This window comes from Sinohyriopsis cumingii, chromosome 4 (assembly GCF_028554795.1).
Source record: "Sinohyriopsis cumingii isolate HCF-2022 chromosome 4, ASM2855479v2, whole genome shotgun sequence".
Classification (NCBI taxonomy): Eukaryota; Metazoa; Mollusca; class Bivalvia; order Unionida; family Unionidae; genus Sinohyriopsis; species Sinohyriopsis cumingii.
Genome location: NC_142964.1, coordinates 3797732 through 4063835, shown reverse-complemented (window position 1 = coordinate 4063835; position 266104 = coordinate 3797732). Strand labels below are relative to the sequence as shown.

At 35.6% G+C, this 266104-nt stretch overlaps 3 protein-coding genes and 1 long non-coding RNA gene across 9 annotated transcripts; 1 reads left to right on the top strand and 3 right to left on the bottom strand.

Annotated features, from left to right (window-relative positions):
• Window positions 1–565: 565 nt before the first annotated feature.
• LOC149800549 (cyclin-dependent kinases regulatory subunit-like) lies at window positions 566–13379 on the bottom strand. Of its 2 annotated transcripts, none has more exons than XM_089954490.1 (3): window positions 13226–13379; window positions 8366–8493; window positions 566–2967 (listed from the first exon to the last, which is right to left on the bottom strand). In XM_089954490.1, the coding sequence occupies exons 1-3, from the start codon at window positions 13282–13284 to the stop codon at window positions 2903–2905; spliced, it is 252 nt and encodes an 83-aa protein (XP_089810616.1). In that variant the 5' UTR covers window positions 13285–13379; the 3' UTR covers window positions 566–2902. The 2 variants fall into 2 exon arrangements, with proteins under 2 accessions (XP_089810616.1, XP_089810617.1); XM_089954491.1 differs by lacking the exon at window positions 13226–13379 and adding an exon at window positions 12851–13006.
• A 14273-nt stretch (window positions 13380–27652) lies between these two features.
• On the top strand, window positions 27653–117690 carry LOC149800548 (SHC-transforming protein 1-like). Of its 5 annotated transcripts, none has more exons than XM_089954485.1 (16): window positions 27653–27787; window positions 49604–49763; window positions 51707–51777; window positions 53932–53992; window positions 62112–62231; window positions 67602–67655; window positions 67981–68159; window positions 69996–70143; window positions 79615–79729; window positions 83992–84171; window positions 86250–86321; window positions 90544–90633; window positions 94751–94861; window positions 100776–100915; window positions 103280–103411; window positions 106114–117690. In XM_089954485.1, exons 1-16 carry the CDS (start codon window positions 27771–27773, stop codon window positions 106249–106251), a joined length of 1788 nt encoding a protein of 595 aa, XP_089810611.1. In that variant the 5' UTR covers window positions 27653–27770; the 3' UTR covers window positions 106252–117690. The 5 variants fall into 5 exon arrangements, with proteins under 5 accessions (XP_089810611.1, XP_089810610.1, XP_089810613.1 ...); XM_089954484.1 differs by lacking the exon at window positions 27653–27787 and adding an exon at window positions 46433–46579; XM_089954486.1 differs by lacking the exons at window positions 27653–27787; window positions 90544–90633 and adding an exon at window positions 46435–46579.
• Window positions 117691–121451: 3761 nt separating this feature from the next.
• LOC149800547 (zinc finger CCHC domain-containing protein 9-like) lies at window positions 121452–149908 on the bottom strand. The gene is made up of 6 exons (XM_089954483.1): window positions 149805–149908; window positions 146329–146730; window positions 138891–139035; window positions 130954–131046; window positions 128002–128073; window positions 121452–124405 (listed from the first exon to the last, which is right to left on the bottom strand). Exons 2-6 carry the CDS (start codon window positions 146626–146628, stop codon window positions 124284–124286), a joined length of 732 nt encoding a protein of 243 aa, XP_089810609.1. The 5' UTR covers window positions 146629–146730; window positions 149805–149908; the 3' UTR covers window positions 121452–124283.
• A 13678-nt stretch (window positions 149909–163586) lies between these two features.
• On the bottom strand, window positions 163587–176066 carry LOC149800546 (uncharacterized). The gene is made up of 3 exons (XR_016420410.1): window positions 175931–176066; window positions 169714–169878; window positions 163587–163750 (listed from the first exon to the last, which is right to left on the bottom strand). It is a non-coding gene; the product is annotated as an uncharacterized LOC149800546 (long non-coding RNA).
• Between the last annotated feature and the right edge of the window lie 90038 nt (window positions 176067–266104).

Sequence of the window (266104 nt, the reverse complement as noted above, 5' to 3'; positions counted from 1 at the left end):
GATGAAACAAAAGATGGAATCTGAAATTATTTAAATCTACTTATTGAAGTATTAAAAAAAATACTCCAATCCTGTGTAATGTTTGAGAAACAACAGCAGTGAAGTTATTTTACTATAAACGTGTCCATACAACAGATGCCCCACCAATGTGGTTAATATAAGTTATGGATAATTTCTGAATCAAACAGGGGCCATATATTAGGCCTATGTATCCTTAATATAAAGCTTTACACAAACTTTGTTTTCTATTCATTGGGTCCTTTAAAAGTTATTAAGTGCAAAAGAGGGATTGAGGGATATAATGAGATTAAATGGAATCGACAAATACAATATCCCCCTCTTTAGAATATAATACAAAAATTTAATATTACTTATGAAACCTGAATACAGAATCCTAAGTCTGTGTATGTTTCAAGTGTACCACTGCCAGATTTAATGAAACCTCATACAGATCCAGTATCTCTTGAATAGCAGTCTCAGATCAAAATGATCTAAATTTAATTATTCTCCATAGCCTATGTACATCAAACTTTTCTGACATTAAAAAATACCACAAAACTGAAAATCTATATACTTTACTTCTTTATTCAAGCCTAGATCTTAAGAGCTATAGATGAGAAAGAGAAAGTTCAGTAATCGGGTAATAGTGTATGAATAGAAAAAATTAGTGATTACCAGTGATAATATTCATACAAATTCCATCACAATTATCAACATATTCTGTTCAAGAAAAATTACAAAGTACACATATACATGTTTCATTAACCATTGAGTGAATGAAGTTTGTTAAAAAATAACAAACAATTAATACAGTACACCTTTGAGAAATGAAAAGTATATTTCTAACAATGAAACTCAATTTTATCTTGTATCAAAAGTTATTTCCCAATTCTCAAAAATGTTTAAGTAAGATTAGAAAATTACTTTCTTTTCTTATCCAGCTTCTTTTACACAGACATGACAGTTACAGAATCCTAGAAAATATTTAATGATTCTTTCAATGTACAACTGTTTGCTTAGCTCGTTATTCTTCAACATGTTTGCATAAACTATGGCAAAAATGAAGACCATAACTGGACACAAAAGAGAAGATATCTGAATGGGTTATGACAGCTCATGACATACAAACTAGTAAATTAACGTTCTTCTTCACAGGCTAAGAACAAAAACTGCATTAAGATTTTTATTTTCCATTTATGACAATGCCTCAACATGTTGTACTGTAATAAAGATACAAAAAATACAGGGAGACAATTTTAGGTATAGCACCTTATCATCAAACTAAAGGTTAATTAAATAAACAATAAATGAGGAAGTAGTACATAAAGATGAGATTACCATTCATACTCGCTAATGAGTCAAATTGCAAACTGCACAGATGCAGATCTGCCAGCACATAATGTGATGGTAGATCTGGGTCTGTGCAGTTTGCTAGGAGTAATCAGTACAACAAGCAGTACAGACCCTTATCTATTGGAGCATTATGCTATGTCAGATCAGAATCAGGATCTGTGCAGTTTTATTTGAATTAGGAGCGAGTACACATGGTATGTAACAGTAAACAAACAAAACCATGCTATAGAAAACCTAATTATCAACCTAATACCTTTTATATTTCTAAAGTTTTACCAGTTGTCTACATGAATGCATGGTTGAAAAAAATTCATTTTTTCAGAAGTCAGTAAAAACTACAAATCTTTACTAGCCGAGTAAACTTCTGCATCATAAGCCAGAATTTTACATTACACTCAATAAGCAAATTTAAATAGTTGTGCAGTTACACAAAGATCTTTGGAATGAAATTCTATTTACAAATACATGTGGATGAATGAAAGACACTGGTCTGCAACTAATCTACTCCACATGGACATAATGTAAACAAAAGCAGCATGTACTTGGTAAAATTGCTTAGACAATTTGAAAAAATCTTTCATTATCAAAGCTGTCAAACGAAAAAGAATATTTCTTGCAGTGAAATGGTATTCTTCTTTATAAATGATGAAAATGAACAAAGCCATGTACAGACAAGGCAGATTTGAAATATTTCAAAGAGCATGTAAAGCTGAAATACTACAATGTGAGTAAGAAACTTAACAGACAAATTTGACCTTCATACTGTCTTGAACAAATGACTTTCTTAATTTTTATTTTGATACTTTTATGATGCAGCTGAAAATTTAATTTTCTTTACTTGCTAGATCTTACAGATGCCCCCCTCCTCACACAATTATAAATGTTGTACATCTTCCACATCAACTACTTTCATATTATGCTGAATTAGAAAAATCTGTAACAGTCTTTATCTGATGACAAAATTAACAATTGACCTGCAGTATAAACTCTTTTATGTTAAAGAAAAGGTGATGAAAAACCCTGCTGTAGTACATGCAGAACACAAGCGGTTGTCCTTCTCAATTATTTCCAGGGTTTCAAATATTTTGTCTGATTTTACCAATAGCTGGAGTTCAGAACAATGCCTGAACAAAGAATGTGAGAATTAACAATTTATTCCACAGACATTTAGAGAACTTCAAATTTTTTTAACAAATTAAGCCACAATGATCCATTTATAACAAGTGATTCTGTAACAAGAGCAGATCTTCATTTGTTCTACACAAACCACTTCTTTTCTACTATACAATAAAATTATATCCTGACAATCAGTATCATATCACAGGAGGATTAAACACATTATCTGACAAAAACAGTTTATTGACTCCGCTACCTAAAGCAAAGTACACTCCTGCAGGATAAGAAAAATTGTCCATTTTCAGAGAACTCTAATATTTGAACACATCCCTGAAAAAACAAAATGTGTCCCATTTCCAATTAGCCACTCTTTCCAGATAATTAGTGCCGACTTTAAGAATGTCACTAGTTAGTGAAATAGGTCTCTCAGCTGCTACGTATTGTTGTTATTGTTTGTGTTATTATCAATTGGTCTTCTGAACAGCAGTATATGTGGCTCTGAAAGAAAAGGCATAAAGAAAATAAGTTAAATATAAATCAAATCAAGGCTCAGGAAAACATTTTTTGGGCACTCATCCATGATTTGCAATAGTTACTCATCCCTGTCAGTGCTTTACTCAACATAGTACAATTCTCCAATGCACTGCTTACACCTGTACTACAAAGATACAGGTATTGGATGCATGCTTGACACCAAAATGGGTTAAAATTATGAAAATATGTTGAGAGTAAAGTGTGTCTTTAAAATGCTTCAAAAACATGGTTCTTTATACAAATATATAATAAAAGACAAGGTTGAGAAATTGCAGTTCCAGTCTTAGCCTTCAATTTCTTGGCATTAGCACTGGGAGACACTTTTGAAGTAATATAGGTGTTATTTTAATGTGGACCATGTCCTTTTCAACAAACTATCACAAATCTTTATGGGTAAGATAAGAAGCAATAATTTTGTGATGTTTGTCTGGCTAGATGGTGTGACACTTGCTACTGTCACCACTCTGTATATAAGAATACCAATCAATATTTTATTAATCATTTTAGTCCTACTAAACACCAATGATAAAAATGCCTATCATACAAGGGACAGAAAAACTCCCACAATTTTACAGTAAACGAAAACAGATTTTGGTTTCATTTTAAAACATATTCACACCTGGATTATGCTTTATGTAGTGTCCCTAATCATGTTTTTTATGTAATGCCTATACTATAAAGATATGAGGTTCATGCTACATGTAGTGTATCAAACCCCAGCATTGTGGAACATCACTACCATGTTCTTCACTGTATCATGCTACATGTAGTGTATCAAACCCCAGCAATGTGGAACACCACTACCATATTAATACATGTATCATGCTACATGTAGTGTATCAAACCCCAGCATTGTGGAACACCACTACCATATTCATCCACATGCTACATGTAGTGTATCAAACCCCAGCATTGTGGAACATCACTACCATATTCATCCATGTATCATGCTACATGTAGTGTATCAAACCCCAGCATTGTGGAACATCACTACCATATTCATCCATGTATCATGCTACATGTAGTGTATCAAACCCCAGCATTGTGGAACATCACTACCATATTCCTCATTGTATCATGCTACATGTAGTGTATCAAACCCCAGCATTGTGGAACACCACTACCATATTCATCCATGTATCATGCTACATGTAGTGTATCAAACCCCAGCACTGTGGAACACCACTACCATATTCATCCATGTATCATGCTACATGTAGTGTACCAAACCCCAGCATTGTGGAACACCACTACCATATTCATCCATGTATCATGCTACATGTAGTGTATCAAACCCCAGCACTGTGGAACACCACTACCATATTCATCCATGTATCATGCTACATGTAGTGTATCAAACCCCAGCACTGTGGAACACCACTACCATATTCATCCATGTATCATGCTACATGTAGTGTATCAAACCACAGCATTGTGTAACACCACTACCATATTCATCCATGTATCATGCTACATGCAGTGTATCAAACCCCAGCATTGTGAAACACCACTACCATATTCATCCATGTATCATGCTACATGTAGTGTATCAAACCCCAGCATTGTGGAACACCACTACCATATTCATCCATGTATCATGCTACATGTAGTGTACCAAACCCCAGCATTGTGGAACACCACTACCATATTCATCCATGTATCATGCTACATATAGTGTAACAAACCCCAGCATTGTGGAACACCACTACCATATTCATCCGTGTGTCATGCTACATGTAGTGTATCAAACCCCAGCATTGTGGAACACCACTACCATATTCATCTGTGTATTATGCTACATGTAGTGTACCAAACCCCAGCATTGTGGAACACCATTACCATATTAATACATGTATCATGCTACATGCAGTGTATCAAATCCCAGCACTGTGGAACACCACTACCATATTCATACATGTATCATGCTTCATGTAGTCTACACAACCCTGGCTCAATTGACACCACCACATTGTATTAACTTAAAATACAGTTATCATGGTTTTTGGTTTATCCATGTGTCATGGTGAGGCACTTTATCCCAACCTCACACAATGAAACACACAACAGTGGAGGGGTAAGTATATACCAGGGGTGGGCAAACTAAAGACCGCAGGCTGCATGCAGCCTGCCAAGGGTTTTCATGCAGCCTAGGAACAAGTCACCATTCGCACTGACTCTGTTTATGTTACTCTGTTTATCAAATAAATGTGCTTCTTTTGAAGTTTAAGTTTTCAAATATTAACAACTAAAAATTAATTAGATGTTATTTAGAAAAACCTTTTGTTTTTGCTATTTCAAATATTAATTATTTTACTTAATGAACTATGTGGCCTGCGACAAGGTGTAAATTTGTGTATGCGGCACTTGCACTGGAACATTTGCCCACTTCTGGTATATACCAATCACCACTGTATCTTGGCATGCACATCTGAACAGCCAATGCATGACGATCACAGATGTAAAGACTGGGCAGTCAAGAGCAATTGTAATTCGATTCCATTTGAAGAATCAATCATCTTTTTGTCCATTATATATTTGGACAATAACTGTGAATCACTGTCAATATTAAAATTAGAATTTGTTCATGTTTCTGTTGCAAATACTGTATACTAACTATTTAGTGCCCCGACTCTAATTAATTCCCGTCCCCTTTTTAATAACAGAAAACTTAAAACTTGCCAAGAATCATCACCATTCTTTAATTCATAACTGCAACACAGGAATTAAGTAGTCCACAATGATTAACATAATCCCAATTTCACATTTTCTATCTACATTATAGATCTTACTTCCATGGTGTTTAACTTTTTGCCTCCGATTCTTTGTAAATAATGCAGTGTAGGAACAACTTTAACTTTCATTAACAAATTTTAATAAACACTCACCTTTTTGGAAAATGTAGTGCCCCCTCCCCCTTTATCAGGAAGTATATGCCTGGTATGTGAAATATATTGTGCATGGCCACACAATAGCAGGCAAGCCATCTACACCTTAAATTGTCTGCATTTTTAAGGTCTGGGGTAAAAGCATAAGATAGGCTGCCAGTCTGACCCTGCCATAAATTCATGTATTAATATGCCATACAAACCAAAACCTACCAAACACATCAAATCAGGTATACGTTTTAATTCCACATGTGCATACGTGCACACACACACACACAAAACAAACAAAAATTGCATTCCAATACCCAAAATTATAACATGTAACTTTTATAAAGTTTTAGTGAAAATAAGTAAATTCATTTAGTCACCTGTCTTATCACAACTCTACATAGAGGTCTCTCTCTCCACGAAATCTGAGAGTTCAGTAAAAGTTAGGTATTTTCAGTTCACTTTAAGCTGAAAACAAAATCAAGATTATTTTCTTGTGATGATGAGACCCAATCCTTAAGCACTTTCATTTACTATTCTCATAGTCAAGTTTTATATCTTTTCCTAATCATGGTCATTTAAAAAAAAGACATCCAGTTTTACCTGAAAATCAGTGTCCTGCAGAACATTTTTCAGTAACAGCTCATAACTTTTCTCTAGATGCTATGCATTTAACCTATGGATTGTTTTTTTATAAAAAAAAGATATTTGTGAAAACGTATATGTCGCCAAGAATGTATTCATGAAGAATGGTACTGTATCTGCTCTGACAGACATGCTTGTGAAGAGAACCATGTTTTAAAAATGCAACCATATTTTCTTTCTTCTAAATAGTGGCTGCATATGAAACTCCCCCTCGAAACTCTTTAGGACATATTTGCTGGTACATAAGGCAACCATCCGTTTCTCGTTGCTGACCCTAACACTTTTGCCCCGAATCAATTCCCAAAATTGATTTGTTCATCTAATTGAGGCAGTTCTGCACAGTACTTTGAAGTGATTAGTTTTATAAACTAATTATTATATGTTTTTTAAAAAAAACACCTGCCTACCTACTCTATGTTTGCCAGAGCAGCCAACCCTCCAGACTTGACATTGGTGAAAAGAGGGATAAAAATTAGTGAATTTTGAACACAATTAGTGAACAATTATGACATGACAATAGCTCCATCCAATTTGATGGTCAGTAGTCCATTATATGAAAATCCCTAAATAAAACTAAGGCATATTATTAAAACTGATTATGTGTACCAATTTATTTACAGCCAAATTTACTGACACACCTCTCCCTCGACAATTTGCACACAACAGGGTCCACAAGCATAGATACACCATATGCGAGGGTGCAAGTTACAGAGAGACCTCCAAAATCTCAGAAAAAAAATCCTCTTAGCTATACTTCGAGAAAACTGCGAGGGGGGGGGGAGAAAGATGGGGGTAGGGAACTTGGCTATTTACTGACTGAATCCTCGTTTTACAATCACACTGATAATAATTGTTAATAACGCACTTTTTCTAATGAAGTTGTTTGTTATTCTGTATCAATAACATTTATTTTCAAAATGTCAAACATGTGAAAGATCATTCCAACTGGTTACAACAATCATCACGTGTATGTGAAAACATCTGTGTATTACGTCACTGCTTTTTGATTTTGTTGATTAGTCTGGTCCCTGGAATGGTATTTAACAGCCAAGTCAGGAGTTGGAGTAGCAGGGAACTAGACAAACTGTTGATACACCACCAAACAAGATTCCTTTTCTTTCAAAAGCTAGCAACATTTATTTCGGGAGACAATTGTCTACGTCGCAACTCAAATTTTGTATTGTTCAGTAAGTACAATATTGATGTGATTTCATTGGAAGTAGTGAGCATTTGTAACAAATGAACATAGTTCTACTAAGATAGCGACAAGCAATACAGGTGACCAGTGCTGCTATCTTGACTAGTACGTAATGGGATAAAAATTATTTTATTCCTGATTTAAGCTGATTGAGAACTTGGGAATTCATTATTTTTTTGCATGAATCCGTGAATCGCTATCTACAGAGTCGTGAATTCACATCAAAAGTATGAGGGCTGGCCAGTCTGCTTTACAACCATTGCAATAGGAAATAGTTTATTTGCCTGAACAGTAAATCATACCTACTTTATCGACACCACATCCACTCTGGTGGTAGACTGGTACTGCTCTGCAAGACAGGGTGGTGTGTAGAACTTTTCTAAAAATAATCTCCAAGCAACTACATCATGACATGCAGGGAGATGGTGGAGGGGCTATTCCATAATCCTCCCCATCCCCAACTGCAATACATGGAGAAATAAATTGCGGGACCTATACTGTAAAATATAATCATTCCTGGATTTTGCTTCATATAGTTTATCTAACACTGGCTTTGTAAAACACCTATATTAAATTTAAACCTGAACCATTCTACATGAGAGCATCCAACCATGGCTTCAGTGAAAAAACCTAAACTATATTATACCTGGATCATGTTTCATGTAGTGTATCCAACCCTGGCTTTGCTGAACACCTATACTCCGCCACTCTGCTTCAGACATCAGGTGATTTTTGGGAACAAGTTTTGCAATATCCTTAGGTAACATCACATGTCTGAAAAAAGTAAACAGAAATTAAAACTTAGTATATCATAAATTATTACTAAGTGTATTAACATACTGCTGATGTATAATATATGGGGTCAATTCAGGTTGCAGATCTGTATAAATATAATGGTCACAAAGTTTATTTAAACGTACATAGAGCTTCAGCAACTTTGGTGGCTCACCATTTACTCACCCTGTTTACTACATATTCCAACAACAACAAAAAACTCAGGCACTCACCGCCATCCCTAAAAAATTACCCAGGGATCACAACACAAAATCTTTCACAAACATGATACATTTACCTGCTTAAACTGCCATGCATGCATGAGGTTTGGTCCGAAAATATTTAATATTTCATTTGTACAATCAATTCCAGTTTAAATAATACAGTAGGCAAAATACTGGTTTCTTCTCAGGTTGCGGAACTACCGTTAAGGATGGAAAAAGTCAGTACAAAACCAAATTTTGCTGGATCAAATGCTAATCAGCCAATATCATCAATGCATGCTTTATTATCTGTAGGGAAAATGATATTGTAAATAATATTTTATACAAAGAAAATGAATATGTTATTGACTTTTAAAGGAGTGGCACTGATATTAAGTGAAACTATGTGATAAAAACCAACAAAGCAAATACTATTTAACCAATGCCTGATGCTACTAAATGCACATAGACAATGAATAAAACCATAAACTTTGCAGTCCTATCAGTGGACTGCTATAACAAAGCAAGACAGTGGTTACATTAACAAAGCCCCTCTTGTATAAATAGATGCACTCACACGATCACTGTTTCAATTCCGTTGGAAAGGTTTTATTTCATTCTTATGCTGACTTTAATGCTTCACTGTGTTATCTATGAATAGTCAGTGTGATGTTTCATCAGCAACAAAGAAACTGCAATGAACAACATGCTATGAAGACACATGTGCATTTGCTCTCATGTACATGTTATAGGTTTTGTTTTAAACAAATTTACAAATTTTCTTCAACTACCATTTTATGGTGAACTTTCATACAAAAATTCTTGTTGTAGGGTTTAACACCATTTTTCAGCACACGATGGGCTATACATGGCGGCCAGTATTAATGATGGAGGAAGAATCTGGGAAAACCCCGGAAAGAACCACTGACCCACGAGAAGCTACTGGCAAGCTTTTTCTCATACCAGGGATCGTCCTGGGCTTCGCCAATGTCGCAAATTGCGATTTTTTTTCCTTATTGGCCACAAAAATATCCCATCTGGCGATTTTTTTTGCGACATACTTTTTGGTTATTTAATTTGTACATACAATCATGGATTTGGACTGAATAAATTAAAAGGGAGAATGAAAGGAAGCCACAAACTTGACTAAGCAATGCATTGGAATCAATCTGTTACACAAACGATCCTTTGTTCGTATTGACAACCCCATCTTTACAGTGCATTGTTACATCATAATCTGCTTATGCTGACATCTGGGATGAGTACTGTATGCTGTGATACAGTCAATCATGCTACCGAACTATACCTACAACTGACCGACTTCTGAAGACGCGAATAGAACAGATACAATTAACTGAATGGCTAATCCTTCTGGGTTTTTTTTGTTGTTGTTTTTTTTTACATATACCAATACAATAGTTTTGCTGAACTATCATAGAAAACTGATAACCTCTGAAGTACCGACTACTGTGTATAAATACAAAGCAAATGGAAAAAATCTCAATCACAATTATATGTCACCAGTACAGCATTTTACTCATTGATCTTTTCCTTTTGCCATCAATCCGTGTTACCGCTGCAGAGACTTAAACTCCGCAACAAGAAATAGCACCAAAAAAAAAAAACAGTTTTGCATAATTAGTAATAATTATTTATTTCGCAAAATACAGGAGTGAAAGAATCCCTAAATTGGGTGTGAATTTATGCTTATATATACGGTCCAATATTGCCAGGTGTTGACTCATGTAAGTTTCATTCGTGGGAATGGAGATCCTATTTTGCTTGTCGAGAAAATTCATACAGCATTCAGTGATCATTCTTGGGATTTAGGAAGCAATTCACTACAAGCTTTGTGAAGCTAGCCATGGGGGGGGCTGCTGACAGACTACTGGTGTCACCTGTCAGCACTGTAGACTGTGAACGTGGATTCAGTAAGATGAACCTCATAAAAACTGACATCAGAAATAAACTCTGCATCTCATCTCTCGAGAATTTAATGAGAATCAGCATGTACAGATGTGAAAAATTAGACTTTGAAACTACACTCAACAAGTGGGCAGCCCTAAAATCGCGACAGATCTTCATGTAACACTTTGTAACATTTTGTTAATGCTTGTTGTAATTAGAGTATTAACTAACCCATCTTTTGTAATTTTCATTGCCTGTTACATTAATAGACTAAATTAACACTTGAAAAAATGTACACTACTTGTTCTGGCGACACTTTTTGAAAATTGGCAACAAAATATTGAGGTTGGCGATTTTTTTGGCGACAGCTTTTTAAAAGCCGGGACCATCACTGCATACCCACATTAGCCAAATCCGAGACTCAAACCCACACAGAGGTGAGATGGCAGTAATCCGTAACAGAGAGGACTTTAGACCACTCAGCCACTCGGAGCCCCTCAAAAATTCTTGTTTAAAGATAGTTTATTAAGCATTTTTACTAACTTGCAATTACAATATTGATGTAATCAGGTTACTCCTATCTGATCCTAAATTCATTACAATGTATAGCTTCTAATGTGCTCTTAAGTCATATGGCCAAAATACATTGCATATGAATATGATAGTTTTTATGTGTGTACAGAATGTGTATATAATATATATGCAACAAAGTTTCTACTTGAAAATAAGTATTGCTGATATGCATAAGTAAGAAATAGAGGGCACAATTGAAATAAGAGCTTGAAAATGCATACATGCACTATACATGTATATATATATTGCATATATTGCTTTGCTTCCACTTTACTTTGTTCAGCTGTCACCTCTCCCTGCTCTGTCCAAAATGAGCAGTCACTTATAGCCTAAAAATCAAGTCTAGCTTGACCCCTGATAGTTGTGTTGTAATAGAAATAAAATGAATTACAATGTACAGCCTTTCTTGTCTTTCATCTAGACAGTTTATGGTTTACTTATCAGTAAAGCATGTGAAGAATGAGAGGAATAGTTTTCAACAATGAGTCCCGGTAAGGTCCGCTGGGTTTGTGGCAACACTTCAAAAAGATGACATGAACTTCCATCAGCAGACATCAATGATCTTTTGTCAGTCTTCTTGTAATGACCAATCATCACAAGATGGTGCTTGTTCATATTCTACATACAGCAAACGCCTCATCAATCCTTCCATTATGCTTTTTTAAAGCAAAATGAATTCTTATGGATGACAGCACTTCCAGGTAAGAGTAACACGTGGAGACCATCTTGCAAGGACTGTATCATAAGAAACTGATCAATGCTGTTCTTGTTGTTGTAGGGTGTAATGCCATTTTTCAGCACAAGATAGGCTATACATGGTGGCCAGTATAAATCGTAGAGGAAGAACCCAGGAAAACCCTAAAAAAAAAAACGACCCATAAGAAGCTACTGGCATGCTTTCTCACATATCCACATTGGGCAAATCCGAGACTCGAACTCACGCAGACTCAAGTGAGATGGCAGTGATCCGTATTGGTGAACACGTTAGACCACTCGGGGCCCCTGAAATGACCAATGCTTGGGGCTGAGCTGCAGTTAAGTCGTGCCATTACCCTTACCTCGGGGTGATGCTGCCTTCAACACATGCAACAGTAATAAAAAATTTCAGGTCAATAACTGATGGAAACTCAGGTGTTAAATTCTGACAGGCATTAATACTAAAAAAGCGAGTGTTCTGAAGGAATTAGTTCCATAAATGTAGTAGGATTCCACTTACCATCCACAGAAATTCATTGAAATAACGTTATTAAGTACCAGTGAGCAGATGATATTCTGACCTGAAAGGTGGCTGAAAACTACATATCAAATAGTGCCAAACATTGGTCTCTGCTACCAGTAATATCAACAACAACAACAACAAAAAAGGGAAGAAAAAAAGGCAGTGAACTACTTGCTGGTCTAAGCCTACCATGTACTGAAAAATGGCATGAAGCCAAGATGTTAAGGGCAAGCACCAAAATGATTCATGCAATTCTGGTAACAAATGAATAAACTGAACTAGTGATCAATTCAGTTATTAAATAGCATACTTTTCTCTGTTAGCAAGCGATGACTGAAAATGTTTTGCCAACTGGGATAAATATTTGCTAACTTAACGGGCTTTTCCCTTGGAATAAAGTTATTATTTCCCCAAACTTTTTATTTGGTAGCATGGAAACCATGTTAATTATTACCTATGCATGTCTATTAATTATTGCTGAGGAGTTCGGGTTTTTCCAAGGGCTAAAATGATATCGAGCTGTAGTTGGGTCTGGTCGTCTCCTACAACGCAAGACATCGACCCCGATAATTGTTTTGGGGACCCCCAAAATACAAATATCACGGTCAATGTCAATTGTTGGACTAGTAATTGTCTACATTTGTTACTTTCATTCCGTCTCACTAGTTGTTAAAGAGTATGTCGAAACCTTCCTCGTGACTAAACTTCGTCATGCGTTTTAACATATTCAAATTCGTAGTCAGAGTTATAGATACGCTCGGACATGTCCAATTCTAACATCGAAGGTCCACATTTGATAATTGCATCTCTGACATTTTAGAAATCTTACCTATATTCATACTTGTCATCTGTATATTTATCTGAATAATATATTTGTTTGTGTGACATTTTTGGCAATTTTTCCTTCTGTTGCCTTGTTAGCACAACCTGAAATAAAAACTATCCCCGTGTGGAGGTTTAAAATTGTTATCGCCTCTTTGATTGGTCATAACTGTTGCACCTAAGATGTCATCTGATTGGTTAGTTGAAATATCCCAAATAAAATTTCTCACTTAAGTATAAAAATATATGATGCATCGTATCCAAAGAAAATAATTTGAAATAATTTTTTAACTAATAGCGCAGATATTATATTTTCAATTATACAGTCTTGAGTCGAAGCGAAAGTAGAAAGGTCTGACTGGATCGCTACCTTATATTTTAAATTGAAATCAGCACTCTGTGACGATATACGCAATGTTTAATGACGTCAGCTGACAGGTATCCAATTTTATCGAATAGAGAAATAAAATAATTTAGCTGATGATAACATTTGAAGAAAGAAAAAGAAGAAGGAAAAACGTGTTTAAATGGAAAAATGTACTATTGCTTGCTTCCTATTATCGATTCCGCGTCAAATATGGCAGTGGAATTGGGCTGGATGACTTGAGTCAAGGGAAGATAACATCGAATCAGCGCCAGATCTACGACATGTCATTACTTCAGAGTACAAGTCACCTGAAATCTCTAAATACATACTGAATTACTAACAAAACACATTTGATCGTTTCTGCCAAGAGGCTCCAGTTGGGGTCAAATTTATTCGTGTAATTAAAGGGATTCAGCGACATATTGGCTGATTTGACTTTTTTTTATTTAAAAAAAAACAAATTCGCCCCAACCCCACCCACGCTTCCCATATAAATGAAGAAATATCAATGAGTAATATTCCCGGAGGACTTAGAATTATCTGCACAGATCAGAGAGAGGTAATGCGAATTATAGACCTTTGCGAAATTTATTTTAATCAGCACATAGTATAGACGCTATGTTAGTGTTAGTTAGATTGAAATTCGAGAAGATTAAAATAACTGAACTAATTTATGATGGAGTTGCCGTGTTGGAATTAACTAAATGGTTAATATATTACAAGAAGCTCAGAAGGAAACATGGTGAGAGGTTGAGACTTCTGTTGACTGATACTTCCTGTATCCATAAATCTTCTATAGTGACCTGAAAGATAACATCAAACTTTTTGACATAGCGGCTATCCTAGCGAAAATATATTTTATACCCAGGAAATGAACAGACGAATAAAATATTGCCTGGAGTTTTTAAACAAGAGCGGAATGATATTCTTACTAGAGATTTATATTCTCTCTGTTTCTGCCCCTTTAAAAATGCCCCCATTTATTGGCCCACAAATGAAATGAAGGCATGAAAGGAATAAACAAATGTGAAGTGAAAAAGAGTATAAATTTTGAAATGTACTCAAATTACCTTTGTTGACCCAAAAAAATTTGGTAGGAAAAGAATTTACTTAGCTAATACAAATATTTTTTTCTCTTGATGTTTGCGTACCATTAGACAAGGTGTTAAAAGTTATCTAAACAAGAACTGAGCAATTTTGTGAAATTGTCATCATTCTGACGTTTGTACTTCTGAGATTAATTCATTAATCCATTACCACTCAGTATAATAGCTGATAATTTAGAGTCAACATGTTCTCACCACATCTTAACATCTTTTAAACTAGCATCCTCAAAAGTGTCACTTGCTTTAACATCAACGCCCGTCTGCATAAAATGCTGCCTGTGTTATTTTACAGGGTCACCTGACTATGTGATGCCTATTCTTTCTTCCGTGAAAAAGTACAAACCATTAGAGATCAGCTTGACACCACAATTTCAATTGACTCGTCGTCACCATACAGTTGGGATACAGAATTTCAGCGGCAACCATTAGCAGCATTTGAACCTGTCTCTATGGATTTCGAACGTACAATCCTGATGAAGAGTACACCAAAATCATGTGAACTTCATCCAATTCCAACATCACTGCTGCTTGAGTGCTTAGATCCAGTATTGCCTTCGCTAACTGATGTTATTAATACCTCTCTCTCATATGGGGAATTCCCATCATTTTTCAAAACTGCCATTGTAAAGCCTCTGCTGAAGAAACCAACACTAGACCATAACAATTTAAAGAACTACCGCCCAGTTTCTAATTTCCCATTCATTTCAAAAATCTTAGAAAAGGTTGTTCTATCCCAGCTTGTATCTCGTCTTTTTAGCAATGTACAATCTGCATATTGCCCTTGCCACAGTACTGAAACAACTCTTCTAAAAGTAGTTAATGACATTCTCTCTGCGTTGGGTAACGGAAAGATTACAGTCCTCATCCTCCTTGATTTGTCTGCAGCATTTCACACAATAGACCATGATATATTACTTCACCGTCTCCAGCATGTATTTGGCATTCAAGATACAGCCTTACTGTGGTTCAAGTCCTACTTGGTCAACAGGACACAAATTGTATCTGCAAATGGAATACACTCCAGCCCAGTTGATCTATGTTGTGGTTTTTCCACAGGGGTCTTGGACCTGTTCTCTTCATTATGTACACTCAGTCGCTCTCAAGTGTCATAGATCATCACCCAGTGTCTCACCAATTGTACGCTGATGACACCCAAACATACAAATCTAGGCACCAAACTGAAGTTGATGCTACCATCCAAGGTACAGAGAGGTGCATTTCTGATGTGAAATCATGGATGACTTGTAACAAGCTGCAGCTGAATGATGATAAAACTGAGGCCATTCTGATCACAACACAAAGACTTTCTCAGTCACATCCTTTACCTCAAACAATAAATATCAGCAACGCCAACATTAAATTCACACAATCAGTACGAAACCTAGGTGTTATTCTGGACAGTACTCTCACATTGCACCAACATGTCATGAACATATGCAAGAATGCATATCTTGAGCTGAGACGCCATGGCACAATTTGCAAATATCGTTCAGTTGATGCTACTAAAACACTTGTGTGCTCATTAGTACTTTCAAGACTGGACTATTGTAACTCAGTTCTGTCTGGTTCATCTCAATATCTACTTCAGAAACTTTAAAAAGTTCAAAACACAGCTGCTCGGATCATACTTAGAGTACCACGATCAGAGCACACCTCCCCGCTGCTCTGTACCCTACACTGGCTATCCATTCGATCCAGAATCAAACACAAAATTTGTTCTCTGTGCTACATTTCACTGTCGGACTCCAGTCCAACGTACCTATCTGACCTCACCCATGTGTACATACCAGCAAGATACTTACGCTCCTCTTCTGACAAACGTATACTTATTATTCCCACAACGAAAACAAAGTCATATGGACAGCGTTCTTTTGCATACCAGGGCCCAACAACGTGGAATGAATTGCCCACTGAACTTAGACACAAAGACACAGTGATCACATTCAAGAGGGCTCTTAAAACTCACTTATTTCGACTGCAAGAACAAACTTAAAGACCTAATAATGTTTCCTACCTGAAATATTCTCAGCATGTTTTTTTTTATTTTTTAATGTTTTTCTAATTTAATGTTTGTTTTTGTAATAATATGATTATGATTATGTTTCTTATCTTATAGGTGTTGTCTAATGTTGTAAAGCGCTTAGAGCTTCTAAAGATTAGGCGCTATACAAAGTCCTCATTATTATTATTATTATTATTATAAATCAAGCTCGACTTTGTATAGGCATGCCTATTCATCAAACTCGACTTTGTATAGGCGTGACTATTCATCAAGCTCGGCTTTGTATAGGCATCGCCTTTGCTGATGGTGTATTCTTTTCTCCGTTTTTTTAAAAAAGTAAACCTGAATCAGTTGATATTGGTCCTTGCCATTTCTGCCATCGTGCTAACGCTATTTACTTAACGTGACATATATATGTTATTAATACGATATGAAGTTATCTCACTTGACCATCATCGGGTTGGGGGGGGGGGGGTTGCTTATGTTTAATATATTCATGAAAACTCTTTCTAACTTACTGGTGATCGCTATTAAAGTTATATGAAAAAGTTACAATGGATGAGGTTTTTATAAGACAAAATGCTTGAGCCAACCCGAAGAGTTACCACTGAAATAATTTATTTCATGTGGTTATATGGTTGTTTTATTTTGTCGAGGTAAATATATAAAGTTTTGTGTTTCATAAAGTCTGCAAATAGTATCGAAGGCAACAGACGACAGTATAATGATATGACTTTTGATACTAACAATTAGGTAGTCAATTGTGAACTGACCGAACACAATTGAAGCAATCGTTTTTCAGCTTCTGCAGTTTTCATGTATAACGATGGATCAACTGCAAACATCGGTAGGTGTTTAAAAAGGAACATGTAGGCAACGATAGAAGCAAATTTTAATGTTTTATGGTAAATTGTGTTCACAGTCTATTTGCATCAATCCATTTTTTTGCAGATTAAAGCTCAAGCACTTTTAGAAAAAACAGTTAAATCATTAGCAATGTAAGTTTGATTTTACTTTTGTTGCTACGACGTTAAATAAGTTTGTCAGGTGAAACTATATATTATGTCACCAGTCAAAATGTAATATAAATTGCAAGATGAGGCAATGGTTTAAAAATTTGGAGTTTAAATTTTGAACTTGATAAATTGTTCTTACGTGCTGTGAATGAACCAACAGGTACTCCGTCGAAATAAAGATTACATTTTGATTTTCAACAAATTACAGCAATATTAGGTTTATGTAAAAATGTTCAGTTCCTATGGTTGACTCAGCCACGACTGTTTCACATTTGTTTACAATTTAAGCCTGTTTTTTATATTATGTTTTTGTAAAATCACTGCATACTCATCATGAACGCTTATGTAGTGAAAATTGAATAGAATACAAATTTGTGTATTTATCCACACCAAATAATGCTGCTGCTTATTACAATGGTATCATCATTGAAAATATTTAGAAATTTGTAAAAATTTTTGAAACTTTAGAACATGTCTGCGTTTATGTTTTAAATAAATGGTCTTTTTATTCTTATTATTCCTTTTCTTTACCACAATAAGCTGTAAGGTTGTCCCATCAAAACTTTTAAGCAAGGAGGTATTTTCTATTCATACAAACAATGTCTTTCATTCTTAATTCGTTAACTATTTATATATCACCTTTCTGAAGACTGTTGTATACTATCCAGTGTAGCTTTGTGTCATTATATATGGTGTTTAAAACTAACAATTTATTATATTGTATTCGCTGCACCGCTTTCTCATTTTATTTACGCTTGCGTTCTCTCTCTCTCTCTCTCCCTCTCTCTCTCTCTCTCTCTCTCTCTCTCTCTCTCTGATGCATTTACACCTGGTGGTAGAATTTATAACAAAAAATATTTTATTATCTTACAGTGAATTAGAAATGTTTTGTTTTTGCAATTAATTTCTTAGGTCAAATCCGCCGGGATATCGCTGAATCCACGTCAATTTCAAGGTTGAATATACCGCCTCACCACCGTCCAAATACCACGGGCGACAATCCGCTACCTTTCTTTATCTCTTGTAGCTGCTTGTGCACATAGTCTTACTTACTATGAATATGCATAAACCTACTTAACCAATCGCTGCGAGCGTAAGTAGAATTATCTTGCCAGTGTTACCCAACATGAGTTTTTACCCTGTTTCAATGAGCCAATAATGGTGTCTTTTCCAAACACAGTCACTTATTGACTAATAAAACGGTCACTTTAAATTATGTGTTTATAGACAGTTACATGTTATGACGATATAATCATGCTTATGCCAACACGTGAAAAACGAGAAAATATAATGACTGACATCCATGGGTGATACAGGAAAGTACCGGGTTGTCTCCCCTTGCTTGTGACGAACACGTTTAAAATGCCCTGTAATGTAAAGGTTCTGTCACCTCATATCCTTGGCACTTATTTTATGTCATACTCCGTGAGCTCAAGCCCTTCCCCTGGTTGCAATGTCATACATGACAATGAGTGGAAGAGTGGAAACAGCTTTAATCAGTTATTAAAGATAGTTTCTTTGTATACTGTTTTGTAACATTAATGTTTTTAAGGTTTATTTAAAGGCGTAATTATTTTGTCAACTGTCTTAACAACATACAAGTCATTTCGATAGTCTTTGATATACAAGCGATCCTATAAAATAATTTACATCAACACCGTGTACGTCTTTTATTTAATGTTTTCATTCGTTCTCTTAAGAGAAGACCCTATAATAAAAGTAAGCAAGGGTGGATTGTTTGATAATGATTAATATGTTTACAACTAAATGATAATTGTTTCTAGTCAGATAAGTACGGGGTGTGTGTGACGACAGCCCATGGATCCGAAACTGGGAAAAAAAATAACGTTTACATTTATATTTTGGAACAATCGTTTTAATTTAGCAAAAACCGTAATCCCTTTTATATGAACGACAAGCATTATTATTCAAGAGATAAAAACATTAGTGATGCGACTGAGGCTGTAAATTCATCGTTAAATTTTCTTCCTCTTTATTATTTGTTTTAAAATATTTCAATGTCCATATAATTCAAATCTAAAACTGTCTTTCAAATGTAAAACTGTCTTTGTTTGTGTGTTATTTTTCACAAGCACATAACCAAAATAATATAGGTTATCATACGCATATCCTATTAAACTTTGAATGGTTATTAGGAGGATCCACAATTTGTCCGTATACTGTAAGAATTTTAGCTTTAGATGCTATTACACACACACACACACACACACACACATGCTGTAAAGACTGATAGTAAGCGTTTGTGGACACATTACTATACGTCCAACGGAATACCGTGGTTATCGTTTTATATATATATATATATATATATATATATATATATATATATATATATATATATATATATATATATATATATATATATATATAAATGTATGAGTTCGGTTCATCCTATACCGCACGTTGCGAAGTGCTTTCGATGGGAAGAACCGAATACTTCCAGTGCACAGACGATGTATTACGGTATCGTCTTTGTATAAATGCCTCACCGTAAGACTAAATCTACTCATTACGGAACGTCTTGTCGGTGAACAGTCTACTTTAAGGACTTGCACATCTTCAGCTGTAGATGTATGTGAGTTAATTTTTAATTTTTTGTGTATAATCTATAACTATTGTACTACCACGTTTATTTTTGTTTATGTTCTATGTAGCTTCGACTTACGTATAATAATGCAAATATTTTCTATTCTTGTTTGTGATTTAGCAAGAGATTTATATTAGCAGTATAAAGTTGCATATTTAAGAAATGTTTAGTACTGTATGATTCTTATCGGACACGGGTAGGTTCACTTCTGAACCTGTGTATTGTTTTGTAATTATTGTGCCGATAATGTAATATGCATAGAATATCGTATATAACGTCATTATATTTTATCGTATATGCCCGCGTCATACATATTACACTGTGTTATATGTATTTTCAGCTGATCGGAGTCGCAGCTGTAGAGCTGATAGGAGTCGATGTGGTACCAGCTGTACAGCTAACCATAGAAGTCGACCATAGCAGCTGTAAAGCTGAACCATAGCAGCCATAAAGCTGAGTGAACAGCACGTAATCGGGCGTTGCTGACCCATTCATGGGCGCTGATTGCTTGATTGACCAAGGAACTGAACAGTAGTCGGTGACTACCTGGAATACTGACTGCTTGATTGACCAGTGTGACTGGTAGTAAATTGTGCTGGTGACAGAGATTGTAACTCCATAATGTAATCTTTTAGCCGTGGGATAATTTTGAGATTTGTAATACCCAGTGTTTTGGGGATTGTAAAAATATTTTATATATCTGTATTTTTGTTTTCATCATTTTACTATTTGAGTAAAATACCTCATTTTTTCTAGGCACAAAAAAGTGAATCGAGGAGAGGCCGTCCCTGAACAGCGTGGTTTTCTGGACTACGTGTGCATCCTGGCAGCAGTACCTATCTTTCTGGAAGGAGATTTATTGCTGGGGGCTTTTCTTTTTGGGACTGTCTTTGTCTTATTTAAACTTGTTGCAACACAACTGTTCCTTCTTGGTCTGCCGTCTTTCGGGGATTGGGCTTATTTTCTGCTTCTAACATCGCCATTAGGATTCCATTTTAAAGGCGAGCTAATATTGACACAACATAAAGAACCACTTCCACCAGGTTTCAGAATGATTTGGTTTTATTTTTGTACTGTTTAAGGATATACCAGTTGTGATGATAACGCTACTTGATGTTTCTAAAAAAAAAAAACCTTTGATGGGGTATGTGAATTATCCAAGCTACCATATAATAAGAGTATGCAAAGCATAAGGAATTCACAAATTAATATTTACACTTTAGATTAGGCAGCGGCGCATTGGTACGCTTTGCGAAAGATCCCGCATAGAGCCCATATTATCCTAGCTACGTTACTGGAATGATCCCCTGTAGGAACTGACGAGTTGGCGAAGCAAACCATGTTAATACTTCTTGGAGACTTACTTGTAACTAATGTGATCGTAATTGTGCATTTTAGCGACTGATGGCATACAGTGCATGAATCAGGTTCATAGAAGAATGATGTTGAATTTATGTTAGGTTCGAATACTGCTTTAAAGAGAATAAGTGCATCTTGCGTTGTTTTCTTTCAGACAGATGCTAAAGGGGTCGTGTCAGTGACAGTACCTATTTGGCAAACTGGCCAAAAATCTCAACAAGTCGGAAGTAGCCGATGGGTAAATGCGCGTGAGATGTTTGAGTGTCATCGTCATATTGACACACAGGTGTCCCAAACTCATTTGCTAACATTAGTACTCGAGATTTCTCTTTTGAACTTATACCACGTAATGGGCATTGAGACTGATGATGCGATGTGCTTTACCTTGAAGAAATAAATTTTGGTAATATTAATTACACTAGTACGACGATGATGTCCTTTCGTGCAAACCAAATTTTAATTTCTTCTTCCTCTTCTCCTGACATGTTATCGAAGGCACAAGATGTGTTCGGCACAGACACCGTCTTCGCGAGAAATGCGTTCTACACATAAAACGGATTGTCCTTGAGTAATATGTATGTTGACTTCACTCTTTGTGTCACCACACCACACGATACGTTGTGATCTACGATCAAACAATTTTTTTTTTGCATTCGATTAAACGTTTGACAACTTCGGTTGTGCCTGATCTACTCGGTCCATCAACCAACGTGTTAGAGGAATGGCGAAGATACAATGCCTCTAAACTCTGGCGATCTACCTTGTATGGGAGGGGTAGCTCTTCTGGTGGGGGAACAGTCGTCCCTCCTCGGGGGTAGCTCGTCCACATTTGGTCTTCACATCCACCCAGCTCTCACCTGTGCCTCCAAGAATCTGTAACAGCGGCCACACCCCGGTAAACTGATTCGACGGGCAGTCTAAATCAGATGAGGGTAACACTCGGTGTGTTATGGCTTGCCTGCCCAAGCATGTGAAGACTGTATTCGGTGGATTGCGTGGAAGAAACCGATAGCAAGTTCAATGAGCAGGAAGGCGATTCTCAGCAACGCGTTGAGGAGCGTATAGACCATTACGAGACACATAGGAAGTCCTGGTCATCCATGGCATCCAATTACATCTTTAGTCATATTGACCTTGTATTACTATTGGATCCAGGTGGTCTTGGACGAGAGAGCGAGGTCTACAACGCGCAACTCTTCATCACTTTAAACCAAGTCGTCGCGCAAGTCACTTGGTCATTCTTCTCTCCAATGTCCTGTGACGACGGACGAGTTACGAAGCGGCTGGTGTGTGCATCCTGGCAGCTGTAGGTGAAAACCTACACGTAGGTGGCTCAGGCCAAATGGTTGTTCTTCACTGACATGGAGCAGCAGTGGAGTGCAGCAGCCACCGAAGCGACTGAGCAGCCGTTTTAAGGATTCACACTGTTCATCTTCATAGCACGAGGATGGAGCTAGAAAAGATGCAAAAGAAGCTGTCTGCTCCATCTTTATATAGCCAGCTAACAGCAGTTGATACAGACCCTATATCAGCGGTCGAAACACTACGCAAAATATATGAGGATCATTCCTCTTACCCTCGACGCATGGAACGTGTGCACACTTTTGGATCGAAATGATTCGGACAGATCTCAGAGGAGAGCTGTTCGGATTGACAAACAAGTACCCATGTACAACATCGATATTGCAGCCTTCAGTGGGACAAAGGTTTTGAAACGGGCGCTGGCTATACATTCTTTTGGAGTGGAAGAGGAAGTGCATAGCTACGTGAGGCTGGACTAGGTTTCGCAGTGAAGGCAATGTCTGTTAGCAAGCTAGCCGGGTTTCCAAAGGAATGAATTGCAGGCTTCTGACAACGAAACTCCCCCTGTCGAATGGAAGTAAGCACGTGACAATCGTCAGTGTCTATCACCCAACCATGACCAACTCGGAAGAAGTAAAGGACAAATTCTATGAAGAATTAAACACTGTCGTAAGATATGTTCCCAAATTTGACAAACTCATAGTCCTTGGTGACCTCAGTGTAAGAATAGACTCTGGCAACATCTCCTGGGAAGGAGTCACTGGAGAGTATGGCACCGGACGCTGAAATAGCAATGGTCTTCTATTGTATCAGGTCTGCGCACAGCATGAACTTCTTTAGATGACCGACACTGTCTTCCGCCTTCCTACACGCAACAGGACATCATGGATGCATGCCCCGTCTAAGCGCTTGCATCTCATGTACCACGTGATAGGAAGAGGGACAGGAATGATGTAGAGCAGAATGTTGGATTCAGCACTACCTTGTAGTCTCCAAGCTAAACACCCATATCCAACACAAGAGACGCCCACAAGGCAAGAAGATTCCAAAACGATTGAACATCATCAAGGTGAAGAACTCCAACTCCAAACAGTTCTTTGTCAGCAATATGAAAAAACCGTCTTCAATCCACCCTTCTGGATACCCAGAACGTTGAGTCAGGCTGGGCAAACCGTACAAATTATGGTCTATAACACCGCTACAGAGATCATACAGCATTCCTCCAGAAAGCACAATGACTGACGTTATGAGAATTGCAACGACATCAAGCAGTTGTTGCCTGAAAAACATCGACTCCACAAAGCGTACCTAAATGATCCAAAGTCAACCTCCAATGCAGACGCCTTCTATAAGATCCGAAGAACTGTTCAACAGAACCTCCGGTAAATGCAGAACGTTTGGCTGAGTTACAAAGCTGACAAGATCCAAAGCTACGCCGACAAGAAATTTCATGACGCACTGAACAAATTCTTTAGGCCGCTCATCATCAAGATCATTCCATCTTCTCATTGCGGATGGGAACACGCTGGTGACTCATAAAGGGAAGATAATCGAAAGGTAGGTTGATCACTTCAACTGCGTTTTGAAACGCCCAAGATCCGTCATTAATGAAGCCACTGATCGTCTTTCCTAAGTGGCAGTCAATGATTCACTGAATGACCCACCAACCCCGTTAGAAAACTAGAAGGCAATACATCTTCCCTCTTGTGGAAAAGCTTGTGGCTCAGATTAGATATCAGCAGGGGTATACAAGGAAGGTGGTTCAACTTTTACTGAAAAGCTTCATCAGCTCATGTGCCAGAAAGAGACGATCCCACAGGGGCTCAAGGACGTTTCTAATATAAACCTGTATAAGCGCAAATGGGACCATGAGACCTGTGACAAATAGCGAGGTATATTTGCTCTCCATCGCAGGCATGACACTCACCAGGATTCTCCAAAACCCTTTCACATCACACCTTGGCAAAGGATTCCTACCCGAGAACCAGTGTGGATTCCGGAAGGAGCGCAGAACCATCGACATGGTGTTCGTTGCCATACAGTTGCAAGAGAAGCGCCAGGAGTTGAATACTGGCCTGGTCTCCACCTATTTCGACCTGACCAAGGCCATCGACACTGTTGGTAGAGACACTTTTCAGTCTCGTGTTCTCCGCCATGCTCACGGATGCCTTCGGAGATGGTGACCAGGGAATTAGCATCAGATACCGAACTGATGCCAACTGTTCAACTTCAGGAGGCTTCAGGCAAAAACTAATGTCACGACAGATATCGTAGGAGACTTATTATTTGCTGATGATTGAGCCCTAAATGCTGACTCGGAAGCCGACATGCAACACAGTGTCGAGAAATGCTTTGATGCTTTCACAAGTTTTGGCCTTACGTTCAACACAAAGAAGACTGAAGTAATGTATCAGCCAGCCGCAGGGAAACCGTATGCTGAGCCAAACATCACAATCAACGGCCACAAACTGGTCTCTGTTATAGCGAGCAAGAACAAGGAAAATAATTGAATCCAAAGAAGTCAGAGGAAACTCTACAAGGACACAATGAAGATGTCTTTGAAGGATTTTGGCATAAGCACTTACACGTGGGAGCAGACTGCTCCGGACGGGGGGGGGGGGGGGGGGGGCGTGTGGCGCTCCTTCATCGGGAAAGGCGCTGAAACCTTGCGAGGCCAACGGGACATCATCAGTAAAACAGCGGAGGAAAGCCAGAAATGCCCAAGCCAGTGATCTCACGATGTTCGTTGCTACCATCCCCTGTCCACACTGCCACAGAACATTCAGGGCGCGCATAGGCCTCTTCTGCCACCCGCGCAGACCTGTCGATCTCTCATAAAGACTGGATGACTACTGTGGTCCTCGTCGTCTCTACGGACAAACTCGGTCACTTTAAAGATCAGAGGAGGATGCAGAGGACGATGCAGCCATAACTATGGTATTGATAATTCTGAGATTACCATCAAACATATCAACATTTCATTGTACAAGAAATTAAAACTCGAAAATACATAAAGTATAAATGATTTCTTGCATCAATGTGGCACAATAAAAATCACTAAGTATAAAAGATTTTCAATCTGTTTGTCACATTTAATATGTGTACACGCTCGGATGTTCTTCTAATCTCTGTGGAATTCATTGTCTCTAATTTCTCCGGGAATGGACGTTCCTCATTCTCATAAAAGTATTTCTTTCTCTGTTTCACGTTCTTCAACCACTTTGTCTGACATTGTCTTTAATTGCATTTTTATTTCTGATTTGTCTTTCACAGAATCTAGGATAACTTATCAGTGACACACAATTTCTTTGGCATAATGGGACACCTCTTGTCTCCTAGCATCGAGGTCAACACTTTTCCAATCACGTATATCTCTCAAGTCGTAAATTTTCTGGTGCAACCAACAAGCTATACACACCTATTGGTAAGTATCAAGCGTGGATAAAATCCCACGAATGTCTTCTTCACACGGCGATACACTACTTCTTTTCATCACTAATTGTTCATCATGAATTTGTTTGTCTTTATTATACTAGAGCTGGGTGTGTCCGTATGGTAAATTGTTGTAGACTGGAAAGGCATTTTCCTCTCGAAAGACCTCTTCTTAAGACAACTCAGGCAAACTGGACAGGCGTAGAGTCAACATCGTTAAAGACATGATGTTTTACCCGCACTACCCAATAAGATAAAAGAGAGGACGATAGAAAGAGTTGTTTATCAGAACGGATCATCAGGATAATCTGAGGAAATCTTGTCACTCGGTTTGATTCTTTTTTTCTTTTCTTAGGATATTGCTTTTTTTTTAAATATGAAGCTCCGTCGAGCACCTATAAAAATAATACATGCCGGATAAACTATGATAAGAATTCTACATTGAGTTGATCTTTGAATGTACTTTAGATTAACATTAATTATTTTTTTTAGATTTGGACATAGTGGAAAATTCAGTACTGAGAACAAATGTAGAGATTATACAGAAAAGTAATTCTGAGTAATCCATATTCTATGTTCATAGTTTTGAAACTGGTTAACATCCTACCATATCATTAAGACCGTGAGGCCTTTGGTGGCACCCCAGCTTTGGTACAGAGAACAGTTCTTTTTATGTCGGTTTCCACCACTACTCCCTAGATAAGTTTTGTGCAGAATTGCCCCCATTACAAAATGGGGCGATGAAATACCACAGAAAATTAAGTGGCATACCTTCACCTGGTGCGTGAAGGCAACAGACCCACTTCACTCCAACCACAAAGGCACGTTACAAAGAAAATTAGGAGTATCCCCAAAGAATCGAGGGCTAAGATTGTGTAACCTGTAACACTGCTCCTAATTTTCTTTATAACGAGCCCCTGTAATCCAACCCAAATTCCCTTCCAACGCCGTCGCTGGATAAAGGGGTGGTAAGCAAGTGGTTACTCTGTCTAAAATGCTTATTATCTAAATACAACCACACGTTATTTATATTTCTGCAAGCCAAGCGCTGTATAAGCCATAGTTATCAAGGATGACGTTATAAATAAATGCGCTTTTCATCTGCTTTTGGATCACATGCATCATACTTTATTTTTCCTAAGGAAAGTAGCTGTTCGTGGTTGTACAATATGAAACCAGTCAAAATATATTTGTCGGGTTAACGCACCATAAACGAAGCTTTAAAACATATTTTTATTAGTAAAAAATATAACACCAAACCATGTTATGACAAAAATAGTGTACTTCCTCTTCGGTCAGTCACGAAAACGTTACAAAAGCCAACAGAGGATATTTTTTTTTATCTACGCCATGTTCTCGCATGATAGATGAAAGAAGGTAATATTCCGTGTCATTAAGATTGCTACATTTGTGATAAAATATCTAATTATAGGAAAGTGAACTTGGCAGATGAGAGCAGCTTTTCTATATGAAGTGGAACTTTTATCCTTTCTGATCGTTATTCACCTGTACCATATCCATCTGTCATTCTTAGTCCTACAGTGTAAGACATCGATTACCAAAACATAAATATCAGACAGTCTGTCTTCTCATTTATCTGCATGTCCATCGTGCATCTGATTGATTTTGCTGTCTGAGCACCAAAACTTGTTTACTTTAGTCTATCAGATGATTTTTTCTCGATACCCAACGTTGTTCAACAAGATTTTAGAAAGTATGTTTTCCATATTTTTTCCCCTCATTAATATGGTGCACCCAAAAGGAGAAGGCGGATAGGTAGTTTAGTCAAACTCTTCTTTTTTCCCGATTGTCAACAAAGGGTAGATAAAATTGATCATTTTATTTTTAAGCCGACTAAACAACTACTATATTTGCTTACCCTCCCGTTTGTTTGTACCTCCCTCCCCATAAACATGCTCATATACTGCTTTTTTCTTTTCTTCAAATCCAGTGCACCCGTGGTATATAGCTGTGCTTCTCTTGTGTATGTGAAATCATTTCAGTGACATTTTCCCATGATCTTAATGATTTTTTATTTTGTTTTGTTAAAGTTAAACTTCACCGTGATGTTAAAGCCATATGTAGCCTAGTAAAATCCAACATAGGTAGAGGTCCCAGGAATGTAATCCTTATGTATCTTGGGGAGCACCGGTATAAATTTTGATCTAAATATAGCCAGGCTGTCGTTAATATTGTCAACTTCTAAATGGGAGATTCTTAGTAACATTTCTGCCTTATTTGCATGGGCAAGACTTTTTTTCAGACAGCAGATGTTATGTAGTTGGCCATCATAATAAGCTTTTAATAATTCTGTAAATTTCTATAACCCTGGGAGTTACACCCCTTTGAAAACATGATATTAGCTTTATACTATTTATTTAATTTTTAAAAAAATACTAGACACTGCAAATATTGGATGCAGATGCTACAGTTTTGTGCTGAAAAGGGACTATTCTAAAAAATCAGAAAAGGACAGTTAGCAGTCTGTATTGCTTGTTGACATTGACAGGTACTGTTTTCTTTGAAAAACTAACGAGTGTTAGGGCCCACCTGGCAACAAAGTTTTGAGCATTTTTTATATCCTTGATGCTTTTCATTTGTAAAATTAGAGAGGGAGGTTACAAACAAATGGGAGGTTACACAAATACTATAATCCATTAAGGTTATCGTTTATTATTCACCCACATATATTCATGAGGCACTCATGAATACAAGCAGCTTTTTTATTGATTGCCATAGAGATGCACATGTAAACAAATTACTACATGTCTGCGGCATGATGCCCCAGTGCTAGACATCACTATAAACTGTCACATTGCAGACATCGTAGTGATATGACTGAAATTTTTTTAAACCTACGTTAAAAATCTAAATCACACACACACTCACACATACTTTGCTTGTGCAATTTTTGTTCTTTTTAGTGCAACTTGGCCTTTGATGTATTTTCATGAAACTTGATAACTATTACAGTCAATACCAGAAGATATGAATATTGAGAAATCACGTTGCTCCAAATAATTTTTGTTGCCTTTTTTATCTTGTGGCTTAAAGTAGTGTATGATGCAAACCTAGTTTGTGATTTCCCTATACTGAAACTTGGTGCATAATATTATAGCAAAAAATCTAGAATATTGACTCATTCCTTCTCTTTCATGCCTTGTGTGAGAGGTTTTGCCATTTTTCACTTAGAGCTGGATGTGGTGTACGACAGAATTTTCCTAATGCACTTACTTTTGTACTTTTTATTGGAGTGCTGTGGAACTTAGTCTCTATTGTCATCATTATGACAAGTCATTGTATTCATCCTGTTTTCAGAAGGAGTTTTGCGGTTTTTTAAAACTCTATTCACCCTCATCATTAGTTAGGAGTGGGATGTGGGACAGTCAGAGGGATCCTTTGGTCAGCAAATTACTCAGAATTTCTTTAGTAATTTGCTTATGCTTATGTTTCCAAAACCCCTCAGTAGATTTTCTTCATGCTTGGGATGAATTATTATGTAGGGGAGGTGGGTATATTTACATAACTTGCTCACCATTCCTATAGTAATTTACTTATCATTACAAAACCACTTGATTTATTTTATACTTTGGATGAATCATTGAGACATGCATGCTGACCCCTATGATGTCAGGATAAAGGTTACTGCCATAGAAAACCTGCATTACATTTGTTAACATTTTTATTTGCTTTTATTTCCTAAACCCAATGTTGAATTGTTTAAACTGGAATGACTTATGATGAGGCTAATGCAATTCATTCTGCAATACATTTGTTTGCTCTTTTTGTTTCTTTTGGGTCAAGCTCAAAAGTTGTTCAGCAGTGCTGTAATCATGACCTTGAGAAGCAGGCCAATGCTTTCCTGTTTAATACATGTATTTACTAATTGATGCTCATTTGTGCTCTTCAAGCTTACTTTGAAAGCAGCTAATGGCTGAGACCATACAGAATTAGTCAGATTTCATAATTATATGCTTTTTAAGAATGATGATGAGAACTGGTTGCTGATGAGAATTAGTAGGATACCAGAAGCATAGAATTATATTATTGATGTCAGATATGAGACTGAACTAAATCTGACTTACTGATACTATTAATTTGTATGGTAGAGTACTGATTTTAGGGTATTTTTACTGCATACTAAATTTGTAGACATATATTGTCATTTTTTACTGGATTTGCCAGCTTTAAATTCCTAACCTAGCAAGACAGTATTGTGAGCTCTGACCTTGAACAATCTATGTGCAAGAGATGCATGTTGCTGATTTCTAGAGGACTAGTTGAAAATGATTAGTAATATATTTCATTCAGATGTGTGTTTGGAAATTAATGTACTCATCTTTAATGATTAACCACATGAGTATCTAGCTGATACAGTGGTGTTTATCATCTGTTGTTTATATGATTATTAAATATGACTGAGATAGCAAATAATTATATGGATCAAAATAAGTCATCTGAAAAGTCAGCTTGTCAAAGATTATTTAGATGCATGTCGCTGATTTCAAGGTGGAAACAGGATGTGGTGGAAGTGTAAGCAGATGTGAGGGTGCTCAGTACTCCTCAGAAAAATAGCAAATTCCTTGACATTGCAATAAATCAGCGAGGGACTTGGTTTTACCTTATTTCTTACTAAAATATTGAATGTTTAAATGTAGATAAAGAAAAATGTTATGACATTTTGCAACATGAATAAACTTAAGTTTTTACAGTTCTGTTCTTTGCTGTTTAATGTTTAATTTTAAGACCTTTTGCATAAACATAAATCTTTCTGAAAAATCTAACAATTACATGTATCTGTTTGATACACTATGATCCCACAGAAAGGTATGTTCAACAGCCAGTCAGCTTGCCCAATTTAATAACTTTTAAAGCCTTGCTTCGATGGACGTTTACACCTCGCGATCTGATCTGATTGCATGACCATTATACAAAAGTTTCTGGGGGAATACACATCCTGTCCCCTATCTTTCCCTTTACCCATCCAGCACCTTTCCCAATGCTCCTTTTGCAATTTTCCTTCAACTCAGTCTACATACCTTGTCTCTTTCCAGAATATTTGCGAGTATGTCACATTTATTAACAAAGGAACCTGCAGAAATGCATCATTAGCAATTAATCAAAGTATATTAATTTCAAAACAATTTGAGAGAAAAAAGGCAATTATGAAGGAAATTTCTAGTCAGTAATGTGTAAAAGACTAAAATGAAACGGTTGCATGACACAGAACAAAAAAATTCCATTATGTTTCTCTTTTCTGGTTTCAGTGAATAATCTGTCACTATTTTTCAAGGCAATATTTGAAGAAAAACCAATGACATTATCATTTTAAAAATGTGTTGTCCCCAAACCTCTTCTCCATTATACATTATGTTCATGAGTTCACCACTCTACCTAAGGAGATGAAATGAAATTTTCAAACTACCAATCATTCCCAGCCATATTCCTAAGTTTGAAGTCTCAATTTTAACACTGATAGAAGATCTGCATATTACTGACACATGCATGTCTATACAGATGGGATCATACAATCCCACATTATCTTTAAAAAGTGTTGGGATAACAGTGGTGGATAAACCAGATTATTAGATGGAACATAGGTCTTTTGATTTAATCAGTAATTCATGCATATTCATTCATGACATCAGATGCAAGGTTCTTAGTCTGAATTTGACAGACTAACTTCTTATTGTTCCCCATATATATATATATATATATATATATATATATATATATATATATATATATATATCTGTTTAAAGAAACTGAAAATGTCACTGAAATAAAATCTTTCAATCAAATGACCCTTAGACCCCTGGGGAATCCTAAAAGTGAAGTGTGTGTGTGTGATTTATATATTTAATGTAGCTTTAACAGTATCAGTCATATCGATATGATGTAGGAAGTGTGGCAGTTTATAGTGATGTCTATGATTGGGGCATCATGCCACAGACATGTACCATCATGTCCCACCCAGTCACATTATCCTGACTCCAGATTGACTAGTACTAACACTAACCTCTTAATGCTGAGTGTCAAGTGAGGCAGCTCTTAATGTCATTTTTATAAGTGTTTGGTGTGACTCGGCCATGGTGTGAATCCACAACCAAGGCAGACACTCTAACCACTAGGCCACCAGATTGGTGAAAGTAATATGTGCATCCCATTAAATGATTGCCACATGAACAAGATAACAGTCAAGATTAGTGAATTCCATGTATCACCCAGCTATTTAAGGGGAGATGAAGTAATATGCTTAACATGAAGTAAATTTGATACCTACCCCTTCCAACAAGGTGGGTGGGTGAAATTTGGAGCATTATCCTCCCCATCCCCATTTCTGTTGCAGATCATTACATGTACAACTAAAGTAACAATATAAAGGAATTTTGGCCCAGCAATTAATCTGGACATAGAATAGCAGAGAGAGATATATAATAGCATATAAAGATATAGATGTATCACCTTTTTTGTGATGCTACATGTATTTTGCTGGTTAACTTGACTCTATTTCTCTGGCCAATTGATGATCACAGATGATATATACCATTTTCAAAATACCCTTGGGGAATGGGGGACAAATGAAATCTATAAATGTGTGACAAAAATGTTTAATTTCATTTCTGGTAGTAGTATGTTTAGATTTTGATATTTGAGATAACTCCTTCTACTCCACATGATTTTGCTACCTTTACCTCAGTCATCAAATGTGAGTTCATGCACACTGGGGCAGTAAACAATACATGTAATCATGCCAAAGAAACCAACCCAGCCAAATCAACACGCCACTTGTGTTGTGGCAAATTCTGGATAGGTGGTTTGGTGATATTGGTTTGTTAAGGTGGGCCAAATTTTTTGATAGATGGTTTGGTGATATTAGTTTGTTAGGGTGGGCCAGATTCTGGATAGATGGTTTGGTGATATTTGTTTGCTAAGGTGGGCCAAATTCTGGATTGGTGATATAGGTTTGTTAAGGTGGGCCAAATTCTGGATTGGTGATATTGGTTTGTTAAGGTGGGCCAAATTCTGGATTGGTGATATTGGTTTGTTAAGGTGGGCCAGATTCTGGATAGATGGTTTGGTGATATTGGTTTGTTAAGGTGGGCTAAAGGTGAATTGTAGTTTCTTACTTTAACATTTTTTTAATGAAGTAAAACATACTTAACTTACTAGTGTGCTTAAGTATGGGCTGCAAACAATGTTTACTTTAATGATTTTTTTATGAAATAAAAAAAACTGTTGCTCACTGGTTTACTTAAGTACTTTATTGACTTCTTATTGTGCACATTGGATTTTTATTGACTTCTTATTGTGCACATTGGATTTTTATTGACTTCTTATTGTGCACATTGGATTTTTATTGACTTCTTATTGTGCACATTGGATGTTTAAATGATTTTGCAAAATCTGCTTGCTAACAGTTGCTCAATTTCCACTTTCTGTAAATCAGTCACCTGATTTTGGTTAGCAGCAACTCAGTGTGATATCTGTACTCAATCACTCTTTTCCAATTTGACCATTTTGAACTTGGCATGCTAATCATTTTATCATCAATTGCCATTCAGTACCGGTTTGCAGTTCTGCTGAGACTACTTTGTGCAACTGTGATAAGCTCTGAATCAATGCATTTTCACAAATGAAATTATTTTTATGGTTCAACCAGCTATCATGGCAGTTACTACCAATACATCTGTAACAACTCTGATTGATGTATCTATGATAGTCATCATAGTTGCAATCCTAGCAATACCCAAACCAATAGTTGTTGCTGCAAATCCTTAAATAGTATCAGCATCCATACATAGAAGTTTATATTTTGCTACAAAAAGTTGTTTTAGCAATTTCATTTTGCAGTTGTTGTTCAGCTTTATTTTCTCACATCAGTAACATTTTTCTTCTTTTAATAATATGATCATGAAATATAATTGTGTGATTAGGTGCAAGACACAACTAACCAAATACCTTTTTTATTGGTACAACAGCCATATGATCATAGAAAATATATACATGGGCAGTATTTTAAGTCTCTAGCGATTGTGGATTCTGGGGGCCTAGTAACACTTTCATAGAGAATCTTACTGAGTGCACCTGTGTTTTATTGTCTTAAACAGCCGTTCTCATTTTCGTGTAAGAATTTTTACGTGCACAAGCACATTCTTGTTGAAAAACAGTCGAGATCTTTCTTTTCTTAGTTGTTGTGTCGGTGTTGGCTTAACATAATGAATGGGGAATTCAACTGGGGTGGAGTTTTTCTTTACTATTTTAGAAACAGTCCCTGAGTGATTTCATGACCGGCTGTGCATGACGTGACAGTGTTTTTTAACATGCTAATGGTAGCTTCAAGTTGGCATTAGCACATTAGAGTGGTCTCAACTGTTGATTTTTTTTTATACCTTTAGCAAGAATGTATCTCAGTGTATATGAGTGTTGGTTAATACCATTTTCACACCAATATGCATTAAGTGGAACAAAATAACTATTAATGTTGGCATCACTGGTCAGCCAATCCAACATCACATTGGTAAATTCTGCGATCTCATCACCATGCTCAGAATTAATCACTTATTTGGAATAGTACATAAAGACAAACAACAAAGGCAGTTAATGACACTTCATTTTTATAGAGTACTTGTTTTTAGCCATGTGCAAATAATACTGGCAATCTCTGACACATTGGTCTGCTAACACAGGTTTGAGCAGTGTCAAACAAGTGATCGAGTGCATTAATAAATGTTATCATTGTTTGTACATTATCGGTGCCATCTAATGAGCCATTCATGTTCAGGCTTAGACCACAACCATGATCTGCTTCCCACATGTTGCATTTGTAGTAATTGAATCAGCCAGACATTACACAGCAGTTTCATTGATGATTTTACCAACTGGAGCTGGCATTGCTGCTGTTGATGGAAGTATAATTGCATTGGGTTCTATCTGCAGTGCCTGAGTCACTAATCATCGTAGTCATTCTCAAATCAATTGGTCCGCTTGAAATCCCAAATTTTTCAACTTTTCAACTGATCAGCAGCAACGTTTTTGATGATGTCAACAACTCACTTTGCAGCTTGTTTAATGATTGGTGCAGCACATGAAGCCAGACCCACAAGAATCTTTGGTAATCCTGTGAATAATCTATGAACAACATGACCAAGACCAATAGAATATACAGCATAAACGGGTTTTCATGTGTTAACAACAAATAAATCTCACATGTCCACATATGACTGTCATATTTTCAATCTCTGTTTAATCTTGGATGTACATTTGTATTTTCAAGGTTTCCCACTGACAGGCCCAACATATGCCTGACCTGGTCCACAAGAGTAGATTAATCAAAGAAATTTTTTCAGACGCAAAATCTAAAATTCCAGTTGTGATACTAGTTTGGTAATTTGAATTCTTTTTTCCCTCTTATAATAAAATGTACACTATACATGTACATACATATTCAGGAAGTAGAGAAACAGTTTTATCAATGTAATCATGTCAAAGTGGTGAAACCCTTCATATGGTTCAGGTAGCTTATTATCTTGATTTGGTTGTAATGTCTGTATTTTTTAGCCAGTGCCTGTCCTGTATTACTTTTTCCATACCTAGAGCTTGAGAAACTTTTATTTTGAATTTATTCAATTCACTTATCAGTTTTCACTTCATTGATAATTCCAGTATAAATTGCTATCAAATTTTCCTCTTTTATTTATATACAGTTTTGGATAATAAAGTTAAAGTAATTTGATAGATAAAACAGTGAATAAATCTAGAACCATTTCCAAAACAAAAAGGAAACACCACTGTGTACCAGTATAAAAATCAGATTCTGACAATTTTGGTGTAAAAAAATATTGACAAAATTAAATGAATAATTATATGACTGTATTATGAAATAAACCACTTTGTTTTAAATAGACAAGTGGAAAGTATATATTATACTGGGGTCTGCCTTTAATAATGTACAATACGGCTAATGCAACATGCAGTTATTCATCAACAAAAGTTGTCTTCACTAGCTTGTAGTTTCATTCAGGAAATAAACATACTTCGCCGTGTGCTATTATCCTTAGGTTTTCCTAAATTACAGGATATGCCACACATCATCCAACTTTTCGATAATATTAGCATGGGTCTGAAGATTACCACGTATTCTCACTTGTAAATGAGTCCAGCTGCAAACTGTTCAGAACCAGATTTACTGTCACATATTGTGCTGGCAGATCTGGGCCTGTGCAGTTTATAAGGAATAGTCAGTAGAACCAACAGCATAGACCATGATCTGCAGGCTCATTATGCTATGGCAGATCAGGATCATTGTTGTTTGTAGTTTGCCCTGACCTATAAGCGAGTATAAACGGTGTTGCTTTCAGATTATTGATCTGAAATGTATTCGTTATATACTAGAATGTTTATCTTTGTAAACAATGTTAAAGTGTTCTGTTAAAATTGTGTAAAGTCAGATATCTTTGAACATCATTTGCAGTGATTAATAGTGTTGCAAATCTAAAGCTTATACATGTGACGAGTTTCTGTCTTGCCTGTCTTACCTGCTTAAGCATCATGGTCAACGATGATCATGTTTTGTGTGAAATTCAGATACAGATATGGTATTGACAACCGAGACACTGGGTTCCACTGAACACTTGTGATGAATACTGGTGATACATGGTTCCAGATTTTAGGATTGACCCAACTCGGAGGATGCATACTATACCAATAGTCTTTTATTTTATTTATTTTTTCAACACAAACAATTGGCCTTGTTACATGAGCGTTTACTAGTCTAACAGTGAGTTGTGGTGTTTTTAAATGGTTACAAAACTACTAATGGATCAAATTGGGTCAGCTGTCGTAATCTGCTCCTGGGTAGGCACTTTAATCCAGTTGCTCTGGTACTAAACTTCCTGTGTTGCTATGCCACAAACATCAAACCAAACCAAGTTTTGAGAATTGATAGTCTCATGTTCACATAACACCTACTCTTCGGCTTTATCTCTTGTAGGGATGAGATAAATATTGTTTATCAGTCATTGCAGTATGAATGGGATAATGAGAGTGTTGTAATATTAATTTATTATTTCAATATAATATGATATTGAAATGTTTTTATGGAACCAGTATTATTGTAACATTAATTCTAGTGATATTTTCCCATAATAGTAAATCTACACAGCTGTGAAGCTCCATTTCTTGTTAAAAAAAATAAGTACTTTGTTGATAATGATCACTGAACGATCTTGACTTTAAGCTACATTGTGAAGTAGTTTGGCATGAGTGTATTGATGATGACCTGAGGATACTGTCTTTGTTTCCAGGTCAGTTCCACTGAAAACATCACAGTTCATTGAGGCTTGCATAAAGTAGATAAACAAATAGTATATAGAGTGCCTGTAATGACACCACTAAATCAAGAGTATATAGGCCTGTAAAAGAAAGAATAAATAATATAATAATTGAATTTTGATAAATTTTAAAAAAAATGTTTACATTTTATTGCTTTGAGATGTGTACTTGCTTATAAGTTGAATTCTACTGCAAACAACGAAAAGATCCTAATCTGCCTTAGCATAATGCACCAGAAGATCAGGGTCTGTGTTGTTTGTTCTGCTGATCATTTCTTACAAACTGCAGATACCCTAATCTGCATGCACAGCATGCGATGGCAGATCTGGGTTGTGCAGTTTGTAGTTGGACTTGTCTTATAAGTGAGTAGATATGGTATGTAGAGCCTACTTTTGGGTGAGGTTCAGTGAAGTTTTGAAAAGTCTGTCTGTAAAATGGGTTTACTAGTAGGTTATAGTAATGAGGAACAAACTGGTGCAAATGAATAAAACATTGTTAGTTAATGAATACAGTAAGTGGATTTCCTTGTAACTGATGTGAGATTGGGGAATCCCAAAGTGGGAGCATCACTCATGTACAATGTACTCATCCTTGCTTATTTTCTCTCTATCATCAATATAGTTTTAGAATAATCAAATGATAACATAACTAAATTCACATTATATCTGGTTTATCAAAAGCAAGTACAAAGAAAATAGTTAACATTGTACAGCTATCCCCTATTATCAAGTGCCTCATTATAATGCAGTCCTGGATATGATACTATGGACCCCAATGCCAGAATCATACCAATGCATTGTAGCATGGTTTGAAAGAAAACCAGGTGAAACTTAGTCATATCTGTAATTGCTTTTCACAATACCATTGTGTAAATAAAATGATAATGCCCACTATTTCACAATTCAGCACATTACTCTATTCTCAATATATCATGGTTTCATACATATCACAGTTTGATACAAAATGCAGTAGACTGGTTATGGACCTGTTATAACGCAGTGAGCTTTATTATCTTTTGCTGCACAATACCAATCTTTATAATTATTGTGCCAGTGTTTGCAATCATTGCATGCAGATTTAACAATATTTGAACTGCCTGTTGTTTCTTTATAAATCAATATATTCCAATATTATCATCATATTTAATTAAATATTACAGTATGTTGCAATAAGACTTTCAGGTAAATACACATTCCTAATTACTTGGTATCTCTTATACCAAAACACCTGGGGATCTCTTTTTTTTTTGTTCTCCAACTACCTGGTATATCAGGAGTTTGGAATACATGCTAGTAAATAGTAAACTAACTATGATTTATGGTCTTGCAGTCTTATAAAAAAATCTGTTGTTAACTTTGCTTCCAATAATTTTGAAAAGAAAGAACTGACACACAGTTGCAATTTACTAATCAAATAGAAACTTCCCAATACTTTTAGCCTAGCAAGAATACAGAGGCCTTTGTATGGTTATAAAAAAGAGAGTCAAGTGATGTATTTCCTCTGACAATGGGAGTCCAGTATATAAAAAACCTGTATACCAAATTTTGAAAACCATTAGCCCAGGACTGTTAATTGGAAGTTCTTGGAGCAGAGACCCCAGTATGAACAGATCTGGGATAAAGGTAACAGTGGCTGATGTTTCACATTAAAGAAATTGCATGTTTCTGTCATTCCTGGAATTTTCTTGCAATCACCATCATCTTTGATCTTGCATCAAATGAGCTCAGCTTGTAAACACTCTTGAGGCCATAATTTGTTTTGCTCAAATTCTGATCAGATTTGCTATGTAAGTTTATATTACCATTATCTCCAGTGAGTTCATTTGTGAGCAGCATTCATGCAGGTTCATTTTAGGCTGTGCCCTTTTGCTAGTGACACTTACAATTCATCATTGGTGCAAGTAAATTCCCTCTGCTATGCCACTAGAGTGAATAAAAAAACACACAAAAAATAAAGAAAACAAGATCACTGTGATTGATTTTAGGTTTACTGAATTTAATGCATGCCAAACTTGCTGAATATAGTGCATTCATATACCTGCTATAATCCCAGCAGACAGTTTTGTTGTTTTTTATAGACTCAAGGTCTAATGGGTCAATTTACATGACCACAGAAACCAACATTCAGTTGAGAATAAGCTATCTTTCAGAAAAGTCTGTAGAAAATGATTGGAAATTCCAAATCTGAATAAAGTAAAAGAATTTGTTTTCTTAAAAGCATTTAATACACTTACAAAATAAAAAATTAGTATGTACTACACATGATCACAACCACACTGACATTAAATAAAAGCATGCAAGTTTCTGTCAATAAATCCATCGGATGGCAGAATATATGCTTAATCAGATGCAGTCATTGCTGCTGTCAGTAGTTTCAGTAGGGGGTTTGTGTGTGTGTGTGATTTGGATTTTTTGCACAGCTTGAACAAATTTTTAGTTACATCACTTTGATGTCTGCAGTTGGTCAGTTTATAGTGATGTCTATCACTGGGGCATCATTCCACAGACATGTAACATGATGTCCTACCCAGTCGCATTATCCTGACACCAGGCCAACCAGTCCTAACATTAACCTATTAATGCTAAGCCCCTAACAAGGCAGCTATTATTAGCATTTTTATATGTCTTTGATATGACTCACCACCTCCCACAACTGAGGCAAATGCTTTAACCACTAGGTCACAGGAGTGGTCAGGAGGGTTTTGAAGGTCTAACCACTAGGCCTCAGGAGTGGTCAGTAGGGGTTTCGAAGGTCTATCCACTAGGCCACAGGAGTGGTACGGATGGGTTTGAAGGGTAATGCAGGTGTTATTAGCAATCATCTTTGCACTTTCCAGAAACTGGATGGTACTGTTGTCCAAACTTCCATACTGGATTATCTGAGTGAATCTTGGTCAGAACTGAGTTGTTCTTATGACCATAGCGCCTGCATTGCCTGACATGTATCAGATGCAGTTTGACCACAAGATATTCTTGTCTTTATAGAAAAATGATATACATTACATTCGGGAATGACCATTTCACTGAAGGAGGGGACATAATATTTTTATGATTAAAGGAAGCTTTGCACGTAAAATGGCAGCAATAAACGCCTTTTTCCAGTATGAACGTTAACACTTTATCATAACAAATCAACTTGAGTGTGTGCTGATTATTGTCTTTGAATCATTCTATTTCATAGCTGCAATCATCCTGAAAAGCAAGGGTCAATTAATAGTTAGTATTTTAACAAGATTAAGATAATGAATACTAATAAAGAGAACTAATCTGAATGTTCAGTTCTGCATGTTGAATATGTTACATACAGGTGGTGCTCCTGTTGTGATGGATTTTGTACACTTTAGAATGATTTGTATCATGTAAATCTGTAGAGTTTGATATTTAGAGACATCCACTGATATTAATGAGTTGGTATTGCATCTGACTGGCTGAGCTTGAGACCATAGTTATAACATTGTCTATCAGATTTGCTATGTAAGCTTCATTCATCAATATCATAAACGAGTTTGGTTATGAGAAAGAGCCATGCATATTCATGAAGATCCAGACTTTTCCGATGATTGACCTGCAACCTTCTTATCACAAGTCCTGTACTTTAACTACTGAACCTCCACATCTTTCATGGGTGGACATCAGTTGTTTGCAGATTTTGACTTCAGTGACCGGACTTCAGGTGTGCAAGGACAGACCCTGGAATCCTGCTGATTGCACAGAACATTAACTCACCTTGTATGCCAAGTACTGCATATATACTTTAAAAAGGAAGATATGGACAGTTTTTAACTTATGAACTGGAGTCATGTCAGTGTAGGCAGGGAAAGAGATGTGGAGTCAGTTCATTTGTAATAAAATACTTTATGTGCAGAGAAAGAGATCATACATACATACATACATACATACATACAGACATACAGACATACATACATATATGAAAGAAAATAAATCACACCAGCATTAGTATGTAGCACATAGATGCTACTTGTATGTTGCTTAATAATATTAGTGTGATTTATTCTTTACCTATACAATTTCAGTAAATTTTCATGTGCATTGACAAGCAGTCATACACAGCTACCCAGGTGGGCAATATCATGCTTGCTTCGGCCTATTGTTTTTTGAGAGTTTTTATCAGGAAATCATAACATATGATAATTAATGCCATTGAATAGAGCTTTTCCATTGAAAAATTTTGAGCTGATTGTATCAGTTTTTAGCCTTACAAGTTTGGAAAATTTGAATATAAACCAACTTTTCATTGCAAGAAGTTCGTATAAATAATTATGCACCCTGTTGAAAAGTAGCCTATCAGTGGCTGTCTTGATTAGTGATCGCAGTGGATCCCTTGCAAATTTGACAGTCAGCCATCTGTTGGTAATTACCAAACTACATGTATCTCTTTACAACTTGTTTGTCAAGATCTTCACTGATCTATAAATAACAGGAGAGTTTTCCCCATGCAACAAAGTCATATCGCTTACGATACCTATTCAGGGCTCAATTTTGGTCAAAATTTGCAGTATATGTTAGCCTTACTCTTGAAGTGGGTACCAATATGTACATTTCAATATATGATCAGGTGTAGTCAGATATAATCTTGAAGTGTACACATTTCAGTATATGTTAGCCTTACTCTTGAAGTGGGTACCAGTATGTACATTTCATGAAGTGTACACATTTCAGTACATGTTCAGTCTTACTCTTGAAGTGGGTACCAGTATGTACATTTCATGAAGTGTACACATTTCAGTACATGTTCAATCTTACTCTTGAAGTGGTTCATGTATGCACATTTCAGTATATACTCAGCCTTATCTTGAGAAGTGTTTACCAGTGTGCATATTTCGTCAAGTAAATAATTGATTTTTGTTTAAAAAGTTAATATACTACAATGGCCATATTTGATAGCTCATATATGCCTTTACAACAAGTGTGTTTGTGTGCATGTGTGTGTGTGATTTAGATTTTTAACATAGCTTTTAAAAAAAATCAGTCATCGCTACGATGTCTGCAGAGTGGCAGTTTATAGCGATGTCTAGCACTGGGGCATCACACTGCAGACATGTAGCATGATGTCCCACTACATGTAATTAGTCCTTGTCGAAATATCATTAGCTTATGACAAACTATCATTAGCCACTGGCAAAATATAATATTTGTGTTTATACAGTAGTCTAAATATCAGTCAAATTCAGGTCACTAAGTATTCTTTGGTTCTTATTTAAATGGAATAAGAAATTAATATTTCACTTTTAAAATATGTAAAATGTAAATTTGCTCATGCAACGCCTTCAGCTCCAGTGACTGATGATTTTACTGAGAACAAGCATTGGGGCCTGACAGAATCATAGTACTGTATCTCAACACTGACAGGTGACTTACAGCCATTCACTCAGTGTACAAATACTATAGTCTGTTTGAAAATATACCCATCACTGACTCCAGATATTTTGACAGACACTATATAATTCTTCACACTCATACAGAGCTAGAGGAGTGGAAATGAAAACAAAAATTGTATCCCATTCAGTTGATAAGTTTAACATCAACAAAATAGCAAAGATAATTCCATTTTAAGACTGGCAGTTGGTTATAGTTTGTTAAAATGGGCTATATTGGGCCTGCACAGTTGGTTATAGTTTGTTCAAATGGACTATATTGGGCCTGCACAGTTGGTTATTGTTTGTTAAAATGGGCTATATTGGGCCAGCACAGTTGGTTATAGTTTTTTTAAATGGACTATATTGGGCCAGCACAGTTGGTTATAGTTTGTTCAAATGGTCTATATTGGGCCTGCACAGTTGGTTATAGTTTGTTAAAATGGACTATATTGGGCCTGTACAGTTAATTATAGTTTGTTAAAATGGACTATATTGGGCCTGCACAGTTGGCTATAGTTTGTTAAAATGGACTATATTGGGCCTGCAAATTGATCAGTTAACAGCAGTGTCTTGAGACTTTCTTTGCAAATACATTGCTTTTATTCAATAAATCACCACTTGTTGACTATTTATTCAAACTTTAAGTGGTAGCATATAGGCAGTATTGTGCTGACATGCCATCAAACCTTACTTATATACATGCATCATTTGATTCTTTTAGGTTTTAGAATTCAATGTTTATTCATCTAAGTGTATGCACATGTAAAGAACGATTCAGTTCTGCAATCTCATAGAGCACTTGTCTTTTAGATCAGGGTCAATGCTGTTTGCTGTACCCTTTAAGTTTCATTTTACATGACCTTTTTACAACAGTATACTTGGATATATTGATTTTTGTGGGCATCAATTTTCGTTGTGTTTTGAAGATCGTTTTAATTGTTTAAATTCATGAATCATGGATGTAGTTAATTCCACAGAAGGATAATTGTTCATTTGATATTTTGATTTCATGGTTTGTAGCAACCATGAAATTAAACAAAACTGGTACTCCATGAAAATGTGTGTAACAGTCATGAAGCCCCTGAATATTGGTGTTCAATGAAAATGAGTATAACAGGCATGAAGTCCCTGAATATTGGTACTCCATGAAAATGATTGTAGCAGGAATGAAGTCACTGAAAATTGGTACTCCATGAAAACTAGTGTAGCAGGCAAGAAGTCCATGAATATTGGTACTCCATGAAAATGATTGTAGCAGGCATGAAGTCCATGAATAGTGGTACTCCATGAAAATGATTGTAGCAGGCATGAAGTCCATGAATATTGGTACTCCATGAAAATGATTGTAGCAGGCATGAAGTCCATGAATATTGGTACTCCATGAAAATGATTGTAGCAGGCATGAAGTCCATGACTATTGGTACTCCATGAAAATGGGTGTAGCAGGCATGAAGTCCATGAATATTGGTACTCCATAAAAATTAGTGTAGCAGGCATGAAGTCCTTGAATATTGGTACTCAATGAAAATGATTGTAGCAGGCATGAAGTCCATGAATATTGGTACTCTATGAAAAATAGTTTATTCTACACTTTTTAAATGACATATTGGTGCATTTTACAGATGTGTAACTATGGTATTCATAGGCATCAGCAGCTACCTGACATTTCTGTTTTCTGCCAGTGTTACAGAGTTAGTTGCAAACATTTTCTGGTGGAGCTGAAGTCTTGGGTGAATTGGATGATACCATTTTATATTTAACATCAGACAGGTGGAGTAGACAAAATGTTAAGCTAAAATTGTTACCAACATATAGAAAGGAGAGATGAAATCCGGTATACATTCTTCAAAAGTTCTACTTCAAAATGATTTTGTTTCTACCTTATTTTGCCCCAAATAATGAGAACTTATTTAACCTAAAAGAAATATAAACTGTTGTTGTTGTTGTTGTTGTAGGGTTTAACGCCATTTTTCAGCACAAGATAGGCTATACATGGTGGCCAGTATTAATGGTGGAGGAAGAAACCGGGAAATCCCCGGAAAGAACCACCAACCCTCGAGAAGCTACTGGCAAGCTTTCTCACATACCCACATTGGCAGAATCCGAGACTCGAACCCACGTAGACAGAGGTGAGATGGCAGTGATCCGTAATGGTGAGCACAATATAAACTGTGATATATATATATATATATATATATATATATATATATATATATATATATATATATATATATATATATATATCCTCTGTCATTTTTAGAACTTTCAACTGCTTTAAAGGTCATTGGGATGGGGTGTACCACTTACGAGTCTGCACCTGATTCTGACAGGTTATACTTTTGACCAGTCCTTTTTAAGTGATTCAGAATGGCCCCAGTAACCTTGTTCCTCTTAATTATCACTAGCCCTTTTACTGCCCACACTGGGTTAGCTCTAGTAAGGGTTTACTAGCTGTTGAAGCACTATCATCTGTCATCTACAGGACGATTTATTAAATTCAGTGAACAGCCAGAAGAGGAATACATTCTGTTGAAGTGGGTAGGGCTTTGAGGTATAGTTCTCTTGTTTGTATTGGTGAATATATATTGTAACCCAAGATGCTGATGTGCAAGCCTTAGGGCAGGTAACTTGTCACACCAACAAAAAATTTGCTCCTTATATTAACCTAACTTGAGAGAAGTTAATCGGTGTTACATTGGTTTATTTCTGGTTATCTTTCTTTCGGGTGGGGGGCAGATTGAGAACTGTTAGTTTGTTACTTGCATGGTTTTACTGCACTTTTAACAGTTTGCCATATTTTATCAAGTAAATGGGAGCTAAGTGCCTCTTTCCATGAACAGTGAAGGTAAGTAGCCCTTGAATTATCAGCTTGACACTGATACCTATTTAATAGCATATCAACACTATGCTGGCTTTAAAGTGCTAAGAAGAAAAAAATTTGGTTTAAAAATGCAGAGGTACTAGTAAATGATTGCTAGCACCTTTTGAAGATAATCCCCAAGTTAAAACTTAAAGATCTTAATATTCTTTAAAATTTTAGAAAAAAAATGCAAGAGATAAAAAAAAAACTAAAGTCTGTAAAAATGTAGTTGTATAAAGTATATTGTAGGTCCATTTTTTTCCACCTGGTACTAGAATTTTAATAGTGAAAGTTGCTCATTGTAGACTGATATAGGAAACTTTCTCTTTGCATTTTGTATGAGCCACATAAATTGTATTTTGGCAGTAATAGGGTTGGAACTCACACTTGATCTCAACAACAGAGGATGTTGCACTTTTGTGACTGCTAATGTATGTGTTTGTCATCATTCTGGGTCTTCACATTTCATCCCTACTGTCATTACATACTCTTATGTGTATATTTATTTTATGTGTGATATTATGAACATGAGTGTTACAAGGGCTTTCATGACTGTAAAATTTGGCTTGTCTGGATGCTATTCACACCTGTGCCTGGAGTAAGTATTTCTTTCTCACCTGTGAGTCACCATTGATCATTGATTGAGAGTTAACTATATGGACTGTGCTAGTGCTAGTGAATTCTTGATTACACTGTTTAATCATGCTTAATTGGCTTCGGATTTCTCTATGTCACATTGAATACTGTAATAGCAGCACTCTCTTAATGCCATTTGGGTGTAAGAGTAAACTAACTTTCTCCTAATTACATTCATTTTACTTGCAGAATAATAATAATAATAATAATAATAATAATAATAATAATAATAAAAATAATAATAATAATAATAATGCTTTATTTATAAAGGGTGACTCATTAGTCAAGGACTATTCTCCCTTGAGGCCATCTTAAGGAGAGTATAACAATGCACATTATATGAAGATAGCAATAATTAGTGTTTATTTTAACATGTTTAGTATTAAAATACTAAGAGAAGAGAATTTTGTTATTCATTTTAAAATTGTAATTATAATTGTATAAGGTTATATTTGTTTGTGTTTCAATATGTTACTCATTTTTATGCTGGCATCAGTATCAGCAAATTAGTTTCATTATATATGCAGGTAATGGTAAGAGAAGAAATCATTGGACACAGTAGTAGTCATTAAGATTGAATATTCCAACAAATCATTGTCTGGATAATCTGTTTTGTTGTAACTAAATTAAATACTAATTGCTTTTATTATTGGTATTTAAAGTTAGGCAAGTTCATTTAAGCAATTTTATGACATAAAATGGTCTTAGGTTAACATGACTTTTGAACTAAGTGGTCCTTGTGGTAGAAAACATTAGTTGTACATAATGAGATTGTGGCATTTGTAAATTTGTTCACTAAACTTAAATTTCAAAATAATTTGACTTGATAGGATATTTTTGCTCATCAAAATGAAAATTCTTGGGATCACCATTATCTTCACCATAATGCACTTTTTATTCATGTTTTGCATTTGAAAATAAATTACATGTTTTTTAAATATGGAGACTGTTTATGTTTTTCAAAAGTTGATGATTATTCAGAATATCTCAGAAAACTGTTAAAAAATGAATGTGCAAGAAATAGATGTAATGCTGCAAAACATTTCATTCAGTGCAAAATTTCATTGAATTCTATGTATAATTCGACTGTGACATAAATAATACAATTCCATATATATATATATATATATATATATATATATATATATATATATATAGTTTTTTACTGGCATATCACCACAATTCTGGATATATAATGCCAGGTACATGTAACTTCAGATATCCCCAGAAAGGCATAGTAAACAAAGATTAGTGCAAAATTGGTAAAGTCCTTAAAATATAAAGTCAAATAAACTGCACTCTTTTAAAATGTCCAGTTGAAACATCATTATATGACACATTCAAGGCCTTCCATTAGATTAAAAGTTTTAAGGTCAGTTGCTAAACTAGGCAGGGGGTTTATGGGACCTCCCCGAACAGGGATACAAGGTTTTGTGTAAAGTAGCCTGGTCTAAAGTAAAGGTAGCGAGGCAGCTATCTGGGTCCTGGCTGATAAGGAAAGCCCAGCACATCACAGGGCAAAATGGTTCCCTACAGTAGTCCCCCCTGATGACATGCTGGAGGGCACATCTTGTTCTACATCCCATTGGCAGCAGCATATAAAATTTTCAAGTGATTTTCCACCATAAACTGCTTATATTTGTGGTTCCAAAATTTCATGCTTGACAGATCTTTGTGTCTCAGTTTTGACTTTTTATTCGTCATTGTTTTACTTTTTTCTTATTATATCATCTTATGAGACTTTTTATGGATGTTATTGTGTACGACTGGATCACATAAAAGAAACAATGAAACCTCTCCAAAAATAACCTTTTTGATAAATGGGATGACCTTATGTATATAACTACTTGTATGTACACTGTCTCATTGAAATGGATAACAGTTGTAAAGCATACCAATTTTCCCTCACATTAATGTCTCATTATAATGCCATTCAGAAGTAACTCAGGTTTGATCAAGGATCATTCCATTTTATACTGTTATGAAGTTCATTGATAACATTTCTTTGCTCAGTCATATGTAATTGCATATCAAGTGCTTGTTTGACTGGAGTTTAAGTCAAGTCATTGAGCTATTGTACTTTGGACCCAAATTTCTCCAGTCACACAATCAGTCTGCATGCTTCTGTGTGTGTATGTATTATTTAATAATTAGGATTGACGTCTTTTACTTTCTACAGAGTATGTCACTCCTACCTCTTCACGCCATGAAAATCAAGATGAGCTTAAGAGCCTTGAACAAGCTTCTAGTTATACTAATGTACTGTACCTCTCTCAGGAAGAAATTAAACTGAAAATGGAAATTGTATTGGACAGCTGTGCAAATCCGGTACATTTCAGAAGTTAAATAAAATGAGAATAAAAAATATTTTTACAGCAGTAAACAAAACACTTGATATATGAGAGTCATGAAATATTTTATTTCACTGAAGATCGTGCAAATGAATGTATAATCAACAATGTTTTTTTTAAATAAAAATGTTAGTCCTGTTTGATAAGTGGAGTACCTAAGGGTAGTAAATCTTGTTGGAATAAATTATTCAGGAATTCAATATAAAATCCAGTATATGGCATTGGGGATGTAATAATCTTGTTAAATCAGCAAGAATGAAATATGAATAGTGTAAACATGAAGCAGAGTAGCAAATGTCCATGTATATTCTCACATTTAAGCATAACCTACATTTGGCCTATCCCATGTACTATCCATACAAACATGGACCCAAATTCTTTATTCTGTGTATGTGTAAGCTCATTACCCCCCCCCCACTCACTTCACCAACTGTCAGTAATTTCTGATGGTTTGAAATCAGTTATAAAATAGAAATGTTACTGACATTGCACATAATGCAACCATGCTTGTGCCAATGTTGAACAGGCAGAAACAAAAGTCACCAAATCTTGTTTTCATCCTAAAGTGCTTGAAAATAATAAGATACATGAACATAATATTCTTTAGTGACTCACTTTTAATTTTTGTTTTCCAGAATGGCTGCCGTCATTGATAAATTGAAAAAGAAGCCCAACAAGCAATCATCACAATCTGAATGGTCTCGAACAGGAAGTTTTCTGCAGAAGCCAGATCGAGGATGGATCCACCCAGATGAGCAGCTAGTACCCTCTTCAGGGATCTGCTATGGAGTAAGGGTATGTAATTCAAAAGGTTAAAAGATATCCCTTGATTACCAGGATTTCCAACAGATTGTGGATCTTGTTTATTTCAATAATACGCAAGGCTGATAATAATCATACTAATAATAAAGTCTTTATTTTGTGAGGATGATACAATTAGTACAGAAACTATGATGCTGCAGAATTCCAGATGAGATTGAATATAATTCATGTAAATCATCTTTTGGTTTAAGGATAAAAATTCTTTAATATTGTATGGTAACTCATAAAGTTTATCTTGTGTAAGACTTTTTCGTTCACATCATTAAAATGGATGTGGAGAAATTATCTTTAATTCTGTTACGTCTCCAATGAGTGGTTATAAGCATCACTTTGATTTTGTCTAAATTAATGACCGTTCCTTTATGTTTACGCCATTTTGAGAGCTTTACAAGAACATGAGGTAAGTTTCTTTTGACTAGTTTTAGATGAGCTAATACTATATAAAATGGTGTCATCAGTGTCGAAATCAGTTATGTTTACTGTATGTAAATACAAATCATTTATGAACATCATAAATTGTTATGGTCCTACAATGGATCCTTGAGGTACTCAACATGTCACAAGCTTTTTTTGCCTAAAACTATTTATATCAACATTTTGTCTTCTTCCTTTCAAATATGACTTGAACCAATTTAAAGAGTTTTTGTTGGGCAAGTAAAATATTATTATCAACTAGATGAAAAGCTTTCCTAAAATCAACTAGCACAACTCCCACTAGTTCTCCGTTATAAACAAGAGCAGATTCTTGTGAATGTTTAGGTGATTGTGTTTATCAAGTAAAGTCATTAGTTAGTCACGAGAATGTTTTTCAAGAAGTTTCGATAAGACAGGAAGGATTGAGAGGGGCTTAAAATTATTTATTTTATCACGAGGACCAGATTTATGCAAAGGTTTCACTTTATCCTCCTTCCATTTGTCAGAAAATGTATTTGTTTTTATGCTAAGATTACATATTATATGTTATGCTTTCTGAAATTAACTTTACTGCTGTCCATAATAATTTTGGTCCATTTAAGTCAGCACCTATGGACCTTGTTGCTTCTAAATTTTGCAGATAATTCAGTGTTTTATCATCTGTTATGAAGGGTATGAAAGTACTGTCAGGAATTTTTCTTTTATTAGGTTCCTCATGACTATATTGAGTAATTAGTTCTTTAATATTATCAGCAACAATAAATTAATCATATAATTTTCGCATCTGTTTTTTTTTTCTTCTTTTCATAAAGGTTTGTTATAAACATTTTTGACATATGTAACATGCTGTCGTGTAGTAATGTAGAGTCTGTACAATACAGGTTCACTAATTTGTCACATCGCAAATCATTAAATTAGGCCATCACATTTAAGCAAACTCAAATCACTGGGCTAAACTCTCATGGTAAGAAAATGATACTGTCCATTATTGTTGTGGGCATTTTGGGGGGATTTTGTAAAAATGGACATTATTGTTGTGGGCATCTTTTGGGAATTTTGTAAAAATGGACATTATCGTTGTGGGCATCTTTTGGGGATGTTGCAAAAATGGACATTATTGTTGTGGGCATCTTTTGGGAATTTTGTAAAAATGGACATTATTGTTGTGGGCATCTTTTGGGAATGTTGTAAAAATGGACATTATTGTTGTGGGCATCTTTTGGGAATTTTGTAAAAATGGACTTTATTGTTGTGGGCATCTTTTGGGGATTTTGTAAAAATGGACATTATTGTTGTGGGCATCTTTTGGGGATTTTGTGGACATTATTGTTTGTGCTTAGATATATAGATCATGCCTCTGACAGAAGATTTGGTCATTGACGTCATAGTTTGTAGCAAACACAAAATCAACACAAAATTTACATTATACAAATAATAACTGATTTACAGTATGTAATATACAGTAGCCATTTAAAAAAATATTTTTATTTTATTTTGTGCAGTATATTGGTTGTCTAGAGGTGACCGAGTCCATGCGGAACCTTGACTTTGATACTAGGACACTATTGGCCAGGTAATAGCAAAACAACAAGCATACTTGATGCGTGTAAATCACAAAATATTGGCCAACATAAGATTTTAGTGAAGTCAAAATTTTATTAATATAAAAATTTTGTGATGAAAAATTCATTATGTATAAAAAAAATAAACTCTTCTATTAACACTGACATATTATATGTCGGTTCCAAATCCAGTGTTAGATATTATTAGGTACTATTATGATAATCTTAAGATTATCCTAGTCATTATAAAATGTGGGCAAATGGTACATGGTCCAGTAGGTGTGATTTTTTGTCATATTTTCCATCATTATCAACAATGATTAATCTTATGTACAGTTAAATAATCCCCATTTGTTGGGGAAAAAGCAGTATACATGTAATAGTATTTCATTTCCTTTATGTTTACACAGCATGCAAGCACACATTGTATTTGTGAAGACCATAATTAAACTATATATTTTGCATATCAGTAATGCTCTAAAATTTTGTTTTGCTAATATGTTGAAATTTAAGATTCACTAAGCTGTAATGCTGCTAAAATGTTGCCATCTACAGTGGATGGATGGATGGATAAACAGACAGACAGACAAACAGTAGGGTTCAAACACAGTTCAGTTGCCTACTTGTCGTATAGGCCATTCTACATGGAGATTTTACTTGCCCTGCACTCATCCTATCCAGCACATAATGAATTTGCTTACAGTGTCACTCATCCTATCCAGCACATAATGAATTTGCTTACAGTGTCACTCATCCTATCCAGCACATAATGAATTTGCTTACAGTGTCACTCATCCTATCCAGCACATAATGAATTTGCTTACAGTGTCACTCATCCTATCCAGCACATAATGAATTTGCTTACAGTGTCACTCATCCTATCCAGCACATAATGAATTTGCTTACAAGGTCAATCACCCAATCAGCACATAATGAATTTGCTTACAGTGTCATTCATCCTATCTGGCACATAATGAATTTGCTTACAGTGTCACTCATCCTATCTGGCACATAATGAATTTGCTTACAGTGTCACTCGTCCTATCCAGCACATAATGAATTTGCTTACAAAGTCACTCATCCTGTCCAGCACATAATGAATTTGCTTACAAAGTCACTCATCCTATCAGCACATAATGAATTTGTTTACAGTGTCACTCGTCCTATCCGGCACATAATGAATTTGCTTACAGTGTCACTCGTCCTATCCAGCACATAATAAATTTGTTTACAGTGTCACTCATCCTATCCGGCACATAATGAATTTGCTTACAGTGTCACTCGTCCTATCCAGCACATAATGAATTTGCTTACAGTGTCACTCGTCCCATCCAGCACATAATGAATTTGCTTATAATGCCACTCATCCTATCCAGCACATAATGAATTTGCTTACAAAGTCACTCATCCTATCCAGCACATGATGAATTTGCTTACAGTGTCACTCATCCAATCGGGGGCCCAGAGTGGCCGAGTGGTCTAAAGCGCTCTCCATTATGGATCACTGCCATCTCACCTCTGTCTGCGTGGGTTCGAGTCTCAGATTCGACCAATGTGGGTATGTGAGAAAGCTTGCCAGTTGTTTCTCGTGGGTCGGTGGTTCTTTCTGGAGTTTTCCCGGGTTCTTCCTCCACCATTAATACTGGCCGCCATGTATAGCCTATCTTGTGCTGAAAAATGGCATTAAACCATACAACAACAAAAACAACAGTTTATATTTCTTTTAGGTTAAGTAAGTTCTCTTCCTCCACCATTAATACTGGCTGCCATTTATAGCCTATCTTGTGCTGAAAAATGGCATTAAACCATACAACAACAACAACAACACTCATCCAATCCAGCACATAATGAATTTGCTTACAGTGTCACTGATCCTATCCAGCACATGATGAATTCGCTTACAGTGTCACTCATCCTATCCAGCACGTAATGAATTTGCTTATGGTGTCACCCATCTTATCCAGCACATAATGAATTTGCTTACAATGTCACTCATCCAATTAGATGAGCATCTTGAAAAAGTGACTTGGCCCTCCTCATTTGCCACATTTGAATGTGAGCAGATCAGTGTAAATTGTCGTTAAGTTTGTAAGTAGATATGAGTCACTATTAAATGTTCCATATATGGAGATTCATGCACTAAATGCATTGTTTTACTATAACAGAGAGGCCATTAACAGAGTTGCTGAAGAAGCAGGTTTGAAGTCAGTGAACAGAAGGCGAAAGGTTGGTAGCATTATTTAAAAGAATTGAACTTCTTATTTTACAAGATTCATGAAGCAGGGTTTGCAGAGATCTGGAAACATCTCAGAATTTTTAACTGGTTCTTAAAAAGTACTTAAATTCATCTAAGGTTTTTCTATTCTAGACAAATCCTTAAATTTAGTAAAGAAGATGCTCTATTTTTTCCAAACTGTTCTTGAATATTTAAAATGTAACTGGCATTTTATCTTTTATCAGAAAAAAAAAATTTTTGTTTGTTTGATGTAACAGTTGTCATTTTAGCGTCATCAGATAATAATTTTGTCTTTGACATCTGTATATCAGAACATTCATCACCTTGGATTTTACTATAATGTATCAAAAGCAAAGCATGTCATTCACAAAGGAATTCACTTCATAACTGGAGTAAAACAATTGTAACTGCTGAGAAAATATGTATTAAGGGTGGTATGTTTTGAAATAGCAGTTGGAAACTCGATCAGTTGCACAAGGATTGGTTAAAGCCATATAAAGGAGACAAACAAAAAGGCAGCATGGGTGCAGGGTTCACACGCTACCATGAAATCAGAAAAAGTCGGGAGAAATTATAAATTTTTCCCGACCTTGAAAAGTCTTGAATTTTGCAAATATTGATGAAAGTCAAGAAAAACCTAAGAATTTTCCTCCATAACTTGATGCCTGAAACAATTTCATAATTGAGTCGTAACTGAACTGATCTTGAGTTATCATTTGGTTCTTGCCATAAATATATTTGTTGAGATAATCCAAATACTCAGTGGATTAGGTTTATCTAGTAGACTTTTTGTTTCACAGCTCGACATCCATATTTTTTTCATATGGAAGGTATGAAAACCAGTCTAGCATCACAAGAGGCCAACATGGTGGCGTTAAAGCATAGCTGCTAAGCAGATGGCTAGCAGACTTAAACGTTGTTAAATCGAGTTATACCTGCATGAAATCAATATGAAAATTATTTATTTTCTCAGAAATTGCAAGTATTAAAATTGTTATGTCTTTAATCTGCTGAAAGACAATAAAACTAATAAGTTGTTGAAATTTGAGCTGGTATTAGCGATTTTGATTGCTAGTCGTACAAGAACACATAATCTCACAATGGTCATTTTCAAATATTGTAAAAAAATTTTTAAATGAAAGTCGTTGTAAAAAAGATATAAAAACGAAAGAGCACAAAATTCACTATATTTATTCCAAGACCAACTTCTGGAGTTTTGTTTTATCACGTGACTACCACATTGACATGCATTCTCTCATGCTGGGAGCATACGAAGCAGGGAACCAGAATACTCTACTTGATGAGTCAGACTGGCCAAGTTTCTTGTAGTTGTTCTCAAAATAAATATGTTGAGAATTATATGTTCTTTCTGGTTTTTGAAAATGAATCAGGCTTTCATTTAATATAATTGAAATTTTGTACAACAGCATTAAAAAGGAGTTTGTTATTGATATCATGTGACTATTGGACTTCGATGTCATTGTTTGAGATTTGTGAAGTCATGTGACTATTAATGCAAATGGCAAGTACTGGGTTAGGTTTCATCTATGCTAATTTTCATCTAGTGTGACAGCGGATTAAAGACATAACGATTATAACACTTGCCATTTTTGAGAAAATAAATAATTTTCCTGTAGATTTCATACAGGTTTAAGACAATATAACGTAGCGTAAATTTGCTAGGCCTGCTGGTAAGCTATCTTATGGTGGTGGCAGACTCCAAATTTTTTATATGTAATTGCTCTGAAACAACACTCCATCCTAAATGTCCAAATGTGAAAAATGGGGTTGGAATATTTGGAGGAAACCCGGATTAGAAAAATGTCGAATCTGAGCTGAACTTTGGTGCAAAATTATTACATTGAGATGTAGCTTGAAGCATTGGTTTCAGATCTTAAATGGACTGCAGGAGAAATGGGAAATTGTCATTCCTTTCATTATATATTAAGAAACGATAAGAGCCCATGGATCAATACAGGTTTGGGGGCTGGTTTATTGAACCTTCAAGAAGACGAGTTGATTTTACAGAAAAGTCAGTCTTTGTTTATGCAACAATATATAATTTTGAAGGTCTTTTATCTAAATTTAAATTAACCCTTTTGTAAATGTCTTTAAATGATGGAATTTTTAACCAAATTGTCTTAAAGAGTTTAGGTTGGTTGAAAATCTTATTTGAGATTTTATGCACACACAAACTCAGGGTTAGATTTTTTCGTTACAAGATAAGATTCTAATTCTTTGCATTTATAGGGGTTTTTTTTCATACTGTGATAGGAAATGTTTACTTAGTATAACATGCACATAGATTACTCTAGAATTCTTTAGAATTAAAAGTTTGAAAGGAAACAAAATAATTTATGTTCATTATGTTGTTTCCACATAGCAACATAATGCAGGTCAGCAAAATAAAGTTAAAATTTGTATTCTGTACATTGAAATGACTTTAAATGCCAGTTTATAGGAATATAGTCAGATTTGTTTTTTGTGACTCATTTTTTGGTTTTGTGCATGATATCTTTTCTCACATAAGTTTTGGAGAGTTTTGAAAGAGAAACATCTTTAGATTCGGAAAATACATGTTTTATAATCCAAAATGTTCTTTAGTTCCTTTCAGTAATGGTCATATGTTAACCTTGAAGAAATTAATTTTATCCTGGAAAAAACCTGGAAATTTATATTTTGAAAAGTGTGGGAACCATGTGGGTGAAAATGCTCTGAAGTGACATGTTAAGCATGACAAACATAAGCAAATGGCTCAATATCAGCCTGCAAAAATGACACAATTCTTTTTTGTTCACTCATAAGTGATTCAGATGGAACAAAGCAAATGATAAATTTGGGCAAGTTAATAGTATCCCCTCCTCCCAAATCCAGCAGAAAAGTAATGAATCCACTGCTTCACGCAGTCTTGAAAAGTTTATGATGAAAGGTATTGGTCTTAAACTGAAATAATGTAGACATTAAAACGTGTTTGATTATGATTCATATCAGTCCTCCTCAAGATTAGTTTCTTAATGATTTTAATGGATGTTGTAATTCTTAGACACTAACCCAGTTGCAGCTGATTTTTTGATTATCACAAGTTGCAACTAAAATTTATTTAAAAAAAATTATTTTGTCTCTTTGTCTAATATTATCCTTGAAGACATCACAGTGTACTAGAAAAATCTGGAACTTGTTTTGCCAGATCTGTATGAAGCATGCGAAGTCATGAAGCTTAATAGTGGATTGCATGCTGTATAAATCACTATAACAAAGTTTTAAGCATAATTTAGTTATAAAAATATTAAAAGTTATATAAAAATTATACTGTCAGAAAATAAATAGCAGAACTATTATTATATATGAGCAACTGTTTAAAAATATTGTTGGAGAACACAGACGAGTGCATGAATACATGACTTGTGTAAAATAAGATTGAAACCTTATGTTTTGTAGACGTGCCATTTATTAATTGCATTTTTCAAGTAGATTGCCCAATTATAATATGTTAGAAGAACATTCACTACCTCACAAATCCAGCTGAACCAAGACATTAACATCTTTAGGCTTCCTTTAGCAACAAAAGTAGTAAATTTTTTGTATTCTTGCAGAACCATAATTCAGATGAATGGTTTCCTCCCAGATACACAGTCCCAACAGTTTACTGTTACTGTTCATGGCTGGTCAGCACGCTTTCATTTGAGACCTCACAAATGCCTTAGATTTTGTGCCTTTTACCATTTGGAATGATCCTTAAGAGTTTTCTCATCACACAGAAGTATACTCCATCTGCTTTCTGTTCATTTTTGCTCAGTCATGATTGCAGACAAATATTGTACAACTGTCTTCTTTGTTGTATGCTAAGGAAATCAGTGCCAACTTAATTGCCCATAGTTCATCTCAGTACATGACTTTTTAGTAAGTTATATCTAGGAAATGATCATTAATGGTTACTAATAAATTCATTTATATCTTTCTAACTAGAAACTATATTGATTTTCATTGGTGTATGCCTTTGTTTTGCTTTCAGTGATTACGGGTATCAACAACAATGGTCCGAGTTACATTTGGAGTCTGTAAGAAATTCAGACTGCCTGTATTACTTGTACAGGGTGTTATTCAGACCTTACTTGTGATATTTGTCGACTCTGATTGGAAGTAAGAGAGGTGAGAGTGATAACCAAACAGTTATATTTGGTTAACAAGTGAACCAACAGATGCTTCCATAAGGATATATATAGCATCAATGAAGCATCAGTCACCAACCTTAGTATGCCTCTGTCACTTGAGGCACAAAGATCGCCAATTCCTGAGCGGGTCCAACTGCCTTTTGCCTTCTAGGACCTCCCACACTGCCCTAGCTGTGCTGTTGCCCACAGTGCCACAGCCAGATTGTACTAAAAAACTATTTGGACCAGTATGGTGACCCATATGGACAGGTCCTAGATGAACCATCACTGCATAAAGACCCCAGTACTCGCTATGGTAATCATTCCCAGTACTGCATCTTGACATGAGACATCAGCCAGCCCCAGACCTCATCCACTTCGCTCTGGCACAGATTCATGGCATTTCCTCTTCTGCCAAGGATGGGTATGATGGTATGTTTTCCTGAAATACTGAGTACTGGACTCAAAATGCCATAAGCATCATGCACATGATCTCACCAGTTTTAACCTTGGTTCTGTTGCAGATGCCATGCAACAAATGCCAAATTCAATGAACATGTCTCCCACAACATCCAGTAATGGACATGTGTATGAAGGTATCATGGGCTACCACCAGACAGGTCTATCACCACTGGTACAGCTGATGACATTTAAGTGAATGTCTGGAGGTCACCGGTCAGATTTTGAAACTAACTTTTTTATTAACTAGTCAAGCAGACTAACAGGACAAAAGACATACTAGTCCGAAGCAAAATCCATTAGTCCTCAAAATACATGTACGTAACACAACAATAGAGATTTTTACACATTATAAATTATATTGATTTGTCATCATTTTGTCCCAAATCATAATCTTTTCCATCTGATTCTGAATAGTCCTCCATATCTTTGTCTTGGTCCACAAGAGTTCCATAAATATATAGCTGGCATTGGATCATAATCAGCAATGTATTCACTTAAAAAGTTTATCATTAACAAGTCATTCAATACACTGCTGTACAGTCTGCATCTCCAGTCAGATTTCGTCATTTTCACTTCACTGAATCCCCACTCTGCATCTGTAGACAAGGCTGGAAGGGTCAAACACAATATCCACCAGTGCAAGAATGTTAGGGTGACCTTCTTGAAATTTCTTGTTAACATCACACCATTGTAAGTTCTCTACCTGACATCCACAAGCATAAATTAAACTTTTCAAGAGTTGCCACTCTGCAACCTTGTCTGGATAGATGCCTGCCATTTTATTACTGGGGAAAAAATGTTCCAGCAGAGTAGTAACATCCTGATCACCAAATCCAATATGATTTAAGTCTCTTGGCCATGAATGAAAATCTGCAAAATGTGTGGCTTTCAATACATCACATTGCTGTTTGTCAAATCAGGCATCCAAGTGCTCTGCTAAACTGTTGATCATGTCCACTCTAGCATGAAGTGATAACTGCACTGATTTTAGGGAACTTTGTTCTTTTAGTACAAAACCACAATATTCTTTTATACGTCCATTATCCTTCAGAAACTTTTTTAACCTAGGTCCGTCTCTTAATTTCAACTGTTCCAGGACACCAGTAGTTGCAAAAACTCTCAGGTACACTTCAGACACCAAACAAGACTCATTTTGAAGAAACAATGACAACTTGGACAGTAAATTTATGACATCTGTCAAGAAATGGGCATAATTAATAAGATGCAGATCTAGCAACATTTTCAGATAGCCAGCTTCTTTCCCAGTAGCTTCAGGTCTTCTAGGTAGGCTGATCAGTTTTAGTCAACGTCTGGAGGTGGCTGACTGTTGCTGGATATGATTTCCACAAATTGTCCAAAGCCCTCTGCCAATGTGCCAACCATCTAGTTCCACCACCACGAGTAGGGACTATCTTGGTGATTCCCAGCACCTCACATGCACCTAACAAATCACTTCTATTTAAAGGACTATTCCGATAAAAATAGTAAAGACCTGTTAACAGCGCCTCAGCTCTTTTGCAATGGCAGCTTTGTATGCCAGTTCCAAATGGTGAGCATGGCAATTTATTCCTAAAAGACATGTCTGCGATTCTCTAAATCTAGCAGTAACACCATTGTTTTTTCCAGTATTGACAGCAGCTCCATTAGAACCATATCCAACAAGTTTATGTTTGTATTTTAATTGATGCAGATGCATCATTAATAGCTCCTAAAATCCCATTTGTGAGGTCTCATATGAAAGCATGCTGATTTCATCTTTTGTTCAAGTTTATTTCTTGCACACTGTGCAATAAATTCTGAAATCACTTGTGCCTCTTTGTCACTGACATATGTTTGACCAATACCAATTCCCTTTTTGGCATCCAATTGGACCATGCACATATAATCACTGAACAGCCCTCTCATTTTACTAGTGTGTGTAAATTCCTAAACAAAATTGACATTCTTCCAACAACTTTCTGATTTAGTGTCATGGCGACTTTACTTGCAGATGACTGTCCTTTGGGTTTCAATAATTCTCGACTAGTGATCGTGGATTTCTGATGGATTTGTGTTTTGGTTTCATGATATACTATTGTTTCCAGCTGTAAATTGGAACATCCAGCTACAAATGAGCTTTTTTTTCATCCTCATTTTTTTAATGCTCTCTGCAGACACTGCAAAACATGGTATTTACTTTGGGGTTAAAGTTAAGCCATGGCCGACCGCATTTCCACTGAAAAGTTCAGTTCCTACTTTCTTTATCATACTGTTTGTTGCGTTCCCTTTTGTCCTCATTGTCAGTCTTCAGCCTTTTGGCCGGATTTACCACACCTTGTACAAATCGCCACATTGTTCTCTTTGCTTTCTTTGTTTAACTATGATCCTGATCAGTGCGACAATAACGAATAGCAACTGACAATTGTCAGGATTTATTGCATCTGTCCAGGTGGAGATAACTTTTTTCAAACTTGATCATAGTGAGCTCAGATTTATTTTTCTTGTTAATGTCTTTTTCGAGCTTGGTCTATTTGATTTTAAAGGTTGTGGGCATTCAAGCATACTATAATCAAGTAAGTGTTATTGAAGAAACAAATTTTACTTCAGAAAATTGTTTTCTGCTCATTACTATAAGATACTTAATTATTTATCCCTTTGAGTATTGTTGTAATTGCCTTTCTGTATCTTAATTTTTATATTCAATGAGAAATATTGTTATGGAAGATTAAAACTCTTAATTATTATATTATAGTTACAATTTTTACCAAATCTTTTTAACGAGAGCTTAGATTACTTATATTCATATCATGTGATGCTGAAAATAGTAGCACTTGAAAGGAACTACTTACGTATTGATATGCCTTTTTGTGCTTTGACAGTATTTGTAAACAGTTGTTAAAATACAGTTTTGTTATTCTAGAGAAACTTTATTATTCTTGTAACTATTTGTAATTATAAGAATTGAATTTCATATTGTTTAGGGTTTATGTAGTCTTGAAGCTTCAAAAGTCATTTCATTCAAGCAGCATATAATCAGTGTTATATATATATATATATATATATATATATATATATATATGCACACACACACACACAATGTCAGGTTTAGAAACAAATGTTAAAAATGTATAACTGATATGATCTCATAGATTTTAGATAAGATAAAGAACTAATTTTAAAAATCTGTCATTTTGTTTGAAGAGAATGGTGAAGCTATTTTCAACATATGAGAGAATGAAAATCCAGATGATAAATTTGTAACCCAATATTATTTATTAAACTTTTATATATATATATATATATATATATATATATATATATATATATATATATATATATATATATATATATATATATATATATATATATTTTTCAGGCTAGTGGACACTGCAATGTTTCTTTTTATTTGTCTAAAAGTTATTTTACAGTACAAAAAAAATACATTTACTATGACTTGCAAAATGTGGATTCATATTTAAAATGGAGCCATTAAACTTTTGAGTCGTTCTGTCTACAGGTGGACAAGAAAATCTGCAGGATGCTTGGAGACTTTCCCAGCATGCAGTATGCAGGGGCAAATGTCAACCTCACAATCACTACAGAATGTATTACCCTTATTATTATGGAATCAGGGGAGGTAATACATTACATTCTGTTTCTCGATCTTCATCTTTTTCAGAAAAAGCTGTAGAGCACAGCAATTGAATTTCCATTTATCTATTCATTGTCCATCATACTATTGTTTCCACTGTGTAATTACCACTTGAGATAAAAGGATGAAACTTGGTATATATACACATTATCATTAGGTGGTGTATTTGAATGTACCTTGCTGGGATCCATAAAGGTCAAGGTCTCATGTCCAGATGTCAGAATTCCATATTTTGAATGACACTTTAATTTTTGCTCTATAATTTAACAGCCCTTCAAGATAAAAGAATGACACATAACCTAGGTATATTTACACATCATTATGAAATGCATAGCACATTAGGTATATTTACACATCATTAGGGTGGTACTGTCTTCAAAGTCAAGGTCATTCATCTCATGGTCTAGTTCGTTCTAATTGAAAATGGTGCGAAACTGATGTCCAATATGGCTGAAGTGGCAGCCTTCTTGAATTTTGATATCGCTTTTTTAAAAATTGGAAAGTCATATTAACATGGGATTTTCACAAAATGACTTCAGGTTTTAATTAAAAATGGTGCAGGTTGGGTGTCCAGTATGGTTGAGTTAGAGGCCATCATGAAAATGTTATCATGTCTGCTTGGTCTAAATGAAAATGGTGCTGATATGGCATCCATCTTAAAAATCTTGTAGTACTGATCTGACATCCAAAATGGCAGCCATCCTGAAAATCTCAGTATCAGTACTTCCTGCCTACTAGAAGACTCCTTATGATATCTGGTTGGATCAAAATAAAAATGCTGCTGACTTGGCTTTTATTATGGCCACCTTGGTGGCCATTGTGAAAATATTATTGTTGCTACCTCTGGTTGAATGGTCTTATTGACATGTTTTATTTTACCAAAGTACTCCTTAATGATGTTTCCTTGGTCCAAGTTTGAAAATGGTTCTTATCTGATTTGAAAATCTTGTTGTTATTCTTCTTGAATGGATGATCTGATTGACATGTGGTTTAACTATAAGACTTATAATTATGTCTAGTTTGTCCAAAGGGTGCAAGGGACTGTCATGTGCACAAATTTAATGCCACATCTACCTACCAGGTATAAAAATTCATGAAAAATAAAATACACAAGTGAGGTCAAAAAAGGTCAGTATTTCAGGATAGCTATAATAAAATAATATAAATAAAACTTGACAAGTTAATGGAATTTCATAGTAAAAGAGGTGTATGCACCCCAAACCCCAAATTTTTACATACATTTTTCATATCCAGAGGTAATCTTTTATACCAAATGATGATTAAAGTTCATATGCGAGCCCTTTCCATAGGTGATAATTTTGAAAAATATTGTCTACTAAACAGCTTGATTAATTTCAAAATTGTTGCAATCTGGACCATTTTTTAAATAGATATTTTCCTTTCTTTGAACCCATGTATCTACTGCTACGGGTTGCTAACTCTGCTTCCTAGCTGACTATTGGTATTTTGCTGTCCACATACTCTGAAATAATGGAGGGAAGTGATCATGCCTGACATAAATTTCAAGAACAATACAAACCTGAAACACCTAATTCACAAATATATACATGTCTTGAATTATTAAACAATAATAGCTGAAAAAGTCACTTTGCCTTAAGAAATTTGACATGTGCCAATTTCTGAAAAGTACCCACTGCCACCTAAAACAAAATAGCTTGATTGTTCATTCATTTTTTTCTGCCATTGCAGCTGATATGAAAACCTTGTTTTATGCTCAGTAATATCAAACTTTCAACACTCATGAGTTAAAAGAAGAAATTGTTTTTTCTTGAATTCCTGGAAATTCTTTATGGTCACTGGAGCATCTTAAAGAACTCTTGCTTATTTCTTCCTTTTGTTATAAAAAATATCTCTACATAGTTTTTTCTGAAACACTTACAAATTAATAAGGGTTAAAAAAACAGGTCCTAATACAAACAACCTGTGATATTTTAATTTACATTCATTTAACAGACATGTGACATTGTAGACCACAAGTTAAAGCTTTGCATATACACCTAGCTTTCAAAGATTTTGGATGAGTTTGATTTCAGACTGTGTATTATAATTATGTCTTGATCTTTGAAATAGTTTTTGTAAGACTTTAGCTATCCGTTATTGATGAAACATTGATTACTTGGATGGCATCACATGATTGTCTGGTGTCTACCATATTGGGGACCCCTTTTTTTCTCAAGGTTCATGTCAGAAACAATATTTGAAGTTTTCTGTCACAATTTCCTTTCCATTCTTTAACTTTTGAGCCAGTTGATGCAGACAATATAAATAAAATAATTACTATGAAGAATTCGTTCATTTTATGTGTAACTTTTAATGGGGTCTTCAGTTTTCATGCTAGAAGCAACTCCAAATCCATGAAAAATGGTACCCTGCTAATAAAATGAATTCATAGAATTTGATGAAATTCCCTATTTTAACTCAATCATTTTGTGTACATTGACATACTGTCTGTACTTGCTTAAAAGAAGAGTCCAACTGCAAACTGCACAGACCAATGTTTCCCATTGCCTAATGCACTGGCAGATTGGTATCTGCAGTTTGTTAGGAGTAATCTGTAGAACAAATAACATAGACTCTGATCTGCAGGAGCAGTATGGTCAGGCAGATTAGGATCTTTATTGTTCACAATTTGACTTGACTTATAAGCAAGTATATACAGTAATAATGCTCCCTAAATCAGTTAGAGTTGTACAGTTCAGAGTTGTACAGTTCAGAGTTATTTAGCTGATTACCTTATTGGAGTGAAAATCATAGAACTGCATGATGATACAATTGTCCCTCACTATAAAACATATGGACTCGGTGTAACATGAACCACATTATAATGCATCTCATTATAACATCAGGGCTTGTATTTTGAGGGGCGTGATCACTCTTGCACACTGTCATGCTCCTGAAATTGGATAGCTCTTCCTAAATCTTACTGTTCAAAACAAAGATTTCCATGTTTTATGAGCAAACATCGCTTTTTGTCTTAGATTTCATGACAGTTGCCTTTCACATATATTGATGTTAACAGTACACAAGCCCTATAAAATATTTCCTTTTTTAAGGCATCTCAGTATAACATGGTCATTTTTGTAAGGCATCTCAGTATAATATGGTACACTTTTATAAGGAATCTCTGTATAACATGGCCCCTTCTATAAGGCATCTCAGTTATAATATGGTACTGTAAACTCATGGGTCTGGAAAATTACTCAGGATTTTAGCTTTCTTTTTCAGACCTTGAAGCTACAAGGGTTCAGCTGACTAGCAGTGAAGATAAAACAGCAATAAAGAAAGATTAAAAGTCCAGGACAGATTTATTCAATAATTTTTCATCTTTAAAAAAACTACACAATTTTACCAGTTTACAGATTAAAATTTTACATACAGAAATATACCAGTAGATAGAACCAGTAGATATCTCGATTATCTAAACAAGTTCATAATTTACTAAAACTAAGCCTGAGTATTACAAATATAATGTGGACAAATAATGTTGTTTGAAATAAGAAGTCTTGAATTTCAGAATCTCAGTTTGGGCTCCGAAATTTGTGTGTAGAAAATTCATCTGCCTATGAGAACTTGTAGCTTAAAGTCTAAGTTCCAAATTATTCTTCAAAATTTCATACATTAAATTTTCCTTTTTCAAAAATTACTCTCTCATTTTTCCTCACCTAATGAATCTTTATTCTCGATCTTAATCTTCACCAGTCCTTTCCTTTATTCTTTTCCGTCTGCCCCCTTATCTTCCAACCCTTAGCTGTCTTTCACTTGGAACAAGGACGTTCTTTATATACAAGTTTGGCACGTGTAAGCATTCTGGTAAACAAAGCATGGATTGGTGGGTATTGCAATCAATCTGCCAATCCAAATCGACCCTGCTGACACAACATGACCTCACAATAGTAATACACACAACTCCATTTTTTAATTCTTCTAATTTAACATAATATTAGACAATATGATCAGTCATGAGAAACCTACACGAATATATTATTCTCAACTTCAAATGATTGTGCAGGTAATTTAATTTTAAAATCTTGTATTTTTGTACAAATTACGCGAACAGGTAACGAGCCTTTCAGTGTATGAGGGGATATCTCAAAATTGCTACACTCGACTAGAACAACGTGTTGTGGCTAAAATCAGCTGATCAGAAAATACATGAAGTAATGGCATAGCAGTACCCTTTTATAAGGCATCTCCATATAACATGGCCACTTTTTTAAGGCATCTCCATATAACATGGCCCCTCTTTTAAGGCATCTCATTATATTATGTTCATTTTTTATAGCATCTCAGTATAACATGGTACCATTTTATAAGCCATCTCTGTATAACATGGCCCCTTTTTTATGGGACTGCTTTTGGCCTAGAGGTTAGAGCATCTGCCTTGGATGCAGGAGGTTGTAGATTCGAACCCCAGACCAAGTCATACCAGAGACTTATAAAAACGGTACTAACAATTGCCTTGCTAGGTGCTCAGCATTAAGAGGTTAGTGTTTGGACTGGTAGGTCTGGTGTCAGGTTAATGTGACTGGGTGGGACATGATGCTACATGTCTGCGGCATGATACTCCAGTGCTTGACATCACTATAAACTTCTACATTGCAGATATCGTAGTGATAAATTTGAAAAATTGTTAAGGCTATGTTATAAATTCAAATCACACACACACACACACACTTTTATAAGGCATCTCAGTGTAACATGGTCTATTTGTAAGGCACCTCAGTATAACATGGTCCCCTTTCTAAGGCACCTCAGTATAACATGGTCCCCATTCTAAGGCACCTCAGTATAACATGGTCCATTTTTAAGACATCTCAGTATAACATGGTCCCCTTTCTAAGGCACCTAAGTATAACATGGTCCCCTTTCTAAGGCATCTCAGTATAACATGGTCCCTTTTAGAAGCCAGGCATGGACACCACTAAATCATGTAACAGAAATACTATATCCCTTTAATAGGCAGTCAGACTTGTTACATGATACAGAGTTATGGCTCCTTTGAACAGTTGGATAATGAGAGAATACTGTTTATTTAAAAGGATTTTCTTTTGAGAAGAATCAAATCTTAAACATTAATATCTCTGTATTGTGTTTATTGATAAACTACAACTACTGATGTCTGTTCTTAAATACATCCTGCTGTCACTTATGAAAGATAATTAGTGGCTATCAACCACCTTTCCTCCCAAAGCAAACTTGTGAAAAATTAATTATCATTTTTATGTTGATATGTAAAACAAATATGTATAAGAATGTTAATATTGCAAAGTAATATATATATATATATATATATATATATATGTAGAATTCTAATAAATAGCGTTTTTGTTTCAGCTGATAGCAAATCATGGCATGCAAGGGATCTCGTTTGCATCAGGAGGAGATGCTGTATGTGATTTATCTCTCTTTTTATCTGTTTATATTAAGACAAACTTACATATATAGGAAACATAGATATGTACATGCATGCACACATACATGCATACATACATACATACACACACACACACACACACACACAGAGGAGTATAATACCATAATGTCTCTATTTGTTGCTCCAGTTTCTAAACCCTATATTTGAATATATCGATATATCGAGCTAGGTACCATTAAAATTAAATAAACACTTCATTAGCAGTTGTCTTTATAATCATGCATGAACTTCATAATTTTGCCATTAAAATATAATTAATAATTAGCTTTCTTTCATTAGGAGACCCTGGATTTTGTGGGTTATGTTGCAAAGGACTCGATCCATAATCGTGCATGTCATGTGTTGGAGTGTGGTGGGGGTCTTGCAGAAGATGTTATCACTACAATCGGACAGGCCTTTGAGCTACGATTTAAAGAATATTTAAGAAAACAACCAAAACCAGTTACCCTACCTGACAGGTGAGAGCAAATTTCAGCTTTCATTTTCACTTGGGAATGAACAAAAGTCTAAGACATCATTCTTTCAACAGTAAATGCATTATGCATCAGATTATCAAGCCACTGGCTGGTGACCAGGATTTATGTTGTTTTTTGTTTGCTCTGCTGGCATTGGGAGTAGTAACTAGTTGCTGGTTTATGAAAAGAAACATTCTGATTTCTCTTTTTAAAGTAAATTTGTAACTTGAAGAATGTATTTCATCTTTTTTTAACCTGTTTTTAGTTGAATTTTGACATTATGTGTCTATTCTTAAATCTGTGTACACTCTAGATAACCTTAAGCATTTTTTTTTTCTTTTCTTTTATTACATTACATGGTGATAATGTCTTGTGAGTTTTTGGTTTGGTCCTTCATCCACTTTGCATCCATCATAATCAGTCATCTGTTTTGTTTTGGCTAACCTGCTTGACCAATTTGTACAACGATTTTAAAGAAAGCGTTTTGACATTAAGGTCTTTAAAATTTGTTTCAGTGGGTTCAGGTCCATAATCTAATTCAACTGCAATTACTACAGATGTAAAAATCTTAGAAACAAATTTTAAAACAACTTTAAACAACCTCTGTTCAAAAACTGTATAACAGAATTAGAGTAAATTTGACAGAAAGCATTGTTAGCTTTTAGTTTTGTACAAATGATGCCAGTCCATCATCAGATGTTTTCACCATTATTGCAACATAAATAACATCTTCTCATGAAAACCACTTAGTCTGCAAAATGTGTTACATAAATGTATTTTAATGTCTCCATCAGCAAAGTATCAAAAGTGAGGTCACATGCCTGGTTAATGATGTCCTGGTATTTAATTTTAAAAAACAGTGTTCAATTTTTCATGTATGCAAATAGTATCAATTAGTTATATGATCAGCAAATAAACAAATGGTTTAACCTACTAGCATTTAGTTAATAATACATGTAACATATGGTTCTTTTGTATGGTGCAAAGACTTCAGATTAGCCTATCATCATCCCTAATCTGTGCTGGCACACATGTTAAATGTTGTTTTAACCTCACATGCTCTTGAGAATTTTTTGGGTCCTTGTCTCACAGATCAGATCTACTATAGTACCTGTTATACTGTTATAGCTGCTCCTTCAGTATGGATGGACATATAAACAGAATTTTCACAAAAAGACTTCTTATGATAGCTAATTGTTCCCTAATAAAAAGGGTGCTGATCTTACATTCAATATGGCTACTATGTTGGCCATCTTGAAAATCTTATTATCACTACTCCTGAATGGATTGTCATATTGACTTAGGATATTTGTGGGAGCTGTTGCTCAGTATTAGCATGCCAGACTCCAACTGAATGGGTGTGGGTTTGAATCCTACCAACAGACCACCCAGGAGCCACCAGAGTATGTCCTTGGGCAAGGCAGTTTACCAGGATTACCTTGGCACTAAACAACCTACTTGTCGTGCTATGCCATAGAGCACCAAACCACACCAAACAAAGGTTTTTCACCAAGAGACGTCTTATGAAGTCTATATGGTTATTAATAAAATGGGTACCAATCTTTTGTCAAATATGGCTACCACAGTAGTGATTTAGACAATCTTGTTATTGCTGACAAAAATCAAAGATGGTTTCAACACTGTTGAAAAGAAGGAACAATCTTGTCTTGGATTCCAAGAAATTCTTTTTGGTCCATAGTATCAGACCTTTTGAGGGACTTTTCTTTTCTGAAATATTCAGGCATGTTCTATTTTTGTAGAAGATAGATTGGAGATGACTATATAAAAAAAAATGAAAATAACATGTTATACAGTAACATTATGGTATTTTTTTTTCAGGACTGAGCTCAGTATTCATGAACAGGATGCCTGGGGGGATGATGAGGAATATTACAATGACAAGCCCGGAGCTCAGCCCCCCTCACCCACCCCACAGATCAAGAAATATCATGTACCAGTGGAATATGGCACACCCAGCAACATACCTGTAAGTCCATATATGTTTATTATGGATATCTCCCACCCCCATCTCACCTTACAGTTTTAGAAATGGCACATGCCAGCAGAATTTGGCACACCCAGCAACCTACCTGCAAATCTTTATGAGCTTGTCATGGATAACTCCTCCCCATCCAGCACTACAGTCCTAGAAACATTGGAAACATACAACACACAGACACGCACATGCACACAGTTCTATAAATATCATGTAATTCCCACCTCTCCAGCCAAACCTCATAGACCCAGATTTATCTAGGAGATGACAGTTTCTTATCCCAATTAACTGAATAGGTAAAAATTGTTGGGCAAGTAAATTCCATGTAACTACCCATATATTTACCAAGAATAAAGAAGACAAATTTAATTTGAAGTTTGAGACCATTTTTCTTGCGCTTTTCTTGCTGGGCTAGGTCAGAAATGGAATTGTCACCCCATGTTTGTTTCATCATAACATGCCTGTCTCTTGCTTTTATTAACACCTATGTGGTTAATGCCTTTGAAATTGCCAGTCAAATTTAACCATTTACAGAGGAGTCAGTGAATTTTATGAACTGTCTTTTATTCATGAAGTACCATTTTGTGTGGATTTTATGTATGCCACAAACTTAAAATTTAAAGACACGAAAGTAATTTTATGCCAAAACCATGAAAAATCATTCTTATGTAAGAAAAAACATTAATTAGCTTTACATGTGTTTAATTGTTGTATTATTGCTCTGCAAGTCAAAAACCAGAAGAGCTTATGGAATGGCCTGTTGTCCATCTGTCATCTATCTGTCTCATGTTCATTAGTGCCAGTTTGCTACAGCTAATCATCCAAAGTTGTGTAAAGTGAAACTTTACATGGGGTTTCAACCAGAACACTTCGTATGATATCTACTTGGTCCAAATGAAAATGGTGCCGATCTGACCTTTAATATGAACACCATGGTGACCATTTGAAAATTCATATCCCCACTTATCCTGGATAGATTATCGTATCAACAAGGGATTTTCTTTCATTTAAATTCTCATTATTAGTAAATGGAACAAATTACTCTTTAAATGTGCCATTTAATTTCATTCTTAACAATGCATTGCGCAGTTAATTGTTGTAGATGTATCTGTATATGTATGACATATATGTTCTTTTATGTTTACAGTGTTTTTACTTTATATCTATATTTTAATTTAGAGGTATGGACTTTGTAGTCTGAAATAAAGAATTCTTATCTTATCTTTCACCAAACAACATACTATCATGTATAGTTGGATGAAATTAAAATTGTGCCAGTCTGACATTGAATGTAGCCACTGTGGTAACCACTTTGAAAATATTGTTATCACTATTCCTGCTAAATGGAAAGTCATATCACCAGATGACTTCTTATAAAGCCTAATTGATCCTAAATCAGAAAAGTGCCGATCTGTTCTCCAGTATGGCCAATCTAGTTTCCATCCTGAAAATGATGCCGAGCTGACATCCAATTTGGCCACCATGGTGACCATCTTCAAATCTTGTTCTAGCTACTTCTTATGAATGGATGGTGATTAGCATGGGGCTTTTCACCAGAAGACTTTTATGATATCTGATTGGTCCAGAACGAAAATGTTGCCAATCGTATATTCATTATGTCCACTATGATGGCCATTTTAAAAATGTTGTTATTGCTACCCCTCCAGGATGAATGGTCTTGTCAAAATGATCTTTTCCCAAAAGATTTCATATGATGTCTAGTTGTTCTTAATTGAAAATAATGCCACTCTTACATCTAATTTGGCCATCATGGCAACCATCTTGAAAATCTTGTTTTTGCTCAAGAATATTAGAGATGGTTTCAACACTCAACAATTAACAAATTAGAAATGGCCTTATCGTTTATTAATTAAAGCTCTTTTCAACCAAGATAACATCAATTTCAGTCAAAGAATTCTGTATGCCCATGCTTGAATTTTTACCTCTCAGATTTCGATCTTTGATTCGTAAACAGTGGCTATTATAATTGTTCTGTATGGTGTAGATAAGTAGAGTGAAGCATGTCTAAGTTTTTTTGCCATTAAAATATCATCTACTGAAACAGTAAACAGTGTAAGAATTTTGTCGATTATATAAGCATCATTAGTGTTCATTGATTGTATTAAAAATAATGAATAAGGTAAAATGTCCATTTTTCATTAAAATAAAGACATAATATTACTAAAGTTCATATCTTTTCAGTTATACAATTTTACTATTTAATCAAAACTATTTGTATATATGCCGTTATATGTAGAATAATGAAACTTTATGAGGGAATGCATCTTGATGAGTACTTCACCCTCATCACAAAGCAGATCACTGTGATCAATATTTATTTTTGCTTCACTGACTTGCATTAAATCACAAGTACTGTGATCAGTATTTATTTTGCTTCACTGACTTGCATTAAATCACAAGTACAGTACTTGCCACACGCATCAGACAAGATGATTGTATGAATGTTTGTTAGTACTGCACCCTTGCAATAAATCAAGGTCACTCTGACCTACATTGCATATTTTATTGGTTGATGTTGAGGTTTTTCATCTTGATAAGTATTATACCCACATCACAAAGGTAGGTCACTGTGACCCATATTTCATGCTTTATTGACCTATTACCACACAAAAAGGTCACTGATGTTTATTTCAAATTTTATTGGCTTAGGTTTAGATTGCATTTAGCTTCTGACCAAAAATGCTTTTTGCTTACTGCATACATACTGTCCTTATTGGAATCATGAAACATGGTGAGGTGATACAAAAAGTTGTCATTACGGTTCATATTTTACAATTCACTGACATGGGTTAAATTTTGTGTTTGTTCATTTCTCAGGCACTGTTCATGCTCAAATAATGAAATTATTGATGATGCACTTCTCTGTTAGTACCTCATCCATGCAATCAAAATAAGCTTATCATAACCTATATTTCATCTTTTTACTCACTTTGGTAGTATTTGCATTTAGCTCATGACCACTTGAGAGTTGTTGGCATGCTGTATGCATACTGTCCAACCTAGAATCATTAGATTTTTTTGAGGGTATGCCGCTCTGACTTCATAAAATTTTGTTTATAAATTGTTTTCTTGGGTACTGCTGTTTGTGTTTGTTGCAATCTTTAAACTTGATAATTGGATGCATTTCTGTTTTTACATGTACTATACCTTTAAAACCCCAAAAGGGCACTGTGACCTTGTTTTTATAACCACTTAGATTCATCCATGAAGTATACTTCCTTGCATAATCAGAAGGCCCTCTCACCAGTGGTGTTGGAAGTAAGAATGAATATGTTTATTCAGTGGTCAACTTGAAATTTTAGTGACTATAGATCACATATTGTGAGATATTACCCACAGCAGGTTAAGTGGGAATTGAAAACATGTATGAGTACATGAGTTAGCTGAGTGGACTGAACTGATGCAGTTTAATTGGATAATTAGCTGAGTGGACTGAAGTGATGCAGTCTAATTGGGTAATTAGCTGAGTGCACTGAAGTGATGCAGGCTATATGGGTAATTAGCTGAGTGGACTGAACTGATGCAGTTTAATTGGGTAATTAGCTGAATGGACTGAACTGATGCAATCTAATTGGGTAATTAGATGAGTGGATTGAAGTGATGCAGTCTGATTGGACCGAACTGATGCACCTAACTGGGTAATTAGCTGAGTGGAATGAAGTGATACAGTCTAATTGGATAATTAGCTGAGTGAACTGAACTGATGCAGTTTAATTGGGTAATTAGCTGAGTTGACTGAACTGATGCAGTTTAATTGGGTAATTAGCTAAGTGGACTGAAGTGATGCAGTCTAATTGGGTAATTAGCTAAGTGGACTGAAGTGATGCAGTTTAATTGGGTAATTAGCTGAGTTGACTGAACTGATGCAGTTTAATTGGGTAATTAGCTAAGTGGACTGAAGTGATGCAGTCTAATTGGGAAATTAGCTGAGTGGACTGAAGTGATGCAGTCTAATTGGGTAATTAGATGAGTGGACTGAACTGATACACCTAATTGGGTAATTCGCTGAGTGGACTGAAGTGATGCTGGCTAATTTGGGTAATTGTTGATGCTTGAACTATTTCTGAAACACTGACCATCACCTCAATATTTATCAAAGCCTCTGATGTTTGCCCATCCATTAGTGGGCAGTAAAAATACCATCCAAAGCAGAGATAAAGATTTAAAAGAAAAACTTAACTCCTTATATTATTCGCCTGTGATGTCCTAAAAAAGAACTTTATTGCTTCATGTCTTTCATGCTTTGTAAGAGTAGGTAGAATATATGAAGTTAGGTGGGGCCCCGAGTGGCCGAGTGGTCTAAAGTGCTCTCCGTTACGGATCACTGCCATCTCACCTCTGTCTGCGTGGGTTCGAGTCTCGGATTCGGCCAATGTGGGTATGTGAGAAAGCTTGCCAGTAGCTTCTCGAGGGTCGGTGGTTCTTTCTGGGGATTTCCCAGGTTCTTCCTCCACCATTAATACTGGCCGCCATGAATAGCCTATCTTGTGCTGAAAAATGGTGTTAAACAACAACAACAATATGAAGTTAGGTAATGTATATGATTTAACAATATGGTTTTACAATATGGTTTAACAATATGGTTTTACAATATGGTTTTAAAATATGGTTTAACAATAAGTGAGCAGACAACTAGCTATATAGTGCTCATTTAAAGGTAAAATTCTCAGGTTTTTAAAGAATAAAATGGAGAAAAAAATGCAAAACCATTATAGTCGAAAAGTGACCAATTTTTTGTTTCCAAGATTACTGTAGTCTGAATTTATTTTCTTCACTTACACTGAACAAAATTCAATTAGTGGATTGTTTGCACTTCGGATGAGGAAGAACCCTATCAGGGGGCTATAAGGTCAGAGTTACTGTCACTGAAATAAGAAAAGGTTACTGCATGATAACTTGTTCTCCATCATCTGCAGTTACCAAACTATGGTTTGCACTTGGGTTTAGGAAGCACTCAGTTGTTTTGGGGTAAAAACCTCAAAAATCAAGGTCTCTATTACTAAAAAATATAAAAGTAGTTTTAAACAATAATATAAGTTCTACATCATATACCTGAATCAAACAGTATGATTGTTTTGCACATGTGATAAGGAAGAAGTTGGTCCTTTATTGAATCAAAATGTCAAAGGTCAGTGTCACTTTTAGAAAACAAAATGATTTCTGCACATTGACATAAGTTCTCAGTGATTTACAGCTGCTAAGCTGCGTAGATAGCTGGAGTATGACGGAACCCTGATGCTTTTATGATTTTAAGTTCAAAGGGCAAGGTCACTGTGACACAAAGAAGAGAAATAATCTATGTTCAGTAACATGAGTTCAGTATAATATATGACACTAAATTTAACTTTGTTGGGGTGTGAATGAAACCTATCCAGTTTGCGGTCCACTGGTCAAAAACTATGAAAGAAGAAAATTCGTTTTGCATAAAAACTTTACTTATAAACTATGTACCCTGACCAGAGTTTGTAAAGGAATTGTGCTTATTGTTTGATAGAGTTGGTGGTAAAAGGTCAGTCTTATTGTGACAACAAAGCAAAACAAAAGCAAACAGGATTTTATAGAATAACTAATGTTCTAGAGTAAGTTCCATGATCAAGTTTTGTGGATGGCTTGCATTTCATTTAATAAAGAAACCTACAGATTGTGGGGTGAAAGGTCAGAGGTCACTGTCATAGTGAGTCTAATATGTAAATAATAGACTTTAAAAATCAAAGTTTCAGAAGGGGCCCCGAGTGGCCGAGTGGTCTAAAGTGCTCTCCGTTACGGATCACTGCCATCTCACCTCTGTCTGCGTGGGTTTGAGTCTAGGATTCGGCCAATGTGGGTATGTGAGAAAGCTTGCCAGTAGCTTCTCGTGGGTCGGTGGTTCTTCCCGGTGTTTTCCCGGGTTCTTCCTCCACCATTAATACTGGCTGCCTATACAATAGCCTATCTTGTGCTGAAAAATGGTGTTAAACCCCACAACATCAACATCAAAGTTTCAGAAAGAAAATTTAAGATGATTAGTGAAATCAGGGCCTGGCTTATAAAACTTAAAACACATGAGGTTGAGTTTGAGCTTCAGGTTTTCTTTGAACCGGTCACAGGTTGATGTTACTTTTGAAAGCCCATTTCTACTTGTTTAATAGCGAAAACCTGGGCAAATACATTGCATGACCTGGATATTTTAGATATTTTATATATTGTTTTCTAGGTTGACTTGAGAATTTTAAGTGGAGTTTTAGCACTGAGTCAGCAGGATGCAAATACTGACTGGTTTACAGATACTTTAGCCTGTGAAACATGTCCTAGGAAGATCTGTTGAAACCAGTCTTTGTTTCCTGCATCTTTCCATACAAATACAACATTCAAACTGAAATTTAAAACATTGATGACTGTCTAATAATAATTGAAGTGACCTAATTTTTCTAATGTTACATGATAATTGAGTGAAAAAGAGACCTTAACTTTTTTTCACATATTTGTTGAATTTGCTTTTTTTTTACAACTATAAAACCTGCCTCAGTGCGAAGCAAGACAGTCATTTTTACACCATCATTGCCATAAGCAGCTTTTCACCTGATTACATTTCCTAAAACCCTTGCTGGATTTCTTGATACTTGGATGAATCATTATGTAGCAAAGACAAATCATTCTGTGATATGCTTGCTCAGCTTTTTGACGTGATGGTAATGGTCAGTCTTTTTTTTTTCTTCATGCACCTGTATAGATTTTCATATTTGGAATGAATCATTACGAAGCTGAGGCCATTCATTCTGCGATATTCTGGCACAACCATTTGACCTTGTGGTCAAGGTCATGTTTTACTATAACATGTAGAGCCTGGAATTTTCATTTACATTGCTGTGATATGGTGCTGATCTATAAGGACACATAATTTATATTGTAAGTTTGGTGCGTGTTATACATAAGTAAATATGGCATCCATGGTAACAAGGGTTCTGTGTAACAGTGACTTCCATTTTAGTAATTTGGATACAATTGTTAATGTTGCCTTGCTCACAGTCTTTCATATTGAGCTGACTTGCCTTTGCTGAATGATATAATGACTGCTGTGTCTCACTTTTTTCTCCTAATATTCTTTAAGGATTTTCAAGTGTTTTTTCATTACACTTTTTTATTTCCTTTTCACAGAATTTAGCATCAGTACCTTTCATATTTTATCTTGTGCTTCATATTTGAATGAGATTGTCTTTCTAAAACTTTTTATGCAATTCTTTTTTTTTTTAACATTATTAGAACTTGACTTTTAATTAGTGTCATATGTTATCATTTGTGCTGAGGTGACATTAAATGCTATTACAGTAAAACCTGTCTTGAGAGATCACTGCTAAAAGAGACTACCTGTTATGAGAGGCCAGATTATTAGTGCACATATTTATTGACTATATAGTGTTATTATGAGACTGCTTGTCGTGAAAGATCATGTCATTTAGTTCAGAGTTTCTGTGGGATGGTCTTTCATTCATCATCCATCATCCATGTGTCCTTTTGAACAAGTTTGTTGTCATTACTCCTCCTGAACTATTTAGAGGATTGCCATGGAACTATACACATACATTCATCCCATGGTCTACTTAGTCCTACATTAAAATGTTCAACAACAAGAGTTTCTCACTTTTTAAGATGCCTTGTTGGTCCTAAATAAAAATGGTGCCAATCTGATGTCCATTATGACTGCCACAGCAGCCATCTTAAAAATCTTGTGTTATCATAACATTTTCTAAAAGGAAAGTTATATTGAATTTGGTTTTTTGCAAAAAGACTTTATGTTGTCCTGTTATCTTAAATGAGAATGGTGCTGATCTGAAATACAATATGGCCACCACACAGCAGCAATCTTGAAATTCTTGTTATGCTACTCCTCGTATATATGTTGAAGTTTTCACTTAAAGACTTTTTTATGAAAATGGTGCCAATCTGACATCTATTATGTTCACCACAGGAGACATCTATTATGTTCACCACAGGAGCCATCTAAAAATCTTGTTGTCACTACTCCTTCTGAATGGAGAGTCATATTTACATGGGGTTTTCACTTAAAAGAGTTCATAAGATGTCATATTGATCCTGAGAGAAATTGGTGCTGATAAGAGGTCCAGTATTTTGGCTACCGTAATGGCTTGCTTAAAAATCTTGCTGATACTGATGTGGAGTTTTAACCAAAAGACTTCTAAGGTCTTTAGTATGCCCTAGATGAAAAGGGTACTAATAATACATTCTGTTGGAAATCTTGTTAGGACTCAAGAAGATCAAAAATGGTGTCAACTCTCACAGTTAAAAAGAAAAAAAAGTATTATCTTAGATTCCTGCAGGAAAATTCTTGTCTGCTATTAGAGTGCCAGTCTCTTTGAAGGATTATGCTCTTTTAAAACGTGCATTCTCCTAGACTATTCAATACTTTACCTGGCATCATTAATTTAGCCCTGATCCAGAAGCTTTATTGCCTTGTGATTAGATTGTAGAGATACATCCCATCATAAGTATAACTGTCATTTGGTAAACAAAATCGCAGGTTGGAAAAACAGATGCTGGAAAATAAACTGTTTATACCCATGTGATTTACTAAATCTGTTATTGCCTTCTTCCTTGGAAAACTGGCTTCCTTCAGTGTTTCTATTGGGGTATAATATTTATCCATGAGCTTGGGCCTCATATCCCACTAAAGAACACAGCAGGAGGAGCTGTTCACCTACAGAGTTGTTTGGTGGGTTTACCATGGGCCCTGTAACCCACCAGACAACACAGCAGGAGGAGCTGTTCACCTAGAAAGTTGTTTGGTGGGTTTACCATGGGCCCTGTATCCCACCAGACAACACAGCAGGAGGAGCTGTTCACCTACAAAGTTGTTTGGTGGGTTTACCATGGGCCCTGTATCCCACCAGATGACACAGCAGGAGGAGCTCACCTACAAAGTTGTTTGGTGGGTTGACCATGGGCCCTGTAACCCACCAGACAACACAGCAGGAGGAGCTGTTCACCTACAAAGTTGTTTGGTGGGCTTACCATGAACCCTGTATCCCACTAGATGACACAGCAGGAGGAGCTGTTCACCAACAAAGTTGTTTGGTGGGTTTACCATGGGCCCTGTAACCCACCAGACAACACAGCAGGAGGAGCTGTTCACCTACAAAGTTGTTTCATGGGTTTACCATAGGCCCTGTATCCCACCAGACAACGCAACATGAGGAATAATGATATTTATGTTTGAACTTTCATATTCACCTGACACTGTTGGCCGATTTGGTAATTTATGATGTCCTACAGTTCGGGATATATATCCCACCAGACAACACAGTTGGAGAAAGCAATAACATATTTTTATACTTTAGAGTGAGTATGCTTATGAAAGAGCCCCCCCCCCCCTCCAAAATAGTTCTCATCCATAAACTCCACAAAATAGTGCTAAAGAGTATGTATTTTCTTTGTATATATTTGAAGGTCAGTGATGGGATCTATTCCTCTGTGAAAGAGAGACAAGAGTCCCATCTATACAACAGTGCCACTGATAAGCCTTTGATTGATTTCTCTGACAATGCTGTCTATGACAATAGAGGTAAGCACTATTTTCTTTAACTTTCATTTGATTCTACAATAATTTGTAAGAACATATATGCCACGTATATCAACACACAAAGAGGATGGTCCATGTTACACTTATGTTGTGTAAGGTGTTGTTAACTGGTTTATTGGCTTGCAGGTGTTATTCTTGGACTTTATTTGTACTCAACAACAAACAAGTACATATGGCTAAGTTACACTCTTAGGGACAAATTAGGATCTACCTGACTAATTTGAAGATATGTATATTTGCAAATTAGTTTCTCATAAATCAGTCACATTTTGCACCCCACAGCATGTAGTATGGGGCTTTCTAAACCTTGAACATCAGGATATAGCATATAGTATGTGGCTTTCTAAACCTTGAACATCAGGATATAGCATGTAGTATGGGGCTTTCTAAACCTTGAACATCAGGATATAGCACAGTTAAGAGGATTGTAAATCAGAGGCAGCTATGAAAGTGTCAATGAAAATAGTTTATATATTTTGTGTATGCTACACTCTTGATGGTTAAGATGTGAGGGTGGTATATTCAGATGGGGAAAACCAGAGAACCTAGTGTAAACCTCCCAACTTGGATAGGGTTCCACTTATCTGCAACAGGGATTGAACTGAAACACAGAGATGCAAAGCAAGCACATTGCTGCTGATCCATATCCCACCCCCACCCCACAAGCATGAGATGATTTTGTTTTGTCAATAACTGTTATGAGTGAAATCGGCTATTGAATATATTTTCAAAACATTACATGGTGAAAGTGATGCCAGGGCTTAACAGATATTGCTAATTTTGTTGAAAACAACAATTACCTGTAAAAGAACATTGTCTGTCACAGCCATGTGTTATTATTAACTCTACTAGTCATTGCCAAGAAGATACATCTATTAGCTCAAGTTTTTATCAATACTTAACTACTTGAAACTTTCCATCCACTTTTGTCCAATGGTCTAGTTGGTCCTAAATTAAAATGGTCTAGCTTGGAAATCCAATATGGCGACCATGTTAGCTATCTTGAAAATCTTGTTATTGATAATCCTTCTGAATAGAGGATCTTATCAACACAGGGTTTCACTTAAAAACTTCTTATGATGTCTAGTTGTTTCTACATAGAAATGGTTCAAATCTCGTGTTTGGTTTAGCCACCAAGGCAACCATCTTGAAAATCTTAATGACATAGAGTAAATGATGTCTAGTTGGACCTAATTGAAAATGGTGTGGCATGGACATCAGTATGGTGACTACAGCTGCCATCTTGATAAACCTATTATTGCTACTATTCTGGAATGAAGTGTAATATCAGCATTGGGTTTTCACTAAAGGACTTTTTTTCTGTAGTTGGTCTTCAGTGAACATATTGCCAATCTGACATTCAACATGGCAGCCATCTTGAAATTTATTTGATCACTACTCCAGAAGAAAGTGAAGTCATCTGGATGGTTATAAGTGGCACTGATGCAGTGGCCATCTTGAAAGTATTGTTATTGCAACTCCTTCAGAATGGATGGTCAGATCTGCATAGAGTTTTCACTAAAAGACTTTCTGTGTTGGCTATTTGGTCTAAAGTAAAATGGTGCTGATCTGAGATCTAATATGACCAATCATGGCAGCCATCTTGAAACTGTTGCTATTGCTACTTGTCACTGAAAAGTCATAGTTTGTTCTAAATGAAAACGGCACCAATCTGACCTCCAATATGGTTACCATAGTGACCATTGTTATTGCTCTCCTTCTAGATGGATGATCATATAGACATGGATTTTATCAAAGACTATTTATGATGTTTAGTTGGTCTTGAATGAAAATGGTGCTCATCTGACAGTATAATCAGTCATGGCAGCCATCTTGCAAATCTCCTTATGAATGAATGGTTATATTCAAACAGAGTTTTCATCAAAAGACTTCTAATAATATTTAGTTGGTCCATAATGAATCTAATATGACTCTTATAGTAGGTTATTTGCAAATCTTGTTCTTACTAAAAATATCAGAGATGAGTTGAGTACTCAGAAATTAAAACGATGAAATGTTCTTGTCTTGAATGATCTTGCTGCCAGTAGAATGTCTGTTCTTTCAAGAGACTTTTATTTATTTATTAGGCCCCTACTTAAAGAAGTTGGATGGTCCTATTGTGATCATATCCTTTGATAAGTTGAGCAGGCAGACCATCTCTCTGTAATCCATGTATCTATAAGCAGTTTGGTTTTTGCAAGATAACTTTACTATGACTTGTTGGATTTAACTAATCCAGCTCTATATTGACAAGATACAAAAGAATTGTCAGCCTTCTGTGTCATCATTTATAGACATCATGGTCCATTTAACTAAATCCAGCTCTATATTGACAAGATACAAAAGAATTGTCAGCCTTCTGTGTCATCATTTATAGACATCATGGTCCATTTAACTAAATCCAGCTCTGTATTGACAAGATACAAAAGAATTGTCAGGCTTCTGTGTCATCATTTATAGACATCATGGTCCATTTAACTAAATCCAGCTCTATATTGACAAGATACAAAAGAATTGTCAGCCTTCTGTGTCATCATTTATAGACATCATGGTCCATGATTGCATGACATAAATTCTGCTTTGCAGCTTAACATTAGCGATTTCAACCAATTTTGGCATTCAGATTTATATTACCATTTTTGGTAAGTAGTTTGCATTGGGGCAAAAAAGTAAGACAAGTAAAGCCTCTATCAATTTTGTGGTCAATAGGACAAAGGTCAAGGTCACTAATATTGACCAAAGAAAATTAGTTTCTGTAAAATAGATTTATTGGATGTTGATCTATGAGTCATGAAACTTAATGTGTGCATGCTTCCTGGGTAGTAAAATAATGCCATTATAAAAGTAACTGACGTTTACCTATTTTTACACCTTTTTAATGTTAGCCTTTGATGTTAAGATTCTTGGACCCTATTATTTGTACAGTCATCAAACTGGAGATTGACAGATGCATACCTTTTTTCTTAATATATCCAGGTAAGCTTTGCTGTCATTTGACAGCTTCATTTCTTGGTTGAAAAAAGCTGGAGAAAATATATAATTTATTTGTTTGATTTGAATTATATATCAGAGTTGTTCTTCACAACACTTCTGTTATGAAGACAGAATTGTTGAAAATTAGCATGACTTGAACACTATTAATTAATTTTAGATAACTTTTCGCCTTGGAGGCTTGTAACAGCTTGACTGCTTGAAGTTTTGTTATGAACTTACTGTATTACCTGTGAAACATGTGCACAGTTGGGTCAAGTGACAGGTTCTTATATATTGGTAGCAGGCCATTCTCCATGCAAAGACTGGCAATAATCAAATGGTCAACAATTTCTTTGGAGTCCATATCTTTAAATGCTCCTGATAAATGGTCTATTTATCATCCAACAAACATTCACATTTTATAAATATTATCAATTATTTACAAAATTAGAATAAATGATTTGAAATTTAATATGATAGACATTCTTGTTTTAATGTATATCATCTATTACTTTAGAAGTATATGGGACTATTTAAAGAAGGAAGGCACTTTTAGGCAAGTACAGTAGACCCTCTCTGTAAATGTTTATGGGAGATATACAAATGGATTGTTGTAATGTGAGGTTACCTGATATTGAGGTATTCTATACATATTATTAAACAAGGAAATGAGATGCATGGTAATGCCTGCGTTGGAGAAGGGACTGCTTTACTCTGAGGGACTCTACAGTGAGGGAGTACTGTACTGCAACTCATTGCTTGAATAATCTACAATCATGGCTTCACCCATGAAAGAATTTGCTATGAATAATACTCTAACAGAAATTTGGAGGGCTTAGATTTAACATGCTTAGAACTTTATTCACCCTAAATAATACAACTACATATATTTATAAAAATGTTACACAACAGTAATGAAATTATTGATGTTATCAGAGTAGTTAAAATGATGAATATATCCTAATCATGGAAGTAAATGGTTAATTTTCTTAATGTTGACACTGAAACATTATGTATGCTCCTGTAACCAAAAGTGATGCTCTCTGCGCTACTGGAAATCCCTAAATGGAGCAAAACCTGTTACATCCAAAGGCACTCCAACCTAATTTTGTGTTAAATTGTGCTTATTAAATCAAACAATGTTTTGTACTTTTTATGGGATTAACACATTTATTTTGATCCCTCACATTCTGGCAAGAAAGATAACAAGAAATGCAGGCACGTACAACAATGATGGTTTTTCGCCCTCACATTGATTCTTTGTTTTCTAGCAAAGTCTACACCCAGCCATGATTTCATTGGTCTTGGTGGTTTTGATGGCCAGGTCGGTTTCTATGACAACAAAGATCTCACTTTTTCTTCTCCTCTGAATGGGACAAATGGTGTCTATGACAACAAAGCTCCCTCATTTTCTTCCTCCATGAATGGGACATTGGATCCATTTGATATGGGTATGTGCACCATAACTGGTATGAGTGATGATTGTTAGTTACCTACTGCTGATTTGTTGTGTGTGAATAATATTAACTTTGGAAAATGCTTTAAATTAAAAAGATTTCTGAAAGATGTTTGTGTGCTTGTGCTGAAATAAGTCACAAGGTTATTCTGTCTTGGAAATTAGAACTGGACTGAGTTAGGACTGGCATAGGTTGCCTTCAAAGCACACCAAATGACTGACACATAATTTTGAGTTAAAAATCATAAAATTTGTTTCAGTATTCATTCATAGTTAGGTACTTTGACCATGTAGCCATCTTGATGAACACACCAGCATTTGATTTTAAGCTAGATTTTCATTGACCGATTGAACTGCTCCGGTGGCCTAGTGGTTAGAGTGTCCGCCTCGGATGCAGGAGGTCATGGGTTCGATCCCCGGCTGAGTTATATCAAAGACTTACAAAAATGGTACTAACAGCTGCCTTGCTTGGTGCTCAGCATTTAGAGGCTAATGTTAGGACTGGTTGGCCTGATGTTAGGATAATGTGACTGGGTGGGACATCATGCTACATGTCTGTGGCATGATGCCCCAGTGGTAGACATCACTATAAACTGTCACACTGCAGACATCATAGCGATATGACTGAAAAATTGTTAAAGCTACGTTAAAAATCCAAATCACACACACATACACACATGCACACACAGACACACACACAGACACACACACACACACACACACAGACACACACACACACACACACTGATTCTTAATAAATCAGCCAGCCAAATAAGGATAAACATAATTCAGCAGTTTCGCATTGAGCTTTTTGTAGCACATCAATCAGATCTTCCAAGATCCTGAACTTTCTGGACTTTTCTGGACTGAATTTCCTGCAGGAGTATAAAGTTAATTTCCAAGACAGTAATACAAGTTTTTATCTTTTTTGTTTAATTAGGGTGTGCTAATTAATGATGTAATATATTAATCATAATTTTCTTTGATGTGCAAGTGACAAAACCTTATATATATATATAAATAATGAATAACTTATTATTTTATGTCTTAAACTTTACTAGATAGCTTGTATTACAGTGAATATCTCCTGATACTTAGATAATTAGCTTATTCTGTGTTATATTGGAAGTAAATTTGTTCAATTCCACTATTATCATTTATAATTTATAATTTTATGATGTTATCAGAATTATGGCAGTTGTTCTCAAACAAGGTAAATATTTTGTTATTTTGCTGATTTTAGTTAATTTAGAGACACTTGATAATTTTGTTTTAATTAAACACAGTATTTATAAGAATGAATATCAATTCATACAGCATGAAGGAAATGGGTTGTATTGCACTTGTCTCATTCCATTATAGATAGCTAGAAAGACTGTAACAGTTGCTCTAATAGTACCAGTTGCCATGTGATGCAGTCTTATTCTCTGTTTTGTCCATACTTCAGTTTCTCTGCTAGCAACAAAACTGTTTACAGAATCAGAAATATGATCCATAAAGGTGCTTTGTATAATAATTGTTGCCATTGAAACTACTGTTATGGTCCTACTACTAAGTATACCTACCAGGATAACATACTATAATTCCTAATTCTTAGTCTTTTATTTTCTAAATCATAACAATTTTGCAATAAAGCACTGTTCACCCCCTCATCCATTGGTGATTTTAATGTAACAGTTGCTTATTGAAATTTACAATTAAAGCATCAGAGGTGTCAAAAATTGATTTGCTATATTCAGTCCACTGGAATAGATGATTGCTTAGTGGTTAGCCATGGTCTCCAGCACTTGAGGTCTCAGGTTCAAATCATATTAGTTGCAGGAAGCTTTGTTTCCAAATACTCCATTAGTATCATTGGTGGGTATAATGCTAAACAGTGTGGCTTCCACAGGATGGGGACATTAAAAATTATCTGTTACCAGTGTGTATGGTGATATTATGATTTCATCAGTCCATGAATTTTCACAAAAACTCACAATATGCTGTGCATTCATCAGTGTTTTTTTTATCACTTCCATTTTTACCATTGATTCACAATTTTTATCACCTTTACCAATAATATGTTTTTCCCAGAGCCCTTCAATACCACAATACCAGAGAGCTCAAGATCAGAGAAAGAAACAGTGAAGACAACCAGTAAAGCAGGTGCCTTTAATGTTTCCCATAGACATTTACAAAGAGGAACTTTGAGTACTAATATCAAATTAAATTCATGAAACAAGTTGAATAATTAGCTCTACTGGTCATAGACCAGAGGAGCTTATAAGATGATCTGTCCATCATCCATTCATCCATCTGTCTGCACAACTGCTTAGAGAATAGCCTGAAACTTTATACAGCATTCATCCCAAGGTCTAGTTGGTCATTAATGAAAAAGTTAAGCCTGTTGGATATCCGGTAAGGCTGCCACAGTAGCATTCTTGACAGTCTTGTTCTTCTTAGTCCTCCTGAACAGAAAGTCATATCGACATAGCATTTTCACCAGATGACTTCTTATGATGTCTAATTGGTCCTAACTGAATAGTGCCAATCAGACCTCTTATGATGTCTAATTGATCCTAATTGAATAGCGCCAATCAGACCTCTTATGATGTCTAATTGGTTCTAGATGAATAGTGCCAATCAGACCTCTTACGATGTCTAATTGGTCCTAATTGAATAGCGCCAATCAGATCTCTTATGATGTCTAATTGGTTCTAGATGGGTAGCACAAGTCAGACCTCGTATGATGTCTAATTGGTCCTAAACGAATAGCACCAATCAGACCTCTAATGTCACCACCATGGCAGACATTTTGAAAATCTTGTTATCAGTACTTCTAATGAACAGAAAGTCATAATGAAATGGGGTTTTTACCAGAAGACTTATGGTGTCTAGTTGGTTAAAAAAAATGGTGTCAATCTGACATCCAATATGTCAAATGGCAGGCATCATGAAAATCTTGATATTACTGCTCCTCCTAAAGAGATCGTTATATAGTCATGTGGTTTTGCTAAAGACTTCTTATCTTGTCTAGTTGGTTCTAATTGAAAATAATGCCAGTCTGACACCCAATATGGCCACCATCTTGAAAATCTTGTTATCACTACATCTCTAGAATGGATGGTCATATTACCATAGGGTTTTCACCAAATGACTTCTCATGATATATAGCAGATCCTGAATGAAATTGTTACCAGTCTCACAGCTAGTATGGTTGCCATGAGAGCCATATTGCAAATCTGATTTTAAAAAATCTTGAAAAATGGCCATGTTGACATTGGGTTTCCATACATGCCAACCATCAATCACTCTTTTGGCATAATCATTAAGCTTTTTTCACCAAATTATGTTTTGCACTGGCCATTATATGGATTGTGTTTTTCTAGTACAAAAAAAAATAAAACAAAAAGAAATAAATAAAAAGTTGTTTTTGCATTTTTATTATCATCTCTTTAATTCCACTCATATTAATTTGATAATATTCTAAAAAGATGACTGTTGTATAAGAGTTGCATAGGGGTACTTTCCTTATTTGCTATTTATAGCAACTACACATGACCCATTTCAACGAAAACAGACAGGTTTCTTCAAATTTGAACTTTTCATCACAGATTCATTATATTGATAAGCTAGTTAGTTAGTGGACCAGTCTGTATGTTTTAAAAAAATGGTGCCACACTGCTTTACAGTGTGAGCTGTGGATGTTATATGATGGAAAATGTTTTAAGATGATGGATCATTTCAAACTTCAGAACATGTCAGATTAGAACAAATATCAGATCAACACTGGCTACCAACTTTAGAAGAAGAATATGAGAGTAACACAATACAGCATGCTGAGCACATGATCATGCTAATTGTAAAATTCCAGTTCACAATCATTCAGTGAAAGTTACACATATTGATGAGTTAATGTTAGTACTGGATATAAATAATTTTGCAGTATTTTTTGTGCTTGTATTCTGGTTCTAATTTTGCCCTCTGTGACAAGAACTTTTACCAGCTGTAGAACCAGGGTAGTAGCAAAAATAAATGTATTATTTTCATACATACTTTTTGCTGTAATTCTGGTATGTAATATATAGATAACACTTTTAAACCCGGAGGGGGGGGTGGCACTTATAATAGCAATAATTATTCTTGTACCTCTTGGTGGGGATGGCATGTATGGGTTTTAACAAAATACATATTATGTTGCCTAGTTGGTCCTAAATGAAATATCTTGATCTGGCATCCAATATGGCCACCATTATGGCAGATTTGAAAATCTTAATGCTGAGAATATCAGAAGAGATTTCAATGTTCAGTAGTTTGAAAAGAAGAAAAGGGTTTATCTTGTATTCAGGAAATTCTTTTCAGCCAGTAGAGTGTCAGTTCCTTTGAAGGATCAATTTATCTTTTGCAAGCCTTGGTTTCATTTAGTTTGATATTTAGTACCAGATTAAAAGATGTTATCGCATGATGAAAATACATGATTTTATTCAATACAAACAAAAAAAATTGTAATGTTAAAAATGACTTTAAAGTAGATTTGGGTGCCATAGATATTATAACTTTGCATCACATGCCATGATGTAATTTGTGATACCATGACTAGATATTTTTCACAAGTTAGATATTAAAATGTGAATTGGGATAAAGTAACACAAAATTGATGACATTCATTTACTTACATACATACATACATTTACTTACATGCAGGAATTTAGTTGTAACTTGCAGTAGGCACAAAAATTTGGTCATTTGACATTGGTAGCATCAACAAAATTAGGTCTGCATCATAGCATACATAACAGTAGAATTAAACTTTACCCAAACTGTTTGGCTTAGTTAGGTGTCCAGTTGATACTTGTGTTTAACTACATCATTTTTTTGATATCCAGAACTAAACTGAATTTTTTCTAAAGACAGCCAGGAAAGTTGGTTGAATGAGTATGAGAGAAAGTGATCTTTTATCTCATATTTACCACTTTCAGCTTGGATTTGTACCTTACTGAAGCATGTATTGAGACTTTGTATTACTTTCTTTCATAGCAACCAGAGTCTCATTTTGAACACTTGATAAATTAAGTCGTAATGATTTATTATTTCATGCTATATGACCTCTGCATATTATATTACCCAGTGCACCTAGTAGTCATGAGTGTTGTTCTAAAGGCTAGTAAACAGCTTTAGATTAAAAATATACTTTATTAAAATATTTGCAACATTTATTTATATACAGTGATAATTATTAGCTAATTTTGTTGTGCTACTGTCACTTTATGTAAATATTGACTTTAGGCCATTGATTGTATGCTAGTTATGGAAATATACCACTTCATAGCAAAGTTCCTGTTACAGATTAAAAAAAAGCCTATAATCTTGTTTCTTTAAGCCCCATGCTTATTTGTGAACATTTTGTGCTTTTAGAAGACTCTTTTCATTGCTATAATTTTTATTGCTGCTTTCATCATCATTGTCATCATCATAATCATCTTCCAAAACAGTAAGAACAGTAGTAACATCATAATCACAAAGACACCACCTACATTTTGATTTTAAAAGATAAAAGTTGCCATTGCATTATTTTACCTATACTATATAAAATTTCAGCCTGTTAGTTCAGACACTTTCCTCACACTGCCAACAGTAAATTGAGTCCATCTTGTGTTGAAATATAATATATGCTGAAATGTGTCATAAAACCAGTCTCTAGTTGAATATCCTCTGTATTTCTTATGGCCGTAGTGTCACCATAGCAACAAGTAGAAAGTCTGGTTTGTAATGCCTTGTAAATGAAGAGACTAGGTAAATTTTCAGCTTGAATTAAATGCTTCCTGTAAATTCATGTCTGTCTGTGTTGTCAAGATTACACTCACCATTCTCATCTAGCATATCAATATCAGTAATAATTTAATGATTCTACGAAAACCACATAATCGTCACCATCAAATTGACTGCCAACCATTATGAAAACAGGGCTCCGAGTGGTCTAAAACACTTACCATTAGGGATCACTGCCATCTCACCTCTGTCTGTGTGGGTTTGAGTCTTGGAATTGGCCAATGTGGGTGCATGAGAAAGCTTGCCAGTAGTTTCCTGTAGGTTAGTGTTCTTTCCGGGGTTTTCCTGGGTTCTTCCTCCATCATTTATACTGGCCACCATGTATAGCCTATCTTGTGCTAAAAAATGGTGTTAAACCCTACAACAACAACACTTACAACAACTATTATGAATACACCACCATATTACTACCAGCTACTTATCAACAACCATCTTGATCAGCACAGCAGCATCACTGATGTTAAGTGATCTTATCACTACCATAATATTTATCACCATTTTCATCATTGTCATCTTCATCACCATCATCTGCTTTCATCTGCAATGTCTTTCGCTACAGACCTCTCCCCTCACCCTCACCCAAACAACTGTGATGCTGACAGTTATACAACAGATGCTACAGAAACAGAGGCTGCATCCAATTCACCAGGTGCTTCATTTATTTTGGACAGTATTATAATTATTTGCAAACTATATTGCACTGTCCATGTAGTCTGACTGTCTTGATTGCAGTTGTGTGATATTTGTTTAATTTACCTAATGTAGTCTACTAACATTGTGCTGGTAAAACTGTTGAATGTTAATATTAGCTGAGACTATGCAAAATTCTGCCTTTTCCTCCGTATATACAAAGTTACTTTTAAGATGATCATAGCCTTCATGCAGATTATGAAAATTTTATAAATTTTCTTCTATTTGTTGGGTGCCAATTTTTGTGACATTACTGTATATATATCCACTTGTCAATCAAATCCAACTGCAATTACTCTGAATGCGCTGGCAGATTTGGGTCTGTATGGTTTGTGAAGAGTAATCAGTAGAACAAAAAAACAGACCTTGATCTGCTGGTGCATTATGTGATAGCAGACCAGGGTCTGTGTTGTTTGCAGTTTGACTCCACTTATAAGCGAGTACTACAGTACTGTAAATAAAATGTCTTTGTCATATACTGTGTCTGTCCAAGCATATCAGCCAAGGTACAGCATATCACTTGCACAAAAAAATGGTTTTGAACTACCAAAAAAATCCTCAACATGATCATGTTTGGAAATAAATTCTACCAAATCGATCCATTGCAGGGGATAGTTTGGATGTACTTTTGAACACTTCACATATCTCATTCAAAGGAATATCCTAACTTGGGACAAATTTTAAAGCTTAGTTATTTAAAGCCTCTAACAAGACACAAACAAGCAGCATTGTATCCACCAGAATTCAGCATAGCTACTTTCGAAGTGATATACTTTCAGCAAATCAGAAAGCAAGAAACAGGGGAAGTAACTGGGTGTTTATGGCTGAGTGCAGTTTCAAATGCTGACCCAGAAAATGAAAATTGCAAGTTTGAAAATATGCTAACTTGAACAGTTCTGATTGGCTACTTAAAAACAGCAATGGGGCTCCTACAAGGAAACTCTTTTGCAGTAGATAGTAACTATAAACTATTAAAATGCTCACACTTTATTTTATTCATCTAGATGTAATAAAATCAATATGAAGTGTGTTATAAAAGAAAAGAATGCCAAAATAAATCACACCTTTCAGGTGATTAAATGTAACAGATAAGCACGTGTCCCATTGACTTGAACACCTCCTTGATCTCACCAGACTGGAGTTTATCCATGATAATTAACCCCTCTTTTATCTCACCTAACTGGTGTTTACTCAGTACATTTGACACCTAAGTAATAAATTTGCAAATGATTTATTTCTGAAATTCAGTGGTCCCTTGATCTAAGGCATCTCCGTATAACACAGTCCCTTTTATAAGCCAGGTATGTGATAGTAAGACCATGTATAAAGTACCTAATTGTAAGGTGACATCATTTGTAACATTGTACACTTTTAATGACTCCTTCAAACTGTATTACAATATACTGCAAACACTGTTGACCCAGGTTTCCAGTTGTCTAAAGTACTGATCAGGGTCTACATATAATTTCAAGCAGACTGTACATTTTTCAATGGCAAAATCAGGTCAACTGTGGGAGCAGTTGACTTAATGCTATAAACAAATGAAAATAGAACTGTACTGGAAGTTGGGATTTGAGCTTAAGTTTAAATGTAATGCTGAAGAAGTTTAAACAATAAAGCAAATGAGAGAAGATTAACATAATGCATTGATATTGATATAGTGAAGTGACTCTTTTATTTCATGGTTACATTTTTGTACTATTCATTGGAAAAAGAAAACGTTTAAATGGGTAATCATGCTTGCAAGCATTCGAAATTGCACTTCACTAAAAACACAGTGAATTGGTAAAAGTAATAACAAATGCTCAGAATTTTTGTAATTAATGAAAATTTTCTATCATCAGCACTAATTATCTTTAAAGGGAAAATTGACCGTAACACTTTCTTATGACTGTATGAATCCACATTTAATTCTAATGTCATTCAATTGACAGGGGTAGGAGAGAAATTGTTAGAATGTTTATTTTCTCTAAAAGGTAGAATTCCATGTTTTGGCACATGCATGTCAATGAACATACCTAATTTTTTTGCTTTTCATACACCACAAGTACTCTTGACTTTTGTCATGTCACAAGTACTTTTGCTTTTTGTCATGTCACAAGTACTCTCACTTTTTGTCATGTCACAAGTACTCTTGCTTTTTGTCACTCTTGCTAGTTTTCATGTCACAACTCTTGCTTTTATTTGTTTACAAGTATGCAGTATGTGATTTTAAGTTTCAAAAAGTCTGAATTGCTACCAAAAGTAACTTTATACTGTGAATCCATCAATTTTTGTGACAATGATTCTTACTATTTTGTTACAAAATTACTTTATAATGGGTACTTAAAGTCATTAATTTGTTCATTCCAAATATTGCTTTTATAACAGTTACTGTAAATACTTATAAGTTGAGTCCTTTTACAAACTGCATTGGCCCAGATCTGTTGCATAATGTGCCAGCATATATGGGTCTTTGAGTTTGTTAGGAGTAGTCATTAGAACAGATAGCATGGATTCTTGTCTGCTTGCTCATTATGTAGTGGTGGATCAGGGTCTATGGTGTTTGCAGTTGGAATCCACTCACAAGGTAGTTTATATAGTGCATTTTGCAGCAGCTTTAAAATCGATAAAAATTAGTACCCACAAATTTGCTTTATGCATTTACTAGCAGTCAGAAATCTTGTGTTGTTCTGTCTGTGTGAAGAATTAATTTTAGACTGTAACAAACCTATGGCCACATTTATGGGCAGTTAGTCTGTAAATTAAATTATATCATCATTTCAAAGTACAATTCAATCTTTGAAAGCTACCAAAATGACAGCTTAGCAGCAGAGTAAGTATGTTTTTTTTCACAACAAATTAAACTGACCCTACAGCTATGTGTTACTGACATGTTGGCACATTTAATTGTTTGTAATTGGCTGGAAACAGTTAATCTGTTAATTAGCTTCTGTACTTTATCAAAGGATTATTCACTCTTCAGCAGGTGTCAAAGAATCAGCTTAACTTCTGACTGAGCAGAATTATTGCAACTTCTTTTTTGTTTGACTTTACAATGTTTTCAAAATCCTTCCTTTAAATGCAGTTTCACCATGGGTACACATCATTTATTTACATGTTTGTTCCCACTTCTAGTATGACAACAAATAATGGAATTGCACTCTACACATTTATTTTCAAAAACCAGTTCACAAGTGCTGGATTAGTGCAGATGACCTTCAGCCAGCTCAGACAGCCCAAAAATCTAAAGGATCATTTTCAAATGGAATGTGTCAAAAGAATATTGAGACATATATTTTGCTATGGTTTGAACATTATTGTCTTCTCAACAAGAATAACAGGAGATTACATATTTACCTCCCTTGAACCCTTGAGTTAACCATCATATGGATCATCCTTGTGCTTCAAGAGAATAGCAACAAAATGTTTAGTTCTTGATAGAATTACAGATTTTATTATATGTATGTTGCCAAAAGTATCCATTGAAGAAATGGTAGTTTTCTTTACCAAATATATATATATATATATATATATATATATATATATATATATATATATATATATATATATATATATATATATTGATGTTTTAATTGTATGCTGCAAAAGGTCTGCTCCAAAAATTGCAACAACAAAGTAAAAGTGCATCAGGGGAGGCAAATCTCAATGGTAAAATATTGACATTTTCTTTACACCATCATTATTTCTCTTAAAAAGTCAGGTGTATTTGGTGAATTGTTTTCTACCATTAAATTTAGATAGTATTGAGGATTCACTTGTATTTATGGGGCACAATTTTCTCTTGCCTCTTTGTTTATATTTGATATGATTATAAGGACCAGACTTATATTGCTCTAACTTTTGGCATGTATTGGAAACATTTTTGCTTGATGCATATAGAGAGAAAATTTATTGCAGAGATAATTCAATTTTTGGCAAAATCATGATGATACCCATGAAAATAAATGAATCCACAGTCGACAACATTATAATTTTTAATATATTCCATTTATTCTTGATGTTTGGGCTGTATGCACAGGAATGGTGTATTGTTTGACGTACATTTAGTATCACTACTCCTTCTGTTTCTGTAGCCCCTCTAGTTGAGTTAAGCCCATATGTCAACACAGAAGCAGGAATCGATGAGGAAGACCCTGAGATAAAGGCCATAATGTCTGGACTTAATGATGATACAGACAGAAAAAGTACATTTACAATAAATATAAACTCAGTTTTTCATTCTTTTATATGTTTATCTATACTCTTTTCACACCAGCCTCATTGCTCTGAAATTAATCCTGGTTTTAATTATGTCAGCATTTATATCAAGATTAAAATTTTTGGCTTTATTAATTCTCAGGAACAGAACATGTTGAGAGAACAATGGCAGCCCCACCTTACAAAACCATGACATTCACTTGATTGCTATTGAAACACAGCCTTTAATGGCAGCCCCACCCCACAAAACTGTGACAGTCACTTGAGTGTTATTGAAACACAGCTTTTAATGGCAGCCCCACCCCACGAAACTGACAGTCACTTGATTGCCATTGAAACACAGCCTTTAATGGCAGCCCCACTCCACAAAAACCATGACAGTCACTTGAATGTTATTGAAACACAGCTTTTAATGGGCAGCCCCACCCCACAAAACTGACAGTCACTTGATTGCCATTGAAAGAGAGCTTTTAATGGACCTAACTGAGTATGCCTTCTGATAGCCTAATGGTCTGACAGTTCTGCCATGATATATGATGTAATACAAACAAGTCAGAAATGCAATGTGTCAGTCAAAATGCTGTTTTTGACATCATGTGATGAAAGACTGCAGTCATGAGATGTAAGATGGAAAATGTTCATCACTGGAAAATAAAACCATACATACATAGGAATGTTCAACACTGGAATATTCAATCATACATACATAGGAGTGTTCAACACTGGAATATTCAATCATACATACATAGGAGTGTTCAACACTGGGAAACACAATCATACATAGGAGGGTTCGTCACTGGAAAACACAATCATACATACATAGGAGTGTTAAACACTGGGGTATTCAATCATACTTAGGAGGGATCAACACTGGAAAACACAATCATACATACATAGGAGTGTTCAAACATGTACATATAAAGGAGTGTTCAACACTGGAAAATACAGTCATAAATACATAGGAATGTTCAATACTGGAAAACCTAGTCACATATATAAGAAGTGTACAAAACTGGAAAACAATCACATATACAAGAATATTCAGTACTGGAATACACATGCATACATAGGAGTGTTCAACACTGGAAAACACAATCATACATACATAGGAGGGTTCAACACTGGAATATTCACTCATACATAGATAGGAATGTTAAGCACAGGAAAACATGCACATAGGAGTGTTCAACACTGGAATATTCAATCATACATACGCAGGAGTGTTCAACACTGGAATATTAAATCATACATACATAGGAGTGTTCAACACTGGAATATTAAATCATACATAGATAGTAGTGTTAAGCACAGGAAAACATGTACATACATAAGAGTGTTCAACACTGGAAAACACAATCATACATACATAGGAGTTTTCAACACTGGAATATTAAATCATACATACATAGGAGTGTTCAACACTGGAATATTAAATCATGCATACATAGGGGTGTTCAACACTTGAATATTTAATCATACATACATAGGAGTGTTCAACACAGGAAAACATGTACATACATAGGAGTGTTCAACACTGGAAAACACAATCATACATACATAGGAGGGTTCAACACAGAAAAACAATCACATATATAGGAGGGTTCAGCACTGGAAAACACTATCACATATATAGGAGTGTTCAACACTAGAAAACAGAAGCATATATATATAGGAGTGTTCATAACTTGAAAACACAGTCACATAAGTATAAGTATGAGAAAACAATGTACCTTCTTTCACTGTGACTTTGTTTCAGCATTTGTGAAAAAGATAACAATGAATTGCTATAAATTTGTCAACCTCCAAAGTTTGATGCTTTCAAATATTTTACTAACTTTGGCATATATTTTATGTATCTAAATTTAGTAAATTCCAACCTAGTTTATTTACATTTGTCCTCAGGATAATTTGAAAATATTGCTGGTGTGAATTGAGTAGTATACCATCTATATACTTGCTTATAATTTAGGTCCAAGTGCAGACAACTTAGAATTTGCTCTGCCATTGCAACAGCAGATCAGTGTCAGTGGTGGTGGTTCTACTTATTATTCCTAACAAACTGAAATGACCCAGATCTTTTAGCACATTATACAGTGGCAGATCTAGGTCTGTGGAGGTGGTTCTTCCGATTATTCCTAACAAACTGAATAGACCCAGATCTGTTAGCACATTCTGCAATGGCAGATCTGGGTCTGTGGTGGTGGTTCTACTGATTATTCCTAACTGCATAGACCTAGATCTGTCAGCATATTATGCAGTGGCAAATCTGCATCTGTACAGTTTGCAGTTTGAACCAACTCATAAGCAAGTATATATAGTACACCTACAACTTATTATATTGTATTGACAACAATAACATAATTTTTCCTAGTGATAGAATTTCAAAAATGCATACAGATCCTAACTATGGTATACAGAATAAAGACCCTAACTATTGTATACAGAATAAAGACCCTAACTAGTGTATACAGACTAATGACCCTAACTATGGTATACAGAATAAAGACCCTAACTATTGTATACAGAATAAAGACCCTAACTAGTGTATACAGACTAATGACCCTAACTATGGTATACAGAATAAAGACCCTAACTATTGTATACAGAATAAAGACCCTAACTAGTGTATACAGACTAATGACCCTAACTATTGTATACAGAATAAAGACCCTAACTATTGTATACAGAATAAAGATCATAACTATTGTATACAGAATAAAGATCATAACTATTGTATACAGACCAATGACCCTAACTATTGTATACAGAATAAAGACCCTAACTATTGTATACAGAATAAAGATCATAACTATTGCATACAGACTAATGACCATAACTATTGTATACAGAATAAAGACCCTAACTATTGTATACAGAATAAAGATCATAACTATTGTATACAAAATAAAGATCAGAACTATTGCATACAGACTAATGACCCTAACTATTGTATACAGAATAAAGATCATAACTATTGTATTCAGAATAAAGATCATAACTATTGTATACAGTCTAAAGACCCTAACTATTTTATATAGAATAAAGACCCTAACTATTGTATACAGACTAAAGACTTGTATTCAGAATAAAGATCATAACTATTGTATATAGACTAAAGACCCTAACTATTGCATACAAACTAATGACCCTAACTATTGTATACAGAATAAAGATCATAACTATTGCATACAGACTAATGACCCTAACTATTGTACACAGAATAAAGACCCTAACTATTGTATACAGAATAAAGATCATAACTATTGTATACAGAATAAAGACACTAACTATTGTATACAGAATAAAGACACTAACTATTGTATGCAGACTAAAGACTCTAACTGTTGTATACAGAATAAAGACCCTAACTATTGTATATAGAATAAAGACCCTAACTAGTGTATACAGACTAATGACCCTAAATATTGTACACAGAATAAAGACCCTAACTATTGTACACAGAATAAAGACCCTAACTATTGTATACAGAATAAAGATCATAACTATTGTATACAGAATAAAGACCCTAACTATTGTATGCAGACTAAAGACCCTAACTATTGTATATAGAATAAAGACCCTAACTATTGTATGCAGACTAAAGACCCTAACTATTGTATACAGAATAAAGACCCTAACTGTTGTATATAGAATAAAGACCCTAACTAGTGTATACAGAATAAAGACCCTAACTATTTGTATACAGAATAAAGAGCCTAACTATTGTATACAGAATAAAGACCCTAACTAGTGTATACAGAATAAAGACCCGAACTATTTGTATACAGAATAAAGAGCCTAACTATTGTATACAGAATAAAGACCCTATCTAACTGTATACAGAATAAAAACCAGATTTATTTTATAAAGAGTAAGCTAACTAATTTATAAGGTAGCATATCTTGGATCAAAAGAAGCAAAAGTCTCGATATAGGTCTGTCTTTACTGTATAAAGTTTTTATTTTTGTTCCTAACAATATCATTGTCTTTCTTTGCAGTATGAGACATACAACATTATATATGCAACATTCATTGTATAGAAATTCAGTCCAAGATAGGTTATATTCACTCAAAAGCATCTCCAGACTTAAGTATATGCATGAACTAGTTTATAAGTTCAGTGTCGTAGATAATACTATATAATTTGAGACATGTAAGATATTTCAATCATTTATATGTTGACTGATATACATTTTTGTCTAGCATCTGTTGATTTAGGAGTTAAGGCTTAAAAAATGAATTTGAATCATTTTTTGCTTGGCAGAACTAAATGCGCTTAATGAAAGTTGAATACTCCTATTGTTCAGTTATGCTAATAGTATTGGTAGGTTAAAATCTCTCCCATGCACAGTGTTGCTTACTTGTGCTGTAAAGTGTATGTCCAAACCAGGAGTCAGATTTACTTGCTCTTATTATTGTTATTATTATTATTATTATTAGTATTATTATTATTGTTATTATTATTGCATGCTCCAAAGAAAATATATACTTAACCATGTACATAAGTTACTTTCATTTTTGGTTGTGGGATTTGTGTGTTTTTGTGCTAGATGCCCATTATTCTGTTTTTAGAGTTGAAATAGAGCTAGTTTTGTTATACAGAAAAATATCTATTGCAGATCAAAATTTCATTATTTTGATGGAAAGGAATCTTCAAATTTAAAACTTAAATCACCTCTTAAGAGAATAATGTAGACTTTTATAAAGTGTAAATACACAAAATTGTGTATACATACTAAAAGATTTTTTTTAAACATGAAAATTGTAAATTTATGAAATGAATTTATTCGACCACACACTATCAATAATATTTTGTTTTAGGCAAATATACATTGATTTGATACAATTTACATACATTGTAATGTTGAAAATCTCAAACATCACTTGTCTGTTCCGATTTAAAGGCTTCTCTGTATAAAACCAATATTTTCATCTCTTTAAGAGATATTGTTAGGTTGAAGAGAGAATTATACTATATCGACTGTATCAAGACCAGAAAGCAAATTTCATTTCATAAGTTTTTTCTCAGTTTTTCTCATCATTTGCTATATGCAGAATTTCTTTCTGTGTTGTAACCAATAGAATCGTTCTTTTCATTTCATGAAGACTTTGGTTTATTCATTCACTTGGCTTTAGTTAATGAATTTGTTTTGCTTCAATTTGTAGATGAATTTTATCCATTGTTATCATGTGTAATATATTTGTATTAACTGATATAAACTTGGCACTTTTCTTCAGATGTTCTCACTTTGTAGAACAGATTATAAAACCCTGGCAATCATACAAGTAAACTATTTCAAATATTTTGTTGTAGTTTGCAAATTATTGAAAATTATGAATCAGTCTCATTAAATGTTGTACCCCACTTAAATATATGCAAAAACAATATTCATCAGCCCAATTTTCTTTGAACCACAATGAGTACAGAACTAAAACCCAAGACAAAAGTCCAAGAATTATGTGACTTAGTTGCTGTAATTGTAGTAAACTGTATACACAGACATTGCAGGGTCTTCTTTCTTGATGTAACTTTGGTTCATCTACTTGCATACCAAATTAAGTACAATAACAGTTAATTTTGATGTGTAACCTGAGCTAATATTTCTTAATCACATTCTGAGGTTATAGGATAGACTTTACTTGGATCACATATACTTAATTACAAGTTCAATCCAGCTGCAAAACGCACAGACCCAAATCAGTCGTGGCATAATGTGCTGGCAGATCTGGGTCTATGCAGTTTATTAGGAGTGACCAGTGGAACAAAAAACAGAAACTCTGAATTTCTGGTTCACAATGTGACATCAGATCAGGGTCTAAGTTGTTTGCAGCTGAACTTGTAAGTAAGTATTTAGAGTACATTGTTGTTATGCGACTAATATATTAGTATTATAATTTCAGAGCCCTTTGGTTCCACTTTTTCACATGGAGCTGCAGGTGGTGCCAGCAATGGATTTGGCATACCCAGTGAAGGTCACCAGGTCAAGGTTGTTACACCAGTATTTGAAGAATGGTTCCATGGTCCTCTTTCAAGAAAAGATGTAAGTGTTTATGGCAAAGCTTTTAACCGTTAGTGAAATGTTGAACTGATATTAAATAAACTATACATGGACATAGAGTCCTCATTTCAAATATTTGCCCAAACATGACAGAAGATTTAAAATACAAAGGATAATGTTTTACACTGTCACTGTGGAAGATAGACTCAACTGAATGACCTAAAATCTCACATTACTTTGAAAAATCATGGAAGATTATTAAATAGAGTTGGCATAGTTTTAGTGCAGTAAGCCATAAAGTCAAATGATCCTCTGGTATCTCTGGCATTGTGTGCATCAATGTCATCAATTTTCTCTCTAGCAACAATTAATTGTTACCAGTCTGAAAGTCATATTTCTGACCCAGTTTTGATCAAACTTTAAATATGCAGTAAAACACTGATGATCTGGATGTTCATTATCCAGATTTTTGCTTGTATGGCATAATGGACCCCTATTATTTTTATTTATTACAATGTGTATGCATCTAATAATGAAATTCTAATGTACCAATAATGACACCATTACCACTTCGGTGGCCTAGTGGTTAGAGTGCCCACCTCAGATGCAGGAGGTCATGGGTTTGATCCCCGGCCAAGTCATACCAAAGACTTACAAAAATGGTACTAACAGCTGCCTCACTTGACGCTTTACATTAAGAGGTTAGTGTTAAGACTGGTCAGCCTGGTGTCAGAATAATGTGACTGGGTGGGACATCATGCTACATGTCTGCGGCGTGATGCCCCAGTGCTAGACATCACTATAAACTGTCACACTGCAGACATCGTAGCGATATGACTGAAAAATTGTTAAAGCTATGTTAAAAATCCAAATCACACACACACACACACGCAATGACACCAGTATAGAACACAGTATAATAAATCAAACAAACACACCTAATTGTAATTTCATCATATTATAATTACAGCGGTATTATGAACAGCTTATTTTTTCAAAACTTAAAATGTAATTAGGAGAAAATCAGGAGAGAGAGTGAGATACAAAAGAGTGAAAGTTTATTCTTATACTTGATTGTTACTGTCATTATGACAGCATGTAATTTGTTGTACAGAAATCCTAAAAGAATCAAGTAAAATTTCATAACAGTTTTATTGAAAGTAATCTGTTTTTCAAGCCTATATAATTAACAATTAATGGTAATTCAGTGAATGTCAGTAGTTAATCACCTGCCAGCACAGGTGTGAATAGAATCCATCAAAGCTGAGTTTACCTTCATCAGTGGCATTTTTAACATGTCACAAAACCACACATAACATCACTGTCAATTACAGTGATATTATTAATCAAAGTATAAAACCAGTATTTGTATTCTTTCCACCTTTTTTCATTTTTTTATGTCAAATCTACAGAATATTACAATTTCCCAGATACTAAAGTGTAGCAATAACAAAACTGAAGTGAAATTTGATTGGCTGTAGTAATATTGAATGTCAGACATGTGGAGTTGCATTTATGACTGAAAAGGTGGGCTTATAAAAGGGATTGCTGCTCTTGAAATGGGTAAAATGACAGAAATATTTTTTTGGGTATAGGTAGAGATGGCCTTTGCTCAGATGTTTGTGTTTTCAGAGAGGTATAATTATATATGTATTTGTGGATGATGTCCATCTGTGTGTGAACTATTGTTAATTGCAGCTTCAGAGTTCACAAAAAATACAGTCTTGGATTTTGTTGATTGTCTCTTTTCTGTTAGTTATCATGCTTGAATGTATAGGTATTTCTGCTGTCCTTAGATGACTACAGGTTGAATTCATTATCTATTTATAGTGCCTTAAACTACAAGTAAACTAGACAATTTTTGTGATAAATAAATATTTTCCCCAAAATTCACACCAATTTTTAAAGCTTAGAGTATTTCTGATTTGCTGAATAGAATCAAATGAAATGATATTGAACCTTGAGTAAAGAAATGATATTGAACCTTGAATAAATAAAAGGGTTGGTGAATGAAGGACTGATCTTAATGCATGTAAGTTCGATCTACTGTGTGCCTACAATAACTTATTTATACATTTATAAACATTATATGGGGAAATTCCATGTCATATTAATTCAGAATATTAGGACCTGGTCACTGTTCACAGATACCAGATATTTAACTAGATCAAATAAAATAAATGGACAGTGTAAACTACAAAAATTAAACAAATTTTATGAAGCTCAGATATTTGTAAAAATATCCCAGTATAGAATATGGTATATATTCATGTAGCTATACTTCCAAATACATATGCATTTATCAAGTACATGCATCATAATCTATGGTTACTGATTCTGAGTACAACAGAACTGTTCCCCCAAAAATCTACAGTTGCATTGTGGGTAATTGTTGCATTTCCATAGGCAGAGAAGCTGCTTTTGAATGATGGAGACTTTCTGGTACGCCAGAGTTCTGGGGATCCCAATCAATATGTGCTGAGTGGACGACAGAGCGGATCAATCAAGCATCTTCTTCTAGTTGACCCAGAAGGAGTGGTTAGTATATTATTGACTCATTGAGGAAGCCAAGACGAGACACAGGGCATGACTTTATTAACAGTTTTGTATATTTTGCCATTCCCATATATATCTTTGTCATGTTTTTGCTCTATCAGGTATTTGAATTGAGCTCTATCAATCTGCAATGGCTTCATGCGTGGTCATGAAATTGTATCAGTCAATTCATCTTGAGCATTATTTAGTAGCATCATGTTGTTTTTAAAGAGACGTGTTATTTATGATCCAGTGATTACAGTACTGTCCATACAGACTTGTAAGTCGATTGCAAACTGCACAGTGATTATAGTACTGTCCATGCTTACTTGTAAGTTGACTGCAGACTGCACAGTGATTACAGTACTGTCCATGCTTACTTGTAAGTTGACTCAAACTGCACAGTGATTACAGTACTATCCATACTGGCTTGTAAGTCGACTGCAAACTGCACAGTGATTACAGTACTGTCGATACTGACTTGTAAGTCCACTGCAAACTGCACAGTGATTACAGTACTGTCTATACTGACTTGTAAGTCCACTGCAAACTGCACAGTGATTACAGTACTGTCCATACTGAATTGTAAGTCGACTGCAAACTGCACAGTGATTATTTAACTGTCCATACTGACTTATAAGTCAGGCCCAACTGCAAACTGCACAGATCCAGGTTTACTGTTACATTAATTTGCTTGTAGATCTGGGTCTATGCAGTTTATAATTAATCAGTAGAATAAGCACAGACCCTGATGTGCCATTGAACTCAACTTGAAGAAATGATGGCATTGACATGGGATTTCACGGAAAAAAACTCATGTAATATGTAATTGGTCCTGAATAAAGTAATACATTATTGTGAACAAGTTTGAAAACCAGATTACCTGACCTTGTGGCCAAGGCAAAGATCACTGGTTGCATTTTTCTCCTCGATTTAGCCTTTGAACAAGGTGACTTATACATATGCGATCAGTTTTAACTAGTTGATAGTGAGCACTCTGAAATTGCTTTCAAGGTCAAAGGCTCATAGCTTATCTGGCCGTATAAAGCCAAGTGAGCTTACGGTATGGTTCTTCATCTCTTGTGTGTTATCCATTCAACCTCTTGACCAATGTGCACATGGTTGTACATAGAACATTCTGGCATCATGACCTTTCAGATTTGTTGAACAATTGTCAATCCATCTACCAGTATAGCCACCATTATAAAAAATAGAAAAATCTTGCAACAGCTTTATATAAAACAACTTTAAACAGAATATGACCATATTTTACAGAAAGTATCATGGCATAGAAAGCTTCTAAATTTGTATAAATGATTCCAACCCAACAACAAAATTTAAAATCAATTCTTCACAAACAGAATAAAAGAATAAGTGTCATGGTATAGAGAGTTTTCCATTTTGTACAGAAATCTGTCAAAAGACTGGCAACCATAACTAAAAACAGAAGAATCTTAAATGATGACTTCTAAATAAAACTCAACAGAATTTGGTCAGATTTGACAGAAATCATATTGGCCTAAAAGCCTTGCAGGTTTTTACAAATTATGCAAGTTAATCATCAAATGTGGTCACTTAATACACTTAATAAAAAAAAAATGAAAAGCAGCAAATAAATGATTTCTCATAAATTGCTTAGCAGAAGGAGAGCGAATTTGAGAAAAGTCATTTGGCATTAAAGGCTTCCAGACTTGACAAATATACCATCAGTATGTTGCCATTACTAACAATACAAAGTCCTTTATATATCTTCTCAGAAACTATGCAACAGTATTTGTATAAATATGTCAGAAAGTATCTTGGAATGAAGGGCATTTAAAATCATACAAATGATGCCACTCAAAATGGCTGCTGCTACTAAAGATAGTAAAACTTTAAATAGCTTCTTCTAAAAAAAGACATTTAACAACATTTTTGCAGAACTGTCCTAGCTTGAAAACCTTTCACATTTATAGAAATATTGCTGATCTATCATTAAATGTTGTCACCATTACTAAAAATAGAAAAGCATTTATTACTGTTCCATTGAAACAAACATGGCACCCAGGGAAGGCAGTCTCTTAAAGATATATCCTAGGGTATTCTGATCACTCAAAGAGTTCTTATGAAAATATAATACAGAATTCCCTGGGTCCCAGATATTTTACTGGAACAGTTCATACATGACTTTATGTAAAGAAACACTTAGAATTTTGCCAACTTTGCTAATGGTATCTTATGATAAAACATGTAACATAATGAAGACATGTAAAGTGACAGCATACTAACCCTGGCATCTGAATGTTGTTTTTAGTCATTTCACTTCATTTTGTCAGTTTTTTATTTAAATGTTGTGTCAATAAATCATACATTTCAGATTAAATTTGTCAAACTTAATAATATATCAATCTTTTACTTTTCAAGGCTCACAAACAAGATCAGTTTTTCTACTTGTTTCATAAATTTTATTTTATACCTACTGATTACTCCTAACAAACTGCACAGACCTAGATTTGCTGGCACATAATGCAGCCTCAAATCTTGAGTCTATGAAGTTTGCAGTTGGGTTTGACTTCAAAACAAGTATATCCTGTATGTTAATACTTATTTCATTCTGTATAATATAGGTATCAGTCACAGGATTATTTTAAAAGTGGGTTTTGCTGTATAAACATATTTTATTTCATTTATCTCTCCATGATTTCTGTTTAATTTCCATGTTTCAGGTGAGAACCAAAGACCATACTTTTGAAAGTATTCCTCACCTGATTCACTTCCACATCTCCAACAATCTGCCAATAATATCTCAGGAAAGTGAGCTTCATCTCGTCAGACCAGTCAGCAACAAGCTAACAAGCTGTTAACCTGTTGAATGTAGCCTTGCTTACCAGAGTTTATGTAATGAGATAATGTCTTTTCCACCTATCAGATCTACTGTAGCACTAGATGATGAAGTATCTATTCTGACCTGCATCGCAGAAGTACCATTCTCTAACAAGCTTACAAATTATTAACCAATTAAGTCTGTCATTCTTTCTTTATGGTATTCATATCCTGAATTAATTCCTATATGGCATTTTTAGAATTCAGTAAACGAAATGATATATTTTCAAGAAACTTTTTATAGCTCCCTAAATGGATGGTTTCAGACTGGTTCACATTACTGAGCTCAGATAATGTGCTTATCTGAATTGGGTTTTATACACGCTCTGAAAGGAAGGCATTTTTTTCTTCCTTTAAAGCAGCAGACTTTATAAAGTCAGTATTTCAAGCCCAAATTTGTGCTGCTGAAGAAGCACAGAGTTCATAGAAACTGGATTTGTATAGGATTGTCAATATGATACAGATGACTCATTCATTGTACATAGATTTGTTTACATGTAATCAGCATTATTCACTAAAAAGTGCATTCTATACTACTGGCATTTTTAATAATTGTGGTTGTGAATGGAAAGGGTATTGAGCTTGGACTAACTCAGTAACCAAAGAGTAGTATTTATTAGGACCCTACATTGCAAAGTCAGCAGAGCTCTAAACATGTCCGTTCATTTGGCTGTCCATCTGTGCATCAACAATTTCATTTCTGCAAGATAACTGAATTTGGTATGCAGCTGTATGTTGAGGAATCCTCAAAAGAGTTTACTTTCCACCATTCTATGTCATCATTTTGGATGAGTTATGGCCCTTGATTGCCTCTGCCCCTATTTTGTTTTCCAGCACTTTTCTTTTACAAGTTTGCTGTATATGTGTCAGACCTTGTATGAATTGTTTCCAGCTTACCACAACATTATTTCAGGGAATTATACCCTTGATTAGGCAGTATCTTGAATTTGATGTCCACAGAATAACTGTACCAAGATTTGTTGCATTTCAAATATATTTTGGTGTGCCACTTTATATTCATGAGACTTTAAATGAGATCAATCTCCAGTTTTCCATGAAATCATTTACAGGAGTTATGCCCTCACATTTTTGGTTCCGCTGACTTTGGTTTTTGCAGCATAACTTCATCAAGGTTTGTTGGTCTTCAGTGGAATTTGGTATGGGGATTTATATTGATGAGACCACTGGAATTTGGTATGGGGATTTATATTGATGAGACCATAAATGAGTTTGATTTCCATCATCTGCTACATTATTTGCAGGAATTAGCTCCTTGATTACCCATTCTCCCGATTTTGTTTTTTTTTACAGCATTATTAGCATGGATTTTCAGCATATCACAAGCTCATTTAGAGAAATTATGCCTCCTTATGATCCATTGTTCTTGCTTCGATTTCACATTACAAGTTATGTTGTTTAAGATCAAGCTCAGCAAATTGTTCTAACTGGGGATCCTATGTGATGCTGTCATTGCTAATAGCTCCAGATTTTTATTATAGAATATAACATCATTTATGTTAACTAGTGGAAAAACATTTATCCAATGTACTAAACATATTGTCTCGGCTTCAGCAAATGTTATCAAATAAATAGTCAATCTTCAGTCACAAGTTGTTTCTCAAGCTGACCAACCACTAATGTAGAAGCATATTGATTATTTTATTTATTTAAAATAAACATGATGGGTTTTGTTAAGTATATGGTCACAAATTGTGATTTTTAAATAAAATTTATTTTAAAAAATATGAATTAGGCCATCATTATTCCTTTTTTAATTTCTAAATGAAGAAAAAGATAGGAAGTAGGGATCTACTGTTGAAATATGTTAGATGGGAGTATTGTCAAGTAGACCTTAATGCTACTGAGTAGGCCTTAATGCTTAGGCCTTACTGCTAATGCACAGGCCTTGCTGCTAATGCTTAGGCCTTACTGTCAATCCTAATTTGTTTTCAAGAACACAACAAGTTATAAGACATCACTCATCCTTTTGAATGTTGAAGAAGGATTTAGACATATCATTTTGGTAGTCATCAAGGGAAACTGGAAACAAGCAAGCAAGAGAGAAAGGTAATGTAAAAAGTCAACTCCTTTAAAAAAATACAGAAATTTGAGCTGCAAACTCATAACATCATCTCATTGTGTCACTGATTGGAGAAAAAAAGCAAATATCAAGGAAAACATGGCACATTTTGTGTTAGGAGATTATGGTTACATTTTAAGGGGCAGCATACCCCAATATTCCATTTCAAAGAACTGCAGTCTATTTTTGGAGAGTTATAAAATTTTGACAAAAAATAGGGTCCTGATGTATTTATTTTCTCCATTTAGTGTATATAAATATAAAAGTTAGAAAAACATCACACCTCTGTGTTTGAATGCACGGTAATTCCATAATTCTTTCCAGTAATTGTCATGATTTTCATTTTTTAACATGAGATATCAATGAGCAATTTCACTGAGGCACAGCTTTAGTTGCTTCACTTTCTTAAATTTCAACATTATCACGGTTCGTTTCATAAAATAATTATAATTTCTTACATTATAATCTCAAAGTTAGTGAGTTCTTTTGTCGAAGTGTATCTCACTGCAGCGTCCATAACGGGCAGGTAATATATCACTATTGTGGTGATGCTATTTTTAAATGCAATTATTCTTAAACAGTTCAGGAGAAATTTACAATAAAAATAAATATGGGATTTTCAAGTAAGTTAGATTTAAAAAGTTAACAGAAACCTCCATGTTTTACCTTTAAGAGAATGAAAAAATAGTGGAGTTGTAGGCTTTGGACAGGTACATTATATATATATATATATATATATATATATATATATATATATATATATATATTGCTTGAAAAGATAAGTCCAAAGTTACTTTTAGGTCAGCGGTCAAGGCCACATTGTTATAAGGTAAATTATTGCAGAGAATAGTATTAGGTGATTTCCATGTGAAAGGTTAAGTCACATTGTCACAAGGTCATTTGTTGCATCCGAGATGAGAGGCTCATGGTGGCCAAGAACTCGCATTTACAGATCACAGACATCTCACCTCTGCCCATATGGATTCAAGTTTCAGGCTTGGCCAACATGAGTATGTGAGAAAGCTTGCCAGTAGCTTCCCATGGGTTGTTGGTTCTTCCGGGGGTTTTCCTCCACCATATATACTGGCCACCATGTATAGAGTATCATATGCTGAAAAAAATGGTGTTAAGCCCACATCAACAACAACAGCAGCCAAGATGATAAATATATAATTGATTCTTTAACTGAAGGATACCAGTAAGTGGACTTCTATCCTTGTATAACGAGTAAATTTAGGGTAAAAAAGTAGGTAAATCATGTCTTTGTTTGATTAAGAAAGAATCAGTATACAGCTTGCATAATAAAATATAATGTTATAAATTCTTATAAAACTGACTATGGACTAAAAATAACATTCATGTAGATAGGATACCTTATGAAAACAAACACAGCATTATAAGTACAATTCGCATAAAATAAAAAGTTATTGCAAGAAATCTCACTTCAATCTCATTTGTCCTTAACTTGTTCAAAATAATATTTATACAGGTGCCCGTATTAGAAAATATTAAATAATATCATATGTTTGCAACCAAAGCCACTCTTGCCAATTAAGGTTACTGCTGAAAACAGTTTTTGTGGAAACTTGGGTAAGATTTACCTAAATATGACACTTTTGTAGTCCCATTCAACCAGACCTCTTGTGTACCATGCAAGGTTCTGGCACAATCCCTCATATATCTCTTTCACCAACAGAAGATACTTTTTGGTAAAATTTTGTAGAGGCAAAACTACAAAGATCATTCTTCCCATTTTTCTTGGCTTAATCAACAACTTTTATGGAGTCATTAAAACCAAATTAATTGATAGCTTACATTATAGTATCACTTTGTAAACAGTAGGTGATTTAATCAGCCAATGAAACTGTCCATGTGCTCATGAAACACGACATTGCCTCATCATCACATTGTCATATTACATCACCATATCTCATCAGCCAATCAAATGACACTTCCAAATTTTAGGAAAGCCTTCTTCTGGCATGACAAAGAGACCTTAAGTTTTTACCAGACCCTTGTATGGCAGAGAAATCATGGATCTACACTAGTGTTTTCTTGAATGAGGTAAATGTGAATGGAAACTGAACAAATATATGTTTATTCATGTAAACAATGTTACAAACCACCACTATAATGTAACAAATCCCATTTCATTTGTACACATCAACATGATTCCTGATCTATCCCTGATAATTTCAAGTGACCCTAATATTTCAGATAACCAATTTTTGTATTGTATTTTATACTATCTTACAGCTGTTTGAAACAGTACAGTTGAGTTGTATTCAGACTTTTTGTCATTAATGATAATTCTAGGTAGTAGACTGTTTCTGTCTTACTAGGAATGCCAGTTTTTGTATCATTATGCCGTTTGGAATTTTTTTGGTGAAAAAATCATATTGTTTAATTTATTAACCAGAACATTACACTTACAGCTTTTTAACAAAAATCATTCCAGTTTGCTCTTTGTTTTTAATTTTAATGTACCACATGTTCTATATATGCTGTATTATTGTGTGTGTTTTATTTTTGTAATGTTGTTATATGCAGTATTGAGAGTAACACAAACGATGAAGCTGTTTTCACAGGTGTTATTTAATGGACATTTCTCATTGCTTATTTAGCTTAATTTTTAATTCAAATGCATGCCTTCATGGGTCAGTACAAGGAGATTTCAGTTGATTCCCAATGAAGAATATCCTTTGGATTACTTTAATGTAGCAAATGACAGTCAGTAGAAAGGGGTCGGCAATTTTGCATAGTTCTGTGGACAGGTTTCTGCTGAATAGGGGGCCCTCAATTGTCTGACTGTTCCCAGAAAGCCTTAGTTAGCAGTAATGGTAATATTCCTAATTAGTAAACGTGTTTCTATATCTGTTGCACAAGTTTAACAAATTTAGGTACCTTGGTAGTGTTGTTGTTAAACCACTAATGTTGCACCTAAGTGAACAAGGGTTGGATCCTAAATGCTAGCATGTGCAGACATTCATATAATGCCTAGCCATGATTGGTGGTTTCCCATCATTGTTTTGTTTTTCTCCAGATCAAACAGACACAAGTCACTAAACTAGTCATCATCTTTGCCTTCTGATATTGCACAATATCCTCTCACATTTGAATAAGTTATAAAACTTTTTGAGTCATTCATTTTCTTATTGTTGTAAACATGCAGTAAGGATAATGTTTATACCTTATACAAAATACATACACAGAAATTGAATTCAGAATAAAACTTCATTTGTTATACATCAATAATATGGTTTCTCGTGTATGTGTAATTATATATAATGTCGGACACAATCAAAGTCTAAGTCACGGCTAGAACTAAATTAAACATTCAAAATGAAACTAGTTATTCTTCATCAGTCATAAAATTTGTTCCATTTGTGATATATGATATGAATATATCATAGAAGAATATCTTGCTTTCTATACAAGCCTAAAATGAAACCAAATCAATTTTTGTTGAATGTTTTTTTTTACTGATTTACAGTCAGCCTTTCCTGGATGTGCTGTTTGCTGGCTATTTACAGTGGTGTGTAAAAAACCAGTTCCATGATTATATTTAACAAACAGTATGCTTTTTATATGCAAATTAGAACTCTGGGGGTTTTTTGTTGTTGATAGGCCATTAGCATAAAATCTTAGAATAGCAATTTGTTGACACCCAAACACATCATAATACATAAATGCAGAATTGGACAAAACACAGTGCATGATTTAAGACATGAGAATGCAAAGGATTTTAAACATGGGTGAGTAGAAGTGAATTTAGTATCTAGTATAAAACACAATTTAGGATTATTTTTTCTATATTAAAAAAATTAGTCAGAATTGAAATTGAAAATAAATGCATAAGCACCTAATTAGGACTAAAAGAACATGCTGCAATACAGCTTACACCGTACTTAAAAAGAAAGGAGCTAACAGTAGCTCATTTGATTAGTACATTAGACAAGGACAGATAAACAAATGCTAACACAAACATAGCTGTCATCATGGAGGGGAGTATTATTTGCAGATATTACATTTACAATCCTTACCATGCTCAGATAGAAACTCAAGATCTCAGTGAATTAAAGTTTGATTGTTCTCTAAAGTGCTTTGGCTGCTCCTTCCATATAGTTAGAGCTGCACATCAAAAAGTTCTGAGGCAAAAGTTGAGGTTTTAATTTTTAGAACATCTAAATATTTGAACATCTAAAATTATATTTATTGTGTTCAAACTTATTAAATCATCAAGACATTTGGGAGCATGCTTATTTAGTATTTTGAAAGTCTCTAGAGCCATAAGCCAATGTGCACACCTTTAGAGTTGGTATTTTTGCCATCAGTAAAGGTTTATGATAGCTGCTTGTGAAATCATCATACACAAATCTCAGAGCACTCTTGTATTTTTTCAAGTTTATTAGTGTACGTGTTGCTGCAGAAATGCCAGGCTAAGGGACAGAAATTGGAATTGGAGAGAATAAATGTATATACGATTATTAGTTTGTTGAGTCTAGTTAGCTTACAACTAATACGCTTCAAGACAGTTGCCTTGAAGCTTTCCTACAGATATTTTACATGTGAATCAAATTGCAGTTGGTAGTATCAGTTCAAGGAGTTTAACAAATTCTTCATAATTTGTGACAGCACTGCTTCATGCTGAATGTCTTTTACCCACAAATAGTGCTTGAATCTTTCGGGTTGGTTTGCATTTTGTTAGCAGTGAACCAGTCATTCAGAATATTCAACTCAGCTTTAAGTGTGTTAATCATTGCTATAATCAGGTGAGGAAAAGAACAAAGTTTTATCATCAGCATGGTAATACGTGGTAATTAGTACATTTCACTAATTAAAGGTAGAAAGTTTTCCCAGGATGCATCTTGAAGATACTGTACCTGTTTATTTTATGAATGCTTTCTTTGCTAGGTGAATGAATATGGTATTGTGGTAATAGAACGAGTGGCACACTTCCTCTAGGAATGAACTTTTTAGCACAGTGGGTCATATTAAAATCATTATTTTCTTGAATATTTACCCCCATATAAATTCCTAAATATGTCAAATATTTGCTGAAAATTTTATTTTATAAAAAATATAGAAAATGTTTGGGTTGTAACCATTCCAATTTGTATCATAGTAATGACTGTTTGAATTTCTACATTATACCCAGTAAAAATCAGAATCATTTTAATTGGACTGGGTCAGTGATTATGTAATACATCAGTTCATCCTAATAATAGTATGGTGATAGGTCAGTTGCAAAGACATATAAGTACACTCTGAGACATGACAGGTTTTGTTTATTTTAACTAGGTTGATGGCTGTAAATTGGTGACATAATATATGATAGCTCATTATTACAGGATGACATTATATCAGTAAATAATTCAATTTAAAAGATTTCATGCAGGTCCATTTTCTTCAATATTATATTATATATTGTCTTTTCACTAGGTGAAATAGAATTCTTGTTTGCATTATAAATCTGCATTTCAGTGGATTTTATTACTTTCATATTTGGTGTATTGTAACAGTGCATGTTTATGACAGTCTGGTATGGAAAGTCAGCTATAAACTTGACTGTGTGTGGATACATTTTGTCATACAGGCTTAATTATGTCTTTTATATTCACAATTGAGACAGAAAACATGCAGGTGCAATATAGTTTATAATACATTCTTGTGCTCTGGATTGCCCCCCCCCCCCCCCATGACTTGCATTTCATGGGTATCTCCAGACAAGTGCTTGTGCTATAGATGTCTTGGTGCTCTCTTTTAGTTTCAAGGTTCAAAGATTGTATTTGTCTTTTTTCTTGTGTTCCCCATTTGTGGGTCATCTTTCACATGCTGATTACATAAATATATTCTTAAAAACTTATTAGAAAGATTGTTTTGATTTTATCAAATGTAATATATTCAAAATACTATGCAGTGTGCATGTGATTCTTCAGTCGGATATGTATCTGTCAGCAGTTACTCATAACCACTCTGGTGGCTGCATTTAATATATGATTTTAATTAAACTGGGTTTAACATCAAGATCTTGGATGAGTTTTACACTAAGCAAGATCCTTGCATACTAATGTGGTGATCTTGCATCTGATTGGCTGAGCTTGTTACCACTCCAGAGGGCATACCTTTTTGTTAGCATTAAACTTGGAATATAGACATATATCTTTAAAATCTTGGATAAGATGAATAAAAAGCAAAATCCACTATAATAGGTGAGATGATCTTGCATTTGATTGGCACAACTTCCTGCCACAATATGGAGGCTCTTTTTCAGGTTTTAATACAACTTGGAATATAAGTGTATATCATCAGGATCCCAGACAAATTCAGTGATGAGCAGGATCCACATATAATGATGAGGTGATAATGTATCTGATTGGCTGAACTTGTTACTACTACAATGGAGGCCATCATTTTGATCAAATTTGACACTGCAGCTGGAATCTTCAGGGTCTTGGACAAGTTTCATGATGAACAGGAATATATTTATGAAGTATTTCTTGACTTGTTACCACTCTAGAAACTTATTTTTTATTTGTTTTATAAATTGGCCTATATCATCAAGATGTCCACTAAGTTTTTTTAGTTATATCTACAAGTATTAATGAGACAATCTTGCATCTGATTTGTGGAGCTTCATGCATCTCAGGAGACTTTTTTATACCTCATTTTAATCAGACTTGGTAAATAGGTTAATATGAAAATGTTGGATGGGTTTAGAGTGAGACATATGCATATTACTGAGGTGATTGGCTGAGTTTGATATCATGCTAGAGATGTTATTTTTTTAAATTACATTTTGATCAAACTTGATAAATAAGTTTATGTCATTAAGATCTTGGACGAGTACAATTATGGGCTATATTCACACATTAATGTTACATTGTATTTGATGGGCTAAGCTTGTCAACACTCCAGGCAATTTTTTATTATTTCATGTTTTCTGTTGTTTTTTTAAAGATTTTTTCCATTTCTGATTAGAAATGACTAATTATTATATCATAAAAAATGTTGGATTGTTTTGGTTATGATCTAAAATAATTAAGAAGTAATCTTGCACAAGATTGGCTAAGTTTTATATCACAAGGAGACCAAATTTTGATAAACTGATTTAATCATGGTCTTCAACAGCTTCTTTGATAAACAAGATCTGTGCATATGAACAAAGTGATCTTGCATCCAATTGGCTGACTTGTTCTTTCTCGAGAGACCCAATTTTTTTACAATTCTAGAACTTGGTAAATAGATTTGTACTATCAGAGTTTGGATGAGTTCAGTTTTGACAAAAACTACACATTAACCCTTTACCTTTACAAAGAATTTTCATTAGTAAAATAGGACAAATCTTGATAAAGCAAGGATATCAATTATATGTTTATACAACATAAGCCTTCTTAGTGAAAATAGTCAGCTGTTAAGTTAACCTGGTGAGTGAAATAGGCCCATATGGGTCTTGTGTTCATTCTTGCCAGTAACAAGTGGTGAGTAGGTATTGTGTAGTGCATTTTAAGAAAATATGAACTTGACCATACATGGGAGAAATATTTGTGACATAATCACACCTTGCATAAATTTAACCTTTCAGAATTTGGATAATACATTAATTGGGAAGATGCAAAATTGCAAGAATTAAATTCTTCACAAAGATTAAAAATAGGAGGCTTCCATATAAAAGGCATGCCAATAACATTACAACACTTCTGAATGCATGAAAAAGATAATGACGTGAATTTGTAATAAATGTTTATGCATCTTCCTTGAAATCTGTTGGAAAGAAATATGTTTTAGTCTTTTCAAATTTTTGTAGTTTGGCAGAACTGTTTTCAATTTGCTTGTTATAATAATATTAGATTTTACTCTACTATTCTTAAATTTGATTTTTATTGCATTAGATTTTTCACACACATTCTATCCTCATGTATCTGGCATCCGTTCATACAACAATTGCTGCTATTACAACACCACAAATGAAAATGATTTCATAAATATGATTCATTCACTGTACCCAATTAAACAGCAATCATCATTATGAGACATTTTTTGTGGCAATGATTTGGGTTGGATAAGATAAGATTACCTGAACAACTTTGGTAGCCACTATTCTGGAGAGCAACAGTAGAGTACATTGTAGAGGCATACAAGACTTGTAGTAGTCAGACAAAAATCAATCACGTAGTCTGCTGTACTTTCCATGCTGAAACTTTAGATGCATTTATTCTGTAATTAATGCAATAAAGATTTAACATCATTTTATATAGAGAGCCTACTACATTCTTTCCTTCTGAATGGCAGTGTTGTTAATTGGTAAAAAGCAGGAATTATAATCATTAGCATTAATTAGTTACATATGACACATGACTGTTAAAAGTGGTCCATTTAATATTGAACAATATTGTAATTTCATGTATTTTCATGGATATCTTTGTTTTGATTTTGAAGAAAATTACATTTTTATCAGGACTTAAATTTGTGGAATGGGGAAAGGATCCAATTATGTTTATTGGGATTTTAATTTCCTGGTTTGTAGCAGTTGTGACAAGCAATGATACCCACAACAAAAATTGTGAATTGACTATATAATTGTAGTTAGATGTGCTACATTTGTCCTGAATACTGGGATTACTTCACACGAGTTTCACATCTTTAATCTGAATTACCATACCAGATATACTTGTGTACAAGTCTGGTCCAACTGCAAATAGACCCTGATCTGCTGTGATGGAACATCAGAGCCCATGTTGTTTGTTCTGCTGATTAGTCATAACAAACTGCATAGATCCAGATCTGCTGGTGCAATATGTGATGACAAAAATCTGGGTCTATACAGTTTGCACTTGGATCCAACTTATTAGGGAATAAATAAGGTACTTAATAAATTAGTTTAAAGTTTTAATTATATCTAGGTAAGTTTATCTTTGTCTTTCATTCCATTTGTACATGTATTACACGAGGTATACTGAATTTTCATAAACTTTACTAGATTTACTTTTTACTGCTGTGCTTTTTTTTAACATTTCTGCCTTTTATTTTTAGTGTTAGAAGTTGTATTTAATTTTAGCCAAGAGTCAAGATGCTGATTGATTTCCATGTTTGAAAAAAGAAAAAATCGCGGCATGTACTAAACATAACATTTTCCTCGCTTATTACATTTATGATATATTTTTACAAAGTATAAAATATATATTATCATCTTTTAGTCATATATCATCTACTTACAAATGCATGACAATTTAGTGTATTTCAGTTCATCTTTTCAGAAGAATAGTTTATATTTGTGAAATGTGATATGTTTGTAAATTTGTTACACATTTAAATGTAATAAATGGTTTAAAATGTGTGACACTAGGCTTCTTATTGTGATCACAAGTTACCAGTCAGAAATTACCATGTCATGGGGTGCATCCTTTCATCCTGTATCAATCTAACAAAGGCAGAGGATTGCCGTATATAGTTGCATAGGAGACTGACCAAACTGCAAACCGCATAGACCCAGCTCTTCAATTTCATCATGCAGTTTGTTATCTGGGTCTCAGCAGTTTACATCTGGACCCAACTTACATGCATCTTTATATGGTACGGAGACAAGGCATGATATGCTAGGTGTCTGGTTTAGCTGGTTTTAATTTGACATTATAGTTCATTATATACAATGCAGAGATTAATAGAATGTTGGGGTTTGGACCGAGACAAGGAAATCCCAGTCAAGGGGTTAGCCTTATGGGGAAGTGAAAAATGTAACCCCACAACTTGATTTCCTTGTCTCGATACAAAACACAGACAGAGATTATTTTTCTCACCCAAATTTTTCAACTAAATTAAAACAACCCTGCATCCTTGCGATTTAGTTATCAGATTGAAAACACAGTATTCATCAGGTACTAGTATTGCTTCTCACTCTGTATAAAGGTCATCAGGTGTTGTACTCGTTTATGACAATCTGAATAATTATCTAAGTGGAACCTAACTATATATGCCACTCTGAGGAAAAAAAAAAAAATCAAGAAAAATGTTATGCGCTTGAAGTAGTGTGCAATGAGCATCTCGAGCCATGTACTTTTGTTTATACTGTTCATTAAGACTAATATATTAATGGGGGCAATGGGGTGGCCTGTCGACCCTAAGTACACAAGTTCAATGCATTGAGAAAATAGAAACATAAAATGATATGATATTATTACTGTATTATCACATTTAATCAAGGACGTCATATGAAACTGACATGTAATAATTAATATCTTTTGTATGGTTAAGTTTTAGCTTTCATCGGTTCTGATTTGGAAAACGTTCTGTGATAGGCAAACAATATGAAACTGTGAGGTACAATATACCTACTGAGTACAGTTCTAACAAACTGTGCAGTGACATAAAAAAAGATCCAGTTTAGGACTCTTGGAAATTTATATTTTCTGTCCTGGAAATATGGCAAGTGTTGATATCACTAGTACAATGATAAGCTGCATGAAAATCTTTTTATGGAATAGCATGGTGATTCAGAGATCTCGGAAATGCTTAATTACGCAACTGAAAGAACCGTTCAGATTCTAGTTGATGAGCACAGGAGTTTTCATATGCAATAGCATTATTATTGATTCAACTGGGGCATATTGTGGGTGTTTGACAAAGTTAGAAGAAACCAGTTTGACATAACACATTTCTGGTTTTTGCAGGCTTTGCAGTAATACTTGAGAGTTTAATGGCCAGTAATGTGTACTGCCTGTGCGACTGGAACTCTTTCAGAGAGCTTGACATGTGTGTGTGAAAATGTTTTGTATAGTGTTATCAAAATTGGAAAAGACCTTAAATTGCTTTGTGAGTGAATTTCTATTTGTTATTTATCTGTTGTTCTTGTTGTTGTATTTTATAACAACTCCATCAGCCACCATAGAAGACATTAAGGGTTTCTTTTTTAAAGTAGTTCCTAACGCATGGACACCATGACTGAGAAGACCAGAGATAACCAGACTGAGTGTGTGTGTGTGTGTGATTTGGAATTTTAACATCGCTTTAACAATTTTTCAGTCATATCCAGACTGAGATAGGAAATGTAAGGTGACAAAATAGGTAGATTTCTCTGTTGCATGGGTAAGAAAATACATGGTTTGTTGTGTGCAAACATTTGCCAAGTAGGAGTAAAGGGTTTAAAGTCTTCATGATTTAGCACACACACACAGACACACACACACATATATATTTAGCTAGCGAGATAGCAAACCATGCTTTCTTACACAAGCAATTACAAAGTACAATGGAGTCTTTCACACACAAAATACTTGTACTCAAAAAGCAAAAACATTTGACCAACATTACAAATCCGCTAAAGCAAACCAGCCTGATCATAAATGTCAAGAGCATGAAATGTTGCCCTTTACATCCATCCTGAATCTGATTTCATATTGGTCTTTAGCTTTCTTCATTCACTTCTGATAATTTTATATGGAACCTTACTTTGCAGATTTATCTTGGTGAATACAATGATGTGCTAGGAAAACCAATTTTTCCTAGTAAAATCTGTTTCTTTGAAAATACTTACCCAATCTACCACTACCTCACAAATTCAGCCCTCCCAGATACCACTTTTAGCTAAAGGGAGCTATACCAAATGATGGTTACCTGAAAAAAGTTATAGAAGCCAATTTCAGTTACAATGCTTACCTGTAGGTAAGGTCAAGGATGACCTGTACAAGTACTATCATTGAAACACTGTGTTCCAAGGCTAAAAATGCAGTTCTTCAGAGCATAAAGACTTGCACACATGCAAATAATGAAGCCCAAACCTAACTTGTGAAGTTGCGTAAGCTACACGTGCAAGTGACTAAGTGCTTGATAACTATGATTTAAAGTTTTTGCATATAAACAGGACTCGAGGGTCGTCTATAGAATCAAACATGTGCAGGAGGGGATCGAATAAACCATGTTTAGAGCAATGAACTGTCCAGTAAGAACGGAAGAAATACAGAAATGTACCAAGTGTCTACATTACACACAAAAAACCTTCATATAAAAGGGAACTGAGGCACCATTATAGAAACTTACATTGTATGTGTGACAAAATCCATTATGAGGTAATACTTGTAGGGAAAAAAGCCCATTAAAGTTCGCACCCCCGTGCTATGAAAGCCTTGGATAGTTATCCGTTTGTAAAGGAATAATACATATAAAGGAGTTATATGAGCGAGTGACTTGGAAGTATAAATAAGTATGGCACAAACTGACTGAAGTCGTTTAGGATCCCAGTGCAGGAACCTAGATGTGTGATGGTGACTTGTAAAGGCAGAGCTTTGTGATAGAAAGAGACAAAAAGAAATATAGATGAAGCATACTTTCCTTAAAGTGAAAAACTCTTCCAGCTTGTAGTGGACAGGTGTCTCTTGTTCGTAGCTTCTGGCTTTTGCGAGGTCTCTTGTGACGAGAGCATGCTTTTTGTTATAAGTAGAAGTAATAAGTGGGATATTCTTACACTGTACCGCCAAGTTTTCTACGTATGGGGAGATCAACAAACAACTTTTAGTTCCATTTAGCTAAAAGTAGTATCTCAGAGGGCTGGATTTGCGAGGTAGTGCTAGTTCTCCTAAGGTATTATGATTGGGTAACATATTCGAAGAAATGAGATCACTGTGACCAATATTCAGTGAACTGTATCTTCAACTAATGTTCATCCTTGGATGCAAAGGGCTGACAATTATTTTATTTTATGTTATCACCTCTGGGAGAATTTAGAACTAAACAGCTCAAGAATAATTCATGTAATTAAACAATTTAATTTCAATATGACTACATGGTGGCACTAAATGATATTGTGCATTTTCTTATCTCTTTCAAAAAGAGAGCATATAGCTTTCTTTGAAATCTCGGACTAGCTAATCAATTTTCTCCACTATCTTATGAATACTGACATAAACCAAGGCCTGCCAGCCAATGTACTCTAGTATGATGACTGTAGTAAACCAAATTAAATAATAATCAACACTTGACTTAATACAAGAGTTTACTAAGTGACTTACATCCCTATTTATGAAACGATAATCAACACTTGACTTCACAGATGAGTTTACTACATAATATAGAACTTCCCTATTTAGGAAATGATAATCAACACTTGACTTCATAGATGAGTTTAATACATAATACAGAACTTCCCTATTTAGGAAATGATAATCAACACTTGATTTCATAGACGAGTTTACTACCCGACAGAGAACATAATTATTTAGTAAATGATAATCAACACACAACTTCATAGATGAGTTTACCACATAATATAGAACTTACCTGTTTAGGAAATGATTATCAACACTTCACTTCTTAGATCACAGATGAGTTTACTAAGTGACATAGAATATCCTAATTTATGAAATGATGACAGGGTTCCCACACCTCCTTTAAAACTAGGAAAAACCCTGGAATTCATAAAAGATATTTCCCAGCCTGGAAAGTCTTTAATTTTGGCTGTGAACCTGAGACCAGTTTTAAATAAAGGGAAGAAAAAAACCCAGACCAGTTTCTGTTATAATAATTTGAGTCACATTCAACCCACAAATGTTTGTGATCTATGTGTGAGAACACGTTGGTAGAAATTATAATCCATTGAAAAAGTTTTTATAAACTTGCAGAAGTTTTCATTTTTTTGGCATCATGGTAAGATATATGCCTGGAGAGATTTGTCAGTTGTCATTGTCAAATGTATGGATCCATGATGATGACCCCAAAGTCTGGTTTTTGTGGGACAAAAGTATCACTTCTGTCTATAGCAAGCAGCACAAGAAGTCAACAGATATCCAAACAATGGGTAGAACTGTGCTTTCATCTCTTTGGAAATCAACAAAGCATGTGGAATATGTAAAGGAAAAAAATTTAGAACTCGTTATTTGACCATCTTTGGTATAAAAGGTAACAATCAAGATCTGAAATCCTTTTACTGTAAGACTAATGTTCTAATTGATTACTGTATGACTATTAAATAGCACACACCTCCTTGGAAGTCTGAACGTTTGGTGTTTAAATTTGAATACTTCCATTATCAGGTCAGCCATGGGGCTTGAACCTATGCTGTACCCATCACAACTCCTAGAAAATGTCATTAAAATGCCTTGAATTTCATCAACAAAATTTTGTGGGAACCCTGTGATCAACACTTGATATAATAGATTAGTTTTCTACATGACGTAGAACATCATTATTTAATATTACAATATATACTCACTTATAAGTCAAGCCCCCAACTCTAAGGCTGCAAAAAGGAAATTTCTCTATGACCCTCCTAAAAGTCAAGTTGTTTTTTGCAAGTCAAATCCATCTGCAAGGGGTGACATGTTGTCAGCGAGTCAGAGTTGCACTAGATAAAAATAAGCAAGTCAAACTGGATACATGGACAGACGGAGAGTATGTACAAATAAACTGACAACTTAAAATTTGTCCATCTTCTTTTAACAAAATCCATAATTTTCCATCTTGTAATGAAATTCATAGCACTTAACATTTTGAATCTATTTATATAATAATTCCAAGCATTAACTTATGTAATATACAGGCATAAAACTGACAATCCAGAATGATGTGATTCACAATATCTCATAATATATTAATTCCTAAATTTAGTATTTATAATAAAGAAGGTGATGTCCACATTTTTATGATTCAATGTATCCAAAAAATGTCGCTCTCTGATATCTAGTTCAAAGCCCAAGAATTCAATTTATCATCAGAGTTATCAAATAAATTTCTGAATTCCTCCACTGACATCTGGTTGTCATCAACACTGTCTGACCTGGACTGACTCGTAATCTGATTCAATGTCCAGTTCTGATTCTATGTGTTTACTGTCATCTGTCGGCGGTGGTCTTGTCTCAAATGAAAGAGTTCATCCTCCTCCATCCCATCCATTGCATTGGAAATACCACATTCCTTAAATGATTTCACCACCATCTCATTTGGAATTTCCTCCCATGCATTACACCCCCACTGAGATGCTTCACAATACCTGCCTTTGTAAATTCTTTGGGCCCATATCTGCCTTGGATGGCTTGTTTAGGCAAACATCCAATGGTTTTAGCACTGACATGGTTCCGCCAGGGATCACAGCATGGAATGTTCGATGTCACAACTTCTGTTTCACAAATTGCATCAATTGCACCTGAAACATACTGCTCTAGCACCCACTTGTTCAAACCAAACTCCCAATTTGCATAAGGGATTTGCATTACTAAATATTTTTAATAAAGTGGTGTACTATGCCAAAACAGTTTAGCAGCACTAAATTATTAAATACCAAGGACTAGGATTAAATCTTGATGAAAATGAATCCATTCATCTGTATATGTAGGTGAAAGACTTTATTTTTAAAAGGGCAACGGTGTAAATTGTATTTGCATAGATTTATATTTTCAATCAGTGATGTTCTATGACTCATTCACGCTATTTCAATGTTAAAAGTGATTTCACTCTTGAAACATGAAAGTCCATTGAATTACATCTTAGTAATTCATGTTAACAACTACCTTGTGTCTCATGCCAACGCCAAAGCAGTTTGGACCAATATCCAAATCTGAGAAACAATGGCTGTTAACCACAACAAGGAAGTTTAAAATTAATTACAATTTAAGGACAGAAGTCTTGAATAGCACAGAATGATATTTCTTGCATTGCTACCAATAACAATGCTGTATACTGAAAAGTTCTCTTGTACAAAAGCTACTTGAACTTTCACAAAGGTACATTTTTCCGTTTTATTTCTCTGGTTTGAATAACGATAATTTCACTATGACAATAAATTTTTCAAGTTTATTTACTGTGCCATAAAATACTGCCCTGGAACCATATAACAGCATCTGCATCATTGTCTATGTGTACAAAAACAGGTATTCTAAATAAGTTCAATATTTTGTATTTCTTCAAAACAAAGTCTGTCCTTCCAGTAGCCATATCCTTACACATACATCAGAACTTGACAATTTTTGGCCCTGTCTTTTTAGTTGTCTTTGGTTTTGAATCTAATAGCCCTGGTTCTTCATCCATACTCTTAATTTCTGATATCCTCTCTACTGTCATGTCCCCAATACCTGCAAGTTGAAAGGCAATTCCATTGAATTATTCAAGCATTAACGTATTTACCAAATCATGTACATACACAAAACTATAAACATGTTTTGTTGAGGTCAGTGGAAAGAACTTGCCTGATGTGGCACAGGGATACATCAAGAATGACAGGCAGAGAGACAGTCATAAGCAATATCAACTAAGTTCTTTCCTTCCAACTTTAAACAATATGTGAATGTGGTTTTGTATTTATTAATACCCTCTTCATGAGGTTTTCTAAATATCTTAAGTTTTACTGGGTGAATAAACTAAATAATAAACTGATTTATAGAAGTCTGATTTGAATCTTCTAAGAATATTGATGCAAGGACAATGGAGAAAACACCAAAATAATTATAGCTGTGAAATACAGAAATACAACTGAATATTTGTATTTCTTCTAATTATTCAAGGAAAGCATGCTGACTTAGACTGGATATTACATACGGAACCATTCCATTGGAAGTTAGGCATGCATTATTTGCAAGCAAATAAAATACCTCTAAGACCATGTAATAATATTGCTTAGATTTTAGATTCTGCCACTTGAGAAACATTCTGCACAACAAACATTTTTTTTTATTGCCTTAAAAAAATATAAATATTGTCTCCCATTTTTTATGATGGGCCAGGTAACACAATGCTGGTTGATCATTTATTACTGGCCGTAAACTCTCTACTCAGTTCCATTAATTCTCAATCCACAGAAGACTTGCATCAAGTTTTGATATTAATGGATACTTAAAAAGAACCAAACATACAAACCCAACATCAAAAGAATCACATGATTTTATTTTTTATATAGCATAAGGCCAAGTAATGGTATTGGCCCTTGCATCATGTGGTGTCTGTTGTTAATCCATTTATCAACAATTGCTTGTTAACATTTTGGAGTCTCCAGTTCTGATGAAGCATGGAATATAGGTTTATGTCATCAAAATCTCAAACATGTTCAACACAGAGTGAAATTCGTGCAATTAAATGAGGTCATCTGATGGGTTAAACTTCTTACCATTTGGAAGCTACATTTCTGATCAAACCTGGGATACATATTTGTATCATACAGATCTCATTCAAGTTCGAAGAAAAGTGAGATTCTGATGAGGTGATTTTGCGTCTGATTGGCTGTACCTGTTACCATTCTTGAAACCACATTTCTGATCAACTTTTAAATATACACTCATATCAGGTTTCCTGCAGACTGAACAAAAACAAATTCCATGACTTTTCCAAAACTTTTCCATGGCCATTTATCAAAACTTAAGGACCGCAATGCAATGATCATAATTGTGTTGTGTTGGAAACAATTTTTTTTTTTCAGTGCTCAGTGCTCCAAGAAATTCACAGTTATCAAGTTTTGAACTCTTCTGTCAAAAATTCCACATTTCCAAAACTTTGCAATGTTAAAGAAATTCCATGACTTATCAAGGCCCTTAAAATTTATTTTTTTAAATTTCAGAACTTTTCCATCATTCCAGGCCCCACAGGAACACTGTTGTAGCATTATGCTCTCAGACAAGCATGATAATAGGCAAGATGCATGCATATTAATAAGGTGATCCTGCATCTGACTGGATGAGTCTGTTACTCCTCTGGAAGCCATTTTTCTAACCTCATTTCATCAGAATTTAAATATGGGCTTGAATCATCAAGATCTTCGACAGATTCAATAATATGCAAGATACATGATGACAAATGAGGTCAAAGCAAGATACATGATGACAAATGAGGTCAAAGCAAGATACATGATGACAAATGAGGTCAAAGCAAGATACATGATGACAAATGAGGTCAAAGCAAGATACATGATGACAAATGAGGTCAAAGCAAGATACATGACGACATATGAGGTCAAAGCAAGATACATGATGACATATGAGGTCAAAGCAAGATACATGATGACAAATGAGGTCAAAGCAAGATACATGATGACAAATGAGGTCAAAGCAAGATACATGATGACAAATGAGGTCAAAGCAAGATACATGATGACATATGAGGTCAAAGCAAGATACATGATGACATATGAGGTCAAAGCAAGATACATGATGACAAATGAGGTCAAAGCAAGATACATGATGACAAATGAGGTCAAAGCAAGATACATGATGACAAATGAGGTCAAAGCAAGATACATGATGACAAATGAGGTCAAAGTAAGATACATGATGACAAATGAGGTCAAAGCAAGATACATGATGACAAATGAGGTCAAAGCAAGATACATGATGACAAATGAGGTCAAAGTAAGATACATGATGACATATGAGGTCATCTTGCCTCTGACTGGCACACTTTGTTATAACTACTGTAAAGGCTGTATTTTTTGTCCAGTTTTTGTCAAACATGAAATGTATGCTTTTATCAAGACTTTGGATGAGTTCAATAATGAGTGAGATTTGCACATACTGATGAGGTAATCTTACATGTGATTGGCTGAGATTGCTGTCACTCTAGAAGCCACATTTTCCATTCTGATTTTGATTAAGCTTGAAACATGGGCTTATATCATCAAGAATTTGGATTTGATAAGGAGTGAGATCCACAAATACTAATAATATAATCTTGCATTATTTGGCTGATCTTGTTACCACTCTGCAAACCATATTTGTTATCTAATTTTGAGAAAACTTGGAATATATGCTTATATCATCAAGCTTTTTGATAGTTTTGATAACGAACATGATCCATGCACATTAATGAGGTGATGCTGCATCTGACAGACTTAACTTATTCCCACTCATGAAACCACTTTGTATGGCCACAATCCCTTGGCACAAATGATAGGAAAGGGCATCAACTATGGAACCCTAGAGAACACACATTTTTTCTGTTAATTAGTGGAATTTCTTGCATCTTTTTGTATTAACCTAGATATACATATGTTTGAATGGCCAGAGGGGTTTTGATCAAGTAAGATTCTTATCTATTCAGTTTATCTTAACAATTAAATAAACAATCCATACTGCACAGAGTACATTTGTGTATGTTGCGAATGAATTAATTTGTGAGTTCACATGCATCAGTGCTTTTCAAATTTGCAGAATCACTGTGCACTCGAATGTTCTGGCATCATTTCTGAAACAGACATTTCATCATCAAGGTCTTGGCAATTAGGAGTGAAATATATACTCATTATTTCATGCAAATCTCTCTTCGGATTGGCTGAGCTTTTAGTCAATCTAGCATCTAATGAACATGATCTGAGGAGACTTATTAAATAGTCTCTGTTTGTTTGTTCGGATACAGGGAGAGGGAGTAATTCAAAAATATAGCCTGGAGTTTGGCTCATTTTAATGTTTTAGAGTGTTAGTAATTTTTGTCTTTTTCTTCCAGACTGCAGACTTTCCCACACTATTTCAATATAGAGAGATTGTCTACTAGAGTATGTTGGAAGTCCTGCAACTATTCTTGCTGCTTCGAGCTGTAGTTTTTCCAATTTTTTCTGAATCAGTCAAGGAGCATCTATCCCAGACTACACTGGCATATTCCATGATATGCCTGATATAAGTTATATACAGTTTTGATCAAATGTGCTTACTTAGTTTTCATTTTAGTTTAGATTATGTAGCGGACAAACCTTGCTGTTTCTGAAGTTCTGGACAATCTCTTTTGAGGTGGTCAACAGATGCACAAACTCTACAACAACCTCCTGAAAATAAATGAAACATTTCTTGTTATTACTGCATTTATCTGTTAAAGGAACACAGTAGGTAATTAGTAAAAAATTTACCAAACAACATTCATATGAACAAATTGCTTGTGCAGTGGTCAATGAGCTTGCAAGTTGGCTTATCAAAACAGGTTGATGCAAATATTTTTGTGCACAAATTCAATAACCAGCTTGAATATACTTTAGATTGAGAACAAAGAATATTAATTTGTACACCAACAATGAAATACACAACAAAAGATAAAGCTGAAACTTCAAAATCAAATTTTCATCTTCATTTAAATGACTATAAAAGAACCCACCCATCATAAATTATCAATGAAGGCCCGGTTTTTAGATTTCATTTTCTGGTTTGTAAAACCTCATTTGCTACCAGCGGCATCTCCACCATCCACACTAACTGCAATGCTGCTAAATAGGCATCACACAGAAATTTGTTTATAAAATCTAAATGGTATCACATTTTTAGTTAACCCAAATTCCTGTTTACATAAATATAACCCTACATCACATGACTGGCATGGTACAGAAGCAAATGTTCAGCTATAATATGATGATATCAAAGTTGAAGAAAAAGCTAATAATATAACAAAACAGTTTTAAGTACATGTATGCAATAAGGTATATTCATACATTCTACATCGATATATTCTACATTTATAGTTTATAAGAACACTCTGACAGGACCACTAATATCATTTGATACCAAAATGTCAGAAATAGTCACTAAACATGCTTTTTCAACCTTACTATATATATCAGCTCAGGTGAAGTGAAAAGTCCTTTACCTACCACCCACCCACCTCAATCAATTCCAACACCTTCATATTTTGTACCCCCCCCCCATTTGCTGTCATGCAAGTTTACAATAAGATATTTCTGCTGTAAATGGTTATAAGTCACTGTCTGACATTATTATAATTTTGCATGTATAATTTTCTTTTAATATCTCATCAGCATGTTTCAATGTTTGCAATTCACATCAGTCGCATTAATATTACTGTAATAAGGAAAAGCTAGAAATAAGCTTATGCTCAATCCTCTTTTTTTATCTGATGTACTTTCTACGACGACTTCAGCCAATAAATACTGTTTAAATTAAACTGGAGTCTAGTTGGTCCTAAATGAAAATGTTGGACGTCAAACATGGCCACCACAGCAGCCACCTTGAAAATCTTGTTACCAATATGTATGTAATGGAAAGTCACAATGATATGATGTTTTGACCAGAAGACTTCTTGGGATGTCTTGATGGTTCTAAATGAAAGTGCTGCTCATCTGTCCTCTAAAATGGCTGCCATGGTGGCCATTTTTTTAAAGATCTTGCTATTCCTCCTGGATGGATGGTCAAATTGATGTTTTCAGCATAAGATCTCTTATGCTGTCTAGTTGTTCCTAAAAGACAATGTTGCCAAACTGAAATCCAATATGTTCACCATGATGTCCATCTTGAAAAGTTTCTTGCCACTATTCCTCCTGAATGGACAGTCATATCAACATGGTATCTGCATCAAAAGGCTTAGAGAGTGTTCTGAACGAATTTCAAATCCTGAATGTACTTAAGTACCACTAGCCTTGAATAAGCTGATGTGCCAACAGTCTTGATGTAACACACTGATACAATCCAGAATGTCCTTGAATAAACTCACCATAATCCTGAATATTTGAGTCCAAAATGTCAATGAACACTTTGTAACTCCAATGAATAATTAAAATAATTTCCACTCAAATTACATCTTAACACAACTAAGAGTGATTCCAAAATGGCTGATATTAAAACAGGAATGAATAACGGTTTACTTGGTCGTCCTTATATACAGACTGTCACCCGACTTGTTACACAACAAAATGCCCTGGACCTAGGTGATTTCCAATGGGAACTTACATCAAATGCATAAACAAGGTCAGATCTGTTTACTTAAATTTTAGTAAACAACTTGATACTGATCAAGCAGACCATGGTTTTTCATGGGGGAAAAAGTTATCTATGTAATGTTGTTTACAAATAACCCTTACAATCTACAATCATGGACAAAATTAAACATGCAATACTGATATACATAAAAGGCAATAATTGTATAATATTGTAAGTTACAATTAAAAACTGGAAGTTAGTATAACTGTGGATTCTTTATGTGCTTTAATCTATAATTATGCCATACAAACTGAGTTTGGGTTCCATTGGTTTAGTTCAAATGCAGCCTGAGAATATAACCTTCAAATCAATGTCTTAAAGAAACTGATCCATCAAGTTAAATAAATCTGAACTGTTCTAATTTTTCCAGTAGTCATCATTAAGAAAGCTAATATGGTTTAATTTTAAGTATCTGCTTTTGAAAAAAGAACACTACTTTTCTTAACTAGTCTCTGAAAGAGTACCTTTAATAAAGGTATTAATTAATAAATAAAGGTAGTATACGTAAAATGAAAGAAGCATTTGAAACAAAATACAAAAAAGTGTCCTTTAGCATGATGTCAAAGTTTGAAACTGTACCTGGACAAATATGTGCTGCTGACCCAATTTTGCAGGTTGTCAGCTGAAGAGTTTCAAATAAATGACACAAGAGGACATCTTGTCTGTTACTCCTTACATCTCATAATATGTCAGAATATAATGGAGGGGGGGGGGCATGAATTGTCAAACATCCTGAAAGTGATTATTAAATGAAATTTTGTTCCAAATTACCTACTTTTGGCAGGAGTTTTTCTGCTCACTGATTTGCAACACAAACAAAGGGCTCATAACCCTACCACCAAGAATTCAACAGAGTGACTAATACTGAAAGCTTTGTGAGGTTTGATAGATGGAAACATGAGTAACTCATGTGGTGCTTGCAATATACAGATATGGAAACTTACCATTTGGATATATGCCTCTTGGGTTATCTGGACATTGCCTGGATATGTGTCCTGTCTCACCACAAATAAAACACTTGGCATATGGATAAACCCCTGAAAAATTTAAAACAAGTACCTATCATATAGCCACAAAGCTGCCATGCATCTGTTTGCAAGAGTGATCTACTTGTACAAGAAGTATACCCTAAACAGAAAATGATATGTCTGCCATGTGGATAAAAGTAGTGTTCTACGTCACTTACGGAAAACTCTCTTTCACTGGTCCGGTGATTAGTTATTAACAGGCATGTACTAGTTTAGCTTGTGTACCATGCCATTATTGCTACACACCAATGCCTAACATGATATGCTCCATCTTACCAATAAATGTCTTCATGGACTCAAATGCAAGCCATCCACATTTGTGTATGTTGTGACTGAGCTAATTTCTAAGTTCACACGCATCAGTGCTTTTCAAATTTGTAGAATCATTGTGCGCTTGCATGCTCTGGCATCATTTCTGAAACAGACCTTTCATCATCAAGGTCTTGGTAATTAGAAGTGAAATATATACTCATTATTTTATGAAACTTTGCTTCGAATTGGCTGAGCTTTTAGTCAATCTAGCAGCTAATGAACATAATCTGAGCAGACTTATTAAATAGTCTCTAAACGAGACTGGTCCAGGTACATGCCTCAGACCTCTTGCTAAAACATTTTTCTTCTTTTCGTCTCAGTAACCCATTGACCTACTGACCCCAAAATTGATAGATGCTTTTCTTGTCTTAAATGCAAGTCATCCAAAAGGTTTGGTTGCAGTTCGTGACATAGAACATAGTTTTGTGTCATCTGACCTTGATCTTTCACTTTTATCCCAATACCAGTAGGTGTTTTCCTCATCTCCAATGCAAGTCATCTATAAAATTTAATCAAGGCATGTTCTACAGAACTTAAAAGTAGTTTTTTGAAACTAGTTTTCTTCCTTCATTCAGTCCCTGTGTTCTTGACCATTGACTTTTTAAACCCCAAAATGTATAGATGTTTTCCCTGTTTCTAATGCTGGCCATGAACAAGTTTTGGTCAAAACAGGTGATAACCCAAGAAATCCTGTTAAATCCATTTTTGTTCTTAGTCACTGTGACCTTAAGAATTGACCTTTGTCCCCAAAACTAACATGTCTTCTTGTCCATGAGACCTTGATCTTTGACCTTTTGATCCTGAAATCAATAGGTTTCTTCCTTGCCCCAAATGCAAGCTACTTACGAACTTCGGTAACAGTACCAGCTGGAAAACTCAAGTATGTAGTGATGTTCACTCAAATTAAGAATGTCCAACTATATGTATGAGTAAACAGAATTTTAGACAACAAAAGTGAACAACTTGTACAGTAAAACCTGTTATGAGCGACCTCTGCTATGAGCAACCACCTGTTATTTCTGAGCACAACTGTAATGCATGGATCGATTTTATTATATAAGCGCTGTCATGAGCAACCACCTGCTGAATGTGATGTCTTGGCAATATGTGCATTTTGACACTGCTATGAACGACCACATCTCAAAAACCGGGTTAAACTCTGTCGACTTTTATTTAATCCTGTAACAATGACTGTTTATATCAATCTACAAAAAAGAAAAATTGCTTGGCTACTGATATCTGAAATTTTGTAGGTGTAATTATAATGTTTTTTATATTTTCTGTTGTAAACAAGACCAAAGTGCATGTAGATTATTCCAGCACTTACCCTGGTTGCTTAGTTACCGCTGATATGTAACAAGTAGGACCCAGTATCCAGCTCTATGAATGATTGTATTGCAAGAACAAACACCAATGTAATCATTTGCAACAATGACTGCTTGATTAGAAAAGATTGTTCCGATCATACACAAACATAAACAGAACAAAAAAAAAAAGGATTCTGGCTACCAACAACAGATCCTACTGTCTGTAAACCAGGCTAATGTACACGTCATATATTGCCATTGTAGTGCCAAAATTAAGGTAGTCGTTGTGTATATTGTTTGTCTTTAGAGTTAATCTGTATTGCCTGGGGGTGAATAATCTCTGTCTATTAAGCCAGCAAGAGAGAATCTTTTGCGGGACATGATTGATAGTGTTAAAACTTGTGATGTTTGTTGTTTTTTCCCCCGATGTTACAGTGATTTATCTCCATCACCAAACTGTTGTCTACTCAAGTTGGTGGAACCAGGTTACACACTCTGTTTATAGAGTTAATCCCTGTATGTCTTCTTTGAATTAAGTCACTGACTTTTGCTGCTGGTTCTGTTTCTGGATGAGATAACTGTTTCTTTTTATTTCATTAATTGTTAGATAAGTAATACACATGTATAGATTTTCATATTTTCCCAAAGCCCCGTCAAAACCACCTTTACAGTTGATATTACAGCTGAGAACTAATAATGTTAACACCTAGTACTTTAGAAAAAAATGAACAAACCTACAACTACAAAGAGACAAACTTTGAAACTGGAGATAATAATTGCTGTAACTGAAAGAAGTGAAAAAAATAACAGACCAATTGCAAAATATTGGTTTAAACTTTGGTACAACAAATTTAGGGTGTTATAAAGGAAAAGGAGAAACAATTTCATATACTAATACATGTACATGTGATCTTCAAATGTAAATGTGATTTCATGTTTAATAATCAAAGTATATCTTTATTGCTCTATAATTTTGTTTTCAGATGAATGCATACAAAATTTCAGCAACAACTATTAATAAAGAATAGAACATATGCACAGTGGTTGTGGTTATTTTTCCTTAAATTGTTCTGAAACTGGACACTGGAAACTGGTCTTTTTGTACAAACCTGCTAAGAGTGACCATCTGTCTTAAGAGACTGTTTTTTGTTGGCAGATGGCAGTCTCTCATAACTATCAAAACTAATGCTTAGTTTTACTTCAACAACAGAGTAAAGTTACCTTCACACTTAATTAGGGAACATTCTAACAGATGACATGAAAAAAAAATCACTTTCAGGTGTAAAACTTTGCCCCGAGATAACGGGGGCAATATTTGTTTTTCCTAGGTAACTCTTACATTATCACAGTTACCCTGGATGCACTCTACTGTCACTGAGTAAGTAAGCCATAACTGGTGTTGCAGTTTAAATATGTCCATAACTGAAGCAAAGGTCCCCTCATATCTGGTGTTGCAGTTTAAATATGTCCATAACTGGAGGAAAGGTCCACTCATAGCTGCTGTTGCAGTTTAAATATGTCCATAACTGGAGCAAAGGTCCACTCATATCTGGTGTTGCAGTTTAAATATGTCCATAACTGGAGGAAAGGTCCACTCATAGCTGGTGTTGCAGTTTAAATATGTCCATAACTGAAACCGCTCCGGTGGCCTAGTGATTAGAGCGTCCGCCTCGGATGTGGGAGGTCATGGGTTCGATCCCGGCCGAGTCATACCAGAGACTTACAAAAATGGTACTAACAGTTGCCTCGCTTGGCGTTCAGCATTAAGAGGTTAGTGTTAGGACTGGTCGGCCTGGTGTCAGGATAATGTGACTGGGTGGGACATCATGCTACATGTCTGCGGTATGATGCCCCAGTGCTAGACATCACTATAAACTGCCACATTGCAGACATCATAACCATATAACTGAAAAATTGTTAAAGCTACGTTAAAAATCAAATCACATCCATAACTGAAGCAAAGGTCCATTCATAGCTGGTGTTGTAGTTTAAATATGTCCATAACTGAAGCAAAGGTCCACTCAAAGAGAGCCTGACAACCAGCACTTATCTACTTAGGTTGTAAAATGCTATTCTACTCACAGTGAATCCTAACTTTAAAACCAAAGTGAAGTTTCAATGAAATGCTGACTTCATCAAGTGATTCTTCTCCAAAATGGAAAGAGAACAAAGCTGACAATCTCAACACTAAATATTCCAAAAGAACTATAAATATGATGTAATGAAAAGGTAAAACATCAACACCTAGAATTAAATTTGTCAAAAATCTACTTAATCTGCTATTAAGGCAAATCTGCTTACATTGCAGAAGGCTAAATCTGCAGTTGAACTTAATATTGCCTCCTCTTTAAACTGGTTCCCTGTCACTAATGTTGCATAGTGGGAACCAGACTAGCTTTCTTTCATACTATAGCTTATTCAAGACCATGAATCAAGTTATGTCTGTGAAATAAGACTTAGATACAATAATATCCAGTAACATGTTTTTAGTCCTAAACTTTACATGAATTAAAACACAACAGAATAGTTAATAGTTCTCTCTGTAGATAAATGACACTTTTGTGCAGAAAACAATTTTATTTCAGTTACAGTTACCATAACCTTTAACTTTTTTTTATCCCAAAATGAATAAGCTTCTTCCTTGCTCCAAATGTAAGGTATCCACAAATTTTAATCCAAGTAGATGATGTATAACTATAATTATTGTCCTGAAACCATATCTCTACTTTAAGTCAGTGACCTCAGCCTTTGACTTTTTGACTCCAAACTGTACCTGACCTTATGACCCCAAACTATATGCTTATTCCTTACACCAAATACAAACCATGCACAAATTTTCATCCAAGTATGTGATGTACAGTTAATGTTATTGTGCAGAATCCTCGAGTCTGTGATCTAGAAATATGACCACAAAATATATAGTTTTTCCTTAAACCAAGCATATGTCATCCAAAAAAGGTTTGGTAAGTGACATATTAACAGACGGATGGACAGACATCACACATTATATGCTTTGTCTTATGGTGGGCATATAAAATAATAATTCTCTATATCAAGTAATATACAAACATGAAGAAATAATTTTACACCAGAGCAGTAACAGCAGCAGCTACAAGCAGTAATACTACTAATTACTATTATCATTATTATTATTACTATTAAAAACTACAATATATCGCTTTGCTATCGTCATCAAAATTTAATAACGACAAGTGTTGCAGACCTTATAGGAATGTGCTGACTACAAATTACTGGACATGAAACTTGTTTTCCATGAAAAAGTAACTGAAAATTTATGTAAGAAATGATAAAAATGTGATTAAGGTAGAAAGCATATATTGCTGAACTGTATTCGACACTGATAATTACACTTACATGAACTTTAGTAGGATGATTTTATGACTCATCTTCAAGTTGAGAACAGGGCCCCGAGTGGCCGAGTGGTCTAAAGCACTCACCGTTACAGATCACTGCCATCTCACCTCTGCGTGGATTCGAGTCTTGGGTTCGGCCTATGTAGGTATGTGAGAAAGCTTGCCAGTAGCTTCTTGTGGGTCGGTGGTTTTTTCCAAGGTTTTCCCGGGTTATTCCTCCAGCATTAATACTGGCTGCCATGTAAAGCCTTTCTTGGGCTGAAAAATGGTGTTAAACCCACAACAACAACAACAATAAGTTGAGAACAGGTCTCATGAACTCATGCCATTTTTTCTGCTTTGATCTTGAGTTTTTAAAAAAGATATCACTACCAAAAATACTTATGTTTTGCTTTCAAATTAAAAAAGCTCTTAATAACTCACACTCATTTATGCTTTGATCTCAAGTTATGAATAGATCTTATTAACTTGTACCTTTGTTTATGCTTTGATCTCAGGCTTATGAATAGATCTTATTCACGTGTACCATTGTTTATGCTTTGATCTCAAGCTATGAATAAATTTCAATAACTCAAAACCTTTGCTTATGATCAGATGTTAAGATAAAAACAGATCTCATTAACTTGTACTCTTGTTTATGTCTTCATATTTTTGGGGATATGTTGATGGTACAGTGGAACCCCGCTATAACGCGATGATCGGGGTCCATAAAATCGGATCGCGCTAAAAGCGGGGTCGCGTTAATGCGGGGTTTTACAATATTTAACTTTTTTTCCGAGAACATATACATGTATACATGTACAATGATCAAAAGTCGGCTTATCATCAGATGAATATTAACTGGAATGCATTAATTAAGATATATTCAAAATAATCGATGGCTAATATATTTATAGGTTATTACTGTGCATTAAAAACATTTACTAATTTTTATTTGTTTGAACGATAATACAGATTGACCGATAATACCAGACTATCGCTATATCATGAAAAGTGTATCAACACCGTATGCTACCGTGCCGTCGTGGCATGCAGTTCATCCATAATGGATGTAAGTTCATTGAAAATCGTACAGATTTAAAATATTCAATAATTTTGTAATAGTCTGAATTCGTCGTGTAAAATATAGGATGAACAAAATATTGAAACCATTTACTTGCCGTCTGATATCGTACGGTCATTGCATGCAGCTATTCCCGGGTCTACATACGGTGTCTGTATTGGATATTATTTACTTTCAACTGTTTGTTGTTTGATCACACCGCCAAGCACAGCATACATGTTGGCGGCTTTCGTCCTTTGATGTTTATTAAATTGTGCGACTCTTGTATCAAACACAGCTTTGTCTGCTGCTTGGCTGTGATTGCAGTTAAATAAGAAGCCCATGTCGGCTATTGTTTGAGCAACGACTGTATACAGAATTCATGGAAGACAATCACAAAGACGATTTACTGGCTTTACTCATGGATCCGTAATAAGTAACACTTCCGATAATGTTTACTTCGGCTTAACAATTCAAAAACCTAATGAAACCAGTTTTCTCTTCTAGAGTAGAATGCGGAGCTTCACCACAACCTGTTCAAATTGATAAATTTCAGAAGCCAAGCGTTGTACACACTATTTCTCGTACGTTATATATATCGTATTATTTTAGAATTCATACACGATCACTTCTCCAAAATCACTTAAAGAACCTGGATAAATCGTTAAGTTCCGATCGTTTATTATTAAAAGTCATACGCGAATTCTTCCACCAAATTATAATAAACGTTTTACACACTATTTCTCGTACGTTAAACAAATATTTTCACGGTCCGATAAAAATACACGTAAATGAATTTCAAATTTCAGGAACCATGCCACGATCATATTATTTTAAAAGTCACAACTGATCTCATGCCCAAAATGAAGTTAATTTCTTGTTTTGTTTCTTTTTACTTTTCTCCAAATTTTTTTTCTCCATGTGTGAATGAATATACGAAATTTCGGGAGCCATGCTACGACCGCGTTATATCCGAATTCGCGTTATGGCGGGGCGCGTTATAGCGGGGTTCCACTGTAATTTAATGAGAGTTGATGTACAAGATTTAGGTGATCTGTTAATGGCAATTTAATGAGTTGATGTAAAAAAATTCACAGTAAAATAAGTTGTTTAGAATATCCATAAATTCATAACAGTACAGAAAATTATGAACTGAGACTGTTGTATTGCCATGGAAACAAATGCTTTTGCTCTAATGAATAAGATGTATGGATATAAAGTGATCAGTTGCATTGTGGGAAATTTTTTCCAGAAAGAACAGCCCCCTGTGAGCTCTTTTCTTCATTTTAATAAGATTTTTCCACAATAAAATTACATCAAATAAGAAAATTCTTCATTAGCTTCTGGGAAATTTCCAATTTTTTATAACTTTTGTTGCCAGATTTTAGTGTGTGCATGTGAGTGTGATTTTGGATTTTTAACGTAGCTTTAACAATTTTTCACGATGTCTGCAGTGTGACAGCTTATAGTGATGTCTAGTGCTGGGGCATCATGCCGCAGACATGTAGCATGATGTCCCACCCAGTCACATTATCCTGACACCAGGCCGACCAGTCCTAACACTAACCTCTTAATGCTGAGTACCAAGCGAGGCAGCTGTTAGTATCATTTTTGTATGTCTTTGGTATGACTCGACCGGGGATTGAACCCATGACCTACTGCATCTGAGGCGGATGTTCTAACCACTAGGCCATTGGATTTTAGAGTCTGGACCAAATGCATCTGATGATCAGGAAATAACACATACATCTATGGACCTGAAATTTACTGCAGCACCTAAGGATTAGTGTGGTACCCACTTTCTGTTCTTCCTATTACCTTTTGGGAGTTTGACAGAGCACTTGCTGGAGCTATGCTCTGTGGAGCCACACTTGAAACAGATTCCTGTGCCATGCTCCTGGTCTCCTGTCACTTCTGGGCAGTCAGACAACTGATGACCTGATTGTCGGCAGTTGTAACACACCTGAAAATCACTGAAAACTTTACAATCTATAAAATTTGTTATATGGCAAATATAATTCAAACTTTTTCTATCACTTTTCAATCTCAAAATATTGAAAGACAAGTGCAGATCAACTGATTAAGTTTTGGGATACAAACACATGCAAATATTTACATACATTTTTGTAAATTTGGGTTGGATAAATAGTTCTTATCTTCTCAGGGTTCTCAATAGATTTCAAAACTGAAGACTCCAAAATCTCAAGAGTCAAAATTAAAATCTCAGGAGTCAAAACTGAAATCTCAAGAGTCAGTTCTTTGGAAAAGTCATGAGCCCATAGCTGTGATTCCTTGTTATTGGTAGAAACAAATGATGTTTAAGATTTCTTGTCTCATGCTAATAACGAGAAATACTTGTACAGTATTTTACAATCGGATTGTAGTGTCATAGATCATCATCAAGTGTCTCACCAACTGTATGCTGATGACACCCAAATATACAAATCTAGCCACCAAACTGAAGTTGATGCTACCATCCAAGGTGTAGAGAGGTGCATTTCTGATGTGAAATCATGGATGACATGTAACAAGCTGCAGATGAATGACGACAAAACTGAGGCCATTCTGATCACAATATAAAGACTTTCTCATTCACATCCTTTACCTCAAACAATAAATATCAGCAACACCAACATTAAATTCACACAATCAGTACGAAACCTAGGTGTTACTCTGGACAGTACTCTTACACTGCACAAACATATCATGAACATATGCAAGGCTGTATATCTTGAGCTGAGGCACATCAGCTCCATTCGCAAATATCTTTCAGCTGATACCACTAAAACACTTGTGTTTTCATTAGTACATTCAAGACTGGACTATTGTGACTCAATTCTGTCTGGTTCATCTCAATATCTACTCCAGAAACTTCAAAAAGTTAAAAAAAACAGCTGCTCGGATCATACTTAAAGTACCACAATCAGAGCACACCTACCCGCTGCTCTGTACCCTACACTGGCATTCAATCCAGAATCAAACACAAAATTTGTTCTCTGTGCTAAGTTTCACTGATGGACTCCTGTCCAACATACTACCTATCCAACCTCACCCATGTGTACACACCAGCAAGATACTTAACGCTCCTCTTCTGACAATCATATACTCATTATTCCCACTATGAAAACAAAGTCATATGGACAGCGTTCTTTTGCATACCAGGGCCCAGCAATGTGGAATGAATTGCCCACTGAACTTAGACACAAAGACACAGTGATCCCATTCAAGAGTGCTCTTAAAATTCATTTATTCTGACTGCAAGAACAAACTTAAAGCCTAATAATGTTTCCTAAATTAAATATTTTCAGCATGTTTTAATGTTTTCTAATTTCATGGTGTTTGTTTTTGTAATCATATCATTATATATGTTTTTTATCTTATAGGTGTTGTCTAATGTTGTAAAGCGCTTAGAGCTTCTAAAGATTAGGCACTATACAAAGTCCTCATTATTATTATTATTATTTGTGAAAGTGTTTCTCTTTCTAACTAGTGTAAATTTTGTATATGAAACAGACAGATGATTATTTTATACTTTATTTTATTTTCAACTTCTCAACATATTCTTTTATGATCTGCTCAAATCATATTATATGAAAACATATACTCATACAACTAAAATATTATATGCAAACATATACTCATACAACTAAAAAGGTTACATATTATTCAGATATCAAGGATGTACATCACAGAAATGTCAGTTCACTTTTCCAATCATTCCTAAATTTTCAAACAAATTTGGAGATTGACTGTCCTTCTCCTCAGAGCCGACACTATCCTTATGTTTTTTTGGAGCATGAGGGTCACAAAATTCATCACTGGTGGGTCATTTCTGATACTGAGACAGAAAAGAAAATATACTTCCATGTGGCATTGTGATTTTCAAGCTCAGATGTATGCAATGAGTGTTATGTCCATTCAATTTTTTCTGAATTTTCCATTAACAAAAATGCTTGAAGAATTAAATGTTTTGCAGACTGAAGCAAATTAATCACTAATAAAACATAATCCCATGCTGAAAACTGGCTTTGTGAGAAGCCATATATTCCTATTTTGTCTAAATAATTATAATTTAAAGTGCAATCAAACAAACACGATATTTTATCAGAAATGAATCCAGTCATAAATGATTCTGAAGTTTTAAACATTCTGATTAAAATGAACCAAATTAATTGCCAATAAAATTATTCAAATTGGTCCAAACCTTGACAACTGGCTTCGCAAGCTGCCATATGCTCCAGTTCTGACCAGTTGACTATAATTTGATGTCCAAACATACCAATTCTGATAAGTGATCAAAGGGAGTATATTCATGTCATAATTGTTTCCTCTTCCTCTATCATAAACTTTAAACTAAATCTCAAAACAATTCAACCTAATTCAGTTGCACCTAAGCGTTAGCTCCACCCAGTTCATATATATCTTCTATTGGAGCAATATTATTGGCCATTAAGGTTTAACCTGTTCTTGAGCTGATGTCAATCAGTGCCTCCTACAGTAAATTTGGTATGGACAGCTCTCTCTCTTCAAAAGAAACTAAGCCAGAGGCAAATTAAGGGTAATTAAGATGATGCTCCAGCTCAAATCTATGTGTGTCAAAAAGACACACAAGTCAGAATTTTCATGTGTCAAAAATGGGTTATATTGAAATTTCATGTGTCAAAACCATGAGGGTATGCATCTATTGAAAACGCTGCTTCTCTGTATCATAAGATGAAAGCTGAACATTCTGCGTTTGTGTGTGTGTCTGTGTGATCCATATAAGCAAGATGATAATGATAACACTATTGAATCAGTTTTAATGTTTATACAATAAAAGAAAATATGTGATAGAACTATTTCCAATACTTAAAAGTCCTACTTTCATGCACCATTTTAAACCTCAATAACGTGTTGGTGAGTGATTTCATGAAAAAACAATTTTCCCCATCTGTGGTATTGTCTGGATATAGATTTAATTCCTCTGATCTAAATAAAGGTCACCATGGCTTGTTATCAACAACAAATCAATGAATCACAATATTTACTCTGGTGACTGTGTAAACAACATAGATTTACTATTAATATTAATATATGATGACGATAAACTGAAACAAACTCCTTGATATAAAGTATCCAAAAATAATTATCATCCTTCTATCCCTTTGAACAAAGAACAAAGAAAATGAAAAGGCTGCATACAACATGAATAAGTAGTTTTCTTGTACCTACTACATCTACCTAATTAATCACACACTTTCTTAAAACGTAAAACAAAAATATTTCCTCTCACAAGACAGCAATTATCAATCTTTAAAAATTAGTTTTAAAGTACCCTATCTGGTTGGATTCATTCTAGAAAACATTTATTCCAACTGAGTATTCAATGCACTGGTATGGTTACCCCATACTTTAGATTGATTAGTAATCTAACTTCCCATAATGAGCATTAAATATTCTACCAAAATAACCCTTCATCCACCCTTTTAAAATAAATCTGACTTAACCCTGGTAGTGCTGTGTTGTTTTGGGATGACCTTGAAACCAGTGCTGATTTGTTTCTTAGAGCCCTCTCTATGTATGCTGAATTGTTTCAGAACAATACAGACTTTTTGGGCCAAAACCATATAACAACTACAAAACTAGTATTTAAAATCAGATTGCTGTGAAATTGTACAATGTGATGCATATATGCATGCAGATTGCAAACACTAAAAATGTCGGTGAAATTGATGTGTTCATGGTTACCATAGCAACCAAATAGAGAAAATGGGTGGAAAAGTAATTTTTGACAACAAAAAAAATTGAATATGGTGTATACTCCTCCATTAAATATGGTTATTCTGAATGTGTACATGGACAGTTAATTTGTTTCTACATATTACATATCCTCAGTTCATTACTTTTAGGCCTATGCTAGATAATATTTATGTAGTTATGTAGTTATTATTCACACATTTCTCTATACAAAACACAATTCTATTCACCTGTATAGTTCATTGATAAAGAACAAATACTAATCATACTGAAAATGATAAATAATTATAAATTTACTTTGGTTGCCATAGCAACCAAAAAGTAATGTTAGTGTTTGAAAGGTTTAAAAGACTTTAAAATAATACTGTTGTCAGAATCTTTTATCCAACTAAATACAGCATTAATTGTTCAAAGAACTCAATGTTATCAAGTTGTTTTAATTATGAAGGTAAAATAATAATTATCATAATGTAATAACTGACACAAAATCCATATGCAGGTTTGTTATCATTACTAAATCTTATGTACATCATAACTTTCCTTTACTTAAACGGTCTATTAATATGCAGACTGAATTTGATTTCTTTAATAGCTTTTAGAATTAATGCATTATTTAATACATGACAGCAAATATAGTTTTTGAATAACTTTCTTTTCAACTCAAGTTGTTGTAAATTCTCATTTTTAAGACATCTGATAATGTTCAGCTAGTTTTCTTTTTATTTTTTTGTTTTTGGGGGACGTCCCTCTTCTGATCTTTTAAAACCATTAGAGTTTGGCCCACCTTCCTAACTGTAGCTGTTCATGTAGGCTTAGTGTATTTGTTCATGGTGAATGCTATTCGTTACAGTTTTTAATTTTTGTTTGTTTTCTTTAATTATTTTTTTGGGGTAGCTTGTATTGGTTGTGCCTGTGTGCTTTCTCATATTGTATATTTTTATTTGTTTTCTTTAATTAAGTATTCTTTTGGGGGTAACTTGTAACGGTTGTGCCTGAGCACTTTCTCATATTGTATTTTTTTTCTGTTGTATGTTTTGGGTCCTTCGGATCCTCTTTTTAAATTTGTTTTTAATTCATTTTCCACAGCTGTTAGTGGCCTACCAAATAGACGTATTTAATTATTTTACATTCTAGTGTCTACATCTGAATGATTTGAATGCAATATCATCAGATAGAGCAATATTATCACAGCCATTAGTTTGTGTCTTCTCGTGACACAATAGAGTAGTGTACCAATTTTCGGTTATATATGGTAATGAAACAGCCAAAAAATACCAGTGTGCTACCAAGTTAGCTCTTTGATCTTTACCGCCAAGTGAGGCAGAAATAAACAACAGTATGAACACTGAGATGGAGTTTGAAACACTGGAGAGCTCTTGTGTCCGGTACACATGTACGATAGTGATATTGGTTATTAGGTACTCTTTTGAGTGGAGCTGTACATTCGAGAGGCCTGAAAGTCATTATTACCAAAAATTAACAAATATTTCTCATTCATTATAAATTATAGAGCAAGAGTTGGGAGGTTATCATGAGGTTTTCAATGATAATTAATAATTGTAAATTGCCAAAAATATTTGAAATAAAATTTCTCAGCAACAATCTTAACAGATCATAACTTCTGCATTGTCAAACATTTGAGGAAAAAATATAAAAGATGAAGTTTTTTACGTCCATTGGCCTACCTTGGAAACTAGCTCTCTTTTAACGAAACAAAATGAACTGTCAAAGAAAAAAAAAAAAGATTTCTACCAGGTCGAAAGTTCAGATATTGGATGAAGGTCTTGATATTAGATTCCAAAGTCACAATGCTGTCGTAAGAATGGGTTAAATTAAAAATGAATCTCTCTCTCTTGTCTATTATTTTTTCAAATGGATTGTTGAGAGAGAAAGAGAGCGAGATAGAGAAGCAGAGCAAAATGAACTTTATAGTGCGATAGAAATTTTGTGATTTTTTTTATTTTTTAAATGATAGGCAAGGAAGGAATATGTTGGGAATCAGCACTCGACAAACACAAGTAAAATGAATGGTTGGTCCCTTTCAAACTCATACAGTTCTCACTCTTGATGATACAATGTATCGCCCAATACGAGAAAAGACTGCACATGACAGACTCGTTGATAAACTTAGCTACTACCGGTATATAGTTTAAGCTCAATTTAGTGTAACTTTAAAAATGTTACTGAATGGGATGGCCATGTCATAGCACTTGTATATCAACACGTGATAGTGTAACACCTGGTATGATCCTGCAGAAAATTAATTTTCAAAATTTGGAAAACTGTGTATTGCTATTTATTCCTCCACACAAAGCCCTAATAAACTTATTCTAATTTGGACTATCCCATATATATATATATATATATATAAAATAAACAACACCAACACGTAGAATGTGTGACCGGTTTCGCTTTAATACTTCATCAGACTGAATTCAAACTGAATTCAATATCATTGCTTACGTCATTAAATATGTTGTTTCTAAGTGATCAATGAAATAAACAATGATATAAACAAGATGACGTCATAGCTACATTTTTAACGTAATTATCTAATACTTTAACGAATAATTTACATGGAGATGTGCATATGCAGCAAAGATTAATGATATCTTAATACATAAATATATATATAAAACTGGATCTTAAAGATACATATATCTCTACTGATAACTATATATATACAATTTATTAACAAATAGAGATAAACAGTTTTAGTAATATTTGTATTATGTATAATACACGCTTATTAGAAGTAAAGGAAATAAATTAAAAACAAAAAAATAAAAATTACAAAAAAAAAAAAAAAAATTAATATATATATATCCAATAAAGGAATGCAATCAAGAAGCATAACATGACCATACAGATGCTAGGTTAACTTGTCCCTTTGCAATTCTACTCAATACGCATGTATATTTCAGTGTGAAAATGCCATCAGCCCTTGATATGTTTTGTTTCCAAAGCCTGAATAATGTTTCTATTTTTGTTGTGCATGGACCAGATTAACAAATGAAAATTCTAGACTCTAAACTTCATGCATCTAACAGAAAAATACAATGTAGCTGTTGGGGATTACACAGAAGTGCTCTCTTCAAATTACTCTACCACACCAGGTTGTTTTTATTCAGCGGAATATAATAATAAACATTTTTACATATAATTTTAAGGTATTTTGTTAATATTTACTGAACAATTTAAAAAAAGCCCGAAAGATGGGAAAACTCATAATTGTGGAAATTTAACATCCTACAATGTATTTATGCAATGGCATTATTTTGTTTATTTATGTATGCAATACTATTGCAATACGAATCATATAAAAACAATCATCATCATACATATACAAGAACAAAGCTAGTAATACCCAGCTCTAGACCTCAAACCATGGTTCTACCAAGAGCTCTGCTTTCTCTGGACATTTTTTATTTCCCCAACTACAGAGGTAGACACAAACATATTTTGAAGATAAAAGTGGGCAGAATATTTTCTTCAATATAGATACTGATAGGATACAAACCCTTCCTGCCTCAGCTATCTTCTGTCTCTTAAGTCTTCTCCATTCACTTTTTGCTGCCTTTCTGTGCTGTTCCTTTAACTTCTCCTGTGATAGCTCTGTGGTCTTCCACTTCTTAATTTTCTTTTTATCTGTTTTGTGAAATTGTTGTTCATGTCTTTTTGGGATCCCATCCTTTGCTTGACCCTTCTTAAATGTATCTGTTGATTTTGTACTGTCCCTCTGTTGAGCCATCTCTTTCCATGACGTTGCTTCAAGAGGTTTTTTTCTATTTCCTCCTATGTACCTTGCAAAGCGAGTCATTTGTGAGGAAATGTCTGACAACAGATATATGCAGACAAATCTTTACAGTCTTCCTAACTGCAAGTAGCTTTTTGTCAATATCTTTCTTTGCAAATAATTTATCTGAAATGAGATAGGAATTACATGGATGACCATTACATAGTAAATGTGAACTGAGAATGCTGAAAGCAGATTAAGCCATAAAAACAACGAATAATGTAATGTGATTGATAATCTCAATAATTCCATTAAATTTTGAGTTACATCTCCCTGAACCTATGTATACAAGAGTTCATCCTTTTTATTTGTTCCATTTTGTTTAGAAATATTAAAACTGAACATTGCAAATATTGGATGCAGACGACGACAGTGTCACAGAATTAGGCAAAAAAATAACTTGGTTTTGCCTTAGAACTATTTAACTATTTTTTGTTGTATATACGTACAACATAATCTTGGGTGAATAAGTGTTTTTCCAGGTAAGCGACTGTACTAACATGTACCTCGCCAGAAATTACTTGCGACGAGGGACATTAAAAACATGATATGCACGAATATTTTACCCCGACTATTGCTCACTCTCCTATGGATTTAAGTAAGATCAATTTCTAAACAGACACTGGTCGTTTTGGATCACGTCAAGGAGTGTACGCTCTCCATTGTTCTCCAGCCATAGGGGTAAGTGTTAAATTGATATTTCATTTGATATGTGAAGCTTATTCGGTTTGTAATGTCTTATCGTGTAATAATGCATTTATTACAATGCAGATTTGAACTTTGAATTACAAGTCACTATTAGAGGTTGATGTATTAGCATATATCTAGAGATTTTACAGAAACAATTATTATGACCAATTTGGTTTTATTGTAGCTGACTATGACTAGAGCTATCTGAAGCTGTTTAGAGCTGTCTGGAGTTTCCAGAATATTTAGGGCTGCGTGCTGTCAATACGTATGTCTGTACATGTGGTGGAGCTACGGACATAGACGTAACTAATTCAAAAGGGGGCTGTATGCTGTCTGTACATGTGTATATGTTTGACTGTACATGTGGTGGATCCATGGAGGATGCAAGCGGCCGATAAGAGTGTGGGCCAACCCAAGGAATTGTGCGATTGTACAAGGGTCTAGAAGCATACGTTTGGTTCAATTGTTGTTCCAACTGGGTGCATTTTTATGTTCATAAGATTATTTTGAATCTTAGTTGTGTTCCAAGAGATTATGTGAATCTCTATTACAGTTTATAACATTATTTGAAACACATCTGAATATCATAAGAATATTCTGAATCTTAATCAGAGTCCATACTTGAGATTATGTGAATCTCTCTTGTAGTGTATAATACTGTTTGAAACGTATCTGCAGTCCACGAGGTTTCTTGGATCTGTATTTCATACTGAATTCATATTCTTGGTTTATTTTCAATGTGTGAATGTTTGTGTAGAGTGAGTGGGTCAATTGTATGTTGAGAGCGTGAGAGAATCACTGTATTTTTACACCATATATTTTTCTTTATTAATTCATTTCATAAATTTCCATCTTTCACACATTGTGTTTGTCTTATTCATTTAGTCCAAAACCCACTCGGTTTCTATTCTGCGACAGACAGCTTCTACTAAAATGGACTGTTACAGAAACCAGAAAAGGACAGTGAGTTGTATATGTTTGTTTACAAAGAAAGCTTCCATTTGAAATGCCAATAAGCTGACAGTGTTAGGAACTCTCTGGCAGCAACTAGGTTAGAAATTATAAATTGATGAATGACATTACAAAGTTCTGTGCATATCCTTGATGCTTTTAGTTTTCAAATCAATATGGGGTTAAAAAAAAACAGGAGGGTGTGCTAATTATACTCCAATGCTGTATTATTGTGTGATCTATATTATAGCGGCAAACAGGATTTTCCAATCATTTTTGGGCACGCGCTGTCTAGTGGTTGTTTACAGATGTAAAGCTGTAGCCAGTAAGGACACGAAAATCTTATAGCACAATATTTCTAAAATGTTAACATTTTTTGTAAGTTTACAATGAAAACAAATGAACAACACTTTTTTGTAAACTATATGCAGTTACGCTTATCATCATATACAAAACTCCAAACTTGCTATACCTGCACTGGCTTTGATTATGAAATATATTCAGTGTATTATCTGATGGTTAATTATAGGTTATATATTGATGGTGACACACATGTCCTTACAAGGTTAAGCTTGGAATTTCATTCCATGGTAATAAATATGGACCACAACTGACAAATTGTTGCTTATGATCATACTTCTGGTATGTATAAAAAATAAAAATAACAGCTTAACTTTATGGAAATTGGTAATATTTCAATAATAATAATAATAATACATTATTAACTTTATATATATATATATATATATATATATATATATTTCTATTTCTTTGCCCATACTGAATTTAAAATTCATATAAAGTGTACTAATAACTGTTTTCATTCTGTAATGTTCTTATTCACGGATTTCCACTCCAATTACATTTGTGTGTTCGATTTGATTTTGAATCATTTCGTTTATTGTGGAAATAATCTGCCGGCACAAGCATGGACATTTCTTCGAGTAGGTAAGTTGCAAATTATGTTTATTTTACTACCTGTGTACTACTATACGTAATTAGGAAAATACCGCAATAATATACAGCTGTTCCCCCCATGCTAGATCAGCCACCATATACTGTTTTATTTACATTTACTCGCTTTGATTGACAAAGATTTTTTTAGGAAATGAACAAAGGTAAGTCCCTGAAACTTTACAAAATTAGAAGTAATCAACAACAGCAAAACCGTTTTAATATTACCGATAAGGACATTAAGTACCGCGATAATACAGCGTTCCGGGCTAAGTTCTAGTCCTAGGCTAAGTTCCTTTTCATGATAAAAAAGAACATACCACATCATTCAGCATATTAATAACTTCTGCTTCAGCTAAATTTATAGATCATTTCGTTCTATATGTATACAGCTGGGTCATGTAAATACCAAACATATGTTTCAATCATTAAATTTATTGCACTTTACATCTTCGAAAACACGTTGCACAACAAACGATGTGGACGTTTTGACGAGTACTGTGCAGAGTCAATGTCAGATGTAGTGTTATTTTAAATCTATCTTTTCTATCTTCCACATTTATTTTGTTTAACTTATTTTCTAACATTCTGAAAACACATTTCACCTTTACTTCAACATCTCAGACCAATGCAAAGTTTTCAATTTGTCCATTCAGCTTTACTAAATCGAATCTCGAGAGCTCGAAACGGAAGTACTACCCATCTTGAGATTTGGGATATAAAAAAAAACACACACACAAACGCCGGTAATTCTGTGCAACTAGTTTCGCATTTAATGTATGTTTCTTCATGCACAAAATGTTTTGAAAGAAACGGATTACGTCTTTTTATTTTAAAATAAAAATTACGTCATTACGTAACCTCATAAATGATATGTATCGTTATAACATTAATATATATATATATATATATATATATATATATATATATATATATATATATATATATATATATATATATATATATATATATATATATATATGACAGGATCTAAAAAATACACGAGTCTGTAATGGAACCTGAATCAATAAAATAGAGACAAACAGTCATACATATAATTATTTACCAATTTAAAAAATAAAATTATACAATTTTATATAGTGCACTGGTATTAGGCCATTAGGATACAAAGTATTTAACATATGAATCCAATAAGTTTCTTTTATGAGTCTATTCATGTCACCAGACACAATATCTATTGGCATGAAAGAAAAATCTAGTAGAGAGTGATTGTTAGTGTTAAAGTGTGCTGAAATATTAGAGGAAAATCTTAGTCCTACAATGTAAGACATAGCACGTTGTTTTTTTTGTTGCCCAAAACATAAATATCAACGTCAAGGTCTTACATGTATGTAGGACTAAGGAAGATCTCAAGTAGAGAGTGATTATTAGTGTTAAAGTGTGTTGAAATATTAGAGGAAAACTGAGGATCTCTATAATTTTTTATATGAAAGCAATGATTATTCATTTTCTTAGAAACTTGTTAAAGTGTTTGTCCAACATATTGCATGCTACATTTTTTACAGGTTGTCAAATAAATCACATCAAGTTGATACGTAGTTAGTGTTATAACGTAGAGAAAATACCTCTTTTGTATTAGCACTACTGAAAGAAGTACTATTTCTTATGTTTGCACATTGACAGCACCTGTGTCTGTTATATTTAGATGACGAAAAGTCTTTTTTTATTTTCTGTCTGTTTAGTTCTAATTAGAAAATCTTGCAAATTCTTGGGTCTTCTATAAGCAAGAATTGGTTTATTTTTGTAAAGTGACTTTATGCTGGTTTTATTTTATAAGTTTAGGAGACTCCAATATTTATTAATTGTAAGACCTATATTAGATATTGAAGGATTATATTGTATTGTGAAGGAATTATATTTTTCTCTATTTTACATTTTGCTGTGTTTAAAGCTTCATGTTGATTAAGATTATGGGCTTTGTTCAGCGCAGAATCATGGATAATTTCTATTTTGTAAATATGTTTGTCATTTATTCAGTGAATTTTGTAATTTACAATCATCTGAAATCATGCGTTGGTATCTTTTGACATGACTATATGGTATACGGTTTTTACATGACATGGAATGACATGAAGATTATTCCACATATTGGTGGAATTAGTTTCCTTGACATGACTATTTGTAGAGATAGTGTTATCAATATTTTTTTAATTACATTTACATCTAAAAATTAAACATAATGCATACTAGATGCAGTAGAGGTAAATTTAATCGTCAGGTGAAAATGATTTAGGCAATCAATGAATTTTTTCAGTTCTTCAGTTGAATGGTTCCAAATCCTACATATGTCATCTAAAAATCTAAACCAAACAGATGGATTAAACTTCTCGTTTTGAAGAAAATCTTTTTCTAATTTAACCATGAAAAGGGAAGCATATCAAGGAACCACAGGACTACCCATTGCCATACCCATTATTTAGATTAATTCATATTATTAAATTGAAAATAATTATTTTCCAAGATAAGTTTTCTAATTTTACAAATATCTTCACTTGATAGTGTGCTATTATTAGGATTGTTATCAAGAAAATATTTGCACGCTTCAATACCATCTATATGTGTGGAATGTTGGTATATAGTGATGTTACATCTTATGATACCAGGATTGAGTTATCAGACAGCTGTGGAATAGACTTCAACTTTGTAATGAAATCAGCAGCATTTTTAGTATAGCATGCAATATGTTGGACAAGCACTTCAACAAGTTTCTAAGAGAATGAATAATCATCGCTTTCATATAATTTTTTTTTGAGATCCTCAGTTTTCCTCTGATATTTCAACACACTTTAACACTAATAATCACTCTCTACTTGATTTTTCTTTCATGCCAATAGATATTGTGCATGGTGACATGAATAGACTCATACAAGAAACTTATTGGATTCATAAATTAGATACTTTGTAACCTAATGGCCTTAATACCAATGCACTATATAAAATTGTATATATTATTTTTAAATTGATAATTTGTATATCCATCTTTAGAGAGAAAACCCAATCATACCCTGATTCCCGCACCTTAAGTACTATAGGCCTATGGCAGCCATAACAAGTTCTACAGGGAGCCAATCTACCACCACTTGATCTTTCTCTCTCTCTCTCGTGGTAACATAATAACAATTGTTTTCCATACACCTCAGTGCTAACATTTGGTGTAACAAATACTCTATCTGTCTTCAGCATGCATGTCACATGTTGTCACAGAGAGCAATGGTGGATTGTCAATTTGACAAGGCCAAAACCAGGTATTCCATTGCATCTGAGAGATAATTTTGCTTGAACTAGACATGGGTAAGAGTCATCTCATCACAATTGTTAAATTTTCAATGTGTATAAATTTTTTTCAAAACATAATAACAAAGACATGTGATATAGATAACTCCTAGCATAATCTCAAATGTTGCCAAGAGAGACAATCTTTTTTAAACCTGACAAACTAAACTTAGTGAACCAATCAAGCTGGTTTTGTTGTTTATTTCTGAATGCAATGTTCCCCATCAGATCATCAAGTAGGACAGTGGAGATCTGATTTTAATCAGAATGGTTTGGTTCATAACTCTGTTCTTGCAATATTATGGTTCAATACATAACACGGTTGGCATTCATGGACCTCAACTACGATGTTTTAGCAAGAAAGAGTTGTATAACCCATATTTTAAGTCTGTTTGCAATTTGATCAAAAATAGGCTTCCAGAATGGGAATAAAATAAGCCAGTCAGGTGTAAGATTATGTCTTTAATTTGAGTCTTGTTGATCTATGTTTTGGTGTTCCACAAGGATTTGTTCCATTCTTTTTATTCTATACACTCACCACTCTCATGTGTCATCCTGATCACCATGCAAACACCTTGTCATCGTATCCTTAACTTCAAACAATAAGTATCAGCAATGCCAACATTAAAATTTCAGTCAGTATGAACCTAAATGTCACTCTCAACAGTATGCTCTCATTACAGCAACATGTGAAGAGCATATGCAAGGCTGCCTATCAGGAGTTGAGATGCATCAGCTCCATTCGCAGTTTTTCTTTGGGTGATGTCACCAAAACATTTGTGTGTTCCTTAGTACTTTAAAAAACTGGATTAATATAATGTACTTCTATGGTTTGAATCAGTATGTACTACAGAAACTTCAAAACATGGCTGCTGGGATCATCCTTTGAGTATGAAACACTGAGGACCCCTCCCCCCCCCCATGTTCTGTAATCTTCCTTGGTTACTCATTCAATCCAGAATCAAACACAAAGTCTGATCACCATGCTATACCTATCTGACTGTACCCCAAGTGTACACCCCCACCTAGAGATGTACACTCCTCTTCCGACACTTGCATTTTCATTGTTTCCACTGTTAAAATGAAGTCATACGTTCTTTTGCATACCAGGGCCCACTACATGGAACAAAAAACCCATAGATTTTAGACACAAGGACACTAATCTCAGTCAAGAGTGCTCTTAAAACTCACCTAGTGTGACTACAAGAACAGACTTAAATACTTAATAATGTTTACTTCATTAGCTACGTTTCTGTGATTTTATGGCGTTTGTTTTTGTAATCTTATCACTATATGCTGTATTTTTATGTTTTCTTATATTGTAAAGCACTTAGAGCCTCTCAAGATTAGGTTTTTATTATTACTATTATTATTATTATTTAATATGTACAAATCTCACACTCTGTCCAACTCAATCCTAGATCGAAATACTGGCATATATTCCAAGTTTGATGGGAAAAAAGATCAGAAAGACAGACTTCAGAGTAGTAACAAGCTTAGTCACTCAAATACAAGATCACTTCATTGATATACATAAATCAATAATTATCACAATTTTTCAGACAGCATATGTTACAAGCTGGATCGAAATAAAATCAGAAATGTGGCCTGGTAACAAGGTCAACCAGTCAGATGCAAGCTACCTCATTTATATACGCGTTTCTTATCATTCTCCAAGTCATCAGAGATTTTAATGATATGAGCCCATATGCCAAGTTTGACCAAAAATTATCAGAAATATGGCCACCAAAGCTGTAACAAGCAATTGATAATAGATGGATGAATACAATGCATAACGGATGCAGGGCAAGCTCACTTGGCCTTTTGAATCGGTCAGCTAACATTGTCCAGGTCTTTGAAACATTAATGTACACATCAAAGTACAACAGAATATGGGGAATTGTTCCTGAACTATGCTGGTGACAAGGATCTGTACTAGTGAGATGTAGTAAGTGTGTCTCAGATCATTCTCTTGGTTGATATATGCTGTAGCAGTCAATTACAAGATTAGTTAGAAAAGAAAGCTGGTTAAGTAGATTTCTTGAAATTACTTCCAAAACTGCTGATTGGATATGCTATGAATACAATAGTTTCTCTAGTGTTTTTATCTTCATTTGTATTTTATGGTACATCAGATACATTCTCTAATACTGAAAGGTCATTTTGTCAAAGTTTGTTCAACACCTGCATCTAATAAAGTTCGGTACCGGTTTTCTTATTTCTAGTAACAGTGGCTATAGTTCATGGCATATCAATATTATTTGTATAAATTTTAAAGGCATTCAAGTTAGTACAATTTAAGACAAATAGGGTCAAACTTTGCTAAATGTCATTTTAGAAGAAATTATTCAAGGCTGTTCAACAGCTGCCCTATATAATAAATTGGTATCATCTGTAAATGGATACATTTATGCTAGCTTTTTTCCAATTGACTTTTCGTTGATTGTGACTGAGGCCTATGATTGGGGATTTTGGCCTCATGACACTGTCATCATTTTAAGTAGTAAACAAGAATTTACTAGAATATGAGTTCAAGAGTTAAAAATTCCACCCAAAATTTGGGTTTTCCAGAACAATTTATTGTATCATAAGTCAGGTGGCTATGTAAATATAGAGTTTTGGTAAGCAATATTCATTCCAGTTTCATACCAGTGTTTGGGAATCTATGGTCAATGTTTGCAGTTGTGTTCAGATATAATTCTAAAGGATTTATTTAAAATATTCCTTGGAATTGCACAGTGCACATTGACTTTTTGGACAAAAAATTACTTTGGGATTATTGAGAACTCATTCAAAGAAATTCTAGATTATACAATTGTGGGACAATAGGACATTCAAGACTGATGGAATTCATTCAAGACTGATGGAATTCATTCAAGACTGATGGAATTCATTCAGTACATTCTGTTCTTTTGGACTTGTAACAGGACATGTTAGATTACATGTATTTGTAATTTAGTTCACATTACTTTAGTAAACTATGTAAACTATGTTACATATTTAAAGACCACATTGTCATAATATTGTATAAATTTACAAGCCTTTCATTCAAAATTCAATTTTTTTTAGAATTAAAGAATTTATTGGCATACATTTAGTGGCATCATTTGTACAAACTTACATACCAGGATGCTCTTTCAAATTTTTTTTTATATGAGAAGTCATTGAAAGGACTTTATATTTTTATTTTCAATGGTCAAATCTGATTGTGAATTGGTCCAATTTAAATAAAATTGAATGCCCTCAATATCTGATTGCTTTCTATCACATTTGGTCATTCTTCTAAGTGGATTCTGAGAAGTGATGTAAAGTTTTTTGTTTTCAATTTTTAGCAATAGTGGCTGTATTGGTATCGTTTTTATAAATCTTAAGACCTCTATGCCAGATGGCTATCTGGAAGGACAAACGAGTTAAATGGAATTTATATATTGCACCACCTGTCATAGATCAACGATTAACATTTTGAACTTCTTCAGAACTGACATACCAGTTTCAACCAAATTATGCACGATCAAATAAAAATCATTTCCAGTTTCTACAAATGGTGCCAGTTGGGCATAAAATGCAGTAAGCATTACTAATAAGGGTAAAATATTTTCAATAAGTTCATTGTGGCAGCCATATCCAAAATCATATCAGCATATCTTCATTTAAAACTAACTAAATATCATAATTAGTCTTCAAGTGAAAACCCCATGTCAGTAACACTTTCTGTTCAGGAGAAGTAACAATGAGTAGTTTTCAAGACGACTGCTGTTGGCCATACTGGATTGTCCAACTGGCACAGTTTTCATTTAGTACAACATACACCCCATATGAAGTTTTCTGGTGAAAGACAGTGATGACCTTTCATCTTGGATGAATAGTAATCAGATGGCCAGCTGACCACAATTTTTATTTAAAACCAACTAGACAATGTAATCTTCTGGTGAAAACCATTAAGGAGTAGGAGTAAAAATCTTTTCAAAATGTTTGCCGTGGAGGTCATTATTGGATGTCAGACTGGCACTATTTTAATTTGTGATGAACTAGACATTAAGAAGTCTTCAATTGAAAACCTTATGTTGATATGATCATTCATTCAGGTGGAGTAGCAATAGAAATATTTTCATATGGCATATTTGAGCATAACCATTTTCAGTTAAAACTACTCAGGCATCATAAGAAGAATTCTGGTGGAAAACCCATGCAAATATAACTTTCTGTTCAGGAGAAGCAAGAATAAGATTTTCAAGATGGCTGGCATGGTGACATAGCAGATTGGCACCATTTCCATTTTAGACCAACAAGACATTAGCTGTTGCAAGTGGCACCCTTTTCATTGATGGCCATTGTCTCTTGATCTCTCCCGTCCCAAGGGACTATTCTCCAATTCACAACTTTGAAACTGTTAAAGACTCTACATGTCAAGCACATGAACCTGCTTGACATCGTAAGGGAAGTTAATCTATGCAGTCAGCGTGAATTCTTTACCAGACATAAGGCCTCTAGAGTTTATATAACTAGCCATTCAAATGCAAGATCACTCATTAATATGTATAGATTTGACATAAGATCAGACCCTTCCTAGATCTCGATAAAAGCTTAGATAACAAATCTGTCAGAAATGTGGTATCTGTAGTGCTCCCAAGTCCAGCCAATCAAAGTGCAACTCATTAATATCCACAGATGTTGCTCCATAGATGTCACTCATAATGAAATACAAATGAGGTTTTGATAATGAAAGCTTCTAAATTTTATATTATTGAAATCTGGTCAGAAATCAAGCCTGAAGAGTGTTGATGGACAGAAAATGGGAAAGCCATACTAAAAGTTCACCTTTGGTCCGATGAGCTGAAAACCAAACTAGCCAAAATAATCATGGCATAATGATATTTCTATTTTGGACAGACGATACAGATCTGTCATCAAATATGGACACCATTATTAAAAACAGAAATATTTACACAATCCTCCTCAATAACCTACCATGAAGACCTTTGAATTCTGTACAAATTATGTCAATCTACCATCACATCATTTTGCCATTACAAACAAACTTCTCCAAAATGGCAATTGGTAGCCATTACTTCTGTAAATGATGTTGTGTAATATTTGAAATCTAACTTGTATGAGGTCTCTTTAAAACCAAGCTGCATGTCAAAACTGAAATCCAACAAACCATGGTCAAGATATGAATCAGACACCAAAGGCAAGATGGGTAATCATGGGTAATCATGTGTCATATTTCCTGACAATGATGTGGTAGAATAAAATTAAAGGCAAACGGTTGGTCACAACTACAATGGTTGACAACATCAAGTGGATGCCTAATGAAGCCTATTTGACGTATGGAATTCAATTCTAACGAGAGCACGTTTTCCATTATGTAAATTAACAAATATTACTGAGGAATGTTTCTACCTAATGTGCTGCATCTTTGATTTGTTGTTGCTGTAGGATTTAAAACCATTTAAAACCATTTTTCAGCACAAGATAGGCTATACATGGTGGCCAGTATAAATCGTGGAGGAAGAACCCGGGAAAACCCCATAAAGAACCACCGACCCATAAGAAACTACTGGCAAGCTTTCTCACATACCCACATTGACCAAACCCCCAACTCGAACCATGCAGAGGTGAGATGGCAGTGATCCGTAATGGTGAGTGCTTTAGACCAGTCGGGGCCCCTGCTTCATCTCTGAGTTGAACATTCTGTTCTAAGGAATAGTGCTGTACAAAGCTATATGAACGTTTGTCCCTATTTCAAAAACTTGTACAATAATGGTATAGAGATCTCATAGTAGCAATACCAATCTACAGAAGTTGAATACTACCACACCTTCATACTGCTTGGGGAACAAGTTTGGGTATATACAATAGCTGTAATGGACTTGAGCATGGTTACTGTGATCTAGTATCATCATTTCTGAACACCTATTAGACCTGGACTTTAAAAAAAAAATATACAAGGTTCCCCTTCCACCACCTGCCCCAATTTATACAAAAAGCTTTATATACCAAGAACATTTCACCAATCTCTAGTGGTGGTACTGTTTGTGTGAGAAGCACCATTCTTTTTAGGACTATGTAGACATTATAAGAAGTCTACTGAACCCCATATCAATATGACTTTTCACTCAGAAGGAGTAACAAGATTTTCAGGAAGGCTGTGGCAACAGTATCGGACATCAAGTCAGCACCGTCTTCATTCTGCACCAACTAGACATTAAAAGAAGTTTCTTTCTTAAAATTTCATGCTGATATGTCCATTCTGGAGGTGTAGCAATAACAAGATTTTCAAGAAGGCCCATGTAGCAGTCAATAAGGACTATGCCAAACATCACGTGTTCTTGTGAAAACCCCATCTCAATACAACTTTGCATTCACAAGTAGTGATAACAATATTTTCAAGATGGCTGCCATGGAAGCCATATTATAATTTATAATGCACCAATATGTTTGATTTTATCAAAAGACTATCGAAAGATTAGTCCTCACCCTCCTTGATTTGTCCATTAGACCACGATATATTACTTCACTGTCTCCAGCATGTATTTGGCATTTATGATACAGCCTTATTGTGGTTCAAGTCCTACTTGTTCAACAGGACACAAATAGTGTCTGCAAATGGAATACACTCCAGCCCAGTTAATCTATGTTGTGGTGTTCCACAAGGGTCTGTTGTTGAACCGGTTCTCTTCATTCTATACACTCAGCCGCTCTCAAGTGTCATAGATCATTGTCCAGTGTCTCACCAATTGTACGCTGATGACACCCAAATATACAAATCTAGCCACCCAACCGAAGTTGACGCTACCATCCAAGGTGTAGAGAGGTGCATTTCTGATGTGAAATCATGGATGACATGTAACAAGCTGCAGATGAATGATAATAAAACTGAGGCCATTCTGATCACAATACAAAGACTTTCTCAGTCATATCCTTTACCTCAAACAATAAATATCAGCAACACCAACATTAAATTCAGTCAGTACAAAACCTAGGTGTCACTCTGGACAGTACTCTCACAATGCACCAACATGTCATGAACATATGCAAGGCTGCATATCTTGAGCTGAGACGCATCAGCTCCATTCGCAAATATCTTTCAGTTGATGCCACTAAAACACTTGTGTGTTCATTAGTACTTTCAAGACTGGACTATTGTAACTAAATTCTGTCTGGTTCATCTCAATGTCTACTTCAGAAATTTCAAAACACAGCTAATTGGATCATACTTAGAGTACCACGATCACAGCACACCTCCCCGCTGCTCCATCCAGAATCAAACACAAAATTTGTTTTCTGTGCTACATTTCACTGATGGACTCCAGTCCAACATACCTATCCGACCTTACCTATGTGTACATACCAGCAAAGATACTTATGCTCCTCTTCTGACAATTGTATACTCATTATTCCCACTACGAAAACGAAGTCATATGGACAACGTTCTTTTGCATACCAAGGCCCAGCAATGTGGAATGAATTGCCCACTGAACTTACACACAGACAGTGATCTCATTCAAGAGTACTCTTAAAACTCACTTATTTTGACTGCAAGAACAAACTTAAAGCCTAATAATGTTTCCTACCTTAAATATTTTCAGCTTGTTTTTTATTTTTTCTAATTTGAAAGTGTTTGTTTTTTGTAATATTATTATATATGTTTTTTATGTTACAGGTGTTGTCTAATGTTGTAAAGCGCTTAGTGCTTCTAAAGATTAGGCGCAATACAAAGTCCTCATTATTATTATTATTATTTGAACAGACATGGGGTTATTAAGGTTTACCAAATCATGAAGGCAATTACTAGTGAGCAACAGTGTTGGAACAATAATACATGTCTCTCTACAAAGTAGGAAGATTTCCAGACCAATCAAATTTGTTAGTCTGTCTTTGAGTTAAACTGAGCATCATTAACACTATCAGAAAACAAATGTCTTAGAAGGTTGGATAAAGACAAAGACCATTGTCAACTGACAAAATGACCGAGAATGGCTATTAATTACTGAGACTGTTGTAATGACATGATCTCTACTCTGTCTTTATTTATTTGTTCTTCTTAATGAAAAAAGAAACAAAAAGAGCAAAATAATGCTAGATCTAAACAATTAAACCTATCATGGAAAAGAAAAAATGAACAACCTTTGAACTGTTAACAAAATTAAACAAAGATTGAAAAAATGTTCTTGGATTGCATTTGTACAAATTTATGCACGATGTTACCATTAAACAATGTCTCAAATGAATAACACCCCCTCCAAAAAAACCTGAGCAGTTTACAGAAAATTCAATAAGCTCTGAAATAACACCCAATCAAACTCGATCAATGAATGAAGATATGCATGAATCAAAACAGTTCAAGTATCAGAAAGAGTAATGGTACATGTACTAATAAAGTTTAGGTTATTTTAAAAATAACTTTATATTGCTAAGCTCAAGCCTGGATAATTCCCTTAACTTGAAATTGGCTTTTTAAAAATGTTCTGCTGTCGATATCAACATTAACTCGATATAACTTTTAAAAAACATCAAACCTGGCTTTAAAAAATATAAGAAAATTTATACAACTGAGTATTTCATAGATATTTAACACCACAAAGAAAATTTGATTTACTTTAAAAACAACATATGTGTTCACATTTAAGCACTAAATATTGCTCTCAAATTTAAATTAAGCCTTTTCAAATGTTGTGCAGTGTACAGAAAAATTAGCTTTTGAATGACAACAAATATATAACAGTTGCATTTTATGACACCTCAACACAATAGTGGCTATATGGTATGACTTAGATGAACATAAAGATTTATAAAAAATAATAAACTTACAGGAGTTAGTTGTAAAAGAAGCATTCTTCAAGTTTTCCAAACACATACTTTTTTGCTTATCTTTACCTTCCAGATACTGCCCTTAGATTTAATTTAAACTTTCTCAAACGTTGTGCAGTCTACATAAAATGTATTAAGTTGTGAACTGATACCAAATATGACCCAATTTAACAAAACATGAAGAAATGCACACGTAACAACAATTGGGAGTGTATTTGACAGTTGAGCTAAAAAAGGTGTTTGATTTATTTCCAAAATATCAGAATTTTCTCAAATTCAGAACCACCCTTAAAATTAAAATGAGGTCTTTTTAAGTGTTGTGTAGTTGTTGTTGTTGTTGTTGTGGGGCTTAATGCCATTTTTCAGCACATGATAGGCTATACATGGCGGCCAGTATTAATGGTGGAGGAAGAACCCGGAAAAATCCCGGAAAGAACCACCAACCCATGAGAAGCTACCGGCAAGCTTTCTCACATACCCACATTGGCTGAATCTGAGACTCGAACCGCCGCAGACAGAGGTGAGATGGCAGTGATCCATAACAGAGAGCGCTTTAGACCACTCGGGGCCCCAAGTGTTGTGTAAGTTGTAACCTAAAAAGAAATTCACTCCACTTTAAATGACGCCATATATGATGAACTGCATTAAAACAGCAAGTACAAGTCATTTGTGAAAACTGCAGAAAAGTTTTTCAAAGTTATATTTAAAATTGTACCTTAATTACATTACAGACACTGGTAATAGTCTCTAAATTTTACATACAGTCTTTTAAAATCTGTGACTAATATAACAAGATGAGTTGTTTCAAGCATGAAAAGACAAAGGAGTCCAAGAAAATACTGCTCCTTGGACTCGTTGCTTGCATTATCAGATCCTTTTACCACATATGATAATGCAGTTTAATTTCTGTTCTAAATATCAACATTATATCCCATAATGTTCACACAAGAAGATCAAACCTCATTTCAAGGCATAATTTAAAAGTCACAATACGTATGCTCATCACACTGCCATGCGATGTCAGTGAGAGCCTTTGACCCATCAGCCAATTGCCAGTCTCTGTGCTACATGTGTCTCTGTTTAAATTAAATGGATCTTTTTGTTGCTCTTTCTATAAATTTCTTGTTTAATCAACAGAATGCAGAGTAAATTTATCAAATTAACCTAGATCTTCTGGCATAATTATGTATTCATTTTCTATTTTTGTTCCAAGAACAATTACCACAAATTTGGTGGGCAAACAGATTATAAAAACCATATAAAAATTATTAAATTGTATTATTGGTCTTTGTGACCCCAACCTATCAAACCAATAATAAAGGTGTTCTTCCTTCCCACCTTCCAATCAGGCTGCTGTATATTTATTATGCATGTCTAAGACACGTGGTCTTAAGTTATGACCAATGTGCTCTATAGCTACAATGTCGTAGCCTCAACTTGATATTTTGTGGTTGAGGCTACGAACTGATCCCATATCATGTAATGGAGCAAAATAAATCATCACCTAAGTCAGAAAAACAAACAGTGTAGAAATCAACTACATAAGTATAATCATGTTGTGAAAGAAGTTTGGCTTATTTTGAATTTATTAAGCCCTTACACGATAAAATAAATTGGCATGGTTACTCTAACCTTATCCTGTCCGCCATGACAGATAACGCGAGACTCTCGCCGTGACCCCTTTTCTACGTAAGGCTTGCCAGACTATATTTTGGATATTCTACGCTATATTATTATCAATCAAGTGGCGAATAATCGCTTCTTGGTGGAATTTCAAAGTTGCCGAGAAAATGTATTTACTTTTAATGCACCGAATTTCTGACCCAAACGGCGCCATATTTTTACTACGATTTGTTTACATTTCCAAATAAGGCGTCAATGTCCTTATATGGCACACAAACAAACGAGGCTGAGAACGGAAGTAATCATTTTTTGAAATAATATGGCGGACGATCTAAACGAAAATATCGGCTAGAAAAGGTAAACGAGATTTTACAACTATTTCTACAATGATTTTCGATACTTCCGGTATCAAATAAGAGAACTACTAAATTTATTTGATTATATTCGAGGAATATGTTTAAAGTGCTATTGTTAGGCTAAAAGAACGCCGGGTGTGAATCACACCCGGCTTGCTCCATTAACACGTATATGCTCATGTTAGTACCCTGTCCACAAGGTACGAGTAAGGGTACTAATATTAGTACTATGTGCTCTAAAGAAACAGTCTGGTTCATTTTGTCCTGATGTGACAAAGAAAAAAAAAACCACATGCACAATTATTGTATCTGGAACAAACAAATTTTATTGAGTACCAATACATCATCAACACACTCAAAAAGGTCATCTGAACATATATATATCAGAAAAATATTTCTCAGTTAGCTCAGGTCAAGTGTTGGAGCTTGGTGGCCAAAAGCAATATCTTTCAACATGCTGTCATCTGAAAGAGAAATGCAATAAAATTATTAGCTTATATAAGAAGATATTTTCATTTATGTAGCTGATCTGCAAAATGGTAAGATTTAGGCATGTCTCATCCGTAGCACTTATGTCTCTCCTGAACAACCTTCTGATGAGGTCTATGTTTAAAAGTAAATACACAATTATTTCCTGCCTTTTATACTTTAAATAATGCTTACTTTGAACTATATATTGTGTGTATATTTCAAATTAATTCTGTTTTACTATGTGTACATAAGTTTTCCTATATACTGTGTGAATCAAACAAAAACAATACTGTTTTATATTTTGGATCTTCACTGGTGAATGTAATGAAGAGCTGTGACAGCTTAAAAATCTGGGATGATCATAATGAGAAATCGTAACAGAAAAAAATTAATTAGCAATTTTTATAAAGTAATCACAATAGTAAATGAATCAATTATAAGCTAAATGTCCTGTAATCAAAGCAACATATCCTTACAACATTATTACATTGTAATAAACACAGCCTTACAAAAAGTGCTGATTTTTAATGATTCAAAATTTATTCATAAACAGGCATGTAGTTAAATATACTATACATTACACAGATGATTTTAATTACCTTGTTTTTTCACAGCAAGTATTGTGGTTCTAACGGACATAAAATGCTCATGTCAATGAGATGTTTTATTTCAGAATGTATTGCCATTCTACAGGATATGTCATGCTTATGACAATCAAATGTTTTATTTTAACCCATACTGCCATTCTACAGGATATGTAATGCTTATGACAATCAAATGTTTTATATTAGCACATATTGCCATTCTACTGGATATGTAATGCTTATGACAATCAAATGTTTTATTTTAGCACATATTGCCATTCTACAGGACATGTAATGCTTATGACAATCAAATGTTTTATTTCAGAATGTATTGCCATTCTACAGGATATCTAATGCTTATGACAATCAAATGTTTTATTTTAGCACATATTGCCATTCTACAGGACATGTAATGCTTACGACAATCAAATGTTTTATTTTAGTACATACATGTACTGCCATTCTACAGGACATGTAATGCTTATTACAATCAAATGTTTTATTTCAGAATGTATTGCCATTCTACAGGATATGTAATGCTTATTACAATCAAATGTTTTATTTTAGCACATATTGCCATTCTGCAGGACATGTAATGCTTATGACAATCAAATGTTTTATTTCAGAATATATTGCCATTCTACAGGATATGTCATGCTTACGACAATCAAATGTTTTATTTTAGCACATACTGCCATTCTACAGGATATGTAATGCTTATGACAATCAAATGTTCTATTTTAGCACATATTGCCATTCTACAGGACACATAATGCTTATGACAATCAAATGTTTTATTTTTCAGAATGTATTGCCATTCTACAGGACATATAATGCTTATGACAATCAAATGTTTTATTTCAGCACATACTGCCATTCTACTAAACATGAAATGCTTGTGACAATTAAATGGTTTTTTTCCAGCACATAAGCCATTCTACAGGACATGAAATGCTTATTACAATCAAATGTTTGCTTTCAGTATGAAGTGCCGTTCTATAGGAGTTGTAAAGCTTATGACAATCAATGTTTTATTTCACCATGTATTGCCATCCTACTGGACATGTAATGCTTATGACATTCTGATGTACTTGATAATGTATTCTGATTTTACTACAGTAGTCCCCCTCTTGAACGGCCCCCCTGACCAGTGGCCAACCGCTCCTTACGGCCAGAATCCGTTGGCACCGACGAGTTTGTGTTCAAAAGTACCCCTTGCAAAAGGCCACCAGGCTAACATGACCAGCATATTAGTGCAAAATCATAAAATTTACCCCTCACAAGCGGCCGCATTTTATTTGAATATGTATCCAGAACCAGTATTGTATTCATAACGTGTGTTAAGTAATCCAATTTATATTTCCCAATGTCAGGTTTTCGTTCCTGAAAGAAGTGTTGAGTAAAGTACATTTACCACTAAGGTTAATATATCATTTACGCCTCACGAGAAGTCAAATTTATTCCATAAAAACCGAGAAAGACTCAAATTTTAATCCATACAAAAGGGTACGTACATGTAATCCAATTAGCCTTACTGCTGTGTTATCATAAGATGTCCGGTTTAGTCACTCTGATAATTGTTAAGAATACAATTATCGAACAGTAGAAACAGCTGAGAAGTGGCAGTATCGATGTACAATACCCAAGTCAGCAGGAAAATGGTTTAATGGCCTTTATGGCTTCCCTTAGTAAGATGTTGAGCTTGTTCACTTTGGTAATCAGTGGCTATTACTACTGACAATAATTGTCAAAATTACGAATCCTAGCAGCTGCGATGTCAAATCTACGTGATGTTAATGGTAGATATCGAAGCCGTTTTGGCTTCTCTCACCTAGTTTGAAGAAATTTATAAAAACAATAGGGTACCAAACTGCGACTAACGAATCATGTGACAAGATCACATCCTTTAAAAACACAAGGCAATTTGTTTAGATGCATACAAAAATGTTTTATCAGTATTGTAGTTGGCAACATGAATAACTTACTGCAAAAAGATCAGCATGTCATTGAGGAAAATAAAAATTCTCAGTTTAGAGGAGAACGTGAAAGTAATTCAACTGATGGGGGGGGGGGTCGTCGAGGATCCTTGCAGAAAACTAACGTCGGGAAGACTCAGATAAACAATATCGTGAAAGATAATGAAACAATTCTGCAGAAGTGGAAAGGTGAAATGGATGGAGAAAGGAAGATTGTTTGTGCCAGGAGACGTTTGTATCCTGATTTGAAAGACAAGAAAAAGCAAAAATTTTGTCAGTTGAACTGGGATATGACGACTTTACCGCAAGTAACGGATGGTTGCACAGATTTCAAGTGCGACACAATATCAAGTGTTCTGTCATTAGCGGCAAATCAACTGATGTTAATAATGAAGTTGTCGAAGATTGGAACAAAAGACTAAACGATATATGCAGGGGATATGACAGCAAGGATATTTTTAATGTGATGAGACTGGTTTGTTTTTTAGACTGTTACCAACAAAGTGACGTGATGTGAACTGTAACATAATTATAAAGACAGTTTTAAAACTGTATCAATGGTTATTCATAGCATTCTTTTGCAAACGATGACAAAGTTTGTTTTACATGTATTTCACATCATGCATGTGATTTTTTAATTAAAATATTAAAAATTTAAAATTAAATGTACTTGTGACTTTTTTCATATGTATTTACTATTTGCATTTGTCATCCCCCTCTAGAAAGGCCACCCGCATTATAAGGCCACTTCCCTGCTGCATTAGGGGTGGCCTTATAAGAGGGGGACTACTGTAGATGAATAATGCTCAAGACAATCAATTTCAATTAAAATATTTAGGGAAGAAACTGAACTGAACCTGTATTTACAGTTAAATGATGCAATATCAGGTGTCCTTTGTTCAAAAGATAACACAGCTTAAAGAATATTGATTAGTTCCAGACCACAGTGTGTTTATGTATACAAGCATGTGTTTGTATTTTACTCTTCACAGTCCAAGGCTATTTCCACAGCATTAATTTTGGCAGATCTCATCTTCTGAAAAAGCTCAAGTCTTCAGTAAGGTTCATCTGAGTGCTATCAAGGCACTTGTAACTGAAAATATGTCTGCTACAAAGGCCATGGGATAAAAGAGTTAATTTTATTGAATATTGCATTAAACAAGGAAATATTTAGGATCACATTCAAATCTTGGTTTTAAGGTATTCTATTAGATGCATATCTGTATGTGATCTTCACGTAACATATTTTTAGAAATGGATGCATTGCATAGATTTGCTCAGCATTAACCTTCAACAGACATGGTTCATACAGATGTTCCATCAGGAATTTCAATAAATTTTCAAGGGCAATTTAATTTTCAAGCACTGTAATTAACTGTGCATAAACTTTCAGGATTAGGAATTTTTTTTCTTCACAAAGAAACCAATAATGTATTTTTTTTAATACTATGCCTGGGTGCATTCAATGCAACTCAAGGGGCTCTAGGACATGCAAGATGAGATGCAGTCATCTCATCTACATTTGTTTTGGAATTAGCAATTTTATTTGCCATAGTTTCCAACTCCATGCATTTTTCAATTATTAAAATAATATTAATTAATATAAATTAAGCACCCTATATAGCCGCTTTCTATTTTGGATTTGACTGTTATGGATGCATCTTAATGGTTTCAAATTTAAAGGTGTTACCTTAAGTAGATTTATCTTTTTCACAACAAAAACTATGACGTTTGACGTGCAGGTGAAATATTCCAACTCTGTTCTAAATTCTGTTTCAACAAATTAAAGATTTAATAGCTGTGTATTGTGCTGTGATCTTTTCTTTTAACTGAAACTTCTAACAAATTAATAAACTTCTCATGTATACTGTAGCTGTAGATTTAGTGCAAGTTGTACAATATAACCAATAATCAATGAAAATTGAAGTAACTGGTAACTATTTATCTCAATGACATTCAAACACACTCAAGGAATCTAGTGCCTTTTCAAGCACTTTTCCACTTTTGTTGGAGACAACCTCAGACTTCAATCCGAACTACCAAAAATTCAAAACCTTTTTAAGACTGCAAACCCTGACATAGCTGGAGAATATGGCCATAAAGATGTGAAATGATGGAAATCTGATTCATTCACGGTCTCATCAATACAAAGGTGCCTAAAACTGGCTAAAATTCTACAGCATAATTATGTTATGCATGCAAAGTTTGGAGAACAAGCAGTGGTCACAACTCTTCTAATGATAATGTGCAACATGTGAAATTAAACTCATTCAAGGACTCATCAACACAAGGATGCAAGCCAAATGGAGATCAAATTAAAAATAAAAAGCTCAGTAAAGTTATGCTATTAAAAACAAAAGGAGCTGTGGGCAAGGCAACCAGAGACAACAACTCCTGTAAATGATGTCATGGAATAATTGAAATTAAACTTACTCAATGTCTCCAAAAAGAAAGAAGTTGACACAACACATTGATTACAAGACGCATCTAGGTCTACGATACAATATACATGCCAAACTGCATAAGAATATGTTAAATGGTTCCTGAGCTATGTTTGTTACAGGAATTCATGTAGTGGAGAAGTAATATTGATGGAACAAGGGCAATAACTCCATCAAAACTTGGCCTGAAGTTAAAACCTCTACATGGCACATCTCTATATTCACCTACAAAATGTCGTCCAATTATATGTAATGACTGAAAGAGCTAGGCAGGTTACAGTATATGGGAACAGATTATTCCAACCGGGTTCCCACATGAAAAGATGTTTCAAAATTAAAGAAGTTTCATGAATACGGGTTGACAGGTCATTATCTATTTCAAGTTAAGTATACAGATTCAGATCTTGAACAGTCAAATTGACTGTGATGACCCTACAGATCTGATGCATTTTCTTCATCAAAATTTTCATAGACAAAAGTGTATCAATATTAAGCCAGTGTTGCATTTTGACTATAAAAGTAAAATGTATCAGTACCAGTTTTGATAATGGCATGAGGTAAAGAAAGCACCACAATCACAGAATGGCACTTAATACACTCTCTTTTTGGGGTTAATTACCTTGACTTTGACCTTTCTGCAGCAAACAAACCATATTGTATCATCTAGGGCCAAAGTCAATTTTGCTAAAGATATGTTCAGTAGAACTCAGGTCATCTCATATAAACAGTTGTGTTTTTCTGGGTCATATTAGACTTGACTTTGGTCTTTACAACTCCCAAATCAAATAATACTTTTGACTGTTGGTCAACCCATCTGCACAATATGGTAGAAATATATTAAGTTGGAATCACATGGAGACAATTTGAAACAGGGTAGTCAGATAGATGGACATAACCAGAAAATAATATGCCTGTGCAGATCAATATATGGCATAATATCATGCTCAATGCTTACACAATTTTAAAATAATCCTAGGTAAAATCTTGTCATTCTTTTTTTCCATTTGTTTCTGCAAATCTTCCTTTCACATATGGTACATACTGAAGGACAGTCTTCCAGTCAGTGAAGTAAAGCAACAACACTCCACTGGCAGTTCCAAAAGCACCAAGCGTTGGCAACCTTAAAATAAATAAATGAAAATGTGATCATGCATTTCTTATTAAATGAGAGATTATTACAATTAAATTCTCATGTAAGGTGACAGTCTCTCAAGATGATTATCTATTCACAACTTCACCCATATTAATCTGGTTATCAGACAATCTAATCTCATGAGTAACTTAAATAAAATTAACTGACATGATATAGATCAGCAGTTTCAAAACTTTTCCTGCTGCTACCCAAAACTTGCCAAATACAGGACCTCCTGATCATCAGGCTTACGTGATACATTTTTTTACTTTTGATGACCCTTTGTGACCTTACCGAGGACCCAATGTGATCCTGATTTGAGTCGCAACCTAAGTCTGGAAACCATTATAAACTTTTGCACTTGAAACTTTCAATCCCAACATTTGTTGGTATTGCATCAAGGATCCAAAATGTAATAGGAATGGTTCTGAGAAAGTGTAAAACTAATTTTAATTATGTAATACTTACCTGCTATTAATGCACTGCAATATCTTTCCCTGGTGTTAGTCAGTGTGAAGAGTCAAATTTTGAATTACAGAAAATTTTAAAGTTGAATGCATTGAACAATTGAAGTCTAGTCACATTTAAGCCAGAAAGTCTTGTGATGGGTCACTTCGACCTTTCTTCGCACAACTCCCCCGCCCATGTCAGTGTAAACTTCAAAGGAACAGCATTCCGACCCAGTGAAATTGACCAGGGTATCTTAACACAGTCCTTAGAAAGTAAACATTTGAGCTACCAACCCTAACCGCTTGGTAGGAACCTATGTCCACTTATCATATTTTCAAAGGGAAATTGTCACGCACTGTCGTACAGATTCTGAGCTGTCTAAATCTGATGAAAGGAATTATTTCTTTGGGAAGGATTAGGGACCACCGCCTAAGATTGGGTAGAATAAATATGGGCGTACACTTTAGAGCAATCTGACTTTAAAGTGACAACCCTAGTCAAAATTTTTTAGTCTGAAAATTTGCTAGAAGAAGGAACTTAGTCTCGACTCTGGTGAAAGCATAAAAGTGGTTAGTGCTTTCCTTGTGAAACAAGGAAGGGAACAGGTGGTCGTCGTGTAAAAGAAAGGCATGTTTAGTGCTAGGACGCACAAGTCCTGAAATAAAGAAAACAAAACAGTGACAAGGTACGCAATTTTAGTTTCACGTAATATTCTATTATTTGATTGTTTGTTTTATGCAAATGTGTTTGCTATGACTAGGCATCCATATTATGTATCATTTATTCAATTCATGGAAATGTGTTGATGCTAGAAATGTTATGCAATTTATTTTATAAAATTTCATTGAAAGTGTTGATGCTATAGTTATTATGCAATTTATTTTATTCAATTTCATGGAAAGTGTTGTTGCTAGAATTGTTATGCAATTTACCTTTTAATTATACAGTTATTAGTTCATTGGTAGAATTGATTACATGCTATCCAAATGTTCATATATGTAGGATTTCATATGGTTATATGAAATAACTTTCTTTGTTGTTAGGATGATACAGATCATCATGAGTTAATGATAATTACCTAATTATATCTGATCTTGTAATGCTGGGATAATCTTGTAGTTAAGGAATGCCATGAGTTACATTTCTTTTGAATTTCATGCAACAGTAATCAAACATGTAGTAGCATATGTAAAATGATACGGTAATATTTGGTAGACGTTCACGTGGTAATTTAAGACTTGCCATTGGAAACGAAGTCAACGTCCTACCATACTAAGTCAGAATATACACGGTGTGTGGATAGCAACATGCTCTGAATAACTTTAAGTGAATTGTATGTACCTCTAAATAGTGGGTATACAGAATTATGGGGTAAATGTGTCCTTTAAGGAACAGTTTCTGAGAGAAAGAAGAGATAGTCCGAAGACAGGATTTTGGGGAAAAGAAAGAAAGAAGGACGAGGTCAGAACAAAAGAACCAGGAAGTCCATGAAGGGGCAGAACCTAGAGTTTAGGAAGGATGAACTAGGAGACACTGAAATACGGTCAAAGTGAATGAAGGCGATGCAATTGATCATGGACATTGTGCTCTTTTCACCTCTCATTATGATGATGTAATAAATCCAAATTGGACACACCAGTTAAATTCTACTTAGATAATCTAACTTGAAGTGGAATTGCCATTTTAATTTGTTCTGATTAAATTTGTTAATTTCTTGTCAAAAGGGGGCTCGTATTGTTTATTTCTTCCCAGTATTCTCACTCAATTCTCTGTTGAAATTCCATTCTTCTTTCACTCCTGCCGGGCTATAATATCGAGGGAGGTCATCCTTTGGATAACGCCAGCCAAATCCAATTAACCACCCCTCTTACTAAGAAGGCAACATTGCAGTCACCATTGCAAGAAGAAAACTACCTCCTCAAAAACAAAAAACATGATCCCAGTCTGATTCCTCTGCTATTTCCATTCATTCAGAATATCACCCTTCTCCAACCTGGTCTGAGACTGTAAGCACATCAGAGTTGGAACAAAGGCAGGAAATGAGCATAGCTAATAGGGGACTGATGATCCCAAGATGAGATGTCAAAGTGAACTTACCATCTGCCATCAGGAGCTGCTCTACTGCAGACTAGAGGATGGCTTGACAACATGCTGGTCTTACACTACTGAACCTAATGCATCAATGCCTGTGCTCTGGTGCAACAATGAGTCACTGAAGGTAAATCATGATTGTGGCATGGGACAACTACAATGTGGCTATCTTTATATCAATGAAAGAAAGATAATTACAAAAGAATGAAGATTCAACAACAGCCCTAACCTTATGGGGCTGTGATTTTCATGAAAGAATGATCTCACAAAGTGGGCAATTATAAGTTCTTTTAATAATCTGAACAATCTACCTTGAGATTTTGGCTGCTGAAATTACAGAGGTGCCTATGAAAAGAGATTTAAAAAAAAGAGTTTTTAACCCTTCTTTTCCAATGACATAGACTGACACATACAACTTTAACTGAACAAAGGAGTGTAACTTAGTCATTCCAGTACAGATAAAATTGAGACTGGGGATTTCAACAGGAGCTACTGAAGGTAGCTAATCCTTGACCACAAGCATAGGCTGGCCAAGAAGAGAGACCGCTTTCCCACTGACAAGGCATGAATTTCACTACTTCACCTCCCTGATGCTACTAACAGAAGAAGACTGTTTACAAGCAAGGTTCTCAAATGAAGTTTCAGCCACAGGTTTCATCAAGGCATTAAAGATCAAAGACCCAGTCTTTGGAGCTCAAAGCATCTAATAACTGAAAGATGACTGCCTGACTCTAGAGTCGAGTCCAAAGAGAATTTTTTAGCATTTCTGACTACTGCTCTATAGCCATAAATGTTGGATACTTAGACAAGAAAAAAATGCAACTGTGGTTAAAAGGGGGAAAACATACAGCACCTATTAAAGAAAATTCACCACTTGGCATAAAAAAACTTAAAATTCTATCATCTATCAGCCTGAGTGACGCATCTGGCAACCATCCTTAAAAACTAATCTGGGCAGACAGATCATTTGATATGAACCAGACATGAAAGTTGAGATTTTGCGGAGGTTGTAAAAGAGGCACCCTCTGTGCTGTGACAGCAGATCCTTGGTACATCAAACAACAAGTCAAGCAGATCACCAAACCACAATTGTTTGGGTCACAGGGAAGCTATGAGCATGAGCCACAATTTGGAGGTCACGACCGTGTGAAGAACTGGAGGGATTATTTCAAACAGTGGGAAAGGCAATTATGTAACAGTCGACCCGTGTAACCGGAGATGTATAAAGATGGAGCTTGCTGCTCTGCCTATTGCAAAACAAGTTTACCATTGGCTTCCCAAAAACAGAATGAAGTATTTCTGCCACCAATAGGTATACAGACCATTCTCTTTGAGAACAGCTTGTCCCTATCAAACAAGCCATGTGCCAGAATATTTTGTGTGCCTAGAAATTAATGCAGCAGACCTCGAAAGTAATTTCATCTGAAGCTTTATAATGGAGAAAGTTTTAAACATGTAGCCTGTAGTGCCTACAATGTAGTGACATATTATGAGATGGATGCACCCTTTATGTGCTAAAAATACAATCTGTATCTCAAAATTGTTGATATAAAGGGAAGATTCTCCCAGAGACCACAAACCCTGCAGCACTATCCTCTTGGACTGTAGATGAGCGCTCCGCATTAGTGTGTAGGAAGGAGTGTAGCTACAATGTCGTAGCCTCAACTTGATTTGTGGTGCTTGAGGCTACGAACTGATCCCATATCATGTAATGGAGCAAAAAAATCATCACTAAAGTCAGAAAAACGAACAGTGTAGAAATCAACTACATAGGTGGCGCTCACCAGATAATATGTACTTTTGAGAGAGTGACGTATGTAAGGTGAAGTAGTTCGCATTTAAAACATGCACAGTGGAGAGAATGTTTGCATACCTCTATGCTACATTAATGTAATGTGGATGATATTTCTTTTGGATATTGTACTTTTGGAAATTTTACATGATTTAAGCACACTGCTAACTAAAATGACTGCTCCCTTGTGTTAAAAAATCAGTCTGAATTAGTCTAAAGTACACTATAAATAGCAGCTATTAAAATAGGGAAAATGAATTTTGCCAGACTAGACAATACCAGCTTCTGAAAGTGCAATGAATGAATTACCAAATATATAAAATGTAAAAAAAGTTATCGGCTCTTTTTTATACAATTGACCTCTGAAGTTCAGGAAGTGAAAATGACCAAGTAGAGCTAGCACTTTTTTGAAAGTTGCACATTTGAAGTAAGGCCAAGCTGTATACTCTATAACCCATAGTACACCCATCAATCATACACCAAAATAAAGGGAATTAAAGGTTCTTTGCATTATACCTAAGATATACAAGGTCTTTTTTAAATAGCCAGTATAACCAGTGAGGAAAGCCGGGGACATTCTTTTTCTTTAAAATCCTAACCCTATGCAAAATGCGAAACTGTATAGCGCCACCATAAGTATAATCATGTTGTGAAAGAAGTTTGGCTTATTTTGAATTTATTAAGCCCTTACACGATAAAATAAATTGGCATGGTTACTCTAACCTTATCCTGTCCGCCATGACAGATAACGCGAGACTCTCGCCGTGACCCCTTTTCTACGTAAGGCTTGCCAGAACATATTTTGGATATTCTACGCTATATTATTATCAATCAAGTGCGAATAATCGCTTCTTGGTTGAATTTCAAAGTTGCCGATAAACCGTATTTACTTTTAATGTGTAGAATTTCTGACCCAAACGGCGCCAACAAACGAGGCTGAGAACGGAAGTAATCATTATTTGAAATAACATGGCGGACGATCTAAACGAAAATATCAGCTGAAAAAAGTAAACGAGATTTTAAAACTATTTCTACAATGATTTTCGATACTTCCGGTATTAAATAAGAGGACTACTCTATTTATTGGATTATATGCAAAGAATATGTTTAAAGTGTTATTATTAGGCTTAAAGAGCGCCGGGTGTGATTCACACCCGGCTTGCTCCATTAACACGTATATGCTCATGTTAGTACCCTGTCTACGAGGTACGAGTAAGGGTACTAATATTAGTACTAGAAGGAGTGAGGTTCCAGGGAATTAATAGAATCTCCCGTCAGACACCTGACATGATTTTCCCACCAATCAAGATCGTGACGAATCGGGATCCTAAGGGATCCGTGTGGACAGTAGATTCACGTGCTGTCCCAAGTTTGCTAGAAACCAACCAAGATATCAGAGTAACTCCCCTTGCTTAACTTGGAATCTACATGGCGTAAAGATTTATCGATCGTTTCCCGCAGCCATCTGATTTAAACTGAAAATTAAATGTATTTAATATAGAAAAGAAAAAAAACATACATACATACATAATATCTTGAATATCTGTGTTGTTATTAACGTATTCGCCGATCGCAAACTTTATGACCAATGATACCATTGGCATTGCATTCCGTATACTATGAAGGCGCTATATTTTTTTTTCTTGCAAGAGATAAAATATCCCTGAAATTTACTACAAATACGGGCTTTACAATTATTCTTCTTACCAATTTTTTGCCATCTGGATATATCTGGGACCAGTAAAACGTTGAAAGATATTCATTGTGGTACTGACCACTTTTCGACCTTGACTCAAAGATCAGTAGCTTAGAAGTTCAAATAGAATCTTTCCAAAGATGTCTGCTCCTGGGGCGCGCTATCTCGAGATTGGAATAGATCGTTGAACATATAATTTTTTTTTAAAATTTAAAGTCTGGGTTGCGTTACACAATGATAAACATTATCTCGTTGGAGCTATTTAACAGACTTTAAACAGTAATATAGCATTTATTCAGCAATCAGTCATATAGTACATACGGTCATAATTTTGTTTTTAGTATTTTTTTTACTACAATGTTTACCGATATATTTTGTAAAATAAAAGTGCTAAAAATAAACATGCATAATGGCTGGCCTAGCTGTTCCCCTCCCCTAATTGACAATTTCTGACTAAAAATTCAATGCAGAAAGGTAAATTTACATGACTATAATATATTTCACGCTTGTATGCAATGCTGAAATATTAAATTGCTAGCACTGAATTATGTTTACACTATTTCACGACTATTCTGATTAAGTTAAGAAAAGATAAGATAAGATAAGAATTCTTTATTTCAGACTATAAAGTCCATACCTCTAAATTAAAAAACAGATGTAAAGTAAAAACACTGTAAACATAAAAGAACATATATATCATACGTACAAGTATACAAATACATCCATACAATTAATTGCACCCTGCATTGTTCAAAATGAATTTAAGTGGCACATTTAAAGAATAATTTGCTCCATTTACTAATAATATGAGAATTTAAAATGAATTTCATAGTTCCAAAGAGGTTTCGATACACAGTTCTTACTACTAGATGTTCTTGTTATCATTGAGAATACATGCTTTCTCATTACTTCAATTAAAACTGAATATATTATAATTTACAAACATGTTGAAGGTACTGTTCCATCCAGGAAGACCTAATAGACAACGAAGACTATTATTATAACCAATAATTAGTTTTTTTTTTTCATGCATTCATTAAAGTATGTCAACAGAGGAGCACAATACACGTGCAACAATAAGATTTGAATAATCTATTTTGATGTTCAATGAACAATTCTTAAATTTACGTAGAAACATGTTAGTTCGAGTACACAAAAATCGGTAATGTCTCATCATATCTTCATTATCCGACCGATTGGATTTCGAAATATGACCCAGATACGTATAACTGTTGCCATACGTAAGAGCATTGCCGTTAAGATATACATGACGAGGAGAAGTTAATTTGAAAGAACCATGCATACTGATTTTTTCTTTTGTATATTGATGATATCATTCTCAAATGCGTATTGTTCACATATCTTTAACAAGTTCCTTAAACCTGTGATAGAAGGACTTATGAACGACATATCATCAGCAAAACTAAAATTGTTAAGAAACAACACATTTGGTGGCAGACGTAACCTTACGTAACACTGACCGAGCATACGATTTAACTAGTATATATAATTACAAAGGGGATAGAATATTATGACGCGTCTGAAATGTTGTCATCAAATAGGAATTATGAGGTTATTGTCTGTAGACATTTGGTTTCACTCTAACAAAGACAATGACGAGGTGCATTTCCACCCTACTCCTTATAAGCGACCGACCATATACTTTTGTGGGAGTGGGAGCAGCAGAGAGAATGAACAGACCACTTGCTGGAAGGTCCATTTTTGAAAAATAAAGCTTCCTACGAAAAATGAAGATAAAAAGTCAATTACGTCAAACCATAGCCTCTAACTAAAACCGAGAGCTTCTCTAATTGGGTTAATTTTTATTGTTACTTTGTCGTTTGTGTTTTTCTCAAGTTTTTTACCCACCGTGACACTTATTTGTGGTCGCACCCTCTCTGCTGCTGTAATTAAATCATTATTATATAATAATGGAATCTTACACTAGTAGATTAGCTCGAAAAAGATTAGAAGCAATCAGAAGATATCTTTCTGTTCGTGATGCTCTCAAACAAAAACTGCAAGAACGACAAGAAACACAAGTTGAATACGCAGAAGATAAAGAACGATTTTTTAAACCTGTTACAAAGGTTACTGAAAGAGTTACGGAAGTTACTGAAACTTCGCGTCAAGGCGAATTTAACATGGGAATATATCGTGGGCCTGTATAGCGTCAAGGGAAATTTAACATGGTGGGACTGTATAGCGTCAAGGGAAATTGAACATGGGAGATGGATATAACACAGACAATAGACAACAGACATTTTTTTTTTACACAAAAAAGAAATTAGGCAAGAAAGTCAATTTCTTTTTTAGATATAGGAAGGGCCTTGAAAAGGGCCTTTGACTTCTTCTGCTTCATCTTCAAATTTCTCCACTTCTTCAGCCATCTTCTAATTTTTCCCACTATTCCTTTCTTCTTCTTTATTTCTGACTCTGGCATCCAGTCCGGATGACCTATCGCTCTGAATTTCTCCTGTATCCTTATCCAGTTATTGTTGAGTTTCTCAAAGCTTTCTTTTCTCCTTCTATTCTCTTCTTCTTTTCCTTCTTTTGACCATTTTTCTTTGATGTTATTCACCTCTTGGGTCAGCACATTGCTCATCAGTTCTTCGGCTTTCTTCAACTGGTCCAACCCCCATTTTACAAAGGACCACTCTGTCCATTCCATTATGTCTTCCAAAAAACACCTCACTTTTATCACATTATCTATGGCTTCCTTCAGGTGACCAGTCTTCACATACTCAGGATGAATAAAGCCTCTTAGCATTTTTACTTCTTCCTCTATCATCTCTTTCACCAGATCCATAGCTAATTTCAGGTTTGTCACTTGCCTTCTGACAAAATCCCGGGTAACTTCATGTTTCCATTCACTTTCAAGCCTTTCCACTACATAGGCTCCATCCACCATCCAATACCAAATGTCCTTCAACTGGTTAAACAAGTCTGTTACTGCTGTCATCTTCTTCCTTGCTTATTCCGTAGAATGGCGCGAATGACGAACGCTATGGACTTTATATGTAAAGCACGGACGTGAAGGAAAACATCCCCTACTTTTGTCATCTCATATTATATACTATTCACACAGAGATGATGAGCAATAAAAACTAACCTCATTATATACTATCCACACACGGGAACCAGCTAAAAACAAGCCCAAATATACTATCCACACACGGGAAGTAGCTAAAAACAAACCCAATTATACTATCCACACACGGGAAGTAGCTAAAATCAAACCCAAATATACTATCCACACACGGGAACTACATTAAGATTTACACTGATGGATCCAAAATTACAGAACCACCCAGAACAGCAGCAGCTTACGTAATCCCCGAACTTAACATTAAAGTAGGAAGAAGACTACCTAACCTCTGCTCTATATACACAGCTGAATTCTGGGCCATACTTGAAGCACTCAAATGGATCAAAGAGAACAAAATACCCCAAGCGGTAATAATAAGTGACTCGCTAAGCGTCATAAACTCAATACTTAATAACAACACCAAATCAAGAGAAAACTATCTTAGGCAAACCAATTTATTGTTAAAAATACTGAACAATAATAACTTACAAGTAGAATTTATGTGGATACCATCCCATATTAACATACCAGGTAACGATATGGCAGATATAACAGCTAAACAAAAACTAAACGAAACCACTCACATCAACCTAGATTATAGCATATGCGAACTCAATAGCATATCTAAAACCCTCATTGATAATAAATGGCAGGAATTATGGAACACAAGCACTCAAGGCAGGAAACTAAAAACCATCATTAAAGAAGTATGTAGAAATAGGAAACCACCCAAAACAAAAGGCAGTGAACAAAAATTCATAAATAGAATACTCACGGGCAAAACCAAGCTGGCTAACAGCTTCGGACAGTACATAGGACCACAACCACATAACCCTAACTGCTACCACTGCAGGGTCCCAGAAGACATAGAGCATATTTTTAACAACTGCCATACACTTGAAAAAGAAAGGGCTAAGTTTAAAGTTAAACAGCATAAAATTGGATCCCCTACAACATACCCAGAATTCTTGATGAACACAAACCCCAATATTAATCTAACATTCAAAAATATCATAAGTTTTATACACGAATCCAATCTACTCAAAAAAATCTAAGAAAGTAAATCAAAGACCAGTTAAAAATATAACAAATCACTGTTTGGGAATTATGACGGCCGGCTCGGTCTCGTGGGTTCACAGACTGACACAGCCGTTCATAGCCCGAATAATAAAAACCAGTTAAGGACGAATATTACAAAATCACTGTTTGGGAATTATGACGGCCTGCTAGGTCTCGTAGGTTCACAAACTGACACAGCCGTTCATACCCCGAATAATAAAAACCAATTAAGGCCACAAAAAATTAAAATAGGAAAATAGGAATTAATTAAAACAGGACTCCATAATAACATACAAACAACCATAAAAACAAGTTTTCATTCCAAACCAATCAGATAGGGAATCAAAATAAATAAGGAATTGATGAATAAAAAAAAAAAAAAAAAAAAAAAAAAAAAAAAAAAAAAAAAAAATACTCCTAACCGTCTCCTTGTCTCTTAAACAACATCTGGCTGAACTTTTAAATCAAGCTTCCACAGCTATTTCTACTAACATATTCAGCCAAATCCAGGCAATGTTGGCAGACGACACTGAAGAATTTGAAACTTCCACGCTGGCAGCGGCCCTGGAAGTATCATCATCCAGCGGCGATGAAGCTGATGAACCTGCACCACCTAAACAAAGTGGAAAAAAGGAAGGCTCTGTCTACCGGAATATCGGACTGGGAAAGGCAATTGATGATATCAAAAAAGCGGGCCACTTCGTCAATGCCACAAGACCGGGTGTCCTAATGTGACCTCATCGCTGCCGACCAATCGTGGCGGGAGTCACATACTGCTTGGTTTGACACCTGGGGCATTTCAATCCAACTAAGAAACACGAGTGTGTGGTGTGACTATTCCCACTCATGTCTATTAGCCTTTCAGTCAGGTTGTTAAGGACTAGTTAGTCCTACACCTGAGTGGCTAAATTAAAAAGTACTCTTTGAGTACATAAAAGCCTGGGGGATGAGGCTCCTTTTCCTTCCCCCAGGAGTAATTAAAAATCACGCAGTGCGTGAATAAAAAAGTGGTACATGTTCAAAAGAACGAAAACCACTATAATCCAACTAACTAACTAACTAACACACGGGAAGTAGCTAAAAACAAACCCAATTATACCATCCACACACGGGAAGTAGCTAAAATTAAACCCAAATATACTATCCACACACGGGAAGTAGCTAAAAACAAATCCAATTATACTATCCACATACGGGAAGTAGCTAAAATCAAACCCAAATATACTATCCACACACGGGAAGTAGCTAAAAACAAACCCAATTATACTATCCACACACGGGAAGTAGCTAAAATTAAACCCAAATATACTATCCACACACGGGAATTAGCTAAAAACAAACCCAATTATACCATCCACACACGGGAATTTGCTAAAATTAAACCCAAATCTACTATCCACACACACACACACAAGGGAAGCAGCCAAAACACAAACATAATATACTATCCACACACGGGAAGCAGCAAAAATCAAACCCAAATTATAATATCCACACACGGGAAGCAGCATAAACATAACCATAATATACTATCTACACACGGGAAGCAGCAAAAAACATAACCATAATCTACTATCCACACAAACGTACGTAAGCGCATACAAAACCCAATAATCTACTATCCACACACGCGGAGAAGCCAAATCATAACCATAATATACTATCCACACATGCGAAGCAGCAAAAACATAACCATAATATACTATCCACACACGGGAAGAAGCAAAATCAAACCCAAATCTACTATCCACACACGGGAAGCAGCAAAACAAACTCTTACTTTACTATCCACAAACCCCATTATATACTATCCACACACGCGAAGGAGCTTAAACTAAACACTCATCCACTATCTACACACGCGAAGAAGCCAAAACATAACCACCAATATACTATCCACACACGCGAAGAAGCAAAACAAACTCTTACTTTACTATCCACAAACCCGATTATATACTATCCACACACGCGAAGGAGCCTAAACTAAACACTCATCCACTATCCACACACGCGAAGAAGCCAAAACATAACCACCAATATAATATCCACACACGCGAAGAAGCAAAACAAACTCTTACTTTACTATCCACAAACCCCATTATATACTATCCACACACGCGAAGGAGCCAAATCAAACCTAAAATCTACCATCCACACAGAAGGGAAGGTTAAATAACCACACATTCTACTATTCACACAAACGTACGTGAGCGCTTACAAAACCCAAAATCTACCATCCACACAGAAGGGAAGGTTAAAAAACCACACACTCTACTATCCACACAAACGTACGTGAGCGCTTACAAAACCCAATAATCTGCTATCCACACACGCGGAGAAGCCAAATCATAACCATAATCTACTATCCACACGCGCGAAGAAGCCAAATGAAACCCAAATTCCACTATCCACACACGTGGAGAAGCAAACAACTAAACACACATTTACTATCCGTTTAATATTTGATGTAGCAAGAAGAAATGGTACAATACGCAACAAAGGGATTGTAAGTTTACACTCCAATGTGTCTGCACTGCAATGGTAACAACGCTCTTGCGTTGGCATTATTTTGCCACACTACCTTGGAACAAAACAATGCATCACTCATCATAAACGATTTCATTGGCTAGACGTATTTTCTGACCGCGTTCGCTTCGAATTGACTTCAGTACCTTTTCGCACAGGGACAAGATCGGACGGTTTTTTTTTATATTGTGCGCTGGCCGCTACACTACTGGCCCTGAATTTACAACCAAACAATGTGTTACATTGTAAGTGACTTCATTGGCTAACCGATATTTTACACTTCTGTCTGTATTGATGTGAGTGTGCTTGTCAAAATGTTTGAGTAAGATTAAAAGTGTTTGTCAGTTTCAAAATGCGAACCAGTACTGTGGCCGTTTAATATTTGATGTGGCAAGAAGAAATGGTACAATATGCAACAAAGAGATTGTAAGTTTACACTCCAATCTGTCTGCACTGCAATGGTAACAACGCTCTTGCGTTGGCATTATTTTCCCACACTACCTTAGAAAAAAAACAATGCATCGCTCAATGAGATCGAGAGATTGAGAGAACAACGGTGGTAAATCCAGTAGGATTACAGAACCAACACGACCAGTGAAGTAATAAATTTGTTTGATACCTCATGAAGATTAATTTTTACAATATAGTAGACCCAAAAGTGACTTGTAGAAAAATTTAGAACGATGACATACACCTACACGGTTTCATTAAATGGTTTACGTCAATGGTTGCTATTTCTTTGTTATTAAATGTTCGTACAAACGATATATGTGTAAGCGAAAGCTAACACACACGCACGCACACAAGTGTTACTGCATTGGGTGACAGTAGAAAGGGCAGTACTTTAGTCTGGAGTGTTTTGAGAGATGGACAGATAGACTTAACATTACATTGGAGAGAGAAAGAAAGAATGGTAAAGAAAAAACAAACGTAGGACACCATTTTTGGTTCCGTTATTCTTGCGGTATTGCAGGACAAAGATTATTGAGACAACCATACATTCTATGTGAAATATGTTCCTTGTTTTCATTCGTTCATCAATTTCATAAAAAGGTAATGTGATATTTATTGTCGACTGACTGTTTAACATTTGCTTAACATATCTTAGATTTAAGATATGTCCTGTGTTTCGCAGCACACTCTACCAACAATGTTGCAAAGTTTTCACAAATCTAACGGCGGAGAAAAAAACAGCACTATAACGCTCCTTGTTCTATCCACAGTCTAAACTGAAAGAAAATAGGTCGAATATTGTTACATATTTTCTGAACGTGTGTTTTGGTTTTAAAATTCAGAGTTAACCATGGGCAGGGTTATACAGTGCAATGCCACTCGCGTCATTCTTGAACATTGTTACATTTTTTTTCCGAACGTGTGTTTTGGTTTTAGAATTCAGAGTTAACCATAGGTAGGGTTATACAGTGCCATGTCACCCGCGTCATTCTTGAAAAAGCCTTGTGTTTGTTTCCTTTCTTGAAAAAACGGTAGATCTAAGGTTAGAATTTTTCCCGTGACACATTGCAGTGCCAAAATAAAGAGAAAGCTACGATACCTGAATTGTACAAGCTCGTCAACTCAAGATTTTATTTCATTCAACGATTTACTGATTTACAATTTGTAAGGATGTGTTTAAAAAAAAAAGATTACATGACAAACGGAACAGTTCACAGAAATAGGGTGACTACTGATCACAATTTTGGAGAGGTATCTTCAAACAGGCACAGATACTATTAGGATTTCAGTCAAAATTACTATGACGGAGAGAGTGTTATTCCTACTGTAGAACATATCACGACACTTACGTTTGTTTTTACAGAATATTTTCCTTAAGAAAGATTCAAAGAAACACATATTCCACTTAGCTAATCACAGCCATAGAAAAAATACACCATTATTAAATATCACCAGAGTGAACTGAAGATTATGGAACCTAAAAATTCCTCCTTGTTTGATAACGTGGATGTAAAGTTCTCACAGAATAGTTCATCCAAATATGCTGTGATGTATTTGACTATAAAACTGACACAATTTCCGTGGGATCGCCCAGGGTACGATTGTTCTTGCGTTAGGTTTACTTTTTTAAATTATTTTATAAGTCGCCTAGCAGTGAGACACGACTTATCTCGACACTGTGTGAAGAGCTACTGAAGTCAATTCGAAGTGAACGCGGTCAGAAAATAAGTCTAGCCAATGAAATCGTTTATGATGAGTGATGCATTGTTTTGTTCCAAGTTAGTGTGGCAAAATAATGCCTACGCTCTTGCTTTGTTACCATTGCAGTGCAGACTGACTGGAGTGTGAATTTGCAAGCCTGTGTTGCGTATTGTACCATTTCTTCTTACCACATCAACTACTGAAAGGTCACAGTACTGGTTCACGTTCTGAAACTGTCAATTTCTTTTTACCTCACTTAAACATTTTGACATACACACTCAGAAGTGTTACAGTATTGAGTGGCATGGTTTTTTGTTTGTTTTTGTTTTTAAAAATTGTGACTGGGATTTTTATGAAGTAAAGAAACTAAAGTACAGTGAACCTCAAGGATGATGACCCAAGCTGACTGTCTATTGATGCGTATATTTACTTAAGAAGAAATATGACCTCTGAAACACAAAGATATACGGCAAGCATGATTAGAATGAACACAACGACAGCTAACTGTAGTAACAAAGGGGGTGTTTTCCTTCACGTTCGTGTAACTTCGAGTTTCAATCCTCTTTCAAGAAAAACTTGTATCCTTTTGTAGGGTTTGAAATAAAACACTGAACAAACTTAAGCACTTTGCTCTAGATATTTCCTTTTGCAGCAACAGACAATATAGCATAAATATTGTTACGACAATAGAAAGCTTTAAATCTTCTAGCAAAAAGAAATACATAAAAAAAATAGAATTAAAGATTAACGATGACTAACCAACAAAACTGAATTTAACAAAGGCAATGACGTGTGAAGAAATGCCTCTCACTTTGGAAAGGTAGGCGAATGTAATCTACCATGCACCATCAACTTGAAAAAAAAATTATAAACAGAGAGAAACCTGAATTCAAAATTCAGTTTTTTTCAAAATGGTTTCGTTTCTTTTTTCTTTTTCGGAACAGATCTAAGCACTAATAAAGAGTGGAAAAGGGAAAATACACATAAAAGCTTTGATATTCCTGGAAAAAAAATGAGGGGATATTCCTAATGTTCTTAACCACCTATATATGCTTGGACTTGTCTGTGGGATATCCACAAAACAAGAAGTACAGATTTCTGGTCACGCTGCAAGTGTGTGCGTGTTTTGGAAAATGGTAAAAATTGGATATACAATTTTCTCGTGACACTTATAAAGTGAAGAGTCTGCGCAAGTGTCAAAAGCCAAAGTCTTATAACTTTTGTAGTTTGTACCGCTGGTAAAGATTTCCACTTTAGAAAATGTGAAGTATCACAAGTTATTATCACAAACAGAAATGAAACATAGGGGCTTGCAAGAAAGAAAAAAACCCAGACAGTTGGTGTCATCAAGAGTGCTAGAGACGGTACTGTGCCGATAGGACACGTACGTACTCCAGAAAACCACGAAAAAGAAGCCAAGAATACTCATCTGGATGCTTGCGTGGTATGGAAACTTGACACAGTGGGTGAGAACACGTTTAACGACACAGTCCTGACAGCAGATGACGATCCTCACAATGTGGGGTTTAATGACTGTCGTAAGAAAATTCTGCAAGGAGGTAGTTTAGAACTGTTGGATCGTTTGCATTTGGACATGTGGTTACAAGAAAAGTATTTGCTGAACGGAGTGGATATCCGCCTGAGACTGAAACGTAGCAGTACCGCTTTCCATTTGATGGCCCATGCCAACGACTACAAAACTATCATCCAAGAAGCCAGACTCTACGTGCGTCGTGTGGAAGTGTTACCTAAAGTGGGAAATGACATCAGTCACACTTTGAGCAGAACGACCGCCAAGTATCCGATACGAAGAGTGAAAGTGAAAACGTTCACTATTCCTGCTGGACAGCGATCCATGATCGAAGATTATCTATTCCAAGGACAATTACCCACACGTTTGATCCTTGGCATCGTCAAGAATTCAGTCTTCAATGGACTTCACGACGAAAACCCTTTCCAGTTTCAACATTACAACGTAGCCAAAATCGAAGTCAGTCGCAATGGCAAGACACTGTGTACCCGACCCATCGAGCCTAAGTTTGGTGACAGGAATTATTTGAGATCGCACTTGTCCCTGTACGAAACTACCAGACAGTTAGGGACCAACACCAGTCACGGTATTTCGTACGACGATTATGCAGGAGGCTATGCTTTGTGGACTTTTGATTTCACTCCAGACCAAGGCAGCGACGAGGGATATTTCCACCCTATAAAATTCAGATTCGTGTGGAACTTCAGTTTGCGAATCCAATATACCACACGGTGAACGTCTTCCTGTATGCAGAATTTGACAATACGATAGAAATCAACAGTTTGAGAGAAGTCATTCTAGACTATTAGAAGCCATGGAAGACTGTTATCCCTCTGTACCTAGTGGAGAAACTTTGGACATGAAATGTGAGGAGACCATGAAAGAAGAATCCCAAGACAAAGACGAAGAAGTCATCATGATGAAGTCCCGATGGCCAGAACAAGAAGCACATTTAGTCTCCTGTTTTGCTATAGTCCTGGCAGAACAAATTAAGGAATTGATCAAGAAAGATTGCTATGGATGTCACAACGATCATCGCAGTCAAATTCAACACGATAAATGTCTGATGCTGAGTCAAGAAGAAAAAATGGACGAATATCTGGACGAAGCTTGGAGTCTCATCTCGGAAGAAGACGTGTTGCAACAATGGTATAAAGGCTTGCGTGAACATTCTTGTCCTCCATTAACAACTTAAGAGATCCATCGTATAGAAGCTCTCTTGGATCAGAGTTGGGAGACGAGGCGAAGAAACGGTTACTTGTCAGACATTTTCAAGCAAAAAGTCAGGATCGAACTGATCACTTATCATTACCTGTGAAGAAAAAAAAACACACAAAAAATGGATACCTGGGAACTTTATTACCTTTTGAACCACAGTTCGTACACTGCTTCTTGGAATCCTGTCGTATGTGCTAAAGATGAACTCCCTCATCGCAAACCTCAAGACCATCAAGCTTATGTGATCAACACGGACGACATTCATCTCCCAGGAACACACTGGGTAGCCCTCTACTTTCCTCAAGAAGGATGTGTGGAATATTTCGATTCGTATGGATTAACCCCTTTGGAAGACGATATCATTGACTTTATGAGAAGAAATGCTCAGACCACACGATTCAATAATGTGAAATTGCAAGGCACATATTCCTTGGTGTGTGGACAATATTGTGTGTATTTTCTGCATCATCGCAGTCTGGGATATTCTTTAGAACATTTAGTGACTTATTTTGATCGTCATTCTTCTAGAAACGATGAGAAAGTAGATTGATGGTTTTATGACCATTATGCTTATCTTTTGTCTCTAGCTAGGAAACGTAGTGTACATCAATGGCCCAATGACTTCCAACAGTGGAAATCACAATTTCATTCACAACGTTGTCAGTCATGTCCAAAACAGATAGTTATTTGAAAAAATGTTTGTTAGTCAAATTGAATGGTCAATGTTGAAATTTTATTGTTACTTGTTAGTGATGAATTATTGGAATAAAATGTTGTGTTTTGAAAAGAATGCCTTTGTCGTTTGTTTTTTGCTATCGATATCATGATTCATGCTCTTTGACTTCTCTCTATCCCTCACATAACACTAATTTAGCGTTCCGACTCGAAAACCGTGTAGGGATGTTTTCCTTCACGTCCGCGCTTTGACCATAAAAACGGGGCAATCTCCAGTCTGACCACAACCTAAACAGAGTGGAAAAAAGGAAGGCTCTATCTACCGGAATATGGGACTGGGAAAGGCAACTGATGATATCAAAAAAGCGGGCCACTTCGTCAATGAAATCCAATACATTAATTGGCGCTCTCTTGGTACACAGAAACCACGACCGGCACAATGGCATTATGGAGTCAGAATTTTGAGCCAATTCTATTGTGAAGCTTACTCAGAGTTCTCCTTTCGCCAGCTGACAGAGGCGGCTAAATACATCGCTAAACTTCATGGTTATGCCTTTCCTGGGTAAACTAACGAAGAAAGCAAAACAGCCCAGCTATGCAGGGAAGCAGAGGACAGACGGGGAACGTTTGCCTAAAAACAAAAAGCCCTTCTTAGGTCTACTAACATTGCCTGTAAATATCTAATAGGGATCCATTTTAGCTTGGTATCCCTCCTAGATCAACTAATCTTACATCTGAATTGATCTGTTTTGGTACCACCGTTTAAATTCTCACACTTACTCTTTTACCATGCGTTACTCAACTGCTGAAAGTCGTTTAGACTTGACCGATTGGTTTTTAATTTCAATAAGTATGTACACTATACACACTAAATTCAAACTTGTTCGGAAAATTTATTCAAAATGTATAACTCTTATGATTTGATTAATTGCAGAGGTGGCTAACACATTATTGGTATATTTTGTCCATTAGTAAAACTGGACATGATTTGGAATAAGTACGGGCTGGAGTTTTGGGGAGTACATGACATCCATGGCTGGCTTTCCGAGTGCCTTTCCTCCTTTACCACGCTCAGACAACGTACACGTGTCAGTATGTGGAACGATTTCCACCTGCCACAAGACCAGGTGTCCTAATGTGACGTCATCGCTGCCGACCAATCGTAGCGGGCGTCACATACTGCTTGGGTTGACACCTGGGGCATTTCAGTCCAACTAAGAAACATGAGTGTGTGGTGTGACTATTCCCACTCATGTTTATTAGCCTTTCAGTCAGGTTGTTAAGGACTAGTTAGTCCTACACCTGAGTGGCTAAATTAAAAAGTACTATGTGAGTACATAAAAGCCTGGGGGATGAGGCACCTTTTCCTTCCCCCAGAAGTAACAACATCAACAGCAGCAGCAGCATGAACCTGACAGAGGCTTTGTCGACTGTCGTGTCGACACCAAAGAGTTCTCCTTCTCTTTCCGAAGAAGCAGACCTTATCCTGTGAGAAAGCCTGTCGCCAGAGGAGGTCGCAGTCTTAGATCCTAAAAGATTGCCATAGCTCCACGTTCACACAAAAAAAAACAGCCCCTTTCAGGGCTACCCCATACTCTCGAAAAGAAATAACATTCCATTGCCTATGACATGTTAGTCAGTTAGAAAAAATAATCAACAGAAGTGAGTCTATAAGCACATGATTTCTTTATCTTGGTTAGAAAGTGTGACTCTAAGCTCTTCGTTTCCGTCGCTGATCAAAAATTTTAAAATAGTGATGGTCAGTAAAAAGTGAGTTAGTGTTTCTTTTAGGTCCGAGCGTTTTTTTTTTTTTTTTTTGGGTGATAATATGGATAATGTAAGTTCGAGTACAACGAAATTAAAAGAATTACGCCCAGAACTCGGCGTGGAGGGAAGAAATATACACAACAGCAGCGGGAGCAAGAAATGCAGACCCAGCCAGTTAGCACCCCACCCACCTCGAGACCACAAATAACATCTAGCCAACAGCCGACTATACCTAACAAACAACCCACCCCGGAAAGAGTGGTGGCAGAACAAATGGCCAATTATGTTAGACAAGCGGTATGGCAAACTCAAACTCAATTATCGGAGGCGCTACGTTCTTTTCTCACTCCGATACTACAGGCAATCCCAGCTGAAAGAACAACCACAACAACAATAACAGCGACTGACACTATAGCAGCTGATTTGGAACTATCTACCTCAACTGAAGAATTAGTATCAGAACCAGAAGAGGAAATAGAGGCGGCTGAAGAGGAGGAGGGGGACACTGACCTCCTCGTTGAGAAGTACACCGAAATGGGGCTAGATCAAGCATTGTATGACGTCAACAAAGCAGGGCAGTTTATAAGAGCCATACAATACGTTGCCTACAAATCTCTAAACATCTTTAAACCAAGACCTTCTCAAAGGGGATTTGGGGTTAGAGTTCTCCCCCAATTCTATAGACAAGCCTACACTGGATACCCCCTCAGTCAACTGGTAGAAGCCGCTGCTTACATTGCCGCCCATCATGGCTACGCATTTCCTGATATCAAGAATCATGAGACTAGGAGTGTGGAAAAGATCGTGAGGGCGGAAGAGAGACGTGGTACCTTCTAGCAGATGGCTAAAAAAGTGGAGAAATTTGAAGATGAAGCAGAAGAAGTAAAAGGCCCTTTTCAGGGCCCCTCCTATATCTCGAAAAGAAGTTGACTTTCTTGCCTAATTTTTTTTTTTAAAAAATGTCCGTTGTCTATTGTCTGTGTTATATCCATCTCCCATATTCAATTTCCCTTGACGCTATACAGTCCCACCATGTTAAATTTCCCTTGACGCTATACAGGCCCACGATATATTCCCATGTTAAATTTCCCTTGAGGCCAAAGTGCCGGGTCTGTATTCCCATGTTAAATTTCCCTTGACGCCAAAGGGCAAACTCACTATTTTAATGTTAAAGTCCCCCTTGACGCTGAATCGTCCCCATACACTACTCACTTGGATATTTCGAATAAAATAACAAGACAGGATGCAAGCTAGGACAGATGATTTTGATTATATTGCATATAATAGTGAAATAAATAATTATTCAGCAACAATTTAAAGACAACATAAACCTAGACCTGAAGTTGCTCTTCAAGAAAAAATGACGAGAAAAGGTTTTAATGTTGTCGTGAATGCAAGAGCAGAACAAGTTTATGATATTGCAAAATATGAAAATGTGGTTAAATATGTAAACACTAAATATGCTAAATCTTGGACAAAAGATGATTGGGTTAGAGATGTATATCTCATCTTTAGTAATCAAGATTTTCTCAAAGCTGATGATCCTAATTTTGTCAGATTTAAAGAAGTAAAAAAAAAAAAAAAAAAAAAAAATCAGCCTGCCCAACCACGATCTCCTTGTCGACAACTTCCTCAGATTCCTCAATCACAAATTGTAACTGAAGTTGAACCTCAGCTCCAAAATACTCGCCAACAACCACAATCTGCTCTTCCTCAACCTATACAACAACAACCTGTTGATGATTTTTAATCTTTAGTCATAAATAGATTTACACCTGCTGGTTTAGAAAGTATCAGAGATAGAAGTTATTTTGAGTTAGCACATCTTCATGCGAAATATAATGAAAGAGATAACTATTTAAAACCTGAACATGTTGTATTTACACCAGAAAGAAATTGGTTTAAATATGTATTTATGGTTGGAAATGGTCGTAAAATGTATCATGATGAAGACGAGCTTCAAGAATTTATGAAAACTGTAAAAAAAAAAAAAAAAAAAAAAAAAAAAAATATATGAATCATAAGTTACCAGATGAACCTCATGAGCCAAAAACCGGAAGTGGATTAGGAATTTGTCCTGACAGTGTTCTTGCCGATGTTAAACGATTAGAAGTTCTGATCGAATGAAAACGCTCATGAAATAACTCTCCAGAAATTAAAAGATATTTGCCGAATGTTGTTTACAGGCGGTGTTATGAACCGTAATGTTTATCGTTCTCTTATTAATGAAATTTTCGATGATTATTACAGCGACTGAAAACAATTAATTAATCAACTTGTAATTTAAAAAACGAGTATACACAATGTTCAACGTGGACCTGTAATAGTTAAGGTAGTAAACTCACGATTGCCAACGTACAACGCGAATTACGGATATGGAATCGGTGATGTTGTTCAATGTTTATTTAAGAGAATAGCTCTAAAAGCAATACCATTACAAAGCAATTAGGAATTAAAGCTATTGACGCTATTCGCGATAAAGATATCAGTGCTGTTGGTGCTTTTGCTAGTAAAGCATTTTCATCAGTCAAAGAAAGATTAGCTCGATCAGTACGACAAAGAAAACCACATCAATAAAATTACCCAACAATGAAATTATACCAGCAACTATCAGTAAAATAATAAATGAAGATGCAAATAAAAAAACTAGCAGACTTGTCTGTTAATGAAGTCATTCCTGCAAAGTTGACTAATGAAATTATGCCGGTAAATACAAGTTTTATTTAGGAAGAAGTCTTCGTGTTAGACGATAACAATTATAATAAAAATGTTGAAGCGTATATCCGATCCTGCATTTGATAAGGACGCACCAGTTCTTAAAGATAATAATAATAACAACAACAACAACAACAACAATAATAATAATAATAATAATAATAATAATAATAATAATTATTATTATTATTATTATTATTATTATTATTATAATGAAGACTTTGTATAGCGCATAATCTTTAGAAGCTCCGAGCGCATTAGACAACACCTATAACATAAAAAACATATACAATTATATGATTACAAAAATAACACCATGAAATTAGAAAACATAAAAAACATGCTGAAAATATTTAAGGTAGGAAAGATTATTAGGTCTTTAAGTTTGTTCTTGCTGTCGAAATAAGTCTGTTTTAAGAGGACTCTTGAATGAGATCACTATGTCTTTGTGTCTAAGTTCAGTGGGCAATTCATTCCATATTGGTGGGCCTTGGTATGCAAAAGAACGTTGTCCATATGACTTCGTTTTCGTAGTGGGAATAATGAGTATACGATTGTCAGAAGAGGAGCATAAGTACCTTGCTGGTGTGTACACATGGGTGAGGTCGGATAGTTATGTTGGACTGGAGTCCGTCAGTGAAATGTAACACAGAGAACAAATTTTGTTTTTGATTCTGGATCGAATGGATAGCCAGTGTAGGGTACAGAGCAGCGGAGAGGTGTGCTCTGATCGTGGTACTCTAAGTATGATCCAAGCAGCTGTGTTTTGAAGTTTCTGAAGTAGATATTGAGATGAACCAGACAGAATTGAGTTACAACAGTCCAGTCTTCAAAGTACTAATGAACATACAAGTGTTTTAGCGGCATCAACTGATATTCGCGAATGGAGCTGATGCGTCTCAGCTCAAGATATACAGCCTTGCATATGTTCATGACATGATGGAGTAATGTGAGAGTACTGTCCAGAGTAACACCTAGGTTTCGTACTGATTATGTGAATTTAATGTTGGTGTTGCTGATCTTTATTGTTTGAGGTAAAGGATGTGAAAGAGAACGTTTTTCTAAGATTTTTTATATGAATGGGAGATTAGAAACTGGGCGGTAGTCCTTTAAATCGTTATGGTCGAGTATTTGATTCTTCGGCAGTGGCTTTACAATGGGAGTTTTGAAAAATGATGGGAATTCCCGGGATGAGAGAGAGAGAGGGGTATTAAAAACATCATTTAGTGAAGCCAATGCTGGATCTAAGCACTCAGACAGCAGTGATGTTGGAATTGGATCAAGTTCACATGACTTTGGTGCACTCTTCATCACGAATGTACGTATTAAATCCATAGACAGGTTCAAATGCTGCTAATGATTGCCGCTGAAATTCTGTATCCCAATTGTATGGTGACGATGAGTCAACTGAAATTATGTTGTCAAGCTTATCTCTAACGATTTGCACTTTGTCACGGAAAAAATTTGCAAACAGATGAATCTATCATTAGTATTCTTATGACGCACGTATACCAAATCAACGTGGTCGAATAGAATTACAAGTTCAGGATACTAGCAGATATTTCTTATTAACGCACGGATAGAAAACATAAAATTTAATCGCTCACGATATTTATAATGTCATATCATCATGTTAGTGTCACTCAGATTAAAAAGCTTCAATCAAATTCAGCAAAGAACTGTGGAATAAAAATATCACTGAAAAAGATCAGATCACAAATGGTCAAAATAAACTATCATTGTCAGAACGTCAACTCGTGCATTTCAATGATGCCAAACAACCAAAAACAGGCGTTAAACTCAATCTTTCTGCCATTAAAGATTCAATCAAGGCTGGTGGAATATCTCCACTTCTTGCAGCTATACTAGGTTTAATAGCCACTGCCGTCCTAGCTGTTGCAAAAACAGTTGCACTTGGTGCTGCTGAAACTTCTGGTGGATTAACAGCAAGCCAAAAAAATAATAACAGGAAAAGGATTTTAAAAAGGGACATGTTTAAGACTTCCAGGAACTCCTTATCGATATGGAAAAGGTCTGAGACTTCCTGAAACACTTCGTTAATCTTTCCTGTGTAAAATGTTTGTTTTACTTGATGCTACTAAAAACATTAAACATAAAAAAGATCAGAGGTTTTTTATGCGTGACCAATTACCAAAACAACCAAACAATGTTGAAACTGGTATTATTAATATCGATAATAGTTCTGGTCCTGGTACTAATGGGAGGCACACGCAATTGATCCACGTGGAATTATTTATTTTGATTCGTATGGACTGGCTCCACCAAAAGAATTTTTAAATTACGTAAACACAATAGAAACTCCAGTCTGGTATTCAACATTGCCAACACAAACAATAAATGATCCGCCAATATGCGGCCGTGAAGTATTTTCTGTACTCGACGCTGTGTCATCATCAACAATACCACCTCATAAAGTCGTGCACGAATATACAAGTAGACGCGTCGTTTTAACAAGATCTTAAAGTATGATGGTTGATATTTACGGACGATCTTCATCTAAAAAAAAAAGAAAAAAAAAAGAAATAACTCATGACAATATAAGTAAACAGATTTGTGATGTAATATCTGAATTATTAAATCTTGCAAATGTAGATCCAAACGAAGTTGTATTTCAAAATAAGCCAGGAAAATTAAAAACAATCTTTCATTGAAAGATATTATCGTTATAATTAATGGAGTAACTGAAAATAGCATATCTGTGTTTGACAATAATGGAAAAATTAAACCCGGTGTTATTTTGTCCATGATATTAGATACTATTCGTGGTCGAGTACAAAAATCCGGTGATGCAATGACTGGTTCGCTCAATATGTCTAATAATAAAATTTCTGAACTTGGAGAACCAGAATCAGACATTGAAGCTGTAACGAAGAAATATATCGATAACAAAAACCTTCCAATGATGAACTCGTTAGTGTCAGTCAATAATGAAATGACAACATTTACATTTCATTATAATACTCATGTGTGGACATTTTTTGAATTTCGTAGAAACATAAATACATCCATCAATGACTTTTTTGGAAGTCCACCAACCATCGAGTTTAAACTCTCTGACATAAAAAAAAATTACGGACAGTTCAGTGTATTATGATCACCACTGAATAAATCTATCAAACATAGCGCTGAGGTTACCGGGATATACAGGCTGTCAGTACTTGGCGTTACAACATTTATGATATCTACCGCAATTTCACGACGTTATCCACTCCTGACTCCGTCGGGTGGATCTCCTGGATTTATGTTATTGATGTTGGAGCAAAGCGACGAGAAAACATATACTGTGGAACCCGAAGAAGAAAAACTCGGCATGATTTACTATCGATGTCGATATAATAAACATTCCGATCAACGTCCAACATGCAGCGCAACATTACAGATATAATCAAGCACGTGAATGGCAAAAAAAACCTAAAAAGTATCGTTGATGAGTATACAGTAAAAGTAAAATAATATCGCAGACGTGTAGTTGTTGACATAATTGTATATTCGGCGTCTGCTGTTATTGCTGGAACCGATGTATGATTTTCAACAATAACACCATCGCTAGCGATGGCAATATTAGTTGTAACAATTTGTGTTTCAGCTGCAGCGATAATTGCTGGCCTTCTTAGTATTATTGCAAGAAAAAAATATATACATGCACAAATGCAAAATTATATGATTATATAATAAAAGTACACACAGCGACGCTAGCATACTAAAAATTATCTTCGTTTTTATCAACAAGTGTTAGTGATGGGAAAATATCAGATTTTGAATTTACACAGATGATTGCAATTTACAATGAAGTAATGCCTGTGATAGGATCCACGTCTGATTTAAATAATAATAATAATAATAATAATAATAATAATAATAATAATAATCATAATAATAACAACAATAACAATAACAATAATGTCTACTCCGAACAAGGTATTTCAGCAAATTGTCGTTAATACAACACCGTCAAAAACTACAATGATATCGGTAAGCTCAACTTATCCTGAATTTAGAGTTAACTTTCCAACTGCAATTACAGAGAAAGAAATGGCGCTAGCACAATTGCGAGTATATTATAGCTGGGCAAATATCCGATCAAAATCATTCTGTGGATTGCCAATAAATAATTCGCTTGTATTTTCGTAAAACAAAGTAAAGATGATGGAATTCCTGATTGGCAAGTTGTCGAATTTCCAACAGGTAATTATCAAACTGAACAAATCAACGATGATTTCCAGCGCAGGATTAAGTCTAGAACTGGAAGAGAATCAAAAATAGCTAGCACTGTTCATGAACCAAAGTTATCATCTTCGATGGAAATATATTCGCAAGATTATGTTGTAGATATATATAAATCGTCAATCCGATCTGTTTTAAGCTGGCCTGAGGCTCCTTCGGTGTATCATAGACTTCCAGAAACAAATTTTAATGAATTTCTTACAGATGAGAACAAATTTATATCAAAAAGAAATAAGATCTCCATAATACTCGGAATTTGGTATATTCTTCTCCTGCAATCATAGAAAATAGTGAAACTAATACATATTTTGTTAACAAAGATATATTCAAATTATTATCTAAACAAATGAAAGACGAACAAACAATTATATTTGCGGAATTAAAACGGTTATTTAAAATTATATTTTGGACTATCCTAACGATAATCTAAAAAATAAAATCTGTAACAATACAACATTTAAATCAAGTTGTATCAGACATTAAATATATTAATAAAATAATTATTGATAATATAAATGTTGCAATCAGTAGATCACCACAAGAAATTAATCGATCATTTTAGAATTACTGAAGCAGAATTATTAACATTTGTATTTCCAGAATTTAAAACTGACGAACTAACAAAATCAGTCAACGATCTTATCATTGGAAACGTTCCTAAAATTGTTGAGCCATGGAGAGAAAAAAACAACCTCCACCACCAATAATTCTCAAATATAACAATGATCCGCGCGGTGGAGTTTGTCATATTTAATTAGGAATCGTTAATATGACATCAACAGTCGGATATAATATTGTATGTGGTGCAATTGATTGCAGCTATCAAATAGATCTTGAAAAATCCAATCAGGCCCAGCAAGGATATATTCTGTATACATTTACAACGCAAGTACCTCCTGGATATTTGATTGTACAAGAACCCATTTATCAGGTTTATCTGCGTTGTCATAACATACTCCATTATTATCAAGAATACATTTTAAACGTACTAACCAAAATAACCATTTATTCGATTTAAGACAACACATTCTCAGTATTAATTTATATATAAGATCATAGTGATTTTCAGTGAGAGATTAAAGCCAAAATACTATCATTCTCTTGAAGTACAAAATGGCATATGATAATTTCAAACAAGGTCAGGGTACACATTAGCATATACTATTAGTTCATTATATTATTACTTCCTTTGATGATTGAAAATTAATAAGATTTACCACATTTGGATTTAGTTGCAGTAAAGTTTACTACAAAAGAAAACAAATATGACTTGACTGTAACTGTGAAATGTAAACATCTGCAAGGAAAACACTTACTCCAAGGTAATAGCATCAGGACCTAGCTCGGCCGTTACAATATCTACCATTATAAGCCATTGACCTGTTTAAAACATTGGACTACATCGTCTAGTGGTATATTCATGCACGATTTTTTGCGGCGGCAGACCACCGGCAGACCTTGACACAGCATCGAGTACAGCAATTACTTTCGGACGGTTTATTCTTGACACAGCATCGAGTACAGCAATTACTTTCGGACGGCTTATTGGTGGATATGTTAATGTCTGTGTTGGTAATGTTGAATACCATATTGGTATGTCACCGGCTAAGCCACTATATCGTAAAAATTGTATTAGCGGGGCAAGCCCGTACGAATCAAAATAAACAACTCCACATGGATCAGCTATATATGCAACCCAGTGAGTGCCTGGAACAGAACTTCCATCGAGATTAATAATACCGGTTTCAATACGGTTAGGTTGTTTTAGTAATTGATCACGCATAAAAACACCTCTGAAGTTTTTATATTTAATTTCTTAGCAGCATCAAGTAAATCAAAATTGGACATGGGAAGCATATTTATCTAAGTGTCCCGGACAGTCTCAGACCTGAGTCGCGAGCGGCTTGACCGTACAATTAATGGATGGTTCATGGCACTCTTAGACCTATCCCCGTTTTAGAAGTCTTTAGTCTGTGACCTGTTGCTTTCTTTAATGCCATCCCAGCGGCAGTTCCAACAGCACCAAGTACAGCCCCTTTTGCAACAGCTGGATCGTTATGTATATTTGATTTAATTATGTAGGATTTAAGACATATTTATTTCACTTTAATTGTTTCTTTGTCAGTTTTAAAAAAAAAATTATTACATGCTATTGTAATGTAAATCTATTCACTGTAGATGACTGTTACCGTCATATTAATGCTTAACATTTCCCTCCAATTTATTGTACAAATTTCGATTATCATTAAGATAAGAGACATGGGTGTATATGGTAGTTTTAGTTTAATGGATTTTAAGCGGTCAGATATGGTAATGTTAGAAACAAATTCTACCTAGTTCACATCTGATACTGATAAAGATTCTGACCCATAGGAGTTGGAGCCTGCATTCGTCATCACTATTGTTTTGATAAGCTATTGCCCTGGTGTAAAACTACCAAATTGTTCTCTGTAAATGTCAGTAGTCTTGAGCCCTAGCTTGGGTGAACATTGCAAATTGGCTGGGAATATACTTTGTGTTGGATGGTATTGTTTGTAACTTTTGTACCCCCTAACAATGATACTTTTTCCAGAATATAGTTTGACCTTGACTGTTCGTTTTAGTAAACACCAGGTGTTGCCATAGATCCTGACATTGACTCAAAATTAGTTGCAACCACGTAAAAAAGTTCTATTTTTATTTTAAAATGATCGGTTATTGTCGAGATCATGATGGGACTTCGTGGTGTAAGATTTAAACAGTTTTTAAAAAAAATTTATTTCTTTGAGTACAATGACTGTCTTTTGTCAGGGCCACACTGGGTGTACCTGATTTTTAACAAGTAAATAATTTTGATGAGGTTATGGAACATGATCACGTAACGCCCCTTTTGTGTTTTAGAATACGACATAACCTTGTTCTGGAGAGATATTCTCAGTTTTGGAGCATTTACTTTACACTGGAGAGTGTCTGTGACAAGTTTTCGAGTTTTCGAGTTATATGTTAACTTTTCTCCACATTTTTTTGGATTCAAAAGGATTATTTTTTCCTGGAAATATACGTGTGATCAATGATAGATCTCATAAAAAATTATTCAGATTTCCAAAACCGGAGTGATATGTCTTGTTTCTACAAGGAACTGTAGATTTCAACACTACAGGTTATAACATACGTCATCGTCTTCCATCTTGGATTCTTCGTCGGGACTCGAACTTGAGTTCATTAGAACATTTTATTATTAGGGCTTCTAAAATTTTATTCGTGGATTATTCTTGGATTATTTTTGAATTTGATTCTAAAAACCGTAAGTTCATATTTTTATTTATTTTTACAGATTTTTTCTAGGGAAATAAATTATTATATTTTTCAAAGCTTGTTGTTTTCACAGCCTAAACATGTAAAATAAGAGGGGATGCAGCGGCTATCAACGCTGGTATAGCTACAAGAAGTGGGAATACGTCATCCGTCTTGATTGCCTCTTTAATGGCAACCGCAGAAAGTTCAATTCAAACACCGGTCTTTAATTGTTTTGACGTTGTTGAAGTGTCTGAGTTAACGTTCTATCAATGATAGTTTATTTGGACAAACTATTATCTGTGCTGATTTCAGCAATATTTTTATTCCAGAATTCTTTTTTATACTGACTGTAGCTTTTTAATCTAACAGGAGTCAGAGTAACACTAATATGATGATATGACATCATAATATCTTGAGCGGTTTAATTACCTGTTTTCTACTGGGGCATCAATGACTCTCATTCGTCCATCAACACCTTCACGAAGCATTGTTTTGTCTGAGAGTGTAACAGCGATTGCTCTATAATTAGGAATAATTACTCTTGCCACACTAGCTCGGAAGTGTAGATCAACGACAGATTGTCTACACAAATCCAAATGTTCCAGTCAGAAATAGTAGATCGGATATAATTTTGTGAAATGCCAATGAGATATTTTCAAACCAAAATCAACATTCTGATCACGCTCCATACATGTCATCAACCGATGATAAGCACGTGCAACAAGATTATTATCAAAATTCAATAATATATCATTGGATGGTTCTTGATGTCCATTTATCCTCAGAGAATCTTCACTAACCCTAAGATTGTCAAACATCTTTGGATTATTTCGTTCATGCGAATCTACTCGTTTAGCATTTTGGAAATCAGACAACATACGTCGTGGTGCCGACACACCCTGCTGTGATACTATCTGTTATGTGAATAAACCATTAATATCGCTTTGAATACTGTCTGTAGTCATATACAACAATGACAACGCTGATCTATCAAATTGAGCCATAAAAGAAAGTAACCGTAGTTCTTCATTCATTGTTAGCATCCACAACAAAAGATTTCTAATTACCTGTATTGTTATATGCTTAGGCTCTCATAAACAGCGACACGAAAAGAGTGAAGACAACATGCTTTGCATAATTTAACAAATAATTTATTTCCCTAGAAATACATGGTAAAAAAATGAGGAAAAGAACTTACGGTTTTAAGAATCAAATCCAAAACTAATCCAAGAATAATCCAAACATTAAAAATGAGAAATCATAGTAATAAAATGTTCAGATCAGTCTGAGTTCGAGTCCCGTCGAAAATTCCAAATGGAAGGTGATGACGTATACAGTAGCCAGTATAGCACTGATGTGCGAACATTTCTTTGTTGATCCACAAACGATAATATTCCGGTGTTTGAATTCCAAATAAAATTTTAATAGATGTCTTTGTCCAAGAATTCTGTATGAGCACTGAAATAATCTCCATGGACAAGAATTAATCTCTTAGAATCCAAATAATTTAAAGAAAAATTAAAATGCAACTCCGTCTGGTCACAACAGACAAAACACCTTGAGATCTAAGTGTTTAAAAGCCCAACTCAGATTATTTCTCAAAACATCGATATTCAACCTGACTACAGCGCAATTCCGGTAAAACCAAACTTTCGAAATAGAGGCTATTCACATTTATAAAGTCACGCACACCCATTACAGCCCCTATTCCACTCTTTAAATCACACATTAAGAATGAATAAAAAAGATGTTTACTCCAACTGTTACCAATTTTGAATCAAGGTCAGGAAATAGGTCAGCATAAAGGTACAATGTTCTATTACTACGTGTTTACGAAAACCAGTCAGGTCAAACTAATTTCTAGAAAATGTCGAATTCCAATAAACAAAATTACATTACTATAGCATGTAATGAAATAAAAAATATTAAAACTAACAATCAAACAATTAAATTAAAAAAGTTGATTACTTCACTAAAACTATTTACAAGCCTAAGATCACGTATTCAATACAGCCTTAATCTCAACCTCACTATCCCCACACTAAAAATTAATTAAAAATAACTTGTTCACGTGGCTTTTACTAATTTTGAATTAAGGTCAGGAACCAGGTCAGCCTTATGTATTTACTAAAATGAACAGTCAAGTTCAAACTATGTTTTGGAATAGTATCGAGCTCCCAGTAAACATAACTACATTATTTTGATATATAATGAAATTTAAAAATAATTTTATAAAAAAACAACTTTCAAACAATAAAATCAGATATAAATTAAATCAAATATAACTTAGAAAGAAAAATTAAAAAGGAACTCCAACTGGTCACAACAGAAAAAAACCCCTTGATATCTAAGTGTTTAAGGGCCTAAATCAGATTATTTCTCAAAACATCGGTATTAAACCTGACTACTGCGCAATTCCGGTAAAACTAGAATTTCGAAATAGAGGCTATTCACATCTATAAAGTCACGTAAACCCATTACAGCCTCGATTCCACTCTTTAAATCACATATTAGGAATGAATTTAAAAAAAGAAGTTGTTTACTCCAAATGTTACTAATTTTGAATCAAGGTCAGGAACTATGTCAGCATAATGATACAAAGTTCTATTATTAGGTGATTACGAAAAACAGTCAGGCAAACTAATTTCTGGAAAATGTCGAATTCCAGTAAACAAAATTACATCACTATAGCATGTAATGAAATAAAAAAAATTAAAACTAACAATCAAACAATTAAATTAAATCAAATATAAAATAACACAAATATACATAACAGTATCAACCCCAGCAGCACGCCATATTGCATCATTGTCGGTGACTTTTCTTACAAGTACCACGATGTGTTTAGCGCCAAATATAACGTTTCTAACATGTCTGCAGAATCCAAGGATATGTGATAGTGGAAACACACATGAACATTCTTCATCGATATTTAACACTGGCCGACGTGATGCAAATCCGAAGTTGAAATTTGCATTCATTGATGCAACTTCAGTTCCAGCTTCATTCAGTCTCACGCTATTGCTCTCGGGCTGATCTTCAGCATCCTTTGCAAACATCATTGACGGATCATCTGACCTCGAGTAATCATAAGCACTGTATCTTGCATGGCCAAGTATAGTCGTGTCCACTTCAACACTTTCGAGACATGATTCGGTATTATTTCCATCGATTATGTATGTGGCACTGTTAAATAACGTCATGACGCCATTATTAACGAAACTAAATCGATCCATATGCTATATTATCTGATTTAAGAAGTCTACCTTTGATCTCAATGAATTCCTCAGCGGGCAAGAAATATCTACTTTTATCCTGAACATATAATTCGATACTTCCGTGCGAGTCGGGTACACGCGTATCATAAGAATAATACTGATAATCACGCACCGATTCATCCGTAAGGACTGGTGCGTCCATGTCAAATGCTGGATCAGATACACGTTCAAACATTTTATTATATTTACTATCATCCAACACGAAGACCACTTTACGCTATTAGAACTTGGAGTCATATTCCGAGCTTTTTCATCAGCTAATCTTTTCAACCGTTCATTTGCAGCTTAATTTATTATTTTACTAACATTAACTGGCATCACGTCAGTACTGGGTAATTTTACGGGCTGCGGTTTTACTAGTGAAGCAATCAAGGACAGATTAGCACGATTAATACACAGACAGCCTGTGTATTAATCGTGCTAATCTGTCCTTGATTGCTGAGAATCCTTTACTGGCAATATCACCAACAGCACCAATACCATTATCACAAACAAGGTCAATAGCTTTCATTCCTAGTTGCTTTGCAATCGGTATTGCTTTCGGGGCTATCCTTCTAAATAGACCCTGAACAACATCACCGAGTTCATCTCCGTAGATCACTTTATATGTTGGTAATCGCGAATTTATCACCCTGACCATTACAGGTCCACGCTGAGCATTATGTATGATCAGCTTATTTTCTTGCATCAATCACTGCGATAATCATCAACGATTTCATCGATGAGAGACCGATAAACATTGATGTCTATGATACCTCCTGTAAATAATCTTTGATAAATATCAGCTGCTTCATTGATGATTTCTGGGGAATCATTGCTGGTTCGTTTTCCGCCAATCAGAATTTCTAGTCTATCAACGTCTGCAATGACATTATTGGGGCATGGAGTAACAAGGCCACTTCCTCGAGTAACAATATCACTTCCAGTGGCACAGAAGGAAGCAGGATTTGCATCATATACTTCTTCTTTTTCCTTGTTGTTTTGTCTGCTTCTTTGACTGGTTGCTGTGGTTGTTGTTTTTGTGGATGCTTTTGTTGTTGTTTTTGCTGCTGCTGTTGTTGTTGTGGTTGCTTTATTTTTGAAATTGTTGTTGATTTTGTTTAAAATTGTAAAATAATTATATATTCCATTGATAAATGCAATATATTTTGGATCACTATTTCGGGCCAGATCAACATCCTAGTGTATGTGAAATATACATTTATACCAGTTGTCACGACCTACAGGATAATCATCGTGCTCGGATTTCAACAAATCTTTATTGGAAATAAAACTTGCCGCGGCAAACAAAGGTAAGTCTCTCACGCTGTTAAGGTATTTGGATGCGGTTAATACTTTCTTGGTAAATCTATCAATCGGATTAGTTTTCTCTCTTGCTTGTTGTTGTTCTGGTTCTGGTTCTGATTCTGGTATTCTTTATATCGGCTACTTCAGAACGAAGCTGGTCAATATTATCAAGAATTTCTTGTCTTTGTGTTTGTGGTTGAGCAGCAGCTATTTCAGATAGAAGTTCTCGTAGAATCTGTTTTGTTTGTTTAGTTCTTTTCGCGATTTTTCCAATTGCTTTAGCGGTTTGCTCCAACGTGAATAGAAGACCTTCAATAGCCTTCGATAGCCTTTGTAACTCTTTCGATAGCCTTTGTAACTGATTTAAAAAACTGTTCTGCAGCTTCTGTAAATTCTACCTGTGACTCCTGACAATATAATATTTGCTTGACAGAATCACGGACTGGAAAATATTTTTTAATTGTCTCTAGTCGCTGTCGAGCTAATTTTGCTGTGCGAGATTCCATGGTTAGCGTAGGATCACTCATTATTATTTGATATTATTAATGATTTAATTATGCCACATGTTTTACACATATGGCAGCAGAGAGGGTGAACGAGGACACCACAGAGAAAAAATAAACCCTGTTAGTGTTTTTGACACTCGTCTGTTCATTTTTGTAGAAAGCTTTCTTTTCACGAAATAACTGCTCCAGAAACTGGTCTATTCACCCTTCCTGCTGCTTCTCGATTGGCATCAATGTGGGTTTTTTAACGAAGATTACTGGCATAGACACTGAAGCACATTTCATTATCATGCCATTCCGCGCATTTTGACGCCAAACGATGTCAGGATAGACATCAAAAGCGTTTCCGAATTACTTGGAGACGACATATATAGGTTTTCATGTAAGGGTTCTGGTTGGATTGTACTTGGCGTTTCAAATATGCGTCGTAAGTACATCTAAGGGTAATCCTCTTCGTCTTTGGTCTTTTGTTTTACTTTCCAGTTAGAATTAGAAGCATTAAAAGTTGCGCTAACATCGAAAACAACAAGTGTTTCACGTGGTCGTTGTTGTCTGCGTTGTTTCGTGCAGCTAGAATTCCAGATCGTATGAGCAGTTACACAGCAAAACGACTTATATTTTACTGGGAACATTTTTCCTATTCAGATCAGTGACGTTTCAATGTTTGTGCGACTAAACAACATTTCAGCCAATGGTTCGGTGTGGATGACGGTAATATATATCCAGTGCTCTTGTCATCGGTGACCTGCGTTAAAAAATGTTGATTTGGTTTATATCCATAACCTTTGGATCAAAATCATTATCGGATTCATGAACGGCCGGTACAACAAGTCTAAGGGTAAAGATGTTTCACTGCACAAAATGTCTCCAGGGCTTTAAACGCGAGCACCTACTTCAGCGACACGTTCGGAACTGCGCTAATACAACAAGAGCTGTGATGCTTGGCAAAGACAAAAATATACTTGTGTTCGGAAACTTAATTAACAAAAACAAGAGCGCCTTTTATTATTGATGCTGAATTTGAAGCGTTATGAAATTTGACAAGTGTTGGATTTGTTGTTTGTTGTCCTTGAGGATGATATATATGCAGACGTGTTTGCCTCGAAAGATCGTTTTCAGTTTTCTGGATATCCTCAAAGCAATCATTTTCATGATGACGACAACAGAATGAAGATAGGCAAGATAAAGGACTAGGCTTTCTTCGTTCCAATAAGGGATTTTGTTTGGCCTTGTTCTCTTGACTCAATTTTGTTTGCGTAACGTACCTATGATCCACGTATCATAGACTGTGTCATTACGTACTGTAGTCTGCGAGAATATTCACAAAACTCAGCAGAACTTAAAAGGTTGACGTCGCGCGAGATCCATTAAGAAATCTGCTACTTCAGTCTGTTATACATTTTGCAAGCCAATACGTTTTGCTTAAAATAAAAAAGAATTTTTTTGCTGAGAGCGAATAATGGACATTTTTCGTCACTTAGGTGAAAATCTTTGTAAGCCAGACGTGAAAATACTGATTTGATGGCTCACGAGATGTAATATATCTGTTATTAACTCATTTCAAGCAAATATCCTCTAAATATTTAAACTTGTAATTTTTGTACCTGCTTCTGTAAAAAAATATTTATGTGGTTCTCTTATTTTATTGACACTGACGTAAATAATGTACCTTTCAAAGCATCTTGACCTAGTGTGATACGTTTCTGTATTATTTGACAATATATAAGTAAATTATAATATTGTAAGCATATTATTATTATTACTATTATTATTCGTTCATAAATTCGGATAAGGAGAGTGCCTACATGCTGCCTATGCAAAAATATAAGGGGAATAACCCAATAAGTATTAGTACATGTCCCATGCAACAGTTAACTCTCTTAAAATTATTCGACTTATGGAAGACTTCTTAGATCGTCAAGCAGTCATTTTCATAAAAATGAGGCTGCTGTCAGTTCCATAAGGATTTGGTTTGCAGACATGGCCTTTCAGAGCAAATACCTCCCCATTGTTGTACTAATATATATATATATATATATATATATATATATATATATATATATATATATATATATATATATATATATATATATATATATATATATATATATATGTATGTATGTATATCAACATAAAACATAAAGATGGAAGGAAGAGGATAAACTTAAGTATTATCAAGGAATGAAACATGTTGTTAAATTCGCAATACAGCTGCGAAGCCAGACTTCAAGAAAGCAAGAAAATCAACATCACAACAAATCATCAGAAGACGGTAAACAACTACAAATATCGAAAGAAAGTCTCCAGCCATTGTCTTTTTTAGTTACTTGTTTGTGTGTGGTTTTCCTTACAGCTTTAGGAAGAAAGAAGTCATTCTTACACATCAGATGTTCTTTCTCTATCAAATAATCAAAAGACAGAACCGTCCAAGCAACCCCTGCAATTTATGGGTGGTGGAAGGATGGGGGCCCAAAATTTCCATCAAGCAGTTTGTTTTATTGGAAGCGGGCTGTTAAGTTGGGAGGGGCAGAATTTCTTGCTACGCCGCTGCGTATATATTCGGCCCAAAATTTCCATTCCCCGAGGTACATTTCCATTATAGTGACAAACGAAATTATTAAAAGCCAGCATGTATATTATTGCACCGTATTTCCTCGTGCTTGTATGGTGCAACGCGAAAATAGAACTGCGAATGTAGGTTAACATAACAAATTGCTTGTTGAGATCAACTGCCACAGTGTTGATGACAAGGACAATGACAGGACGTCCGCACACACGTCGATCTGTGTATGCAAACTGTCTCGTCCACCTAGAATCCTTACCATCGACCTTGTTCCATCCTCTTATGTGGATGAGTTCGTGACTACGTGGGGTAGGGTGCGGGTGCACGAATGCTAAGAGATAGTTGTACTTACTCGTAGCTTGCGTTCGATTCCTGCTAGTAACGAATAATAACTCTCTAACCTATTTGAATATAGTTTTGTTATTAAATAAGAATTTCTTTCATATAATGATGTATCCAAATGTAAAGTGTAGGATCCAGGGAAAAGCGTTTTGCTGTCTGCATAGCATTGCATTTGCGTCTGGACAGTCGCCGAATTTGACAGAAAAAAAAAAGAAGGAAAGAAAAAATGCTTATCAAATGTTCAAGAATGCATAGGGTCCATTTCCTGAATCGCTCTAATTCCTATCCAACAGTGTCCACCCAGAAAGGATCCCAGAAGATCTAATATGGCTCAACTATTCATTTGGCGAAAGCACTATTTATTAAAGAAAATACATCGTTTACATTTAAAATTAAACGGATCTATTAGCAAGATCATTTGAATTACGTTCAGCGGATTTAGAATTTCTAGATGGATTTCCACCTTTTTCCGATCGACGTTAAGCTTTACCGGTCACAAAACGTCGCATAAATACACAACCTTGATTTGAATGGAAATATAATACCTCTCAACACCCAGAATGTAACGATGCCAATCATTGCTGCTTAACGAATGCAACCAAGGAGACGGTTGGCTCATTCACATCACATAGATGGTCACGTGACAGATCATTTGGATCCTAACATGGATGGCAGATGTTTCATTTACATTCGGATTGTTTCATCTTTTATCAAAGCACGATAAGAAAAATCGTGACTGATTGAAATAATGTTTGAACAGATATATAAATGTATTATAACCAATTAAGAGAACTTCTTTTATCCATTATTAATCTGCACTAGTTTTTTTGAGCTGTTTTGACATCATGAAGTCATCCTTGTTTTGACGCGAACAGATTTAGTATAGCAGAAATCTTGCAAAATATATTTGAGAGGGGGCATATTATCTGTTAATCGGTGTTGTAGCCAAACAGAGAAGTATGACACGGCTACAAAAACGGTTCCACTTTTTGCCCTCATTTCATAATATACACGGTATTCTATGTTGAATGAGATCAGTTTATGTGTTGGGGCTTGCAGGACTGCCTCTGCTTGTTGGGGAGGGGGGGGGGGCGGCGGGCGGGAGGGGCGGTTGACGCAGAGGTACGAACTAAAGAGAAAATAAATATGATATATACATACTATAGAGTGATAATTCGTGCCTTAGTGAAAATAGAACCCGGATCCGCAGTTTACAATACTTATTGCTTTTTCCTGTACACATCACCCCTGCCCCACGAAAACATATTTTTAAAATTATTGTACTTAGTCATAAACATAGGCATTCCTGCGTATCCATCATACTCAAATGTCAACCAGTAATCAAATCATAAACACGTACATGTTAATTATGTTACAAATTAAGTTACAAATATCAGGGGCGTATTAACCATAAAGCAGACTAAGCACGTGCTTAGGGCACCAGGGCCAAAGGGGGCACCACAAAGTTGAGAAAAGGGTGAAAAGAAAAAGAAAATGAATGAAGATTTGTAAAAAAAATTGATAAAACTAGTGCAGATTGATCATAATGTTCTGTTTCTTGATCAAGGTGCACCCTAGGGTTATCTTCCCAGGTGTACGTGGAAAGGAAGGGAGCACCAAGATTTGTCAGTGCTTAGGGCACCAGTGAGCCTTAATCCGCTCCTGACAAATATACACTCTACAGAGTGGACAGTATTACCCCTGGATACTACAAGATAATGCATGATAATATAGAGTGAAATTAAACAGAAGAAAAAAACAATATCATACGCGTTAAAGAATTATAATTCGTTCCTGACTGAGAATCGAATACGGGTTTTCAACTGAATAACGACAAAGAAGGGGGTGTTACAATTTTGAGAAAGAATCTGATTGGAAGGAGAGAGATGCTATGCTTGAAAAGGGACACATTTCCGAAAACTTTTGTAAATAAGTGAACTGTTCAAAATATAAACTCAGTCAACTTGGATTGATCAAATATTTCTGATTTAGAGATACTTGCGATAGCTAGATTCTGTAGTTGTTTGTGTTGATGTATTGTTGATGTTCTTTTTCTATCTCTATTTTGTTTCCTAAGACCCTTAATTGTTGAAAGTTTTGAGAGCTGTAGATTCGCTGGCACAATTCTGTTTTCCGTCCTTGAATTTATTTTCGATGTTTAGAATTAGAAAAAAAGGAAGAGGTGAAGGTCATCTAACTTGAATGCTTGTATTAAAAAAAACAGATTTTTACCTGTAATATCATTGACACCTGACGCAGGTGGACAGATAAGCAGCCGCACCTGGGAATGCCAATCAAGCACAGGTGGACAATATACCGATAAATACCGCTACAGTATTTATGTTGCTTTAGCGCAGAATTACAATAAATCAATGTTATGTCAGTTTGACAGCGTCGAATTTTTAAAAAAATACAATCTTTTAATAAAAAACAACGTATAATACGCAGGTATCATAATAAAGAAAATTAATTTGATCAGCATAGTCTATAACGAATCTTACTATCTGCTTGCCTTTCTGAAAGCATCATAACAATGAAGTAGTAGTTTTGAGATTTTTTCCCTGTGTTAAGTAGAAACTTTCATCATTTTAATTCTTTGACTAGTGTTCCGGTTATAGCTTATTTTTAATGGATACTTTATAATTATGTTCATAGATTTGCAACATATTTGTCACAGTTTTGGTTGGATACAAGTTTTGAACGAAAAGTCATTTTAATCATATTTTAATGGCATTAATACAATTACGTGGCCGTTTTGGAGTATTAAAATATATTAAAGACTTGAAATTATTTATTGCAGCCTTTATTTGATAGCAGAAGTATATTTCGATGTTTAAAAAAATGTAAGTCCTAAGTATTGTAAATTACAACGAAGATTTACGCGACTTCAGCTTAACTTGCAGAGCTATTTATATACAGTAGAACCCCTATTGTTTAAACCGTTTGACGTGAAAATACTTCGTATAATCGGGATCGTGAATAATATATTTCGATATTAGAGACGGACGGTGGAAAACGAATTTATGTTGATAAACATGCCGGTAACTGGCGTTTTGATAATCTAGTCTTGCTGTTGTGGCTGGGGTGGAAGTTGGGTTAGGAAGTGAGAAAATTCCAAAATAAGATTATATATGGGGACATCAAGTGTGATTGGGTGCATTTTATAGGGACTTCACGTCTAATTGGGTGTATTTTTTAAACGTGTCAGGACAGCAATAGATAATGTTGTTTCTGTGTGTGTGTGTGTGTGTGTGTGTGTGTGTGTGTGTGTGTGTGTAAATTCAGGGTACCGAATGAGTTATTATCTTTGATTTTCAGTCATGGGCACCCACCCATAGAGGCAAACGGAGAGGGGCACTCGATTTCCCCTCTAAACATGTTTTGGACTACATCCGTAAAAAGGTATTATAGCTGACCATAACTTGTTTGCCACCCCACCCCCCAATGATTATGCGAGCGTCCCTGATCTCAGCACATAAATATGTTCATAAGTAGGAATCTCGATGTTATTACTTTGAAGTTTTATATCATACTTGAATTAAAACCCTGGGGCAAGATGAAAGACTTGGCAGCTTTGCTTTGAGATGGAACGTATACATAACTAACGTATATCAGGTACGAATTTATTAAAACATCCACAGATTGAAACCTTCATTGAGGTCCAATACCAATGTTAATGAAGAAACTTTGAGCTAATATGCTACTTTATTTCACCGAAAATTAGCATCCATGAACTAAGGGGTTATCAAGAAAAATCCTGACAGTTTCTCAAGCTTTATTCTGAATAAATATTATAGGTAAAGTGATTAGATTTGTATTTTGACCATCAGTTGGACTTTTTTTGTATTTAGGAAAGTTTATGTCATATTATATTATGTTATATTATATTATATTATATTATATTATATTATATTATATTATATTATATTATATTATATTATATGTTACAACATTTGTATGGGAAAATATGAATGAGTTTTTTCTGAGTAATACTGCTCGACCTTGGGAATGAAGTATTAGTCCGAAAAAACGAGTTCATATTTTCCCATATAAATGCAGTAACCTTTTTATTATATACTCATTTTGTTTTTCTACATTAGGCTTAATAATAAAAAGAATACAAGAAACAAAGTAACTGAATTTATGTTGTGTTCCAAAATGAATACACAGCCGTAGATTCTTCAATACACAGTAACACTATTAATGCATACATAGCATCGCCCAGCGACCTTAAAACATCACGCTCTGGACATTAGTTTTTAAAATTCTCATTTTGGTCTACTAAAAATTAATTGACATTTAGAGTCGTATTTTGAATGAATGCACATTGACACAACTTTTCCAGTTGGTCTGAAATGGAGGGATTTTGTTTTTCTGTCAATCCAACTCATTTCTGCTTTTCTGTTTGAGATGGACTGGGTTTATTAGCTGTGTTAATTCCGTACGATGCACATGTGATTTGAGCTTTGGAGGGACCCGCATTAAACCCACTCTGTCTCTGTTCCGACATTGTTTGGAACCATAATGTGGGGGAAAATATTAATTCTTTAAATTGAAATTATCAAAAAGACGCTGAGTGACATGACTTGATAGACACCGCTAAATAAATTGTACTATAATCCGACTACATTTCCAACAGAAATCGCGGTCTCCTTAGTGCACTCAAAAGAAAATGAATGTGATATTCCATAACGGCTTTTTGATAATTTCTACCAAAAGGATGTATATTTTCCCCACATAATGATTCCAAATAGTAAATGACAGAACAGAAGCACGGTTACAGTTTTACAGTCCCTCCACTGCTCAGATCGCATGTTCATCATTGGTAATGGACCCGGCTAATAAAGTGCAGTCTATCAAAAGTAAAACTGAGTTGGATCGAGAGAAAAACAAAATGCATCCATTGCAGACTAACTGAGAAAAAAAAAATCAATGCGTATTCATTCACAATATAGTTTAGTGGTCTCGGGGAGGTGCTACATGCTTTAGTATTGTTACTGTGTGTAAATGAATCTACTGTTTATTTATTTATTTTTGAATGCAGCATAATTTCAATTAATGTGTCTGCGTTCGTTTTATTACTAAGCCTTAGGTAGAAAAATGAAATGAGTATATAATAAAAAGGTTGCTGCATCTGTATGGGAAAATATGAACTCGTCTTTTTCGGAGTAATACTTCACCCCCAATTTTGTGCAGTATTACTGAGAAAAACACGTCCATATTTTCCCATAAATATTTAGCAACACACACACATACTGAATATGAGACCGGTCTAAGACAGTCTAACATGTACAACTTGTAAACCTTACCATATCATCTCACGAGCCTTTATTTTTCTGTCATTGAAAAAGATCATTTAAGTAAATATATTCCTAGAAGATTTCAACATGCTTAACAAGACATATTGAATATGATTCAGTATTCCGAACCTGCTTCCCATCCAAGGAGAAGTTTGTCGTCTCTGTTATCATCCATCGGAATTTCTTTCTTTCTTTCTTTCTTTCTTTCTTTCTTTAGTTAGTTAGTTAGTTAGTTAGTTAGTTAGTTAGTACGTTTGTTTGTTAGCTAGTTAGTTGTTCATTTATTGAAACGCTGAGTATGTTGTAAGTATACTATATGTGTGACCCAACCAATAAACGTAGGTTCTACTCACCGCTTTTTAAGCAAACTGTAGTTTAAACTGAAAACAACAGAGGTATTCAAATTGACCTACGGTCCTCTCAAAGTGTTTCGAATGAATATTATATTTTCAATGATTAAATATCAGAATGGACACATAATGGGCTGGTCTATATGTATCCTCTGGATTTGGTCATTCTGTACATTTTGCCTGTTAAATTATGGATATTTACTTTCACATACGTTAAAGGGATATCTAGACAGATCACAACACAAAGAGATTTGATACATTTTTTGAATTTGCCCCAATACAATTTACAACTTGTCAATGATCGCGTACTTACGATTTTTGATACATGATGTATGATAAAGTATTTGATGTTTTAAGTTAAGATTTAAGTTTTAATGTAACTGTAATTTCTTTTAATGTTTTGTACAGAAGGGCAATAATCGTTTCCAATGAAAGGAAAAACGAGATGGTAGCCATCGCAAATCTCTCCATCACCCACACGCGCAGACTGCATCGACGATTCGAACTTCTTTGTATTATGGTTAGAAGAAAGATTCCATATTTCCTATAAATGTGTAATGACACCGCATCCCCCTCTTCATTTTATTCATTTTCGTGCACGATTATAGTTTTTATACGGACTTCATTTTGAAAGAAAAATCGACTGACCGACGCACCGACGGAAATATTTACAGCCACAATAGGCATGCAAAAGGGCTGATATACTCGTCAAATATTATCACTCATCTAAAAATGTGTTCCACTAACCTTCAAATATTATCACTCATCTAAAAATGTGTTCCACTGACCTTCAAATATTATAACTCATCTATAAATGTGTTCCAATGACCTTCAAATAGTATCACTCATCTAAAAATGTGTTCCAATGACCTTCAAATATTATCACTCATCTAAAAATGTGTTCCACTGACCTTCAAATATTATCACTCATCTAAAAATGTGTTCCACTGACCTTCAAATATTATAACTCATCTAAAAATTTGTTCCATTGAATTTAAAAGCGGCAAGAAAAAGGTTTCATCAAATATGTATAACTTATGTGTAAAATACAGAATACACCAGTTACATCTTTCATCTAATTTAAATATCCATGGCTGGTCCAAATTTATTCCAACAGACTGCACCTGTAAAAGCTTTCAGAATAATTGTATTATTTTTCTAAAGTAATTGAAGAATTGGAGCAGCTACCAATTAAACATGTTTGTTTAACTCACATTATAGGTATAAGGAAACATACAAATCGAAGTTAAAGCATCACTAGACCACCCTTGTGTATCGCCTTTATGAATCAAAATTAGAAATATCTAGACCATAAAGTCATTTAGGGAAAAAATTATTTGAAAATGTTTAGACATCATAAATAATGGCACAAATCATATTGCCATTCAAATTGCAGATGTCATACATGTTTTATAAGTTTAACACGAGCCACAATGTGAGTATTTCATAAGATAATGCAGATTTGCTTACAAGATGAGATTCGATAAAAGCGTGGCTAAAGCGAGCTGTGTTACAAAATACATTTGGTGAATGAAAACGATGGCATGTTGATTTCAACGTAATGTAAAGAATAACTTGAAGATCTGTTATACATGAAACGGTAATTTATAATTATTCAATATAAGCAGAGACATAATTAAAGGAGAAGAAATATTTAGAACAGCAAATGGTTACTCAATAGACTAAGTATTTTTTTAAGAATCAACCATACGAATCTCTTGACATAAATCTAAAATAATTTGAAATGATTAAATAGGAATGCTACAAATTGCTGAAAAGAAACGTACCTGTTGTAGACCATGAATCATATCAACTAGAAAATCTCAGAAAATTTAATAGCAAAATCCCGATACATCTTTGAAAATTCAAAACCGTATCGAGCAAAGTAAGGATAATACAGACATTGATTGGACACGTTGTGTGAATATTTAAAAATCTTGAAGAATAAACAGAGCATGAAGATGAAAATTTTCTTGATGCATTGATAATGAACATAAAGAAAGATGCTGAAATTGTTAACTTGCCCATTGCTGAGGTGATTTATAATGAATTAAGTCATTAACAAAGTATAGAAACTCATCTAATGATAGTGTTAGCAAGTATATTGAATCTACGTCTATATTTCTTCAACTAGATTTTCGATACAAGAATGCGTTATACGACAATTTATAAACCGACCGGGAACATGAGAATCACCTCCAATAACAAATTTAAAATGCTTCATCAAAATATACACTGCTTTTTCTTGTATCTCACAAAAAACTTTGTTTAATAATTTAGAGGAGAATCCATCAGGAGAAAAATCCAGCAGGATTTCGCGTAATACCTAATACACACACACGCACACAGACACACACTGTGTGTGTGTGTGTGCATTGTCTGAAATTTCGAAATTCAAAAATTAAGGTTGAAAAAGAAAATGTATTGCTTTTTTATTGATTTAAGTAAAGTATTTGGTTGAGTTTGGCTGGCTCGGAGTAAGATTGAATTATGAAACAATGGTGTGAATGGGAAATGTTCAGGATCAATCAAAACTTAAATCATGGCTTTAGTCCTGCTTAACGTAGACATCTTCTATAGGTTTAGCGTGGAAAGACAAGATGAAAACCTCTCATTAGTTCTGTTCTCGTTGTGTCTCAAGTGCCTGGAAAGGCTTATCAATGTACTAGGGGTTAATATTGACTTTACTAGTCAGTACACTTTTTTTATACCTTGAATTGCTGGTTCATTGATATGCAGATGATACTGAAATAATTGGTACGGATGCAGACTTTATTCAGAGGAAAATTTAAACGTTTTATACTAGTATTCTCAATTACGGAAGTTAAATATAAAATATTAGTATTCTCAATTACGGAAGTTAAAGCTAAAACCAATGTCATGTTTTCATTATATGAAACAATGAAATACCTGGGTAGAATCTTTCCATGAACCACGGGGGGGGGGGGATCTTTCCATGAACGGCGAGAAGGGGAGTCTTTCCATGAAACGATTTTGTGTTAAAGCTATGAAACATATCGTTAATATGTAATAAGCAACGCATCTTTTATAAAAAGATATGTAATTGCACATACGAATTGAAAAGCGTCCCTTTTTAGCAGGTATAGGCTGAGCTGGAAAGAAACTCAATGACATTTATATCAAGTCTAGAATGGTTGAGGCAGGTATTTCAGTAATAAATGGAGGGAGAAAAAAACTCTAAAATCGCTAAAACTTTATATAAAATCACTTGTAACGATTCACTTGATGCTGATAATTAAAAACAATTATTACAATCATTGTGATCTGTGTCGGTCAATACGATCTATATTTATAGCAAGCTTCCGTCAGTAACCACAAAACCACCAAAGTTATTATTGAAAAATATTGAATGATTTATGCATACAAAAATGGTATAGGAAAGTATGGGAATAAATGATAGAAGAAACTGTTATATTCTCAAAAACAGGACAGAATGTTTTGCAACATGTATTTTCCCACTGAAATGGTATACATTCCTCCACTGAAACCTATGGCTTTGTAATCACCTCTTTAGAAAGGACTCCAGGAAATATACATCACACGAGGAATCTTTCAGAAGTAACTTTTCCTGAAGGAAAGAAGATGAATTTACTATCTGTTTTGTCTGCCCCATTTTTATGGGATACTGTCACATACCTGGGCTCCTACTATTACATTAGAATAATTGTGAAGAATCTTTCAGAAGTACTCTCCACATCATACTGTCAAGATGGCGAAGGCAGTACAGATTGCAATTCTACCTCCAGTATACGATACCGCTACCAGACACTCTGTTCGTGCTTGGTACTTTAGGCATCATGATACATGGGCGATTTTGGAACTGTCAATGAGCAATATTTGTCACTCTGTAAACAATAATTTATATTCATACGAATGGTTGCAAGAGCTTCATCGGTTTATTGTTCTTATATAGTATTTAGTATTTTAATCTTGAATTCCACTGCGTACTTTGTTTTACCTTTGATCAGCAATCCCAATAACACAGTTATTAATTCCAACACAATAATAATAGCTGATTAACAAGCAAAGAATTTGGCCAGCACACTAAATTGATTAGGTCTTGATTTTCGTACGGACTATATGCCTGGAATGGAAGGAAGTGGAATAAGATTGGTAGGTGAGAAAGAGAAGGTGCGGAATAAGAGGGGTAGGTGAGAAAAATGAGGTGAAATAGTTTGGATAGGTGAGAAAGAAGAGGTGGAATAGGAGGGGTGGGTGAGAAAGAGGAAGTGTAATAGGAGGGGTGGGTGAGAAGGACGTGGTGTAATAGGAGTGGACGGATAGAACAGAACAAGTTTTGATATTATTAGTGTTATCGTTGTAACTAAAGAAGCAATAAGTACACCATTCTTCTTAAATACTCTTTTAGTCATTCACCTAACAGCAATTTGTTTCTTGTCTAATTGTTTCATTTATCTTTCCAATGCTTTCCCTACAATTTCTCTCCAACTGTTCTAGATATCCACCCGTTTAAACTATTATACTTTCAACAATATCCAAGTGTTCTTGGTGTGCAGCTTTAATGCTGCGATCGCCGTCTTGCTGACCTAAGTTTTTAAACTCTGCAAGCTGTTTTAATAGAATTCAACATCAAATTGATTGCATTCTATTTTGTTAAACTGATAAAGTCTGAAGCATTTATCTAACATTTTAAATTCTCTTTCCTCTTGTCAGGTTCATGATCTGTTCACAGCAGGTGGAAGTTGTCCGTTTGAACTTCTTCCCCAATTAAAATTTCGTTTTATCTTACCTGATGATCCCTATTTCCTCTGACACCTTTTAATGGTTGCCTGTGAATTACAGTGGTTCCAGAGGAAAGTATACCGAACGCACTGAACATGTAATATCCATTCGTTGCCATGTTTTATCCAGGGGTCTCCATTTCTAGAGATTTAAATTGTCTTGCTGTGTTTCTTTTCTTTTTAGCTTAATAATGTGTTTAGTTTCGTATTTTGAGGTTGGAATTCTCTCCTTCGTATTGTAATTCATTCAGATCAATACCTTCCTTTACTTTCAATAACATGGAGCGAAATTCTATAATATTCTGTTCGTATGTCACCATCAAAGCGTCCGACGTATTATTTGAACAATTATTCCCAACGTTTACAATATATTCACCTTCTATTTCAACTTGTGCATCTTCATCAACATGTTCAGAAGAGTTTCAACTGAATAATTGAAATCATAAACAGCACGCTCGGTCATTTTCAAGTATTTAAATAGCAAAGAAACGGATAAAACACAATTGAAAAAAGAACTGGGATTTATCGAAACCTAAAGCAGCAATAACACCATTTCTAAACTAACTGAAGAATGCAAACAAAAATTAAAAATAGCTATTGTAAATGGAATATGCAAAGAGACAACCAATAAATATTAAAATATAATCTAAATCTTGTAATAATTTTGATGATCAAGTTCCAGGACGTTTTTATTATCAAGTTACATTTTAATAATAATAATAATAATAATAATAATAATAATAATAATAATAATATTAATAACAATAATGAAGACTTTGTATAGCGCCTAATTTTTAGAAGCTCTAAGCGCTTTACAACATTAGGCAACACCTATAACATAAAAACATATATACTGATATTATTACAAAAAACAAACACCATGAAATTAAAAAAAACATAAAAAACATGCTGAAAATATTTAAGGTAGGGAACATTATTAGGTCTTTAAATTAGTTCTTGCAGTCGAAATAAGTGAGTTTTAAGAGTACTCTTTAATGGGATCACTGTGGCTTTGTTTCTAAGTTTGGTGGGCGATTCATTCCACGTTGCTGGGCCCTGGTATGCTAAAGAACGTTGTCCATATGACTTCGTTTTCGTAGTTTGAATAATGAGTATACGCTTGTCAGAAGAGGAGTGTACGTATCTTGCTGGTGTGTACACATAGGTGAGGTCGGATAGGTATGTTGGACTGGATTCCGTCCGTGAAACGAAGCACAGAGAACAAATTTTGTGTTTGATTCTCTCAGAAGAGGAGCGTAAGTATCTTGATGGTGTGTACACATGGGTGAGGTCGGATAGGTATGTTGGACTGGAGTCCGTCCGTGAAACGTAGCACAGAGAACAAATTTTGTGTATGATTCTGGATCGAATGGATAGCCAGTGTAGGGTACAGAGCAGCGGGGAGGTGTGCTCTGATCGTGGTACTCTCAGTATGATCCGAGCAGCTGTGTTTTGAACTTTTTGAAGTTTCTGAAGTAGATATTGAGATGAACCAGACAGAATTGAGTTACAATAGTCCAGTCTTGAAAGTACTAATGAACATACAAGTGTTTTAGTGGCATTACCTGAAAGATATTTGCGAATGGAGCTGATGCGTCTCAGCTTAAGATATGCAGCCTTGCATATGTTCATGACATGTTGGTGCAATGTGAGAGTACTGTCCAGAGTGACACCTAGGTTTCGTACTGTGTGAATTTAATGTTGGTGTTACTGATATTTATTGTCTGAGGTAAAGGATATGACTGAGAAAGTCTTTGTGTTGTGATCAGAATGGCCTGTTTTATCATCATTCATCTGCAGCTTGTTACATGCCATCCATGATTTCACATCAGAAATGCACTTCTCTACACCTTGAATGGTAGCATCAACTTCAGTTTGGTGGCTAGATTTGTTTATTTGGGTGTCGTCCGCGTACAATTGGTGAGACACTGGATGATGATCTATGACACTTGAGAGCAGCTGAGTGTATAGAATGAAGAGAACAAGTCCAAGAACAGACCCCTGTGCATGACGTTTTGATTATCAAGTTCCAAGACGTTTGGATTATCAAGTTGTAAAACGTTTTGATTATCAAGGTTCAGTTGCTATTCAAAACAAATGATTATAAAACAAGTGATAAAATGTGTTAGTGAATATGATGCAAGTACATATGATCAGGTAAAAATGTCTATGCAAAAAGTTGCCAACAATGGTGGTTCAAAACTTTTAACACCTAATTCAATAGAGAACCAACTCGAGTATATATTTTGTAAAAAGAGGTGTTTAGGAAATGGTCAAGGTGGCCATTCTTTTGCTATAACTGATGAATTTCAGGATATATTGAAAGCAATTACAGAAATGTTGAAGACAAAACAAAGTTATATGCATTTTCAAACAGCACAGTCCAAATATCCGTGTATTGTTAATACAGAACTGCATGATCATGGATGTGTAAATTTAACCTATCACTCACAAAGTCCGAAGACTTTATGTTAATTGTATGAGTGATTAGGTAACAATTTACACATCGACAAATACACAATAATGATCGTTTAGTCACTATATTTCCAATTTTCTTCCCTTCTGTCATAATATCGATGGATTTAATGAATAAAGCATTAACTTTTAGGTATCTCGTGGTTTTCTAAATTTGCTTCTTGACTGCACAAGAATACATATAACCATCTTTGCTACCCAAGAGTCATCGACTCTTTATATTGCATTGCAGAGTAGAGTATCAGAGTGAGTCATGCCAGTGATTTTAAGAAGTTTGTATGGTTATTTTTTTAAAGAAAGAATTGTTCTATTTGTTTAAACCAGGCTGTTTATAGTTCAACATTACGATTGCATATGGTACGTGTTGTTGTAGCATTCGTTGTTTTTACTTTCTACGCATTTCGATCTTTCAAAATCAAAATCGTATGCCATTTTAGTAAGCTCTCTTGCTCGTTATATGACCCTGACCATTAATAACAGCTGGTGAACCATATGTCGAGGCAAAATGCGATAATTTGTAAAGACTGGCTTGTAAAGCCTGCCAAACGCTTTCTTTGGCAAAAGGAATTAGCGTTGTGGTGCAGGAAGCCCCGTGCTATTATTCTTACACCATCCAGTTTGTTTGTAGTCGCCTACCTATCCTAAAAATAGAAAGCGTCAAGGATATTAAAAAAATGTATTTTAAAAAAACTAGGTCATTTCATTCATTGATTTATAAGTTCTAACCTGACTGTCGCCAGGGAGTCCCAGATACTGTCAGCTTCTTTGGGTTTAAATCAAAAGGGAGTTTCTTTACCAACACGGTCGCTATATTTGCTTGGGTCAGTCTATATTTTCAAGCAACAGATGTGATATAGTTAACCTTCAGTAAAAAATCTCAATAATTCCATAAATTGTGGATCTACGTCCTTTTGAATACATGTATAAAATAGTTCCTCTTATGTATTTCTTCAATTTATTTTAGAAATATTAAAACTAGACAGCGCAAATTTTGGTCGCAGACGACAGTTTCTACTGAAATAGACTATTCTAGACACAAGAAATGGACAGCGAGCAGTCTGTTTCTTGTTTATACGAGGCTCCGTAGCGGACAAAAGCTGGTCCAACCAAAAAGTTGTTGTTGGAATTGTAATGCCTATTGTATAGAATTCCAATTTCAAGTGTTGTATCAAAAATGCTTATCCTTAAAGTTCCATTTTCTGGGTCGAGATTTTAGATTGTATCTGTTGAATTAAACAGTAGTGGTTGAAAGTTATATTTTCTATGTCGAGGTTTTGTATTGTGTCGCTTGAATTACACGGCGGTGGTTGAAATTTCAATTTCATACGTCGAGAATTCCTAATTTACGTATTGATTCAAAGAGTTTATGTTGAAAGTTCCATTTTATATGTTGAGTATTTAGATTTCATCTGTTGAATTACACAGCTCTGGTTGAAAATTCGATGTCCAATGTCGAGTTTTTAGATTTTATCTTCTGAATTACAAGGCGGTTGTTGAAATGTTAATGTCATATGTTGAGTTTCAATTTAACATGTTGAATCACGTTGATTGTGCTGAAAGTTCCATTTGATATGTTGAGTTTTTAGATTCTATCTGCTGAATTACACAGTGGTGGTTAGACATTTTATTGTGCTTGTCAGAATTGTTTTTTTTTATATATGGTGAAATGATGTGTTGGTGTTAAAAGTAACATTACACAATGTTCACATTAACAATTCAAAATTATTATCAAGTATTAAGATACATCATTCGTGTATTCAGTTATGAGGCGCCATTATATTGCATGCATTCACAGTTTTAAAGTCGAGAAATACTATGAATTTCTTCGAAATACGTCGCTCTCGTGAACGGACCGCGTTATTTATAAACAAGGAGGCTGCTTCTCGTTGCTGTGAAATTCAAGTGATGAAAAATACATACTCGCCATATGAAATGGAATTTTCATCACAAACAGTTGCATACAACGTGTGAATTAGGGATTCTCGACATATGACATTGAAATTTCAACCATCGCTGTGTAATTCAAAATATACACTGTAAAACGTCGACATAGGAAATAGAACTTTAAACCACCGCTGTCTAATTCAACATATAACATCTAAAATCTCAATCTAGAAAATGGAACTGTAAGGACATGTAATTTGATCCAACACGTTGTATTGAATTTCTCAACATACGACATCGAAATTTCAACTGCAAGTTTTTCTTCGGACCAGCTTTTGTCCTCTTCGGCGCCTAATATGCTTACACCAGGAGCTTTCCCTAGCATTAAAACGCCAGTAATTCTGCAGTGTTAGAGATTCATTGGAGACAGTCAGTTTACAAATATAACAATGAATGAAATTACTAAGATTTGTGCATTTTTATATACTTGATGCTTTTCGTTTTCATAAACGATAGGGGTACAAAAAAAACCCCCAAACTGGTGGTTATGCAAGTACTATAGAGGGCGATTTTAATCTGGGTGTTGGAAATCTTGATCGAAAATCACCGGGGTAGGTGGGTGGCACTTCTTCTTGCTGTTATTGTTACAGTGTAAGGCGTCGGTACAGATAAAGATTCACATAAAATGACATGGAAACAGGGAAACAAAAGTAGTTCGGAAAATTTGCCGATGTGTAAAAAAATTCCAGATCAGTATCACATGACCTAGCAGATTGCAGAAAATTGGAATTATAGGTCAGTGAATCAGTTTATGGTAGTATAGGTAATTGGAGGACATGACTCTGAGTCTTTATTAATCTCCTGTACGAATATGAAGTCCATCCCATGAGCTAAGGTCACATTTAACGTATAATGCATTACTTTAGGACTATAAGCCTAATATGTTCGGACAGGATTACTCCAGTACTCCAATGTCGTCGGCGTGCTCCGCAGAGAAGGCTTCACTATTTTGTTGGGATTATCAAAGTCAGTATTGTTTCTGCGTGAAAGAGTAGACCTAACTACATCCGTTATTTAAGCTTAAATGATTAGCGTGAGATTAGCTTTACCTGTGCAAATACACTGAGCCCCTATTTGCTAGTTTTCCATATTCATGTCTAATTAATTCTTTGTTGGTTTATCTCTGTAACATTTAATTTCATTCAATGTATCACCATTTTTTTCTATTTCACTTTTCAATTTCCTCAATCGGTTTTGCTCAATTTCAACCGAAACATTTTAAAACTGAGTGCGGGGCCCCGGTCGGCTGTGTGGTTACTTAGCCGATCACTGCCATCTCAACTCTGTCTGCCTCGGTTCGAGTCTCGGGTCCGGCCAATATGAATTTGTAAGAAACCTGCCAGTAACTTCCCGTGGATTGTTGGTTTTCCCGGGTTCATCCTCCACGAGTTATACTGGTTGCCATATATAGACTATCTCGCGCTGATAAATGGCGATAAAACCCAAACAACATCAGCAGCAACGACAACAACTGAGTGCATTTTAAATATTGATTTTATCATTTATTTCAATTACTAATAAATGTCAGTGAATATTGGGAATGAAAGTATGTATTCACAATCTGTGTCTCTACACTCTGTGAAAGGTGTACTAGATTGAACTTCATTCATGTTGTGTAAAAAAAACACTCCTATATGGGCTGCTTTTTATTAATTTTGATGTAAAATTCTTTCTTGAAGTTGATAAGCTTTCATTTTTTCTGATATATTTTATTATCCTACTGAGACTTTTGTATACAATGTAGTCGACTTATCACGTCCTCTCTATCTTCTTCCTTCAAGCCTTCCATTTTGTGAACAATTGGATCACCTAAAAAGTATTTGCCTAATTTCTTCTTTAAAGTTAGAAATCTGTGTCCTTAAAATTCCTGTTGGAAAGTTATTTTCTCAAACCAAACTATCTTTTCAATCTTAATATATCTCTGAAATAATTGGATATGATATATTTCTTGATACTTTTTCAGTTCATGGCTGTATTTGTTGTATGTTTCTAAGCTTAAAATGTCTGTCTAGCAGTGGTCCTCTTTATGACTACTATAGGCCTTTCTGAGAAAAGCAAAACATTCTTTTAGCTTGCTTAATTAATATGTAGATTGATTGTTCAGTTTACAATTACTTTCATTTAATGTATTTTATAACATTTTGTCCTGTTTAGTTTGCTTAATTTAATTTGTTCACACAGTTAATTGATATTTGTGTATCTCTTAAAATACTGTTCTTTGCTGGTCATTTATTGCTAAAATAACATTCAGAGAACAACTGACGCACGATGAATTGTCCTTTGTTTGTTTTCATAAAGCAAACCATGTCAGATCTATACTTTTCATTTTATCCATTGTAACGTTTCGTCACTCATTAAAACTGTACAATTATTTCAGTTTATATTGAAGTTTCCATTTCCTATGGATGATTCTAAAACAACGACTTCATAAGCTGAATCACCAGTTTCTGATTAAAGCAAGCTTTGTTATCCACAAATTCTATCTGAGAGCTTCAAAAAGTGTGCTGAAAATTTGTATGAGTGCCGAATTTCACATTTACAAAATATTCTTCTTTAGTACTGGACAGTTTGAGCTATCTTGCAAGTATTGATGGTACTTGTCATCGGTGCTATAATCAATGATTATAATCTGTAAATTTGTATCTTTTCTGAAACTGTTATACTGGTTTGTATTTGGAAATTAAATAATTTACTCTTTTATTCTGCGTATTGTTATCTTGTAACACAGCTAGCTTTAACGACACTTTAATCCTTTTAAATCTTATAAACAAATAGGCATTATCTCTTGGTAGTGACATTGTTGTTGTCATGTAAAGGTCATTAAATATGCATACAATCCCTCCAAAAAAATGTTGAATTGAAGTTTATTCCAATTATATGTGTTGTGTAACACAAATTCAATTTCCTTTCATACATTCTTTGACTGGTATAGCAATCTGCAACGAATTTCAAAACACCATTATTCTTGTTGGTCTATTTCTTTTTAAAATTTTATTTTTATGTTCTTTTATCATCTACACGAGATATAACAAAAATATTTCAAAGAAATGAGCAGGAGTGGTCCGGGCTCACACTCTATATACTACTGATTTAATGACATTAAAGGCTAATTTCTGACAGGCAACAATTGGAATTTAGTTTTACTTTTAATGGTTTTAGCAAAAGTGTGCCAGGTTGAAAATTACCATTTTGTTAAAACAAAAACAGCTATAAAGCAAGGAAACAGATAAAACAGAACGGAAATATACCCCAACCTTTTGAAACCGTCTGTGGTACCATCTTGAAAGATGATTAGGAAATTCCATTACGTTCCATTATCAACATATATATGAAAAAAACATAGAAGTCTTTCAGTAAAGTATTGAAACTGAACAAAGCTATTTGCACGCCACTCTATATCATTATGATAGAGAAAGTAAGAAAGGGGGAGGGAAAGAGACAACGTTAGATGCATAGAAAGACAAACGATATTGATAGAGAGAGTAAGAAAGGGAGAGGGAAAGAGACAACGTTAGATGCATAGAAAGACAAACGATATACGAACGACTGGGTGGTCTAGATATCGAACGATGAAGCATTAAAATAAACATTGGAAACGCTTTGAACTAAACGTAAGCATAAATTTAAAATTAAACTAACATCGAAGGCAAGGGTTGACTTGAAAGATGGACCAGATGTTGGGGAGCTTTGTTACGTGCGCCTAAAATAGGGTCTGGCAATATTCCGTCATTAAACAAGACATGCACGTGATATTTAATGAAAATCGTAGTCTTTAAAGTCAAACATATGTGGTAATGGCCATAAAACTTGTAGCTGTCTGAGTTTTTGCCAAAACACCTGAACAAAATTCCGGCCTGGAAACACCTGATGTGGATCAGGTTTCCCATTACAATCCTCAATTAGTAACCGCAGTCAGGATTGCGACCAAATCACAGTTCGTCTCAGATAATTCCGCGTGTCTGGTTCCTGGGACTATTTCCAGATGAAAAGATGGCTGCTTTTACATATCAACCCATATATAATTAACCAGTCTCAGGTGATACACTTTAGGATGCAAAGAAGTAGTTACCACTCCTAGATTTTAATTTGATACCATGTGTAACATTTTTATGACCTTTACTTGATTGTGATTATATATTTGGACCTTTGTTGGAGGCAATGAATCAAACAATTTTTAAGCAATAAAACACGATGAGTACAATCCTATTATATCGTATTACATGGCATATAATTCTCTCTCTCTCTCTCTCTCTCTCTCTCTCTCATACCAAATATTAGACGACTTTAGGGGGGAAAAAGGACAAAGATGATGATACACAAAACAGCATGTTTAATAAGGTTACCACATCCGCATGGGTACTTCTGAAAGAACTGGAGCTAAATTATTCTACCAATATTCAACGGTTTAGCAACAATATATAATCAAACTTTTTAGCAGTTTGTTCACCTAATTGGAAAAGTTGGTTCATCCGTTCGATTGAGCTTGTTCACAATGTTTGTTCCCATATGTCATCATCTGATTATATCATATTTATATCCACCTGACTAAAACGGAGAATTTATCTATATTAGTCTGTTATGTGGATTCTAAAGAGTCACATTACAATTTTCTTAAGTTATTTGAGAAATTTTAGTTCTCTTCCTACCTATCAACATCCCTACCTATCTACCTACCTACCTACTTACCTACCTACCTACCTCCTTCTACCCAGCAACAAGTAAAAACTTATATCCATATGAGTTAAAACCAGAATCCAAGGAAAACAACAGTGTTATAAATACGCTTTAGCTTCGAGGAACATATAACACTTGCTAACAGCCTCAGAATCTATGTATACCCTCACAAGGTGACGACCTACAAATATCAAGAAAAAATTCCACCAATTTGAAAAATCTGAAGGCAACAAGTTGTCTAAATATTGCGTGAGAGTTTGGTTGGTTTTGTGTTAGGTTTATCTCTTATATATTAATCGTAATGTGAATTATGACATTATGTTGCATATGGGGTGTTGTCTTTCTGATGTAGTTTTTGTTTTTCTAACGTAACAAACAGGAAACGCATTCTGGTTTCGCACGACGGAATGACGTTGACGTATCTTACAATTCATAGAAGATCACACACTTCAATTTCATCCATTTTCCCTAAAATATTCGCAAATGGAGATGCTTTTCTTCGCAAATCCCTATTAATATTTGAAATTCTGCAATATAAAAAAATAATTCACGTTGTCAACCTAAAGATAAATTAATCCTTTTTATTCTACTTCACTTTTTTCAACAAGAAATAAATTATTATTATTATTATTATTATTATTATTATTATTATTATTATGTGGATATTTATTTTACTTGTGCTCCTCTCCACTGAATCTGATATATATATATATATATATATATATATATATATATATATATATATATATATATATATATATATATATATATATATATATATATATATATATATGTCACAACTTTAAACGGATTGAACACTTATGTATTATTCTGGGAAAATTTGCAAAGGGATGGGAATTGGAGGGAGGTGGCTCCATCATAAATGACAATTATATGAATTGAATCACAAGACATCCTCAACTGAATTTCTTCGAAATTAATCTTGATAATCCCGTGTCCGGTGACGTAAGAAGAAATTGTTTGTTCAATAATAGAAAATACCTCAAATATCCAGTTGCGTTGGGATATAGATGTGTGTGTGCGCGCGCGTGTGTGTGTGTGTGTGTGTGCATGATTTTTAAGGTAGCTTTTATAATTTTCCAGTCATATCGCCACGATATCTGCAGTGTGGCAGTTTATAATGATGTCTAGCACTGGGGGCATCATGCTGCAGACATTTTAGCATCATGTTCCACCCAGTCACATCATCCTGACACCAGGCCGACCAGTCCTAACACTAACTCTTAATACTGAACGCCTAGCGAGGCAGTTGTTAGTACCATTTTGTATACGTCTTTGGTATAATTAGACCGTGGCGTATTTATAAGAACGGGAAAACATTATTTTAGTCTATTGTTGTGTCAACAACAGCATCTGAGAAAAAAGTACCATTTTCTCTGCAATTTGTAAAAAAAACTATTAATTCTTCGTAAAATCCAAATATTTGAACCGACAGCATGTGCATGGTTTTGAATAGACAATGAACTGACTAGTCTGGGTTTTAACTTTATGCTGTATTGAAATTTGTAATAATAAACTAGGACATCTTGTTTCCATAGTTTTGGCGTTTTCCGTTTAATTACTTTATTTTCTGATCTTATTGTTTAGCTTATTACATCAGAATATTTGTTGATATACTTATTTTTATGCTTTCGTATTCTCTTTTTTCGGGGGGGGGGGGGGCGGGGGAATTGCAAATGTTGAATTATTTTACGCCTCCGAGTGCAAAGGTAATACTGAAGTTTCGATATAGTTACATGAAAAATGACTTAGAGTGGACGTTTAACGATCATGCGGCGTATATTGACTACGTTTTTCTTCTGAATTGAAGCAACAAGCCAAAAATGAAATAATCTTCGACATTGTTGATTGCAAACTTCATCAGATGTATCTCCGCCATTCAATTTTATCTAAACGCGATGAAGGTAACAGCGATACTAAATAAAGTAATACAATGGAATAAAACAAGTACTGTAGTCCCTATACAAGTTTAGTAGTTCTAAGCATAGCACGGTATATATCATATACAAATCAATCATACAGCTTTTTGTAACCAAAAAAAATTAAAGGCATAAAATTGATATTTTTACATCGTAAGTATTAAGACAAGAATATATTTAACTGAAACACTGGCTTTAAATTCACAAATTGTCTAGTGTCTGCCTTTTCTAAAATGGCTATTGATGTTTTATTAGTTTGTTTTATGTATTTCTTCCCGTGTCTGACTATTCTAGCATAGCTATTGATGTTCTCCATCTACAGGCACGTGTATCATCTTATGAACTGAACAATGTAAAAGAAGGTTCCGATAAAAACGGGCTTTTTCTTAATTGTGTTGGAATAATGCCACAGATTTATACCAACATTCGCTAGTAGCGCTAAAGAATTGAAAGGAAAATGTATGGACTCTAGTTAGCTTCAAAGCATTAGGTAAAGAAAGTGAAACAGAATAAACCCGAAAAGTGCCCTGCCGCAACGTAAGGATGAAATATAAAATTAAGCCCGAAAAGAGCACAACCGAACCGTAAAGGTGAAATATCAAATAATGGTTCTCCAAACAGGGAAGAGTGATAATAAGTTTCTCGTTATTCGAATTCTTTCGTATACAGCATTAACTTGTAAATGTCAGGAGAAACACTTTTCCAACATTATCCATTGGTTTCATGTACTACACGTGAATTACCATTCAGCAAATGCAGAATTATTTTGCTACCTGATCTAAGCTATTAAAACTTCTAAACGTTTAAGCGTTGGTGTAATCATTACAAAGGGCACAATAGTGTACGATTATACACAAGAACATAATCATGCCATCCATCTATTCATCCAGTCAGCATGATATCGATCGATTTATCCAGGTATAAATCGATTTATCCATCAATCCAGCCAACAATCAATCGATTTTTCCAATACCAGCCATTGTATTTTTTTTTTCTGTATAAATATTTAGACAGAAGAGTTGACGTATGGATAAAACTTTAAATGCCATATTTATTTTAATTTCTTTTCTGAATATAGTTTTATGCAATGTAATAATAATGGCTTAATTAACACAGTAAAGTATTACATTTTCGTTATGTAATAATAATGGGCTTAATTAGCACAGTAAAGTATTACATTTTCATTATGTAATAATAATGGGCTTAATTAGCACAGTAAATTATTACATTTTCATTATGTAATAATAATGGGCTTAATTAGCACAGTAAATTATTACATTTTATTTATGTAATAATAATGGGCTTAATTAGCACAGTAAAGTATTATATTTTCATTATGTAATTCAGTTTAGGTCATTACACTTTAGTTTTGCTTCGCTGATCAACCATTGGCAACAAACAACTGAAACAAAAACCTCGAACCGTGTCAATCCGATATCAATAGAAATATATTATATCCTCGGTTCATAGAACTTATTTATGCGAATGATTTCTCCATTCACACATCTCTTCATCCGTCAACGAGTCTGACCCATTAGTACAATTCTGATACATGTATTTTTTTAAATCAGGGGTCATGAACACGTGGCCCGTTTTGTTATGAATTCCGCAACGAAACCAGGAATTAGTAAAATAATTAATAATGCAATTTGTTTTCTTCGCAGATAACAAAATTTTAGTGTTACATCGTTTACGTCTTTTTTCCAACATTTCTACAGGTTACCTTTATGTGAATCGCTTTGGCTGTATGAAAAGGTTTCTGTGATGCTCCTCGGTCCAATGTAGTCCTCGCTTGGCTCCACAACTTGGCCCTTGTGGTGAATTGAGTTTGAGACCTCTCGTTTAAATGCATGTACCTGCTTATGTGCTTATATGTACATGTAACAGACAGGTGCTTGGTGAAGTCATTGTGCAATAAATAATTTAAATACAAAGAAGAAGAATAAATAAATTTTGTTCATAAATGAAGAACCAAATATAGATTCTTCTGTTGTGATCTATATATTAAAATTAGATAAACGTATTCAAAATTGAATCCCTTACAGCTCCAAGTATACTATTTTATCATTTATTTCAAAATGAAAATTAATTTGTACAAAATCAAAAAGAAAACTTTTATTCTTTTCAAAAATTTTATTATTTCATTGTATCCAGTATCTTTGACTTAGCCTTTATACCTTTAATTCCATATCTCGTGGCTTAAATTTATTATTTGATTCAATTTTTAGAAGACAGCCGATATTTTCTATGTTCATCCGTCGATCAATTGTTGTATATCAGCCGACGTAACCTTTCTTGACTTGGACATTTGTGAGGGAGTGGGGTGTTTTTTTAAAGTTGGAAACATACCGAAGATCTATATTGAAGGCTCGTAAGGAGTTATGGGTGTTTCCCATAGTCACGATGGCATACAGCTTAGTAAAGGCTGTCTATGGTTGGAAAACAAATATGACAATCTTGTAAAATATGAAATTAAACTTCTTTCTCCATTTCATCAAGGTTCCTTTATCTAACCAAATTTCACTTTACTTTTCGAAAAACTGACTAAACTTTTGTTCATAGACCCGTGTTTAGGTGTATTCCGATATTTCTTTGAATTTTGAAAGTGAGGTAACCTAAATACGCAAATCAAGTATCCCGAGGGCCCGATTTGGTGTTATTCGTAAGCCCCCACTTTCTTAGTCACTCGTCCCGTTAAGATAAATCGATCGAATCTGGTAAGTCCAGATGGCTATTAAAATTAAGATAATCTTTTTATTTGCATTGGAGTGAGTAACCCAGACTGTTCCATTCAAGGCTGTTAACTGGAATTTAAATATGTACGATATTTAATTATTAGAATTGTTTCTTCCGCCATGAGGTTAGGCAGCCTACGGCATTTGGATCAGTTTCAGAAAACAGTTCTGACTCAGCTCTCTCCGCGAGACTAGTTAGTCCTGATGAAAGCCGACACATTTTTCAATAATTAGATTTAGGCTAATAAAATAACTGCTTCCAGGGTGATGACCAGTTTCTTTGATCGCTCTTTGCAATTATTGTTATGGGTCAAAATTAAGTTACACTGGCGCGATGTGCAGAACAAATTATCTCGAATCATTCAAAGCAATTACAGAAAGGCTTATCGACATTGAAAAGTACCAGAAACAATTTTCATCATATTGTTTAATGTACTTCCTTTGTGCATACAATTCATAGCCTACCACTGGGAAGCATAAATATTACGTGTCCTTAAAAATAAAGCGACCAATGTAAATAAAACGGAAGCCTTTAACTGCATACGATCAAAAGTAATCCTGGTCATTGAATATAGTCTTAAGTTTTGTTAAGACGGACACTAAGCAATAGACCTCTCTTTTTTTTCTTTCTTTTATTTGTGTGTGTGTTTTGTTTTAGGGGGTTAGGGTGGAGGTGTTGTTTGTTTGTTTTGTTGTTGTTGATTTTTTTGTGTATACCCAGGAGAGGCAAATTCAATAAAATGTTGAAGAGAACAATAGAAATCATCATACATGCAAATAGATAGGCATTTTCTTTGAAATCACCAAAGATTGAAATAGATTGCACCTAGTACATCTGATTAAGTAAAGTGTTTGTTTACTTATGAATGAATTCGTAACAATCTTCACTAGTATTCTTCATGAAAATATGGTGAGGCAGAGAAAACATAATTTTGCTATTTTTCCTGTCCAAAGATAGTGAAATAAGTTATGAAGGATTTCCAGATTTCATACTAAAGCAAGAACAGAAACATCTCTCCATGAACGGGCTAATTTAGTCTTTCGAATTTTTGTTTATCGCATATGTTTCTATACTTCGTAAACCATGACCGTACGTTATGGGACCACTTTAAAACAGAAACAAAACAACAACAACAACAACAACAAAACAGCTTGCAGTACAGCAAAGTCAGTCTGATGGTTCTTGGCCTGATCCATCGCAGACTAGGAAATACGAGCCATAGCTCTCACGTTAGTAGTGAAGTGGGGCACTATAGGGTCTATGGGAATTAGCATTAAAAACACCCCTGGGTCGATATAGGGTCTATGTAAATTTAACATGGAGAAAAATCGTGGGTCGATATAGGGTCTATGGGAATTAGCATTACAGACTTAACCTGGGTCTGTATAGGGTCTATGTAAATTTAACATTAATCACCCTGGGTCTGTATAGGGTCTATGTAAATTTAACATGGACAAAAAACCCCTGGGTCTGTATCGGGTCTATGTAAAATTGAAACAGGGAGGGTCTCTATTTTTTTTAAAAAAAAAAAACTAAATAAAAAAAGGGGTAGGCAATGGTAAGGCTATCTCTTTTCGAGATATATGGCTGGCCCTGAAAAGGGCCTTTGGTTTATGTTAATATGCCCTTAACATAAAGAGCATTTGCGACATCTTCTTGTCCTCAAACTTCGTCTTACAGCAGGGCCATACATCAGAGTTCTCTTGAGGCAACCTTGTCTCTCTATATAGACTCTTCTTATCCACAGGCTGCTGCTGGTCCTGTGGACAACGGTCCACTTGGATCGGACATACATGAGCATGTCCGTCCTGAACATCATTGTTGACACAAGGGTTGAAGATTCAACGTCTGTCCACATGTTGAGGCTCCGACAATAGGTGAATCAATGCAGTGAACTGCACTTATTTATAGGGACAGAAAGGATTGAAACGGATTGAGTTCATTCACCAATCCGAACACGCGTTACAGAATTCAGTCAGCCCGCATCCAATCTGAAGAGAGCAGTCTGTGACGTCACGTAGTCTATATAGATTCGCTAGCGCTTGTGTGCAGTCAATCTATGCGACAGTGATTCAACATGACGGAAACTCAGAAAACGATCCAATGGGGTGCACAAACAGGGGAGACCGCCCAAGGGAACCCGGACTTACTTTCAGAAGAGGTGAATTGGGATTTTGTGGATTTTCTCTCCTCGCAAGAATTTGTTCCGGAACCTTCGTTACCTTCTTCATTACCGCAAGTGGAAAATTTTAGACAGAGACAGAAAGAAGAATTGGAGAAATTTATACAACGACAAAAGGAAGCGGAACAGGCTTTTCTCCTACAGCAACAGCAACAAGAAGAAGAGGTAAGAAAAAAACAACAGCAGCAACAGCAAGAAGAAGTAGCAGCAAAGAAACAAGAGGGTGAAAATCAAACGGTCACGGTACTGTTGGACATTTTAGCGGAGTTAAGAAGTCTGAAACAAATGTATCAGACTTCTTTATCACGACCAAAGAGAATACGACCTTCCCGAGCTAAACACGTCAACCCTGTGACTAAGCCTACCGTACCACCCTTAGTGATTTCAACTCAATCATTATCATCATCATCATCAACATTACGCAGTCCAGAAGTAAGCTTTGGCCGTGGCAAAGGCATAAGGCAGTTAAAGTTGATTGCTTAAACTCACCCTTTCACCATGAAGAAAAAAGGCCCTTTTCAGGGCCACCCACATTTCTCGAAAAGAAATACAATTTCAATTTGCCAATAACTCAAAAAAAAAAAAAAATAAACCCCACCCATTTTACCCTTATAGTACGTGTCTGTGTATGAGTGCGTGAGTGTACGTTCTTATTTTAAAATCACAACTCAAAGACACTTACCTTATATCATTCATTTATTCTTTTCTCCATTTTTTACAATCCAATTCACAATTCACAACACATCACTTTAATAAAAAGTTCATTGACTTCTTCTGTCTCCTTGTTTAGTCTCTCTGTTTTTTGAATTTCTTCACCGTCTTTTCCTCATTTTCTTCCCTTCTTCTTTTCTTCTTCTCCTGTTTCTTTGCCTCTTGTAAATAGAATTGTCTTTTTTCTTCCTCTTCTTCCTCTAAAGAATCCCTCTCTTCTTTCGAAGAATCCCTCTCTTCTTTCGAAGAATCCCTCTCTTCTTCTGAAGAATCCCTCTTTTCTTCTGACTCCTCTTGTTTCTTTTTTGGGCAATCTGGAGACCAATGTCCTTTTTCTTTACAATAATAACAGGTATCTTGACTTTTGTCTTTTTTAGTCCCTGTTTTTGTTCTTTTTTGACGGTCTGGACACTCTGAAGACCAATGCCCTTTCTTCTGACAGATATAGCAAGTATCTTGACTTTTATCTCGAAAGGAAGGAGAGTAGTCCGTAGGCTGGTCTGAAGAGAATTTTCTAATGACCCCTCGCAAAGCTCTGACGAAACGTTCCATCTGGTTAGTCTCTTCCATCGTTGTGCTCGGCTTGAGAGTGAAATGAATAGTGAAAGGACAAGACACACACCCTTTTATATACGCTGGTTTGCTATGACTATAAAGAAGCTCATGGTGTTTGAACTTGAGTCATTTGACTTTTTGCTTTCAAGATGAAACGATCTAATTCATTCGAGAAGAAAGAAGAAGAAAGTAAGAGGCAGAAACGTGATCTATCGCCTCGTACCAGGGCTGAAATCTTGGCACAAATTCATGCCAGTGATTTTGAAGAGGACATGAGTGAAACAGAATTTGAAACCTCTAAACCAAGTTCACCACCCTTAGTTAACCCTGAAAAATACTATTCCATTCGAGAGACGGAAAAGCGCTCCTCTAGAAAATTTAGAACCACGGCTTACAAATACACGGTGAAGTTTAAAGATTTCAAGTCCGAAGTACCGTTAGAGAAAGCAGAAGGGTTCATCACCGGAGCGTGGGATTCTCTGCTCACTGCACTCAAGCGACAATGTCAACCCAAAGAAGACGATCGCTTGAGACTTTCCATACAACACGACGGTTTGAAATCCCCTGTTTGGATCGAGTTTAGCACCCCTGCAGAATTGACCGCTTCCAAAGTCATGGACAAGATTCAACACGTGCAACAATCTAATGACCAGTTTGACATCACCGATGGAAAAGCCACATTGGACATGACCCACGTCTCTCCTCCTCAAGGGACCGGACGCAAAAAGATGTTATTGGTGAATGACCTTCGCAGCATTAAGCGTAGCCTTGTCCAAATTCACAATCCTCAAGACCAGATGTGTTTAGCCCGTGCCATCGTGGTGGGACGAACCTATGTCAACAAGAACGACACGGCAGAATGGAAAAGAGACTGGGAGAACATTCGACAATCGGACCGAGCCAAACAACGAAGTGAAGCAGAACTCCTGTTACGACAAGCTGGCATGTCCAAAGACACACCCTGTGGCATTCCTGAGATGCAAAAATTGCAAGATGCCCTAGCTCCACGATACACTTTGAAAGTGCACCCTCAAGAAGTGCGCGGGTCTCTGTTGTTTCGAGGGCAAGATTTTAAGGACGGAAAATACATTCACGTTTATCATCACGATGACCATTTCGATACCATTACCAGTATCACTGGATTCCTGGGATATGTTTATTATTGTGAGAAATGTGACTATGGTTATAATAATCGAGAGCAGCACAAACATTGTGGATGGAAATGCTCAGGATGTTTGGCCTCTCCACCCTGTCTGAGCGAAGAACCAGTGCCTTGTTCAACTTGTCTGCGCACGTTTGTCAGCCCTACCTGTTACCAACAACATTTGAAGACGCAAGGTTCACAGAAGAAATGCGCTTGTCAACTGCTGTTATTGTGCCCCGCGTGTGGACAAGGCATACGTACCAACAATGCCAAGGCACACGTATGTCGAGGAAAGAAAAAATGTCACATTTGTCACCACATCGTGGACTTGGAACACGAATGCTACGTGCAAAAATACCATCCCCCACCAGAGAAAGAGGACGGTCACAAGAAGAAAGGCAATTTCATCTTTTTCGATTTCGAATGCATGCAAGAGACTGGCATTCACATCCCTAATTTCTGCGTGGCTCATCGAGCGTGCGAGAAGTGCATTCAAGAACCTATCTTCAGTCATTGCCCTCACTGCAGCAAGATTCCCGGAGGGCGTGAAAAAATCTTTCGGGGACCAAACACGTTAGCCGATTTTGCCCAATGGGTTTTAGACCCCGTCGACAAGACATGGAGCCAAGAGGACATCGAACGTTACGGAGATTGTCATCGCCATGCCACAGTGATGGCTCACAATTTCTCCGGATACGATGGACAGTTTCTTTTGAGGTACTATACGGAACAAGGCACCGAGCGTCCTAAAGTGACTTTGAACGGGGCCAAAATCATTTTCATGCAAGTGGGACAAGTACAGTTTAAAGATTCGATGAGCTATTTGGCCATGCCTTTGAGTCGAATGCCTAAAACGTTTGGAATGACAGAAATAGCTAAAGGGTACTTTCCACACTTTTTCAATACGGAAGCCAATCAACACGCCGTTCTACCCCATTTGCCTGAGGCTCACTATTACGACCCCGACAACATGCGTACCGAACAACGAGAAGCTTTCTACGCTTGGTACCAGATTCACGCCTCGGACCCTTTCGACTTTCAGGAAGAAATGCTAAAATATTGTCGTTCCGACGTGGACATTTTACGACGTTGCTGTGGAAAATTTCGAGAACTGTTCATGGAACACGGAGGGGTCGATCCTTTGAAAGAAGCTTGCACCATTGCCAAAGCGTGTTCCCTAGTGTATCGACAACGATTCATGCCTGAAAACACCGTGGCTGTCATCAGCCCTCAAACGACACACTTTGTCAAACGTCAATACTCGGTCAAAGCCCTACGTTGGTTACATTACTTGTGCGACAAGGAAGACAAATGGATTCAGCATGCCCGCAACGGAGGGGGCGAAAAGACCATCGAAACGTATTCGGTCGATGGCTGGGACTTAGAAAACCCCAAGATCGTGTACGAGTTTAACGGTTGCTTATTTCACGGATGTCCTGTTTGTTACCCTGACCGTGGCACTAAAAATCAGTTTTTACAACGAACCATGGAAGACTTGTACCAGGACACTTGTCAGCGACGCCTAAAGTTAGAACAGCAAGGATACCAAGTGGTGGAAATGTGGGAACACGAGTACGATCACCGTATGAAAACCGATCCCGAGTTTAAACGCCTCGTGGAAAGTTACCGGTTCATGGACCCGCTGAACCCGAGGGATAGTTTGTACGGAGGAAGGACCAATGCCACCTGTTTGCTGTACCAAGCCGACGAAGAGAAAGGAGAAGAAATCAAATACTTGAACGTGTGTTCGCTGTATCCCTACGTGTGCAAATATTGTCGCTTTCCTGTAGGGCACCCGCAATTGCTGACGGAACACATCGACCTGAAAAACATTCGACAATACGAAGGCTTGATCAAGTGCAAAGTTTTGCCTCCCACGAACCTATACCATCCCGTCTTACCTCACCATTGTCAAGGCAAACTGATGTTTCCCTTGTGCCGTACTTGTGCCGAAACGTGCAACCAAGACCAGCCTTGTCATCACAGCCAGGAAGAACGGGCCTTGACGGGAACCTGGGTCAGCGTAGAATTGTTCAAAGCTCTGGACATGGGATACCAACTTTTAGAAGTGTACGAAATTTGTCACTTTCCCAAGACACAACAATACCACAAGGGTGACCCTACTCAGAAAGGCATTTTCGCCGACTACGTGGATGCCTTTCTGAAACTGAAGCAAGAAGCCAGCGGCTATCCTTCCTGGTGTCACACTCCCGAAGACCAAATACAATTCAAAGAGAAATACTACGAACAAGAAGGCATCACTTTAGACCACATCGAGAAAAACGAAGGCAGGCGATCGTTTGCCAAAGTGATGTTAAATTGCTTGTGGGGTAAAATGGCACAACGACCGTGTTTACCCAAGACGGAATATTTGACAGAACCTTCCCGCTACTTCCAGATGATTCACGACAAAACCAAATACATGAAACACGTGGACGTCGTTCGAGAGAATATGATCTTGGTCAATTACGAAGAAGATCTGGACTTTGTACAAGACGACCCTTTTGGAAATGTCATCATTGCGGCTTACGTGACAGCTCATGCTCGCTTAAAATTGTACGAAGCTTTAGAACTGTTCGAAGAACGCGTCCTGTACTTTGACACGGACAGTTGCATTTACATCCATCACCCGATTCAACATCACCCTAACATCGAAGGAGACCGTTTAGGAGCCTGGACAGACGAGCATCCCGACGACAAGATTCTAAGTTTCGTCAGTGGCGGTCCCAAAAATTACGGCTACGAATACCGGGACAAACAAGGAGAAGTGCACACGACGTGCAAAGTGAAAGGACTGACTCTGAATTATCGTACCAGTCGTGTGGTCAACTTTGGGGTATTGAAAGAAGCCTTGCAATCGGGAGAGGATGGAAACTTTAAAGTGACCACTCACCAACCGAACAAGATTGTACGTTTACCCACTCACCACATCGTCAGTCGACCCCTGGAAAAAGTCTATCAAATCGTGTACCAGAAGCGAGTTCGACTTCCCAATCATTTCACCTTACCGTATGGACACGTTGGTATAAAACATTGGTTGTAAGAGGATAGTTACCCCACTAGAAAGATGACTTCGCCGCAGCAAGAATCGAGTGAGAAACCCGATGAGAACTCCAAGTTCAAACCCTACCATTTTCCAGTCTTCTTACCTGACTATTGTGATTGTGCCCGTCGATTGGACACGTTTCAGAAATGGCCTACGGATAGGGAAGGATTACCTTCTTCGCATGTTTTAGCTAGAACAGGATTTGTCTACTTGGGACCCGAGTCAGGATTGGGATACGAGGTACAGTGTTTTGCTTGCGGACTGAAGTTACGAATGGATCTATGTATCTATAAAGATTCAGCTATTCTGGAACATACTCGATGGTCTCCGCACTGCCCTTACCTTTCTATGGCCTTTCCACCCATCACACTACGGTACAATGTTGACGGTACCTTAGAGACGGTACCTTCCAGAACAGGACATAAAAAACGTAAAAAAGGAAAGATGTACAAGCTGGAGACTGCATTGCGACTAGTATAAAAAGGGGGCTATGGTTAAGATCGATAGTTCATTGTGACTACCAAGACCGAGCGAACAAGATGAATACTTTCAGAGAAACACGAAACAATTGTTTAGAAAGGCACAATTCAAGTGTGAGACTTCGGAAGTGGAATGCGATTGTGAGCCTTGCGATGGATACGATGCTGTACCTTGTGACCTGAGCGATGGCGTAAAGCATCATGGGAACTTTAGTGTTGCTACCCCTATCATGGAAAGTGATGCTGTGCGTGTCAAACCCGTGGGATGTGAAAGTGATGCCGCTCGTCCTCTTGGACATTTTACTGAGTTTCGTTTTAAAGGGGAATGTTCACCTTCACGTCTACCCCCTTATGGATGTCATCCAGCCCTGAGCAAACTCCTGTTCATGTCACCCAACCCTCATCGAAACGAACCTGTGAAAGACGAATATTCGTTTCCTGTGCGTTTGTCGGAATACTTCGACTTTGAAAATCGTCTTCAATCTTTCAAAGGAAAATGGCCTAAGTATCTGGGAGGACCGACCCCCGAAGAATTAGCCAGAGCCGGATTTTCCTACTTGGGCGAAGGAGATAAAGTCAAGTGCTTCAGTTGCGGTGTGTCACTTCACCACTGGGAACCGCAAGATTCGGCCTACGTAGAACATGCTCGATGGTCACCGAATTGTCATTACTTACCCTTAGTGGGACCGAGACATTGAAGTAACTTCTTACCATAATAATTTGTTCATGGATACTTTACAAGAGAACATTCGTGCTTTGCCTGTGGAGTTGAGAGAACGCATTTACCGAGAGCTGGTCAAAATACAAGTGAAACGTAAAGAACAATTGCATCCGTTACGTCACCGGTGTTTGAACCACTGGTACCTGAAGGCTATACAAGGATTGATTCAATTGAAAGTGTTCCATCGGACAGACATTGATCAACGATCCTCTAGTTTTAAAAAGGATTGGTTTGGTATGGACGATTCTATCTACATCATTGTAAACGTACTGTATCGAATTCCAGAGGAAGAGTTAACGAATTACCAACATCTTGAACACAATGTCAACTTAGTGAAAGAGGAAACTTCTGAACGAATTGTAATGTGTAGATTAGTGACTCAACGATTTAAATTCGACACTGAAGTGAAACCATGTTTGTGCAAAGAGTACATTTCTTGTGTCAGACCAAAGAGGATTTAGTATGACCTATTCATGGATACTTTACAAGAGAACATTCGTGCTTTGCCTGTGGAGTTGAGAGAAAGGATTTACCGAGAGCTGGTCAAAATACAAGTCAAACGTAAAGAACAATTGCATCCGTTACGTCACCAGATCTTTAACCACTGGTACCTCAATGGTATAAGAGAACTGATTCGTCAGAAATTGTTTCAGTGGTCAGACCTTGTTCAACACTTTGAGTTAGTGAATGATCGACATGTTCATGATTTTGGTTACTTCGAGATTCACATACAGCAATACATTGAGGAAGACAAGTTAAAGGATTACCAACATTTGTTACGTGGAATCTACTTAGCGGAAGAGGAAACTTCTAAACGAACTCTGACGTTTCGGTTACAGTATGCAAGATTTAGATTCCCTACTGGAGAACGAAGATCTCTGGCTAGAAAGTACGTGTATTGTTTCCGAAACAAAGAGACTATAAAAACAGGCTGCCATGCCACGACTTATGTCACATGTCATCCAACAGATTCCGTGGAAGGAACTCAATGACCATATTCAAACCGTGGATCATTACCATCGATTATTACAAGAACTGTATCCATTCAATTTGGGACGACAAGTGGTGTGTGTTTTAGTGACTTGTTTTTTGGGATTTCGTTTACCAGCCGATTCTTTGTGGACTCTTTACGATCAGTACTTACCATACCCCCATGGCCTTAAATGGTCACGAAAAACTCCTTTTGCTCAAAGCCTTGCGTTTTCATCTGGATACTTCTCGACCTCTACGGGAAAAAAAGATTCGTCAACTTTTAGCTACCCAAGACGTGTATGACGATGTGTGTGTAGCTTGTGACTTACATCCCCATTGGACAGATGTCCGTGCCTGGAAAGAATGGGATTTTGAGGCTTGGACCCAAGAAGTGGCCCAGTATGCACGAGAGTTGTTCAAGGAAAAAAGTTACTTTTCAACCCGTGTTAGTGACGGTGCCAGAAGAACCCGTCACCCAGGACGGGACTGTCGTGGACAGGCCTGAAAGACCCTTTCGGGAGGACACTTGTGTGACCTTACCCCCTACTATAGAACTGGTTAGAACTTTACCCAAAACACATGGTTGTTGTACAGACACTTGTGTTTATTCCACGTTCATGGTTATCATGTGCCTTTTATTCTTGTACTTAAGCCTTTGGCTTTTATGTATTTTTGTCTTTCGTATTCATGTTTGAAACATTCAATAAACGTGTTCTGAAAAAGTATATAAACTCTTGTCTTGTTTGTTTTTTCGTGTCACAAGTGACATTTCTCACACCATGGCTACCTCTGCTGTCTCTGCTCCCTCTTCCTCTACTGTCAAAGTCATCGACGAACACTTAGATCGTGCCAGTTGGGAGGCTTTGTATCTTCGCCATCCCTTTAACATGCTCATTGCTGGACCTAGCGGTTCAGGCAAAACCGAATTCGTCAAACGTTTGATCGAACATAAACATCATTTGATCGATCGACCCCCTCAACGGATCGTGTGGTGTTACAAAGAGTGGCAATCGGCGTACAGCCTCTTGCGAGAAAGTCAAGGCGATTCCATCGTGTTTGTGGAAGGCATTCCTAAAGAAGACGACGGCATCGTCTCTGACTCCCGTCAAACCCATTTGGTCATTTTCGACGACATGTTAGGAGAAGACGAAGAAGAAATTAAATTGTGGTTCACGCGCAAAGGGTATCACCGTAATGCCAGTGTCATTTACATCACCCAAAATTTGTTTCAACAAAGTAAAGCCCATCGCACCATCAGTCTCAATGCACATTACGTGGTCTTGTTTAAAAGCCCTCGAGATAAATCGCAAGTGCAAGTCTTAGCCAAACAGTTAGGAACGCCTTGGCTGACTCAGGCGTATGACGATGCCACTCAAACGCCACACGCCTATTTACTCGTCGATTTGAAACCTACCACTCCCGAGGATTTGCGATTTCGTACCCACTTGTTTCACCACTGGTGCCAAGACGGAGGGCCTGTCCTGTACACGTCTCCGTCCTCGACTTCATTTCACTCCCCATAAAAAAATCTATAAAAACCTCAGACCCTTTTTCGTCTGTCTCACACAGTGTGAACATGACGTCCCTTCAGTCGCATCTTCCCGTCAAATTGATTCGTGCCTTGTATGGCATCAGTCGAGAAAAAGATCCACAAACACGAGCTCGTGTCTTAGAAGCTAGTCTCAAAGAAGTCTTACGATGGTTTACGGTGACGGCACGTCAATTACTCCAAGGAATCATTCAGATTCCTCATCAAACCCAACGCTTTTTCGATCGAAACAAAGTCGCTTTGGTCCAACTGGCCGATCCCCGCATCGACACTCAAACCAAAAAACAAATCATTTTGAAACCTGGAGGGAGCGGTACTCTAGGAGGGGTCATCATTCGTTCACTCTTAAGATGGGATCCTAATGCCCCCAAAGTTATCCCCAAGACAAAAGTTCAACGAAGCCCCAAGAAGAAAAAGAAAAAGACCAGGTCCCCAAGAAGAATAACTTCTCCAGTGGCAGGACCCTCCTCTTACCAGACACCACCACCCCGGAAAAAGAAAAGAAGCCCCCAAAAAAAGAAACAGAGAAAAAGTCCCCAGAAAAAGAAAAGTCCACAGAAGAAGAAGAAAACTAGTCGCAAGAGAGGCACTTCGGCCAGGACGCAACCTTACACTCGCAAACCACGACCTGCCACGGCAGTGACTGCGTCTCCGGCATCCTCACGTTCATCCACTTCTCCGTTGATGACACCCAGAACTGAAGAGTACTTGGAGACGTTGATCACACCAAGAACTTCTCCGTTGATGACCCCCAAAAGAACTTCCCCAGTGGCAGGACCCTCCCATTTAGCGGCAGTGGCTGCTGCTCACAAAGTACATTCTCCCAAAATCAAAGTCCATGAACGATCGGGCTTGTTACAAAGTTTACTGGATTTGTCCAAGCAAGAACTGGCTCGATTTAGTCCGTTACGTACCCCTGCACGACGTGTCATGCCTGTCCTCAAACTGATAAAACGTAAAGACAATCAGTGGCGACGCGTTCCAGTATAAAAAGACCTGTGACCAAGTCGGGGTATCAGTGAACTTGTAAAAAAAGATGTCACCTCCAAGAAGCCACAAAAGAAAGAGACAAAGGCAGACGCGTCATCCGACAAAGCGCTTAGCCAAGCATCGACGTTACCCTAAGAAAAGACACAGTCGTTCCAAGAAAAGGAGGCGTCAACAAAGGGGAGGATTCCTTGGCGATTTTGGGAAAAACATTGTCACCTTTATGACAAAGCGATAGTCCCAGAAAAAAAGATAAAAGGGTGTGCGTTAAGTCATCGACGTTAGTGTCTGTTCGGTGAATGTCCCGGAACCCACAAGCAAAAATGTCACCCTCCAGAAAACCCCAAGGAAAGAAAAGGAAAGGACTGCCACCACGTTTAGCCAAACATGGGGACCTGTTATCTGTCCTGTCCAAAGCTTCTCCACCCCTACGAAAAAAACTCATTCAAACGGCCTCCAAAGAGGTCATCGATACCGTGTGCGAATGTTGTTTGAACGTTTTGAAAGGCACGATCCCTTTGTCCAAACACCAGAAACAATGCTTAGGCAAACATCGTCACGTTCTTCGCCAAATGGTTCAAAAGAAAATTCCCATTCGTCAAAAAAAGAAGATGTTGGTCCAACGTGGAGGCATTTTGCCTCTCTTGCTAGGCCCCATACTGAAAGGAGTCTTGGGAACCATGTTGGGAGGACTGGTGGGAGCAAGATAAAAAGGCCCTCGAAAGTCCCAAGATCTCAGAATCGACCCCTGACAACCCCATGGAAGGACGAAAACTAGCTTTAGTGCCTTACAAACGATGGATGGAATACCATCGGTGGCAAGAACAACGCACCCCGCATTTACCTCCCAATCCCAATTTGAGCGAGATGTCCCAGTTACAACACGAATTGCAATCCTTGATGGATCGCCAAGATTTGTCCGAAACAGAAAAATCGCAAAAGTACGGTCAACTCTTGCAACGACTGCAACTCTTTCACCAGAAAGCTTTAGACGAAACAGCTTTACCCACTCTAAAAGATTTTAAGACCTTGATGAAAAGTCCAGCACCATCATCATTACCACCACCACCACTTCCATCCCCAAGGGTCACCAGAGATGCTACCCCACAAAGACCTGAGGAAGAAGAGATGCGCGAAGTGTTTCAAACACCGTCAGCAGCTCCCATTTCGAGTAAGATTGCAGCATCCTTGTTGACCCCGTCCCCCACACCCCAACGAGAAGAAATGAAAGCTTGGGTTAAAAAGATGATGTCCACGCCTCCTTCGACAGAAGTGAAAAAGAAAGAAGGGAAACCAGAAGCGAAAAAAGAAAAGAAAACCAAAACCATTCCATTGCCACCACCACCACCACCACCACCACCACTACCATCGACTTCTACTCCCGTAGCCCATCGGACACGTAAATCCGTTTCCAAACCACCCTTTCGACCCACCCAAAGTAGCGTCACCGAAGAGTGGGTGACTTATTAACACACCAACACAAAAATGGAAAAAGTCTTAGCCAGCATTTACTACGATCCCTCGCATCCTGCAGGTTACGCAGGAGTTCAAAAATTGTATCGTGCTGCCAAAACGCGACTGAAAAGTCTCCGTTTACCTCAAGTGCAACGATGGTTACAAGAACAAGCTACCTACACTTTACACAAACCCATTCGACGCAAGTTTGCCAGAAGTCGCACCCGAGTGGAAGGCATCGATCATCAATGGCAAGCCGATTTAGCCGATGTCTCTCATTTGGCCAGCTACAATCGTGGTTACAAATATTTGTTCTGTGTCATCGACGTCTTTTCCAAATTTGCTTGGGTCGTGCCCTTGACTTCCAAATCGAGCAGCGAGTTAGTGCGAGCCCTGCAACGGGTGTTGAAACAAAGCGGTCGTCACCCTCTTCGATGGCAAACGGACAAAGGCACCGAATTTCTGAACCAAGCTTTCCAAAAAGAATTAAAGAAACGTGACATTCATTTTTTTACCACCGAGAATCCCGAAACCAAAGCCAGCATCGTGGAACGTTTTCAACGTACTTTGAAAGAATGCATGTGGAAATATTTTACGCATCACCACACTCTGAAGTACATCGACATCTTACCGCACCTGGTGCAAGCGTACAACCAATCTTACCATCGAAGCATCGGACGTGCCCCGCAAGACGTGACTCCCGACAACGAAGTGCTGGTGTTTGAGCGCCTGTTCGGTACGTCCCCGACGAGGGATGTCCCCAAGAAAAGTGGAGAGTTGACCGTAGGAGATTGGGTGCGCATTGGCAAAACCAAACGCACTTTCGACAAAGGTTACTTACCTAACTGGACGACCGAATTGTTTCGCGTCACTGGACGAGTGCATGGCCGTCATCCTGCCGTCTATAAATTGGAAGACATGAACGGAGAAGTACTCAAAGGAACGTTTTATTTGCCCGAGTTACAACGTGTCACCAAAAAAGAAGACGACGTGTACGACATCGAAAGCATTCTCGAACGCAGAACCCGTAAAGTGGGCAAACGACGTGTCAAAGAAGTCAAAGTACGTTGGAAAGGATATCCACCCAGTTTTGATTCTTGGATCGACGCTTCGCAAGTCATCGACTATAAAAAGAAGAAGTGACCATCATGCCCTTTCACACAGCAGACGCAGCTACGTCGACCACTCCTTCTTCCCCTAGTTCTTCTGTGCAAGATTTACAAAAACAACCCTTGTGGGTGTGGTGTGGAGAACGTGTGCCTAAAACGCAAATCGTCTTTTTCTGCCAAATCTTCGTGGTGTATTGTGTCATCGGGGCAGCCATTGCCAATTTGAGTTTGCAACAAGGAGACAAACAATTGTGGACCATTTTATTGAGCAGTTGCATCGGTTACCTGCTTCCCAATCCCTCCCTGAAATTCTCCTCGAACGGGAACGTTGTGTCCAGTGCCAGTGTCAGTCACCACTCCAATAACAACCAGAACCCCATTTTGGGCGGAGACACGCCTCTGACGTCCACTAACCCCTCGGACAGCCACAGAACTCTGGAATTATGAGTCACCAAAACCAATTTTACTTAACCTTACCCATTGACAGTTCCATGGAGGTGTTTCCCCACAACACGTTGTGCTGTTACACGGCCAAAAAACCTCAAGCCATCCCCTTAGATCACGAAGCCCATTGGGAAGTGGCTTTAGTAGAAATGATTCACCCGACCCAAGTCCTCAATGTCCTTCCCAATCAAAATTATTTTACGGTTCAAGTTCATGACCATCAAATGCAACAGTGGATGGATACCCATAGCAAATATGACAAGAAAACCCGTACACCAAATCCAAAGTGGACCGACTATCACTTGTTCATTCCCCCAGGCTATTATTTTAGTGGTCAACATTTGGTCAACACCATAGCCACCAGGTTTAATGGTGTGTTTCTGAAAGCTTTGGAAAGTGTCAAAAAAAGTGTCACCCTGGAGTACCACAAAGCAGCTCGTCGCTTCCTGATGAAATTTCCTGAGGGGGATAAAATCATGTCTTTCTTATTTTGTCATGAATTGTTTGACATGTTGGGCGGTGACATGGAGCTAAGGAAGAAAGTAGAAAAAGAAAAAGGTGAATTACCAGTCATTTCTGACAACGATTCTTTTGCCAAGTATTTTCGTACCCCGGTAGAACTGAACCAAGGACTGAATTTGATGTTCGTATACTCCGATGTGGTGGAGTACAACGTGGTGGGACACACCTCCGTACCGTTACTGCGTGTCATTCCTTTCAAAGTGGATTCTGCCGCAAACGCTGACGAGGAAGGTGGAAACACTTACCACGTCCACCGTGAATTTGTCCATCCTCACTATTTGCCTGTCAGCAAGTCGTATTTGGACACAGTCAACATTACTATAAAAGGAGATTTGGGACAAGATATTCCATTCACCAAAGGAAAAGTCACGGTGAAACTCCATTTTCGATAACGGTTCTCTCACGACTCGTAAGTAAGTCATGTATCCAGTGTACCGAGGGGTGGCTCGACAGCGAGGACACGGTTTAGGAGACATTTTAAAATCGGCCTTTCGTTCGGTGGCCCCAGTGTTGAAACCGATGGTGACACGCGGATTGCACGCCTTGAAAGATGCGGCACTGACACAAGGCAAAGAATTTCTCCAAAATGTCATCATCGACAAACAAAACCCTAAAGAAGCCTTCATGAGGGCAGGCAAAAATGTCTTGCTGCAAACGGGCAAAGACCTTTTGGGTCGACGAGAGACACCTATAAATGCCCTGCACGCTACCGAGTCAGGCATTCAGCAAGGACAAGGCAGAAAGAAACGACGCAGAAAACACCCTTTCACCAGACTTCAAGCTAGAAAGGCCAAGAAAAGAAGAACCGTTCGAGACTTAGACGTTTTCGATTATTGAGACACAGAAAAAAATGATGCACCGAGAGTCATGTGCTTGTTCCAAGACGGAGCTGGATATGTTTGCCATGCCCCCCACCATGATGACGATGCAAGAATCCCAGTGGGTGGAATTTCATCCCGTCTCCTCTTTGACGGATTCCGCTCCTATCGAGTTCGAAATCAAAGGACAGCCCGAAGATTACATCGATCTGAATAGCAGTTACCTGTATTTGAAAGTCAAAGTGATCAAAACTGACAACACCAATCCTGGAGCCAATGATAGGGTAGCGCCCGTCAACAATTTCATGCATTCCTTGTTCAGCGAAGTGGACTTGTACTTGAATAACAAACTGGTCAGCAGCAGCATGGATACTTACCCATATCGTGCCTACTTGGAAAATCTCTTGACGTACGGAAAAGAAGCCAAGAATACTCATCTGGATGCTTGCGTGGTATGGAAACCTGACACGGCAGGTGTAGGCACGTTTAGCGACACAGCCCTGACAGCAGATGACAATCCTCACAATGTGGGGTTTAACACACGTAGAACTAAAATTAAGGAAGGGAAAAGTTTAGAACTGATGGATCGTTTGCATTTGGACATGTGGTAACAAGAAAAGTATTTGCTCAACGGGGTAGATGTCCGTCTGAGATTGAATCGCAGTAGTGCTGCTTTCCGTTTGATGTCTCATGAGGCCACTTACAAAACCATCATCCAAGAAGCCAGACTTTACGTGCGTCGTGTGGAAGTGTTACCTAAAGTAGGTAACGACATCAGTCAGACGTTGAGCAGAACGACCGCCAAGTATCCGATCCGACGCGTGGAAGTGAAAACGTTCACCATTCCCACTGGACAGCGATCCATGATCGAAGATCATCTGTTCCAAGGACAGTTACCCAAGCGTTTGATTGTTGGTATCGTCAGGAATTCAGCTTTCAATGGAGCCTACAATGAAAATCCTTTTGAGTTTCAACATTACAAAGTGTCCAAGATTGAAGTCAGTCGCGATGGCAAGACCTTGTGTACCCGACCTTTCGAGCCTAAATTTGATCCCGAGAAGAATTATTTGAGATCGTACTTGTCCCTGTACGAAGCCACCGGCCAGTTAGGAACCAACACCAGTCACGGGATTACGTACGACGATTACGCAGGAGGCTATGCTTTGTGGGCTTTCGATTTCACTCCTGACCAAGGCAGCGACGAGGGACATTTCCACCCTATAAAATCTGGCCAGATTCGTGTGGAACTTCAGTTTGCAGATGCACTGCCAGCGACAGTGAACGTCATCCTGTATGCAGAATTTGACAATACGATAGAAATCAACAGTTTGAGAGAAGTCATTCTAGATTATTAGAAGCCATGGAAGACTGTTATCCCTCTTCACCTAGTGGAGAAAATTTGGAGATGGAATGTAAGGAGACCGTGGAAAAAGAAGAAGTGATCGTGATGAAATCGAGATGGCCAGAACAAGAAGCCCATTTAGTCTCCTGTTTTGCCAAACACTTGGTCGATAAAATGACGGAATTGATCAAGAAAAATTGTTATGGATGTCAAAATGATCATCCCAGTCAAATTCAACACGATAAATGCCTAATGTTAAGTCAAGAAGAAAAATTGGACGAGTACCTGGACGAAGCTTGGAGTCTCATCTCAAACAAAGACGTGTTGCACCAGTGGTATAAAGACTTGCGTGAACATTCTTGTCCACCATTAACCACTCAAGAGATCCATCGTATCGAAGCTCTCCTAAATCAGAGTGAGGAAACAGAACGAATAACCGTTTATTCGTCAGACATTTTCAAGCAAAAAGTCAGCATCGAATTGACGACTTATTATTACCTGTGAAGAAGAAAACAACACAAATGGATACCTGGGAACTTTATTACCTTTTGAACCACAGTTCGTATACGGCTTCTTGGAATCCTGTCGTCTGTGCTAAAGATGAACTCCCTCATCGCAAACCTAAAGACCATCAAGCTTACGTGATCAACACGGACGACAGTCATCTCCCAGGAACCCACTGGGTAGCCGTCTACTTTCCTCAAGAAGGATGTGTGGAATATTTCGATTCGTACGGATTGCCCCCTTTGGAAGACGATATCATTGACTTTATGAGAAGAAATGCTCAAACCACCCGATTCAATAATGTGAAATTACAAGGCACAGATTCCTTGGTGTGTGGACAGTACTGTGTGTATTTTCTGCATCATCGCAGCCTGGGCTATTCCTTAGAACATTTAGTGACTCATTTCGATCCTCGTTCTTCTGCTAGAAACGATGTGAAAGTAGATCGATGGTTTTGTGACCATTATGCTTATCTTTTGTCTCAAGCTAGGAAACGTAGTGTCCATCAATGGCCTAATGATTTCCAACAGTGGAAATCACAATTTCATTCACAACGTTGTCAGCCCTGTTTAAAGTAGATGGTCCATTGAGATAAAAATGTTTGTGATTTGAAAAAATTGTTTGATGTTATAGTGTTGGATTATTGTTAAAAATGTTAGAGTTGTTGTTTAGTGTTAAGTGATTTTTGAATAAAAAATGTTGTGTTTTGAAAAAAAATGTCTTTGTCTTTTGTTTAGCTATAAGAATGTTGGATTGATGCTCTTTCATTTCTTACTATCCCTCTCATGACACTCACTAAACGTTGCGACTCGAAAACCGTGTGGGGGATGTTTTCCTTCACGTCCGCGCTTTGACTTTAAGAACCGGGGTTGTTCCCAGTCTAACCATCCATTGTCGACTCATCCTCTTAAGAAGATGTGCTCCAAACTAGCTAAACTCAACGAAGCCTACGTGAATTTGCATAGGGTCAGACACAGTCTGATACCGAAGCCAGAAGAAATAGAGAATGTGAGAATGTTAAAAATCACTGAAGACCTGATAGAAGAGCTCTTCAGAGAAGAAATGAACAGGGAAAAAGAAGAATGGACAGAGAAGTACAGACTTCAAAAACAGCAGCAACAGCAGCAGCAACAACAACAGCAGCAGCAGCAACCTGAAGCTGACAGAGGCTTTGTCGATTGTCGTATCGACACTAAAGAGTTCTTCTTCTCTTTCCGAAGAAGCAGACCTATCGCCAGAAAGTCTATCCTCAGAGGACATCGCATTCTTAGAAACTAAAAAAGAATGCCATAGCAAACAAAAAAAACAGCCCTTTTCAGGGCTACCCAATACTCTAGAAAAGAAATAACGATCCATTTGCCAATGTGTGTAGGTAGAGTAGTGTGAAAATAAACACTAACTCTTTTATAAAAAAATGTGAGGGTATGTGTTGGTGTGTTTGTGTTTGTAAGAGCTAACGTAAGTTGGTGAGGATAGTAGATTAAAATGATATCTTTTCTTAGTGTTTGAGGTGTATATTTGGGGTTAGATTGGATTGATTTGAGTATGTGGATAGTCCATTGAAGTGATTTATAAAAAATTTTACAATAGTAATGGGTAGAATAAAAAGTGAGTGAGTGTTTCTTTTAGGTCCGCGCGTTGTTGTTTTTTTTTTGGTCATGATCTAGGTAAGATGAATTTTATGTTATTAGGGGATGTTTTCCTTCACGTCCGCGCTTTCAGTATAAATTGAAACTCGTTCGGCAGTCCAGCTACCCTTGTTGATTGATCAACACCAAAAATGAACACGAGACTTGAGAAACTGTTGGAGCTTCATGTGCATCTGGAATATGCCAGGCGCATATTAAATGAACTGGCCGCGGAAGCCATTGTCGAGGAGGGAAGGATAAGAGAGGAGGAAAGAAGAAACAAAGAAGAAGAAGAAAGAAGATATAAAGAGGAAAGAAGAAACAAAGAAGAGGAGGAAAAGGAGAGAAGAAATTTCAAAATCCCAGAGAGCGAAAATTGGGATTCTGAAGCGACATATCCTGCCTCTGCTCTCTCCCCCCAAAAGGTAAAAAGTAACTGGGGGATAAGATGTGTATGTGGCGCCAGGCCTGGAAGGTGCCACCATTAACCAGGTGTCCATGAAGTTCCAAACAAAACAGCCCTTTTCAGGGCTACCCAATACTCTAGAAAAGAAATAACGACCGATTTGCCAATGTGTGTAGGTAGAGTAGCGTGAATATAAACACTAACTCTTTATTAATAGTGGAAGTGTATGTGATTGTGTGTTTGTGTTTGTAAATGTTCAAGTAAGTTTGTGTGTTTGTGTTTGTAAATGTTGAAGTAAGTTTGTGTGTTTTTGTTTGTAAATGATGAAGTAAGTTTGTGTGAATAGTAGATTATGGGTTTATTTATTGATTCTTAGCGTAAGTAGAGAGTATAGTTGAGGTTTATATTATATGAAATGAGAAAGTAAGGGGATGTTTTCCTTCACGTACGCGCGATGTTAGTCATGATCTAGGTAAGATCCAATTTATGTTATTAGGGGGATGTTTTCCTTCACGTCCGCGCTTTCACTATAAGAACCCACAGTGTTCGTGGTTCAAACCATTCTGCAAAGAATAAAAAGAAGATGGCGTCAAACCAAATGGACAAAATACAAACCTTGCAAGACGTTTTAGACAACTTAGGAATAATGGAACAGATGCTAATAAGACTGGTTGAAGACCATTATTCCTATAGTCCCCATCGTGTGAAGATGGAAATTAATAACTTAAGGAAAACAAAGGACAAGATTAGTGGTGTCATGAAAGAGATCAAGGAGGAGAAGGAGGATGAAGAGGAAAGAATAAGAATACGCAAATGGAACGAAAAAATTGAAAAAGAAGAAGAAAATGAAAAGAGGAAGAAAGAAGAGGAGGAAGAGAAGAAGAAAGAAGAGGAGGAGAAGAAAAAAAAGAAAGAGAAGAAGAGTGTAGGAGATAAAATAAGAACTTGGTGGAGGAAAAGAAGAAATTAGAAGAAAAAGAAGAAAACCCAAAGGCCCTTTTCAGGGCCAGCCATATATCTCGAAAAGAGATAGCCTTACCATTGCCTACCCCTTTTTTTATTTAGTTTTTTTTTTTTTTAAAAATAGAGACCCTCCCTGTTTCAATTTTACATAGACCCGATACAGACCCAGGGGTTTTTTGTCCATGTTAAATTTACATAGACCCTATACAGACCCAGGGTGATTAATGTTAAATTTACATAGACCCTATACAGACCCAGGTTAAGTCTGTAATGCTAATTCCCATAGACCCTATATCGACCCACGATTTTTCTCCATGTTAAATTTACATAGACCCTATATCGACCCAGGGGTGTTTTTAATGCTAATTCCCATAGACCCTATAGTGCCCTACTTCACTACTCACGTTGGAAAGATAAAAGGAACTTGCAAACGGCCAGTACATATGGCATGTTTTATAATATTTTGATAGCGATATTCCTACAGGCATTTAATTTTATGGGTCAACAAAGGAATAAAGTAACTTTCAAACAGTAACTGTATGTATGACCGTGATTTTCCCGCAAACTGTGCCGGTCAGATTATTTGGTAGTGGCATGGGGAAACTATGACCATCACCAATACCTCCACCTGGAACGGGTAGAGCGATAGACAGAATGAAAGAAAACTATTTTTCCTGCGAAAAATATGTAATCAGCTCTAATTACATGACAATATCGAAAATATTGCATACTCATTTGGAAAAGATCTACGTGTTTTTTTTATGGATAGTCAGTACTCACATTTGGGGATGTTATGGATTCACTCGTTTGAATGCTAATGAGTCCAACGTTTCCAAAATTCTTTAAGAAATAGATCAAATAAGGGCATCATGTTTTCCACATAACTGCTTATGTTTTTAACAAGAGGTCACAGTCTCAGCTTATTTTAAGCAAGATGAAATCGGAATGCTAGAGCAATTACTTTCAGTAACAGATATGTTGAAACTGGAAAAATCTACCGGAATGTATAGGAAATGCTCCATAATGAAATGCATTGGAAACCAGGATAAATAAAGACTGATGCGTCTAGTTTCCAACCAAAATATTTGTAATGCTTTCAGCACACCGGAAACACCATTCTGGGAAAATAATGCTAAATATATTTATCCATATCATTCACATGCGTTATTCTAACTCAGGCCTTATCTACCTTTTTTCCTTAAACGAATATCTCAGTATCAATAATTTCGGCGTTATTGGAGATAAAGCTCGGAACATGAGTGATATAAATGTAACACTATTTTTTTATAATAAAAATTAGGGGTATTTCTGGACTGCATTAATTGTTGAAGTTAAAGAAGCTTTGCTACTAGGGAGAAAATCACCTTTCAAATGAACGAATGTCAACGTTTGATTTGTTTATGTAAGTGATGATGTCTAGGTAACATTATGGATATAAAGTTGTCTAGCTGACAACAGCAGTACGAACCGGACATAAACAGACGAGTTGCGTCTGATTTAGGTCAAATAATAATACTTGGGTTAATATAACTTTCTTATAAACAACAAATTTCCCAGGTTATATAGTTTCACTATTAAAAAAATTTCTCAGTAAAGTCTTCATATATTTTTACGTGGATTCATATGCAGAGGCAATGTTAAATATTTGTTAAACATACGATGATTTTGAACAACATCGAATAAATCAAGCATAATCAAAACTGAGATTTCTGACATAAAGCAGATCTGATAAGCTCCGTTAAAACTTTATATGATGGTGATTTTTGAGTTTGCCGTCCATTTATTTTCAGTAACCGTTAGATAAAGCGCTGCATTTCTCTTTACTTTGATGATAAATTCCTAATCTCGTTTTCAATTTCAGTAATATGAGAGCTGTAATTTGATTGGTGATTCAAACGGTCAACAGAACATTACGAGATACCCGTTATCGATGCGCATTAAATCTACTTTAAAAAGTAGATATTGATTTCGATCCAAATACAAATTCAATTAAATTCTGTTTCAGACAACTCTGTGTGTGTGTGTGTGTGTGTGTGTGTTTTACACTTGTATCTACAACAGCATCGTTGAGCATAGATGGAGGAATCTTATGTAACACTTTAAATTTTTTATTGTTATAATAAATGTCCAGAAAATCACAAAAAATACCAAAGTCTTTCTGCACTTAATAATTAATGATAAAACTATTTACAAAGATATGAAATATAATGTAATTCCATCCACATAAATTTTCATAGATAAACACTGAATGATCACGTGACATTTTAAATATATTTCACATTATCATATTGCAAGTGCGTTTTCCAGATTAGTACTAATTAATGTTTTCTAAGAGCGAACACCATTTCAAACAAGAATCGTGCAATGTTATGCTTCCATATTTGAACTTGCTGATATTAAATTTAACCATTAAAATTAAGGTAATATTAATTTTGACAAAGTGTGGTATACGGCACATTACATTATTCCATATTAACTTGATTTTTAAACTTGTTTTAGGACAAAAACACTTTCAACATAAGACCAAATTTTAGAATTTGTCTTCAGTACATATAGTATATACATCTGAGTATCTGTTTATTTACGATATGCTACGTTTGAGTATCTATTTATTTATTAACTATGCGCTACCTTTGGGTATCTATTTATTGACAGCGTACTACGTTTGAGTATCTATTTATTTATTAACTATGCGCTACCTTTGGGTATCTATTTATTAACGATGTGCTATGTTTCAGTGTACCTTTGGGTATCTATTTATTAACGATGTGCTATGTTTCAGTGTCTGTTTTTTAACGATATTCTACGTTTAGGTATCTAGGTATTAACGATGTGCTATATTTGAGTGTCTGTTTATTAACGATATGCTGCGTTTAGGTATCTAGGTATTAGCGATGTGCTATGTTTGAGTATTTCCTTGTTAGCGATGTGCTACGTTTGGAAATTTCCTTGTTAACGATGTGCTACGTTTATTATATATTTATTAACGACGTGCTAAATTTGGGTATATATTTCTTAAGTATATTCGACATTTGAATATCTAAACGATGTGCTACGTTTGACAAACATGAAAGTATCCATAAATTCGTTTTACATTTCCGCTGAAATATTATACTCATTAAATATCATATCAGAGGGTGACACAAAAGAAATCACGACACTAAGTAGTGGTTGGTAAATCCAAATGCTTCCCAACTTCTTACGAAAACCTTTCTTCCAACAAGACACCTTGAGATGTTGCAAGCAGTCATTTTCAGGGGACTAGTTAAAATCTAAACGTAAAAACAATAAAATGAATACAGTAAATCATATTCTTTTGACAGAAAGTCGTAAAAAGCTTTAGATCAATAACCATTTGCCGATGATAATAAGTGCGAATCAAGCTCCCTCTCGAGTCCACTCTATTCCTATGCGTGATAATGACCTGGAGTCTGAAGGATTGCCTTAACATTGACAATCTGGAATTGTTCGGCGCAATTTATTTACAAGGGAATGACATGCAAGACGAGTCTGAGTTATGACATTAATAATAAAGGGATGAGTCAATGAAGAATGCAAGAAGATCTTTGGATATCATATTGAGGATAGCGGGATGAGTTATTAGATGATGCGAACTAATTATTGGATTTTAGGATCCCGCTGAATACATCATGTTCATTGATGCATCGATAATATATATATACTGCCATTGGTTTCATCATTCACCTCAGAATCTTGTATCGTTAGCTGCACAGAGAGAGAGAGAGAGAGAGAGAGAGAGAGAGAGAGAGAGAGAGAGAACGATGCCTAATAACATAATAATAATTTCCTAAATGCAATTTTCTTATTGAAGGCCAGTGTTACTTTTACCATGAACCAAATAAATACGATAGGACACTTCGTTTCCAGAATCAGATAAGTCGCTACTTTCATTGTTACTCAGATTTATGATGCAATTAATAATAATTATTCGCAACTCTGCCTCACCGAATTTCTCCATGGTAACCCTTTATGCATCATGCTAACTTAGCATCCACCATTTGGAATTCAATTTAAACTCATGGGTGCATTTATATTTTTGTTATTACTATGAAACACGAGATGTACATGTGGTTAACGTGCAGGACTCGCGCCCGAAGGGTGCGCCTTGGAATTCGTCCGTCAAATCAGGCCAGAACGGCTGCAGTGCTGTATCCCTCTGAAAGTCACTTTACACCAATTCAACAACAAACTGTCAGGACGGTACATCTGTCGTGATATTTATGGTACATGCAAAAATATTTATTTCTACCTTATTTCAGTTTGGATAAACGTGAACACTTGTGGCAGACGGGTTCAGACACTCCTGAAACATCGTCCGTGTTATAGTACTCTAATGTGTTTAGTAAGATCATAGGCTGGCATTTGAACCCAATAATTTCACTTAATTAAATACACAGTGATTTGATTCCAACAATACGTCTTTATGTAACAATATAAATCAGTCGAATATTGCAATTAAATAAGAGTGACATCAAATGCAGTATCAGCTTTCACAGTCAGACTTTCCAGTTTACTTGAGATCGAAAGCAAGGAGCTAATGGTATACACCACATTTTACCATAGTGACGTATTTTAGAATGGAGACCATATCAAAACATGTTAATTACTTTTTCCACTTTTAACTACTAAGCAGTTTCTTATAGTTTGACTGGTCCATTTTGTGGGGAAGTAATTTTCAAAACAAAAATTACATTTGCTGAATTTGGCGTAGTATTTTTGTTTTTAATTGCAGCTAGAAAGTAATAGTTTGTATTAGTAATAATTTCAAAATAATGGCTATACACTTTTTTGGTAAATAGGTGTACTTTTAATATACAGATCAGACTGTGTCTGCTAAGTTCAAATTTGTTGTTTTTGTTCCATACCATAATTGACATACGCACTATTATGACTTTTTTTTTTACTCGGACTGCTTGTTTAATTTACTGAACGATCTAGCAACAAAATGTTGATTAAACGAAAACTTTGCCCTGAATACGAGCGAATATATTTTACTCGCAAGCGAGGTCTATGAGTGCAGTTCTTCCAAAAGTGCCCAGCGATCATTAAAACTCTGCGTACTGTTTGTAATTTTCATTTTGTCACACTCTCTATGTGCAAATCACCAAAAGACAGGATTTTTTCCGAATAACCTACTAGTTCTTAAAACACACAAGGTGTTTCATGTTCACATAGGATTCTGCATTTGAAATCGAATGACGTCACATCTGGAACTTGTTAAATTATGTAAGAATGTGGGATTGAATATGTTTGAGAACTTCCTTTCCTGGAATCTTCCGAAAATTTGTTTACGTGTATATGTGTTCCCTATCGGCTTTATATCCAGGATAATGTGGGGAGAGACATAGTTTTAGAATAGAGAAAATACAGTTTGGATGTTATATTATCCTGTTCCGTATAATACAATATAGCTTTAATGGAAAAGTTCGTGCAATAGCATCATCAGTTAATTTGAATGCATTAATATTGTAGCAAGCATTTCACATAAGCTCTGTAAATTATCGTTTTCCATATATTTATCTAAACAACCAAAAAGTGAGATTTATATGCAAATACCATCTTTTCAAATTTACAATACAAGATTAAAATAAGAATAGAAATATCTGCAGCAAAGTGCATTCGAGGAAGAAAAACGGAAAAGTTCAGCGTGTATTTATTGTCGAAATTATTCATAAAATTCAATTTGATGTCAAATTTACTTCCCCAAAGATCGTCCATTATTTCTATTACGAACATGATTTCGAGAATTGGCTAATTACGCAATGTTTTTCTCAGGCAAACGCAAATTTGCATAGCCATCATGAGTTGGCTGTCTGATTCATGTGTTATTATCACGAAACCTGGGCGTGTAAATGGAAACCAGACCGGGAGATAAGAAACAATTTTAGCATTAATAAAGAGTTTAGTTTCAAGTTTGAACATATTTTATCGCCATAGTAATTAAGCAATTGGGGCTGGGTGACATGTCCTCCGTCGTGGGTACAGCCCTTTGACACCATAAAAAAAAAACATTTAACAGAGAGAGAGAGAGAGAGAGAGAGATGAATATACATGATCTATACAGTAATATTTGCATACGTGTTGGAAATAATCATTTAGACATATGAAGATAATTGGGAAAATTGCGTGGTTCCCTTCATAAATTGTGAACAACTTTAAACACATTAACCTACTTGAGATGAACCCTTAAAGCAGAGACTTGAGACTCGGATTTAAATATCGAAATATTATTATTATTATTATTATTATTATTATGTTGTTGTTGTTGTTGTTGTTGTAGGGTTTAATGATATTTTTCAGCACATGATAGGCTATACATGGCAGCCAGTAAAAATGGTGGAAGAAGAACCCGGGAAAACACCGGAAAGAACCACCCACCCACAGGAAGTTACTGGCAAGCTTTCTCACTTCTCACATACCTACATTGGCCGAACCCGAGACTAGAACCCACGGGGACAGAGGTGAGATGGCAGTGATCCGTAACGGTGAGCGCTTTAGATCACTCGGCCACTCAGGGCCCCTTTGAAATATTAGTATTTTCTTTTATATGTAATGTGTTACATGTAATCCACATGCTATTATCAACTGTTGATACTGTTATCAACTTGAATTACTAAATAATGGAACCTACAGTCTTCGAAGATATAATGTCGAACATGAGTCCGTCTCTATGCTAGGTCACTCTTCTGACCATGTCCCTGTTTCAGTAAATTTTGTAACATAATTGTTCATACTGTGATATTACGTCTACCTGTTAATGACATTTCTGACAATATTTGTGTTTTCGTTAAAGGCAGAGATTGTCAGAGGGTGACAAATGATCATTTTGTTTTAGCTATCCATGTAGAAAGAGTTCAAAAGAATATTTTAAAAAATCTGTTAAATGTTGGGGGGGGGGGGTTATACGAAAATTGAAACAGAGCTAGAACAGGATTATTTTAAGAACTGCAGACCAGGATTACTGTTGAACGCATATTACATTATCAGCATACAATTCACACTTAAAAACTTATCATTAGGACTGATAACACACAAAATCTTAATTTCAGAAAGAAAATGCAATATGTTTAGCACAACGTGGACCGGATACTCTATTGCATAAATGCACTAAACGTACGTTCCATGTCAGCATATCAAATATACAACGCATAGATAAAAGATCATGTCAAGAAGGTCATATAGAAAATTAATTAATTTAAGTGTATTCTTTGCAAGATAATTGCGAAAATCCTTAATAATATTCATTAATATTGTTCAATCTTCTATGCTCTCACTACCTGTCAAATTTTCATTAAAAAAATATCCATTTCAGCAGACAAAGTGCTTTGTAACTTGTTAACATTTATGCCCTTGTAAATATATTTTATTTTGAAGTTTAATTTATATTTATCATTCAGTCTGAGTGTGGGTGCATGTGCTCAATTTGGAGAGTTTTGTGAATACAGGTGCTGAATATTCTAAAATGGCAGAAAATAAAGTTATTTTTCTTCACAATGAACCTTTTAGCTAGATATATAACTTATGAGTATGATTTACGTCTTGCGCTTAAAAAGAATTTCAAGGTGAAAACTGAGGGTTCGTAATGCGGTATGCCTTTCTGTATCATCTTTCTATTTCCACATCTAAAGGAGATTTTATCTTCCTCTAGAACTGATATGCCATGCCGCTGAATTTTGACATATCCTTGTTTGCAAGAACGTGATTTGGAACAGCTTGGATCATCCGTCATCATCAGACTGACACCTCTTCTGCAGATATTGTTATTTCTAGATACTTGATATATTATCCGGGCGCTTACGTTATTCAAATTGCTAGTTGCACGCTTATCGGAGAAAGTAATTCTTGCGTAATGAAGAATCAATCCCCATACTGAAAGGGGCGTTACGATGGGGGGAATGTCTTGAAATAAGGTTGGGATTTAAATAGAATTTCTATAAATTTGCTATTATATTATATTATATTATATTATATTATATTATATTATATTATATTATATTATATTGCATAGTAGTATTATTTGAAAGCCAATAAATGACCCCTTTTAGTGCATTCAGGAAAGAAGAAAAAAAATACAATTTCAACTTTGGATATTGGCAAAATATACACAATCATTAATTCTTCAACTGAAGGACGAAAAGTCTTTTTGTCATTATGCAGGAGGAGGGTGTAGAAAATGAGCATTGGAACTTAAAACTCTTAGTTGTTTAACACTTGCTTTACAACCCCAGCGTCATGCTACATGTCTGCGGCATGATGCCCCAGTGCTAGACATCACTATAAACTGCCACAATGCAGACATCGTAGCGATATGACTGAAAAATTGTTAAAGCTACGTTAAAAATCAAAATCACATCACATCACATCACAACCCCAGCGAGCTTTGTTCGAGCCCATCGTGTCACCACGAAATAAAGCTTTGCAGGTGTCAGTTCTAAGTGTAGTTGATAACATTTTTCTAGAACGTTATCTTTGCAAATTTGAGATTGACAATGATTAAAATTAACATTTGCAAGAATATTTTTGATTATAATGGACAATACGATTATGTCTGAGATGAGTTAATATAAGTGATTTTCACATTACGTCATGACCTTCCATCATGACTTTTTTGAATTTCCTGACCAACTTCTTATGCATCCTAAACAAAATGAGAATTATGTCCGAAATTGATTCCATACCAATATTAAATAATTCCCCAGAAACTCTTTTGTCTCAGAAAATAACATGAAGAGTTTAGGTATGTAAGTTCACTTCTGTATCACAATTAAAACGATAAGTCCGTATTACATCCTTGAGCAGGGAATTAGTTGTCTCTTCTTACAACAGTTTTTCTTTTCTAATAATTCATTAATTTAAACGAAAATACCACTACCTTACATTGTAAAATGCAGCCCGTCGAAACAATATCCACTGTCACCCTGCGGGCTTGGGAATGTGAACATTGCCCGACCTCAACCCTCATACATGTCGTACGAGATGGTTAATAAAGGCAACGCTTGTATCTTGGGATGTGTTCCTAGAAGACGCTCCTACTGGGAAGGTCTTTGAGTTTTACAATGAGTGAGCTTGACTTACATAATTTTGTTTTAAAAATATACTGTAATATTAGGTATCTTAACCTTGAATGGGTTTAACCTTTGTGTGCCTTTTTGAGAGTTACCTAAACATTCTCAGCACTATATAGCCAGTATTGTGTTGATGTGCCCTTAAACCACATACATACGTACATACATCCACACACACACACACACATCCATGCATGCACACATCCATACATCCATCCATGCACGCACGCACGCACGCACACACACACACACACACATACATACTGTAAGAAAATAAGATACTTTCGACTAAGCGACTTTACTGCTACGTTGGTGACTTATGTTCTCAAGCGTCGCTGTAACTCAGTGTCATGGTCTGAGGCTGGCTTAGTGTCCAAGTCTTTAAAACATTATTAATCCTAATAATAACAAAGACATTTTTTAGCGAACGTAGCTCTATTAGGTATATAATATAACTAATCTACCTTGAGGCCTGCCTTCAAAAATATATGTACATATATATCGAAGTGCAGTCAATTACTACCCATCTACAGGCCAAGATAATTAACTACACATGTAAATTGTATACACGCTAACAGATAAAAATATTTTCAGTGTTCACTTGTCACAGTTAAACTGAACGTATATTTATATTCAAAATGTAGCTGGAGGATGTGGATAGGCCTTGTGTTCAAAGTTAAGATTTAATCCATTTAATACACCTATGATGAAAAGCTGATATGTTACAAGATTATTTGATTACGTTGGGTTATTATTCCATATAATGTCCTCGGTGTATTTAAAAGTGCTTTTAAATAATTTTTTCTTTTGGTTTGGAATTAGAAAGCATTTAGCTGTCGTTGATCTAAGGTTTGGGGTGTTGCTGGTTTCATTGCGTTGAAAGTATTTCTCATCTAAAGTTGGGCAGACTTAACGGAAACTGTATACATACCTCATGTTGGCTATTTAAAAGTGAAGTCGTCCTCTAAAAGATTGCATGTTAAAGTATAAGCGTGGGTTCGAGTTTCTGATTTGGCTAATGTGGGTTTGTGGGAAAGCTTGCCAGTAGCTTCTCGTGGGTCGGTGGTTCTTTCCGGGTTTTTTTTCCGGGTTCTTCATCCACCATTAATACTGGCCGCCATGTATATCCTATCGTGTGCTAAAAAATGGCGTTAAACCCTACAACAACAACAGACTTTAGAGTGAGAGTGGAATGGCTCGGAGTCGGGAGAATGGTGGTGTGTGTCGTATAACCAGTCCTCTATATCCCCAACAATTTCCCAGGAAAATCCAGTAATAAAATAAAATGCAAAGTTATAATATTCAACCCCTACCCCCCCCAAAAAAAAAGCATAAAAGAGGCATAGAAAAAAAGGAACGGGAAGCAAGAGAATCTATCATTTTTGACAAATGGCGTTGATTGACGCTGACGCGATTTAGGTTAGCATGATTACTGATGATCTCTCTGTCATAACACGAGATCTCTGTGCTGGGAATGTTCAGCCTCGTTCGTCAGCATTCTCCTCTGCATTCATCACTTCTGACATCCCATTTTCAAGTTTGAAATTGGGATAGTTAGCGCAATGAATCACAGGGGATTTCACAGGGTATGCCTGAAATTAAGAAATTCTAGAATTAAAGAGAAAATTATAGCCTTTCGAACCGTTCCTCAAAGATATTCCAATTTCAGGCTTAATCCTTGGGGTAATTAATTGGAACATTAATCTGTATTGGCTTTTCGTGCAATCCGTTCTTTGAAAAAATATCGAACAATCCTGTTCGTTTTCCATTGTGCACTCGTGCAGTTATAACGATGATGTGAATATTTCAATGTGGCAGATAAATTAACTCCAAAATCGATGGATAGAGCATTATCCGCGAAGCAAATGGGTTTCTCTTATCAATTATGCTAACAGTTCATCTAAGATCAATCATTAAGCGCATAAAATGCTTTAAAGCCGTGCAAAACAATTTATCTTATAAATTACTTACCAAGAAATATGTCTTGTTTTTTTGTGCACGATTCTGGACTGGTTGTTATTCTTGCGTGTAGATAGTAGCAATGTTTGCTGACAAGAAGAAACCAGTTTGTGATGAAAAAAAGAGAAAATAAATATGTGGGCATCACATCTGCAGCACTGTTTTAGTACATATCTTTTTTAAACGGAAGATTAAACAAAGCCATTCATTAGTGCTGGTGGGGGGTGGGGAGCAATTGCTATTGCAGTCAAACATGTACAAGCGGACACTCTAAAATAGCGGGCAAGGCTAAACGGGACAGGTATCCTCGGTACCAGAAGATGTCCTTATGCGGTCCCTAGAAGCGAAAGTGATCTAAATATTAAAGACCAATTCAACATAAAAGAGAACTGCATCGCCAACTCAAGTCTAACAGTATATGCGATTTAATTAAAATCACAAATTATTTATAGAGGTGGCGTAGCAGATAAAGATAGAGAGAAGGGTAGAAAGAAAGATATTCTCATCAATACTTTGGATATACATAATACTTTGTAATACAATTTTTGTTCCTGGGTAATACGTGTTATTTCGTAATTGCTTATGCCTCAAAAGTATAGAAAATGGCTAGTATTCCCCACAAGCTTTGCTTTTGTGACCAGGACAGTGATATTTTGAAATTTACCAATTTCCAATAAGAAAACGGGTGTATTTGTGTCTTTTCGTTCACATAAGCTCAGAAAAAGCAACATATGACTCGTAATTAGCATGTATTTATAATAAAATAATACAAAAATGACCATAACATATTTAGAAGTGAGTGGTTTTTAGAGATTTACGATTATACTGTAAATCACTTTCACGAATCAGCCCCCCCCCCCCGTAGTGTCCCAGTAGCTTCTCGTGGGTTGGTGTTTTTCTGGGGTTATACACGGTTCTTCCTCCATCATTTATACTGGCCACCATGTATGGCCTATCTTGTGCTGAAAAATGGCATTAAACCCTACCACAACAACAACCAAATAGTTAATCCTGTTCGTACTACTAATAAACAACCTATCGCCTGCGCCAGAACGCACGTGGTGTTAGAAATGAAGGGTATGAAAGGTCTGTGAACGTTGCTAATGTTGAAGAAAATAAAGTTGACATGTCTGTCGGAATATTTAACATTCATCCCAAGTTCTAAGAACTGCAGACAGTACACATGACCGT

Bases quoted from the DNA above. Each gene is read 5' to 3' on its own strand.
- LOC149800547 (XM_089954483.1), bottom strand. From the start codon at position 146,628: ATGACTCGCTTTGCAAGGTACATAGGAGGAAATAGAAAAAAACCTCTT. The intron at 139,036-146,328 runs GTTTGTATCCTA...AGTGATTTTCAG, and splicing joins AGATAGCTGAGGCAGGAAGG to GTGTGTTACAACTGCCGACA. The intron at 131,047-138,890 runs GTAATAGGAAGA...TAAATTTTTCAG, and splicing joins CTCTGTCAAACTCCCAAAAG to GGGTTTATCCATATGCCAAG.
- LOC149800548 (XM_089954484.1), top strand. From the start codon at position 46,491: ATGTGTGATATTATGAACATGAGTGTTACAAGGGCTTTCATGACTGTA. The intron at 51,778-53,931 runs GTAATAGCAAAA...TTACTATAACAG, and splicing joins ACTAGGACACTATTGGCCAG to AGAGGCCATTAACAGAGTTG. The intron at 94,862-100,775 runs GTACATTTACAA...TTATAATTTCAG, and splicing joins TGATGATACAGACAGAAAAA to AGCCCTTTGGTTCCACTTTT.
- LOC149800549 (XM_089954490.1), bottom strand. From the start codon at position 13,284: ATGTCACACAAACAAATATATTATTCAGATAAATATACAGATGACAAG. The intron at 8,494-13,225 runs GTAAGATTTCTA...TACTTTTTTCAG, and splicing joins GATGACAAGTATGAATATAG to ACATGTGATGTTACCTAAGG. The intron at 2,968-8,365 runs GTATAATATAGT...CTTTTCTTTCAG, and splicing joins CTACATGAAACATGATCCAG to AGCCACATATACTGCTGTTC.